The sequence below is a fragment of the Oncorhynchus keta genome, chromosome 22 (genome assembly GCF_023373465.1).
Source record: "Oncorhynchus keta strain PuntledgeMale-10-30-2019 chromosome 22, Oket_V2, whole genome shotgun sequence".
Taxonomy (NCBI): Eukaryota; Metazoa; Chordata; class Actinopteri; order Salmoniformes; family Salmonidae; genus Oncorhynchus; species Oncorhynchus keta.
In genome coordinates this window covers 6,881,922-7,168,696 of record NC_068442.1, presented here as the reverse complement: position 1 = coordinate 7,168,696, position 286,775 = coordinate 6,881,922, and the positions used below count along the sequence as shown (strand labels likewise).

At 44.5% G+C, this 286,775-nt stretch overlaps 7 protein-coding genes and 1 long non-coding RNA gene across 10 annotated transcripts; 6 read left to right on the top strand and 2 right to left on the bottom strand.

Annotated features, from left to right (window-relative positions):
- Positions 1-8,386: 8,386 nt before the first annotated feature.
- LOC118400979 (zinc finger C3H1 domain-containing protein-like) lies at positions 8,387-33,097 on the top strand. Of its 2 annotated transcripts, none has more exons than XM_035798043.2 (35): positions 8,387-9,140; positions 9,527-9,985; positions 10,150-10,334; positions 11,818-12,292; positions 12,505-12,728; positions 13,357-13,465; positions 13,682-13,773; positions 13,847-14,026; positions 14,326-14,487; positions 15,465-15,611; positions 15,783-15,898; positions 16,537-16,680; positions 16,775-16,949; positions 17,622-17,759; positions 18,018-18,653; positions 18,836-18,945; positions 19,080-19,211; positions 19,341-19,462; positions 19,651-19,752; positions 19,868-19,996; positions 20,225-20,405; positions 22,098-22,284; positions 23,271-23,462; positions 23,663-23,900; positions 24,175-24,280; positions 26,931-27,129; positions 28,811-28,905; positions 29,071-29,178; positions 29,434-29,538; positions 29,865-30,030; positions 30,205-30,305; positions 30,590-30,691; positions 30,902-30,941; positions 31,821-31,883; positions 32,029-33,097. In XM_035798043.2, the coding sequence occupies exons 1-35, from the start codon at positions 8,606-8,608 to the stop codon at positions 32,164-32,166; spliced, it is 6,393 nt and encodes a 2,130-aa protein (XP_035653936.1). In that variant the 5' UTR covers positions 8,387-8,605; the 3' UTR covers positions 32,167-33,097. The 2 variants fall into 2 exon arrangements, with proteins under 2 accessions (XP_035653936.1, XP_035653935.1); XM_035798042.2 differs by having other exon boundaries at positions 8,388-9,140; positions 13,357-13,483.
- Positions 33,098-57,013: 23,916 nt separating this feature from the next.
- Positions 57,014-62,199, top strand: LOC127910559 (mucin-5AC-like). Its single transcript, XM_052474610.1, has 3 exons — positions 57,014-57,149; positions 57,767-58,171; positions 60,830-62,199. The coding sequence occupies exons 1-3, from the start codon at positions 57,098-57,100 to the stop codon at positions 62,197-62,199; spliced, it is 1,827 nt and encodes a 608-aa protein (XP_052330570.1). The 5' UTR covers positions 57,014-57,097.
- A 1,711-nt stretch (positions 62,200-63,910) lies between these two features.
- Positions 63,911-106,496, top strand: LOC118400816 (receptor-type tyrosine-protein phosphatase beta-like). Its single transcript, XM_052474732.1, has 34 exons — positions 63,911-64,460; positions 64,544-64,820; positions 66,488-66,802; positions 66,998-67,258; positions 68,806-69,069; positions 69,238-69,513; positions 71,615-71,875; positions 73,799-74,065; positions 86,494-86,757; positions 86,875-87,138; positions 87,597-87,721; positions 87,953-88,091; positions 88,325-88,597; positions 88,950-89,091; positions 89,203-89,339; positions 89,597-89,860; positions 90,381-90,647; positions 90,903-91,202; positions 91,853-92,131; positions 92,473-92,622; positions 94,189-94,471; positions 94,791-94,897; positions 95,037-95,142; positions 95,236-95,316; positions 95,470-95,487; positions 95,629-95,710; positions 97,008-97,098; positions 97,237-97,313; positions 103,684-103,818; positions 103,936-104,058; positions 104,846-105,009; positions 105,446-105,581; positions 105,738-105,858; positions 106,248-106,496. Exons 1-34 carry the CDS (start codon positions 64,404-64,406, stop codon positions 106,268-106,270), a joined length of 6,129 nt encoding a protein of 2,042 aa, XP_052330692.1. The 5' UTR covers positions 63,911-64,403; the 3' UTR covers positions 106,271-106,496.
- A 1,489-nt stretch (positions 106,497-107,985) lies between these two features.
- LOC118400977 (fibroblast growth factor receptor substrate 2-like) lies at positions 107,986-114,520 on the top strand. The gene is made up of 7 exons (XM_035798041.2): positions 107,986-109,346; positions 109,902-109,985; positions 110,118-110,209; positions 110,447-110,633; positions 112,005-112,139; positions 112,413-112,576; positions 112,863-114,520. The coding sequence occupies exons 3-7, from the start codon at positions 110,144-110,146 to the stop codon at positions 114,009-114,011; spliced, it is 1,701 nt and encodes a 566-aa protein (XP_035653934.1). The 5' UTR covers positions 107,986-109,346; positions 109,902-109,985; positions 110,118-110,143; the 3' UTR covers positions 114,012-114,520.
- A 1,526-nt stretch (positions 114,521-116,046) lies between these two features.
- nup160 (nucleoporin 160) lies at positions 116,047-141,606 on the bottom strand. 2 transcript variants are annotated; one of them, XM_035798039.2, is made up of 30 exons: positions 141,438-141,606; positions 140,612-140,720; positions 139,658-139,868; positions 133,426-133,724; positions 133,182-133,296; positions 132,765-133,001; positions 132,518-132,615; positions 130,930-131,014; positions 129,224-129,376; positions 128,926-129,096; positions 128,619-128,718; positions 126,801-126,966; positions 126,427-126,560; positions 125,905-126,062; positions 125,619-125,755; positions 125,432-125,502; positions 125,151-125,301; positions 124,833-124,902; positions 123,457-123,555; positions 123,125-123,244; positions 121,924-122,211; positions 121,703-121,808; positions 121,362-121,583; positions 121,133-121,243; positions 120,815-120,938; positions 117,700-117,801; positions 117,398-117,539; positions 117,118-117,243; positions 116,662-116,757; positions 116,047-116,571 (listed from the first exon to the last, which is right to left on the bottom strand). In XM_035798039.2, the coding sequence occupies exons 1-30, from the start codon at positions 141,526-141,528 to the stop codon at positions 116,488-116,490; spliced, it is 4,176 nt and encodes a 1,391-aa protein (XP_035653932.1). In that variant the 5' UTR covers positions 141,529-141,606; the 3' UTR covers positions 116,047-116,487. The 2 variants fall into 2 exon arrangements, with proteins under 2 accessions (XP_035653932.1, XP_035653933.1); XM_035798040.2 differs by having other exon boundaries at positions 125,905-126,059.
- A 150-nt stretch (positions 141,607-141,756) lies between these two features.
- LOC118400724 (uncharacterized) lies at positions 141,757-146,465 on the top strand. Its single transcript, XR_004829077.2, has 4 exons — positions 141,757-142,381; positions 144,651-144,720; positions 144,920-145,032; positions 145,332-146,465. It is a non-coding gene; the product is annotated as an uncharacterized LOC118400724 (long non-coding RNA).
- Positions 146,466-152,157: 5,692 nt separating this feature from the next.
- LOC118400974 (cortactin-binding protein 2) lies at positions 152,158-226,360 on the top strand. The gene is made up of 22 exons (XM_035798037.2): positions 152,158-152,676; positions 156,659-156,766; positions 198,341-198,568; positions 202,123-203,566; positions 205,694-205,900; positions 206,775-206,874; positions 209,125-209,275; positions 210,325-210,555; positions 213,959-214,076; positions 215,575-215,874; positions 219,725-219,820; positions 220,726-220,805; positions 221,149-221,335; positions 221,893-222,060; positions 222,300-222,481; positions 222,691-222,875; positions 223,045-223,250; positions 223,884-224,066; positions 224,153-224,204; positions 224,652-224,763; positions 224,893-224,994; positions 225,154-226,360. Exons 1-22 carry the CDS (start codon positions 152,596-152,598, stop codon positions 225,475-225,477), a joined length of 4,845 nt encoding a protein of 1,614 aa, XP_035653930.1. The 5' UTR covers positions 152,158-152,595; the 3' UTR covers positions 225,478-226,360.
- A 257-nt stretch (positions 226,361-226,617) lies between these two features.
- On the bottom strand, positions 226,618-271,548 carry LOC118400975 (cystic fibrosis transmembrane conductance regulator). The gene is made up of 29 exons (XM_035798038.2): positions 271,238-271,548; positions 270,381-270,491; positions 268,577-268,688; positions 267,334-267,549; positions 266,939-267,028; positions 264,801-264,964; positions 263,571-263,696; positions 252,347-252,464; positions 250,085-250,213; positions 248,896-248,988; positions 248,096-248,272; positions 245,898-246,089; positions 243,119-243,213; positions 240,912-240,998; positions 239,977-240,529; positions 239,347-239,607; positions 238,972-239,100; positions 236,747-236,784; positions 236,153-236,439; positions 235,843-235,922; positions 235,612-235,762; positions 234,232-234,459; positions 233,660-233,760; positions 232,887-233,114; positions 231,781-231,936; positions 231,599-231,688; positions 229,945-230,117; positions 228,626-228,731; positions 226,618-227,865 (listed from the first exon to the last, which is right to left on the bottom strand). The coding sequence occupies exons 1-29, from the start codon at positions 271,288-271,290 to the stop codon at positions 227,650-227,652; spliced, it is 4,560 nt and encodes a 1,519-aa protein (XP_035653931.2). The 5' UTR covers positions 271,291-271,548; the 3' UTR covers positions 226,618-227,649.
- Positions 271,549-286,775: the final 15,227 nt, after the last annotated feature.

The following is a 286,775-nucleotide window of genomic DNA, read 5'->3' as shown; positions in this document are numbered from 1 at the left end:
AGAGGGACTGTCTCGTTTTGTGTACCCCTCATTATCGTTATGTGTAAATCCTGCTACTTGTAAAGAGATCAATTAGACCTTTCTTGACTTCATCTGGAAAAATAAGTCTCACAAACTAAAAAAGTCATTCCTTTCTAACAAAAGAGTTGTCTGTCTACTCTTACTAAGGACTTAAACTTGGCGATGACGTAGTGTCCCCATGAGTGACAGAACACTGAGCCAATCACGGTGCAATACTCCTATTTTCTGCTGGCTCACCTTACCATCACAGAAAGCACTGAGCTAGACTGAAACACCTGCATTTTGGAGCTGTCTTACTTAAGAAAGCAAAAATGAGACCCTGTTTGTGTGAGGCTTTCTCAATGACATATATATATTTCTTTACATTGTTTGCACACTGATATGTGACACGTATTAATGCAAAAATAACATGCAAAACAGACAATCATTTACATTTACATATATATATATATATTTATCATTTTTTTGTATTTGTTTATTTTTAGCTAAAAATGTGGGGCTTTAAACAACTTTCCCTGAATGATGGGTTGCCACTGAGTCTACTATTAAATGGGGATGGCATGACCGTCAAGAATACTGGGACACAGGGCTCTTCGCCCCGGCTTGACAAGCATACATTTTTCTTGATTTAGGAAGAGAGGCAGGTGCATTCATTGCCAAAAGCCACAGACTATCCATTATATTCACCAGATACTGCTCCTAACAATGAAAATAAATGTATTCAAAGATGGAAGGCAGTCGGGAGGAGGCAAGAGAGGACAAATCAAATATGGGCGTGAACAAAAGGAACAACTGTTATCATCAGTTACCACCGCCACAAAGTCCAAATGGACGAAATCATAAAAGTTCACGAAAACAAAAATTAACTTGAGGGTTTTAATTTAGGTTGACGCATAAGATTAGCACTGTGGTTACGGTTAGATTTAAAATAAAACAAATTTAAGAAGAGAAATTGTAGAAATAGAAGTGGTTTATGACTTTGTGGCAACTAGTTATGGCTTGGGACAACTCCGATATAAAGTGTTTTTTCTCAAAGTTGTCCACTTACAAAAGTCGGGGGTCATTTAGAAATGTCCTTATTTTCCATGAAAACATACATGAAATCAGTTGCAAAATGAATCGGAAATATAGTCAAGACGTTGACAAGATTATAAAAAAATATTTTTAATGAAATAATAATTGTGTTTGTCAAACTTTGCTTTCTTCAAAGAATCCTCAATTTGCAACAATTACATCCTTGCAGACCTTTGGCATTCTAGTTGTCAATTTGTCGAGGTCATCTGAAGAGTTTTCACCCCATGCTTCCCGAAGCACTCCCACAAGTTGGATTGGCTTGATGGGCACTTCTTACATACCATACGGTCAAGCTGCTCCCACAACAGTTTAGGGTTGAGATCCGGTGACTGTGCTGGCCACTCCATTATCGACAGAATACCAGCTGACTGCTTCTTCCCTAAATAGTTCTTGCATAGTTTGGAGCTGTGCTTTGGGTCATTGTCCTGTTGTAGGAGGAAATTGGCTCCAATTAAGCGCAGTCCACAGAGTATGGCGTGGCATTGCAAAATGGAGGGATAGCCTTCCTTCTTCAAGATCCCTTTTACCCTGTACAAATCTCCCACTTTACCACCACCAAAGCACCCCCAGACCATCACATTGCCTCCACCATGCTTGACAAATGGCACCAAGCACTCCAGCATCTTTTCATTTTTTCTGCATCTCATGAGTGTTCTTCTTTGTGATCTAAACACCTCAAACTTAGATTTGTCTGTCCATAACACTTTTTTTCCAATCTTCATCTGTCCAGTGTCTGTGTTGTTTTGCCCATCTTAATCTTTTATTTTTATTGGCCAGTCTGAGATATGGCTTTTTCTTTGAACTCTGTCTAGAATACCAGCATCCCAGAGTCGCCTCTTCACGTTTGATGTTGAGACTGCTGTTTTGCGGGTACTACACTGCTCAAAAAAATAAAGGGAACACTAAAATAACACATCCTAGATCTGAATGAATGAAATATTCTTATTAAATACTTTTTTCTTTACGTAGTTGAATGTGCTGACAACAAAATCCCACAAAAATTATCAATGGAAATCAAATTTATCAACCCATGGAGGTCTGGATTTGGAGTCACACTCAAAATTAAAGTGGAAAACCACACTACAGGCTGATCCAACTTTGATGTAATGTCCTTAAAACAAGTCAAAATGAGGCTCAGTAATGTGTGTGGCCTCCACGTGCCTGTATGACCTCCCTACAACGCCTGAGCATGCTCCTGATGAGGTGGCGGATGGTCTCCTGAGAGATCTCCTCCCAGACCTGGACTAAAGCATCCGCCAACTCCTGGACAGTCTGTGGTGCAACGTGGCGTTGGTGGATGGAGCGAGACATGATGTCCCAGATGTGCTCAATTGGATTCAGGTCTGGGGAACGGGCGGGCCAGTCCATAGCATCAATGCCTTCCTCTTGCAGGAACTGCTAACACACTCCAGCCACATGAGGTCTTGCATTAGGAGGAACCCAGGGCCAACCGCACCAGCTTATGGTCTAACAAGGGGTCTGAGGATCTCATCTCGGTACCTAATGGCAGTCAGGCTACCACTGGCGAGCACATGGAGGGCTGTGCGGCCCCCCAAAGAAATGACTGCCACCCCACACCATGACTGACCCACCGCCAAACCGGTCATGCTGGAGGATGTTGCAGGCAGCAGAACGTTCTCCACGGCGTCTCCAGACTATCACGCCTGTCACATGTGCTCAGTGTGAACCTGCTTTCATCTGTGAAGAGCACAGGGCGCCAGTGGCAAATTTGCCAATCTTGGTGTTCTCTGGCAAACGCCAAACGTCCTGCACGGTGTTGGGCTGTAAGCACAACCCCCACCTGTGGATGTCGGGCCCTCATACCACCCTCATGGAGTCTGTTTGAGCAGACACATGCACATTTGTAGCCTGCTAGAGGTCATTTTGCAGGGCTCCGGCAGTGCTCCTCCTGCTCCTCCTTGCACAAAGGTGGAGGTAGCGGTCCTGCTGCTGGGCTGTTGCCCTCCTACGGCCTCCTCCACGTCTCCTGATGTACTGGCCTGTCTCCTGGTAGCGCCTCCATGCTCTGGACACTACGCTGACAGACACAGCAAACCTTCTTGCCAGAGCTCGCAATGATGTTCCATCCTGGATGAGCTGCACTACCTGAGCCACTTGTGTGGGTTGTAGACTCCGTCTCATGCTACCACTAGAGTGAAAGCACCGCCAGCATTCAAAAGTGACCAAAACATCAGCCAGGAAGCATAGGAACTGAGAAGTGGTCTGTGGTCACCACCTGCAGAACCACTCCTTTACGCACTACCCGCTGTAGCGCTTTATGGTCAGATGCCGGGCAGTTGCTATACCAGGCGGTAATGCAACTGTTTAGGATTCTCTCGATGGTGCAGCTGTAGAACTTTTGAGGATATGGGGACCCATGCCAAATCTTTTCAGTCTCCTGAGGGGGAAAAGGTGTTGTCGTGCCCTCTCCACAACTGTTTTGGTGTGTTTGGACCATGATAGTTTGTTGGTGATGTGGACACCAAAGGACTTGAAACTCTGGACCTGCTCCACTTCTGCGCTGTCAATGTTAATGGGGGCCTGTTCAGCCCTCCTTTTCCTGTAGTCCATGATCAGCCCCTTGGTCTTGCTCACACTGAGAGAGTGGTTGTTGTCCTGGCACCACACTGCCAGGTCTCTGAACTCCTCCCTATAGGCCGCCTCATTGTTTTCGGTGATCAGGCCAACCATGGTCTGGGATGGTGTTGGAGTCGTGCTTGGCCACGCAGTCGTGGGTGAGCAGGGAGTACAGGAGGGGACTAAGCACACATCCCTGAGGGGCCCCAGTGTTGAAGATCAGCGTGGCAGATGTGCTAATGTGTTGTTGTCCACCCTTACTACCTGGGGGCGGCCCATCAGGAAGTACAGGATCCAGTTGCAAAGGGAGGTTTTCAGTCTCAGGGTCCTGTGTGTTTCGGGTCGTTGTCATGCTGGAAGACCCAGCCAAGACCCATCTTCAATGCTCTTACTGAGGGAAGGAGGTTGTTGGCCAAGATCTCGCGATACATGGCCCCTTCCATCCTCCCCTCAATACGGTGCAGTCGTCCTGTCCCCTTTGCAGAAAAGCATCCCCAAAGAATGATGTTTCCACCTCCATGCTTCACGGTTGGGATGGTGTTCTTGTGGTTGTACTCATCCTTCTTCTTCCTCCAAACACGGCGAGTGGAGTTTAGACCAAAAAGCTATATTTTTTGTCTCATCAGACCACATGACCTTCTCCCATCCTCCTCTGGATCATCCAGATGGTCATTGGAAAACTTCAGATGTTCCTGGACATACGCTGGCTTGAGCAGGGGGACCTTGCGTGCGCTGCAGGATTTTAATTCATGACGGTGTAGTGTGTTACTAATGGTTTTCTTTGAGACTGTGGTCCCAGCTTTCTTCAGGTCATTGACCAGGTCCTGCCGTGTAGTTCTGGGCTGATCCCTCACCTTCCTCATGACCATTGATGCCCCACGAGGTGAGATCTTGCATGGAGCCCCAGACCAAGGGTGATTGACCGTCATCTTGAACTTCTTCCATTTTCAAATAATTGCGCCAACAGTTGTTACCTTCTCACCTGTAGCCCATCCCAGCCTTGTGCAGGTCTACAATTTTATCCCTGATGTCCTTACACAGCTCTCTGGTCTTGGCCATTGTGGAGAGGTTGGAGTCCGTTTGATTGAGTGTGTGGACATGTTTCTTTTATACAGCTAACGAGTTCAAACAGGTGCAGTTAATACAGCAGTGGAGAACAGGGGGGATTCTTAAAGAAAAACTAAGAGGTCTGTGAGAGCCGAAATTCTTACTGGTTGGTAGGTGATCAAATACTTAGGTCATGCAATAAAATGCAAATTAATTACTTAAAAATCATACAATGTGATTTTCTGGATTTTTGTTTTAGATTCCGTCTCTCACAGTTGAAGTGTACCTATGATAAAAAAAATTACAGACCTCTACATGCTTGGTAAGTAGGAAAACCTGCAAAATCGGCAGTGTATCAAATACTTGTTCTCCCCACTGTACATCAGGTCACTGTGGGGACGACCTCATTGATGCACTTATTGTCGGTGACTGTGGTGATATACTCCTCAATGCCATCGGATGAATCCCTGAACATATTCCAGTCTGTGCTAGCAAAACAGTCCTGTAGCGTAGCATTTGCATCATCTGACCAGTTCTGGATTGAGCGAGTCACTGGTACTTCCTGCTTTAGTTTTTGCTTGTAAGCAGGAATCAGGAGGATAGAATTATGATCAGATTTGCCAAATGGAGGGCGAGGTAGAGCTTTGTATGCATCTCTGTCTGTGGACTAAAGGTGGTCTGGAGTTGTTTTTCTCTGGTTGCACATTTGACATGCTGGTAGAAATTAGGTCAAATGGATTTAAGCATGTCTGCAGTAAAGTCCCCGGCCACTTGGAGTGCCACTTCTGGATGAGCATTTTCTTGTTTGCTTATGGCCTTATACATCTCGTTGAGTGTGGTCTTAGTGCCAGCATCAGTTTGTGGTGGTAAATAGACGGCTACGAATAATATAGATGTGAGCTCTCTTGGTAGATGGTGTGGTATACAGCTTATCATGAGGTATTCTACCTCAGGCGAGCAATACCTCAAGACTTGCAGGAATATTTTCTTACTTCTATCTCAGGATTGCGCCCTGGGATCACATAACTCATAACCATATCATGTCATCCCATGGCCACTTCTCTGCTTCAACAGAGAACCACAACCACAGCCCCTGTCTCTGACCAGGATACTTCTGCTTCAACAAAAGATCCCAATCGGAGATGTCCCTGCTTCAACAGGGTCACCCTGCTCCAACAGAGTATTTGCCCTAGAATTTCCCCTTTTATTAAAGATATACAGTTAACCTCGGTCTCCCCGGGAACAATCGGTAAGCGGAGTTAGCCATCCCATCCTCATCACCAAATTGTGGTATAAATTCTATAGGAAGAGAGACTGCAGATTCCTTCAAACAACAACTTTATTATACGATTTGCAAAAATGATGCAGACAACAGTCACTCAAATAGTTTTATAGGAAGTACATCCTCTAATCTATATGACAGTTATCAGATGTGCAGAACAGGCCCTGTGAACAGTTGTATCGCCACCATTCTCTGTTCCTCCCTGCAATTCCCACATAGCTAAATTCCTGCCAATCGTAAACACAGGAGGTCACATACTGCAGTCGCACCCAAGCGGCTCATAAATCTTTTAGCTCAGATTTATGACTAAGTCACACAAGACAAGTTTGTATCAGTAAAAAATACTAGCATATAACAATGGACAATTATTTAAGTAAAAAACAGTAAAGTATGTCTAATTAAACAGTATAGTATGTAATAAATATGAATTTATTCCACATAGTTCATAAATACTTTGCTTCAATGACACACTTAGTTATCTACCCACCTCGTTTCTTTCTTTTAGCATGTTCACATAGTAAGTACACCATCATGCTTTCGGGATACATGTCAGATTCCACATTGATTATTTTAGTTGTGGACAGACACTACATCATCACACTCCCTCTCTTGGTCCTCATCTTTGTAAGTCACCTTGATTTAGCACCTGTGTGTTTTATCAGTTTCTTTATGAAAATATTTAGCGAACTCCATGACAGTAGCTAAAGCAAGGGGAAATAAAAGCACACTAGTTGTCACGCATGCTGCCGCTCTCCCTCTCTGTTGCTCCAGGGCGACATACTGCCTTCATTACGCACACCTGTCACCATGTTACGCGCACTTGCGCTTCATCACCGGTCACCATCACACGCAGCAGCACATCATTGGACTCACCTGGACTGCTTTAATTTGTGTATTGCCTTCCCTATTTCTGTCTGCTTCCCCATGTGTTCCCTGTATCAGCATTGTTGTCGTTTCCCCTGTCCAGATGCTGTCCGTATTATGTTTCTTGTCCGTTATTCATTAAATATTCACTCCCTGTACCTGCTTCTCATCCCCGGCATCGATCTTTACAGAATGCTGATACCATTAAAGAAGCATCAGGGAGGTTTTTTTGGTTTTTGTTTTGGTTGGTGCCTTTGGGTCCGTCGCCGAGGGAACCGGGGTGCCTCAGCCAGCTCGTCAGGCTTCCACGACTTAGCTGACTCGTGAGGTCTTCTTGCCTCGGTGGGCTCGGCAGGAGCCCACCCCACATCATGCTTCAGCCGGCCATCAGGCTGCCATGCCTCAGCCGGTTCGTCGGGCTCCCACACCTCAGCAGGATCGTCAGGCTCACACGCCTCTGCCGGTTTGTCTGGCTTCTACGCCCCAGCCGGCTTGTCCAGCGCCCATGCCTCGGCCGGCCCGTCAGGCTCGCCCAGGTGGGATGCCGGGTGACATCCCTAGAGGGGAGGGGTACTGTCATGCCTGTCTCCCCAGCCAAACAGTTCGTAAATATGTTATGACGACATTGTGACGTTTTTGTTCGTTTTTGCGGCTGTTCGGGCACACCATTTTTTCTCAAGGCAAGCTGAAGTCTATAGCTAAAAGGTGGCAATAGTACTGTTTGTCCATTTTGAGACACAGTAGACAGTATACACCTCCTCAAACTAGGCTGAATTAATCTAAGATACCTTAAGAAATATTTTATTAATTTCACATCTAAGTACAGTAAGATGTTTGGTTCAGTAAAATCAGTTGTCTCTCGTTGAATGACAACAAAGACTTTATTGAAGAATCCATACTGTTGACCAATCACCGAAGAAGGGGCATATTTTGGCTTGCCTCCAGAAAATATATAGCGTGCTTGAACAGCCAAAGAAACCCTAATGGAAGTCCAAAACGAACAAAAACATCACAAAATGTTGTCATAATATATGCACAAACTCGTCCAAACTGTTTCTTCAAGGAAGCATACATACTGCCTTCTGCAGGGCTCTCTCAACACACACACACACACACACACCCTCCCAAGGCCAACCACTCCCTCAGCAACAGCCTGCCTCACTGCCTGATAGTAAGCAGCAGCAGCAGCAGTTCACAGTGAAATATATATAAGAGAAATGCCATGGGGCCATGGCATGAGTGGTGGTGTCCCATCCTGAAGTAGGACTAAATAGATTTAAATACTGGAGTATTTAATATATATTATTACTAATATTGTAATTTTAAAAATGTGAGTGTTTTGCTAGGGTATTTGTTTGATTTATTTACTCTTTCAAGCATAGTATAAGGGAGTTATACTCCAGTCTAGTAGGTGGCGGTAATGCAACATTTATTGGATGCCAACCGCGGTTAAACCTCATCGAAGAAGAAGAAGTCCGCATACGTGCCTTTGGAGCTCCACCCAAGCGAGGCATTTGACGTGTTGCATAGCGTCACAAATTTACATCGGCCCCCCCTCAACTTCTGCGGTGGAACTTCCCCAGGCTTCAAGCAGAAGAAGGGAGAGAAATAGCGTAGTTAGCGTTATATTCTTTAACGTTGGCGTAACAACACAATAATACATCCAAGTTTGTAATTACAAACATATGTTGTACGTTTAAGTACTAGTCTAACTAAGGTAATACCTCATTACTCTACAAAATGGATTCAAAGTCAAGCAATCGGACGGACGAAGGGGAGCTGGAAGACGGGGAGATCTGCGATGATGACACCGACGAAAAGGTGCTTATACAGCAGGATACAATGAGGCCTAGTAGTATGAACAACAACTCATCACGAAATCCACGGAAATCGAAACCATCGGCGCGAAGTTTACCACCTCTTATGGGTAGCCAGCCTACAGATTTTCGACTCTTAATGCCATACAACCGCGGACCTCATTCGCACAGTCCCTTCCCCCCGAACAACAGACCGCAAAGCGGACCCGATCGGCCGCCGCCACTGGGGCCTCACTGTGACCAGAGCCCACGTTCCAGCTTCTGGGAACGAAGTCACACAGCCCTGGGTCGATTTAGGCACCGGTGGAAACCAGAAGATGACGGTCGCGGGGATTGGGGACGAGGAGGCTGGGGAGACGGATGTGGTGGAGGGAGAGAGACTGGTTGGGTTCCCCCCGGCCGTTATGTGCCCGGAGAGAATCACAGTAACAAGAAAGAATCTCCCTCGAGAAACAAACGTATCCTTTGGCATTCATCTCATGGCATCTGTATGATTGTAAAGTGTGTGATGCCATGTTGCTGAAGGTAAAAGCCTAACAAATGTAACCACACATTGTAACATTCTCTGTTTGGCTGTTGTACTAGCTAGCCTTGATTGTAGTTACCATATCGCCTCTAGCTAACAATATATCTGCCATTTTGTAACAGTTGATTTTACACAATATTCTCCTCCCTGCCATCAATGCTCAATTGATTGGTAGCATTTTGAGTTAGAAACAAAACACTTTGTGCTGTTGACCTGGAAATGGATTTTGGATCTAAATACATGTTGCTATTAGTGTCAGTCTTTGTGTCGTATAATCAAACTCATGAGTTGTGCATTTCCTTCACTTCATGAATTCAGAGAAGGTAATGATGGGGAGGAATCAGGTAAGAAACAAGCAGATGATGCACCACAACGCTGCCAAACCCGAGAATGGTGTCAACGAGAGCTTTGAGGATCTGCTCACCAAGTACAAACAGATTCAGCTGGAGCTGGAATGTATTAGAAAAGAAGAGAACATGGTTCTGAAGCCCGAAGAAGACCTCCCGGCTCTGAACGAGCCTGAGGTTTCTGCCAGTAATCCTCAGACCGAGCCGTTACCCGACACTAACAGTATTCCCAATGACAGCGCTGCGGAGGAGAAGAAGGTATTTCAGGCGTTCAACCTCAAACCTCTACGACAGAAACTCCTCACTCCGGCAGAAATTGATGCGCTCAAAGCGAAAACGGAAAAGAAAGATCCAGAGAAAGAGCACGGTGACACGGAGAGCGAACGAGGTCCAGTTGAACCAGTTGCTACCCCGTTTGCTATTCCCAAAGGTGTGTACCAAAGCCACGCTGCAACACAAGTCTGCAGCGATGGCGACAGTGGTGGTAACAAACTAAGGAAACATTGTGAAGCAGACTTGACCATAATCAATGATGTATTGTTTTTCTCAGCCACAATGTTAAGACCCTGTTTGTCTTGTCTACTGACTATTTAGGAGAAGAGGAGAAAGATGGGTTGAAGAAAGAGGCGAACAAGGCAGGGGAGAAGGACACGACAGCCTGTGTGTGCTGCCGCAGCAAATCTGAGGACCCGGAGGAAGAGGGGGAGACGAAGTATTCGAAAGTCGGTTGTGTGTGCTGCAGCGAATCATCAGAGGACTCCACTCCATCCCCTGTCAAGGTTGGCGTCTGTTAAAATTAGGGCCGTCAAAAGTTAAACGTGTCACGCGTTATTAGCATGCTATCGGCGCACGTTTCTACACCTCACATAACCTTTTTAAGCGTGCGTGTTTCCGCACGGGCCTTTTTTTTCTTTAGGCCCGAACACCACACGAAACACAGCTACAGGCGATGCTTGGGCCTTTACGCCGCTGAAGACCATGTGCCTCTAGCCCAAATCACGTAAAGTTATGCCCAGTATTACCAGGGCTGTTGTTGTTTTTTTTCTGCATCTGTTTGTTTGCGAATGTCGCAGGCCGTTTTTTTTAAACTACCTGTGAACATTGTTTAGCTAGTTAGTCATGTTACCTAGCTAGCGACCTGATAACTTTGACCACTGGTTAGTCTATGCACATATTTGGATGGCACAGGAAAAATTTAAAATTTATAGTCTACTCAGAGATTCTTCAAGAGTGGGGTGTGTGGGAGTATGTGAGAGAGTGTGTGGGAGGGTGTAGGCCTATGTGTGTAAAGTTATCTGAACACTACAGATGGTTACAGTGTTTTCATAACATTGTTGGACAAGATTTAAAGTTCTTTGTATCTGTAGAGCCAGTTTATTTTATTTTATATATAGTCCCACTCATTTAGTATGCCTGAAGCTTTTGTACGTGGTATTTTATTAGGATCCCTATTCGCGGTTGAAAAGCAGCAGCTGCTCTTCCTGGGGTCAACACACAACAAATTAAACATGACATAATACAGAACATTAATAGACAAGAACACCTCAAGGACAGAGCTACATATCTAGGTCGAACAGGGGAGAGGGGTTGGGCCGTGAGGTGTTGCTTTGTTTTTTATTTATTTTTTAATCAGGTTTGCTCTTTATTTGAGCAATATGAGATGGAACGGTGTGCCATGCAATACTGTCTCTATGTAATACGGTACGCTTTCCTGAATTTGTTCTGGATTTGGGGACTGTGTGTGTTGTGAGCAAGTGTTAAACTTAAACATTGATAAGAGGGAGTAGGCCTACTTAAACGTTGTGAGCATTAGCAGCTAGCTGCATATTATGGTGAGTTTTGTGTTTATGTTAAAAGTGCTATTCAAACATTCTGATGTATAGCTCATTTTGTGTTTCCATCCCTTACAATCAAAACATAGTATGTCTAACTCAACACGCTGATTCTTAAATGGAAAGATCTTTCTTTAGGGCAAACTTTGAGCAAATTCTAAAGTTGTGATTTTTTTTTGTTTGTCATTAACTCAATTCACTATTTTAATGGTTTGGCAGCTCTAGTTAAAATGGTCTATGTCAAGGCATTAGGCTTTATCTAGTTTAAAGTGGTTTAGTCACAAATGTTGACTTGAGATGTGGAAATGTCCATTGACACAATGCACACTTGCGAACGTTGAGTTGTAGTGTTGTCTAGTTAGGATCCAGGTCATCTGGCCCTTAGGCCATTCCAATTTAAAATCCCATTATAATTACCTCCCCCCTGCAGCCTAAAGTGAAGGGGAGCAATGAAGACGAGGAGCTGTCTGAGCTGCAGCTGCGTCTATTGGCCTTGCAGTCAGCCAGCAGGAAGTGGCACCAGAAAGAACAGCAGGTAATGAATGCGAGCAAGGAGAAGATCACCAACGCCAAGCCTTCCCAGGAGAAGATCGCCAAGCCTTCCCAGGAGAAGATCCCCAACGCCAAGCCTTCCCAGGAGAAGATCCCCAACGCCAAGCCTTCCCAGGAGAAGATCACGAACGCCAAGCCTTCCCAGGAGAAGACATCCAGCTATACATCCAGTGCACCCAACCCAGCTGAAAGAGGCAGAGTCACCACCAGGTCTGCCTCCTCTGCTGCCTTGGAGAAGGCCAAAGCTCTGGCCAACAAGCCCCAGGAGAAGGCCAAGGCTGGGGCTAAGCCTCCAGTGGAGAAGAGCAAAGCTCCGGTCAAGGGCTATCCAGGGAGGAAGATGGTCAGCCCAGGTGAGTAGGGCCTTTCTGCTTAGTCAGATACAAACTGTCCTTAATGTTGGCAACAAACGTTCCATGAAATTGACATTCTAGTCTTGGAACATTTGGTACCAACATGGAGTTCATTAGATTTCTAAAGCTCAAACTTGAGTTTACAAAACTGCTTATGTATTGCTTAGGCTTTTCCCCCAAAAATGTCCCCCCTTTTGATTCCTGTACCCCAGGCTCGGTGGCCAAGCAGGCGTTCCGGAAGCAGCAGTTGAGGACCTGGAAGCTCCAACAGCAGAGAGACCAGGACGAGCTGCGGAGACAGGAAGAGGAGGAACGCCGCAGGAGAGAGGAAGAGATCCGCAAGATCCGGGATCTGTCCAATCAGGACGAGCAGTACAACCGCTTCATGAAGCTGGTCGGGGGCTCCAAGCCGCCACTGGCGCGCAATCCGAGCAAGGTAAGAGGGAGAGAGCGAGTTCCTCTCCAGAAACTCATCCTAGACCCTAGCCCCAGGGCGTCGAACTCACTTTGACCCACGGGCTGCATTCAGTCTTCAACGAGGTCCGGAGGGCCGCACTTAAAGTGTATTATATTTCCTTGCTGTCAAAATATAAATCCTCTATCCATCGCTTTGAATTGTTTTATGTTTCCTGGCTATCTAGCTTTGGTTTTGATGACTGTTAGCAATCAGGACAGAGTAAAGAGACTATAAATGTTGGTTCATTATCATTTTTACTGTTTCGGTTTGGTTTTTAGTCATTTTCATGTTTAAAAACGTTTATTTTATTTTTTACTTAAACCACTTGCAGTCCAGAATGCCCTCGCCCCTACTCCCTAGGCACATCAAGTAGCTTTGAAAGGATTGGATATGAGTATGTAATATGGAGGTGGCTCTACCTTGCCATCTGATATACTTGGTACATTTTTCACCATATTGCTTATAGCTATCCAATCGTTACAGATCTACACAAGTGGTTATGAGGCAGGGGCCAGAGATGGGGATCTGTGTCAGAAATGTTCACTTTCCCAGATAAGAGAGAGACTGAGAAAATGTTGAAGTTAAAATGTCTATCTGTCCCTCTCAGTCCAGAGACAGCGACCACACTAGGAAGTCTTCTGGTAAACAGGGATTGGACACCTCAGGGAACCTTTACCAGTATGACAACTACGACGAGGTTGCCATGGATACTGACAGTGAGACCAATTCTCCGGGTGAGCAATCAGCTCACCTGCGAATGCACTCACAGCACGTTTCAACCTTTCTGAAGGTGTTATATAGAACCCATCCTACATCGTGGATAGATTGTATGTTGGGACATGGTCATCAATCCATGCCGCTTTTGTGATGTTTGACAGTCTTATTTCTGTCAGAAACTGATTGGCTAAAATTCTGTTCTTGTCTCTTTCCAGCATCTTCTCCAGTACATGATCCATTCGAGGTCCAAGGATGTTTCACTCACATGCCCATGCCTTTCCCCATGGACTCCCCTCAATACAGAATTGTACGTTCCACTCTAAACTCTAAACCATGCTGCTCTTACAAGTGAAACTCAACAGCTTCCTCTTTCTTTCCAGGATTTGGGTCAGCCGCGTTTCCTGTCCGTCATTCCATCCGCGCCCCCTCCACCCTTACCCCCAATGCCCCCACCCCCGGATGAGCTAGAGCCGCCCCCCAAGCCGCCGTTCGCTGACGAGGAAGAGGAGGAGGAGATGCTGCTCAGAGAGACCTGCCTCATGTCCATGGCCAACAAGAAGGTGGTACTTCCTGCGGTACAACACTAGATGGCGCCACAGGAGCGTAAAGTGATATGCCCGTGTTATCTGTGTTGTTTTAGGAGTAGGTCATACTCTACAAAGTGAATTCAGCTCAACAGAAGGATGCATATTTTTCACTCTGTTAATTGACAGGTGTTGAACAATGCTAATTTATCTCATTACGCTGATATATGAGATGGGCAACTCGATCATTATATTTTCCAATACTACAGCAAATAATTGTCTTTGAACAGTGGGCTTGGTGAGTCTGGCTTTAACAATGTCTTCCTCCCCCTTAGGAGATTACCCTTGACAGCGGCCCCCCCTCTCCCTCCCCCCTGGTCAGTCTGGTTCAGCCGGTGCCCATGAGCAACCGGAGTGTGGTCAGCCTCAACATAGCACCCCAACCACGAAACAAGAAGTTCAGCCGCGGGCATCACCACCCCAGGCTCCCACTGGTGGTAAGGATAATAACACAATGGATTTAATATACTACAGGCTAAAACATAGTTGTTACTGAATTAACCAGTTAACATGTTCATCTCAACTTTATAGTCATTTTTAGTTCCTGTTGGCTTTCCAACCAAACCTGAACATTTGAAAGAAATCCAGCGTTGGGTCAGTAACAGAAAGGTCGCCGGTTCGACTCCCCGAGGTGACTAGGTGAAAATTCTGTTGATGTGCCTTTGAGCAAGGCGCTTAACCCTAATCGCTCCTGTAAGTCTCTCTGAATAATAGCGTCTGCTGAATGACTAAAATGTACATTTCTTAAAACCCACAATGCCCTGAACAGCGTCCTTTCTTTGACACTTTCAACCACAATATTCCGGATGGCATTCATCCTGTTCACCTACATTTATAAACACAGGCGTGGAAGTATGTTGAAGCAACAAGTCAGTAGATTCGCAAATGAGTTTCTTCTCTGATCATCTTGCACGTGCTGAAAATATTCATATTTTTGTTAATGTGCCATAATTTTGTTCAAGAACTACATATTCTGCTTTTTTGTTGTTGCAGCTAAGTTGTGTAAAACAGGACTTTGGAAGCCACAGGTATCTTTGTCCTCAGTAACGCCATGTGATGTAAGACTAATGGCTTAGAACTCGCGCTGTTGACTGCTATAGGAAACACTCGTGGGTCCCTTCAGCAGGACATGTGTTCCCAATGACGCCCGGCCTCACTTGTGTTCCCAGAGCCTGTGAACAATAAGCTCATCTTCGACTGCATCCCAGGGCTCGTATTCACTGAGCGTCAAGAGTAGGACGGCTGACATAGGATCAGTTTTGCATTTCAGATCGTAATGAATAAGACGAGGGGGATCTGATTGGAAATTGACACTCCCGCTTTGCGATGAATCGATTTGGAGCCGTGAAGTCCGCGCCCGTTCCTCACGATGACCCATTTTTTAAAATTCATACTTGTTATTGTTCCCCCCCAGCTCCCGCGGCACAAGGCGGTGGTAGTCCAGCTCAACGGTTCAGACGACAGTGACTCGGACATGGAGACCTGCGGCAGCTCTACACGGACACAGTTTGTCTTTGGAGGCCTGGAGTTCATGATTAAGGAGGCCCGCAGGTCTGCAGAGGTACGTGTGTGTGGCCCAACAGTTTAGCCTCCGTGACCTCCGCCCAATGTATATGTGAATGGCAGAATTCTAATTTGAGATGCTTGATAAGTGCTAATTGTATATGATCTGAGGGGGATGGGAAGTTGATGCTTTTTTTCTTCTTCTCTCGCTCTCTCTCTGAACGTCTAGGCAGCAAAAGCCAAACCGACGTCAGGGTCTGAGGAGAATGAACCAGTCAGAACTCCGGAGGCTCTATCCGATGCCAAGAAGGCTGAGTATCGTCTGCTGAAAGGAGAAATAGCCAGGTATGGTTTTCCCAGAAGATGGCCTTACATAGTGACATTGCGCCTGGGTTGAAAAACTATCGATGGATACAACCATTCATTAACACGCCTAGCTATATTAAAGGCACCGAGGTGAGGAAGGATATTCCTTTAGAATGTGAATGGTGGCACGCTATGGACTACAAATGGTCCTTTCATTCATTTATACCCGTGGTCTTGGAATTCCTTCCGAGCCAACCTAAACCACGACCTGGTGTCTCTGGAGGAGTTCAAAGGACAAATAGATGAACAGGTTGTTGCAACGTGTCGTTGCCACTAGTTTGCGTTGCCTTACGTAAAGGAAGCATGTTTTACTTCACACACATTCCTGCACGCGCGCACAAACACACACACACACAGACACACACACACACACACCTGCTGTTTGTTTGCTGTTGTATTTGTGCTGTTGCCAGCATCTTCTGTCTGTGTTGTCTGTTTTTTTTATCTTAGTATGTATTTATTTATTTATCCTGGCCCTCGTCTTCACAGGAGGCCTTTTGCCAGGCCGTTATTGTGAATAAGAATTTGTTCTTAATTGACTAGCCTGGTTCAAATCAAGGTTAAAATGAAAAACACTGACAAAAATTCTCACTGTTTTATTTGTTTTCTGACTGCAGTAGGGAGAAACAGAAGGTTCTGATGGACCACAGTCCCCGAGCTGTGTCCTCTCCTGCAGGCTCCGATCCCGACGTGGACTTTGCTGCCAAGGCAGCGGCCAAGCTACAGCTGACCGAGGCAGAGACCAACCTGACCAAACACAGGTGAGGCCCCCCAAAACACATTGGTATTTTCAGTAGTTGTCTCACATTAGGAAATTACTCTGACTTATGTTTTCTCCCCTCTCCCTCCTCCCAGAAACCTGCTCCTGAAGGACGACGGCGTCCTGAGGCAGCTCTTGCAGCAGGAGCAGAAGAAGAAGGAGGCGTTGAAGGCAGCTGAGGCCAAGGTGGCCAAGCTCAAAGAACAGCTCCTGGCCTCGGAGAAGATCGTCAGCGCCAACAAGACCCTCCTCAACAGGCTCCAGGAACAGGTGTGTCAGGGAGGAACCCAGGGGAAGTGAAACTGAAAGGGAATGAAGTTTGAAGTAAACTCCTAGCTGAGAGCAATGATGGCTGAATGTTTTAGTCAGTGGAAGGTGAACAGTGGAGTAGGAATTGTTTCTACTGGGAATGTTGGGAAGATTCCAAGCTACAAAGGAATGTCCCTGAAGGATACGGCGCATTTCATTCAATTCTCCTTTGCTGGCCCATGTTGACTCCAATGCTTCCTACAGTCGTGTCAAGTTGGCTGGATGTCCTTTGGGGTGGTGGACCATTCTTGATATGGGAAACGGGATACTGTTGAGTGTGAAAAACCCAGCCACGTTGCAGTTCTTGACTCACTTGAACCGGTGCGTGTCAAGAACCGGTGCGTGTCAAGAACCGGGGCGTCTCACCTACCGTACCCCGTTCAAAGGCACTTAAATATCTTGCCCATTCACCCTCTGAATGGCACACACACACAATCCGTGTCTCAATTTTGTCAAGGCTTTCAAAATCCTTCTCTTCTACACCAATTTGAAGTGGATTTTAACAAGTGACATCAATAAGGGATCATAGCTTTCACCTGGATTCATCTGGTCAGTCTGTCACGGAAAGAGCAGGTGCTCTTAATGTTTTGTTTCCACCCTTTAACGTCTGTTGCGTATGTTCCCGCCCTATAGGTTCATCGTGTTCAGCTCCGCGTGTCAGTGAAGAAGAGCCACAGCTTGAAGCTGCAGAAAGAGATGGTCCAAGCCCAGGCCGCCGCAGGCAGAGAGCCAGGGGTTCAGAAACGACGCACGGACGTCAGCCACCCCTCGGTGAGCATCACAACGTACCCACCCACACCGGAGCCCTTACTTGTTGTTTAATAAATCATAGAAATGTGTTCAAGGCCTTGTCCAGCGGGGCACAACATCGTGAATTGCTTTGAAGTGGAAAATGTGTTTTGTTGGACTTGTAACACCATCTCTGTTTCAAAAGTCTTCTCCCATTTTCCTTTCAACTGCACACGACCCATCCATAAGTTTAAGCCCGTGTTCTCTAAACGGTCTCTCTGCCCTGACTCCATTCTACAGCCTGTGAAGCGTCTGCGGGTGGAAGTGTCTGTCGCCCCCCGCGGGACTGAGCGCCACTTCGCCGACCTCCTGGCCCAGAAGCAGCGTCTGCAGCTGCTCGAGTCGGAGTACGCCCTAAAGATCCAGAAGCTGAAGGAGGCCCAGGCCCTCCACAACAGAGGAGCTGTCCCCGAACCCCCGCCACCCCAGGCCACCTCCACCCCAATCCCCAGGGCTCGCCAGCCCAGTGCCCCTCCCACCAGCCCCTTCCCTTTGCCCCAGCCATCCCTACATGACCTCACGCAGGATAAACTCACCCTGGTCAGCAGTGAGGATATCACTGAGACTGAAGACGGCGACATGGAACCCGCCACTGCAGCAGTGCCCTCCGCCTCCACCCAGAGTGTTCGCAGGCGCTCTTTCAGAGAGACTGGCGCCTTCACCAAGCCTAAACTGGAGCCCGGTGGGACTGGACTGGTCAAGGATTGTCCAGCCAAGTCAGCCAAGGTGAAGGCCCCTGAGCCTGGGGAGCTGTTCTTAGGGCTGGAGGTGAAGGCCCTGCAGACGATGGACAAGCAGCAGGCCAACCTAGGAGAGCTGCTGCTCGGGGAACTACGGGTGCTAGGTGGCACTGTGGAGAAACCTCCAGCTGGGAAGGTAAAGCATAATATAACTGGAACCTACTCGCACTGAATTCAAATGACCTTTTGTTGTGATTTGAAATGCTACTTAGTTTTTTACTGTACAGTTTCTGGACTTGCATACAACACACACACGTCCTGTCCAGAACTGTGTTCCATTCATTCTCCATGGTAAGACTGACATCTTTTAATGTTCAGGTGATAGAGGTGGATGTAGACATAATGGCTGCCCAGTCAAGCCGTGCTGAGCTGAAGCCTGTCCCGTTCGGACAATATCGCAGCCCTCTCCTGGTCTTCAAGTCATACAGGTAGGTGGCTACTTCACTGCTTGGCCGTTTTCCAATTAATTACACATTACTAGTGGTAGTGCTAAGAATGACCGCATCCTGCTTTCAATAAGAACCTCTCGCCTTTTCTTCTTGTTTATTTTGCCTTTCTTCAGGTTCAGTCCGTACTTTCGGACCAAGGAGAAGTTATCACTCAGCTCTGTGTCTTACAGCAACGTTGTAGTGCCCAAAAAGTGTTTCTGTCGCTTCGACCTCACCGGCACATGCAATGACGATGACTGCAAGTGGTAAGTCGGTCTTCTGAGTGTGTGTGTGTAAACATGAATGTGAGTCTGTATTAATTTCTGTTTCATTGTAATCACCCCGCCTCATTTGGGTGATCTGATGTTGGGGGGGTTTTCTTGGTCTGTTTCTAGGCAGCATATGAGAAATTGCACTTTCGGTGGAAACCAGCTTTTCCATGATATCCTGTCGTACAACCTGGCCTTGATTGGCTGCTCGGAGAGCAGTACTACTGATGACATCAGTGTTGCCACAGGTAACCGAACCACACTGCATCTGGCAATATTAAAATGCCATTGTGTTTAGAATTTATAGATTTGGCGATTTTTAAATTAATGAAAGTTATAAAAAAATCTTGAACCTCTTACTCCGTGATAAATACATGTTTGAGGCTTTCACTGACAAGGTTAGTTGTGCCAATGTTGCTTGTGTCCCTATTTTCAGAAAAGTATTTAAAAAAGCTCTTTGGGACAAACAAGGATCGCATGGGAATGGACCAGAAGGCCGTCCTACTGTTGAGCAAAGTGAATGAAAGCAAAAGACATGGTGAGCTATCCTTCCTTTTGTTTCATCTCCTCTTCACTCAACAATATCTTGCGAGTTTAAGGAACCTTCTCCACCATAGAAGCATTCTGACTCTAGTCTAACTCGTGTTGTCTAGTCCCTCCCTTCACCACGTGTAAGGATCTCCGGAGGTGGAGGCCTCAGCCCGCTCGCCAGGCCAGCCCAAGCGCTGGGGACGACAGCGGGGACGAGTGTGCAGACGCCAACCCTGGTCCGGTCAAATACGGTGAGTCTCGGTCAGTAGGTTCATCTCCCAACAACAAACCACAACAGACGAGCAGAATTACAACTGATCTGAAGCGCAGTGTAAATGGTGGAGGCGGCACGAACACAGCAATTGCTCCGCTTCAATTGCGCAGAACACAACCGTTTGAGTTTTTCTCCCGGAGAGTTTTACCTTTATCCTTTTGCTGTTTGTCGTTTTATTTTTTTAAACATTTTATCCTTGTCATAGACGGTTTTTCCAAGAGGAGTTTGTCTGCTGCCATGGATGTGTGTGTGACCCCAGACGACAAGCGTTACTTCATTAGTGAGACTGACGACATATCTAACCTGGAGACCAGTGTCCTGGAGAGCCCCCGCGATGCACAGCTGTGGATCAAACTGGCCTTCAAATACCTCAGCCAGAAAGAGACGTAAGTGAACCCTCTCGTGTGTCTATATATGTATGTACCCTCGACTCAAGTCATACTCAAATCTGGATCTGGTGTGTTAAATAGTTGTTGTTTTCTTGGGTGATGAATGTGTATCGGATTAGATATGTATTATACAGTACCAGTCCAAATGTTTGGACACACCTACTCATTCAAGTGTTTTTCTTTATTTTTTACTGTGTTCTACATTGTAGAATAATAGTGAAGATGTAAAAAAAAAAAACGATGAAATAACACATGTAACCAAAAAGTGTTAAACTTATCAAAATATATTTTATATTTAAGATTCTTCATATTAGCCTTGACAGCTTTTCACACGCTTGGCATTCTCTCAACCAGCTTCATGAGGTAGTCACCTGCAATGGATTTCAATTAACATGTCTGCCTTGTTAAAAGTTCATTTGTGGAATTTCTTTACTTAATGCATTTGAGCCAATAAATTGTGTTGTGACAAGGGAGGGTTGGTATACAGAAAATACCCCTATTTGGTAAAAGACCAAGTCCATATTATGGCAAGAACAGCTCAAATAAGCAAAGAGAAACGGCAGTCCACCATTACTTTAAGACATGAAGGTCAGTCAATCCGGAACATTTCAAGTACTTTGAAAGTTTCTTCAAGTGCAGTTGCAAAAACCATCAAGCGCTATGATGAAACTGGCTCATGAGGACCGCCACAGGAAAGGAAGACCCGGAGTCACTTCTGCTGCAGAGGATAAGTTCATTGGTTATCATATCAGCCTCAGAAATTGCCGCCCAAATAAACAGACACATCTCAACATCAACTGTTCATAGGATACTGCATGAACCAGGCCTTCATGTTTAAATTGCTGCAAAAAAACACTACTAAAGGACCCTAATAAGAAGACTTGCTTGGGCCAAGAAACCAAAGCAATGGACATTAGACTGATGGAAATCTGTGCTTTGGTCAGAGTCCAAACTTGACATTTTTGGTTCCAACCGCTGTATTTTTGTGATACGCAGAGTAGGTGAACGGACGTTTTCAACATGTGTGGTTCCCACCGTGAAGCATGGAGGAGGTGGTGTGGGGGTGCTTTGCTGGTGACACTGTCAGTGAGTTGATATGGAAATCAAGGCACACTTAACCAGCATGGCTACCACAACATTCTTCAGCGATACTCCATCCCATCTGGTTTGCGCTTAGTGGGACTATAATTTGTTTTTAACAGGACAATGACCCAACACAACTTCAAGCTGTGTTAGGGCTATTTGACCAAGGAGGAGAGTGATGGAGTGCTGCATCAGATGACCTGGCCTCCACAATCAGCTGACCTCAATCCAATTGAGATGGTTTTGGATGATTTGGATCCCCCGGTGAAGGAAAAGCAGCCAACAAGTGCTCAGCATATGTGGGAACTCCTTCAAGACTGTTGGAAAAGCATTCCAGGTGACGCTGGTTGAGAGAATGCCAAGTGTGTGAAAAGCTGTAATCGAGGCAAAGGGTGGCTACTTTTGAAGTATCTCAAATGTAAAATATATTTAGATTTCTTTTAACACTTTTTTTTGGTTACTACATGATTCCATATGTGTTATTTCCTAGTTTTCAGTAAAGAAACCCTTGAATGAGTAGGTGTGTCCCAACTTTTGGCTGGTACTATATGTTTTGTAATGTAACGTGATATGATATAAGTATTGTATTATGTTGCTTCCCTGTAGCTCCGTGGCGGAGTGCCTGGATGCTGCGTTGAACACGCTGTCTCGTGCCCTGGAGGACAACCGGGACAACCCCGAGATTTGGTGCCACTACCTGTCTCTGTTCTCCCGCCGCGGGACGAGGGACGAGGTGCAGGAGATGTGTGAGATGGCTGTTGAGCACGCCCCCGACTACCAAGTCTGGTGGAGTGTAAGTCCTCAATCGATCTTCAAGGCATTCCTTGTCGATCACCAAGCATTTCTATAGAAAAGCCAACGATAAAAGCATGAAGGCGGTAGGTGCACTTGATTCAGAAGCTCTAGCACTGAGATGCAGCGCTTTAGACCGCTGCACCAGTCGGGAGCAATGAGCGAGTTCATGTGTAAATTTTTTCAGTGGTCAGCACTGTTTTTAGTCAACACTATTACATAACGTGCTTCTAACGACTTCCACTGCAGCTGCAATGAATGAGTAGCCAAGTGTATCGATAGTCCAGCATTTAAATTAAAAAAAAATCATTCTTAGCAGCTCGTCATCTGTTTTAATATTGAGGAGTAGGCCTATTTCACTTTCTCTGGTCATAGGAACAACATGAATTTGTGCACGAGACAGATGCAGTGCGACTCGAGTTTCGCCATCAGGTGGAAGACAGGTCCCCTCTTTGGTCGGTTTCACTGGAGAAAAGGAAGGAAAGAGCAGGGACCGTGACAGAGCGGGATCCTCTGCTGTTGTCCCTCCCTCCGCTGAGACTAATGCCGTGTTCAAAACAACTGGAGAACTTGGAAAATCTCTGACGTCTGTGCGTTCCAAACAACTGGGAACTCTGAAAATAATGATATTCCGACTGGGGAAAAATAGTTTTGAATGGTCATCCAACTCGGGCATGTTTCTAGAGCTTAGAACTTTCCAACCTGAAGATCACTGATGTCAGGATTTGACCTTGTTTCTTTCCCCCAGAGTTCCCAGTTGTCTTGAAAGCACCATGACCATCATATCCAGTAAAATAAAATAAAATAGTTATTTCAATTTACGCTCCGCTCTGCTTCGCAAGTGCTACACCAACTGATCTATTTAGTCATCAGAGCTTCAGTTGTGAAATGTATAAACTGGTCTGAGAAGAATAATATTGGCAGGCCAGGCATGTAGCCAATATGCTGTTATAGTGTATTAGGCCTAAACTACCCCCCCCTCCACAGTACCTAACCATGGAGAGCTCGTTTGAGGGGAAGGACTATGTGTGTGGTCGTCTGCTGCAGTACCTACTAGACTGTTCTTGGACTAGTGGTTTCTCCGAGAGGCTCTCCTTCCAGTTGCTGGAGTCTCTACTCTACAGGGTCCAACTCAGCGTGTTCACCGGCCGGCTACAGAATGCCCTGGCCATCCTACAGGTAAGCAGCTGCGAAGAAATAACCCGAGAGCCCCAACAATCTAGCTGCACACATCAATTCCAAGTCGTATGGCATCTTTTTTTTTTTCCACCATCAGGCCAAACCTATTTAATATCTCTTGGATTAGCTACTGCTGCACAAAATGCACAAGATGCTCAAGGACAAACAATCACCTCTCTGGCGTCCCTGTTCATTCACAGAATGCCTTGAAGTCGGTCACTGAGCAGTGCATTGCTGACCACCTGACCGCGAGTGACCGCTGCCTAGTCTGGCTGTCCTTCATCCACCTGACAGAGTTTGACCGCCTGCCGGCCAGCTTGTATGACCCGGCCAACTCCAACCCTTCCCGGGTGGTAAGCACAGAGTCCTTCGCCCTCCCCTGGAGAAAGCCGCTCGACGTCCGCACCGAGCCTGACACACTTATCGCTGTGTTCGAAGGTGAGCCACGGTTCAACGACTCGCATAGAAACTGTCCGTGCTTTTTACAGGTCTCCTACTTAGCTTTTTCACCCAGTCTAGAAATGGTCACTTTGTCCACCGTTACTCATGGTAAATGTAGTTTGCTCGCAAGCATAAAAATGTTATGCTTCCAGTTCGACTATTTCCCACTCAGTTACTTATTACATTTTTCTACAATTACTGCCACATTGATGTAAAATGTTGTTTACAGCTGAGAGGGGCATTGATTTCATTCTTGTTTTTTCAACGCTAGATGCAGTACGTCAGTGCACAGACCAGACTCTGCCTCCCAGTGAGAGAACTCTGGCCTGTCTGCCTCTATACACAAACCTCATCGCCTGCTACAGCCTGCTGGGAAAGTAAGCTCAACACTAACATTTTGCTAGCTGGGCGGGGGTGCTGGGCGGTGCTGGGCGGTATACCATATTTTACTATATACAGGTATTGATGCACAGACCGGTTTGGGTTTATACTTTACCTATAATGGTATTTCAGTGTTTGGTTTGATAAATGTGATACGCAACTTCCGACACGTGTAATGGTTTTGTTTTTACATACTGAGCAAAAATATAAACGCGACAATTTCAACGAGTTACAGTTCATATAAGGGTGTCAGTTATATCAGTCAATTTAAATAAAGGAACTAGCCCCTAATCTATGGATTCCACATGACTGGGCAGGGACGCAGCGATGTGTGTGTCTGGGAGGGCACAGGCCCACCCACTGGGGAGCCAGGCCCAGCCAATCAGAATGAGTTAATTACAAACAAATACTCATCCGTTTCATCAGCTATCTGTTTGGCTAGGTCCTGGGCTGCCTTTATGGTAGCGAAATGAACGTTAAATTGTCTGGTGTACATTCCTGCCGTCAGCATGCCAATTGCACGCTCCCTCGAAACTTCAGACATCTGTGGCATTGTGAGAAAACTGCACATTTTAGAGTGGCCTTTTGTCCCCAGCACAAGGTGCACCTGTGTAATGATTGTGCCGTTTAATCGGCTTCTTGATATGCCACACCTGTCAGGTGGATTATCTTGGCAAAGGAGAAATGCTCACTAAAAGGGATTTCTATACATTTGTGCACAAAAGGAGAGGAATAAGCTTTTTGTGCATATGGAACATTTCTGGGACCTTTTTATTCCAGCTCATGAAACATGGGACCAACACTTCACATGTGTCTTTATATTTTTGTTCAGTGTAGTGTATGCGTTTTCTACTTGGGTTGTCTCTCTCCTTCTGCATATGCCACTTCCCTGTGTCAGTCAAGAAGAGTAGAATTGCTCGAGCACTTGGTTTAAGTTGAAAAGTAGGAAACGATCAGAGTGGAGAGAGCCCCATTTTGAAATCACTTATAATGTACACTAGATGACAAAGTATGTGGACACCTGCTCATCGAACATCTTATTCCAAAATCATGGGAATTCATATGGAGTTGGTCCCCACTTTGCTGCTATAACAACCTCTACTCTTCTGGGAAGGCTTTCCACTAGATGTTGGAATATTGCTGTGGGGACTTAATTCCATTCAGTCACAAGAATTAGTGATTAGTTAGTCGATTTAAGCCTGACTTTCAGTAGGGTTTTTCTTTTAATTTGACTATTTTCTACGCCATCACTCTCCTTGGTCAAATAGCCCTCACACCACCTGGAGGTGTGTTGGATCATTGTCCTGTTGAAACACAAATGATAGTCCCACTAAGCGCAAACCAGATGGGGTGGCGTATCGCTGTAGAATGCTGTGGTAGCCATACTGGTTACGTGTGCCTTGAATTCTAAATACATAGGCAACAGTGTCACCAGCAAAGCACCCCCACACCATCACACCACCTCCATGCTTCACGGTGGGAACCACACATGCAGAAATAATCTGTTCACCTATTCTGCGTCTCACAAAGACATGGCGGTTGGATCCAAAAATCCCAAATTTGGACTCAACAGACCAAAAGGACAGATTGCCACCGATCTAATGTCCATTGCTTGTGTTTCTTGGCCTAAGCAAGTCTCTTCTTTTTATTGGTGTCCTTTAGTAGTGGTTTCTTTGCAGCAATTCGACCATGAAGGCCTGATTTCATGCAGTATACTATGAACAGTTGATGTTGATGTGTCTAACTCTGAAGCATTTATTTGGGCTGCATTTTCTGAGCCTGGTAACTCTAATGAACTTAACCTCTGCAGCATAGGTCATTCTAGGTCTTCCTTTCCTGTGGTGGTCCTCATGAGAGCCAGTTTCATAGCACTTGATGGTTTTTGCGACTGCACTTGAAGAAACTTTCAAAGTTCTTAATTTTCCTTATTGAGTGACCTTCATGTCTTAATGTAATGATGGAATGTTGTTTTTCTTTGCTTATTTGAGCTGTTCTTGCCATAATATGAACTTAGTCCTATTTGGTAAAATACCATCTTCTGTATACCACCCCATACCTTGTCACAACAACTGATTGGCTCAAACGCATAAGAGCAAAAAATTCCACAAATTAACTTTTACCAAGGCACACCTGTTTATTTGAAATGCATTCCAGGTGACTACCTCATAAAGCTGGTTGAGAGAATGCCAAGAGTGTGCAAAGCTGTCAAGGCAAATGGGTGGCTACTTTGAAGAATCTCAAATATATAAAATATATTTTGATTTGTTGAGCACTTTTTGTTTGTTTGTTGCTTGCTACATGTTTCCATATGTGTTATTCCATAGTTTTAATGTCTTCACTATTATTATACAATGTAGAAAATAGTCAAACTAAAGAAACACTTGAATGACTAGGTCTCCAAACCTTCGACTGGTACTGTAGATAGTGTTTGCCACCCTAGGTTCATGAACTACTCATAAATATTTAACTTTTATTAAAAAACATAAAATATTGTCAAATAAGTTATTAAAATATCATGACATTTTGGTCTTATCGCCCAGCCTTTTGTGTTTGGACAAGAAAGGTGTGTGTGTGTGTGTGTGTCATTAAACGTTCTATTAATATCTACTTGCTAGTCTTAACTTAAAATTGACTTGCACCCCGTAGGTACGATGCGGGCCTGGAGCTGTGTGAGTCCCTGTTGGCGCTGTGCCCGCAGTCATGTGTCCTGTTAGATGCATTGTCGGGGCTCTACGTGGGGAAGGGGGACTGTGAGCAGGGTGTCTGTGTGTGGCTACGGGCTCTGTCCCAGTGTCCACACAATGCAGAGGTCTTCTACCACACCTGCAAGTTCTTTATGGCACAGGTCAGTCTGTCTGTTTTGTGGGTTGGGTGGCACTCCTGGTCATTTCAAATGTTATATATCCCTTTAGAGTCAATTAAGAAGGGCATTATCAATTTACATGTAGTGACATCGTTTTTGTGTTTTTTTGCACTAAGATTCTTCATGACTTAGCTAACCTACAGTTCCTTCAGAAAGTATTCATACCCCTTGACTTATTCCATATTTTGTTACAGCCTGAATTCAAAATGGATTAAATATAACACATTCTTACCCATCTATACACAGTAGCCCATATTGACAAAGTGAAAACATGTTTTTAGGAGATCTTGCAAATGTATTTAAATTTCAATTTCAATAGAAATATCTAATTTACATACATACATTTTCACACCCCCGAGTCAATACATGTTAGAATCAACTTTGGCAGAAATTACAGAGTCTTTCTGGGTAAGTTTCTAAAAGCTTTTCACACCTGGATTGTACAATATTTGCACATTTAGTTCTTTTTTAAATTCTTCAAGCTCTGTCAAGTTGGTTGAACATTTCAAGACAGCCATTTTCAAGTCTTGCCATAGATTTTCCAGACAGTTTAAGTCAAAATTAACAAGGCCATTCAGGAACATTCAATTGCTTCTTGGTAAGCAACTCAAGTATATTTTCGGCCTTAGATTATTATTCTGCTGAAAGATGAATTCTTCTCCCTTTGTCTGTTGAAAAGCAGACTGAACCAGGTTTTCCACTAGGACTTGCTTGCGCTTAGCTCTATTCCGTTTCTTTTTATCCCCCCAAAACTCCCTAGTCCTTGCTGATGACAAGCATTCCCATAACATGATGCTGCCACAACCTTGCTTGAAAAGTGGTATTCAGTGATGTTGAATTTGCCCCAAACATAATGCTTTTTATTCAGGACATAATTCAATTGTTAGTTTTTTTTGCGGCCTTACTGCAAACAGGATGCCTGTTTTGACATTTTTATTATTTTCACTTTGTCATTTTAGTGGAGTAACTACAATGTTGGTCCATCCACATCCATTATATTCTGTAACTGTTTTAGAGTCACCATTGATTGACCTCATGGTGAAATCCCTGATTGGTTTCCTTCCTCTCCGGCAACTTAGTTATAAAGGATGCCTGTATCTTTGTAGTGACTGGGTGTATTGATACACCATCCAAAGTAATTAATAACTTCACCATGCACAAAGGGATATTAGATGTCTTTTAAAATAAAATAAAAAACATCAATCGGTGCCCTTTGCAAGGCATTGGAAAACCTCATTTTGTGGTTAAATCTGTGTTTGAAATTCACTGCTCTACTGAGGGACCTTAAAGATAATTGTATGTGTGGGGTTCAGAGATGAGGTCGTCCTTCAAAAAATCATGTTCAAGACTATTATTGCACACAGTGAGTCCATGCAACTTATTATGTGGCTGGTGAAGCATTTTTTTTTTCTTCTCCTGAATTTGTTTAGCCTTGTCAATGAAGGGGTTGAATACTTGAATCAAGACATTTCAGCTTTTCATTTTGAATTCATTTGTAAAAATGTCTAAACATAATTCCACTTTGACATTATGGGTATTGTGTGTAGGCTAGTGGCAAAATCTCAATTGAATCCATTTTAAATCCAGGCTGTTACACAATAAAATGTGGAAAAAGTCAAGGGTGTGAATACTTTCTGAAGGCACTGTATGTGTCTCTGAACAGGAGAAGTCAAGTTGCATCACTCCTCTGTTCCGGGAGTTTGTCCTGTCTTTCTGTGATGGGGAGAGAAGTGAACAGAAACCTGTGGATGTGCTACGGTAGGAAATTTCCTCCCAGAACTTAAGCAGGAATGAGTGTCCTAACTCTCTTAACTTAAAAAAAAAAAACACAAAAAAACAGACTTTTTGTAAACCAAGTTGCTTCCTTTTTTGTATAGGGGGTATATGGTTTAATTCATTGAACAATCTCCATTTCTTTTCAAGGTCCATCCTTGGTATTCCAACAGAGGACATCCTAAGAGGCCCAGTTATCAAAAAGCAACTTCAAGAGCAGCTTAGTCACCAAAAGCCTTACCTGAACCTCGTCCACTGGTAAGTATTGTGCTGTGATAAGCCGGGCTGACCCTGCCCTACACATAAAGCCCAGTTCTTAGTCATATATGGCAGGTCAATGCACCTTCGTTAACTTTTACCGGTAACAGTTTATAATAAGGTTACCTTTTCATAAAGGTTTTTAGAATTGGGTTATTCATTCATTCATCAATACAATAAAACATGACAGTTGGGCTTCCTGATAAGTCATTTCATACAGTCCGAGACGGTGTTTTCTGGTGTCTTGTCTTGCAGTCTGTGGCAGTGGGTGCACGGTAGTGTTGGGGAGGCGATGGATGCTTTCGAAAGAGCCCTGGGAGCCGTAATGCAGCTGAATGTCCTTCAAAAGCTATGGATGGAGTGAGTCAAGTCTTACAATGTCTTACGGCAACTCCTCCCATGGGATGAAGGGGCCACATCTGATGAGTCGAGCCAGATCTAATGCTCCTTTTTATAGCGATGATAAACAGACACATACAATAAAAGGGTTCTCAATTGGGAGCACAGGCTTTCATCGGGATGACTTTGCATCCAATCAGAAGGCCTTACCAACTAACCAACCACAGTGTGGTTGGCGGCTATCCTCCACTCTGTTTCTGACAGGGGCTGCCTTAGCATTGGCAAACATCCAGGTGGGGGTGGGCCCAGAGACATAACCTAACTAACCTTTTTACTGTTCTCTCCAGTTATCTCCTTTTTACCAGCAGTAAGCTAGCTGGGAGCCCCTCCAACGGCAGAGAGCTCCGGATGTTATCAGACCTGGTCCAGCGTTGCCTAGTAACTGTCCCTTCCAGGCTGGAAGTTCCGTTCAGCTCGGCCCAGTACTGGAGCTGCTTCAGATTTCACAACAAGGTAATGGAACCGCGACTGGACTTGTCTTCACTCTGACGAGTGATCAGATGAGCCCCAGTGACAACAAAAACATCCAAAGAGCCAGTGTTGATCAGAAAGGGTCTATGAAGTTGAATCCTTCTGTTAGCATTTGTGGTATTTGAAATGTGCAATTGCAAACTTTTCCACACTCAGGTTATGTTCCACTACTTGTGCTGTCTGCCCCAGTCCCAGCACCCCCATATCCTGGAGAGACTAAAGTACACCATGCCCACCAACGCTGAACTGGCCCTGAGGTACCCAAAGCACCCGACACCACCTCACGACACTACCGGCCTAAACCTGTTGTAAAACTAGTCATTTTGACATGGACAGAGGGTGATAGAAGTTGGAATATATTCAAGTTGGAACTGTTTTAGAGCCTTGTTATTGTTGTTTAATCTCTGTTAGTTACTGGTTGTGGAATCTATTATTATCTAGGTTAGTGTTATAACTGCGGCTCCGGTCTTATTTTGTTGTCTAGGCTGTACTCTCCAGACGTTTAGGTTAGATTTTTGTTATTGCTGTTGTTGTTGTATAGGTTGCTGCATCAAGAGTGGCAAGATGGAAATATAGAACATCTGAAATTCCAGGCCAGAATGTTGAGCAGTAGCATTCCAAACTATCTGGCCAACTGGAAAATGTAAGTCCAAACTTTCTCCTGCGCTGTGAATGATTTATTATAAGGTGACTCTCTTTCTAGATGGTTTCTCACTGTTCTGATGCCCTTTTGAAATGCCCTTTTTCACATACAAAATGCCGCCTCTGTCCTGCTTCAATCGCAGCTTTGAAAAGCCGCTGCACTTGAATTGCGGGAATAGCTGACAGGCTCTTGTGCTGTGTTTCTCGGCAGAGCGATCGCTGTGGAGAGGGAACTCAAGGAGCGCTCTGAGGTGAGTTAGAGGTGGGGTAGGGTTGGGTGGGCAGGGTGCAATGAGCGAAGTGGGTAGGGGCAGTGAAACAAGGAAAAGACTAGTTGGGCAAAAATAGAAGCGCGAAAGATTGGTCAAGGCTCTATGCTGACCTTTTTTTTTTTTTTAAAGGAGCACTAAAGTTGAAAAATGTAGGAGCACACAAATGTAGGACCACAATGAAAAACATTTGATGTAACAAGCTGTTTTCTTTGTAGTAATGGTGCAAGCATGATGGTCATGAATCTGCACTCAGTGTATTCTCCATGGGCTGCGGTACAGTGAAATAATCATTGCAACAACTGGTGCTCGTCGCACAGCAAAATATTTTGGTGCATATGCGAGTAAAATGGATTCACTGTAGAGCCCTGCGGTAAAGGAGTGGATGGGTGAAGGTTAAAGTTTAGGGAGAGGGATAAGACACGGAGGGAGATGAGACAGTAAGTTAGCAGGGGGTGGTTTGGATGTACAGTATATCATGTATGTTGCTCTGTTAACATGTTGATGACTCTGCTGCTGTCCCAACCTCTTGTCACTGTTTCGCTTTGCATATTTACCTTGACCCAGCTGTCCCATAATCTTCCCTTCATTTTGTTGTAATCTATTTCTTCCCTACAGGCTATTGTCAGTGTTCGCCACAATGTAATGTATGACAGTTAAAAGGCTTACAACTGACGTTGGGGACAAAATGGAATGTTTGGATTTTGTTGCTCGGTAACAGTTTGGTCTATTAGAGACAAACTAAACTAGTTGCTAAAACCACTGACCTCATTCCGCGCCCCTTCTCCTGTTTTGTCCTTGTCCTCCGCTAAACTGACATGTGGATCCTGCGTTTGGTATTTTTTTTTTTTTTTTTTGTAGGTCCGGCTTCTTTATCAGCAAGCCCTGCAAAAGCTTCCACTGTGTGCCACCCTATGGAAAGATGTAATTTCCCTCTCAGTTACTATCTCTCTGAAACACACACACACACACACTTCTCAACAAAAAAAAGTTAGTTTTTTTGTTCCACCTGGGAGATAATGCACGCATGTTCACCTACCCCCCTACCCCCTCCTCTCTCCCTTTCCAGCGCCTGCTGTTTGAAGCTGCGGAGGGAGGTAAAACTGATAAACTGAGGAAACTTGTTGACAAATGTCAAGAGGTGGGAGTGAGTCTAAGTGAGCCCCTAAATTTAGTCTGGAGCAAAATGGAGGGAGAGGATCACTGAGGATAACCACCCCCACCCCCTCAAAAAAAAAAAAGAAAAAAAAAGTTAAGTCTAAGTCCAATCAGACCAGACCACTGCCTAGGTTAGCCAGAGAGAGGGGGGCAGACTCTAGAGGCAGACACTCCCGCAGTAGGACTGTCTCCAGCCGGGAGACGTCTGTGGGCAGGACGGTTGCTCGCTCATCACCGAAGCCAATGAATGAACTCCCTCCCTGTCCAAACTCTGGGCCACGCACTCAGGGTTATATCACCTTACATCATGTACGTAAGTATAGACCTGCTAATTAAGTGACAAGTCTTTGTTTTTCCCTTTTTAATTTACATGTTCCTTTTTTTCCCTCATGTCACTTAATTTTATTTTTGACCTTTTACCTTTACGTACGGGGTTGAAGACTTTTGACTGACTATGGCATCCTAACTGTTGATGTGCGTCTGTCTTGAGTGTTTTTAAAGGAGGTTTTCCCCAAATAGTGACGCTCGCTGCTGCCTTCTACAGTATGTAACTTTTTGTTCCAGTGTCTCCCAAGGGAAGAGATCAAATTACCTGTTTATTTCACTATTTGTTTTAAGAAGTGATTAAAAAAAACACATTAACAATCGCATGAAAATGAAAGGGCCATGGTGACGTCAAAATGGCTGCCTGCAAAAGTATTTATTTGGCCCCTCATCATTGTCCCATGTATTTTTGAGACTGCTGAATGCTGTGATATCCTCTCTGCCAGACAAGTCGATCAGCGGGGAAGACCCTTTAAACACATCACCAGGCGAGGATAGTCAAACATCTAGTTTAAATGTTCTCATGTGCAATTTTGTTTTTGTCAAAAATATATTACAATGATTAGACTCTTTGAGAGGAGCCAAGGATGAGTGTTTCAACAGTTTTTGTATGTTGAATTTGAATGTTTATATTAAATTATTATCTAATGAAATTATGTCCTGTCTTTTATTTACTATGTCAACTTTTATTGGGTTTGGTCAGAGGTAGCTTGTCAAGTGGGGTGAAAACAGTTGAAGTTTACTTACACTTAGGTTGGAGTCATTAACTCGTTTTTCAACCACTCCACACATTTTTTGTTAAACTATAGTTTTGGCAAGTCGGTTAGGACATCTACTTTGTGCATGACACAAGTCATTTTTCCAACAATTGTTTAGGTAGATTATTTCACTTATAATTCACTGAATCACAGTTCCAGTGGGTCAGAAGTTTACATACACTAAGTTGACTGCCTTTAAACAGCTTGGAAAATTCCAGAATATGATGTCATGGCTTTAGAAGCTTCTGATATGCTAATTGACATCATTTGAGTGAATTGGAGGTGTACCTGTGGATGTATTTCAAGGCCTAGAGGTGAAAGAAAAGCACAGCTATTTAGGTGATGTGCTGGCTAGCGGAGCGGAACACTTAAAATAAAGGAGAGCAGCACTCTAGGAGCTCAGATGCAAAAATATTTATGTCCAATGTTTCGACAGAAGCTGTCTTCATCAGGGTACAATGACAAACACTGTGTGATGACTCATATAGTGAAAAGACAGGTGTCTGTAATCATGGCCAGGTGTGGCCTGATATCATTGGTTAAATCTCATGAAAATAGCATACAAAAAACAAATGGAGAATGTCGAGCAGGGGATCATTCTGCACCACGGTGAGTACATCCATGCTCTACGACAACTGCCGTCAACAGGAAGACACTGGACTCCGAGAAGAAGACAGACAGGAAGTCAAAGACCCTGCAACCTGGTCCACCCTCACACCACGCACCATAATCAGAAAGGTGGTCAAAAGTAATGGCGTCCAGTACAGCCTGGGTGGTGCTAGAGAGGCCAGTGAGGTTGACCCATGCCAGGACGGCCAGTAAGTGCTGGGTAGAGGAGTAGTGGGTCGCTGAGGATGGGAGACTAAGACCAATGAGTTACAGGCAAAGGAGAGGATGACGATGATACACACACCTAGTCGTACCGGGCAGCTCCCAAAAAAGGCTTTGACATGGCGGGAAGGGACCTGGGGACAAACAGAAATGTTGGTCAACAACCAGAGTATTAGATTTAAACAGTGTCAAATGAGTTCTGTATGGGCAAGGCATCTACCTTGATCCTATAGAGGTACAGAGTTTGCAGGCTTTTGTTTCTGGCTTATTCAACCAATCAATCTTCCCATTTAATTGTATTTATTTGTTTACCTGTAGCTGGGGAACATGGGACAGAGTGCTGGGGTCTGGCATCTGCCTCACTCTCCACAAGGAAGTTCTCCTGGTCTCTATCGCCTCCTATAAGCAAATGGTAAGTAATCATTATTTTCACTTAATACACAAACCCAAACAGAATCATATTTTAGGGATGTTTTTTTCAAGTAATGTTTCCACCTTGGTTGACTACGATGTGTATTTCCTTTCCAGTGACAAGGTCTTTACTGATGTTCTCGGTCTCCCAGATGTTGATGAGTCCCGTACCCCTTAAAACATTCAACCTCCAGCTGCGTGTACCCCCTCTGTCACCAGGGTCAGCGCACAATAGAAAATGGGCCATAGAGGCGAAATAATTACAATTTAAAATTAACACTGGAGTGATAGATGTGCAGATGATGATGTGCAAGTAGAGATACTGGGGTGCAGAAGAGCAAGAGGATAAGTAACAATGTGGGGATGCGGTAGTTGGGTATTCTATTTACAGATGGGCTGTGTACAGTGATCGGTAAGCTGCTCTGACAGCTGATGCTTAAAGTTAGAGAGGGAGATATAAGACTCCAGCTTCTGTGATTTTTGCAATTCGTTCCAGGCATTGTCAGCAGAGAGGCTTTGGGAATGACCAGTGAAATATACCTTCTAGAGTGCGTGCTAGGGGTGGGTGTTGCTATGGTGACCAGTGATCTGAGATAAGGCAGGGCTTTATCTAGCAAAGACTTATAGATGACCTGGAGCCAGTGGGTCTGGCGACGAATATGTAGCGAGGGCCAGCCGACTAGAGCATACAAGTCGCAGTGGTGGGTGGTATAAGGTGCTTTAGTGACAAAACGGATGTGATAAACTGCATCCAGTTTGCTGAGTAGAGTGTTGGAAGCAATTTTGTAGATGACATCGCCGAAGTCGAGGATCGGTAGGATAGTCAGTTTTACTAGGGTAAGTTTGGCGGTGTGAGTGAAGGAGGCTTTGTTGCGGAATAGAAATTTAATTTAATTTTACCTTTATTTAACCAGGCAAGTCAGTTAAGAACATATTCTTATTTTCAATGACGGCCTGGGAACAGTGGGTTAACTGCCTGTTCAGGGGCAGAACGACAGATTTGTACCTTGTCAGCTCGGGGGTTTGAACTCGCAACCTTCCGGTTACTAGTCCAACGCTCTAACCACTAGGCTACGCTGCCGACTCTTGATTTGATTTTCCATTGGAGATGTTTGATATGAGTCTGGAAGGAGAGTTTACAGTCGAGCCAGACACCTAGGTGCTTATAGATGTCCACATATTCATGGTCGGAACCATCCAGGGTGGTGATGCTGGTCAGGCGTGCGGGTGCAGACAGCGAACGGTTGAAAAGCATGCATTTGGTTTTACTAGCGTTTAAGAGCAGTTGGAGGCCACGGAAGGAGTGTTGTATGGCATTGAAGCTCGTTTGAAGGTTAGATAGCACAGTGTCCAAGGACGGGCCGGAAGTATATAGAATGGTGTCATCTGCGTAGAGGTGGATCAGGGAATCGCCCGCAGCAAGAGCAACATCATTGATATATACAGAGAAAAGAGTCGGCCCGAGGATTGAACCCTGTGGCACCCCCATAGAGACTGCCAGAGGACCGGACAGCATGCCCTCCGATTTGACACACTGAACTCTGTCTGCAAAGTAATTGGTGAACCAGGCAAGGCAGTCATCCGAAAAACCGAGGCTACTGAGTCTGCCGATAAGAATATGGTGATTGACAGAGTCGAAAGCCTTGGCAAGGTCAATGAAGACGGCTGCACAGTACTGTCTTTTATCGATGGCGGTTATGATATCGTTTAGTACCTTGAGCGTGGCTGAGGTGCACCCGTGACCGGCTCGGAAACCAGATTGCACAGCGGAGAAGGTACGGTGGGATTCGAGATGGTTAGTGACCTGTTTGTTGACTTGGCTTTCAAAAGACCTTAGATAGGCAGGACAGGATGGATATAGGTCTGTAACAGTTTGGGTCCAGGGTGTCTCCCCCTTTTGAAGAGGGGGATGCCTCCGGCAGCTTTCCAATCCTTGGGGATCTCAGACGATGTGAAAGCGAGGTTGAACAGGCTGGTAATAGGGGTTGTGACAATGGCGGCAGATAGTTTCAGAAATAGAGGGTCCAGATTGTCAAGCCCAGCTGATTTGTACGGGTCCAGGTTTTGCAGCTCTTTCAGAACATCTGCTATCTGGATTTGGGTAAAGGAGAACCTGGAGAGGCTTGGGCGAGTAGCTGCGGGGGGGGGCGGAGCAGTTGGCCGAGGTTGGAGTAGCCAGGCGGAAGGCATGGCCAGCCGTTGAGAAATGCTTGTCGATAATCATGGATTTATCGGTGGTGACCGTGTTACCTAGCCTCAGTGCAGTGGGCAGCTGGGAGGAAGTGCTCTTGTTCTCCATGGACTTCACAGTGTCCCAGAACTTTTGGAGTTGGAGCTACAGGATGCAAATTTCTGCCTGAAGAAGCTGGCCTTAGCTTTCCTGACTGACTGCGTGTATTGGTTCCTGACTTCCCTGAACAGTTGCATATCGTGGGGACTATTCGATGCTATTGCAGTCCGCCACAGGATGTTTTTGTGCTGGTCGAGGGCAGTCAGGTCTGGAGTGAACCAAGGGCTATATCTGTTCTTAGTTCTGCATTTTTTGTACGGAGCATGCTTATCTAAAATGGTGAGGAAGTTACTTTTAAAGAATGACCAGGCATCCTCAACTCAACACAAACTGTTAGGGCCTAGATAAAGATGTCCCAACATCTTACCACTACACCTGACTATCAGCGGAGCCTTGTCTGGCAGTGAATTTACTGCCTTTAAAAAAAACATAGTTGATAAGGCTGACTTCCTTAATCAAATGTGGTTTCTAATGACAATTGAGATGTACAAACTATGACATAAGGAGACAAGTGGATAAGAGGCAAACCGTAATTTCAATTAAGACATTAATGAGAGAGCTAGGACAGACGTACTTATGAAATGTACAGCGACAGAATTCAGAACATGGGCCGTTCGTACAGTGTTCTCCCTGTACACCAAGTCAGAACTGTAGGATAAATAATGGAAGCATATAAGCAGACAACGAAAGTTCTTACAAAATTCGATGATTACATTTCTCTAAAACAGGTTATAGGCTATATGTGCACCACTAAGTCAGAACAGTAGGCAAAATTAAGAGGGGTAAATAGACCAAAATATTAGTGTGAGGCACATGGGAGGCTAATAGCTTACTACACAACATACACTTAGTATCACTTTCTTAGCTACAGTATACATATCTCCCTGGCATATTACATCATTTATACAGCAGCATACAATACATTTTTGGACTCACCTTATTGTGCTGTGCTCACTTGAACAGAAAGGTGGCACGGCGGTCCTTCGTGGGCAAATGTTATCATCAAAGTCTTGCATTCTCTGAATTTATGGTGCTTTCAAGACAATTGGGAACTCTGAAAAAACAAAGTCGAATCATGATGACGTCATTGATCTTCATGTCATAGCATAACCGTCCAAAACGTATTTCCCAGTCAAAGCAATTTTTCCCGGAATTCCCAGTTGTCTTGAACTCACTGAAGTCAGGTTTTCGCAGTTACGAATTAACAGTTGTTTTGAGCGCAGCACAAATCATGCTTCATTGACAGCATGGCCAATTATGAATATTTATCATTTTAAACTTGGAAAAGAGCCCCTTAATCCCAGATTTGGTACCGCACAGCCACTGCCACTGATTCCTTCCAAACCACTCATTGTTGAATTTGCGATTTCCAACTTGTTGTGTAATGTTTCTGACCAATGGCCGATGAGCACGGATATGTTTTATCTATAATTTCTCTTCATATGACAAGGATTATAAAGGATTTGCCAGTAGATTGTCTACTTGATTCATGATGATGTCTGCTAGCCACAATTTTGAAAGTATGATGTTGATATGATTTATCCAATCAATGCTTCTGTACATATAACATGATTTGATGTCATTTTATCTGTGGCCAATGACCTTCATGGATGGGCACATCTAATGTAACTCTACAGCAGCACCCAAGGGGCTAGAATTTTCGATGTCTACCCTTATACTTGGCGGTGGGTGACATAGTGTCCCCATGATTGACAGAACACTGAGCCAATAACTGTGCAATGCTCCATATTTTCTGCTGCCTTGTCCCACCACCACAGAAAGCACTGAGCTAGGCTGAAACACCTGCATTTTGGAGCTGCCTTACTCAATAAGACCATGTTTGTATGCGGCTTTATTAACTCAATGATATATACATATATATGGTTTGCAAATGTAACGATGTGAAACGGCTAGCTTAGTTAGCGGTGCGCGCTAAATAGCGTTTCAATCGGTTACGTCACTTGCTCTGAGACCTTGAAGTAGTAGTTCCCCTTGCTCTGCAAGGGCCGCGGCTTTTGTGGAGCGATGGGTAACGATGCTTCGAGGGTCACTGTTGTCGATGTGTGCAGAGGGTCCCTGGTTCGCGCCCGGGTATGGGCGAGGGGACGGTTTAAAATTATACTGTTACACAAACTGATATGTGACACGTATTAATACAAAAATAACATGCAAAACAGGCAATCCCCCCCCAAAAAAAAAAACATTTTTCATGTATTTATTTTTTTGCTAAAAATATGGCTCTTCCCCACCTGCCCTGAATGACTGGTCGACACTGGCTTTGGCATTGTAAACATATGTTTCCCATGCCAATAAAGCCCATTGAATTGAGAGAGAGGCATATTGGCAAATGGGGTAAACTGAAGAAATAAGGTTGAGGATAAGGAATACAAAATTGTAAATGTACTGTATAACGTTTGTTTTTGCTTTTTTTATTCAGTGTTTTATCCCTTGCTGAAAAGACAAGTGCAAACTTGTATGGAGGGCTTCCATAACACAGTACATGTACACTCGCAACAGTTGCCAGCACCCAAACAAGTTCTATAATGAATATAAATAACATTTACAGGTAGGCAGTAAGTACACTCAGATTTGAGGGCAACTCCGCAAGACCGAGATCAACACAGTACACCCATAGAAGCACGCCATCATCTTCACAAATACAAAGAGACGGGCATTCCAAGCAGAAAGGTCAACATAACTACAAGAAAAAAACACAATATCCATAACCAGAAATCTTCTTCAAAAAGCACCTTGCAGTTGTAAAACTAGTTTTTGACGTATCCTCGTTTGGTTACTTCGCGATGTCATGGCTGGCTAGAATAGAGCGACATTCGTACCACTACGCGTCATGACGTAGTCCATTCAATAGACAGATGTGGCCAAAAAGAAGAGTACCGGGGGGACGAGCGCACGTTGTATTGTTATTACCAAAATATCACTATGTGTAATTGTGGGCTACTGTGTCATGCAGATTACTGCCATCTTGTGGTGTATTAAAACCCTCCACTCTTATTGCAGGCCTTTTTTCTCAAAGAAGTGGATGGCGAGAGACATCTCTAATACTGATAGAGGCAGAGCTACTTGGAGGTGAGATTGCATACTCTTCAGCACCTAGGGTAGTTCTTACCAAGGTCCAGTATATCGACGGGGCAAGTAGTGCACTAGCAAAGCAACACCCTTAATGCACCATGCTCCCATGGCTATACATATCATTCATTCCAGTTGTTGATGCAGTTTCCTCCTTGACTTCACACTATAGAAGGCTGAGTGCCAGGTAAAATGTTTGACAAGAGGCTTAATGTGTGAAGCTCCCTCCAAGCAAGCTCGTGAAACAGTCCTAAGTCAAATCTAAACCTAAGAGCATGGGAAGTAGACATTAGACGGAAAGAGGGAAAAAACACTGTCTGTGGTCAGTTTTCTGTAACATTAATGAGGACAGAGCAACATCCTGTTGGTGGCTTCAGAAGCTAGTCTTCGTCTGTTTCATGGTCAAGTGAGGTTACAGCAGCTAATGCCACCAACCACACATAAACCTCACAGTTTCTCTGGATGTCCTCTCAAATTGCCATGAACAAATAACGGACACATTTTTACTGTACATTGTAAAAATGGGACACCTTGTGGTAATTTCTGTCACTGCAGTTGTATTCCACGAAAGCTGTCGATGGGGTGGTATTGTGTAATACCTGAATGTTGGGAGGAACGGTTGTTGCCCATTTACTGTAAAGGGAGTTTGCCAATTACATTCCTTCCCTACCTCAGAGGGTGATGAGTTTCCTGAATAGTTGGACGAGTGATGTCCATAAATGGTTGTATGTCCTTGTAACTCTGTGTCCAGTCAGGGATGACTTTTGAGCAAACGCTAAAGCTGGGCAGGCCCATTTTCCTGTACGGCAGGCCCATTTTCCTGTACGGCCCTAAGCTGGTGTAACGCCTTATAACAGGTTATATCATTAGAGATGTTAACAATCTGAGAGTAGAGTAAAAAGAATGTTTACCGAGTTACAGTATAACTATTGTCTTCCTGATTATTGTTGCATGCAATAACATTTCTTTCAAATAAATTGTCTGTGGTTCACCTCTCTGTCTTTGCATGCTAAGAGCCCCTTGAACTGAACCTCAAACTCAAAGATTTTTGAGCCTTATCGCTGAAATGAGAGACCAGGTCCTACTGATATGATGGGCCCATCAATTATTTAAACTGAATTCCTTCCCCTCGGCCCCCTCTTTTCCTTCATCTGCACAAGGTGACGATGTGAAAGCCACTTTGGCCTGTTGGGATGGACCCAGGGATGTCCTGCAGACTAGCAAAGATGTTATCAGGACCCCTAGACATGATAGGGCAACTCTGCCTGATTATAAAAGGCTGGAGGAGAAAGGCTGTGAAAGGAGTTCGTGTCAGCTTGTTTCCTGACCAGGATATAAGGTGTGCTTAAGACTCAGTCAGCACTCTAGATGGTCAGAGGAGCTACGTCACCTCCTCTTTCCTAGTCCCCTCGCTCTTCCTTCTACCACCAGAGAATGCCTGGAATGTTTTATCGACAAGTAATTAAGTTATATTCCCAGATCCCTACTAATGCAGTACACCTCAACGGCTCCTCAGCAGTGACAACATGTTAAGTACTTCACAATGTAAACAAAATATCATTAGAACTAAGGCACAATTTGTTTGGCTCATCCGTCTCTCTCCAACCCTTCTAAGGGGTCGCAGGTCAGGGTGTGGGCATGTGCTCAAGGTCGCCAGGCTCTGATTGAACCAGGAAATGGCAAATTGCAGAGGAACTGGAGACTTCCTGAGCTGCTAGCGTTAGCAGCCAAACCCTGCCTGGACCGGACTGAAAGACTGAAAGTAGGAAATGCTCTATGACTCTCCCATTAAAGCAAGTGTGTGTGTGTGTGTGTGTATGTGTGTGGGGGTCACGGTAGAAGTCAAGGTTAATGCAAGGTACATGATGAGTTGTCTTTTCCACAAGTTCAGGAGGACTCGTTGAAATAACATGGAGTGATAAGAGACGGTTTGTCCAACCACAGGGCCCTGTTTGGCCTGAAAAACGTATGTAATTAGGCGGCTGCAGACAGTTTTCTTATTGGACTGCCATAACATTGTATGTGGATGGTGGTTCCATTGTTTCCCATCCCAATCCTTAGGGACATCCACTTTGTGTATATCACCAGGTATCACTGGGTGAATAGAACAAAATGATACTAGCACACCTGGTGAAACCTTGTTTAACGAGTCCACTGAGTATTAAAGCTTCCCTCACTAGCCCAGTGCTGGTACCTGACACGTGCAACACATGGGGCACGAGGACCTTGTTGGGAAACTGTAGACACAACTTGAACAGTGTAGTCTGGGTTCTCTGTCGGTCTGGGGTCTCTTTTTTTCTCTGTGCTTGGGGCTAGAGATCAGGGGGTTCATGTGTCCAGAGACCAGAGCTCTGGGGTCTATGTAGACAGACCAGGGTTACACAGCATATCTTCCTGTAGAGGGTGGAACTTCCTCTTCACCAATTAGCAGCAGGCTTGTTTTTAGTGGGGTTAAGTATACAAGCTCACTCTGCACGAAATGGTACTAAATCTTCCCATCCATCCATTTTGTGCAGAGAGTGTGTCGTGAAGGGCACGAGGTAAGACGAGTAGTAGTTTTACTCACGCTTCAACCCTGACCAGTATAAAAGCCTAAGAACACCATATTAATCCAAATGATTTTACAAATATTTTGCACCATTCTGGGCACTGGAACGGCATTCTATTGTCCAGCCTTATCTCTAGACCTTGGCACTAGAGGGGCAGGAACAGACTGGCAAGGCTGGGTACAAAAGATAGAGGGAAAGGGGGGGTAGGAAAAAGAGAAAGCGAGAGGGAAGGAGAAGGGGGCTGAGAGAGAGAGAGAGAGAGAGAGAGAGAGAGAAGAGAGAGAGAGAGAGAGAGAGAGAGAGAGAGAGAGAGAGAGAGAGAGAGAGAGAGAGAGAGAGAGAGAGAGAGGAGGGGGGCATCCAGGGAACTCCCTGGCTAAGCATGGGAGTGCACCAACACCCTCCACCCCCTCCCTCCATTTATCTGGCCCTGTGGGACCGGGTCTGCCACAGTCTCTCTCTGACCTCTCAGCTCCCAGATGGAACACAATGGGTCAACAGGGAGAAGATCTGGAGAGACCAGCATATATCTCACCCTCGCCACTGTATCAAGACACACTTCAAAAAGTAGGTATGTTGCTTTATCTGACTTTTGTAAATCATTTGAAAATATATTTTACAAAGGAATTGAGTCTGTAAGTCTGATTTGTTTCTGGGGGTGTGGGGGGCTTCTCCCTTTGCAGTATGTTGCACTGATTAAGTGGATAGAGGATCTTACAGACACATCACCATCGTGAGGCAAGGTTTGCTATCATACAGCATTCTCTCTGTTTCTGTCCTGTCATCCGTCTATTGAAACTTGTACTGCAGCCTAAATCACTGTCCATTAACAGTACGTCGTGGTCGACTAAACCTGTGCTTTCCAACCCTGGTCCTCGAGTACCCCCAACGGTACACATTTTTATTGGCACCCTGGACAAGCACACCTGATTCAACTTGTGAACTAATCATCAAGCCCTCAAATAGGTTGAATGAGGTGCGTTTGTCCAGGGCTACAATGAAAATGTGTTCTGTTGGGGGGTGCTGGAGGACCAGGGTTGGGAAACACTGGACTAAACTGAGCTGAATACCTGCCGGGGTAGTGTTGTGGTGTCGGTCTGGACAAAGAGATGAGACACAGGGATGAGCAAGAAACCATAAGGGGACTTTAGGGACCCAACCAGGACATACTGGAAAGGGGAGGAGAGGACACACATTTACAGTGCATTCGCAAAGTATTCAGACCCCTTGACTTTTTCCACATTTTGTTACATTACAGCCTTATTCTAAAATGGATTCAATGTTTTTTTTCTACACACAACACCAGGTAATGACAAAGCAAAAAAATATTTTATTTTTAACTTGGCAAATTTCTAACGAATAAAAAAAACAGAAATACATTATTTACATAGATATTCAGTCTTGAAATTGAGCTCAGGTGCATCCTGTTTCCATTGATCATCGTTGAGATGTTTCTACACCTTGATTGGAGTCCACCTGTGGTAAATTCAATTGATTGGACATGATTTGGAAAGGCACACACCTGTCTATATAAGGTCCCACAGTTGACAGTGCATGTCAGGGAAAAAACCAAGCCATGAGGTCGAAGTAATTGTCCGTAGAGACATGATTGTGTCGAGGCACAGGTCTGGGGAAGGGTACTAAAAAATGTCTGCAGCATTGAAGGTCCCCAAGAATACAGTGGCCTCCATCATTCTTAAATGGAAGAAGTTTGGACAATCTAAGCAATCGGTGGAGAAGGGCCTTGGTCAGGGAAGTGACCCAATGGTCACACTGACAGAGCTCCAGAGTTCCTCCGTGGAGATGGGAGAACCTTCCAGAAGGACAACCATCTCTGCAGCACTACACCTATCAGGCCTTTTTGGTAGAGTGGTCAGACGGAAACCACTCCACAGTAAAAGGCACATGACAGCCTGCTTGGTGTTTGCCAACAGAAGACACCTAAAGACTCAGACCATGAGAAACAAGATTCTCTGGTCTGATGAAACCAAGATTGAACTCTTTGGTCTGAATGCCAGACATCACATCTGGAGGAAACCTGGCACCATCCTTATGCTGTGGGTATGTTTTTCAACGGTAGGAATTGGGAAACTATTCAGGATCGAGGGAAAGATGAACGGAGCGAAGTACAAAGAGATCCTTGATGAAAACCTGCTGCAGAGGGCTCAGGACCTCAAGACAACACATGAGTGGCTTCGGAACAAATCTCTAATTGTCCTTGAGTGGCCCAGCCAGAACCCGGACTTGAACATCTCTGGAGAGACCTAAAAATAGCTGTGCAGTAACCACCCCCATCCAAACTGACAAAGCTTGAGAGGATCTGCAGAGAAGAATGGGAGAAACTACCCAAATACAGGTGTGCCAAGATTGTAGCGTCATACCCAAGAAGACTCAAGGCTGTAATCGCTGCCAAAGGTGCTTCAACAAAGTACTGAGTAAAGGGTCTGAATACTTATGTAAATGTGATATTTCATTTTTTTTTTAGAACATTTCTAAAAACCCGTTTTTGCTTGTCATCATGGTGTATTGTGTTATTATTTAATCCATTATAGAATGAGGCTGTAACGTAACAAAATGTGGAAACAAAATCACAGACAAACAAATAGACGGGCAATGCAATGCAGGTCCAGAGTGTGAGTGAGATGGTAACGGTAAAGATTTTCAGTTTGAAATTATGACCAACCATAGTTCTCTGAAACAATAGAAGCTGTCTTTGTGTACAACAGCCAGAAGGTCTCATTGTATGCTGTTTTTGTTGTGTGGTTGGTTTGTGGAGGTTGTTGTAGTGGAGTGACAGCCTCAGTTTCTTTAAAAGAAAAATGGTGTCAAAAGCAGATGATTTCCGTTTGTAAAGCAGAGGACAGTTAGTCTGGCTAACACCTAATTCTTGAAGTCCCCCTGACTTCAGAGTCTGAAATGGCTCTTTTGATATTGTTGGCACAAAACGTTGATAACGAAGGGGGCTGTGCTTTTACTGGTTGGCTCTCCTCTGTGTCTTTCACACTCAACCCACACACAGTCCCTGAGCGCTGACCCCTTCCATTACAATGGTTGGATTTTCAAATCCAAACAATGAGAGGTCTCACTTGAGAGAACCAATCAAACCCGTCTCTCACATTTCTGAGTGAATATTGCATTAACAAACAGCCTCCTTCCCAGAACAGTGTGTCACAGCTCTCCCTGTGCTGTGAGTCAAATTCAAATTTAAATTCGAATGTATTTATATAGCCCTTCGTACATCAGCTGATATCTCAAAGTGCTGTACAGAAACCCAGCCTAAAACCCCAAACAGCAAGCAATGCAGGTGTAGAAGCACGGTGGCTAGGAAAAACTCCCTTGAAAGGCGAATGTGGGGTGGCCAGTCCTCTTTCTGGCTGTGCCGGGTGGAGATTATAACAGAACATGGCCAAGATGTTCAAATGTTCATAAATGACCAGCATGGTCGTATAATAATGAGGCACAACAGTTGAAACTGGAGTAGCAGCACGGTCAGGTGGACTGGGGACAGCAAGGAGTCATCATGTCAGGTAGTCCTGGGGCATGGTCCTGGGGCTCAGGTCCTCCGAGAGAGAGAAAGAGAGAATTAGAGAGAGCATATGTGGGGTGGCCAGTCCTCTTCTGGCTGTGCCGGGTGGAGATTATAACAGAACATGGCCAAGATGTTCAAATGTTCATAAATTACCAGCATGGTCGTATAATAATAAGGCAGAACAGTTGAAACTGGAGTAGCAGCACGGTCAGGTGGACTGGGGACAGAAAGGAGTCATCATGTCAGGTAGTCCTGGGGCATGATCCTAGGGCTCAGGTCCTCCGCGAGAGAGAAAGAAAGAGAGAAGGAGAGAATTAGAGAACGCACACTTCGATTCACACAGGACACCGAATAGGACAGGAGAAGTACTCCAGATATAACAAACTGACCCTAGCCCCCCGACACATAAACTACTGCAGCATAAATACTGGAGGCTGAGACAGGAGGGTCGTGTGGGTCGCGTCAGCCAGGCTAGAAGACGATATTAATGCCGAAGTCATCACCGCAGCATTGGGTGTCTGTGGGTTGTTGCTGCTGTTACTGTGTCAACAATTGAAGGTCCAGGACAGGTCAGTCCTTCATCTGTCAATTACATGTGAAGGTTGAAAGTACGGTGGGTTGAGGCTGACGGGAGGATGTGGAAGAAGGAAGGAAGAGATGTCCTACTCAGAGAGAGAGAGCGAGAGAGAGCTCTCCCTCTCCTCCTCCTCCCCTGTCTCCTAACTAGCAGTGGATCGTGTACCAAAAAGTACATTTTATGCCCTGATTCACACCCCTTGACTTGTTCCACATTTTGTTGAGTTACAGATTGAATATCAAATGGATTAAATTGAGTTTTTTGTTGTTGTCACTGGTCTACACACAATACCCCATAATGTCAAAGTGGAATTATGTTTTTCAACATGTTTGTCCAGGGCAAAAACTAAAATGTATAATGTTGGGGGTACTTGAGGACCAGGTTGGGAACACTGGACTAAACTGAGCTGCACACATGCCAGGGGGGTGATGTGGTGTCTGGCTGGACGCAGAGATGAGACACAGGGATGAGCATGAAACCATAAGGGAACTTTAAGGACCCAAACAGGACATACCTGAAACGGGAGGAGATGACAAAATCAGAGACAGACAGACAGAAAATGCAATGCGGGTCCAGAATGTGAGTGAGATGGTAATGGTAAAGATTTTCAGTTTGAAATGATGGCCGACCATAGTTCTAGAAGCTGTCTTTGTGTACAATACCCAGAGGGTCTCTTTGTATGCTGTTTTTATTGTGTGGTTGGTTTGTGGAGATTTTTGTAGTGGAGTGACAGCCGTAGTTTTATTTGTATTTTTAAAGAGTGTAAAAGCAGATGAGACACAGCTCACCTTGCGCAGTGCTGGGTGTCTGTGGGTTGTTGTTGTTTAGTTCAGATAGAGCAGTGTCAGTGTTTCTCCTATATTCATTTAGCATTGGCAACAAACTAACTGTTCACTTATAAGTTCTCTTCATATTACATACAAAAAACTCAACAACTGTGGGCTTTCTAACAACATTTGTTGCTGTGTCAATGAGCGAAGGTCCAGGACAGGTTAGGGCTTCGTGTGTCAACGACATATGAAGGTTGAAAGTACTGTGGGTGGAGGCTGACAGGAGGATGTGGAAGAAGGGTGGAGGAGATGTCCTGCTCAGAGAGCGAGAGCTCAACCCGCTCCTCATCCTTCTCCTCCTCCCCTCCACTATCCCCAGACTAGCACAGGATGTTAGGGAGGGGGTAGAGTGTTCCACAGGGGGAAGGGATGAGACGGGAGGTCAGGAGAGACAGGGTTAGTGTAGGGCCCCTATCCCACAAAGGACCCACTCCTGCTGGAGATAGGGTCCTTCGTGGGATCTGTTGACCCTGGAGTGTTGTAGCCCTTATTCTGAGCTTCTCTCTCTCTCTCTTTCTTTCTCTACCACTCGCCAATCCATTCCGTCGTCTATTACCTTTTCACCATCAATTATGTCATGACATGCATGTCAACAAAATATGGCAGCATTTGACTTACTAACTTATGCCTTCCGATGGCCCTAAAATCATGGGTGCCATCATCTTTATGCAGATTGGTGTTCTCACTCATACAGATACCTTGCCAATTTTGCAACTGCCTTGTATGTTGAGGCTCAAGGCCAATGGTAATATGTGTTTGTGTGGAGGGCTGGCATGATTCAAGTCTGTGAAGCCATGACTCACTGGGCACAAACTGGTTTGAAAAAGGTCATCAAGTGTTGTTTTGAGGGTGAACGTTCAACCACAGGATTATGTCATGGTAACCAATTTTCAACCTAGTCAAACCTTGTATAAAATATGTTGAATTTGCACCTTTGAAACAACGTGAGATTTTCAATGTTATATCCACTAGCAGAAAAAAACTATAGGTTGGGCAGCACCTCCTACTGGAGAGTTGATCCAGCTACAGCTATCCCTTTGGTCTCCCATCCAGGGTTTAAACCAAGCCTAGCCCTAGTTAGCTTTGACATTTGTCACTGACTACTACCAATGTGTTAATGTGAGAATGATTATTGAAAGATCTCCACTTAATAAGCAAATAGATTCACTGTTGCTATCAAAGTCATTCCAAAGGGTAGGTTTAACAGAGCAAATGAAATGTAAGTCATACAGTATATCATTAATGATACTATTTAGGCTTATATAGCATTTGTGAAGTCATTAACAGGTATTATTTCAATTCAACCCAGGGTTTAACTAAAAATATACAACGGGTGGGTCGAATCATGAATGCTGATTGGTTAACACCGCATTCCAGTGCCTATTCCACAAGTTACCATCGGTTAAATCTATGACATTAAAAAACGTATTTAATCTGTTCCATTTGAGCAATCCACTGTCTCATTAGCACAGCCAGACAATTTATAAACTTGATCTCCACTATAAAAAGCATCTAGATTCTAGACATTAGGGGCGGCAGCGTAGCCTAGTGGTTAGAGTGTTGGACTAGTAACCGGAAGGTTCAAACCCCCGAGCTGACAAGGTACAAATCTGTCGTTCTGCCCCTGAACAGGCAGTTAACCCACTGTTCCTAGGCCGTCATTGAAAATAAGAATGTGTTCTTAACTGACTTGCCTGGTTAAATAAAGGTAAAATAAAATAAAATAAATATCTCACATTTCTTTTAGACTAACATTTCATTTTCAACAGCTGAGATTTGTATGAACCTCATCTGTCTCTCTGACGTTTGCAACATTGTCTCAATATGGAAATTCGATCTCCTGCTGTCCCACAGTAATGAACGTGTTCGAGAGTCGGGACTAGACAGATAGGCATGATTTCTCAGTGAGTCGAAATCATGAATCAGCCGGCATCATTTTTATGGATACATACAAACAAATATATATTTAAAAAATGTGACGCATTGATGAAACGCAGCTAATTTGCAGTCTTTCCAGCTTCATTTTGAAGTGATTGTGTTACTGTAGCTGTGTTGTTAACTAGATCCTCTGAACAACAGGATCCTGACGAGTGAGCACATTTTCTATGCCAGGCGAAATCTTGCCTAATTAGCTCATTGAAATGAAGTGACGTAACCGATTGAAACGCTATTTAGCGCGCACCGCTAACTAAGCTAGCCGTTTCACATCCGTTACACCCTTTTGACCTTCCTCCTTTTTCCGCAGCAACCAGTAATCCGGGTCAACAGCATCAATGTAACAGTATAATTTTAAACCGTCCCCTCGCCCATACCCGGGCGCGAACCAGGGACCCTCTGCACACATCGTCAACAGTCACCCTCGAAGCATCGTTACCCATCGCTCCACAAAAGCCGCAGCCCTTGCAGAGCTTCAAGGTCTTAGAGCAAGTGACGTAACCGTGAAACGCTATTTAGCGCGCACCGCTAACTAAGCTAGCCGTTTCACATCCTTGTGTAACACAAGGATGAAATAGTATGAATATAGTAATCTAAATAATGTTTTTAATGAAAATATGTCAATCATTATTTGAATATGTTGGTAACCGTTTGTATAAAAGTGATAATGCCCTCGAAGCCGGTGTTTGGAGAATAAACTCAGAAAAAAAAGAAACGTCCCTTTTTCAGGACCCTGTCTTTCAAAGATAATTCGTAAAAATCAAAAGACAGATCTTCATTGTAAAGGGTTTAAACACTGTTTCCCATGCTTGTTCAATGACCCTTTAACAATTAATGAACATGCACCTGTGGAGCGGTTGTTAAGACACTAACAGCTTACAGAAGGGAGGTAATTAAGGTCACGGTTATGAAAACTTAGGACACTAAAAAAGGCCTTTCTACTGACTCTGAAAAACTCCAAAAGAAACATGTCCAGGGTCCCTGCTCAACTGCGTGAACGTGCCTTAGGCATGCTGCACCAGATACTGACTGTTGCTTTTGATTTTGACAGCCCCTTTGTTCAGGGACAAATTATTCAATTTATGTTAGTCACATGTCTGTGGAACTTGTTCAGTTTATGTCTCAGTTGTTGAATCTTGTTATGTTCATACAAATATTTACACACGTTAAGTTTGCTGAAAATAAACGCAGTTGACAGTGAGAGTATGTTTCTTTTTTTGCTGAGTTTATACACTGAGTATACCAAACCTTAGGATCACATTCCTAATATTGAGTTGCAGCTCCCTTTTTTGACCTCAGAACAGCCTCAATTCGTCAGGGATGCTGGCCTACAATCCTTGGACCATACCCAGCAGCGTTACAGTTCTTGACACAAACCAGTGCGCCTGGCACTTTCTACCATACACTGTTCAAAGGCATTTAAATGTGGAAAGAGCAGGTGAAATGTATCAGATGTCTGGGTGGCTGGTTTCAGACGATCCCGCAAGTGAAGAAGCCAGCTGTGGAGTGTCAAGTGTGCACCCACTCCGGCGCTCGACTTCGTCGGTCTACTAACCCACATTACACTTGGCTGCCATCATATGGGCACACCTGCTCCCCATCGTTAAGCACACCTGGACTTCATCACCACCCTGATTACTCTCCCTTCATATATCCCTCAGTAAGCCTCAGTCATCAGGCAGTTTTGGGTTTGGTTACATTAAGTACGCTTCTCCTGTCTTGTATTAACTTCATGATGATGATGATGATGATGATGATGATTAAACTCACCTACTGCACCTGTTTCCTGACTCCCTGCGTATAAGTTACATGGAGGTCCTGGGCTGGTGTGGTTACACGTGGTCTGCGGTTATGATGCCAGTTGGGTGTACTGCCAAATTCTCTAAAATATCAGTGGCGATTTATGATTCAATTCAATTCTCTGGCAGCAGCACTGGTGGACATTCCTACAGTCAGCATGTCAATTACACACTCCCTCAAAACTTCAGACATCTGTGGCATTGTGTTGTGTGACAAAACTGCACATTTTAGAGTGTTATTTTATTGTCCCTAGCTCAAGGTGCCCCTATGTAATGATCATGCTGTTAAAACAGCTTCTTAAAATGCCACACCTATCAGGTGGATGGGTTATCTTGGTAAAGGAGAAATGCTCACTAACTGTGATGTAAACAAATTTGCGCACAACATTTTAGAGAAATAAGCTTTTTGTGCATATGGAAGCTTTCTGGGATCTTTAATTTCAGCTCTTGAAACATGGGACCAACACTTTACATGTTGCGTTTATTTTTTTGTTCATTATGTTTATATTCCGGACTCTGATGATTAAACCTTCTTTTTTTCAGAGTTCTCGGTTGTCTTGAAAGCTCCATAAATCCAGAGAATCCACAAAGGACCGCCACGCCACCTTCCTGTTCAAGTCAGCACAGCACAACAAGGTGAGTCCAAACATGTATTGTATGCTGCTGCATAAATGATGTAATATGCCAGGGAGATATGTATTGTCACGTATACTCCCTCTCCGGCCTCTAGGTCATCAGGCTGCTGATTGTCCCACACACCTGTCACCATCGTCTTGCGCACCTGCGCCTCATGACACTCACCGGGACTCCATCACCTCCTTGATTATCTTCCCTATATCTGTCACTCCCTTGGTTCTTTCCTCAGGTGTTATTGACTCTGTTTTCACGTCTGTGCGTTGTTTGTGTTACGTGTTTATTGTTTAATTTATTTATTAAAACACTAACTCCCTGAACTCAATTCCTGACTCTCAGTGCACTCGTTACATGTATACTGTACCTAAGAAAGTAATACTAAGTGTATGTTGTGTAGTAAGCTATTAGAAACCCATGTGCCGCACCCTAATAATTTGGTCAATTTACCCCTCCTAATTTCGCCTACTGTTCTGACTTGGTGGTGCACATGTAGCCTATAGTCTGTTTTAGAGAAATGTAATAGTTGAATATTGTAAGAGCTTTCATTATCTGCTTATATGCCCACTTTATTTATCCTACAGTTCTGACTTGGTGTACAGGGAGCATACTGTAAGAACGGCCCACGTTCTGAATTCTGTCGCTGAACAAATAATTATTGACTACATCCATTCTAGCTCGCTCATTACGGTCTTAATCGAAATTATGGTTTGCCTCTTATCCACTCGTCGTCCCCTTATGCCATAGTTTGTACATCTCAAATTGTCATTAGAAACTACATTTTTTAAGCAAGTCAGCCATATCAGCTATGCTTTTTTTAAAGGCAGTAAATGAGGCTGAATGAACTGTTCCGCTGCCAGACAAGGCTCCGCTGATAGCCAGGTGTAGCATTAGTCAGGTGTTGGAACTGCTGTTGGGACAGCTTCATGTAGGCCCTAGCAATTTGTGGTCACCGTTTGTCACCATTATAGTGCAATTAATGGATTGTTTAGTGTAGTGGCTTTGCTGACATGCATCCCATTTTTTAATTATTTTTTTAGTTTGCCCCACCAAGATTTACATGCTAAAATTGCCACTGATATTTAGGTATTAATGCACCGTTGGAGCTAAAAACATAAGCAATTCGCTGCACCTGCACACTCCTTGACGTTTTCCACATTTTGTTGTGTTAGACTGAATTTAAAATTGTTTACAGCAACATTTTTTTGTAAATGGTCTATACACAATGTCAAAGTAGAATTATGTTTTTCAAAGTGTCTTAAGTCAATAAGTATTCAACCCCTTTTATGGCAAGCCTAAATAAGTTCAGGAGTAAAAATATGTTGTAGGAACTCACTCTGTGTGCAATAGTGTTTAACATGATTATTGAATTACCACCTCATCTCTGATCTCTTTTAAACACAGACTCAACCACAGAGACCAGGGAAGTTTTCCAATGCCTCACAATGGCACCTATTGGTAGATGGGTAAAAAAATAAAGTAAAAAGCAGACACTGAATATCCCTTTGAGCATGGTGAAGTTATTACACTTTGGATTTAGTCACTACAAAGTGTCACGAATATCACCGAAGGTGGCTCCCCTTCCTGTTCGGGTGGCCCTTGGGGTCATCGTCGCCGGTCTACTAGCTGCCACCGATCCCTTTTTCCTTTTCGTTTGTTTTGGTCTAATTGTTTTCACCTGTTCCTTGTTGGGGTTTTGGGGTTTAAGTTTGTTTAGCCCGCTTGTGTTTGTGCGGGCTTGTTGTCATTGTACGTTGGAGGTGTATTGTTCATTTTGGGTTTTCGCTGTCCGGTTTATGTAACAGTGGTCTTTTGGTTGTGTTGCGGATGTGTTTTGGCTTCACCCATTTTTGTACCTGTTTCTGTTTACTGTGGACATTAAAGCGTTATTTCCCCCGTGAAACTTCTGCTCTCTGCACCTGACTCCACACCCATCACTCTCCTGACATTACATAAAGATACAGACGTATTTCTTAACTCAGTTGCCGGAGAGGAAGGAAACCGCTCAGGGACTTCACCATGAGGCCAATGGTGACTTTAAAATAGTTACATAGATTAATGGCGGTGATAGGAGAAAACTGAGGATGGATCAACAACATTGTAGTTACTCCACAAAACTAACTGACAGAGTGAAAAGAAGGAAGCCTGTTCAAAATACAAATATTTAAAATGCAAAGAAATGTACTTTTGGTCCTGAATACAAAGTGTTATGTTGGCAAACCCAATAAAACACATTACTGTACCACTCTCCATATTTTCAAGCATAGTGGTGGCTGCATCATGTTATTATAAGGGCACAGGGCGAGACCCAGATGCAGATGGTTTGAGTATCCAAGGGGCAGTCAAGAGAACGGTCGTGGACAGACAAAAGATCATAACACGGTCAGAGTCCGGGAGGTACAGAGTGGCAGGCAGGCAGGCAGGCTTGAGGTAAGGGCAGGCAGTATGGTCAGGCAGAAGGGTTCAGAGTCAGGGGAAGCAAGGGTCAAAACCAGGAGGACTAGGAAAAGAGAGATAAGAAAAAGCAGGAGCACGGGAAAAAACACACTGATTGACTTGACAAGACGAACTGGCACAGAGAGACAGGAAACACAGGGACAAATACACCAGGGAAAATAAGCGACACCTGGAGGGGGTGGAGACAATCATAAAGACAGGTGAAACAGATCAGGGCGTGACATTTATGGGTATGCTATGCTTGTAATCGTTAAAGACTGGGGAGTTTTTCAGGATAGAAATAAACGGGATGGAGCTAAGCTCAGGCAAAATCCTATCTTTAAACCTGGTTCAGTGCTTTCCACCAGACACTGGGAGATGAATTAACCTTTCAGCAAGACAATAACCTAAAACACAAGGCCAAATCTACATTCAAGTTGCTTACCAAGATGACAGTGAATGTTCCTTAGCGGCCAGTAGTAGCAGTACAGTTTTGACTTAAATCTGCTTGAAAGTCTATGGCAAGACCTGAAAATGGTTGTCTAGGAATGATCAACAACCAATTTGACAGAGCTTGAACAATTCTGAAAAGTGGGCAAATGTTTCACAATCCAGGTTCGGAAAGCTCTTAGAGATTTACTCAGGAAGACTTGCAGCTGTAATCGCTACCAAAAGTGATTCTAACATACAGTGGGGAGAACAAGTATTTGATACACTGCCAATTTTGCAGGTTTTCCTACTTACAAAGCATGTAGAGGTCAGTAAGTTTCATCATAGGTACACTTCAACTGTGAGAGATGGAATCTAAAACAAAAATTCAGAAAATCACATTGTATTATTTTTAAGTAATTAATTTGCATTTTATTGCATGACACAAGTATTTGATCACCTACCAACCAGTAAGAATTCCGGCTCTCACAGACCTGTTAGTTTTTCTTTAAGAAGCCGTCCTGTTCTCCACTCATTACCTATATTAACTGCACCTGTTTGAACTCGTTACCTGTATAAAAGACACCTGTCCACACAATCAATCAAACAGACTCCAACCTCTCCACAATTTCAAATTTTACCTTTATTTAACCAGGCAAGTCAGTTAAGAACACATTCTTATTTTCAATGACGGCCTGGGAACAGTTCAGGGGCAGAACGACAGATTTGTACCTTGTCAGCTCGGGGGTTTGAACTCGCAACCTTCCGGTTACTAGTCCAACGCTCTAACCACTAGGCTACGCTGCCGCACAATGACCAAGACCAGAGAGCTGTGTAAGGACATCAGGGATAAAATTGTAGACCTGCACAAGGCTGGGATGGGCTACAGGACAATAGGCAAGCAGCTTGCTGAGAAGGCAACAACTGTTGGCGCAATTATTAGAAAATGGAAGAAGTTCAAGATGACGGTCAATCATCCTCGGTCTGGGGCTCCAAGAAAGATCTCACCTCGTGGGGCATCAATGATCATGAGGAAGGTGAGGGATCAGCCCAGTACTACACGGCAGGACCTGGTCAATGACCTGAAGAGAGCTGGGACCACAGTCTCAAAGGAAACTATTAGTAACACACTACGCCGTCATGGATTAAAATCCTGCAGCGCACGCAAGGTCCCCTTGCTCAAGCCAGCGCATGTCCAGGCCCGTCTGAAGTTTGCCAATGACCATCTGGATGATCCAGAGGAGGAAAGGGAGAAGGTCATCTGGTCTGACGAGACAAAAATAGAGCTTTCTGGTCTAAACTCCACTTGCCGTGTTTGGAGGAAGAAGAATGATAAGTACAACCCCAAGAACACCATCCCAACCATGAAGCATGGAGGTGGAAACATCATTCTCTGGGGATGCTTTTCTGCAAAGGGGACAGGACGGCTGCACCGTATTGAGGGGAGGATGGATGGGGCCATGTATCGTGAAATCTTGGCCAACAACCTCATTCCCTCAGTAAGAGCATTGAATATGGGTCGTGGCTGGGTCTTCCAGCATGACAACGACCAGAAACACACAGCCAGGGCACCTAAGGAGTGGCTCCGTAAGAAGCATCTCAATGTCCTGGAGTGGCCTAGCCAGTCTCCAGACCTGAACCCAATGGAAAATCATTGGAGGGAGCTGAAAGTCCGTATTTCCATGCGACAGCCCCGAAACCTGAAGGATCTGGAGAAGGTCTGTATGGAGGAGTGGGCCAAAATCCCTGCTGCAGTGTGTGCAAACCTGGTCAAGAACTACAGGAAACATATGATCTCTGTAATTGCAAACAAAGGTTTCTGTACCAAATATTAAGTTCTGCTTTTCTGATGTATCAAATACTTATGTCATGAAATAAAATGCAAATTAATTACTTAAAAATCATACAATGTGATTTTCTGGATTTTTGTATTAGATTCCGTCTCTCACAGTTGAAGTGTACCTATGATAAGAAAAATGCCAGACCTCTACATGCTTTGTAAGTAGGAAAACCTGCTAAATCGGCATTGTATCAAATACTTGTTCTCCACACTGTATATTGACTCTGGTTTGAATACTTATCTCATCAAGATATATTAGTGTTAATTTAAAAAAATTACAAACATTTGAATTTTTCCTCCCCTTTGACAATGTACAGTATTTTGTGTAGATTGTTGACCAAAGGTGCGAATTAAATAAATTTGAATCCTACTTTGTAACACAAAAGAATATGTAAAAAGTCCAAGCATGTAAATACTTTCTGAAAGCCCTGTATCTCTATGCAGCCAATAAAATGTGAATTGATTTGATAAACCGGTGTCCCCTCATTGCGTTTGTTTTGCCTTCTATCTGAACACTTGAACATCTGTGATGTTCTTTGGAATTTCCGATAAAACAGCATTTCCCTGTCAATGTCCAGTGCTGACGGTTACTTTACTATGAAACAATTGAATAGAAGGAAACACAAGTCACTGACTTTTTCCTCCCCAGAAGGACACTTCCCTTTGACGCCTCAGCTCATCTGAATCTACCGGACGAGTCAAACCATTACGAGTTGTAGACAAAAATGGATACTTTGTTTTTCCTTATATTTATACTTTTTCGATGTACTTCGTCAAGTAAGTAGACTAACTTTTAAAGTGTGAAGATGTCGGTTAATTTACTTGCTTATTATTAGAGTAATAACTTTATTGTGCGTAGGCCTGAAGATATATTAACAACGGAAACTTTAGTTAATCCTTATCTATACAGGGAAGCCAGGCAGTGAAAGAATGTTTGAGGTTATTTCAAATATTATGATCAAAGTAGTCTCTCACTGTAACAATAAATAGTTCATTTTTTGGCAAAGAAAATACGTATTTCATTTTATATTGACCATCGTATACTATTTTACAGGTAGCCTAATAAAATAAATACAATTGAAATTCACCCTGTAGGTTTGAGATGTGGATAATTAATGAATAATAAATTATGTCAATCACAAATTACTTTCACCTGATTTATTTAGCAACACCTAAAGAAAATTCCGAGCGTAAACATGTAGCCTTTTCTAGGCCGTAGCTATGTGAGAAATGTTTGGATTTATGCATAAAAAAAACTACATTACTAACCTGCTTTCAAAATAATAATAATAATGTGGGTCTTAATTCGTTTTTGGAACATTAGACCTTCAGTCTTTCAATGATTGTTAGTCTCCACACCATTAATTCACCTTCAATTTGCATCTTCCATTTAGACAGTTTCCTTATTGTGCACACCCCAAAGAAACTGTGCCTGTCTACCCACAAATCGACCGTTATCCTTGGAAAATGCAATGTCGCCAGTCCCTATCAACAATGGGAATGGACGAACGATATGAAGTTGCATCACACGCAGTCGTCGAAGTGTCTCTGGGCCAACACGAGCAGTGCGATACCTCTGCACGCTCGCCTGGCCTCAATCATCAACTGTGACAGCGCACATGCCTGGAAATGTTACGACAAACAGGGGACTTTCGGCTTAGCGGAGGAGCCCATGTACCTGAAGAAACAAGGTACACGCGTTGTGATTAGAGGAGATCCGAGGTATTCCAACTGGACAAAGCACGAAGAAGTCGACTCTGGAGGAGGACAGGTGATGACACATTTATGCTCGCGTAAAGGTGAGTGGTCTATTGAGGAATTACCGGGCTAGGCCCTCTGTGTTTACCTTACCGATCCACTGATTAAATTAGGTGTACCAGTCATATAGGCTGTTTAAATATATTTGTGTATATTGCTTTGGGCTATCCCTTCGTTTGCATTCAGCGAATGATTTATGTATTTATTTCGGCTATTTGAAATGTTTATAGCCTCATAGTCACATGTATTTATGTGTATTCAACTACCTCACATACATTATCAGTAATAGTAGCCTTGAACTTTATGGCTATTTAATGTTTGATAAGAAAACATAATCATGTAAAATGATAAGGCCCGACCACAGAATAGTATCCTATCTCTATGGGCCCAACAAACCCATTATGACTTAAATGACCTCGTTTTTCTTTTTAAACCAGGGAAAAGAGAATAATCACACAGACCAAATCTGTCGCTAAATTACTCCAAATTACTCCACACCATGTCAATTTTGGACTCGTCTGACATTGGTCTGGTGTGAGTGCATGAGGAAAGGCAGAGGATGACACTCGTGATACTGACTTCCCCTGCACATGGTTGTCCAGTTCTATCAGCCCACTCAGTCAGGAAAGAACGTAAATGTTCTTCCTGTGACAATATGGCCATTCGGGGAAATATGAGTGTTTCTCTAAGTCACATTTGATGAAAAATACATGTCACAATGTAACTGGTATTGTTTAATGTTTATTTACACAATGTTTATTCAGGCCACCTGTTATTACAACCATGCATGAAACCAATAGGGGAGAGTGGGGTGTAATATTCTCTCTCACAAATATATCTACATATATTTCAGGATGTTGTGTATGCCTGGAAATAAATCAGAATTTATGTAAATATTACGGTTTGGAAAACAAAAAAAAGTGGTCTCTTGGCACAACTTAGCCTGGGTAATTTTTTTAAACACTTATTTATTAGTTCCAAGTAGGGCTTGGCTGTTTGGCTGTTTTTCAACCATTCCTGGGTTTTTCTTTATTTCAAAATGTTGGGATCACTGGTATTGGGGTAGAGGTAATCTCAGAGTTATAACGCAGTACTGAGCTCCAAAACCAGGCAATGATACAAGGTGCATGTTACATTTAACAAACAGGCCTGTGATATTTAGGGTCGGTATCAGGTAAGTTGAGCCACGGGACAGGGTAAATTAAGCCACCTACAAGTGTCTGCACTGAATGAAACATTTTTATTTGATTTAACCTTTATCTAAATAGGCAAGTCAGTTTAAGAACAAATTCTTATTTACAATGACGGCCTACCAAAAGGCAAAAGGCCTCCTGCGGGGACGGGGATTCAAAAATAAATAAATATAGGACATAACACACATCATGACAAGAGAGACAACACAACACTACATAAAGAGAGACGTAAAACAACAAACATAGCATGGCAGCAACACATGACAGCACAACGTGGTTGTACAACATGACAACAACATGGTAGCAACACAACATGGCAGCAGCACAACATGGCAGCAGCACAACATGGTAGCAGCATAGAACAGGGTACTGCTTAGCCGGCCCACAAGAATGTAATGGTCTACCATATCAAATGCTTTGGCCAAGTCAATAAAAATAGCAGCACAACATTGCTTCGACTCAAGGGCAATGGTGACATAATATAATAATAATAATATAATAATATGTGTGACATCATTGAGGACCTTTAAGGTTGCATTGACACATCTATAACCTGAGAGGAAACCAGATTGCATACCAGAGAGAATACTATAGACATCAAGAAAGCCAGTCAATTGATTTACCACTACCTTTTTAAAATGATGTCTATCTTTATTTCCCAAACACAAGTCAACACAATCACAATCACTTTCTTGTATTTTAATAATTTAAGCATAATTTAACAGTCTTAAAACCTAACAAACACTTTGTACTTTTGTTTTACACTTTTAAAATAGGCCAGGCCCTGTTGTTACCTCATATCCCAGCGATAAACGCCTGGGAAGAAAACACTTACATTTGCTCAACTTGCCGCAAGGTAAACATTTTCACTATATTAGCTAACACAGCTACAAGGATGCACTTTCATGCTCCACCTCATTTTGAAGCTTATAGAGACCCCAACTAATGTATAGAACAATCTTAAAATTATCTACTTTGGTTTAGATACAAGCATCATGAAACCTATAACACAATATATTCATTTGACTTGGTGAAAATCCTTTTTTGTTGTTGACTAAATTACCACTTTTTCCATGTGGTTTCTACCTTCACAGACTCCATGAAATGATGACCTGATCCAAAATATTGGTCAAATTATTAATTTTGTATATGGTTTCCTAGAAACAAGGGTAACTCAACTTATCACACTCTCTCCTACCCATCTATTTATTTCAAGTACCTTTGTTACGTTAAAAGATGAATAACATGATAATAAACCATCTATTACCACGTTATTTAAAGAGCATTTAGCATTTCACTCAGGAAGCAACACCCACATCAAAGCACAGAGGTGTCAGGAACTGAGGGGGAAATTCTTTAATTTCCCTTTCAAGAACACCTGGGCTGGGTGACAGTTATTACGTATGCAATGCATACAGTATCTTGAATTTATTTCAATGCTATTTTCTGATATTACTACAACCATCTGTGTCTACCTCTAGTCACAATAACCCCTCTTTCTTCTAGGGTCCACCACCATCTCAACCACCAGAATGTATTCATCCACGCACAAACCGGTGGCATACACCAGCACTGTCCACGCCATCCGAACGGCCCCTGTAACAGCCATAAACACTCACTCTTCATCAAACGCTATGAGCACCCATAGGAGGACCACCCGTCAGATCTCTACGTTAAGAGTTCCCATCACAACGCCCAACAATGCGGTGACCTATGAGTCTATGGTGGCAACGCACACTTATGACCTCGTCAAGACTCAGACGATGGGTATCATTCCCGGGTCCGTCTCAACGGTCATCACGGCATCTGAGACAGCTCTCAACGACAGCCATGATTTTATCTGGTCCAGTCCTGCTTTGTCCACAACTGACTCTGCCATGGACGAAACGGTGAACGCTGCCACCGAAAATGCCCTCCTCGACTCGAGGAACGGAGCCAAGATTCCATCAGTAAACCGAGCAACTTCCAGTTCCACACCCCCTAATGTAGATGAGCTGGTGTCAACTGCCTCTACCACTACTGTGGTTTCCTCTACAATTTCCTCAGTGCCCAACTCAAGTGCTATGACTGATTCACCATCCACTTCTGCATCCGTAGTCGTTACCTCTGATGCTAAAGTCCCAACTTCTGTTGCTTTAACTACCCCTACCCCTGATTCCATCTCTAATTCTTCTGCTACCACCACACCTACCGATACCACAACATTGTCCACAACTAGGAAAGTACCCCCCAGAAAGACTGTCGTTCCATCTACAACCAAAACCACAACAATGCAGATTACAACAACCGCTGCCCCTCCTACTCCTACTACTTCTGCTGTCGGCCAAACCACTATGACTACATCAAATCCCATTATAAAAGTAGCCTCACCCACAACCGCCATAGCCTCACCCACAATAACTTCCACTCTGCCCACAACCTCCTCAGCTCCACCAACAACATCTTCAACTTTGCCCATAATCTCTTCAACTTCACCCACAACCCCTCCAATAACATCTACAAATGCCCCACCCATGACCACTACAATGCCTCCCACAACTACAACAAACCTGCCCACAACTACCAAGACTTTGGCCACAACTACCGTAACCACAACTACTGCAACCACATCCACAACTACCGCAACCACACCCACAACTACCGCAACCACACCCACAACTCCAGCAACCACACCAACCACACACACAACTACCACACCCACAACTACTACAACCACACCCACAACTACCACACCCACAACTACTACAACCACACCCACAACTACCGTAACCACAACTACTGCAACCACACACACAACTACTGCAACCACACCCACAACTACTACACACCCACAACTACTACAACCACACCCACAACTACTACAACTACACCCCTAACTACCATACCCACAGCTACTACAACCACACCCACAACTACCAAAACCACAACTACCACATCCACTTCAACCACAACCACTCCCACCACAACCATAGCTCCACTCAAAACTACCAAAACCACACCCACAACTACCAAAACCACACCCACAACTACCAAAACCACACCTACTACTACCACCACAACCACACCCACCACAACCATAGCTCCCCTCACAACTACTACAACCACACCCCCAACTACCACTTCTACCACAACCACACCTACTACCACAACCACTCCCACTACAACCATAGCTCCACTCACAGCTACCACAACCACACCCACTTCTACCAAAACCACACCCACAACTACCACACCCACTTCTACCACAACAACAACCACACCCACTACTACCACAACCACACCCGCAACCACACCCACAACTACTACAACCACACCCACAACTACCAAAACCACACCCACTTCTACCACAACCACAACAACCATAGCTCCACTCACAACTACCACAACCACACCCCCACTCACCACAACTGCACCTACCACAACCACACACCCAACTACCACAGCCACACCCACAACTACCAAAATCACACCCACTTCTACTACAACCACACCTACTACTACCACCACAACCACACCCACCACAACCATAGCTCCAGTCACAACTACTACAACCACACCCCCAACTACCAAAACCAAAACCACACCCACAACCAAAATCACACCCACTTCTACTACAACCACACCTACTACTACCACCACAACCACACCCACCACAACCATAGCTCCAGTCACAACTACTACAACCACACCCCCAACTACCAAAACCAAAACCACACCCACGACTACCAAAACCACACCCACAACTACCACTTCTACCACAACCACACCTACTACCACAACCACTCCCACTACAACCATAGCTCCACTCACAACTACCACAACCACACCCACAACTACCACACCTACTTCTACCACAACAACAACCACACCCACTACTACCACAACCACAACTACCACACCCACAACTACTACAACCACACCCACAACTACCAAAACCACACCAACTTCTACCACAACCACACCCACTACAACCATAGCTCCACTCACAACTACCACAACCACACCCCCTCTCACCACAACCACACCCCCAACTACCACAGCCACACCCACAACTACTACAACCACAACTACCACACCCACTTCTACCACAACCACACCCACTACTACCACAACTACCACAGCCCCACCCACAACAGCTACAGCTCCAACAACAACTACAGTACTGACTACGACCACAGAGTTGACCACCACCCCACAGGTGAGTGATGATGACAGTCACTTGAAATGAACATTTAAATTGATTTAGCATTTGTGAAATTCCATAAAGAATGTTCAAGATCATATTTGCATACAGATTTGGACGGAGGACATTAAAAGGCTGTGAAGCTTTGCACAAACCTGAAAGAATGGCTATGGTAATGGATAACAGTAATATAGAATATAGACACATTCAAAAAGTATTTAAAGAGAGAACATTCAACAAACACAAAAGTAGGCTATGAAATACAACCGTGCCATGCCAACTTTTAGCCTGTTAGTTTAGGTGGGCCATTAAGGTCTTCAGAAAGAGAAAGTCCAAGGCCAGCAGGAAGGAAAGAAGGGTGTGGTGGGGCAAGAGGAGGGGAGACTGCTCAAGGTGCTGTTGTCCAGATAAGTGAAAGTTAGGGCTGTGAGAAATACAGTAGGCTATTTGATTAGAACTTGTATGAATTTATAGACAGTTTATAGACAGAGGGCTGAAGTGGATGCTTTGATATGGAATACATTTCCTGAGCACTCTGTCTACCTCACGCCAGTTATGGTGCAACCTGAGCCTTGAGGAATGGTGTAGGAAAAGTATTTAGCCTAGAGATTTATTTCATTTATTTAACCTTTATTTAACTAGGCAAGTCAACCTAGAGTCAGCCTAGAGATTGAAAGGGACGAGGTGGTAGCACGGGAAGAGACTGCGTCGTCGAAAGAGATGCCATGCTTTGTTAGGCGCGTACCACTACTGTAACGCCTCCAACATGCCATTGTGAAATTCTGAATATAATTATACATTGTTATTTTATGGACCGATTATGACAACCAATGTTGAAATATATTTTATATTTCTTCTGTTATTTATTGACCTAACATATCTAAATCAGCGTCCGCAATGTTTAGATGTTCGACTGTTATTTTGATACTTTGTTTACGGTGGAGTTGTGTCAAGGTGAGTCATGGTTAAAGTACATTTAAAATGGTTCATTCGTTTCCACCTGTAGCATACCCGTTGCCTCTTTTTGTTCCTTTCAGGTCGAGACCACAAAGGCAGTAAGGTGTTCATTTAACCTGACAAAAACCAGCGCCAATACGGATTCTATTGTACTGGAATTGATAACAACAGGAGAAGCGTGTAACTTCACCGTGTTTTATGAGACTAGTCGGTCCGACATAACGGATTGTTATCAACATGGGGAGTACACTAATGTGTATATCTGCGATATAAGGGATTTGGAACCAGGAACATTACACCAATTCGAAGTTATATCGAAGAATGATGGAGAGAGGGGCACCGTATCAGTGCGCACAGGTAAGCGTTTCAAACCTAAATTCGTTTCTATTCTAATCTATTTTTAACCTAATCAATAATACTATATTCCAAAAGTATATTAGACTGTTATATTGACTTTAATTCATATCAAACGTGCTACCGATATCTGATGTAAAAATATTTTCCAGTATCAGACAATATATGTTTTTCTGTTTATTACATTTATATTTTGAACCATGACATTCGATTGATTATTTTTCGTAAAAAACATCATAACCCCTTCAGAAGATTAGGTGAATGACTCATGACCCATTATGACAGAAAGAGTTCTATCATTTATTGAATATATCTTTGAATCTCTGAGGGCTCATGAAGGCTCTCTCTCTCTCTGTTGGCGTTTTATTCCACAAAGGATAAAAGCACAAAAGTTGATACTTAATCTTGTTAAAACATTTGGAATTTTGCATATGTATCATTTGACACTTTTGCAGTAATATTTGACCTATAGGGAAAGGGCTTGAAATAGTATATGTTTATTCAGGATATCATATCCTTTTTCATTATTCGATTTATGGTTACAGTATTGATTATTTTTTTGTGCACAGCATGGCACTGATTGTGAATAGATTCTGTGCACCACTTTGAAGAACATGGAGAATAGATAACTTTTGTGCCGACACCTCCTGAAGTCCAGTAGGTACACTTTATCCCACTGTACCTTAGTACAATCCAAACATTGTCAAGGCCACAACCTTAGAATGTCCTGTCAAGAACCACTCTGGTCAGTGGTCTCAATGCTCTAGATTAGAACCCTGTAAATACTGGAACACAGCTCCAATCATCTAAAGTTGTTGAGGCAGAGGTCAGTAACAATGCAGAGCATCGTGTTTGTTTCCAGACATATCTCCTTCTCCCCAGAGCCACATCCCGTCAAGCATTGTTTCTTTGTACTAACGGATACAGGAGGCCTCCATGTTTTCTTTTCATGGCACAGATAGATTACACTGAGAGTACACTTCACATCTTTGCGTTGAAAGTGTGCCCAAGTTTTTTCTTTGGTCCTTGTGAGTGGACCACAACGTTTCCATTTTTGATAGCTTACGAAGGATGAAATCCTCAAGAATAACAGTTCAGGAATTGCCAAATCACGTGGACTTGACATTATCCAATATGTTTTGAATACGGTAGAAATCACAGATACAATGTAGTTATTGTGTAATACAGTAGTGGTCTTGCCAGTTTGGTTTTAGGATTGGACGGACAATGTCCTTAGGGTTCTGCTGATTGGCCAATGCCCCGTCCTGCTCCTCTCTCTCTCTTTGTTTTTGTTGTTTCCTGTAACGTCTCGCTCTCACTCTAAGACACATGCAGGTTTCCCAGTGAATCCAACACGACATTCTTTAAAGAACCAAAACAATATTATCTCTCCCCTCCATCGCAGGCAGTCACCACTGGCCTTCAGCTGAAGTACAAAGGCAGGATGCAGAGACTCTTCATGCACTTTTCTCCTAGTTATGTAATATCATAGAAGTTTAATTGAGGTGTAGATAATATTGCCAAGGTGCTTCCCCTTGGTTACTGGTTTATGGGATATCTTTGTTTTCTATAGCAAAATTGCCAACACATTATCTCCATCTTTCTCGCTCTCCTTCCTCTTTTCTCTCTGTCCTCTCTTTTATTTCTCTCTCTCTCTCTCTCTCTCTCAGACCCAGTGGGTCCATCCAGGTTGGACGTACTACCAGACCAGATCCAAGCAACCCAGTATAAGAGTCCTATTCAGGGTCAGGGTGGCTCCCATGGCCTGCACATATCCTGGTCTCGATCTCGTGGGCAGGTCGACTGGTATGAGGTCACACTACAGGACACCAAAACAGGGACGAGCCGCAGTACCCGCGTCAGGGGAACTGCCGCAACTCAGTCTCGCTTCACCGCCCTCACCCCTGGAACCCTCTATGCCGTCAGCCTGGTGGCAACGGCTGGGAATAAAACAGCCCTGCCAGTGCTGGCCACTGCAGCCACAGGTGAGGGGTCATCTTGCTGCTCTAGTATGGTTTGACTGGTCCTCTGATCACACATGATTTGCCTGGTCTTCCACAACTACTGTGCTGCACACCATCTATTTATGATACTGTAGATAGCATAGAAATCCCTGATCTACCTTGTCTTGTTAGACATCATTACTCACTGACACTGACTACTTTGTCTTGGTTACCCAGCTCCCTCAGCTGTCAGCGGCCTCCAGCTCTCACCCTCCTCCAGCAGCCTGGGTGTTTCCTGGCAGCCCGGTCCAGGCAGGAGAGAGGGTTTCAGGGTGCTACTGAGGGAGCAGCAGGGCGCCCTAGTCAAGAACGTCACCCTTAAGAGTAGTGTCACCTCCCACACCCTTGACAACCTGTTGCCTGGGACCCTGTACACTGTCACCGTGGTGACTGAGGCTGAAGGCCTCCAGAACGCCATCTCCAAACAAGCAGTCACAGGTATGGCAAGTAAAACACCTGGTAACTCTGTTTGGGTGGTGACAGTCCTCATTGGTGTAGCAGTGATGAATCTAAGTTTACATGGTAAAATAGTAAGACTGACAAGCAAAACTCAAGTTCAAGTCTTTAACCCTAGCCCTATTCAATGTGTCTGATAAAAAAGTTGTTTGTTGAAGGTTATTTTTGCATTGTCTCTTATTTTTCAAGTCGTCTGCCATCAAATCACTTAGTCCCATTGTTTGCCAACAGAGCGATCTAGGGCTTCAATGTCTCGGTGGCTTCAATACAGGTGCAAGATATGATGAAATGTTTCTCACATATTTATCTAACTTAGTTTGTAGAGCTTTGTTTTACTATCCAACACTGCACCCTACCACCATCACGACCATGCTTTCTCTCTGTCGTTGTTTCCAGGATATTTTAGGCTTCTCGATCCCACCCTCCCCTTCCTCTTTCTGCAGCTGGCTGGCCCATCAAGGCCTCCCAGAGCGCTCCCTTCCCCTCCCAACCCGCCTAGATATCAATAGAAAAATAGGAAATTACTATGAAATAATAAAATATTTCAGTTCTGTGTATTGCTTAGTTTTTATTTGATTAAATTGATCATCTCATCTCTGCTCAGACAGTAGCAGCAAGCCAGCCAGACAATGTTATCTCTGTGCTCCCCATACTGTGCTGTCTTTAGTCACCCTATTTAGCTATAGGCTAGCCTGCCTACGTATGCTGCGGTGCTGTCTGACAAAATAATTTGATTAGTTCTTAAAGAGGTTATAGATAAGGCATACTTTCACTAACGGTCTCTATCCCGCTCTCTCATCATTGTGTGTACATTCCTCTCTCATGCATTCTATGCGGTCGGTGTGTATCTAATCTATAGTAGCAAGCATAAAAGTGTATCCATCTCTGTCCGAGCCGGAAAGAATAGGCACAATGAATGATGGTCATTGGAGTTAATGACCTAATTTCTGTGCTGAACTAGGTTGGATATTTTTTTTTAAATGAAACTACAACTCCCTTCAGCCCGATGTTTTATTTTTTAGGGTCCATTTCTGGTTTGTTCAGGAATGGAGTCTCCTCTTTTACCTCATTTGCTTCCTCTCTGTCTCAAGGACACTGATGTGTCACGATCGTTGGAATAAATGGACCAAGGCACGGTGTACGTAGAGTTCCACATGTTTAGTTGAAATGAAACTCACAAAAACAATAAAGAGCTAAACGAAACGTGAAGTCATGGAGTGCTCACAGGCCACTACGCACAAACAAGATCCCACAAAAATCCAGTGGGAAAAGGCTGCCTAAATATGATCCCCAATCAGAGACAACGATAGATGATTGAGAACCATACCAGGCCAACATAGAAATACAAAAACTAGAGTACCCACCCTAGTCACACCCCGACCAAACCAACATAGAGAATAAAAGGCTCTCTATGGTCAGGGCGTGACATGATGATCCTTTCTTATCTTTAGTTATTGTGTTGTTTTCCTTGATCTAAATCCTTCTCCCCACATGTTTAAATCAATACTGATATTTTCTCCTTCTCACAGTTCCTGTGGCGGTAACAGAGCTCTTCTTGGAGAACCACGGCAGTCTGGACACCCTGAGGGCCTCCTGGGTCAATGCTAGGGGCGGCGTGGATGCATACCTGGTCTCCCTGGCAACCCTAGGCTCAGCCAACCAGGATAGGAAGCTTCCCCCCAACGCCACTGAAGTGGTCTTCAGCGGCCTGACCCCTGGACGGCCCTATCAGGTGACTGTGAGGTCAAAGGTCAGAGAGCAGACAACTGAGGCAGTGGCCACAGGCAGAACAGGTAAGTCATTCTGGAGTGTCAATCAACTAGCCTTTTCACATGATTGAGCAGAGTTAAGCCAAGTTGAGCCGAGCTGTACTGCCTGGTCACGGATCCACCATGGTTGCTGGAACCGTGCTGGAAAGGACCATGTGAATCTCTCACTTTCTCTCTCTCGCCATCCCGCAGTGCCAGCCAAGGTGTCCCAGCTGTCCATGGTGGGCGTCATTGATGGCAGCACTCTGAAGAGTACATGGTTGCCCCCAAGAGGGGACTGGGAGAACTATCGTGTCCTGCTACTGAACGGCACGGTGGCTCTAGTCAATGAGACAGTGAGCAGGCTGGTTAGACAGTACTCCTTCTCTGTAGCTTCCTTGGGGCTGGTGCCTGGCAGGCTCTACACAGCTCAGGTCATGGTGGAGAGCGGTCTGTTTGGCAACACCGCTCAATGTCAGGGGAGGCTAGGTACGTTACATTAAACATTTTTACTACACTGTATTTCAAATCAAATCAAATTGTATTGCTCACATGTGCCAAAAAACAACACATGTAGACTTCACAGTGAAATGCTTACTGACCAGCCCATTAAAAAAAGAAATAAAAATATTAGCTACATAAAATGTTTATAGTAACACAATAAAAGTAATAACGAGGTGCCAGTAACAAGTCAATGTGCAGGGGTACTGGGTGGTACTCACTACCCTTTGTAGCGCCCTTTGTAGCGCCATACCAAGCAGTGATGCAGCCAGTCAAGATTCTCTCAGTGTTGGAGCTGTAGAACTTTGTGAGGATCTGAGGGCCCATCTCAAATCTTTTCAGCCTCTTGAGGGTGAAGACGAATTATTGTGCCCTCTTCCCGACTGTGTTGGTGTGTTTGGACCATGATAGGTCCTTAGTGATGTGAACACTGAGGAACTTGAATCTGTCTACCCTCGTGGCGGATGTGTTGTTGCCTACCCTCACCACCTGGGGGCGGCCTATCAGGAAGTCCAGGATCCAGTTGCAGAGGGAGGTGTTCAGTCCCAGGGTCCTTGGCTTAGTGATGAGCTTGGAGGGCACTATGGTGTTGAACTCTGAGCTGTAGTCAATGAACAGTATTCTCACGTACGTGTTCCTTTTGTCCAGGTGGGAAAGGGCAGTGGTGCTCTCACGCATGGTTCAGTGTTGCTTCCCTCGAAGCGAGCATGTAAGGCATTTAGCTCGTCTGGTTGGCTCGCGTCACTGGGAAGCTCTTGGCCGGGTTTCCCTTTGAGAGGGAGAGCTTTGTATGCATTCCTGTGTGTGGAGTAAAGGATCTACAGTTTTTTTCCCCTCTAGTTGCACATTGACATGCTGGTAGAAATTAGGTAAAACAGATGTCAGTTTTCCTGCATTAAAATCACCAGCCACTAAAAGCGCCACCTCTGGATGAGCATTTTCTTGTTTGTTTATGGCCTTATACAGCTCGTTGAATGTGGTCTTACTGCCAGCATCGGTTTGTGGTGATAAATAGACCGCTATGAAAAATACAGATTTTTGGTAACTAGTATAGTCTACAGCTTATCATGATTCTAACTCAGGCGAGCAGAACCTCAAGACTTCTTTAACATTAGAGATTGACAAAGAGACACACACACCGCCCCCCGGATCTTACCGGACTCTGCCGTTCTGTCCTGCCGATGCATATAAAAACAGCTAGATGTATGTTATCCATGTCCTTGTTCAGCCATCACCACGAGAAGCATAGATAACAGTTCTTAATGTCCCATTGATAGGATAGTCTTGAACGGAGCTCATCCAGTTTATTCTCCAGGGATTGCACATTCACCAATAGAACAGAGGGTAAAGGCAATTTATTCACTCACTGCCGTAGTCTCATCAAGGCACCCGCGCGCCGGCCTCTATAGCGTCGTTTTCTCATGTTTCGGGGAGTGTCGGGGATTTGGGCCTGGTCCGGGATAATCAATGTCTTTCGCCTTCGACTCATTGAAGTAGAAGTTGAAAGCCTTCCCAGGACATCTAGTGGATGGCCTTCCGAGAAGAGTGCAGGCTGTTATAGGAGCAAAGGGTGGACCAACTCCACATTAATGCTCATGATGTTAGAATGAGTTGTTCGACGAGCAGGTGTCCACATACTTTTGATCATGTAGTGACGCTGTTCTAATGTCCAGAAGCTATTTTTGGACATAGGAAACAATGGCGGAAAGTTAAGATTAGCACCAAAAAATACACAAAAAAGCACAATTGGTCAGGAGCCCTTAAACCGTCCGCTTTCCAAAGCAGCGCCAATCTTGCTGGTTCCCCTGCTGGGTGTTAACCCAATGTTGTTATGGGTTGTATGTTGTCAAGAGCATTTAAGATGTCTATTTAAATTGCCATGGCTTCTGAATTTTTCATTTTTGTTTTGATTACCCCTCCTCCTTTGCCCTCTCTCTCTTTACTCATTCACATAATATTCCTCTGCCCCCCTCTCTCTTTACTCATTCATATAATATTCCTCTGCCCCCCTCTCTCTTTACTCATTCACATAATATTCCTCTGCCCCCCCTCTCTTTACTCAATTACTCCTTCTCCCCCTTTCTCTCAGCCCCTCAGCCTGTCCAGCAGCTGATGGTCCGTCACGGTGATGAGACGTCTCTGAGCGTGCTGTGGTCTCGCCCCGCGGGGGTGTGGGACGGGTACACCGTAGTCTTGAGACAGGGGGACACTGTTGTGTCACAGAGGACACTGTCCCGTGACGCCAGGGAGTGTACATTCAACGTCCTCATGCCCGGACGCCAGTACGCCATCGCCGTCACGACCAACAGTGGGGGCCTAAACAGCTCGGCTTCAGTGATTGGACGAACCAGTGAGTCAAGGTTCCAAAGGGAGATGGATTTCACCTTTCTTTTCCCAATGTGTTTGTTCTAGACACGACACTAGAACATTGTTCCTTACAGGTTTTGCAGTCATATAACAGAATTGTTGTTGTTGTCATATAATAATGAGCTTCTCTCCATTGGCAGAACTGCTTCTTTATGATCTCACTATGATTTCAAAGTCTTTCTATGACAGGGTTCAACACCTGGCGGCCTGGTGATTTGATTTGGGCCCCCCAAGTTTTCTGAGAAAAAAAAAACATTTACATTTTTTGGACATAAAATACTAAAAACAAAAGCAAATCAGCTCCAAGTGATTTTAATTTTGAAAATATTTTCCAAAGTATTCCCACGCATAAGAGAGAGATACTGTTAATGTGATTGTATACAAATGTCAGCAAGGTTTGAAGTGATTCTGTTTTGGTCTAATATTATATCTGTTTGGGCTTCTTGCGGTCAATTTGCAGTCTACAAATTCTTTGTAATTATGTTAAGTTATTATGTTATGTTATGTTTGGGGCGGCAGGGTAGCCTAGTGGGAAGAGCGTTGGACTAGTAACCGAAAGGTTGCAAGTTCAAATTGCCGAGCTGACAAGGTACAAATCTGTCGTTCTGCCCCTGAACAGGCAGTTAACCCACTGTTCCTAGGCCGTCATTGAAATTAAGAATTTGTTCTTAACTGACTTGCCTAAATAAATAAAGGTAAATGTTCTGGCCCCCTGAGTACCGCCCAAGAAAAACAATTGTCCCGCTGCTGAATCAACACTGATCAAAAATATAAACGCAATGTTCTATCTCCTTTAGTGAGCATTTCTCCTTTGCCAAGATAATCCATCCACCTGACAGGTGTGGCATTTCAAGAAGCTGATTAAACGGCATGATCATTACACAGGTACACCTTGTGCTGGGGACAATAAAAGACCACTCTAAAATCTGCAGTTTTGTCACACGATGCCACAGATGTCTCATGTTTTGAGGGAGCGTGCAAAGAGCTGTTGCCAGATAATTGCATGTTTGTTTTTTGACCATAAGCCGCCTCCAACATTGTTTTAGAGAATTAGGCAGTACGTCCAACAAGCCTTACAACTGCAGACCACATGTAGCCATGTCAGGCCAAGACATCCGGCTCCTTCACCTGTGGGATCGTCTGAGACCAGCCACCCGGACAGCTGATGAAACTCTGGGTTTGCACAACCGAAGAATTTCTCCGCAAATTGCCAGATACCGTCTCAGGGAAGCTCACCTACGTGAATCCCAGTTTCAACTGTACCGGGCAGATGGCAGACAGCGTGTATGGCATTATGTAGGCGAGCGGTTTGCTGATGTCAACGTTGAGAACAAAGTGCCCCATGGTGGGGTTATGGTATGGGCAGGCAAACTAACACAATTGCATTTTATCGATGGCAATTTGAATGGACAGAGATACCCGGACGAGATCCTCAGGGCCATTGTTGTGCCATTCAGCCGCCGCCATCACCTCATGTTTGGGATGCTCTGGATCGACGTGTACAACAGCATGTTCCAGCTCCTTCAAATATCCAGAAACTTTGCATAGCCATTGAAGAGGAATGGGACAACATTCAAAAGGCCACAATCAACAGCCTGATCAACTCTATGCAAAGGAGATGTTTCATGCTACATGAGGTAAATGATCACACCAGATACTGACTGGTTTTCTGATCAACGCCCCTACCTATGTTTTGTTTTAAGGTATCCGTGACCAACTGATTAGGGCCTAGTGAATGTACTTCAATTGACTGATTTCCTTATATGACCTGTAACTGTTTATATTTTTGTTCAGTGTAGTTGATGATCTCTGCTCTATGGTCTCAACTATGGTCTACATTTCTCTCTATGGTCTCTGTTAATGTCTCACACCTTTGAAGTTCCTCTCTCTCTGTGTCTCCTCTCAGCCCCGGCGCAGGTGACCAGTCTGCGTGTGACCAACGGTGGCAGCACAGACAGCCTCCAAACCCAGTGGGAGCGGGCGGCCGGCGAGCTGGACTCGTACCGTGTGCTGCTTATCCACGACAGCAGTGTGATCAAGAACGAGAGCACCCCGGCCCACACCACGGCCTACAGCTTCCTGGCGCTGAAGCCTGGAGCCCTCTACAGGGTGGTGGTCACCACTGCCAGGGCCGGACAAGCCTCCAGACAGAGCGTGGCAGAGGGAAGAACAGGTAGACAACACTATGATCACTGAAAGATGTAGCCTACTTTAAATGTATAATGTTAAAATAGATCAATTAGAAGATAATGTTTAGCTAGCACACATGGATATGAATTCCGATAAAAGCGCTCACAGTTTTAACTGTCTTTGTGTGACAAACACCTGTACTAGTTTATGCAAAATAATGTCAGATAATGTCTTCTATTTCGGGGATTGCCAGGATATTATTCAGAACTTTCTTAGCTCTTATCTGATGTGACAGGAATTTTCCTGGAATTTCCAGGATATCCGACTATGCAACAAACATGTCAAGGATTTCCTTTCAAAGACTTCCCTTCATGGAGGGAAAAGGATTGGGGTCTACAGTATTTTGTACGGTTGAATCCCAGCTATCTTAAATCTGAGAACGTTTTCATTCAAAGATGGCGGGGGAAACAGCCCCACTGGCCACCCCACCACCGTTGTTATTGTTGCTGAGTTGAAGAGCGTCGCGCAGCATGGTAAAATATGCAGTACATATTGTGCTCTTCTATTGTGCGTCCGAGGGGAAAAAACAGAGTTTTTGTAGTGCCTTCTCAATCAATCAATCAAATGCATTTATAAAGCCCTTTTTACATCAGCCGATGTCACAAAGTGCTATACAGAAACTCAGCCTAAAACCTCAAACGGCAAGAAATGAGGATGTAGAAGCACGGTGGCTAGGAACAACTCCCTAGAAAGGCAGAAAACTAGGAAGAAACCTAGAGAGGAACCAGGCTCTGAGAGGTGGCCAGTCCTCTTCTGGCCGTGCCGGGTGGAGATTATAACAGTACATGGCCAAGATGTTCAAATGTTCATAGATGACCAGCATGGTCAAATAATAATAATCACAGTGGTTGGGCAACAGGTCAGCACCTCAGGAGTAAATGTTACTTGCTTTTCATAGTCGATCATTCAGAGTTTGAGACAACGGGTGCGGTAGAGAGAGAGTGCCGAAAACAGCAGGTCCGTGACAAGGCAGCACGTCCGGTGAACAGGTCAGGGTTCCTTAGCCGCAGGCAGAACAGTCTCTGTAGTTCCCTGGGCTGTTGCTGTGGAAACAGCTCTTTCTGAACTGCCAGCTACTTGAGATGAACATACGAGCCAGATACAAAGTCATAAAGCTTCTGCAGGAGAGCAAAAAAGTTAACTGCCTCAGGCACTGATTTTACAGCATCGACAAGAACCAAATTCAAACAATGTGCATTACAGTGCACATAAAATGCAAATCTTACACTGTTTTTAATCTGTGTAGACACACCAGAATGCTTTCCGCTCATGACGGATGCACTGTCATAGCCTTGCCCCACACAATTATTTCTGTAGTCCAGACTATGTTTTTCAAGGCAATCAATTATCATTTTTGTGAGACCTGCTGCATCTAAGCTTTCAGCTGACTGAAAGTGTAAAAAGCTTTCGTGGATGGCCCCGTTGTAATAGTACCTCACAACTAAAGACATTTGTTATTTTTTCTTTAAATCTTTCGTTTCATCTGCAACTACAACTCATCCAGAACGCCGCAGCCCGTCTGGTGTTCAACCTTCCCAAGTTCTCTCACGTCACCCCGCTCCTCCGCTCTCTCCACTGGCTTCCAGTTGAAGCTCGCATCCGCTACAAGACCATGGTGCTTGCCTACGGAGCTGTGAGGGGAACGGCACCTCAGTACCTCCAGGCTCTGATCAGGCCCTACACCCAAACAAGGGCACTGCGTTCATCCACCTCTGGCCTGCTCGCCTCCCTACCACTGAGGAAGTACAGTTCCCGCTCAGCCCAGTCAAAACTGTTCGCTGCTCTGGCTCCCCAATGGTGGAACACACTCCCTCACGACGCCAGGACAGCGGAGTCAATCACCACCTTCCGGAGACACCTGAAACCCCACCTCTTTAAGGAATACCTAGGATAGGATAAAGTAATCCTTCTCACCCCCCCCCCCTTAAAAGATTTAGATGCACTATTGTAAAGTGGCTGTTCCACTGGATGTCATAAGGTGAATGCACCAATTTGTAAGTCGCTCTGGATAAGAGCGTCTGCTAAATGACTTAAATGTAAATGTAAATGTAAATTACACTAAAAACTTAACTTTCTTTTACTTCTCTCATTATTTCACTTTGTACCATCTCAAGAACTTCATTTTGGATTTGGTGGCTTGTGTACTTACCATTGCCACATGCATTCATCCTTTTCTCTATGAGCTTTGCTATTTTTTCTAAGATTGTCAAAATATTACCCTCGTGAGAGTCATCCGACTCTCGATGACCTCTCTGCGCTATATTTTGAGTGCCAGTAAATAGGAGCACATGTGCCATTGTTTTAATGTAAGTACACTTTTCCTCCACTCTCATTTTTGACATCTAACATTGATGAGTTGCTGTCAATAGCCCTTTGATGCTGATTCCAAGCATACATAGCATTAATATGATGCTCTGCCTTTGAATGGAGGTTCAAACCAGAATCTTTAAACGCCGCCATTTTCCAGTTACAAAACCCTGACTGTGATGTGAAGGCAGATTAAGGTGTATTGGGCAGAGGAAAATGCCTACAGGTGAAACAATAAATCGAATCTTGAATTACAGAATATCCAAGGCATGAATTGTCCTTATACCAGGAACTGTTGAAAGCCCTTTTCCTAGAACCATGCTGAGTTCTGGGAAATGTTTTCAAACATGGCTGTACAGGACCATCTTCTCTGGATCTTGAAATGTCTGAAATACACATAAAAGAATGTGTCATATCTCTATGGAAATGTATAATTAAGTATAATTAAGCTAACTAAAATGTGTAGTAATTAAGCTAACTAAAATGTGTAGTTTAAAGTATTGGCCTGGCCTCCCATTGTGTCCTTTTGGAACAGAAGTCTGATATCTCTCCCTTTCTTTTCATGTTTAATTGACCCTATGCAAAATTAAGACCGTCTAGTGTTACATACAAGCATCCAATTACCCACATTTTAGTCCAATCTCAATCTTAATTACAAATCCCCATTATCATAACTGTGCCTTAAATCAACTACCAGTCTAAGTTACTAGTTAGATCATAGCTACCCCTACTCTGCAGTAAGTAATTTAGCTAGCTATAATTTCTTACACCTTTACGATTGCAAACAGGCTATCTGCAAATTGTGGTAATGTTGAGTAACGTTAACAGATTGATAATAACAATTGTTCGTTTTGAGTTCAAGTACGGTAATCTAACTGAATTAATGGATTTTTTTTGCTGAATGTTAACTTGCTGAACACTGACAGCTGTAGCCTACTAGTTACCCCACATTAGCTAAACATGTGTATACTGTAACTTACGACACTGCACTGTATATGCGTGTATTACTAGCACATATGTAAACATAATGTTAGGCTGAATTGGGAACCGATCTCTCTTATCTGATTAACTGTCTGTTAATGGAGCCAAATGTCTGACGTTAACTTACACAGTGACTCAACTTTCACGAAAGTTGTTCAGGAAACCTAAACCCGATGCTAAACCTTAAAACTTCCTTCAAAGATGATGTTTTCACCAATCGCGAAAAGAGCTCGTGGAGCTGCTCTTTATTGTACTATCGCAAACAGACGTGTGTTTCACCATTAAGGATTCCAGCTCTAAATGAAAATAATATACAATGGAATATGAGGCCTATATAAATTCAGCCACAACTTTGTTCCATCACAAAACCTGAGCGCAACCTGTCCGGTGAAGTTCATTAAGAATATTACATGTAACAAACAGTTACATGACCTACAGCATGGACAAGCAAGTTAATGTTTCCTGACATTTTCGGGCTACTAAACAACTATGGATTTATTTACCACAAGTCGCAAAGACAACAGAAACTCCCTCCACTATTCCAAAATCATTAAATAATCTATGCTTAGTCTAATACAGTGACAATACCAAAAACTATTTAGTCCAATCAAAGTAAGCTAAAATGATGTGGCTGTTCATGGTTCTGATTCGTGTGTGTGTGTGTGTGTGCAAGTAGAAAAAAAAACATTTTAACTCACCATACTTGTAGAGAAACACCAATGCGATCCACCTCTTTCATGTTGACAAAACGGTCTATGACAGTCATACAGTACACACTTTTATTTGTATTGTTGTCCTAGGCTAAAATAGCTGCTCGCTAGCCTAACTTCCTTTCATGGGCAAAGTTTGCTAGTTAACATTAGCCTTCTACATCTAGCTACATATTTCACTTCCATCCTCTCAGTCCAGTGGCACAATGTATGGATTTATGGTTGGATCAGAATTGCCATGATAATCATTGGCCAGTACGGCAAGGCATCCAAGGCTAATTTAAGAAAGGGGAAATTGTATCTAGCTAGCTAGCTAGCCACCGGATGACACAAACAACACGAGATGCAAATATTCAAGTTGTTTCTGTCATCTCTTGATGCGATGTGCCAAATCCACAGTGCCTTCCCTTGACACTTTTGTTTTGGTGCGCCAGGACCATTCACAGTTGAGCTCACTCAGTTTAGCTATAATTTGGCTATTATTTTATACTTTCTTTTTTTATCAAGGGAGGCTAAATGCTCGCTGGTTTCCCTTGCATTCAATCCTAAGAGCGGCAACAATGTCATACTCTTTATGACCAGACAGCATCAGATAAATGGCCTACACATACAGAGGTGAGATACATTCAGCCTCTTGCGATTTGAAGTACAATTATTAAGAAAACACAGAGAGATGAAAGACTTTTTATTTTTTTCATTGTTACATTTTTTTTAAATGGCTTCCCTTGGTAGGCTGCTAGAATATCTGTCTTCTAGATCTTGTATCCCTCGTAGATCTCTTTTAGTGGATCTTACTTGTAGATCTTGAAGCTTATTCCAGCTTTACCATATTCCTTTAATTTCTCCTCTCCTTTCCTGATACTCTTGCGTGTCATCTCTAATGTGTTGTGTTTTCTTCCAAAATATCTGGGCAATTCGGTTCAAATCCTGTCGTGGAGAATTGTAACAAAATTGAACACTTACAAGAACTTGTGAATTCAATAAAGGCTTTTAATACAAAATATCAGAAGCCGAGCTGGTCCGCGGAACAACTCCCTTCCCTAAGCTCTGGCTCTGTATTTATACACATACAACATATGAGTTCATCCCACATGCAAATGAAGTTACTTCCCTCAGTCCATCTGCCACCATTATATCCCAATCTGTGCATCCTGCTTGTTCACGCCCAATAACACCCATATCTGCTTTCAGTTAAGTTATAATAGTGGCAGGACGTCTTCATGTCCCAAAAATAATACATGCCTATCTTATGCTATGGGCCCCTTATGTTTAGCCTGGTGTGTTCTTTGGTATGTCTGTCCTTTTTAGGGCTAGTAAACTGTGTCTAGTAGACTATGTGTCTCTCTCTCTTCTCCTGTGGTCTGATGTACATCTTTGCTTGACAGTATTATGTTTGTCCCTATATGTACCGTTTGCTCCCACGATCCCTGTAACACAAACACAGCAGTTCACTTGAGTTACATTTGAGTAATTAAGCAGATGCTCTAATACAGAGCTATGTATAGTAGTGAGTGCATAAATGTTCATACTGGGCCCCCGTGGGACTCAAACCCACAACCCTGGCGTTGCAAGGGCCATGCGCTACCTACTGAGTTGCACGGGATCAGGTCTAGGACACAATCTAAGCCAATCTAATGCTATGAGCCTGGTTAGTGAGGCTATATCATATCTATCAAACTTAAGAGATATTCAACAGATCAGGTTCGTGGTGAAATGACTCCATGAAGCCTGATTCAACACTCACCAATCAGAGACAGACTCATCAGTACTCTCTGTATCTGCCCACTCCTCGGAGTCTGAATCCTCTGATGTCTGTTGTCTCGCCCTCCTCATTGCCTCACTCTCTCCTATTCTCTTCTCTGTCCGTTTCATTTGCTCTCGCCTCTCTCTTTCTTTCTTCTCTTGCTCCTTTCTCATTTTTTCTTGCTTCTCTTTTTCTTTCCTCTCCTGCTTATTTTTTATATTCTCTTCTTTTTCCTTCAGTTTTAGTTTAAGCTCTCTATTTTTCTCCTCCTGCTTTTGTACCTTTTTCTCAACTTTTTCTTTCTTTTTCTCAGCTGCAGCTAACCTTTTCTCCGCTTTTTCGTTATCCTTCTCCTCTTTTTTCAGGCGATTCTTCTCATCTTGTTCTCTTTTTTTCTCAGCTTCAGCTAACTTTTTCTCCACTTTTTCGTTATCCTTCTCCTCTTTTTTCAGGCGCTTCTTCTCATCTTGTTCTCTTTTTTTCTCAGCTTCAGCTAACCTTTTCTCCACTTTTTCGTTATCCTTCTCCTCTTTTTTCAGGCGCTTCTTCTCATCTTGTTCTCTTTTTTTCTCAGCTTCAGCTAACTTTTTCTCCACTTTTTTGTTATCCTTCTCCTCTTTTTTCAGGCGCTTCTTCTCATCTTGTTCTCTTTTTTTCTCAGCTTCAGCCAACCTCTTTTCCCCCTTTTCTTCTTCCTTCTTCTCCATCTCCAGGTTATTTATCCTCTCCTGTTCTTTCTTTTTCTCTTCCTCAAGTCTAGATTTCTCCACCTTTTCTTTTTCCTTCCTTTCCTTCTCCCAAATTCTTGCCATCTCTTTTTCTTTCTTTTTCTCTGCTTCCAATCTCAGTTTCTCCTCTGTTTCGTCCTCCTTCTTCTTGTTCTTTATTCTCTTCTTTTCTTCCTCAAACCTAAGATTCTCTTCCAGTTCTTGTGCCTTCATCTCTTTCGCAAGGATCTTCAGCCTCTCTTTTTCTTTCTGTTTCTCTTCTTCCCATTTAAATTTCTCCTCCTTTTCTTTTTCTTTCCTCTCCTTCTCCAGGTTCTTAATCCTCTCTTTCTCTTTCTTTTTTTCTTCTTCCAACCTGACTTTTTCTTCCTTTTCTTTTTCTTTCATCTCCTTCTCCAGGTTCTTAATCCTCTCTTTCTCTTTCTTTTTTTCTTCTTCCAACCTGACTTTTTCTTCCTTTTCTTTTTCTTTCATCTCCTTCTCCAGGTTCTTAATCCTCTCTTTCTCTTTCTTTTTTTCTTCTTCCAACCTGACTTTTTCTTCCTTTTCTTTTTCTTTCATCTCCTTCTCCAGGTTCTTAATCCTCTCTTTCTCTTTCTTTTTTTCTTCCTCCAACCAGAGTTTATCCTCCTTGTCTTTTTCCTTCCTCAACTTCTCCAGGGTCTTCATCCTCTCTTTTCCTTTCTTTAGCTCTTCATCAAATGTCTCTGCCAATCTTAAGTCCCTCTCAGCCTTTTCTTTTTTAATTTCATCTAGACATTTCTGGCTCTCTTTCATCTGTCCTATCAGCTTGTTCTCCTCCTGTTCTGCCCTCTTTTCCTGATCCCCAATACACTGTTCCTTCTTCGTCAATTGCTCCTCACCGTTACCTGCTTTCTCTTTCTGACCTACATTCTGCATCTTCATCCATTTTCTCTCCATCTCTTTTTCCACAGCTTCAAGTATCTCAATCCGATCCAACTCCCTCTCATTTTCTATTGCCTTCATCATCTCTATCATGTCCTGCTCCGTCTTCTGTATTATATTTGCTGGAGACTTCCTCTGCAACTTCTTCCATTTTCTCTCCATCTCTTTTTCCACCACCACAAGTATCTCCGCCCGATCCTTCTCCCTCTCCTCTTCCATTGTCTTCATCATCTCCTCAATCTCCTTCTCCTGTCTCAAAGCTGGGTCTGAGGATGCGTCTGTGTATAGCCCCTCGAGAATAGCAGGTGGCAACGGCAGAGGGCGTTTGGGAGGAGAGAGATCAGGAAACCAATGTGTTATAGGCATGGGAGGATCAACCAGTGGGGGTAGGACAGGAGAGCGTCCGTGGAGTCTCTGTTCAGCTGGGAGGACACCTGAGCTGCCTGTCAGAGACACACTCTGGTAGTACTGATGCCGTCCTGACGTAGGCTGGCCAGCGGGGGGCACTGGAATGGGGAATTCCCAAGAAGGTTTCATGTAGGTTGAGGAGTCACCCACACCATTCATTTTCTGTCGCATAAGAAACAGAGCGATATTAGGTAGTTATAGCATGTGCATCTTTGTTAAATGGCATAGAATTAACCGTATACTTGTTCAAGCTACATTACATACATTCAACCAATTAAACAAGACAGGATATATACTGCAGCTATAATATCGTGGAATTAAGACAAATATCTGCAGGGCTTTTCTTCCGGCTCCATTGAACTTTCTCAATGTTAAACTTAATTTAGACCCTCATACCAGGCCACTAGGTGCTCAAATGGGGCGCTCTTATGTCTGAAGTCATGTCCTCTCACCTCCTCAAGCAGCTCTCCCAGTCTCCTCATCTCTGCCCAGAGTGCCTTGGTCTCCACGTCTACCTTCTCCTCCAGCCCTCTGACGACCACACAGAGTTCCTGGTTGTCCTTAGCCTGCTTCCATTTGCTATACTGAAGCATCTCCTCATGCTTCTGCTGTTTCTTCTGGATCTTTTTCAGCTGAGCCATCATGGCTTCCCGGTCACTCTTCATGACTTTGATGGCCTCCCCAATCAGAGTCACCTTCTCTCTGAGGAGACCCACTTTCTGAGACTTGGTGGGCTGCCTCTGAACAAGACGAATGTATGAAAGTAGATGACCATGTTCAAAAATAAAAGACAAAAAACATGTTTTAGTACCAAATATTTTAACATAAAATGACATAGCAATGACGAAGTTTAAACTTAGAAAATTGAGAAATAGCAATTCATTGAACATCAAATAAGTTACATGAAAAAGGAAGCTCCCACTTACAGTAAGGAGTTGTACTCTCTTTGGACCAGGCAAACAGAAACAGTCCATGATGACTGTCTTGTATGTGGACAACTTGATGGAACAAAACAAAGCAATCAATGCAATATAGCCTGAATCATTCAGGATATTTTCTTAGCTTAGACTTGACAATTATTAGACATATTAAATTGGTATATATCTTATTCGAGAGACGGTACATACTTATTTGAGAGATGAAATGGCCAATAATTCACACATTTCACAGTTCATTTGGGATCATCCGTATGCTTCAAGTCCTTTCTTTATGAGTAGCCTTATCGGTTTGCACTCCAACACAAAGGTTAGAACATACGACGAGAATTGGAATGCAATTATGACATCATTTTTATTATGATGCTGAATACGGGGTTTTGAAAGCGATAGTTTTAATGAAAACGCATCCCCCTTAGAATTAGAATGTTCATTATAATTCTATGTACATACCTCATTATGGCATCACAGCAATTAATAGGCAGCATCATGCCATAATCAATAAAATGGCACCCAATTTAGACCAATAGTATGTGAATTTCACATACAATAATATTATAATGGCCAGATTATGCCCTCCTGTACTGTCGGTCCACATAGATGTAGGCTAGGCCTGAACAATGATATAGGCCTACACCTCACAATAATGTAATAATACTTTTTCTTTCCGCTTGTGTTTTGCATTTATATTGCTGTGTGTATTTTCTGTAATGTACAGTGCATTCGGAAAGTATTCAGAACCCTGGACTTTTCCCACATTTTGTTACAATACAGCCTAGTTTTAAATTGATTAAATTGTTTCCCCCCTAGTCAATCTACACACAATATCCCAGAATGACAAAGCAAAAACAGTTTTTTAGAAATGTTTGGAAATGTATAAAAAAAAAACTTTAATATCACATTTACATAAGTATTCCGACCCTTTACTCAGTACTTTGTTGAAGCACCTTTGACAGCGATTACAGCCTTGAGTCTTCTTGGGTATGACGCTACAAGTTTGGAACACCTGTATTTGAGGAGTTTCTCCCATTCTTCTCTGCAGATCATCTCAAGCTCTGTCAGGTTGGATGGGGAGCATCGCTGCACAGCTATTTTCAGGTCTCTCCAGAGATGTTTAGAACGAGTTCAAGTCCGGGCTCTGGCTGGGACACTCAAGGACATTCAGAGACTTGTCCCGAAGCCACTCCTACGTTGTCTTGGCTGTGTGCTTAGGGTCGTTGTCCTGGTTGGAAGGTGAACCTTTGCCCCAGTCTGAGGTCCTGAGCGCTCTGGAGCAGGTTTTCATCAAGGGTCTCTTTTTACTTTGCTCCGTTCGTCTTTCCCTTGATCCTGACGAGTCTCCCAGTCCCTGCCACTGAAAAACATCCTCACAGCCACCACCATGCTTCACCGTAGGGATGGTGCCAGGTTTCCTCCAGACGTGATGCTTAGCATTCAGGCCAAAGAGTTGAATCTTGGTTTCATCAGACCAGAGAATCTTGTTTCTCATGGTCTGAGAGTCTTTAGGTGCCTTTTGGCAAACTCCAAGCGGGCTGTCATGTGCCTTTTACTGAGGAGTGGCTTCAGTCTGGCCATTCTACCATAAAGGCCAGATTGGTGGAGTGCTGCGGAGATGTTGTCCTTCTGGAACGTTCTGCCATCTCTACAGAGGAACTCTGGATCTCTGTCAGAGTGACCATCGGGTTCTTGGTCACCTCACCTTCTCCCCCGATTGTTCAGTTTGGCCAGGCGGCCAACTCTAGGAAGAGTCTTGGTTCCAAACTTCTTCCATTTAAAAATGATGGAGGCCACTGTGTTCTTGGGGACCTTCAAAGCTGCAGAAATGTTTTGGTACCCTTCCCCAGGTCTGTGCCTCGACACAATCCTGTCTCGACCTCATGGCCTGGTTTTTGCTCTGACATGCACTGCCTTCTGTGGGACCTTATAAAGACAGGTGTCCAATCAAGTGGATTTACTACAGGTGGACTCTAATCAAGTTGTAGAAACATCTCAAGGATGATCAATGGAAACAGGATGCTCGATTCTTATAGCAAAGTGTCTGAATACTTATTTAAATAAAGGTATTTCTGTTACATTTTTTAATCTTGTTTTCACTTTGTCATTATGGGGTATTGTGTGTAGTAGATTGATGAGGCAAAACAAATATTTAATCTATTTTAGAATAAGGTTTGTAACGTGACAAAATGTGTAAAAAGTCAAGGGGCCTGGATACTTTCTGTAATTCAGGGATTATCTGTAAAAGAGACCTGGGTCTCAGTATGAATCCCTGATAAAATAAAGGTTCAATATTAAAATCATTTAAAAAAAATATGTATCTGTAGCCTATTAGTGCAGTCACATTCCATTCAAGACACTCTCTCTTTCTTCACCATGTATTTATTGAATAACTTTCATATGAATGGCTCATAAATGGCTCAAGCTTGTTGGGTCAACAAGTTATTCAATAAATAAATGGCGAAGAAAGAGAGAGTGTCTTGAATGGAATGTGACATTGACAGTTTTATCTCAATCTCTTCATTCAAAGATCAATCATGGACGCTCTTACTGACAGTTGTGGCTGCTTTGCGTGATGTATTGTTGTCTCTACCTTCTTGCCCTTTGTGCTGTTGTCTGTGCCCAATAATGTTTGTACCATGTTTTGTGCTACTACCCTGTATCAGGTATGAAGGTAAAACCCAGATGCAGACAACATTGAACTAACAATGGTTTAATAGTCCAACCGGGGCAGGCAATAGACAGGTCAAGGCAGGCAGGGGTCAGTAAACCAGAGGTGGGGCAACGGTACCGGACAGCAGGCAGGCTCAGGTTCAGGGTAGGCAGGGGTCAGTAAACCAGAGGTGGGGCAACAGTACCGGACGGCAGGCAGGCTCAGGGTAGGCAGAGGTCAACAATCCAGAGGTGGGGCAAAGGTATAGGTCGGCAGGCAGGCAGAGTGGTCAGGCAGGCGGGTTCAGAGACAGGACAGGTAAGGTTCAAAACCAGGAGGGTGAGAAAAAGAGAGACTGGCAACAGACAAACAGAGATCACAGGTATAAATACACTGGGGATAATGGGGAAGATGGGCGACACCTGTCGGGGGGTGGAGCCAATCACAAAGACAGGTGAAACAGATCAGGGTGTGACACCATGTTGTGTTGCTAGCATGTTGTTGTCATGTGTTGCTACCATGCTGTGTTGTCATGTGTTGCTGCCTTGCTATGTTATTGTCTGGTGTCTCTCTTTATGTAGTGTTGTCTCTCTTTTTGTGATGTGTGTTTTGTCCCATATTTATATATTTTACATTTTTTAATTTTTAATCCCAGACCCCATCCCCGCAGGAGGCCTTTTGGCTTTTGGTAGGCCTTCATTGTAAATAAGAATTTGTTCTCAACTGACTTGCCTAGTTAAATAAAGGTTAAATAAAGTTTAAATAAAAAATTGAACACACAACCAAGTTACTGTTTTAATGTTGCTTGTAAGAGATGTTCTTACATATCCCACATTATTATTGAGAAAAAACAAAACAAGAATTCAAATAAAAAAGAGTTGTTTTTAAGTCCTTACAATACAAAAACGTTACAAAACAAGTTTTTATTTTTATTTGTTTAACTATATATTTTGATTCATACAGCCTTCACAGCTGCAAATATGAACAGACAGTGATTCACAGAATGGCTGAATCAGTCTCTCTCTCTCCCCATCCCCCCTTCCAGTCCCTGCTGCCATAGGCGAGGTGACAGTCAGTAACAACGGTCGTATGGACTTCCTCAGTGTGTCGTGGCGACCAGCCCAAGGTGACGTGGATAGTTACCTGGTCACCCTGAAGGACCGCGAGAGGACCGTCCACACCCTGGCCGTGTCCAAGTCCAGCCCTGAGTGTGTGTTCAAGTCCCTGGTGTCTGGACGGCTCTATAACATCTCCATTGTCTCCCGCAGTGGAGTCTACGAAAACCACACCATCGTGCAGGAACGCACACGTAGGTCTACCGCGTCTACCTGTTTGTCTGTCTGAAATACTTCTCGTCTGCTTGCTTTGCTGTTCTATTCAATTCAAGTGTTCTTCAATTCTATTCTATTATTTTCCTCTTTCCCAGAGCCCTCTAGTGTCCAGAACCCCACAGCGATCCACTCGGCCAGGGATGACTACCTGAAGGTGTACTGGCGCCATGCGGCAGGGGACTTTGACTACTACCAGGTGGTCATCAAGCACAACAACATCTTCCACCAGAACAAGACAGTTATGAAGAGCCAGAACGAATGTGTGTTCCAAGGCCTGGTGCCCGGGAGACTCTACACTGTCATCGTCAGCACCTGGAGCGGGAAGTATGAGACCAGCGTGTCCACGGACGGAAGGACCTGTGAGTGATACAAATAGTATAATATGTTCTATCTCTTATTTTATTTTTTATTTTTTATATATTTTTTACTAGGCAAGTCAGTTAAGAACAAATTCTTATTTACAATGACGGCCTAGGAACAGTGGGTTAACTGCCTGTTCAGGGGCAGAACGACAGATTTGTACCTTGTCAGCTCGGGGGTTTGAACTTGCAACTTTCTGGTTAATAGTCCAACGCTCTAACCACTAGGCTACGCTATGTGCATAGCATAGTGGTGTTTGTAATAATAATTAAGCTAGTTACACTCATAGCTGTCTAATTTTGGTGAAACAGTTTCCTTGAGCATGCTTATTTGAAACCTGCCTCTCGCCACCCTCTGTCCCTTTGTATATGTTGTACGTTGTTTGTATGCTGCAAAATGCATTGCCTCTGAGAACATCACAGTTGATCTATTTCAATCTCGAATCTGTCTGTGACAGTCCCTGCGGCGGTGAGATCACTAGCTCTGGCTGGGCGGGGCACGGAGGACCTTCGTGTCGCCTGGCTGGCTGCTCTGGGGGATGTGGATCACTACGAGGTGCAGCTCCTCTTCAACGACATGAAGGTTAGTCCTCCTGGTCCAGTCTACAGAAGTACCTGGTTAGTCTGTCTTCATGTTTAGAGGACTTTTATGACCTTCATTCTGTTCTTATATTTTCTCCCTGCTTTATTTCTATTTATCTTACCGATTTTAATTATGTAAAGTGACTTTGGGTGTTTCTAAAAAAAATAGTATAGTCATTTAATATAGCAGAATGTATTAATAAGGAATGTTTTATATTTTATTATTATGAAGGTGTTCCCGCCCATCACCCTGGGCAGCAGCGCGGGGGCGTGTGTCCTGTCCTCCCTCACCCCGGGACGCCTCTATAAGATCCACGTTTCCACCTTCAGCGGACCCAACCAGAGGGCCCAGTTCATAGAGGGCAGGACAGGTGAAACCTTTGTTTGTTTTCTTTCAAAATGCTTGTGTTTGATTTGTTAGCACGTTTGGGACTACTCCATTGGTTGATTTGAGTTCGCAAAACGGGATACAGCAAAATGTCACAGAATCGAAAACAAATCGACCACAAGCAAAAGTTAAACTGACAACAGTTTAACTTCCACCCCCTTTCTCCCTCTCCTGGTTCTTCTGTCTCCTTCTCGTCTTTTCTCCCCCTGCTTGCAGTTCCCAGCAAGGTCAAGAACATCCACGTGAGCAACAATGGGCAGAGCAACAGCCTGCAGATCAGCTGGACCCCGGGGCAGGGTGACGTGGACAGCTACTCTGTGTCGTTGTCACTGGACGGGCCAGAGGGACGCATGCTGGAGACGCGACCCGTACCCAAACACCCAAATCAGCTGGGATTCAACTCCCTGCAGCCTGGACAGCTGTACAGTGTGACTGTAAGGTCTATCAGTGGTATACTGTTGAACAACAACACGGCCAGCGGACGCACCGGTGAGGAGGCTGCATAAGGACTCATAACACATTCTTTACTCGTACACTGCATTCATAAGCAGTGCATTAGCATTTCACACTGTATATTTGGGTGTTTTGGTGGTGGACTGGGAAGGAAGAGTGATCTCTCTCACTGGTTCTTGGCTATCTACAATTTAAAATCAGTCCATTTGACTGAACTGATTGGTTCTGCTTTTTTTTTTTTTACCCTTTAATCGGCTGTTGATTGGTCAACAGCGATGCCTATGTGCAATTTGTATCCCTTAGGAAATAAGTGATCTGACCTCAATGGGACTACCTGGTTAAATAAAGGTCAAAGCAATCAAATCGAAACTGTCCCCTCTCTCCTCAGTCCCCTCTGCAGTGACGGGCCTGCAGGCTGACAACAGACACACCACCTGCAGTATTCAGGTGAGCTGGCAGGAGGCCCGGGGAGTGGCGGACGGCTACAGCCTGCAGCTGCTGGACGACAGGGGACACCTGGTCACCAACAGGTATTATTATTTGTGTATTCTACTGGCATTCTTGTATTTATTCTATGAACCACTCCAATTGTATTGAATTGAGTGGAATGGAATAGAATTGAATTGAATTAAATTGTACAGCTCCCAGGCCTCCTCTGGGTCCACTCCACTCCAGCACCACTTCGACGGCCTCACCCCGGGGAAGAGGTACCACGTCCTGGTCCACACCACCAGCGGAGGGGTCCGCAGTGAAGGGGTCACCGCTGAAGCACGCACGCGTAAGACTGCATAGATTTATTCACCAAGTCCCTTGAAAACAATGTCCAGTGGTATTATGTGCAGTACAGAAGTGCTCAACCCTAATCCTGGAGAGCCATATGTTATTTTCTAGGAAGTTGTTCCTTCTCACTGTGCTTCCTTCTCACTTGCTCTTCGGGGTCTAGGTCAGGTTCTGGTAAAGCACATTGTAACAACTGATGATGAGAGAGGGTTTTGATAAATGTGATTTAAATTTGATTGAATAATTCATCCCCAGGTCCGGCGGCGGTTAGCGACCTCTCCATCCAGGCCAACAGCAGCAGCAGCCTGTCCTTCCACTGGTCTCCCCCAGAGGGAGAGTTGGAAGGTTACGACCTCTACCTGTACAATGGAGACGACACCCTGTACGACCGGCGCAGCGGCCAGCCTAACACGCTGCAGGTCTCCTTCCAGGGCCTGAGGCCTGGTGCCCCCTACAGGATGGTGGTGTTAACACGCAGCGGAGAGCAGACCAATGACTCAGCTATCTGGGCCAGGACTGGTGAGAGAGCTACATATGTAGGATCTTAATTTGACCAGCATTGTCGCAGCAAATTAATCCTGCAGCAACAGTATTTGAACGTTTAGTCCATTCACACTTTTCCAACAATTTTATGTTGCTTGATCGGTGGTTAGTCTATTAGCTGGCCAAAATTAGGCTGTATGAAAAGTGGAATCCTGTTAATATAACTGTGTGTTAGTGTGGGTTTTCAGTGAATTTATGTAAATCCTGCAGCGCAGGAAAAATCTCAGCAATGACAGGGTGATCAAATTAAAATCTAACATCTGTGCTCTCTAGTGCTGAGGAGGGGTACTGACGGTCTAGGGTATGATAAAGACAAATTCTTACTTGAGATAAGATGTGAGTTTCACATCACGTGATGGCACATACATAAGGTGTTTCTTTAACATAAACTATGTGGTAAACAAACAACTAGGTGCTAACTGTATCCGTCACGCTCACTGACATTACATCATGACTTGACATCTGATTTTTTTCCACTCCTCCTCGTCCTCCTCAGTCCCAGCTGCAGTGACGTCTCTGCAGGCCCGAAGTCATCCCCAGGCGGAGGAGCTCCGGGTGTCGTGGGAGCGTGCAGAGGGGGAGCTGAGCGGCTACCTGCTGTCTGTCTACAACGCAGATGGCTCCCAGCAGGCAGAGGAGGCTCTAGGGCCCGACGCCACGGAGTATGCCGTCCCCACACTGATCCCCGGGCGCCTCTACCATGCTGTCATCCTCACCCGCAGTGGAGAGCTCACAAACAGGGCCACCACTCAGGGCAGGACCGGTGAGTCCTCTCTTACTAGATGATTGTCAATGAGTGTTGACATGGTGTTGAGGGGGAATTAGTTGAGTCAGTAAAGAGAACATATGGATGTACAGTAGAAGGAGCAGCTTTCTTGAGGGCTGTCTTGATATGTGTTGATGTTTAACAACACAATTGCCATATATTTTACACTAAAATCTGTTTTTATTGTATAGTATTTGCTTGGATGGTCATCAAATTGCTTATCTTTGCGTTGTTATCTTCTCTTCTCTTCAGCCCCCAGACCCCCAACCTCTGTGTCATTCGGCGGGGTCACCAACACTTCCCTGGAACTGACCTGGAGTGGTCCTGCAGGCAGCGACTACGACGACTTTGACCTGCAGTGGGAACCGCGGGACCACCTGTCTGTGTTCAACCCCTACCACACCCGGACCTCCGGCAGCCGCATCCTTAAGGGCCTGTACCCCGGACGCTTGTACAACTTCAGCCTGCGTACTGTCAGTGGGGCTGTTGGTGGTGTTGGTGAGGATGGGAGCCCTGCCTACAGCCTGCCCATCCACAAGAGCATCCGAACCAGTAGGTGGCGCTATACTGTACACTGTTTGGTTGCAAGTATTGCAAGACTAAGAAGATGTCGAGTCGTTGCTTGGCTAGAACAAACTCCTGTGCACACTACAGACACGGATAAAAGCAGGTGCCAAATGTTTCACCGGATGTATAAGCATCATCAAATATGGAGAGAAAGTGCAGTGGCCGATATTGGGAGAATATTGAACGAGATGGAATTGAGGGGACATTCTGCTCATTTTCTCACAAAAGAAAAGCCCAATCTCAAAACAGTTTTATGTTCCCAAAACTAGAATCTGTTACGGACAGAGTGCACAATGTTTTGTAGACTCGACCCTTTGTTAAGGTTTTGAACAATTGTGTTGTTTACAAGGAGTGCAAGGGCGAATTGAGTTATTGCACACGCGCACTTTACTGAGAAAGTGTTCCCTAGCGGAAATCTCGCTAGCTCATGCTAGCTCATGCTTGGCTCTGCCCACCTCCTTGCTTTTTTTCTGCCCACTACGTTTCATTTACTCCCATTGAAAACGGCACAGATTAACTATCTTGAGTTAGTTATAAATATCTTTGACCCATTTGACATCTGTAGTAGAGAGACTATAGTTTTTTGGACCCCTGTTTTTACCTCTGACGCCCTCTACAATTTATCCCCTCCATAGAGCCAGAGCGTGTTCAGTACCTACACTGCCGCCCCCAGAACTCCACCTCCATCTCCTGCTCCTGGGGCCCACCGGAGGCCGACTGTGACTCCTACACCATTGAGTGCCTCCACCAGGACTCCCGCACCCTGGTGTACTCCCGGCGTACAGGCCGCGACAGCACCCTCTACCACATCACCCAGCTGGAGCCGCACAAACGCTACACCGTCTCCATCAAGGCTATCTCCGACAGCATGACCAGCGAAGCCGCTGAGGATAGCGTGGTCACCATGATCGACCGTGAGTGCCAAAGGGGTTGTGTTTGTGGTCACAGTGACTGTGTGATGATGACCACAGGGAGAGATGTGATACGGTCAACTCTGTATGGCTAAATGACAGCCAAGGCCATTGACTTTGAGTATGGTCTCACTGCTGTCTCCTCTAGTTATTTTGTGGTCCTTATAGGTCACTTTAACCAGTTATAAACATGGTTCGAAGGCCACTATGATCCTCTGTGGTGTGAAGCTGTTGTGGGCTGATATTCTGTGAACTAGGATTCTGCTTGTCCATGTATGTTCCCGGCTAACAAGGTACATTCCAGTACAATCCTAGCTGTTCTATTGCTGCGTTTCTCCCTCCAGGCCCTCCCCTCCCTTCCCTCAGCACCCGGGTTAACAACAGCGCTGCTCTCATCACCAAAAACACCATCTTCTTCAAGTTTAACTGCAGCTGGTTCAGTGACATCAACGGAGCAGTCAAGTTCTTCACAGTGGTGGTGACCGAGTCTGAAAGTAAGCGGAATGAAGGTTGAACAATATAGACAAACCTTTATCTATCTATCTATCTATCTATCTATCTATCTATCTATCTATCTATCTATCTATCTATCTATCTATCTATCTATCTATCTGTCTGTCTGTCTGTCTGTCTGTCTGTCTGTCTGTCTGTCTGTCTGTCTGTCTGTCTGTCTGTCTGTCTGTCTGTCTGCCTGCCTGCCTGCCTGCCTGCCTGCCTGCCTGCCTGCCTATCTCTCTATCTCTGAGTCAGTATGTCTCTCTATCTCTGTGTCAGTATGTCTCTCTATCTCTGTCAGTATGTCTCTCTATCTCTGTGTCAGTATGTCTCTCTATCTCTGTGTCAGTATGTCTCTCTATCTCTGTGTCAGTATGTCTCTCTATCTCTCTATCTCTGTGTCAGTACGTCTCTCTATCTCTCTATCTCTGTGTCAGTACGTCTCTCTATCTCTATCTCTGTGTCAGTATGTCTCTCTATCTCTGTGTCAGTATGTCTCTCTATCTCTCTCTCTCTGTGCCAGTATGTCTCTCTATCTCTCTCTCTCTGTGTGTCAGTATGTCTCTCTATCTCTCTATCTCTGTGTCAGTATGTCTCTCTATCTCTCTATCTCTGTGTCAGTATGTCTCTATATCTCTCTATCTCTGTCAGTATGTCTCTCTATCTCTGTGTCAGTATGTCTCTCTATCTCTCTATCTCTGTCAGTATGTCTCTATCTCTCTATATCTGTATCAGTATGTCTCTATCTCTCTATCTCTGTGTCAGTATGTCTCTCTATCTCTCTATCTCTGTGTCAGTATGTCTCTCTATCTCTCTATCTCTGTGTCAGTATGTCTCTCTATCTCTCTATCTCTGTGTCAGTATGTCTCTCTATCTCTCTATCTCTGCGTCAGTATGTCTCTCTATCTCTGTCAGTATGTCTCTCTATCTCTGTGTCAGTATGTCTCTCTATCTCTGTGTCAGTATGTCTCTCTATCTCTGTGTCAGTATGTCTCTCTATCTCTCTATCTCTGTGTCAGTACGTCTCTCTATCTCTCTATCTCTGTGTCAGTATGTCTCTCTATCTCTCTATCTCTGTGTCAGTACGTCTCTCTATCTCTATCTCTGTGTCAGTATGTCTCTCTATCTCTGTGTCAGTATGTCTCTATCTCTCTCTCTCTGTGTCAGTATGTCTCTCTATCTCTCTATCTCTGTGTCAGTATGTCTCTCTATCTCTCTATCTCTGTGTCAGTATGTCTCTCTATCTCTCTATCTCTGTCAGTATGTCTCTCTATCTCTGTGTCAGTATGTCTCTCTATCTCTCTATCTCTGTCAGTATGTCTCTATCTCTCTATATCTGTATCAGTATGTCTCTATCTCTCTATCTCTGTGTCAGTATGTCTCTCTATCTCTCTATCTCTGTGTCAGTATGTCTCTCTATCTCTCTATCTCTGTGTCAGTATGTCTCTCTATCTCTCTGTCTCTGTGTCAGTATGTCTCTATAATTGCTGAATGTACAGTAGGTTGATTTCTTTGAATTACTGTAATCATGGATGGATGTGATTGTGAATCCCCCCCCCCTCCAGACAATGAAAACATTCAACCAGAGCAGCACCACCCTCTACCCTCCTATCTGGACTACAAATTGAACAGTTCCGTCAAGGCCTACCAAACCAGCTACTTCCCCAGCCGCTGCACAGAGGGATCAGACAGCGAGACCCAGAGCTTTGCGATCAGCCTGGGTACGGGTATGGACACCCTCGGGGGGGCATGTGACCACCTACAGGCCCAGGACAGGGAGCAGGACCCAGACAAACACAGAGACCACCCTTTCTGTGATGGCCCACTCAAACCCAAAACTGCATACAGGTATAGTACAGGGTTCTGCCTAAATCAATCCAGTTTCCTCCCGCAGTCTTAGCAGATCTGTCGATTCTTTGTTGCTGATTTCTGCAAGCAGGAATTTGCGCCTCTGTGTACGATGATGTCATATTGCCCGCAGTTTGTTTTTCCTTTATCTGTAGTTGATCAAATTGGGGCCTTAGAGTGTAATTCTGTAACACTTTATTTGGATAGTCCCAAAGTAGATAGTTTGTAGATGTTCAATGACTCAACAACATTTCAGCTAGTGTCATACAGTGGGACCATACTGGGTGAGATGTCATGGTGGGCTTTCTCTTCTCTCTAGGCTCAGTGTGCGTGCGTTCACCCAGCTTTTTGACGAGGAGCAGAGCAGATACACCCCGCCCCTCTACACAGACACTTACCTGTCCCTCCCCCTGGTCACAGAAGCAGGTGGGATACTATTCACACACAACTCTGATTGGTTGATGGTGTATGATGCCGAGGTGTGATTGGTAGTTAGCGAAAAATGCTTATGAGTGATTGGTCCTCTATGAGAAGACTGTTGATTGGTTGTATATTCCTCTCATAGAGCCCCTGAGCGGTGTGATCGAGGGCATCAGTGCCGGCATGTTCCTCATTGTCATGGTGGTGGGAGTCACTGCACTGCTCATCTGCAGACAGAAAGTTCGCAAAGTGTGAGTTCCTGGCCCTCCCTGCCCCATGTAACCTACCTATACACTGCATACCAGCTTGATATTGCACTCTACATACGACACTTGTGATTACAGTAGTGTGCAGGAGCGGCGGGTGGTCCGACTGAGCATGAGGAGGGAGAGGCCCACATCCGGAGTGCACATGGGCGTCAGGGGGTAAGAGGAGGAGCAGTCTGTGATCAGTTCTAATGCATTTCATTTGTTAAATATATAAAATATAATGTGTTTCCTGGCAGGATAAAAACTCACAAAGAAATGACCATGAATGCATTTGAGCCAATAATACCTTTATCTCCCTTTTTTTCCCAGTAACCGTCGTATTTCAAGGTATGTTTTAAATGCTTTGGTTATTGGTTTCACCCAATTACTTTTAAGTCCATTTTGGTTCGTCTTTTGCTCCACTCTGTTTGGCTCAAACCTTTTTTAATTTTAATTTTTAATTTTTTAAATCTGTTGATCCTGCTGCAGCCCCGTCAAGGTCATGCACTTTGAGTCCCACTACACCAAACTCCAGGCTGACTCCAATTATCTACTGTCTGAGGAGTACGAAGTAAGACTGGATAACATTCACTGTCCGTTGGGCATTCTCAAGCACATATAATAGCATTGGAGTACATTTACAGGAAGTCGGAATAGTCCTATTTAATTTACTTTAATAAAGAAAACAATGCAGACGTGTGTAGATGTATTTTCCTGCTCTGACACCTATCTTTTAATTGAAAGTGTTTTAAATACTAGATTGATTATGACATTTTATTAAATGCATACAGTATTTACAGTGGCAAGAAAAAAGTATGTGAACCCTTTGGAAGTAGGTGGGCTGTGCCTTTTTTTACTCCACACATAGTGCTGTATGTTCCTTCCAAACAACTCAACTTTAGTTTCATCTGTCCACAGAATGTTTTGCCAGTAGTGCTGTGGAACATCTAGGTGCACTTTTGCAAACTTCAGACATGCAGGAATGTTTGTGTTGGACAGCAGTGGCTTCTTCCGTGGTGTCCTCCCATGAACACCATTACTTGTTTAGTGTTTTGCGTATCGTAGACTCGTCAACAGAGATGTTAGCATGTGATCTCGCAGTCATCTTTGCGGGACGGACCCTCCTAGGGAGAGTAGCAACAGTGCTGAACTTTCTCCATTTATAGGCAATTTGTCTTTACCGTAGACTGATAAACATCAAGGCTTTTAGAGATACTTTTGTAACCCTTTCCAGCTTTATGCAAGTCAACAATTATTTATCTGAAGGTCTTAATAATAATAATAATATATGCCATTTAGCAGACGCTTTTATCCAAAGCGACTTACAGTCATGTGTGCATACATTCTACATATGGGTGGTCCCGGGAAGCGAACCCACTACCCTGGCGTTACAAGCGCCATGCTCTACCAACTGAGCTACAGAAGGACCAGAGATCTGAGATCTCTTTTGTTTGAGGCATGGTTCACATAAGGCAGTGCTTCTTGTGAATTGCAAACTCAAGTTTTGTGAGTGTTTTTTGTAGGGCAAGGCAGCTCTAACCAACATCTTCAATATTGTCTCATTGATTGGACTCCAGGTTAGCTGACTCCTGACCCCATTAGCCTAGGGGTTCACATACTTTTTCCAACCTACACTGTGAATGTTTAAATGATGTATTCGATAAAGACAAGAAAAATACAATAATTTGTGTGTTATTAGTTTAAGCACACTGTTTGTCTATTGTTGTGACTTAGATGAAGATCAGATCAAATTTGATGACCAATTTATGCAGAGCTCCAGGTAATTCCAAAGGGTTCACATATTTTTCTTGCCACTGTATGTTCAGTACGTATCTTTGGTAAACCTAACGTGTCACTTCCTGTGTAAGGACCTGAAAGACGTAGGAAGGAACCAGCCCCTGGACACAGCCCTACTGCCAGAGAACAGGGGGAAGAACCGATACAACAACATCCTTCCCTGTGAGTCAGATGCACAATGCGATTTCACAGGGTTCGAATACATAGACAAAAAACAAGGGGATTTAGAGATTTCTTTCTTTTCAATATGACAACTAAATTGCCAACTCAATGTCTTTGTGCATGGCCTGTGTTGTGTAGACGACTTGACCCGTGTGAAGCTGTCCTATGTGGATGATGATCCGTGCTCTGACTACATCAACGCCAGCTACATTCCTGTAAGTTATCCAAACACACGGACAAATCTGAACCAACCTTCACTCTGGTAAAATCCCCTCTGTTGTGTGGGGTGGGGGGGGACAGGAGGTGGTTGGGAGGGCTGGGGTAGGACTGGACGTAGTTGTGAAGAGTGGGGTAGGGCTGGAGGTGGTTGGAAGGGCTGGGGTAGGACTGGGGTAGGACTGGAGGTGGTTGGAAGGGCTGGGGTAGGACTGGGGTAGGACTGGAGGTGGTTGGGAGGGGTGGGGTAGGACTGGAGGTGGTTGGAAGGGCTGGGGTAGGACTGGGGTAGGACTGGAGGTGGTTGGGAGGGGTGGGGTAGGACTGGAGGTGGTTGGAAGGGCTGGGGTAGGACTGGAGGTGGTTGGGAGGGGTGGGGTAGGACTGGAAGTGGTTGGGAGGGGTGGGGTAGGACTGGAGGTAGTTGTGAGGAGTGGGGTTGGACTGGAGGTAGTTGGGAGGGGTGGGGTTGGACTGGAAGTGGTTGGGAGGGGTGGGGTAGGGTAGGGCTGGAGGTAGTTGGGAGGGGTGGGGTAGGGCTGGAGATAGTTGTGAGGGGTGGGGTTGGACTGGAAGTGGTTGGGAGGGGTGGGGTAGGGCTGGAGGTAGTTGTGAGGGGTGGGGTAGGGCTGGAGGTAGTTGTGAGGGGTGGGGTAGGGCTGGAGGTAGTTGTGAGGGGTGGGGAGGGCTGGAGGTAGTTGGAAGGGGTGGGGTAGGGCTGGAGGTAGTTGGGAGGGGTGGGGTAGAGCTGGAGGTAGTTGTGTGGGGTGGGGGAGGGCTGGAGGTAGTTGGGAGGTGTGGGGTAGGGCTGGAGGTAGTTGGGAGGGGTGGGGTAGGGCTGGAGGTAGTTGGGAGGGGTGGGGTAGGGCTGGAGGTAGTTGGGAGGGGGTGGGGCTGGAGGTAGTTGTGAGGGGTGGGGGAGGGCTGGAGGTAGTTGGGAGGGGTGGGGTAGGGCTGGAGGTAGTTGGGAGGGGTGGGGTAGAGCTGGAGGTAGTTGGGAGGGGTGGGGGAGGGCTGGAGGTAGTTGGGAGGGGTGGGGTTGGACTGGAGGTAGTTGGGAGGGGTGGGGTAGGGCTGGAGGTAGTTGGGAGGGGGTAGGGCTGGAGGTAGTTGTGAGGGGTGGGGGGCTGGAGGTAGTTGGGAGGGGTGGGGTAGGGCTGGAGGTAGTTGGGAGGGGGTTAGGGCTGGAGGTAGTTGGGAGGGGTGGGGTAGGGCAGTTGGGAGGGGTAGTTGGGAGTTGTGGGTGGGGTAGGGCTGGAGGTAGTTGTGAGGGGTGGGGTAGGGCTGGAGGTAGTTGTGAGGGGTGGGGTAGGGCTGGAGGTAGTTGTGAGGGGTGGGGTTGGGCTGGAGATAGTTGGGAGGGGCGGGGTAGAGCTGGAGGTAGTTGGGAGGGGTGGGGTAGGGCTGGAAGTAGTTGGGAGGGGTGGGGTAGAGCTGGAGGTAGTTGGGAGGGGTGGGATAGAGCTGGAGGTAGTTGAGAGGGGTGGGGTCGGGCTGGAGGTAGTTGTGAGGGGTGGGGTAGGGCTGGAGGTAGTTGTGAGGGGTGGGGTAGGGCTGGAGGTAGTTGTGTGGGGGGTAGGGCTGGAGGTAGTTGTGAGGGGTGGGGAGGGCTGGAGATAGTTGGGAGGGGCGGGGTAGAGCTGGAGGTAGTTGGGAGGGGTGGGGTAGGGCTGGAAGTAGTTGGGAGGGGTGGGGGAGGGCTGGAGGTAGTTGGGAGGGGTGGGGTAGGGCTGGACGTAGTTGGGAGGGGTGGGTAGGGCTGGAGGTAGTTGGGAGGGGTGGGGTAGAGCTGGAGGTAGTTGTGTGGGGTAGGGCTGGAGGTAGTTGTGAGGGGTGGGGGAGGGCTGGAGGTAGTTGGGAGGGGTGGGGTAGAGCTGGAGGTAGTTGGGAGGGGTGGAGTAGGGCTGGAGGTAGTTGGGAGGGGTGGGGTAGAGCTGGAGGTAGTTGGGAGGGATGGGGTAGAGCTGGAGGTAGTTGTGTGGGGTAGGGCTGGAGGTATTTGTGAGGATTGGGGTAGGGCTGGAGGTAGTTGGGAGGGGTGGGGTAGGGCTGGAGGTAGTTGTGAGGGGTGGGGGGGGGCTGGAGGTAGTTGGGAGGGGTGGGGTAGGGCTGGAGGTAGTTGGGAGGGGTGGGGTAGGGCTGGAGGTAGTTGGGAGGGGGTGGGGCTGGAGGTAGTTGTGAGGGGTGGGGTAGAGCTGGAGGTAGTTGTGTGGGGTGGGGGAGGGCTGGAGGTAGTTGGGAGGTGTGGGGTAGGGCTGGAGGTAGTTGGGAGGGGTGGGGTAGGGCTGGAGGTAGTTGGGAGGGGTGGGGTAGGGCTGGAGGTAGTTGGGAGGGGGTGGGGCTGGAGGTAGTTGTGAGGGTTGGGGGAGGGCTGGAGGTAGTTGGGAGGGGTGGGGTAGGGCTGGAGGTAGTTGGGAGGGGTGGGGTAGAGCTGAGGTAGTTGGGAGGGGTGGGGGAGGGCTGGAGGTAGTTGGGAGGGGTGGGGTTGGACTGGAGGTAGTTGGGAGGGGTGGGGTAGGGCTGGAGGTAGTTGGGAGGGGGTAGGGCTGGAGGTAGTTGTGAGGGGTGGGGGGCTGGAGGTAGTTGGGAGGGGTGGGGTAGGGCTGGAGGTAGTTGGGAGGGGGGGTTAGGGCTGGAGGTAGTTGGGAGGGGTGGGGTAGGGCAGGAGGTAGTTGGGAGGGGTGGGGTAGAGCTGGAGGTAGTTGGAGGGGTGGGGTAGGGCTGGAGGTAGTTGTGAGGGGTGGGGTAGGGCTGGAGGTAGTTGTAGGGTAGGGCTGGAGGTAGTTGGAGGGGTGGGGTTGGGCTGGGTGGGAGTAGAGCTGGAGGTAGTTGGGAGGGGTGGGGTAGGGCTGGAAGTAGTTGGGAGGGGTGGGGTAGAGCTGGAGATAGTTGGGAGGGTGGGATAGAGCTGGAGGTAGTTGTGAGGGGTGGGGTTGGGCTGGAGGTAGTTGTGAGGGGTGGGGTAGGGCTGGAGGTAGTTGTGAGAGGTGGGGTAGGGCTGGAGGTAGTTGTGTGGGGTAGGGCTGGAGGTAGTTGTGAGGGGTGGGGAGGGCTGGAGATAGTTGGGAGGGGCGGGGTAGAGCTGGAGGTAGTTGGGAGGGGTGGGGTAGGGCTGGAAGTAGTTGGGAGGGGTGGGGAGGGCTGGAGGTAGTTGGGAGGGGTGGGGTAGGGCTGGACGTAGTTGGGAGGGGTGGGTAGGGCTGGAGGTAGTTGGGAGGGGTGGGGTAGAGCTGGAGGTAGTTGTGTGGGGTAGGGCTGGAGGTAGTTGTGAGGGGTGGGGGAGGGCTGGAGGTAGTTGGGAGGGGTGGGGTAGAGCTGGAGGTAGTTGGGAGGGGTGGAGTAGGGCTGGAGGTAGTTGGGAGGGGTGGGGTAGAGCTGGAGGTAGTTGGGAGGGATGGGGTAGAGCTGGAGGTAGTTGTGTGGGGTAGGGCTGGAGGTAGTTGTGAGGGGTGGGGTAGGGCTGGAGGTAGTTGGGAGGGGTGGGGTAGGGCTGGAGGTAGTTGTGAGGGGTGGGGGGCTGGAGGTAGTTGGGAGGGGTGGAGTAGGGCTGGAGGTAGTTGGGAGGGGTGGGGTAGGGCTAGAGGTAGTTGTGGGGTAGAGGGCTGGAGGTAGTTGTGAGGGGTGGGGTAGGGCTGGAAGTAGTTGTGAGGGGTGGGGTTGGGCTGGAGGTCGTTGGGAGGGGTGGGGTAGAGCTGGAGGTAGTTGGGAGGGGTGGGGTAGGGCTGGAGGTAGTTGTCAGGGGTGGGGTAGGGCTGGAGGTAGTTGGGAGGGGTGGGGTAGGGCTGGAGGTAGTTGGGAGGGGTGGGGTAGAGCTGGAGGTAGTTGTGTGGGGTAGGGCTGGAGGTAGTTGTGAGGGGTGGGGGAGGGCTGGAGGTAGTTGGGAGGGTGGGGTAGGGCTGGAGGTAGTTGGAAGGGGTGGGGTAGAGCTGGAGGTAGTTGGGAGGGGTGGGGTAGGGCTGGAGGTAGTTGGGAGGGGTGTGGTAGGGCTGGAGGTAGTTGTGAGGGGTGGGGGAGGGCTGGAGGTAGTTGGGAGTGGTGGGGTAGGGCTGGAGGTAGTTGGAAGGGGTGGGGTAGAGCTGGAGGTAGTTGTGTTTGGTAGGGCTGGAGGTAGTTGTGAGGGGTGTGGGAGGGCTGGAGGTAGTTGTGAGGGTTGGGATAGGGCTGGAGGTGGTTGGGAGGGAGGGGTGGGATAGGGCTGGAGGTAGTTGTGAGGGGTGGGGAATGACTGGAGGTAGTTGTGAGGGGTGGCGTAGGGCTAGAGGTAGTTGTGAGGGCTCGGGAGGGCTGGAGGTAGTTTTGAGGGGTGGGGGAGGGCTGAAGGTAGTTGTGAGGGCTGGGGAGGGCTGGAGGTAGTTGTGAGGGGTGGGTGAGGGCTGGAGGTAGTTGTGAGGGGTGGGGGTAGAGCTGGAGGTAGTTGGGAGGGGTGGGGTAGGGCTGGAGGTAGTTGTGAGGGGTGGGGAATGACTGGAGGTAGTTGTGAGGGGTGGCGTAGGGCTAGAGGTAGTTGTGAGGGCTCGGGAGGGCTGGAGGTAGTTGTGAGGGGTGGGGGAGGGCTGAAGGTAGTTGTGAGGGCTGGGGAGGGCTGGAGGTAGTTGTGAGGGGTGGGTGAGGGCTGGAGGTAGTTGTGAGGGGTGGGGGTAGAGCTGGAGGTAGTTGGGAGGGGTGGGGTAGGGCTGGAGGTAGTTGGGAGGGGTGGGGTAAAGCTGGAGGTAGTTGTGTGGGGTAGAGCTGGAGGTAGTTGTGAGGGGTGGGGGAGGGCTGGAGGTAGTTGTGAGGGGTGGGGTAGGGCTGGAGGTAGTTGTGAGGGGTGGGGTTGGGCTGGAGGTAGTTGGGAGGGGTGGGGTAGGGCTGGAGAGGGTTGGGAGGGGTGGGGTAGAGCTGGAGGTAGTTGGGAGGGATGGGGTAGAGCTGGAGGTAGTTGTGTGGGGTAGGGCTGGAGGTAGTTGTGAGGGGTGGGGAGGGCTGGAGGTAGTGGGGAGGGGTGGGGTAGGGCTGGAGGTAGTTGGGAGGGGTGGGGTTGGGCTGGAGGTAGTTGGGATGGGGGTAGAGATGGAGGTAGTTGGGAGGGGTGGGATAGGGCTGGAGGTAGTTGGGAGGGGTGGGGTAAAGCTGGAGGTAGTTGTGTGGGGTAGGGCTGGAGGTAGTTGTGAGGGGTGGGGGAGGGCTGGACGTAGTTGTCAGGGGTGGGGTAGGGCTGGAGGTAGTTGTGAGGGGTGGGGTAGGGCTGGAGGTAGTTGTGAGGGGTGGGATAGGGCTGGAGGTGGTTGGGAGGGAGGGGTGGGATAGGGCTGGAGGGAGTTGTGAGGGGTGGGGGAGGACTGGAGGTAGTTGTGAGGGGTGGCGTAGGGCTGAAGGTAGTTGTGAGGGCTGGGGAAGGGCTGGAGGTAGTTGTGAGGGGTGGGTGAGGGCTGGAGGTAGTTGTGAGGGGTGGGGGAGGGCTGGAGGTAGTTGTGAGGGGTAGGGGAGGGCTGGAGGTAGTTGTGAGGGGTGGCGTAGGGCTGAAGGTTGTTGTGAGGGGTAGGGGAGGGCTGGAGGTAGTTGTGAGGGGTGGGGTAGGGTTGGAGGTGGTTGGGTGGCCTGCGACACCATTTTTATATAAAATTATTTATGTTACCCCACCATGTAAAAATAGTTATGTCATCAATGTTACTTTTTGAATTTGGGCTATGACAGTCTATTACATTCGGACAGTACTTTTTTTTTTTAAACATTATTTCAATCTGAAGATGCATCAGAAAGGTTCAATAGATCATCAGGCAATAATGTTGTATGATCTTCTGTGTAGAAAAGAACATAATCATTGAAGATGTTCTTTTTCCCCCAGTCTGATTTATTGCCTAGGATTGTCCACTCGGTTCTAACGGCTTGTGGGCATAGTAGAGGGAAACAGTACGGACGTATGTGTTCCTTAGAGTCATATATGTCAGGGATGGGGTCATAATATTTTGTATCTTCTTTAAACTATTCAAAAGATAGAGAAACATTTGTAAGAAGAAAACAGAAACCACTCTGTTCATTAAAACCGCCTCTACCAGAGGTTACTTACGTTACCCAGGTTCTATGAACCAAGAGCAAATGTTCTTTTAGGACCCCATTTTCCAATCAGATGGGGCCGCGAACCCTAGTTTGGGAAACCCTGCCGTAAACTCAGTTCCTCGGGGCAGGGTTGATTGATTGATTCTCAGCCATGTTCCTCAATTAGTATACCTGGGATGTACTACTTACTACACTCCCTGTGGAGCATAAGGCTGCCACAAGCTCATGCCACGCCGAACAATCCTTTGCAGCTTTTTTTTGCTGCTTCATTAAACTTAATAATAAGGGTCAGGTGAAAAAACGAAATGTCAATTAAATCTCTTCTCGTTTCAGGGGAACAACTTCCGTAGGGAGTACATCGCCACTCAGGGCCCACTTCCTGGAACCAAGGATGACTTCTGGAAGATGGTGTGGGAGCAGAATGTCAATAACATTGTCATGGTGACGCAGTGTGTGGAGAAAGGCAGGGTGGGTAGAAGGAGTTGCCTTTTTGCTTTTTGTCCGGACCAGTGCTGCTATCATGTTCTATTGAACAATATGTTGTTACAATGTTACTATCTACGCGTCTTTGTGTGGTCCTTCCAGGTGAAGTGTGATCACTACTGGCCCTTTGACCAGGAACCTTTGTATTATGGAGACCTCATAGTCCAGATGCTGTCTGAGTCTGTGCTGCCAGAGTGGACTATCCGGGAATTCAAGATTTGCAGCGTGAGTGTGCAGGACACTGATTCTGGAAACTGATTTTTTTTTTTAATACCAGGTTCTTTTCTTCAAAGTGATATATTGTGTGTTGGTCTTAAATTCAGTTTCACATATAGTACTGATTGTTTTTTTTATCATATTGAAATACAGTGGGAGTAGTGAACTATATATGTAGTTAAATGAGTAATGTATCTACATTTTGCAGTAGCTTGTTGGTAGTTCAACTAAATTCAAATCTAGGTAGTGTTTTCGGTAGTTAATAACTGTTTTGCCATGTAGTGGCATGGCTAACTACTTTTGCAAAAATATAAGCAAATATGGGTGAATCGGGCAATAATTTCAATATTTTGCAGTATCAGACCTGCCTCATTCTCACTTGAAATATGTTGTTTTGTGTTTAATAGGCAAAATGTCACATTCTGTTAACATATGACCCAAAAATGATCTGTTCTTGCAATTTGTAGTCTATGACATTTCAGATTTACTGTATATATGATAATGTTTCACAAAGTAGTTTGGTTGTAGTGAGTAACTTGAGTTAGCTAAGTAAACTTTTTCTGAAGGGTAGCTTTAATGTAGCCTAACATCTTCCAGTGTGAAGTATTTGGCAGCTTGTTAAACCATATTTTCAGAGTAGCTTCTCCAACACTTGAAATATGACCATAATTGTGTGCAGCTAATGCTGTCTTGGCGTATCATTATGTGACAGAACATACAGTAGGTAAGTAGCGAGCTGTGTGTAGTCAGCCTCTAGTAAGTCTCTCTTTCTGACTGTGTCTTAACTCCCATGCAGGAGGACCAGTTGAACTACTCCAGGGTGGTGCGTCAGTTCCACTACACGGTGTGGCCCGACCACGGCGTCCCAGAGACCACCCAGTCACTCATCCAGTTTGTCAGGACCGTCAGGGACTATGTCAACAGGACCCCTGGGTCTGGGGCCACTGTAGCTCACTGCAGGTGGGTCACTGTCCCAATTCCCTAGTCTCCCATTCAAAACAAAAACTCCATAGGACACACTGAGATATAGTGTCTCGTCTTTCCTGAAGAGACAGTATAGTTACAGCCTGCAGTAATGACCAGAGTTGAGGTTAATTCCATTTCAATTCAAAAGAAATTGACTGAAATGATGTTGACAAATTATATTTCCCCTCTCCGTTTAGGTAAGGTAACTAAACCGTATTTGCCCTCCAACCCTCTCTCTCTCTCTCTCTCTGTCTGTCTGTCTGTCTGTCTGTCTGTCTGTCTGTCTGTCTGTCTGTCTGTCTGTCTCTCTCTCGTTCTCTTTCTCTCATTCTCTCTCTCTCTCTCTCTCTCTCTCTCTCTCTCTCTCTCTCTCTCTCTCTCTCTCTCTCTCTCTCTCTCTCTCTCTCTCTCTCTCTCCTCTCTGTCACAGTGCTGGTGTGGGCCGTACAGGGACTTTCATATCCCTGGACAGAGTCCTGCAGCAGCTGGACACAAAGGACACAGTAGACATCTACGGAGCTGTCTTCGACCTGCGTCTCCACCGCTCACACATGGTGCAGACTGAGGTGAGACGGGTGTGTGTTTGTGTGAGATACAGTTTTTCTCTGTGTTACTCTGTGTGTAGGTGCAGTTGTGTGTTTAAATCCAGAACCTGTGTTATGTAATAACACATCCTGACATTGATATATCTGGGTATGTTTCTTTTCTTCTTTTCTTTAAAGTGCCAGTATGCGTATCTCCACCAGTGTATGAGAGACGTCCTCCGAGCCAGGAAGCTTCGCAGTGAGCAGGAGAACCCCCTCTACCCCATCTATGAGAATGTCAACCCTGACCCCCAAAGAGGTAAGCCCTCACATTCCTTAGAACTCTCTGTACTGCAGTTCATATCTAGAAGACATCACAAATGATCTATCCTGTCAAATATTAGCCTGGTGCCTGGTCCAGTCTGTTTGTGCTTAGCCAACTCCTGTCTGGGTTAAAGTAAGATAATACAGTATTCATATGCCATTTAGCAGACACTTTTATCCAAAATGTCTTACAGTCACTACCCTGGAATAGCAAACACGTATGACATGGTAACGGTAGTAGAGATTACTATAAGACTTACAGTTCTACGACCAGGCTACTCAAGCAACCCATTTCAAACACAAAACGCAGCTACACACATTTAGGAGGTTGGAGAGCTGGATGACATCACAAATTATATTTTTTGTTTTGTTTTTGGCCTACAGATATGGTGTATGCCAGACGTTAAAGAGTGTCAGGACTACTGAAGGAGAGAACTGTTTGTACTTTCACTAGTATAGCACTGCAGGGACACATGTTCTACTATTTCTGTTGATTGTTCTTTTCTAGATATTATGGAATATAGAACACTTTATAGCTATTAAAATGATACGAGAATATACAGTGCCTTGCGAAAGTATTTGGCCCCCTTGAACTTTGCGACCTTTTGCCACATTTCAGGCTTCAAACATAAAGATATAAAACTTTATTTTTTTGTGAAGAATCAACAACAAGTGGGACACAATCATGAAGTGGAACGACATTTATTGGATATTTCAAACTTTTTTAACAAAACAAAAACTGAAAAATTGGGTGTGCAAAATTATTCAGGCCCCTTAAGTTAATACTTTGTAGCGCCACCTTTAGCTGCGATTACAGCTGTAAGTCGCTTGGGGTATGTCTCTATCAGTTTTGCACATCGAGAGACTGACATTTTTTCCCATTCCTCCTTGCAAAACAGCTCGAGCTCAGTGAGGTTGGATGGAGAGCATTTGTGAACAGCAGTTTTCAGTTCTTTCCACAGATTCTCGATTGGATTCAGGTCTGGACTTTGACTTGGCCATTCTAACACCTGGATATGTTCATTTTTGAACCATTCCATTGTAGATTTTGCTTTATGTTTTGGATCATTGTCTTGTTGGAAGACAAATCTCCGTCCCAGTCTCAGGTCTTTTGCAGACTTCATCAGGTTTTCTTCCAGAATGGTCCTGTATTTGGCTCCATCCATCTTCCCATCAATTTTAACTATCTTCCCTGTCCCTGCTGAAGAAAAGCAGGCCCAAACCATGATGCTGCCACCACCATGTTTGACAGTGGGGATGGTGTGTTCAGGGTGATGAGCTGTGTTGCTTTTACGCCAAACATAACGTTTTGCATTGTTGCGAAAAAGTTCAATTTTGGTTTCATCTGACCAGAGCACCTTCTTCCACATGTTTGGTGTGTCTCCCAGGTGGCTTGTGGCAAACTTTAAACAACACTTTTTATGGATATCTTTAAGAAATGGCTTTCTTCTTGCCACTCTTCCATAAAGGACAGATTTGTGCAATATACGACTGATTGTTGTCCTATGGACAGAGTCTCCCACCTCAGCTGTAGATATCTGCAGTTCATCCAGAGTGATCATGGGCCTCTTGGCTGCATCTCTGATCAGTCTTCTCCTTGTATGAGCTGAAAGTTTAGAGGGACGGCCAGGTCTTGGTAGATTTGCAGTGGTCTGATACTCCTTCCATTTCAATATTATCGCTTGCACAGTGCTCCTTGGGATGTTTAAAGCTTGGGAAATCTTTTTGTATCCAAATCCGGCTTTAAACTTCTTCACAACAGTATCTCGGACCTGCCTGGTGTGTTCCTTGTTCTTCATGATGCTCTCTGCGCTTTTAACGGACCTCTGAGACTATCACAGTGCAGGTGCATTTATACGGAGACTTGATTACACACAGGTGGATTGTATTTATCATCATTAGTCATTTAGGTCAACATTGGATCATTCAGAGATCCTCACTGAACTTCTGTCGAGAGTTTGCTGCACTGAAAGTAAAGGGGCTGAATAATTTTGCACGCCCAATTTTTCCGTTTTTGATTTGTTAAAAAAGTTTGAAATATCCAATAAATGTCGTTCCACTTCATGATTGTGTCCCACTTGTTGTTGATTCTTCACAAAAAAATACAGTTTTATATCTTTATGTTTGAAGCCTGAAATGTGGCAAAAGGTCGCAAAGTTCAAGGGGGCCGAATACTTTCGCAAGGCACTGTATATTAACATAATTGTATATACTTGCCTTATATCTGTGTGTTTGTATGTATGCTTTACATTTGCATCCTTGGATTTCGTACACAGTGTGTTCATTTTGTTTGTTAAGCTGCCATTTATACATTATTACGTGGCACAGACCAAAAACCTGTAAAAAAAAAAACATCTGATACTGCATAAGTAAAAATGATCTAACAGTATTCACATATCTACAGTAAATGTACAGGCTATTGCATCTTTCACAAGTCACATTTTTGTCAAATGTTAGACAAAAATGCTTTCTGTTTGAAATTATACTTATTTTCATAAGCACTGAAATCATTCAAAAATATCTGAAATATGTATGTAGATAAACCCATTGCACATTTATTTGTAGATATTGTACAGCCCGTGTGATATATCGCTTGAATAGAAAACGAGTCATGCAAAAGGATGACCATATGAGTTATAAAAGCACACCGTTTATGTTGTGTAATCCATATGTGTAGCCTGTAAAATGATAATGATTTTTGTGTATATTTTATGTATTTTAACACATTGTTTGATGTATTTTAAAATCATGTCATGGAACTACAAATCACACACATCTACAATGTGCAAATCCACAACTCACACATTGGCAAACATGATTGTAATCATCTGAGTGACTGATGGATTCTGTGAATCGTTACACAAATTATAGTAGTTACTGTATGCAGTTTCCCATTTTGCAATCTAAGTAGGCCTAGAAACGTATCAAGACGAGGGCATTAATATATTATTTGAGTGTTTCAATAAAATACTTAGATAACAAAAAAAATTATTGACAATTATTTATTCATATAATACATTTATTATGGAGTCATGATTTGGAAGATGACCCAAGAGCCCCCAATCCTCGCGCATGCGCAGTGGGCTGCACATTCACCACATTGAAAATGTTTGCCTGAAACTCTCGGAAGTTTAGCCAAGAAGTTGCTGTGATTTACCTAGCTGCAATAAAGACGGTGCCACTAAAATAAACGAGCTTATTTTTTGGGGTGGTATATGTATATATAGAAAGAGAGAGACATAAAGGATTATACATGGATTTATATCAATTTTCATTATCTTGCGGTCGAAAACATGAATGGTAGCCACCTTTGGAAGAAGTTGTGATTTATTTATTTTTTTGGCGCTCTACTAGCTAACAACGCAGAGGAAAGATGGTGGAGTTGAGCTAGCTTCGTATGAGATAGCAGAGCTAGCTAGCTAGGTTGCTATCGTTTGTGTCTGAAAAGTTTGGAAGAACGGCCCCCTTCCGTTTGCCATACTCGTAAGTATTCCAAAAATGTCTTAGTTAAGACAACTTGCAATCTTATGTTTTTTTTTATTACTAATTCGCTAGCTAACTAGCGTGGCTGCTAGCAATTCACGAGAGCTAGCTACTGTAGTTAGCTAATGTTAACCTACTGGCTACAGTAATGAATGTGCTAACGGTGAAGTTTCGTAGTTAGTCAACCACGTCTGACGCAAGGAGGTTAAGTTACTAACGTTAACATTAACTAACCATTTGAGGAACTAACTGGCTATAACGTTAACTATATATTTTCATATCAATAAAGCCAGTTAAACCAACATCTTGTATTCGGAATATAATGCTTTGGCCCAAGCTACTTCTAGAGTTAGCCAGCGTAATTCGGTAACTGTAGCTAGCTTGTAACGACGTTAACTTTCCTTACTAGCTAACATTGTCTTATTTACATCCTTTGAGGCCAACGCTAACCTTTTAACTTGCCAGACACAATAGCTAGCTAACGAACTCCAGTTGTATAACAAACTAGGTCGTCCAGCTAACTAACTTGGCTGACTGTAAATGATCTGTGTGCAGGCCCACATCTTATGTTGGCATAGCAGATAAAGAAAACATGAGTGCTCGGAAGATGGAACCAGGGATACTGGAGGTTGGATCTAGGTAAAAATATATATATATATTTTACTTTCTTTAGCTACAACTCTTCCTATGGTGAACATTCACTCTTCCTATGTCTTTTCACTCTTTTATATGATGTCCATTCAATCTTATTTAAATGACCTTATGATCCAGACATCAGATGGTGCTCTGAAGAAGCCATGGGTAGCTGTTTAAGCTGTCCAGAGAAGGAGTCAATCCCAGATAATCATCAAACCAAATTTAAGGTGAGTCTCTTGATCCATTACAACAAACATACTTCAACGGTGGATCATTGCTGAGCCCATATTCTACTCCCTAGTTATGACAGATTTTGCGACATGTTAAAATATGGAGACCTCTCACCTGAATGAATGGTAGATATTGGTTGCATAATGAAGACCAGCTTCAATGCATTGCAGTGTACACATGTTTGTGTCGACTGACACAGTGACCATTGTGTAACGTTATTGTTCTGTTGCCAGGTGATAAACGTGGATGACGATGGGAACGAGCTGGGCTCAGGCATGATGGAGCTGACAGAGGTAGAGCTCGTCCTCCACACCTATCGCCGTGACGACGTCAAGTGGCCCTACATGTGCCTGCGTCGCTATGGCTACGACTCCAACCTCTTCTCCTTCGAGAGTGGCCGCCGCTGCCAGACGGGACAAGGTAAATTAATAGAGCTTTCCATTCCGCACAATTATTGATTTCACGTATTTCATTAATTGATTTTTGGCATTTTCAAGGGCCGCTCTCAGCGTATGTCGCACCATTGACATTGAGGTCATTTAACAGACGCTCTTATCCAGAGCAATTTAAAGGAGCCATTATATGGTTAAGTGCCTTGCTCAGTGGCACATCGACATATTTTTCACATAGTCAGCTCTGGGATTCGGACGAGCGTTCTGTCAGTTACTAGCCCAACTTTCTTAACCGCTAGGCTACCTAACTAACTTATGTGGTGCCCCAGCTGCCTGGGCATTATTATACATTTTTACATTTGAGTTATTTGGCAGACGCACTTATCCGTAGCGTTAATCATAAGGGAGCTAGGTGAGACAACCACATATCAGTCATAGTAAGCAAAACATTTCCTCTATAAAGCAGATATCAGCAAAGTCGGTGCTAGTAAGAAAAGACAAGTGTTAGTGCCAGAGGCAAGGGTGTTAGTATTTGTTTTTTGGGTGGGGGAGGGTTAACCACATCAGAATACATTGAATCACATCTGCAACTAGGTCATTAGGCCCCAACATCAGCTTTACTGTTATATCGACTTGAACCAGTGAAATATTGATTATGCTGCAATGCTAATGACACAATTGTCTGTGTGGTTATTTTTTGACTCCATCCATGCCTTCAAAGGGATGAGGTCTGGGGGGGGGTACTATGGGTTCTGGTAAGTCAGGCTTGCTGTGTTCCCGTGCTGTGATAATGATGTAATAATGTGATTACCAGAAATGTTAGTCATAGAAATAGAATCATAATGGCTTCATTGACTTAAATACGGCAATAGAAGCCCACTCTCGTGATTCTATTTCTGTGGTGACAGTATTGATGCCTGTGTCTGACTGTGTGTGGTGTCGTGCTTGAGGGAGTTGGGAGTTTTCAGGGTTTGGTCCCGCATAAGTTGTGTGTTCTATTCTCTGTGCAGTGTGACTAGTCTCGATGATAGGATCCTGTGTAGTTTGTCCCTGATGTGATGCCATACCTATGGTTGTTCCTGTGTGTTCCTTCTTGAAGTATTACTACGCTTCCTTTTTATCTCTATGGCTCTGTTGCTTTCACCTATCCAGTCCCTTTACATCATAGATTACAAGGCAGGCAAGGGCATAGGTGGCAAGGACAAGTTGAAAGAGCCCATAGATGTACGAAACTTTGTTAAACGTGAATGCGTGAGCAGTGCTGGTAATGGTTGTTTCTCAAAAGTCTATATTGCAGTCGTGCTGCCCAATGTGTGGTTCCTGAGTTGAACATCATGATGAGCTCTGCGGCGCAACCGCACTTTTGACTTTTCTTGACTGCGTTTGACTGTGTCTTCAGGGATCTTTGCCTTTAAGTGTGCTCGGGCGGAGGAGATCTTCAACATGCTGCAGGAGGTGATGCACAACCACAGCATCAGTGTGGTGGAGGAGGCCGTACTGGAAACCAACCAGCAGGCCACACATACTCCTGCCGGTAATCCTATATTCATCCTACAACTAGGGCTTGCACAGGCCCCATAATGAATACTTCTACCAACACTTGCAATGACCTGAGAAATGCCTGTTCCTGTCCCTAGAATGTCCATTGCCTCATATGGCTGTCACACTCTCAAATACCTAACTCTTTCATTACTGAGCCTTCCTTCATTAGATAACTGCTATAAAAAGAAAAGGCTGAAGTCTTGTCTGTCAGTCAACCCTTTCATTGTCCCCACTGACCCCCAGTTCTTCGCTTATGTCTATTCAGCTCTGGGCTACTCTGTTCCCACCGTGCACAATGGTGTCACCCGGATCCCTTCGGTGGGCGACGCCCCCTCGCACCCCTCCACACGCCACCCGTCTGTGGCCAGCACCCGACTGCCCTCAGTGGGAGAGGAGTCTACACACCCCCTCCTAGTGGCTGACGAGGCGGTGAGAGAACAACTCTAACACCAAATGCCTGGCGAATTTGAGGGAATAGAATAAGGCCTGCCCTGCACACTGAAATACTCCCAAAACGTATAGCTTTATTGATATAACTACACATCTCCATACAAATGTTTGGGTCATGTTCAGTAGAGCACATTTTGAGATATCCTAAAGAAGACACCCACTGTGCTACTTGTGACATCGATGGGAAATAATGAGTTGATGTAGAAGCTGTTGAGTTGGAGTGATAACGATGTTCTATTAACCCTGTCTCCTGATCCGTCCACAGGTCCACACTTATGTGAACACCACAGGTCTGCTGGATGACCAGCCCAGCCCTCTGACTGCTCCAGCCCCTCTGGACAGCCCTGGCTCAGCCCAGTCCCAGTGCCCCCCTACACCACCACCTCCGAGGGTAGCCAGACCAGAGCCCCAGGCCCAGCTCCAGGAAGAACCCCAGGTACTGCTGGAGTCCCAAGGGGTACGCTTTGTGCTGGGGCCCACCCCTGCGCAGAAAAAGATGGCCAAGGGGAAGCATCAGACTGAGGATGGAGATGAAGAGGAGGCAGGGGAGGACTCAGAGTCCCCGGAGCCTGGAGAGGGAGAGACCAACGGCCACACAGACACGGAGGCCCCAGCCCCACCAGAGGGTCAGCCTCAGCCGTCCTCTACACACTCCAATGGCTCCTCTGCCTCTGTCGGGGCTCCAGCCACAGCCCCTCGCCGTCATCTCTTGCCCCCCGTGACCCCTGACACCCTGCAGAATGTCAACAACTCAGCCCAGCGGCGCACGGCCCTCCTAGACTACGAGAACCTCCCGGCCCTGCCGCCCGTCTGGGAGACCCGCAAGCCCAGCAACGCGGAGGAGGAGAACAACAGTGGACCCCGTGGTGGTGGAGGCCAGGGGGGGCTAAAGATGTCCTCCCTCAACGGCTACAACCACCACCAACACAGCCTCCTTCACCACTCCTACTCCCATCCCCTGTCAGCCCACCCCCCTCTGTCAGCCATGGAGTCCTCCCACAACTATGTGAACACAGAGAATGTGACTGCCCCCCTCAGCGCCCGCTGTGCCCCCGACACGGCACGCCGCCGCAGCGACGGGCCCATCGTGTTCAACTTCGACTTCCGCCGGCCGCTGGGTCAGGAGCATCCCAAGACGCTCAACTACATCGAGGTGGAGATGGAAACTACCGCCTCTTCCTCCGCAGCCTCCAAGGGTGCGTCCTCAGACACCAGCAACCCCCACACGCCCCGCACCCCAACCTCGCCGCCTTTGCCTACCACCCCCACGCGCCGCACCGAGCTCTACGCCTTCATCGACATCGAGCGCACCGCAGCCATGTCCAACCTGCAGAAGGCCCGGCCGCATGACGACGGGTCACTGAGGAAAACGCGGCACAATAGCACAGAGCTTCCCACCAAAAGCACTGTCTGACTATTACCTGATCCGCCTGGCACCTTTTTCTACTATTTACCCCTTTTTAAAATATGAAACAAATGGGAAGGCAGCCTGTACAGGGGCCTTTGTTAGAGACACAGACAGAGAAACACGTGACGGAGACATTGGAAATGCAAAGAGGCTCCAGAGAGCGGTCCTAAAATGAAATATAAACAGACTTGATTGGGGTTACCTGTAAGGGAATTCAGGTAGACCAAAGTAGGTACTTACTTGCCATATACCAATTTATTCCTATGGTAATATAATACCTCTTCTCCTTCACCCATTCTACAGTGCATTTGGGTTGTTTATTATGTTAATAAGACTGGACTGCATTCCTCCTCACCCACCGTACAAATCAGTATTACTGAAAAAAGCATTCCATTTAGCCTTTTTATGATTCACTACATGCTGCTGTAATTTCAGTATCTGAGGATTACATGGTACACTTCATGTTTGACTATGTACAGTAGATTCTGGCACAATAAATGTCTGTTCTGTTTGTATTTAGCTGATCAATGCTTCCCCCCTTAACTTTAATCTTAGATGATCGAGCACTAACTTGATATGAAGGTATGACATGTAATTCTATCCAAATTATACACGGTTTGATATTGTGGGTATGGGCCTCCTTCTATAAATGACCCGATGTGGTTTGATATCCCTCAATATTTTAACAAATCAGATGACATCTAATATACGCTACTGGTCAAAAGTTTTAGAACACCTACTCATTCAGGGGGTTTTCTTAATTTTTACTATTTTCTACTTTGTAGAATTAATAGTGAAGACATCAACACTACGAAGTCATGTAGTAACCATAGTGATAAATCAAAATATATTTGAGAATCTTCAATGTAGCCACCCTTTTCCTTGATTACAGCTTTGCACACTTGGCATTCTCTCAACCAGCTTCACCTGGAATGCTTTTCTGAAAGTCTTGAAGAAGGAGTTCCCACATATGCTGAGCACTTGTTAGCTGCTTTTCCTTCACTCTGAGGTCTGACTCGTCCCAAACCATCTTAATTGGGTGGAGGCCAGGTCATCTGATGCACCACTACATCACTCTCCTTCTTGGTCAAATAGCCCTTGCACAGCCTGGAGGTGTGTTGGGTCATTGTCCTGTTGAGAAACAAATGATAGTCCCACTAAGTGCAAACCGGATGGGATGGTGTATATCGCTGTGGTAGCTAAGTGTGCCTTGAATTCTAAATAAATTGGACGGTCACCAAAAAAAGCACCACCTCCATGCTTTATGGTGGTGAGATCATCTGTTCAAAGACACCAAAAATCTCCAATTTAGACTCCAGACCAAAGGACAAATTTCCATTGCTTGTTTCTTGGCCCAAGCAAGTTTCTTCTTGGTGTCCTTGAGTGGTTTCTTTGTGGCATTTTGACCATGAGTTACATGAACATCCTCTGCAGCAGAGGTCTTTTCCGTTGCAGTCATAACGCTTGGTTTTTGCGACCGCACTTGACATTTTCCATGTTTTTTCGCTTTGCTTATTTGAATTGTTCTTGCCATATGTACTTAGCTCTATTTGGTAAAATACCGTCTTCTGTATACACCTACCTTGGCGCAGACCTGTTAATTGAAATGCATCCCAGGTGACTACCTCATGAATCTGGCTGAGTGTGCAAAAGCAAAGGGTGGCTATTTGAAGAATCTCATATTTTGGTTACATGATTCCATTCTACAATGTAGAAAATAAAAAAAACCTTGGATGATGTCCTAAAACTTGAACGGGAGTGTACGTGCAGTTCTAATGTCTCAGCCTTAATATGTTCTACTTGCTAGGAACATTGGAATGCCTTTAAGCTAGACTCTGCAATATGACAAGTTAACCTTCAATGCATGCTTACATTAGGAAAGAGCCAATGGTGCTCTTGTAAGATTTGAATACTTCCCTGCACACATTCAGAGAAGACGTGGGGTTCTTGTTGATTTGAAGGAAGTTGCCCTGCTGTGTTTCATGTCGCTGAGTCTACCTTCAGTGTGTTCAAATACTAATAAAATGGCATTTAGGACAACTTCTCAATACCAAGGAAAACTTTAATTGCATTACAATTTACAACAAACATGATTGTAAAAGTTCACAGGCAGCAAAGTACAAAAGGACATGTTTCAATATGATTACAATGTAAAAAATACATTGTCTCCAGAGGTGAAAACACCTTGAATTGTTAGAATGGAACTCAGACAATATATACAGTACATTTGAGCAACAAGCAGGTAAGATGCACTCTTTTCCTGAACTCAATCTGGTGAGATTCATACAAAGTGTTTATTTGAACCTTAATACAAAAATAGGTGTATTTATCTTCCAGAGTCATGACAGTAAGCGCACCATATGGAGGGGCAGTGCTATGGCTCTTTCAATTAGTCTTCCCTTGATTCATCACATTCTTTCCAATACGGTTAAGGTGAGGAGGAAAGGTTAATTGAGATTGAGCCTGTGTTCTGACTGAGGTGCTACTGGGCCTGGAGCCTTCGCCTTGTTGTCTGGTCCACCAGTTTGTGGTAGTCATTCAGCTTGTCCTGCAGTTTGTTGTATATCTGAGATGACAGTCATAAGAAGCATGGAGATTCGTGTTAACATTTAAACTGATGACTATCATTTAAAAACATTATTTTAAATGGACTTACACTGGCGTTGGTCTGGGTCTCGTTGAGCGCCTGAAGAAGCTGGTCGATGGAAGTGTATGGGAGCCACACCAATGATGCTGTAGCAGAGAGGGGCCTCTGTAACACACCATTAACATCTCAGAGAAACAAGGACAAACATTTGGCTTTTATCTTATCAATCCCTATTACATTTTAGAGATGAGAATCAAGTTAACTCAAATGGGTAAAACAATTGCAAGTGATTTATGCTGTAATGTGGGGTCCCCCCCCAAAAAAGTGAAGGAACTCAGTTCGGCTTTCAATTTGCCCTTAAATTGTATTAGCACAATTACAAAAGTGGGTAGTGCATCAGTTTTCCTCATGTCAGTCATTTCATAAATAGCTCCTAGGTATGCAATGTCCAGGGGTTGCGGGATGTTCCCCAATGCTGGAAGTGGGCCAGAGTGAAACAGTTTGGGAACCCCTGCTGTAATGTACCTCAATGCCGAAGTACTGGTGTCCCTTCCCCAGGAGAGCATCTACGTACTCCAATACCAGCTCAGCTGCTTCCTCCAGCAGGTCATAGTTCAGGTAGAGCCGTAACAACGCTGCAGCGTCCACGCCCTGAGCAAACAGGCTTATGTTACAATACAAGGGAGCAAATATATATAATATATATTTACAGGATCTAATTAATTTCGGAAAATGTGTCTTGCATCATCTCAAATGGCACAGCGTCACATTTAGTGCAATAGTAGCACAAATACTGCGCTCTCACCTTGTAGGTGTTGACCATCCAGTCCGGCAGCGGTACACCGTGTGACAGCAGCTTGTTGATGACACAGCGATGGTGCTGAGCATTCTGTGTAGGGTGCTTCTCCAGGTAGGAGGCCAGCAGGCGCCAAGCCTCATCTGTCGCACTGGCGGGGAAAGTACAACTATTTATCATTTTTTCACTCGCACGATTTCGCTTTGGCTTAATTTTATCTTTTTATGATGAACGGTTATAATCTCAACAGCACCACAGTGGAATGACCAACCAATTTGTACTATGAAGTGGTCAAATTTAAAACAACCAACCTTGACTCTTTGGTTGTGATGATGGTAGACAGCTGATTGGCAGCCAGCCAGTTCCAGGCTTCATTCTGACTCTCCTCTCCACCGTACTGTAACTTTATACACCTAAAAAAAGAATGTATAAATAAAAAAAGAAGCTAGCATCACACCACTATGAACCAACAGGAATATGTGCATGGGAGTTCAGACAAGGCACAACTGCTTAGCTTGTTGTGATCACTACAGACTAAATACAGTACATTGGGATAGCATTCAGACCCCTAGACTTTCTCCACATTTTGTTACGTTACAGCCTTATTCTAAAATGGATTAAATGACATGTTTCCCCCATCAATCTCCACACAATACCCCATAATGACAAAGCAAAAAACGGTTTCATTTTTGCAAATGGATTAATTAAAAAAATTGATTATTTACATACAGTACACATCAAAAGTTGACACCTAGTCATTCCAGGGTTTTTCTTTCTACTACATTGCAGAAAAATAGTGAACACAAACTATGAAATAACACAGAATCATGTAGTAACCAAAAAAATATACATATTTTATTTGATGAAAACTTTGCACACTCTTGGCATTCTCTCAACCAGCTTCTTGAGGTATTCACCTGGAATGCATTTAATTAATTAGGTGTGCCTTGTTAATGGGTTCAGTTGTGTTGTGACAAGGTAGGGGTGGTATACATAAGATAGCCCTATTTGGTAAAAGACCCAAGTCCATATTATGACAAGAACAGCTCAAATAAGCAAAGAGAAACAGTCCATCATTACTTTAAGAGATGCAGGTCAGTCAAATCAGGGAAATTTCAAGAACTTTGAAAGTTTAAGTGCAATTGCAAAAACCATCCACCACCATGACTGGCGCATGTGAGGACCGCCACAGGAAAGGAAGACCCAGAGTTAACGCCGCTGCAGAGGATGAATTCATTAGAGTTTACTGCACCTCCAATTGAAGCCCAAATAAATACTTCAGAGTTCAAGTAACAGACACATTGCAACATCAACTGTTCAGAGACTGTTGCTACAAAGAAACCACTACTAAATGACACCATTTGGGCCAAGAAACGAGAGGACATTAGACTCTGGGAAATCTGTCCTTTGGTCTGATGAGCCCAAATGAGATTATTGGTTCTAACCGCCGTGTCTTTGTGAGACGCAGGGTAGGTGAATGGATGATCTCCGCATGTGTGGTTCCCGCTGTGAAGCATGGAGGAGGAAGTGTGATGGTGCTTTGCTGGTGACACCAATTTATTTATAATTCAAGACACACTTAACCAGCATGGCTACCACAGCATTCTGCAGCGACACGCCATTCCATCTGGTTTGCACTTAGTCCCACTATCATTTGTTTTTCAACAGGACAATGACCCAACAGACCTCCAGGCTGTGTAAGGGCTATTTGACCAAGAAGGAGAGTGATGAAGTGCTACATCAGATGACCTGGCCTCCACAATTGGGTTGAGGTTGGGTGATTAAGATGGTTTGGGATAAGTTTGATCGCAGAGTGAAGGAAAAGCAGCCGGCCAGTGCTCAGCACTGTCATCAAGGCAAAGGGTGGCTCCTTTGAAGAATTTCAAATAAAATATATTTAGATGTTTTAAACATTATTGGTTACTACATAATTGCATGTGTTATTTCATAGTTGTGATGTCTTCACTATTATTCTGAAATGTAGAAAATAGTAAAAAAATAAAAGAAAAACCATTGAATGAGTAGGTGTCCAAACTTTTGACTGGTACTGTAATTATTCAGACCCTTTGCTATGAGACTCGAAATTGAGCTCAGGTGCATCCTGTTTCCATTGATCCTCCTTGAGCTGTTTCTACAACTTGGAGTTCACCTGTGGTAAATTCAATTGATTAGACATGATTTGGAAAGGCACACACCTGTCTACATAAAGTTCCCACAGTTGACAGTGCATGTCAGAACAAAAACCAAGCCATAAGGTTGAAGGAATTATCCGTAGAGCTCCGAGACAGGATTGTGTCGAGGTACATACCTGGGGAAGGATATCAAAACATGTGGCCTCCATCATTCTTAAATGGAAGAAGTTTGGAACCACCAAGACTCTACCTAGAGCTTTGGTCAGGAAGGTGACCAATAACCTGATGTTCACTGACCTTCCAGAAGGACAACCATCTCTGCAGCACTCCACCAATCAGACCTTTATGGTAGAGTGGCCAGGTGGAAGCCACTCCTCAGTAAAAAGGCACATGACAGCGAGCTTGGAGTTTGCCAAAAGGCACCTAAAGGACTCGCAGACCATGAGAAACAAGGTTCTCTGGTCTGATGAAACCAAGATTGAACTCTTTGTACTGAAAGCAAAGCGTCACGTCTGGAGGAAACTGGCACCATCCCTACGGTGAAGCATGGTGGTAGCAGCATCATGCTGTGGGGATGTTTTTCAGTGGCAGGGACTGGGAGACTAGTCAGGATCGAGGCAAAGATGAACGGAGCAAAGTACAGAGAGAACCTTGATGAAAACCTGTTCCAGAGCGCTCAGGACTGGGGTGAAGGCTCACCTTCCCACAGGACGACAACCCTAAGCACACAGGCAAGACAACACAGAAGTGGTTTCAGGACAATTCTCTGAATGTCCTTGAGAGCCCTAACGTAAACACGATCAAACATCTCTGGAGAGACCTGAAAATAGCTGTGCAGCGACGCTCCCCATCCAACCTAAGAGCTTGAGAGGATCTGCAAAGAAGAATGGGAGAAACTCCCCAAATACAGGTGTGCCATGCTTGTAGCGCCATACCCAAGAAGACTAGAGGCTGTAATTGCTGCCAAAGGTGCTTCAACAAAGTACTGAGTAAAGGGTCTGAATACTTATGTAAATAAAATGTATTTTTAATCCATTTACAAAACTTTCCAGAAACCAGTTTTTGCTTTGGCATAATAGGGTATTATGTGTAAATAGTTTTTTCCCATCAATGTAATCAAAGGCTGTGACGTAACAAAATGTGGAAAAGTCAAGGGGTCTGAATACTTTCAGAATGCACTGTACATGCATAACTATGGCATTTACGTAAATCATGCAATGTCAACGAGAGATATGCGTATAAATTCAAGTCACTCCGTAGAGTTCAGACTGCCCTAACGAAGCTAGCAACTTACTTGAAGGCGAGCCCCTCGAAGATGGGTGTGAGAGACAGTTTGAAGGTCTGGCATAGTGAGAGGGCACAGTCAAACAGTCCTGTTTGAACCAGCAGGGACACCATCTCTACTGCAGAGGCACTGCCTGCAACACCACACACAGTCCTCTATTAGATTTCTGGCATTAGATTGGGGGAAATTGTGAAGAGATTAGTTGCCCTACAGGAATAAATGATCATTTAAAAGAAGCGCCAAAGGCTACAGTAGCTTACTGACTGACATTTCACCTTGGCATGGTTCCCTTCATACATTCGAAAGAATATTGTGTCAGTGTTGTACCTGCGATGGCAGCGGACGGCGGGTGGTGCTGAGCCAGGTTGAGGCGGCTACGGGCCAGGGTGTACTCCTTCTGAAGGTCCTTCAGCTCCAGGATGTCGATCTGACCACTCACTGCAGACACACAGATCAATCGACTTCAGAACCAACTTCACTGTCATACACATTTCATAACCCAACAAAGAGTAGCACAAAGACGCAAAACAGCTACGGCTGTAGTGTCTTGTCTCACCTGGACCAGTAGCAAACTCTCCGTCGTAGTTCCTCTTCGGTGACGCGCCAGGCCTCTCATACACCGCGCCAGAGGACGGCTGTACGATCCAGGCGTAGTCAGGTCTGATGAGTCGTAGACAGTTGAGGGAGGCCAGGTAACAGTTAACCTGTTTCTGGAGACCTAGCTGGGTCCTCACCTCCCTGCCCAGACGCATGCCGTACTCAAACATCACTGTACCCGCTAGAAGTGAGAACACAGTTATATAGACGCACCATACAGAGAGAGGGGCAAACACACACTGGACGGCGATTCAAAATACCGTCACCCTCCTTTTCGAACTAGCATTAATTCCCAACTACCTTTCCTGTAGTTGTGTCTGTTGATGTGGAAGGCGTAGAGCAGCTCGTAGTAGTTGTGAGACATCAGGTCCACTGCTCTGGCCCTGGACTCAATGATGCTGACCACCTGCAGCCAGAGGAGGACACACAGGGAGGGTCAAACACAGATCTAATACAATTATCTAGTGTGTCCATAATGGCCTCTGACCAAATGTAAAGACAAAGTGTGTGTTTGTGTGTACCTCGTCGTGCAGGTTGACGTAGGAGAACTGGACCAGATCCTGAAGTTGAGAGCGTTCACAAAGAACCACCACCAGCTGACGCAGACAGTCCAACTGCCTGCTGGAGTCAGGGTTCTGTGTGAGGGCTTCGTAGGCTTGGCTGTTGTGTCCCAGGTCCAGGTGGTGCTTGAAGATGCGGGTCCACAGGGCAGCCTGACTCCTGGGGTCGTTGACAGCCTCCGTTATGGCCAGAGTGGCTAGATGGATGACCAGCTCTGGTAGACCAACATCCTCCAGTAACCGCAACACCTAACAGACACACACACACACAATTAAACCTGCACACATATCCACATTGTGTTTCAAAGAAGGCTTTCCAATCCATAGTTTTGTTGTCACGATACCAGAATTTTGACTTCCATACCGGAAAAAAAAGAAAGAAGCCATATCAGCTTTGAAATCAGCATATGCATTATGGTTTCCATATTACCACAAACAAAGTACTATGGGTAGTGAATAGATTTTCAGTTTAGCTGTAAACTAGCAAGGAAAGTTAGGTCTACAAAAGCTGGAAGCTTCCGGTATCTTCTTGAATTGTAAAGTGTTCTAGCTTGTATGGACATTGTTAATTACTCTTCACAAAACAATTTCTACATGCCGTGTTGTATTATTATTATTAGTAGCGTGTTAATTTCTGTGCAGCATGAGCAGAGAGCTCACATGATGCAGCCCAGACTCCCAGTGCAGGCTAAGTGGAGAGCTCACATGATGCAGCCCAGACTCCCAGTGCAGGCTAAGTGGAGAGCTCACATGATGCAGCCCAGACTCCCAGTGCAGGCTAAGTGGAGAGCTCACATGATGCAGCCCAGACTCCCAGTGCAGGCTAAGTGGAGACTCCCAGTGCAGGCTAAGTGGAGAGCTCACATGATGCAGCCCAGACTCCCAGTGCAGGCTAAGTGGAGAGCTCACATGATGCAGCACAGACTCCCAGTGCAGGCTAAGTGGAGAGCTCACATGATGCAGCCCAGACTCCCAGTGCAGGCTAAGTGGGGCAGGTACAATGCGCTCGTGCCATAAGGAGGAAAATCGCCGATACAGACCTGATCCATGACACATTTGACAGAAGTACAAAAAGTACTAGTACCAAGACATTTTTTAAATGTTCCCGTATCGAAAAAGTACCAAAGTGTCAGTATACCGTGCAACACTAATCCATAGTAACCTTGTTGTAGTACTGTAGTCTTGAGGCGGCTGTGACCTCCTCTTCCTCAGCTCCTGTCAATCTCAGCAGAAACTCCTCTTTCTCCACCTCTGTCGCTGCCTCCTGAAAACACTGCAGTGCCTGGTGAAACAAGATGACAGGACAGGGTGTAAAAACAAAACAAAAAAACACAGCTACAAACATGATTGAGATTAGAACACAACAGATACCGTAAGCACCGATGCTACAGGTCGAAACGCAGAGGATACAGCCACTGCCTTTAGAACTACAGAGACATTTATTTCAGAAAGGTATTCTCAAATGCACTAAAAATAAAAAAATAAAACACACACCTTCTGTCCCTCTCCGTTGGCCAGGTAACACTGGCCCAGCATGAAGCGGCAGGAGCCCACGTTCACCTGACACCAGGGCCCAATGAGACGCACATACTCCTGGAGAGAGAGAGCGTGAGAATGGATTCTATTTCAAATGTATTTGTAGGATTTTCATTCAAATCTGCTTTGACAAACAATCAATACACACATATTTATTGTTCCAATTGGGAAATTGGTTATGCAGTCAGGGGATAAAAGAAACAACAACCTAACATTACACTGAACAAAAATATAACCGCAACATGTAAACTGTTGGTTCCATGTTTCATGAGCTGAAATAAAAGATCCCAGACATTTTCCATACGCACAAAAACCTTATTTCTCTCAAATTTTGTGCAATTTTTTTTACATCCCTGTTAGTGAGCATTTGTCCTTTGTCAAGATAATCCATCAGTCTGGTCAGCAACACCTTCTGTTGGGAACACTAAAAGGCCAACTAAAATGCAGTTGTCACGCAACAATGCCACAGATGTTTCAAGTTGAGGGAGTGTGCAATTGGCATTCTGACTGCAGGAATGTGCACCAGAGCTGTTGCCAGATAATTGAATGGCCATTTCTCTACCACAAGCTGCCTCCAACATCGTTTTGAGAATTTGACAGTAAGTCCAACCGGCCTCACAACCACAGACCACAGGTAACCACGCCAGCCTAGGACCGCCACATCCGGCTTCTTCATCTGTGGGATCGTCGGAGACCAGTCACCCGGACAGCTGATGAAATTTTGGGTTTGCACAACCAAATAATTTCTGCACAAACTTCCAGAAACTGTGTCATGGAAGCTCATCTGCGTGCTCGTCATCCTCAACAGGGTCATGACCGGATTGCAGTTCGGCGTTGTAAATTACTTCAGTGGGAAAATACTCACCTTCGATGGCCACTGGCACGCTTGCTCTTCCCAGATTAATCCCGGTTTAAAATGTACCGGGCAGACGGCTGACAGCGTGCATGGCGTTGTGTGGGGATATTGAAAATGTCACTGTTCTTCCATGGACTGCATACTCACTAGACATGTCACCCACTGAGCATGTTTGGGATGGTGGATCAACGTGTACGACAGCGTGTTCCAGTACCTGCCAATATCCAGCAACTTCGCACAGCTATTGAAGTGGATTGGGACAACATTAAACAGGCCACGATTAACAGCCTGTTCAACTATGTGAAGAGATGAGGCAAATGGTGGTCACAACAGGCGCTCATCTGTATTGCCGGTGAAATCCATAGATTTAATTGACTAATCCTTAGATGAACTGTAAAATCTTTGAAATTGTTGTTGCGTTTATATTTTTGTTCAGTATATTATGTGAGGGTCGTTGAGACTGTGAGAAGTTTTTCACCTGCAGTTGTGTGTACTGGCAGTTGCCCATCAGACATTCAGGGAACTGGAAGCCTGGATTGTTAGGCCAACTAGAGTGTGTGTGTTAAGGGACAACTTCTTCATAAATATACAGTACACCTCATCGCAACTCAATAGGTCAATCAAAAAACTTGCCTAAAGCATATCAATCTTAGCCTAGCGTACGCTAATGCCTGTGAAATAGAAGAAACACCTAGCATAAAGCACTCCAGTCTAGCTGCGTTTGAGGATAAGAATAGCTTTGCCTGAAGCATATATCGACGCTAGGGCTAGCCTAGCGGTGTGTGTGTGAGGATACAGTTGCTGAGCCAGCAAGGTGACCACGCTGGAGACCATTTGGGGCCAGTGAAGTAGAGCCGTGCTCTGCTGCTGGGAGTAGATCTGGGTGACGATGGCCTTCCGCGCTACGCTCTGGTAGAACAGCTCCACCACCGTCTGAGGGCTCAACACTAAAGGGGGGTGGAGGACAGGGGGTGGAAAGGATTTAGTGCGTGTTTGAGATTGACTATGTTGCGGTCAGACTCATTATGTGATCAAGATGAGTGATTTTGTGCCTCGCTGTGATCCCCTCAAACACACCAGATCTGTTGCTGGCCAGGGCTGGAGAATCAGACAGCTCTAAGACTGAAAGGTGCTGCAGGTTGGCATCTCTGGAGAAGAAAAATCAAGTAACATTTTAGTTTCTCTGAGGAACCCGAAAACTACAATTTGGCCCTCATATACGCTGACGGTAGTATCTGTATAGCGTGGGTGTGTGTGTGCGTACATAATGTCGAGGGGCACGGCAGTGGCCAGGCTCTGGCTGATGTGTTTGAGGAGATAGTAGGAGGAGAGCAGGTGAGAGGAGCGGGGGATTAGGTCCTGTTGTAGCTGGAGCAGCTGATCCCCTCCAGCCAGGAACACCTGGAAAACACACACACACACATTTTAAGTCAAAGGAGTAGCTTGAGATGTGAATGGCTGAAAGTGGGTATGGTAGGAGTCCAAACGTCAAGAAATGTGTGTACATGCTGGAGTATGTACGATTGGGCACAGTGTATGTGTGTACGTACATTGTCTCCGAGGCGTAGGTAGAGCTGCTGCAGTATGAGTAGGTCCCTACAGAACAGGACTCTGGTCATGGCCATCTGGCAGACAGCCTGACAGATAACAGCCACTGCCACACTGCTGCCATACAGTTGGGACAGACTAATACGCACTGACAGGCCTGCTGGGACACACACATGCACGTAAAAAACAAAACGCGCGCACACACACCAATTTACACTTGAACGAGTCCGATTATTTTCATTTAGAAGTCTGACCGCAGTTTGAACACAGACTAAGCTCAAACAGGATTCAGCTTAAGTTTCTACTCAAATAACAATAGGATCAAAAACCCAAGGGCTGATAAAACAGACATGGCATAGCATTATCTAGGGCTAATCTGTGCTGAGATATTAGCGTTGATAGGTCTAATATTATCTAGGGCTAATCTGTGCTGAGATATTAGCGTTGGTAGGTCTAATATTATCTAGGGCTAATCTGTGCTGAGATATTAGCGTTGGTAGGTCTCATATTATCTAGGCGTTTACCTGTGGTGAGAGGTCCCTCTCCTCCTGGCTCGGAGTCCGTCTCCAGGTCCATCTCTCTGATCAGTGTAGCCATGGCTGACACCGGGTTACGGATGTCCTGCAGCTTGTTCTGAATGTCCTCGATCACATTCTCACTACGATGGGAATGAAAGATGCGTAACGGTCAGTCACACAACACAGCAATGCCTAAATGTGTAGGACCCATAGGAGGTCAAGAAGGTTTGTTGGTTGAAATTCAATGAATGAGAATCGAAGATAGAAAAATGGCCAATGAGAATTTGTCAATTCATTGACTTTCAAATGTACCTCCATAAACGGTACATAGGCATTTTGGGAAAAAAGGTCAACTGTTGACGTGTGTGTTTTGTACTGACTTGTCATTGGCCAGTAGGTTCTCCAGCACCATCTCTGCAGCCCTCTCAGGTGACTGTAAATGTTCCAGGGCCTTCTCCATCTCATAGGCCATGTCCCCCGGAACCGCGTCACTCACCAGCCTCAGACACTGCACCAGCTGCATCACGTCACGAGCAACTTCTGGGTCTGGCCATAGGGAAACATGGTAAAAGGGGAAACCGGGGTCAGTGGGGAGCACAGACGAGCCAAAACATAACTAAACAGAAAGGGAAAGGATTAGTCTAGGGAGGTGTTATGGAACTAAAATGTCTACCATACAAACAAAACCAACTTGGTACTTTGAGCCAAAATGGCTACTTTAAATACAGTTGACAAAAATAAACCCAGTGGCTACTAGGTCTATACATAAAATAACCAGTAGACAGAGGAATGAGAGAACCAGAATTATAGGACTCTCTCTCTATACCAGTTGTATTTAATTTACCTTTGACTATTGGATGTTCTTATAGGCACTATAGAATTGCCAGGCTAATCTCGGGAGTTGATAGGCTTGAAGTCAAACAGCGCTGTGCTTCAAGCATTGCGAAGAGCCGCTGGCAAACGCACAAAAGTGCTGTTTGAATGAATGCTTACGAGCCTGCTGCTGCCTACCACCACTCAGTCAGACTGCTCTATCAAATCATAGAGTTAATTATAATAGAATAAACACACAGAAATATGGGCCTTTGGTCATTAATACGGTCAAATCCGGAAACTACTATTTCGAAAACAAAACGTTTATTCTTTCAGTGAAATACGAAATCTGTATTTTATAGAACAGGCGGCATCCATCCCTAAGTCGAAATATTGCTGTTACATTGCACAACCTTCAATGTCACGTCATAATTATGTACAATTCTGGCAAATTAATTACGGACTTTGTTAGGAAGAAATGGTCTTTACACAGTTCGCAACAAGCCAGGCGGCCCAAAATGCTGCATACACCCAGACTGCTCGCACTAAACGCAAGAGAAGCAACGCAATTTCCCTAGTTAATATTGCCTGCTAACATAAATTTATTTTAACGAAATATGCAGGTTTAAAAAATATATACTTCTGTGTATTGATTTTAAGAAAGGCATTTATGGTTCGGTACATTGGTGCAACGGCATTGCTTTTTTTGCAAATGCGCTTATTAAATCACCTGTTTGGCAAAGTAGGCTGTGATTCGACGATAAAGTAACAGGCATCGCATTGTTTATTTGCAACATAGGACAAGCTAGTTAAACTAGTAATATCAACCATGTGTAGTTAACTAGTGATTATGTTAAGATTTATTGTTTTTTTACAAGATAAGTTGAATGCTAGCTAGCAACTTACCTTGGCTCCTTGCTGCACTCGCATAACAGGTAGTCAGCCTGCCATGCAGTCTCCTCATGGAGTGCGATGTAATCGGCATCCAAAAATGCAGATTACTCCTTGTTATGAAAACTTGAAATCGCCCCTAATTAAATCGGTCGACCTCTACTGCACATAACAGTCAAATCACAATAATATCACATAAAACTGACCCATCACCGCAGTACAAAAAGAGGGCTTGCAATTTCAACCAATTTGCCGCATAATATACTTTTGCCGCATAATATTGTTCAACCAAGGCACAGTCAAATCGTTTCACTCAGTCAGCATCATTTTTGCCACAAATTGGACAAAACCAACACAGATGACCACGCAAAATGTCAGAATTGCCGCAGTCAAATCAAGCATTTCACCCACAAATACCACAAACAAATCCCGTGAAATCCTGGAGGGACTGACCAGTAGCGGACAGTAAAGAGAGTTTGGAGAAAGGTCTTTACCTTCACTGACAGGCGTATCCTCCTCTGAGAACAGGTACTCGTCAAAGGACAGGTACATGTGGTCCACAGCAAAGCAGGGCAGCAGGAATGACACAAAGCCCTTGAATAAACACAGTCATTCACTGATTGACAAAAATCCAGGAAAGCAATCCAGAAATACTTTTAATAGAAACTGAGTCCCCTTAGTCCCTTTTGGGATAGATGGTCCTAAAGAAACTATGTAGAAAACATAAAAGAAACAGAGAGAGAGAGTTGTGTGTGTTTGAAGACACGGAGCTGTATGTGTGGGCGCCTCTCCTTCCCGTACCTTCTTGAGCAAACAGACCATGTGTGTGTGTGGGTTGAGCAGTAGGCCGAGCGGAGTGGCCAGAGCCTCCTGGTACTGCAGACAGCAGGCGTAGAATTTAGACCAGAACTCCACTTGCAGCTGCCTGTACTCCTCCTGGCTAAACTCAAACTCTGTCACACTGCTCTGCAGCTACATCGGGGGAGAGGGGAATACATATTGGAAACGCAGCAGAAACCAGTTGATAAAATAAAAAGTCCGCAGAAGGGAGGAAAAGGGGAGAGCGAGAGAGAATAAGCAAAGAGCTGGTCTAGCTTACCTCGTTCTCCACCGCCACCGTCACTTCTTTCTTGAGGGTCTCCCAGGGGAGGTCGGCGATTCGCTCTGTGCCTCTCCTGTAAATCTGTAAGGCTTTGACTATAGCAGAGGCAGTGAATCTCAGGGGGGAGAACAGCATGTCCAGGTAGGTCTCCTGTCATAACACAAAGACAAATTAGCTTGATGACAAAGTGTAGCGTTATTCTTGTGGCGAGGCCCAATGTTGACAATATGGAAAAAGAGGATACTTGTTCGGGAGAGTTGATCAATTGTAGGGACGTGGATCTCCCCTTTCAAGATGATTCAAATCTAGTAACATGGGCTCCGATGAGATACGCTTTAGTTTGAAACGATTTGGTTTGTTTAGAGGATCGAATCAATGCAATTCAGTTCGCTGCGAAACAATGCATAAACACATTCATTTTCCCTTCTAAATTAAAATATGTTGCTGGTGGAGCTCCTGAGCTGGGACTCTCTGAACAAACTTCTCTCCTTCTGTGTGTGTTTGTGTAAATTATGTCCATGGTGTACGTAAAGGGAAAAGGGGATAACCTAGTCAGTTGTACAACAACGCGTTCAACTGAAATGTGTCTTCCGCATTTAACCCTCTGAATCAGAAGAAAGGTGTGGGGGGCTGCTATAATCGACATTCACGTCGTTGGCGCCCGGGGAACAGTGGGTTAACTGCCTCGCTCAGAGGGCTCCCGTGGCAGCCATGCAGTGCGGCTCACAAAAGTGATTAGAGCCGTTGACATCATCAACTTTCCCCTGTACATCAAAAAAAAAAAAAAAAATGGACATAGACTGTTTAAACCTGGAATCCAAGCCCATTTGCGATATTACAACAAAGAAGTTATTGCAAACAAACCGTTTTTCCCCCTGGGACATCATTGCACAGGCGATAGAAGAACACAATACGTACTGTAATGATTTTTTTTTTTACCATGTTGAGCAACGCTCCTCAACTCTAAGACAAAAACAATACCGGTGGCGTGGCGGCCAGTGGCGCCGCTTTCTCCTAAAGCGAAACTATTACTGACGGTGATCCTGAACAATCATAAATAAAGTCCCAAGTAAGCACGGATCAGCAGTTATAACTTCATGAGTTGTCTCCAGTAGGTTACTTTTATTCCAGTAAAACAATGCATTTCAGAACAAGAACCCAGCAAATCTGATTGGTTATCACTAAACTCATAAAAGCTAATATTGCGCAAGCCATTTTTACAAGCAGTTGAATGCTTAAGGTGCCACGAAGCTGCGCAAGGCGTGCAGTTTGACGCAGCTACTGATATTGCCTGGGGTTGTTCGGCACGCAAAATGACTAGTAGATCAATGACTGTCAACGCAGTTACATGCTTAGTTCCACACTGAAGGAGAGGATGCATCAGCTGTGAAAGGAATCTTCGGAAGGTAGAAAGTAACATGAGAATTTTTTTTATTCAACCGGCAGTTCGTAATGTCTTAAATCGATTTTCTGACCAATGCATGGTACATTTGGATCCATTTGGGGTCCCGCAGACAGATGCACTCATCTTAAACATTTGAACCGGGGACCGATGTGTATTGGTGAATCGTAACACCTCCAATTGCAATGATGTATGGATAGAGGGCAAAGTCATACATCCTTTTTTGTTGTTTAAGTCAATTCTGATTAATCAGTACAAATCACAATTGAAATCAGCGGTGAATGATGTGATGTTGTCTTACCCTGGGGTCCTGGTCTGCTCCGATGTGGACCTCCTCCTCGGGGGCAGGCTGCACAAAAACCTGGTTCCACTGACCTGCCGTGGAACTGAGACATGTCATAAAGGAGGTTAGATAAGAAAAAAATAAAAATAAAATAGGAGTGTGAAATGACCGCAATCCAAATATTATTTTGGATATATTAATATACACTTTATTAGGTACACCCATCTAGTATCCGGTCAGACCCCCCTTTGCCTCCAGAACAGCCAGAATTATTTGGGGCATTCTTCAAGGTGTCGGAAACGTTCCATAGGGATATTTGTCCACGCTGACACAATGGCATCACACAGTTGCTGCAGATTGGACGGCGGTACATTCATGCTACGAACAGTCCGTTCCATCTTATCTTAAAGATGTTCTATTGGGTTGAGGTCTGGGGGCTGACCAGGCCACTCAGGTAAACTGAACTCGCTGTCATGTTCCAGGTCATGTTTTTCCACTCCTCAATTGTCCAGTGTTGGTGATCTCGTGCCCACTGGAGCGCCTTCTTGTTTTTAGCTGATAAGAGTGTAAATCCAGCGTGGTCATCTGCTGCAATAACCCATCTGTGACAAGGATCGACGAGTTGTGCGTTCTGAGATGCTCTTCTACACACTGTTGTACTGCTCCGTCATTTGTGACCCGCCTGTTAGCTTGCACGATTTTTGCCATTCTCCTTCGACCACTCATCAACGAGCTGTTTTCGCCCTCAGGACTGCTGCTGACTGGATGTTTTTTGTCACACCATTCTCAGTCAACCCTAAACAAGGTTGTGCGTGAAAAGCCCACAAGTGGGTGGAAGTTTCTGAGATGCTGGATCCGGCTCGCCAGGCACTGACGATCATACCGCATCCAGTCTCTTAGGTCACTCGCTTTGCTTCGTTGAAATGCTGCGATGCCGGTCTGCCTGCATTATATAAACAAGCCACGTGACTCCCAGTCTATAGGTGTGACCCGGGGCGGCAGCTAGCCTAGTGGAAAGAGCATTGGACTAGTAGCCGAAAGGTTGCTAGATCGAATCCCCGAGCTAACAAGGTAAAAATCTGTCGTTCCGCCCCTGAACAAGGCAGTTCACCCACTGTTCCTAGGCCGTCATTGTAAATAAGAATTTGTTCTTAACCGACTTGCCTAGTTAAATAAAAATACATTTGTGAACCTAGAAAACTGTCCGTTGAGTGTATAAGCATAAGAGTCCATTACACTATCCAAAGGATTTTGATTTATTTCATCTTTATTTAACCAGGTAGGCTAGTTGAGAACAAGTTCTCATTTGCAACTGCGACCTGGCCAAGATAAAGCATAGCAATTTGACACATACAGAGTTACACATGGAATAAACAAAACACAGTCAATAATACAGTAGAACAAAAGAAAACAAAAATATACAGCGAGTGCAAATGAGGTCAGTTAAGGAAATAAATAGGACATGGTGGCGAAGTAATTACAATATAGCAATTAAAAACGAATAGTAGATCGGCAGAAAATGAATGTGCAGGTAGAGATACTGGGGTGCAATGGAGCAAAAATAAATAAATAAATATCCAAAGGATAATCTAAGTGTAATACTCACTGTTCAAAGTTGATATATTTCACCACGGTCTGGTTGGTATCGTCAAGCCACAGGCCCCAGATGTCCGTTGAGGTCAGAGCAAAGTCCACCAGTGTCTCCTGAACACAATACAGGAGATCAGACAGCAGTCCATTACTGATGAGATTTTCCTTTAAAATATTATCCTACCTACACACACATTACAGCCGCATCAGCTAAATAAAATCTGTCTCACACCAACAGAGTCAACCCGCCTCCCTCCACGTACCTGTGTGGCAAAAAGCGAGGAGATGTGGTCCAGGCTGTAGCGATTGTTGTCCGTGGCCACCAGCTGCAGAACAGTGAACTGTCCCCTGGAAGGTATAGCCAGGTATACGGCCAGACACAGCCCCGTAGAGGGGGAGAAGGCTAGCCGCAGCCGATGGCCCTGCCCTGGGGAACCCTTCACGCCACGGCACGCTGGCATGTACTCCAACATGTCAGTCTCCATCAGACACACCTGGTCCTGTAGGAGGGAGGAGAAGGGACATCATGTTTGCAAAATATTTTTTTTTAGGTATAAAAACATTCAAATGAAAAATTAAGCTTAACATCCTTCCTCTAAAGGACATTTCTTGGCAAAAACACAGGTATGCTTCTGAACTGCTGCTTATGCAGACTGACCACAGTATCTCTACGGACTGACCCTATAGGACCACATGCGTAGTTTATGGTCCTGACACAGAGCGAATATGAAGGTGTCGTCCTCCAGTTCTCTTACTGCCAGACTCAGGGCCAAGTCTCCAGGACTCTGCTCACCTCTGGATGGGACACAGGAGCACAGGGAGGGTTACACACACACACAAACAATAGAACCAGTGTTGCTTTACACAATGGGACTATTGCACGGACCCACACTCAACCTATTCATGGACAACATGATTTCTAACCTGATTGCAGTTGGCATCCAGCCAGCAAGTCTCTGCATTACAGAGCTCCTCTTCAGCTCCAGAATGGTTATGCTACCCTGTGTGTCATGTGGGGGAAGTGTGATGACCAGGATGCCCCCAGCAGGTGATGCCAGGGCATAGTGGGCCTCTCCCTGGTGGCTGAGCCAGGCTGCTGAGGCGGAGGGGCCTGCTGTCTGGCCTACGGGGCTGGGGATTGCCGCGCTGTGGGCTGGGTCCTGAAGACTTAGCTTCCCCACGTCTGTGAAGATAGACTGCATCTGGAGCTCTGTCACCAGCTCCTGTAGAAGAGAGGCGAGGAAGGAGAAAGCATATTTGTATTCAAATCTAAATTTTATGTTTCACATGCTTCGTGAACAGGTGTAGACTAACTTGGGAAATGCTTACTTACAGGCCCTTTCCACCAATGCAGAGAGAAAAATAGAAAGATCATAACACGAGGAATATAAATACACAATGAGTAGTGACAACTTAGCTATATACACAGGGCACGAGGTCATCGAGATAGGGGAAGGCCCTAAAAATAGACTACAGGTGGCAGAGAGCTCAGCCCCAGTGATGTACTCTGTAGCACCTTGCGGTCTGATGCCAAGCAGTTGCCATACCAGGCGGTGCTGCAACCTGTCAGGATGCTCTCGATGGTTTAGCTGTAGAACATAGAGTATCCAAGGGCCCATGCCAAACCTTTTCAGCGTCCTGAGGGTGAAGAGGCGTTGTTGTGCCTTCTTTACAACTGTGTTGGTGTGTGTGGACCATGTCAATTCCTTGATGATGTGGACACAGGGGAACTTGAAGCTCTTGACCCACTCCACTACAGCCCTGTCGATGTGGATGGGGGGGGGGTGTGCTTGGCCCTCCATTTCCTGTAGTCCACGATCAGCTCCTTTGTCTTGCTGATGTTGAGGGAAAGGTTGTTGTCCTGGGCTGGCACCACACTACCAGGTCACTAGCCTCCTCCCTATAAGCCATCTCATTGTCCCTGAGGGGCCCCCGTGTAGAGGCACAGAGTGTCGGATGTGTTGTTGTTGTTGTTGCCTACACTCACCACCTGGGGGCGCATGTCAGGAAGTCCAAGATCCAGTTGCAGAGGGAGGTTCTCTGTCCCAGGGTCCTGAGCACTATGGTGTTGAACACTGAGCTGTAGTCAATGAACAACATTCTCACATAGGTGTTCCTCTTATCCAGGTGGGAAAGGGCAGTGTGGAGTGCAAGAGAGATTGCATCATCTGTGGACCTGTTGGGGCGGTATGCGAATTGGAGTGGGTACAGGGCGTCTGGGATGATGTGTTGATGTGAGCCATGACCAGCCTTCCAAACCATTTTATGGCTACAGATGTGGGTGCTCTGGGGCGGTAGTCATTTACAGGTTACCTTGGCGTTCTTGAGTACAGGGACTACTGAGGTTGGTTTGAAACCAGTTGCACAGGATACCGAAACTTCTGTACTTTGATACTAGAACATGAAAAACTGTTTGGTAGTCTAATTTGTTATGCTTCGGTACTTCTGTTAAATGTGTCTCATGGATCAAGTCTATCAGCGCAGTCAATGCCCCACTTATAGCACACCGTGCCTGCTGCACTTAACCTGCACTCGGAGTCTGGGCGGCATCATGTTACCTCCCTTCATGCTGCACAGAAGTTAACACACTTGAATAATGGGACACAGCACGTAGACATTTTGAAACTGTTCTCAAAACAATGTCCATACAGGCTAAAACACTTTACAATAAGATACTGGTAGCTTCCAGCTTTTGCAGTCGATATAATATAATATGCACACCATAATGCAAAACATGCTGACTGCCACCAAAACTTTTTTCATTCACTTAAATATCAGTCTCTCTCACCTCTCCCAAAGATGATCTATTACCTCAGCGAACTGACTGAATAGGGCTCCGACGGGCTGCCCCAGTCTTACTTCATGATTGACGTTATTACTTGTTAGAGACAGCGTGCACTTTTATAAAATAAAGCTACTTCTATGCAAATGTTGTTGCTCAGTACAATGAAATAAATCCCAAATGGAAGGGTTACAGATTGTCATGGGGCTACAGATGTCAGCCAAAACAAGCTCAGTAACTCAATGCATGCACATGGACTCACCTGTATTGTGATCAGGCCAAGGCTACATCTTGATTTAGCCGTTTTATCAAGAGATTTACCACTCAAATTACCATTATGTTATGCAGTTTGGTAAAACTAAGTCAAATGTATTGTATGATTGTACAATGAATGCATACATGGCGGTCTGAAAATGTTTTACATAAAAATATAACGGAATGATATTGAACTCCAAATATTACCAATGATTGAACAGCGCAGTAGCTGAGTTTATCCGCCTGGGCCAAGTGCAATTCTGTGACTTTGGCTAATATGACATTTTTTTTTTTTTTTTACCATGGTATCGTTTTGGTATTGAGTAAAGTGATTGTACTAAGTATTGTGACACTAAACCCAGTATTGAAGTAAAATTGCTGGTATTGTGACAACCCTACACATTTTATTTTAGGAATACCAGACAGGCTCAGGTTGAAAATGTCAGGGAAGACGATGATCAGCGTGTGATCTGAGTACATGTCAGGGTACTCAGTCTGGCCCCGAAGCCGTGTGAATGTTAATTTGCATGGTTCAGTGTTGCTTGCCTCAAAGCAAGCATAGAAGGCATTTAGCATGCCTGGTAGGCTCACGTCACTGGGTAGCACGTGGCTGGGTTTTCCTTTGTAATCTATGATAGATTGAATGCCCTGCCACAGCCAATGAGCGTCAGAGCCAGGATAGTAGGATTTGATCTTAGTCTTGTATTAACGCTTTCCTGTTTAATGGCTCGCCGGAGGTCGTAGCGGGATTTTTTAGAAGCATCTGTACATTTACATTACATTTAAGTCATTTAGCAGACGCTCTTATCCAGAGCGACTTACTGTAATGCCACTATCCTTGATGGAGGCAGCTCAAGCCATTTGCTCAGTGCAGATGTTGCCTGGAATCCATGGCTTCTGGTTGGGATATGTACGTACTGTCATTGTGGGAACGACGTTGTTGATTAACTTATTAATGAAGCCGGTGACCGATGTGGTAAACTCCTCAATGTTACCAGATGAATCCCTGAACATATTCCAGTCTGTGCTAACGAAACAGTCCTGTACCTTAGCATCCACTTCATCTGACAACTTCCGTATTGAGCACATCACTGGTACTTGGCGTTTTAGTTTTTGCTTGTAAGCAGGAGGATAGAGTTTAGAGGTCGACTGATTAATCGGAATGGCCGATTAATTAGGGCCGATTTCAAGTTTTCATACAAATCGGAAAATGGTATTTTTGGGCGCCGATTTGCTGATTTAAAAAAATTCCTATTATATATATATATATATATTTTTTTTAATATACCTTTATTTAACTAGGCAAGTCAGTTAAGAACACATTCTTAATTTCAATGACGGCCTGGGAACGGTGCATTAACTGCCTTGTTCAGGGGCAGAACGACAGATTTTCACCTTGTCAGCTCGGGGGTTCCAATCTTGCAACCTTACAGTTAACTAGTCGAACGCAACGACAACGTGGCTGTTGTCGTTGTGTTGCTGGTTCAAGCGAGGAGAGGGTCGGAAGCTATACTGTTACACTGGCAATACTAAAGTGCCTATAAGAACATCCAACAGTCAAAGGTTAATGCAATACAAATGGTATAGAGGGAAATAGTTCTATAATAACTACAATCTAAAACTTCTTACCTGGGAATATTGAAGATACAGTGCCTTGCGAAAGTATTCGGCCCCCTTGAACTTTGCGAACTTTTGCCACATTTCAGGCTTCAAACAAAGATATAAAACTGTATTTTTTTGTGAAGAATCAACAAGTGGGACACAATCATGAAGTGGAACGACATTTATTGGATATTTCAAACTTTTTTAACAAATCAAAAACGGAAAAATTGGGCGTGCAAAATTATTCAGCCCCTTTACTTTCAGTGCAGCAAACTCTCTCCAGAAGTTCAGTGAGGATCTCTGAATGATCCAATGTTGACCTAAATGACTAATGATGATAAATACAATCCACCTGTGTGTAATCAAGTCTCCGTATAAATGCACCTGCACTGTGATAGTCTCAGAGGTCCGTTAAAAGCGCAGAGAGCATCATGAAGAACAAGGAACACACCAGGCAGGTCCGAGATACTGTTGTGAAGAAGTTTAAAGCCGGATTTGGATACAAAAAGATTTCCCAAGCTTTAAACATCCCAAGGAGCAATGTGCAAGCGATAATATTGAGATGGAAGGAGTATCAGACCACTGCAAATCTACCAAGACCTGGCCGTCCCTCTAAACTTTCAGCTCATACAAGGAGAAGACTGATCAGAGATGCAGCCAAGAGGCCCATGATCACTCTGGATGAACTGCAGAGATCTACAGCTGAGGTGGGAGACTCTGTCCATAGCACAACAATCAGTCGTATATTGCACAAATCTGGCCTTTATGGAAGAGTGGCAAGAAGAAAGCCATTTCTTAAAGATATCCATAAAAAGTGTTGTTTAAAGTTTGCCACAAGCCACCTGGGAGACACACCAAACATGTGGAAGAAGGTGCTCTGGTCAGATGAAACCAAAATTGAACTTTTTGGCAACAATGCAAAACGTTATGTTTGGCGTAAAAGCAACACAGCTCATCACCCTGAACACACCATCCCCACTGTCAAACATGGTGGTGGAAGCATCATGGTTTGGGCCTGCTTTTCTTCAGCAGGGACAGGGAAGATGGTTAAAATTGATGGCAAGATGGATGGAGCCAAATACAGGACCATTCTGGAAGAAAACCTGATGGAGTCTGCAAAAGACCTGAGACGGAGATTTGTCTTCCAACAAGACAATGATCCAAAACATAAAGCAAAATCTACAATGGAATGGTTCAAAAATAAACATATCCCAGGTGTTAGAATGGCCAAGTCAAAGTCCAGACCTGAATCCAATCGAGAATCTGTGGAAAGAACTGAAAACTGCTGTTCACAAATGCTCTAAACCCAACCTCACTGAGCTCGAGCTGTTTTGCAAGGAGGAATGGGAAAAATGTTCAGTCTCTCGATGTGCAAAACTGATAGAGGCATACCCCAAGCGACTTACAGCTGTAATCGCAGCAAAAGGTGGCGCTACAAAGTATTAACTTAAGGGGCTGAATAATCTTGCACGCCCAATTTTTCAGTTTTTGATTTGTTAAAAAAGTTTGAAATATCCAATAAATGCCGTTCCACTTCATGATTGTGTCCCACTTGTTGTTGATTCTTCACAAAAAAATACAGTTTTATATCTTTATGTTTGAAGCCTGAAATGGGGAAAAAGGTATACTGTTACACTGGCAATACTAAAGTGCCTATAAGAACATGAAAGGTTAATGAAATACAAATGGTATAGAGAGAAATAGTCCTATAATTCCTATAATAACTACAACCTAAAACTTATTACATGGGAATATTGAAGACTCATGTTAAAAGGAACCACCAGCTTTCATATGTTCTCATGTTCTGAGCAAGGAACTGAAACGTTAGCTTTCTTACATGGCACATATTGCACTTTTACTTTCTTCTCCAACACTTTTTTTTCATTATTTACTTGAGGCAAAATGTATTTTATTGATGCATTATATTATGTTAAAATAAGTATTCATTCAGTATTGTTATAATTGTCATTCTTACAAATATATATATGTTTTATTTTTATTTTTTATTATTATTAAAAAAAAAAGTTTTCATTTAAAAAAAAAAAAATTTAAAATATTTTTTATAAATCGGACGATTAATCGGTATCGGCTTTTTTGGTCCTCCAATAATCGGTATCGGTATTGAAAAATAATAATCGGTCGACCTCTAGAGTTATGATCAGATTTGCCATAAGGCGAGGGAGACCCTTATATGCATTTCTGTGTGTGGAGTGAATATGATCAAGAGTTGTCACCTCTAGTTGCACAGGTGACATGCTGGTAAAAATTTGGTAAAACGTATTTCAGCTTCCCCACATTAAAATCACAGGCCACGAGAAGCAGCGCCTCTGGATGTGCATTTTCTTGTTTGCTTACAATGCAGTGGTTTAAGGGAGTGCCTAAGATCGTGCTGCGCTGTCAACCAAATAAAAACATTACTCAAATTATTTGCCCAACTCCACCCCTGCTTCAGATATACTTTTCATGCATTCTGGTTTAGAAACGTTATGAAAAAAGGTTTTTAAAAGAGGGACTTACACTGCGGTACATGCGTGTGGGGTGTGGCAGCACCAGCCGGTGCACGGTCTGATTGGTGACAATGAGGATGATGACATTGTTGAGGGTCTCCTGGATGTGGACACCTCCAGGCAGCAGATGGCAATGTGTGATCTTGAGTTTAACAGCATTGTTCAGTAGGTTGGTGTCCAGAGACTGCTCCACCAGCTGAACTGTGTCCCCAGAGGTGGACCTGGAGAGAGGACATAGATGAGACAGCATGCCAATTCCAATTAAGGCCTCAAGAAGCTGTGTGTGTTTTACATGTCAAATTAAAATCGGCATTGACACATGGCTAGCCCGGGTCAGTGCCAGCTGCATCGTGTGGCTTCTCAGCCTGGAAACTGTGTGATAGAACCCGTGTCACATACAGTGGTCCTCCAAGATTAGTCTAGGACAGAGTCTGGCAAGAGAACACAGTCTGGCTATAGATTTAAATCAACGCTGGTATGTTGTCAAAGAACAAAAAAACAAACAGAAGTAGTATATGATAAGAACATTCAGACAGACAAAAAAAAAAAAAAAACAGACAAAGTGCCTTAAGGTGTTGAGCTACCGTGAGCCGCAAGAACAGCTTCAATGCACCGTAGCAAAGATTTTACAAGTGTATGGAATTCTATTGGAGGAATGGCTCAGGCACTGCTCCAGAATCTCCAATAGGTGTTCAATTGGGTTGAGATCTGGAGACAGACACATGCTTCCTTTAAGCACACTTTACTGCTTTGAGACCCCTTTTTCAGAGTCACAGAGATCTCTTCTTCTAGCCATGGCAGCCAAAAGAAAACAGGCATTTTTATACACGATGGAATGTTTACTGCTTAATTGACTCCGGAACGACAGATGTGTGGAAACTTTCAATATACTTTGGATCCCTAATTTCCTCAAATGTTAACTTCATTTTGGCAGTTACCTACAGACATACATAGCACAACTCACCAGTGTATGCATCTGTTGCTAGTGATGGACAGGAGTTTTCCACTCTCCTCATAATGAAAGCCTCCTGCGCTGTCCGGGTATTTTACACCGCCAGGAAGAGAATTCAGACCTGTTGAGAAACCATACATGACATCTGGTTAGTTCCAATAGAATGTTGCATCGTGGCTTTGCTTGTTGACAGTCTCAAACTGTTTTGGTCTGACACAGACAGGTGGTTAAACAACTTGCTAGGTTTTTTGGAACTGTGCCGGAGTCCAGATTGACCAACATCTTTCTGTGTCCAATAACTGCGGTTGCAATGTTAGCGGTCAATGAAAGAGATACCAAAAAGGCAGAAATCTATACATATCCTATACGAATGTGTCAATACAAAAGCAATAGTTAAAACACTGCCTTTCAGAATCTGGAAGCCATCGCAACAGTATGCTGTAAAACGAGCAGACCGTGGTCAAAAGCGGTTAATTAGCTAGCTAGCTAACAACCTGCTTATGTTACGCGCGAGGATACTGATAATTGAAAGTCATTTCGGCGTACGGTGTAGATAAGCGAGGTATCTAGCTATACATTGGGGTTGTGGTGCTCGGGTCCATCAAACTCCACCTGCAGAGGACACAGTTACCTTGCTTGTTAGTTTATTAGCACAGACAACACGCCTGCTCCGTGGATGTCAGTAGCTAACGTTAGCTAGCTAACCAACCCACTGAGCTAGCGCGTAAGCGGCCCTGATGGTGAGTCACTCACGACCTCACTACAGCGTGTGTCACAAAAATCTTTCATATCAGTGAATAGAAAGCGGAATAATATTTTAATATTCATAAAGTTTTACCAAGGTTTACAGTTATGTCCCGGAATCTTGGTAGGGTTTCCCTCTCAAATCCACATATCTCTATAAAACTCCTTTCCAAGACCGCCGCCATCTTCACCGCATTGAGTTCTGGGATTGAATGACCGCCTTCTGGCCTTTCAAAAATTTAAAGCTGTAGCCACAGATAGAAAAGTGAGTGGGTTAGTTATTAAAAACATTTTTGCTGTTGCTCTCGAAAGACAAGTGAACCTCTCTTGCTTCTCTCTCATCATCAAACATCGCTCTCTTGTTGCCTCTGTCATGATAAAACATCTCATAGCCACGTTTCAGCAACTCCTGAATTTTTTTTGTGGTCACTTAGAAATGTCCTAGTTGCAAAATGAATAGGAAATATAGTCAAGACCTTGACAAGGTTATAAATAATTGTTTTTAATTTAAATAATAAATGTGTCCTTCAAACTTTGCCTTCGTCAAAGAATCCTCAATTTGCAGCAATTACAGCCTTGCAGACCTTTAACATTGTAGTTGTCAATTTGTTGAGGTAATCTGAAGAGATTTCACCCCATGCTTCCTGAAGCACCTCCCACAAATTGTATTGGCTTGATGGGCACTTCTTACGTACCATGTGGTCAAGCTGCTGCACAACAGCTCAATAGGGTTGAGATCTGGTGACTATGCTGGCCACTCCATTATATACAGAATACCATCTGACTGCTTCTTCCCTAAATAGTTATTGTATAGTTTGGAGCTGTGCTTTGGGTCGTTGTCCTGTTGTAGGAGGAAATTGCCTCCAATTAAGCACCGTCCACAGAGTATGGCATGGCGTTGCAAAATGGAGTGATAACCTTCCTTCTTCAAGATCCCCTTTACCCTGTAGAAATATCCCACTTTACTAACACCAAAGCACCCCCAGACTATCACATTGCCTCCACCATGCTTGACAGATGGTGTCAAGCACTCCTCCAGTATCTTTACATTTTTTCAGCGTCTCACAAATGTTTTTCTTTGTGATCTGAACACCTCAAACTTACAATTGAAGTCGGAAGTTTAGATACACCTTAGCCAAATACATTTAAACACCGTTTTTCACAATCCCTGACATTTAATCCTAGTAAAATTCAGTCTTAGGTCAGTTCGGATCACCACTTTATTTTAAGAATTTGAAATGTCAGAATAATAGTAGAGAGAATGTTTATTTCAGCTTTAATTTCTTTCAGCACATTCTCAGTGGGTTAGAAGTTTACATACACTCAATTGGTATTTGGTAGCATTGCCTTTAAATTGTTTAACCTGGGTCAAATGTTTCAGGTAGCCTTCCACAAGCTTCCCACAATTAGTTGGGTGTATTTTGGCCCACTCCTCCTGACAGAGCTGGTGTAACCGAGTCAGGTTTGTTGGCCTCCTTGCTCGCACACGCTTTTTCAGTTCTGCCCACAAAATTTCTATGGAATTGAGGTCAGGGCTTTGTTGTCCTTAAGCCATTTTGCCACAACTTGGGAAGTATGCTTGGGGTCATTGTCCATTTGGAAGACCCATTTGTGACCAAGCTTTAACTTCCTGACTGATGTCTTGAGATGTTGCTTCAATATATCCACCTAATTTTACTTCCACATGATGCCATCTATTTTGTGAAGTGCACCAGTTCCTCCTGCAGCAAAGCACCCCCACAACATGATGCTGCCACCCCCGTGCTTCACGGTTGGGATGGAGTTATTCGGCTTGTAAGCCTCCCCTTTTTTCCTACAAACATAATGATGGTCATTATGGCCAAACAGTTGTATTTTTGTTTCATCGGACCAGAGGACGTTTCTCCAAAAAGTATGATCTTTGTCCCAATGTGCAGTTGCAAACCGTAGTCTGGCTTTTTTATGGCAGTTTTGGAGCAGTGGCGATAGATATAGATACTTTTGTACCTGTTTCCTCCAGCATCTTCACAAGGTCCTTTGCTGTTGTTCTGGGATTGATTTGCACTTTTCGCACCAAAGTGCGTTCATCTCTAGGAGACAGAACGCGTCTTCTTCCTGAGCGGTATGACGGCTGTGTGGTCCCATGGTATTTATACTTGCGTACTATTGTTTGTACAGATGAACGTGGTACCTTCAGGTGTTTGGAAATTGCTCCCGAGGATGAACCAGACTTGTGAAGGTCTACAATTTATTTTCTGAGGTCTTGGCTAATTTCTTTTGATTTTCCCATGATGTCAAGCAAAGAGGCACTGTTTGAAGGTAGGCCTTGAAATACATCCACAGGTACACCTCCAATTGACTCAAATGATCTCAATTTACCTATCAGAAACTTCTAAAGCCATGACATAATTTTCTGGAATTTTCCATGCTGTTTAAAGGTACAGTCAACTTAGTGAATGTAAACTTCTGACCCACTGGAATTGTGATACAGTGAATTATAAGTTAAATAATTTGTCTGTAAACAATTGTTGGGAAAATTACTTGTGTTATGCACAAAGTAGATGTCCTAACCGACTTGACAAAATAAATTTGTAGAGTGGTTGAAAAATTAGTTTTAATGACTCCAACCTACAGTGGGGCAAAAAAGTATTTAGTCAGCCACCAATTGTGCAAGTTCTCCCACTTAAAAATATGAGAGAGGCCTGTAATTTTCATCATAGGTACACTTCAACTATGACAGACAAAATGAGAAAAAAAAAATCCAGAAAATCACATTGTAGGATTTTTAATGAATTTATTTGCAAATGATGTATTGAGACTCATTGATCCACACAATTACTAGCCTTCATTTCTCAGAACAAGAATAGACTGACAAGTTTCAGAAGAAAGTGCTTTGTTTAAGCCTGTAATCGAACCCACAAATGCAGATGCTCCTGATACTCAACTAGTTTAAAGAAGGCCAGTTTATTGCTTCTTTAATCATAACAACAGTTTTTAATGATCAACTAGCCTTTTTATAAACCTAGATTAGCTAACACAACGTGCCATTGGAACACAGGAGTCATGTCATGGTTGCTGATAATGGGCCTTTGTACGCCTATGTAGATACTCCATAACAAATCTGCCGTTTCCAGCTAATAGTCTTTTACAACATTAACAATGTCTACACTGTATTTCTGATCAATTTGATGTTAATTTAATGGACAAAAAATGTGTTTTTCTTTCAAAAACAAGGACATTTCTACGTGACCCCAAACCTTTGAACGATAGTGTATATATACACAAAAGTTTTAAAAAATGAAATATGGTAATATCTCATTTATGTAAGTATTCACAGCCCTGAGTCAATACTTTGGAGAAGCACCTTTGGCAGTGATTACATCTGTGAGTCTTTCTGGGTAAGTCTCTAAGAGCTTTCCACTCCTGGATTGTGCAATATTTGCCCATTATTCGTTTCGAAATTCTTCAAGCCCTGTCAAATTGGTCGTCGATCATTGCTATAACAACCATTTTCAGGTCTTTCCATAGATTTTCAATTTGATTTAAGTCAAAACACTACCTCGGACATTTTTGTTTGTCCCATATGTGTGCTGCCAGTCTCCGGGAGCTGCCGGTCATTGAGCATGGTCTGCAGTCCTTCGGCCACTTTCTCCTGGATCAACTTTGTCAAGCGCACCAACCACAGACACTACCTGTATGTCCCTCAACAGGTACGTACACCATAGAAGTAAATATAGAATCGTAGGGCCTATAATTATAGGAGGACCTTTATGACGTACACAACCAGGCTGAGTTAGGACAATTCAGTGAGACATGAAACTGTGTAACATGGCATGACATATTTACATATAACAGTGTGTGTGAGTGCATGTATATGTGTGAGTGCATGTATGTGTGTGAGTGTGGTGTGTTTGTGTGTTTTTTGTGTGTGTGTGCATGGGTGTGACAGATACATTTAAAACCAATTGCACTGTTATCACTAACTGTCCAACCAACCCACTCATGGCAGGTGCTAATCCTAGGTTGGTCGTTCTGGCAATGCCCAGACCGTGTCTCTGGCCCTGTCTGGATGTGTGTACTACGGCACAACCCAGCACGAGCTCCTCCACGCCCTGTGCTTCAACCACGAGCAGACCTACAGCGACCGTGACAACCACGCCAACATTGTGTCCTGGTAGTTAATTTTTTTAAAGAAACAAAATATGCTTCCCTGCTAAAATATGGGTCAAATATTGAGAGGAATGTGAGTTTTATTCAGTACATTTACTTATTGCTTGCTTTTCTAATGTCTACCAACCTTGCCAGCTAAGATAGCTAGTGGCAAGTGGTACTTCAGAAAAAAAAATGTACATGTTATTTTTTAATAATAATAATAATAATAAATAAGAATTATAAAAAAGGGCAATTCATAGGGGGCAAGTGCCCCTGTGCCCGCTATGGGCATGACGCCTCTGCCCGTCTCAACAGGCTGCCCCAGTGTTAAACACACATCTTGTATTTCTGCACTCTCTCATGAGGATGCGTTGGTTCAATAAGCCGACATCTAAACATTTATTGTATGTTTGTTTAATTATTTTAAAAGTCTTAATGTTTTTTGCAGTGTGGATACCATTGGTGGGTTCAAATAGTATTTGAAATAATTTCAATGGAACCAATAATAATAATAGTTTCAAAACTGTAAAACCTGCCCACTTGGTACTGTTGGGAGATTAGAGCAGCTCAAAGTATTTGAAACATTTCAAATAGTATGAACCCAGGTCTGACAAATGTCTGTGCCAAACAACATTTTTAACACTGCCTACCGAGGTTCGAACTGCTGTCAGTCCCAATACCAACCACAAGGGGGCGAGAAATTACCACAGAGCTTTGACAGTGATTCCATTTATGAGTATACCACTCTATCGATTCAATTCAATTCAAGGGGCTTTATTGGCATGGGAAACGTATGTTAACATTGCCAAAGCAAGTGAGGTAGATAATAAACAAAAGTGAAATAAACAATAAAAATGAACAGTAAACATTACACTCACAGAAGTTCCAAAAGAATAGAGTATTTACAAATGTCATATTATGCATATATACAGTGTTGTAACAATGTACAAATGGTTCAAGTATAAAAGTATACAATGGTGTTTGTTCTTCACTGGTTGACCTTTTCTTGTGGCAACAGGTCACAAATCTTGCTGCTGTGACGGCACAATGTGGTGTTTCACCTCTATCATCAGACTCCCGAACCCCCGCATTGAAATGGGTCTGAATCCAGAATATATTTCAGTGCATCAACATTATAGACACTGTCTACCCAGATATATTTAACAGGACATCACCATACCTGATTTTAAAAGCTCAAACTGTTGAAGTGTTTCACCTTTTAATATATGCACAAGTACAGTGAAATGCCTTTCTTGCAAACTCTAAGTGTTTGCATGGCACATAATCTAACCTGCATGACTTAATGTGAGCCCTTAAGTGTTTGCACTTCAATCAGACACCAACAGTAAGTGTTTGGTTGTGATAAAGAGCTGACTAGATGGATCAGTATATCTTCATTACCTGCCAAAGCCAAACAGAGGCTATCACTTGCTGTGAAAGTGTAGGCTATTACCCTAACATAATTACAATTCTAAGTTTGATGGCTGTCTGCATTCTGGCTTGGATCCCAACAGACGTTCTTCACAAACACAATTCTTCCATTGTGACCTGATCTACTTGACAACAACAAAAAAAGAAGACGCATTCCAGTTCAAAAGGTTTGGTCGTAAATGCTAAATCGAGTCAAAGTCAAATCTGATGAGCTTTGTGTTACACGTAATGTATTGAGACTCATTGATCCACACAATACTACTTGCGGGACAACTCCCGAAACGAGTTTGTCTGTTCGTGCATGCACGATTAGGGCCCTGAGTTCTTCCTCATGATCTGACCAGGAGAAATTCCAGGTCCTAACTATGGCTATAAATATGAAGTAGGGCCCAGAGGTGTTCCTGGTCAAGTCACACACAGGGCCTTAAATCTGTGTCGCAGTTTTTTTGTTGTTGCTTTGAAAATATGTGGTACATTTTCACAACTCTTAGTACAAAACCCCAAAACTGGTGACACTTGTTACGCAGCCAGTCTTTCATTCGAAACCTGTCATCGTGGATTCATTTGGATTGTAAACGTCTCTTACCACACAACCATTGAATCAAAATGAACGTTTATTGTGAAATATAATAAGAACATTGGTTTAATCACCAAATCACAACATAATTATCTATTTTCAATTTTGTTGTTTTAACTACCAGTTCCAATGCAAGCTATGCAGGATACAGGTTTCAAATCGCCCTTAGAAGTGCTGAAAGTTAAATGCTACAGTCCTGTAAATTACAGTATATTACACAGTTTTCACATTTGACAACACACCTACATTACCCAACAAAATTGACAGAAAATCTATCATTTCCATAATATCTATCCAATGTGCAATCAAAGGTGTGAACAATGAAGACATCCTCTACAATCATTCATTTTTTTCCCAGATATAATTGCAACATAGGTGTACTGTAATCAAATGTAATAAATGAAATGAAAATAAAACATAACGTTTAGCATGCACTCATTTGCGTCAAGCCTGTCTTGAGCATAATATCATTTATAGTAAAGTCTCATATTTGAATATTTTAACTTTATTGATCCCAGGGAGGAAATTGGGTTAAATTTATGGCAAATGTGAGGTAGGTATATGGTACAAACCTTATGCTCTTTTCTTGTTTTACTCTAACTCCGTTAGCAGTTTCCTTGTCTTCCTCTCGGGGAGGGAAAGAGGGGAGGGGGGATGATCTCTCTCATGACTGACACCAATGCGACAATCAACTAAGCAAAGTAACCATCAGAGAGAGAGAGACAGAGGCAGAGAGACAGAGAGAGATAGAGGGGCCTCTGTAATGCTACGCTATGCTACATGCCCCCAGCACTTTGAGGGACTTGGCTCATAGTGACTCGCTCATTGTCGATACACACAGCGAGCACAATAGCTTCCTGTTGGTGACGAGGGTGGAGGGAGAGCAGGGTGAGCACTGGGCAGCAGAGCAGCCATCACTAGTTCCAGTGTGCTCGTGCGTTGGGACGTTCCGCAGACAGACCAGGCGGCCCGGAATAAAAATGACTTCGTCCCGGATGAATCTCACGTCCTGGCGAGAGCTTCAAATGGGGAGACACAGAGGGTCCGGATAGTGACTCAACAGAGAGAGAGGGAAGGAAGAGAGGATGTGGGGAGGAGAAGAGGAGGGGATGGAGGACAGAACTGGGCCACAACTCTTCCTGATTTTCCTGAGTGGCTGCCAAAGCCTGAAGCAGACCCCGCGCTCTCTGAGCACAATGAACAAAAGTTGCTGTTGTCCTTTCTTCTCGCTCTTCCCCTTTCTTCCCAATCTAATGCCCTCTCGCTCCCTAAAACGTTGGACCAACATCCTCTGTTTGAGGAGCAGGTGCTACAGCCACACAGTAAAACACTACTGCAGAGTGACTCAACACTTTACTGTCTGTCAAGTGTTGACAAACCACAGGGAGTGGAAAGCAGCTAATACTGGTCATTGTGGTTAGGGTTGGGGCTTTCAAAGGTGCTAGTGTGAAGTTTGTTTGCCACCGTATTTACATGTTTTTAAAAAAGAAAAAAAAAGTTAACAAATCATTATATCTGTCATTTCCACCTGCCTCATATGTTGCGTTATCATAGCAATTTAACTGGTATGAAATTACACAACAAACCACAAAGCAGCGAAGGAGGAGAATTTGTCAGAGAGGCCGAGAGCAAACTTGTGAAGCAGGTGGAAATGATAGAAATACGCAAGGCACTAAGGCAGTCAGGGAGAGGAGACTAGGAGAGAGGAGACAAGGAGAGATAGACAGACTAAGAGGAGAGGCCCTATCTCCATATGGAAGGAAGGTGTCCAAAACGTTAAGTCTGCACTATGGCAAGTAAGGAGGGGCAAGGAATGAGATGGGTTATCCTCACCCCCGCGCCTTCCAACCACCTACCCTAACCTAGGGTCGTGACCCTGATACTGGCACCAAGCGTCAGAGAGAAAGACATCCTTGTTCCAAACAGCCCCTGACTTCAGTTCAGATGGATGCCACAGAGATGAAGTCAGACAGAAACTTGATGACTTCAACACCGGACAAGGCTGTCATCCCAGCCGGGAAGCACAATCTGCCAATGTTACATGTTTGTTATAGACGACACAGTAAACGCATCGTTTGATGACCTTTTTAACATGCACTACCTGTTTGGTAATGGTAGACTTGGTTTGCATTTACAGTACATGTAATGGATCATGATAACTCTTTTATGACACTTGGCATGGGATAATGTAGCTGCATAAAATACACCTAACTGTTAACCCCCAAGAGCACAATCTGTCACTTCTGACAAGTTGTAAATGCTCAGTGCTAGTTGTTTTGGTCTGCTTTAACTTTAAATATATGACTGTTTTTTTTTTACATTCAGCATGGCGTTCCAATCCAATATCCAATTTAGAGGACCTGGCTGTCAATCCTAGACACAAAGAATGCCGGGGATCCAGTTCTGAGAGGCCCCTCTATCTCTCTCTCTCTCTCTGATGGTTACTTCCTCCGTGGGCTGTCCTGAGTGTCCTCACATCCCGCAGGGGAAGACACTCCATATACTGTGTGTTAGAAACAGATCTAGGATCAGACTTACCCTCCTTGAATACTTACCTTAGGGTCAATATACCTTGGGTCAATATGCATGCACGCAGGAGGACTTCTTTGTATCGCTTCTTTTAGGTAGGGTATCAGTTACACAAGGCTTAAAACCTGTGGGGCCTAAGGGCCAGTTTTGGTTTATTGCATAGCGTAACTACAACACATTTCCTAAGATGCATTTATCCCCATCATAATATTGTTCTACATAATTTTTTTAAGCATCCCATAATGCCTTATTCTACATTGTTAAAAGCTCGAGTTAATTGCTAAGCCGCTGTGCTGTGGTTCACCTCAGCTTAAGGCTAATTGTTCTGCAGTACATTGCATGAGCATTGTTGTGTGAGCATAATGTGAAACGAGGTTTCAGTAGATGCTTCTGCTGCAACACACAGATGTATGCTGGCCCTAATTTAATTTGATCACAGCCTGCTGAGGTAGAGCAGGTCTACTGCTCCTAAATGGCACCCTATGCCCTTAATAGTGTACTACTTTTGACTAGGGCACATAGGGTTTTGATCAAAAGTAGTGCACTGTAAAGTGAATAGGGTGCCATTTGGGACGCAGCTCAGGTCTACCGTTCCAAAACCCCCCACTATCCAGCCCCAGCCTGTCCAATATCAATAGTTTCTGCTGTGATGCCCTGGGAACGCTGGTTGGCCAATTAGCATAAACATGATTAGCCAGATTTGGCCCAGAGTCAGCGTTCAATTAGGCCGGTTGAGCAGTAACAGTAGATCCCTTCTGCGGTTTAAAAATAGCAGTGTCTTTGTAGCTAACAGCACCGCTGGTGGTCCACAGTACACACAGTCAGTTACACACAGAGGGTAACTGTCAGTAACAAACGAGACCAAGAGTTCAAACCAAACTCCAACTTTGGTTTTCCTCTGTCTCACAATTAAACATAAAGAGGGCCTGAGGTTGAACTCATGGGAGCGAGGAGGCAAAAGGTTGTAACTGAGGGCGGTTTATTTTGGGTTAAAAGTACTCAATACCATTGTTGCATTCTAATGAGGATGTAGCTTATAAAGTCATGTAATAAGTACGTTTACAGTCATTATTTTTCTGAAATCAATTTTGGAACTTGACAGCTAAGTCATGCGAGCGGAAGTTTTGTTGACTGCCAGTGGGGCCCCCCCCTCATCCAAACAGTCCCCATAATCTCCAACTAATGACACATTTCCCTTCAGCACCATGATGGAGAGAGGGGATGGAAGAGATTATCTCCGCATAACATCTCCAGCAACATCCAGCAATCTGCATCAGATTCAGACATGAGTTTGGGGATTTGACAGAACAATCATAGAGTATAGGCTATGTCTGTCTGAGACCCAAGGGCCTGCAGGGCCACCTCACAAATCAATCAATTTGGGACAGAACTGGAAGTCCCCTTTAACAGAGCACAGAAGGACTGGCAGCTGTCCACTTTGATTGGGCCCAGGATAAATGTGGTAATTGAGACAACACAGTACTTTACTATACATACTTTTATACTATGACAGATGTAGGCGAGAGAGTGTTGAACAAAGAAATGGGACACTGTGCGGTGTGATGTCACCAAGGTATTCTACTGTGCAGGTCATTTCAAAGCAGCAATGGCACCGGCTATTTAAAACAAGGGTAAACACAAGCGAATGTCAGTCGTTATCATAGGCCATGAAAATGTGCTGGCAATATGCTGTATTTGACCCAAATAGTGTATCAGTGACCTGGTTCTGTAGGACAACAAGGAGGCTAAGGATCCCCCTCGAATCCTTTAATGGCCCATCTGGACGCCCCAGTAATATTTATATTCATATCCGTGATGATAATCTTTGGACTAGAGAGCCATTGTTGACATGGTGACAGATATCTCTTTGATACATGACCTATCCATGCATGTAGCAATCCATCGGCTAGACATCCCGTTTACAATGACACGTCGATAGGCCTACCTTTGAATAATTAAACACATTATAGGCTATAATGTCTGACGAGCAGGAAAATGTAACCTGTAAAATAATAGTGGGTATCCATTTGCTGGATATTTTATAATGCACTAGGGGGCCTATGCTATTGTGTGTAATCCGAATAGGCCTCTCGGCTTTGGCTGTTGGCATGCAACAACAATAAATCCTCAGGTTTATGACTATGTGATTCACAAATCCACAGTCATGGAAAGGGTAAATAGGCGATTTAGGCAGTAGACGCGGTGGGGTTCCTATTCAGAAATAGGACACAGCCTTGTCTTCACTCCTACTTCGCTCCCCTTTCAATCACTCTTTAACGACCGCGCAGCGCACCTCATTTCATGTTGCGAACGCACGATTCGCATCTGGAATACGCCTCGGGTCCACGCCTACGGACCAATTCCCCCCTCCACCAACCTGCGTGCCCGAAAAACGCCACGGTCCGGTCTAGGCCAGACTGTCTCGTACGCGGAGGCACATTTCTCTCTCTCGTGTTATAGAAATGTGTGGCTAGAGTCGTGTGTGAGATTTGCATTCAGCAGCGTAATAGTTAAAGCGGTACCGAATGCGTTGTTTTATGTTCTGTGTGGTGCCCTCACTCCAGCAGACCGCTACAGTAGGAAGATGGCGTCGGAGGGAGCGAGCGGGGAGCAGCCTCCACCGGTAAAAACACTGGCAACCACAGTGCTTGGAAGTGTCGAAGCGGTAAGACGTTTTGTTTTATATTATATCCAGGTCTATATGTTTACATCGTTGGTTTCCCCCCCCGTTTTGGAATAAAGGAAAGGGAGTAAGGAATTAGGAAAGACGGCGCATTTCTCTACGAACCTGAGTGTTCATCTTGAAGCAACAGCAATATGTTTGGCAATGTAGAGAACAGCACAACAAGGGTTCTTTGATTTGTGTAGACGCCGACTATACATATGACCAAAGGCTTTTATGGGAATTAAAATCGTATAGAAAGGCAAAGGAATTGGGTTTATCTATCACAAATAGGTTAATAGCTCAAATGTTGGTACGGCCCATATGGGGAAACGTAGTTGGGCTATAAAGCACTGATTTGCGATGGTTACAAAGGGGGTTTCAATCTGTACTTCCAGTTGAAACACGATTTGGGCTATAGGTTTTCGCTCTCACAGACCGGGATGTAATGTAGGCTAGTTGTCTGAATAGATAACGAGCTTGCTTTTGACATGGCTGTTTGATGCATAATCGTGCCCCTTTTTCACCCCGTCAACGCTCCAAGTTGAAACCAAATATGTTGATTGCCGTGTGTCAGTGAGGCTTTTGACGTGAATATGTTGTTATCAGATGTAGCCTAGTTGTGTTTGAACAAACCTGCCTCTACGGTTAAAAAGAGAAAGACGCCAAATATCCTATGAGGACCCCAAACCTCTTACAATCTTACATTTTAAGCAGTTCTTGTCTGACCACAAATCATGGCCTATTTGCAGTCAAGAATAATGTTTCCTATTCTGTATAGGCCTACTAATTCTTTTCGATTTGACCTGTGACCCTTAACAATATTAGAAATGTTGACTCTCAGTGAAAGTGGTTTTGTTTGTCTGCAAACTCCCCACTAATTGGACTGAGCTGCAATTTAAAAAAAATGTTTAAGCTCATCTATCCGGGACTTCTCACATTGGTCCCTCATCTCGCAGACAGGTTGCAACATGTGTGCCAGGGCACCGGCTTGCTACCCCTCTGTGCAAATTAATCAATCTCTTTCCCCGCCGGAGGGGGCCATGCAACCTTTCCCTGGTTGTGGTATGCTTGGATGGTTCCATGTGCTCTGTTCAGTCAGACCATTGCCCACTACCTATTCTGCATGAATTTACTGACTGGTCAAAAGAAAGCCGTCTCCCATTTGCCACTTGACTTTATCCTCAACTACATCATATACTACACTCGTTTTTATATGTAATTGAGCATTCCTATAGGACACGGGAAATATAAAGAACTGTTCTGGGTTTGAGGTTCAAAGGCTATTGAGAATATGGACTGTTCTTGACTGGAAGATCCCAAGGGACGGCTGTTGAAGTGGGAGGAAAATAAGACATGTGGGTGGGAGGAAAATAAGACGTGTGGGTGGGAGGAAAATAAGACGTGTGGGTGGGAGGAAAATAAGACGTGTGGGTGGGAGGAAAAGGCAAGAATATCAAGGCAAAGTAAAATAGCGATGGAAAGGGGGCAGAGTGAGAGCAGAACGAAAGCATGAGAGATGGACGGAAGGAGAGCAGTGAGAGAAGCAGGGGGGGGTCTCTGTACACCAGAGACATGTCTAAATTGGTCTTCATTTCAGTGACTCAGCTGGTATAGCTCAGAGTACTGTGTTAGCCAAGCCAGCCCTGATCTCCTGAGCGCGTTCAGTGCACACTACGCTCCTTCCTTGCTTTAACGGCCCGTTCTGCTGAACTGGTACCTCGACGACGGCACCGCAGCACAGCAACCAACCGTCCCCTTCTGACTCGGCCATACATCTCTGCCTGTCTCTCTCGCGAACTGTCTTTCCAAACATGCCAGGACAAGCCAGGCCAGCTAGCCTCTCTTTAGGGGGGCTTCTGTTTCTATGCCCCCAGTTAAATAAAGCTCTTTGCATACCCCTGCAAGACCCTCCTTTTGTTTGCTCTCGGGGGAGGAGTTTCTCTTGTGAAGGGTCCTTGAGGACCGGCTCACTTGGTTTAGAGAGGGGTCAGAGGGTGAAAAATGGTGGTGGTGTGGGGCCACACTCGTCACCTCCCCCAATTCACCCTATAGCATTAGTTAGTACGCACACATTTTTAACTACTTGTTCCGTTGTAGAGGGATGTCTAATTTATTTGAATGTCGCCACTAATCTAACCTATTAGGCTATAGGACAGAGCCCATAGTAGTTGGCTCTTCCTTCCCTCCACATAGTGCAAATACACACTCACCCACACAGAACAGCTATTTTGAAACGCACGCCTCATGGAACAAATTAGCATTAGCTTCCCTCACCTGCTCACTGTGCAGAAATGCAGGAGGGTGACATGCCACCCGAGCACATTGACGAAGACTGGGGGGCCCACATGATAGGCTTTGGTTTGGATAGTGTCGTGCAAGCCTTCCCGAGACTCCCAAATCCGATTCTCCAAATGGCTCACTGGCAGCACAGTGAGGGAGAATGCTGTGTGGGGTTGGTTGGAAATTGATTATCTTTTTTTTTTCAAGCTTTCAAATCGATCGCTGGATTCTTTCCTTTTAACCCCCTGCTGTTCAGAATGAAATAGAATGCCGTACTTTCTAAGGGCTTAAATCACACTGTATCCTGGTTCGCTTACGTGCACTACTAGTTATTTGACAAATATGTATTAGGCTAAAACCTGTCTCATTGTTGGCCTATGATTTACGCAAAAGTTGACGTACCGGTATCTCAAGCCCTATGAGTGTCTTGTCATCAAGACATAGTATTTGAATGCCCAGTATTTAGGGACACTTTGAACTACAACAGTCTGCTAAAAGATCAGACCTGCTGATTCCATATTTTGTCTGTGATTTAAGAGAGGGCTTTGAAGGAGGCTGCTGGGTCAAAGATGAAAAAAAATGGAGAAACCTTGGCAGGGATTGAAATGCATGATAGTAAATCACGCACATATGGCAGGGTGATCGAATGTCGTGAACAGGTACCAATGAATGTGCCTATGCGCAGATCAACTAGAACACTTGTGACTTGAGGCAAGGAGGTCGTCTCTTCCTCCCTCCCAGATTATCTTTGGTTTATTATGTTTCATTGAACAAATAGCCGTGCAAAAAGGAAAGCTCCTCTGGGATATAAATTAAATTGTAAAATGGAATTGGATGTGTTTCTAGAGGAGAGAGGTTTCTCTGCAGATGTTCTTGCCAAGTAACTTTCTCCCATCCAATCTTACCTCAGTGTATCTCTGCCTGTGAGGTTCTCTCATTTTCATTGTACACTTGTGAATGTTAGTTCAGTTAAATTCCCGATATCTTCAAAAGCTGACGATGACTAGACAAGTTCTTCTTATTCAATCAGGACAACGGGTCTTCAGTCTGTCCGTCTGCACTGCCATCTCTGTCGTGGAATGTAGACGAACCAGTCGCCGCTCCAATGTCCTCACCCTACTAGCTGCCATTCGGATAAAACCCGGGAACGACGTACATTTGACATTTTTGAAATGTTTCTTGTTTTAAGGATGTTTTATTTCCCTTTTCTAAGGGCAACAGTCAGAGAGGATGGAAAAGCCTTTTAATCGATTGAAGCAGCAGTAGAAAGTGGTCCCGTCACTCACAATTACCCTCATCCTCATTCTTTCTCCCTGTCCGTTCGCCCTGCGAGGTCCGTCTGGCAAAATCAGCGTTTAATGATGTGGCTAAATGTAATTGGACCTTTTTTAATAGCCTCAAGGTTCGGTCAGACATTTAGGTTTCGTTAAGGTTACGAAACTATCTTGAGGAATGAGTTCTGTTTGTGATCGTGCGACTTGGCAAACCCAACTGTTTTGCAGTAAGTTGGTGCTCTGAAGTTCTATGCATGTCCTTCTTTGCCCCAAAATGTGGGACTTCCCAAGGATTAATAGAAACATGTCCTATAGAACATGGTGTCAAATTATTTCAGGAGACAAAAAATGTGTTTTAGTTATATTAAAATGTTTCCTATGTTTTGCAAATAATACTTATCTTTCTGTGTGTGTGTGCGTTTTTGCAGAAATGTGAGTTTAACATGGATAATCTGAGCAAGCCGGAGCTCCTGACCCTGCTCAGCATCATGGAGGGAGAGCTGGAGGCCCGGGACCTGGTCATAGAAGCCCTGAGGGTGAGTCTGGACCACACACACACACCAAAGTTTTCAGTACCCTCGTGAGAAAATGCAATTGGGAATTGAACCGTTGTTACAGATGATGCACGCTGTAGAAATCTGTAGAAATCTATATGGACTTGCTCAATACATATGCGGACTGTGATACGTCAGTGTTAACTTGTCAGCGATATGGACGAAGGGTGTTATTTGTGTAGGCTTGTTGTTGTTGTTCTTGTAAGGGCCACTTTGACCGAAATCTGGAAGTTCTACAGTAGGGATGAGGTTACTGGATTGGTTCTACAATACAGATGCGATGGATGGTGTGGTTCAGTTGGATGCAGACAAGGTGACATGGTGTCCTTTCCTCTCGGGTTGTGTGTCCTGGCATTGAGGTGACTATCCGTCCTCCTCGGGGGGCTAAGTGGCAAGTTATTTCTGTGGGAAGAACCATTCAGGACACTCTCTCCCTCTCTACCCCCCTCTCTCTGCTGTATTTAGGTCAGAATCACACCACTGAATTTTGCTCGCTGCTCCACTTCGAGCTGTCCTGTCCTCCTTTTTAATAGGTTTCTTAATGTTGAGTAGTTCTGGGAGCAGGGCTGGAGATGGGATTGAGGCCAATCTCTTTTCTTAGCCTCTGGAAAGTGATATTTGAAATCAGCACGTTGTTCTCTACTGGCGAGAAATGCGGCTTGTACTGTATATTGTGGTTTTTCTTTGATGTAGTGCGCTTTTTGTTGTCTTTATCGACCTGACTGGCCTTGAACAGTGTTTTCTGGCATAATTTTTTTCTTCCTTGCGCCTAGGCACTGGCTGTGCTTGGTTTGGATCTGTACCGTGCATTCGGAAAGTATCCAGACCCCTTGACCTTTTGCACATTTTGACATGTTACAGCCTTATTCTCAAATGGATAACAAACAAAAAAAATCCTCATCAATCTACACACAATACCCCATAATGACAGAGATTTAAAAAAACGTTTTGCTCATTTATAAAAATGAAAAAGAAATACCTTTTTTATTTACGTAAGTATTCAGACCCTTTGCTGTGAGACTTGAAATTGAGCTCAGGTGCATCCTGTTTCCATTGATCATCCTTGAGATGTTTCTACAACTTGATTGGAGCCCACCTGTGTTAAATTCAATTGATTGGACATGATTTGGAAAGGCACACACCTGTCTGTATAAGGTCCCATAGTTGACAGCGCATGTCAGAGCAAAATCAAGCCATGACGTCGAAGGAATTGCCCGTGGAGCTCTGAGACAGGATTGTGTCGAGGTACAGATCTGGGGAAGGGTACCAAAACATTTCTGCAGCATTGAAGGTCCCCAAGAACACAGTGGCCTTCATCATTCTTAATTGGAAGAAGTTTGGAACCACCAAGACTCTTCCTAGAGCTGACCGCCCGGCCAAACTGAGCAATTGGGGGAGAGGGCCTCTGTCGGGGAGGCTCCAGAGTTCCTCTGGGGAGATGGTTGTCCTTCTGGAAGGTTCTCCCAGCTCTACAGCACTCCACCAATCAGGGCTTTATGGTAGTGTGTCTTTTACCACTCCACAGTAAAGGACACATGACAACCCGCTTGGAGTTTGCCAAAAGGCACCTTATTGACTCAGACTATGAGAAACAAGATTCTCTGGTCTGATGAAACCAAGGTTGACCTATTTGGCCTGAATGCCAACCATCATGTCTGGGGGGAAACCTGGCACCATCCCAACAGTGAAGCATGGTGGTGGCAGCATGCTTGTGGGGATGTTTTTCAGTGGCAGGCACTGGGATGCTAGTCAGGATCAAGGGAAAGATGAACAAAGCAAAGTACAGAGAGATCCTTGATGAAAACCTGCTCCAGAGCGCTCAGTACCTCGGACTGGGGCGAAGGTTCATCTTCCAACAAGACAATGACCCTATGCACCTAGCCAAGACAACTCAGGAGTGGCTTCAGGACAAGTCTCTGAATGTCCTTTAGTGGCCCGGACTCGAACATCTATGGAGAGACCTGAAAACATCTCTGCAGTGACTAGAGGTCGACCGATTAATCGGAATGGCCGATTAATTAGGGCCGATTTCAAGTTTTCATAACAACCGATTTAAAAAAGAATAATATAAAATAATATTTTTAAATACCTTTTATTTAACTTGGCAAGTCAGTTAAGAACACATTCTTATTTTCAATGACGGCCGAGGAACGGTGGGTTAACTGCCTTATTCAGGGGCAGAACGACAGATTTTCACATTGTCAACTCGGGGGATCCAAACTTGCAACCTTACAGTTAACTAGCCCAACGCTTTAACAACTTGCCTCTCATTGCACTCCACGAGGAGCCTGCCTGTTACTCGAATGCAGTAGAAGCCAAGGTAAGTTGTTAGCTAGCATTAAACTTATCTTATAAAAAACAATCAACCAATCATAATCACTAGTTATAACTACACATGAGTAATATCATCAACCGTTTATCTAGCGTGTCCTGCGTTGCATATAATTGATGCAACGCTGGGGGATGATTTAACAAAAGCGCATTTGCGAAAAAAGCACAAATTGTTGGACGGCTGTACCTAACCATAAACACCAATGTCTTTCTTAAAATCAATACACAGAAGTATATATTTTTAAACCTGCATATTTAGCTAAAAGAAATCCAGGTTAGCAGGCAATATTAACCAGGTGAAATTGTGTCACTTCTCTTGCGTTCATTGCACGCAGAGTCAGGGTATATGCAACAGTTTGGGCAGCCTGGCTCGTTGCGAACTAATTTGCCAGAATTGTACGTAATTATGACAACATTGAAGGTTGTGCAATGTAACAAGAATATTTAGACTTAGGGATGCCACCCGTTAGATAAAATACCGAACGGTTCTGTATTTCACTGAAATAATAAACGTTTTGTAATCGAAATGATAGTTTCCGGATTCTACCATATTATTGACCAAAGGCTTGTATTTCTGTGTGTTATTATGTTATAATTAAGTCTATGATTTGATAGAGCAGTCTGACTGAGCGACGGTAGGCAGCAGCAGGCTCGTAAGCATTCATTCAAACAGCACTTTCGTGCGTTTTGCCAGCAGCTCTTCGCAAGCACAGCGCTGTTTATGACTTCAAGCCTATCGGCCTAATGGCTGGTTTAACCGATGTGAAATGGCTAGATAGTTAGCTGGGTGTGCGCTAATAATGTTTCAACTGAGACTTGGAGTAGTTATTCCACTTGCTCTGCAAGGGCTGCGACTTTTGTGGAGCGATGGATAACGCTGCTTCGAGTGTGGCTGTTGTCGATGTGTTCCTGGTTCGAGCCCAGTTGGGGCGAGGAGAGGGACGGAAGCTATATTGTTACACTGGCAATACTATAGTGCCTATAAGAACATCCAATAGTCAAAGGTATATGAAATACAAATGGTATAGAGAGAAATAGTCCTATAAATACTATATTAACTACAACCTAAAACCTCTTACCTTTGAATATTGAAGTCTCATGTTAAAAGGAACCACCGACTTTCATATGTTCTCATGTTCTGAGCAAGGAACTTAAATGTTAGCCTTTTTACATAGCACATATTGCACTTTTACTTCTCCAACACCTTTGTTTTTGCATTATTTAAACCAAATTGAACATGTTTCATTATTTATTTGAGGCTAAATAGATTTTTATTCATGTATTATATTAAGTTAAAATAAGTGTTCATTCAGTATTGTTGTAATTGTCATTATTACAAATAAAATGTAAAAAAATTGTCAGATTAATTGGTATCGGCTTTTTTGGTCCTCCAATAATCGGTATCGGCGTTGAAAAATCATCATCGGTCGACCTCTAGCAGCGATGCTCTCCATCCAACATGACAACTTGAGAGGATCTGCAGAGAAGAATGGGAGTAACTCCCCAAATACAGGTGGACACCAAGCTTGTAGCGTCATACCCAAGAAGACTCAAGGCTGTCGTCGCTGCCAAAGGTGCTTCAACAAAGTACTGAGTAAAGGTGCTGAATACTATTTTTAAATGTCATATTTCAGTGTTTTATTTTTGTATGCATTTATAAAAACAGTTTGCTTTGTTTTTAAAAAATGATGCATTGGTGTAGAATTTGGCTGTAAAATAACAAAATTTGGAAAAAGTCAAGGGGTCTGAATACTTTCCAAATGTACACCCATCTCTCGTTCCCTCTTTCTTTCTCTCTGTTTCTCTCTGTTTCTCTCTTTCTCATTCTTTCTGTCTGGCATTCATGCTGGCTTTTAGTGTTCTTCCCGGCTCCCTCCCTGTGGATATCGTATCTCTGCAAAAAAATAAATAATGCCCTCTTGACTGTCGTGATGACTGTCCCAAACACAAAGACCCTACTTGTTCTCCCTGAGATAAGCCTGCTCAAAGAGGGAGGAGAGTGATGGATGGATGGATGGATGGATAGAGAGGGGGGGCCTTTACCCTGAGAGAAAGAAAGTGTTTCCCGTTTTGTTTGTCTGTTTCACTTGCTTTGGCGCTGTAAGCATGTGTTTCCTATGCCAATAAAGCCCATTTGAAGTGAGAGGAAAATAAATGGGAAGGGAACTAAAAAAAGAGTTGAGGACAGAGATAAGGGGCCCACATCTTGACGTCTTGAGAAGGGTGGAGAGGCTGACATCCTCTGTGAAAGTGGGATGGACGGTGTGCCAGAGAAGATTTGGCTGACAAAATCCTCTCAAATCGCCAGAACGAATGGAGCCGTAAAAAAAAAAAAAAAAAAAAAGTGTCATCTGGAGACCAGCTGGCTAGAGCCATTGATATCACACAGTTAGGCAAGTCCTCTTCTTTTAAACCAACCACTAGTGCTGTGCCATTTAACCAAGATTGTGTTTTGTTGTAAACAACTAATTGACCGTCGTCTGTTTTAATTATTTGAATTACGTTTGAGTTTTTTTCCCTTTTTTTCTGTGAGCTCAATGAGCACCACACAGTTTCTCTAGAGATACATCAGAGCCAGCCTGAACTGTGCGATGTAATAGGGAGTTGTAGTTTTCAGCAGGCCAATATTCTACATACTTTAGCGCATACAAACGCGGTAATTAACTCAAATGACCCTTGTCCATTGCGCATCTACTTGTCCGGTCTGCGTTTCTTTTACACGAAGAATCCAGGTGCTGTAGCTCTACTTGAAAGTACATGATCTAATTGATTGATAGTTGGTATTCAGCAGTCATAAAAGTGTGCCTTATTTACTTTGAAGAACTACTAAAATAGTGATTTTTGTCAGACAGCATAGGTATCAAATAAAACAAATGTATTACACAACTGAAATATTTTATTAAAGTAAAGTCATTTGAATAAGTGATTACGTGATAAGCAGTAATAAGCATCATGGGACTTGTAGTAATTGTTTCATTTTCCGTTACAGCATTCAACCTACATAGTGCGTTGTAATAAAATCAACAACAAAACATTGACAACCATGATAATTTAGGAATTGAACCGAAACCAAACCGACCTCAAAAAGCACTAATTGCTCAGCATTACCAACCACAGTAAGGTACAAAACACCAGACACGCCGAGCCACCCACTGTCCCTAATATCGCCACACAGACAGACCTCTGAAATGTTGACCGACTCGACTAAAGTGTGGTGGACCGTTTGGCTTGGTATTGGTGTTTTTGTGTTTGCGGTGTTTTGGTGTTAAGAGGCTTTTGTGGCGACGACTAATTAGCATGTGGCTAAAACTGGCTGAGCCCCGCGAATCAGTTTCATTTTAGAGAATAGAAGGGCAGTAAACAGATTAGCCAAACGAGCGCAGTCACATGATTAGTGCAGCAGTACAGCAGAGCACTCTCATTCTTCTGGTGGCTGAGCGTGTCTGTCAATGATCAACTGTCAACAACCAGGGTTTAGTAGCAGTTGGTCCGGGCAACCACTTAACCTAAGACTGGGTAATAAAACACAGTTTGTTAAAGGTGCAGAAATCGCTCCATCATTTCCTGGTGACTAAAATTCGAATAGTTTTGTCTAATTTCAGTTTGCGACAAAACAAGAGGTCATTGTGTGGAGAATCATTGTAACATCTAAGCCGCTGTGAAATCTATTTTTATTTTCAGCTGTTTGAAGCTGGTATACAAAACCGAAAGTATAAGGCACTAGAAGCATAAAAACGGTGCATATAGATCAGCTCGAACTACCACTTATTAGACGCTTTCAATGAGAATGGCAGATCTATAACTCACATTTCTATGTTTTGGTCAGGCATCCAAAGTGTGACATATTGCAGGTTTACAAGTGGAAGCTCTTTTTTTTGGAGTGCCAAAATCTCCCATGGGGATGTTTGTTCATAATTCATGTAATAAATAAATATATATATATTTTATTTTATTTATTAATAATAATAATAAAGCTATATGGTGGATCCCCTGATTTGACCTATGCAGTTGTTAGATTGGGGTTTATTTTATGTAAGTAAGGAAGGAAGCATTTTATAGGCTAAGTATTCCAAAAGGGCACAGGTCCAGCAGACCAGGCATATATTAATTCCACCCACTACTGACTTTGGTTCATTCTCTCGCATGCTCCCAACAACAGCGCTGCGTGTGATCTCTTGTATGAGTAAAATGCTATGATACCCTTATCCTTGAGGCATTATGTAGCCAACGTTTATGCATAGCAGGATGCCCCAAGCAAGTTTTATTTATTTAAAACAAATATATATATATTTAAGCTTTGAGACATGGCTTGTGTGGGGGTGGTGATGATGGTGGTCACTATTCAAGCAGGGTTGTAACATGACCCCAAAAATCTCCATGACTCTATCGCCATGCAGGGGGGGGGGGGGGGGTCTGGTTGCTATGCGGACATCAGAGCCAGGTGGTTGGTTGGATGCTAATTTGCTAGTGTGGCGGAGAGAAGAGGGTTAAACTGAGACTTAACACCAGCCAAGGTAGACCAGCCTCTGTAGCCATCCAGTTATCTATATATACATACACCTGTCACTCTGCCTCTCCGGTGGATTTATGTCTTACATTTTATCTCCATACAGGTTTCTGTTTCCAAAACTAGAATCTGTAGACTTTACCCTTCGCCAAAGTAATTGTTTCATTTCATTTTATTTTAAATGTGGTGTTTAAAATGTATTTTGATACTGATAGGGGTGGGGGGATTTGAAGCCCTGTCAGACCGAGACAGGTTAGTCTCTGGAGAGAATGGAGTCTGACTGTGTGGTTGACCAAGTGTCTGTCTTGAAGAGGGTCAGTGCACACTGGAGTCGTGTTTTGTTTTACAGGGTCAGCCATAGTAGTACCTTTTCGGTTACTGGCCCAACACTAGGCTACCACTAGGCTACCTGCCGCCTTATAACACAGGGGGATTGGAGAAGAGGGAGGTTTCGGAGGTAGGTCTTAGGAAGCTGCTCTCACTCTCTCTCTCTCTGGTGATTGGTGGGCTAAAGGGTGAACTGTCTCCCGGATGATTGGATGACGCAGCACAGGCCTGTTTGATGTGCGTCAGGCTTCACTCTAATGTTGCGCGAATGTGTTCACACAGGGTCGTTCCACCTTGATTGCCAAATGAAATAGGAGAAGGACACAAATAGCCCCCCTCTCTTTCTCAATCTCACTTTGCTGTGTGTGTGTGTCCTTCTTTTGTGTGTGTGTGTGTGTGTGTGTCAAGGTTACCGTTGGCCGGTAATTGCTGTTTTTTGTATAACATTTTAAAAAGCATCTCCCCCCCCATTCCCCGTCATGCTTATCGGTCTCAAGGTTCATTTACATAATTTGGTGGAATTATATTGACCCATGTGTGTTTTCATTAGTCATCATGTATCTTATCACATACGCACAGCATACAGAGCCTATTTTTAGCGGAATATCACCTCCGCTCTAGATCCTCATCTCGTTGCTGCTCAAGTGAAACCTGCTTTTAGAAGCCCAGTCATTGCGCAGCAATTCTAAATGCAATCGCATGTTAACTGTTTTTGCTGGCCGCTAGGGTTGCAAAGGGTCGGAAACTTACCGGTAAATTTAAGTTAAGCCCCGGGAATTTTGCTTAAATTCGTCAAAAAAGATAGCTTATAACAGTGCACCATTTTTTTGGGGGGGGATACACAAGGCAATTCTAGATCTTGTGGCATATTTTGGTTAAACTATCCCCAACCCTCTGCATGCACAATGCATTCTTCCATCACATGTACAGCTGATTCTCAAGATCTTGCACACTAATGAGATGCTATTGAGCCCACACTACTACACTGTCTGAGCCAAGGACTACATGCTTTCTGGAAAGAATGCAACAAAGATGCAGAATCATCTGGCCAAGTGCATAAAGTTCCCTCAGCGCTCACAACAAGCAACCTCTGACAAAAGTCCCTCTACTTCTGTTCGAGATGAAAATGATGAATCAAGACAACCTAGCAATAGCTCATGGTCCTCCTGGAATCAGATTTTTTTTGACAATGGAGGAATGTAGTCAGAAAAATGCTGATGAATGTCTTATGCAACTAGTTCACCTCTGATTCTCACAGGCAATGTGTATCGGGAGAGATTTCTGAGTGTTCTTTGCCCAGCATACACCCCTCCAAACAGACATGCTTTATCTACTAATTTGCTGGATGCAGAGTTCAACAGAGTTCAAGTGAAGCTCAAGTAAATCATAGAGAAAGCTAACTGTATTGCAATCCTCTCTGATGGGTGGTCGAATGTTCGTGGGCAAGGAATAATTAGCTACATCACCTCCACCCCTCAACCAGTATTCTATAAGAGCAAAGACACAAGGGACAACAGACCCACCGGTCTCTACATTGCAGATGAGCTGAAGGCAGTCATCAATGACCTTGGACCATAGAAGGTATTTGCACTGGTGACAGACAATGCTGCGAACATGAAGGATGCTTGGTCTAAAGTCAAGGAGTCCTACCCTCACATCACACCCATTGGCTGTGCTGCTCATGCATTGAATCTGCTCCTCAAGGACAATGGATACACTCTACACGAGAGCCAAGGAAATGGTTAGGTGGGTCATCAAGTTATAGCAGCAATCTACCTCACCAAGCAAAGTGGGAAAAATAAGAGCACCATATTGAAGCTGCCCAGCAACACCAGTTGGGGTGGTGTTGTCATGATTGACAGTCTGCTGGAAGTGAAGGAGTCTCTCCAAGAAATGGCCATATCACAGTCTGCCGATATGGACAGCCCCATCAAGAGGATCCTCCTGGATGATGTATTTTGGGAAAGAGTGGTAAGCAGCCTGAAACCCCTGAAACATATAGCAGTAGCCATTGCACGGATTGAGAGAGACAATGTCATCCTGTCTGATGTTCAGTACGGAAGAAATCCGTACTGCCCTGACCACTTCACTGTTGCTCCAAGCAGAGGAAACTGCAGTTCTGAAATGCATCAAAGAGCGTGAAGACTTCTGCCTGAAGCCCATACACGCCGCAGCGTACATGTTTGACCCCAAGTATGCTGGCAAGAGCATCCTGTCTGGTGCAGAGATTAATGAGGCCTATGGTGTCATCACTACCATGTCTTGCCACCTTGGCCTGGATGAGGGCAAGGTTCTTGGCAGTCTGGCAAAGTACACTTCCAAGCAAGGGCTTTGGGATGGAGATGCAATATGGCAGTCGTTGCAACATATCTCATCAGCCACCTGGTGGAAGGGACTTTGTTAATCTGAGGCTCTTTCCCCTGTTGCCTCCATCATCCTCCAAATCCTACCAACATCAGCTGCCTGAGAGTGCAACTGGTCCTTGTTTGGGAACACACACACCAAAGCACGCAACAGGCTGACCAATACAAGGGTTGACAAATTGGTGGCCATCCGGGCAAATTTGATTATTTTTGAGCCTGACAAAGAGCCATCCTCAACAAGGTTGGAAAGTGACAGTGAAGATGAGGCCTCAGTCGGATGTTCAAGAGGTGGACATTGAGGAGGTCCAGGGAGCCTGAGAGGAAGACAACCAAAGCTTTAGTTTCTAGACTATCATATCACAGATGTATGTTGAAAACAGTTTTGGGAGATGCGATGCGTCATTGGAGATCATTCGGTATTCCCTTTTTTTTGTTCTGTGAAATCATCCCATGTGAAGAGTCAATGATCTTAATTAAAATTTGATTCGTAAACTGAATTGTTTTTAAAATGTATATTGGACGCATTTAATCATTTGCAATTCTGTCTACTTATGATAAGCGTGCCTCCTATTCTCCATTCAAGTGCGTAGGCAGTGGTAGGCAGGCTATCGGCATGGCACACAGCACGTTGCAATGTGAGCTGGAGGCAGTAGGCCACACATTATGAAAACACATATTTGTTTGAAACCTGGATGTTTTACTTCCTATTATAAGGCATGTCTTACCTTCCTTCAAATTATAGGAAAAATCCGGCCGTAGAAATGTGGAGGCAAATATTTTATAAAGACTTCATCATTTGCATTTCTCTCCTGTGTTATTGGTTTTCATATAGGCATATTGTCATACCTTCATACCGACCTTGTGCCATACCGGGATATTCGGTCATACCAGCACTGAACACAATGCTAACAAGTACATGTCATCCCATAGAGGGTGCTAATTAAATGCTAACGCGCATTGCAAACGGTTTGAGGGAGCGTGCAATTGGAATGTTGACTGCAGGAATGTCCACCAGAGCTGTTGCCAGATAATTTTCTGTAAATCTTTCTACCGTAAGCCACCTCCAACATTGTTTTAGAGAATTTGGCAGTACGTCCAACCGGCCTCACAACCGCAGACAACGTGTATAGCGTTGTGTGGGCGAGCAGTTTGCTGATGTCAACGTTGTGAACAGAGTGCCGCATGGTGGGGGTATGGGCAAGCATAAGCTACAGAAAACAAACACAATTGCGTTTTATCCATGTCAATTTGAACGCACAGAGCTGCTGTGACCAGATCCCGGGGCCTATTGTCGTGCCATAAATCCGCCACCATTTAATGTTTCAGCATGATGATGCACGGCCCCATGCCGCGAGGATCTGTACACAATTCCTGGAAGCTGAAAATGTCCCAGCTCTACCATGGCCTGCATACTGACCAGACATGTCCCCCATTGAGCACGTTTGGGATGCTCTGGATCGACATGTACGACAGTGTTTCTGTTCCCTCCAATATTCAGGAAATTCTCACAGCCATTGACGAGGACTGGGACCACATTCCACAGGCCACAATCAACAGCCTGATCAACTCGATGCGAACGAGAGGTAAATGTTGGTCACACCAGATACTGACTGGTTTTCTGATCCACGCCCCTACCTTTTTTTTGTAAGGCATCTGTGACCAACAGATGCATATCTGTATTCCCAGCCATGTGAAATCCATAGATAAGGCCTAATACATTTATTTAAATGGACTGATTGCTTGAAAACAAGCACCATGTGACTGGGGACGTAATAATGTGACGGGTGAAATGAATTTGCACAAGTTGACTGCAGGTATTTACTTAAGTAGCTACAACTATTTGAATTCCATAAAAAAACCATCAGGAACAGTTTCAACGGAGTTGGAAAACCATCCCATGGCTTTTTCCAAATGCCCTGGTATGTAATACTGCCCCCAAGCCTATTTTCATATCAACTTTCTTTGTCCAGAAGCCAAAGGCGCAATCCTAGTTATATTAGTAACCCATCGTGAGTTGTTGCAACTTTAAGATTCTCCCTCTTAAGTTAAAATAAGTGTTAATTCAGTATTGTTGTAATTGTCATTATTACAAATAAAAAATGTAAAAGTCAGATTGAATTGGTATCGGCTTTTTTGGTCCTCCAATAATCGGTATCGGCGTTGGAAATCATAATCGGCCGACCTCTAGTTGGCAGTGTTGTTCTGCTCTCCAGAGCAACAAGTCTTGTGCTCAGGAGTAGGCGTGTCATATCTCGCTTGTCAACAGAGCACATGGATACACGTACAGGAATACGGATAAGGAAAACAAGCAGCATTTCACTAGCTAGGACTAGCATACGGCTAGCCTAAATGTCACTAGCTAGGACAGGGACTAGCATACGGCTAGCCTAAATGTCACTGGCTAGGACAGGGATTAGCATACGGATAGCCTAGAGGTCACTGGCTAGGACAGGGATTAGCATACGGATAGCCTAGAGGTCACTGGCTAGGACAGGGATTAGCATACGGATAGCCTAGAGGTCACTGGCTAGGACAGGGATTAGCATACGGATAGCCTAGATGACTAGAAGAAGCTATATAGGTTGTTGGATTGCTGAAGCATGGTCTGGGACAGTGTGTCACAGCCTCATCGGACTAAGCTTGTTGTTATTGCAGGCAATCTCAACACTGCGTTACAGGGAAGACATCCTCCTCCCTCATGTGGTACTCTTCCTGCAGGCTCATCCTGACATGACCCTCGAGCATGACAATGCCACCAGCCATACTGCTCGTTCTGTGCGTGATTTCCATGGCCATGGCCAGCGACGAGCCCGGATCTCAATCCCATTGCAGCACGTCTGGGACCTGTTGGATCGGAGGGTGAGGGCTTGGGCCATTCCCCCCAGGAATATGTGGGAACTTGCAGGCGCCTTGGTGGAAGAGTGGGGTAACATCTCACAGTAATAACTGACAAATCTGGTGCAGTCCATGAGGAGGAGATGAACTGCAGTACTTAATGCAGCTGAAGGCCACACCAGATATTGACTGTTACATTTGATTTTGACCCCCCCCCCCCTTTGTTCAGGGACACATTTTTCATTTTCTGTTAGTCACATGTCTGTGGAACTTGTCAGTTGTTGAATCCTATGTTCATGCAAATATTTACACATGTTAAGTTTGCTGAAAATAAACGCAGTTGACAGTGAGGACGTTTCTTTTTCTTGCTGAGTTTATTTCCATGGTTCTAGCCATAGGCGTGTTGTGTAATACGTTTTGGTGTCATTACGTGTTCAGTCTTTACACCACATATGTCAGAGTCAAGGCCCGCGGGCCACATCCGGCCCGCGAGAAGGTTTTTACGGCCCCTGGGATGATCTTGATTTATTATTAGAACCGGCCCGCAGACCGCAGCAAGCCGGCAGCCCGCAGATCTTTTACACGCACCAATACTACATTTCCCACAATGCAACGGTGACGCACCGAGCAGTAGGCTGCTTCATTTCAATATTTATTGGCACAGCAGTTGTCAGCATCACAGTAAAATTAACTTTCAGATACCCATCAAAAATGGCAAAACGGAAGGTGGACACTGAGAACCGGGGTTTCAAACAAGGTGGGAGTCGGAGTATTTGTTCACGGAGGTAGCTGGAAAACCTTTGTGTCTTCTGTGTGGAGAAAGTGTGGCGGTACTGAAAGAGTATAATCTGAGACGACATTATGAAACGAAACACGCGGACAAAAACAAGAATATGGACATGGAACAAAGGCTACAAAAGGCAGAGGAATTAAAACGAGGCCTCAAATCTCGACAGGCTCTGTTCAAAAAGCCAAATCACAAGGCCAGGCTGCTGTCAAGGCCAGTTTTATTTTGGCAGAAGAGATCGCTAAATCAGCCCGGCCATTTACGGAGGGGATTTTATCAAAAACTGCATGATTAAAGTTTGTGACGAAGTTTGCCCAGAAAAAAGGCAACTCTTTTTAAATGTGAGTCTGAGCAGAAACACCATTGCCGAGAGAGTAGACCAGTTGTCCATCAATCTAAAAGAGCAGCTTGTGAAAAAGGGAAAAGATTTCATTGCATATTCCTTGGCTGTGGATGAGAGCACCGACATTTCTGACATTGCCCAGTTGTCAATTTTCATCCGCGGAGTGGACTCCAGCCTAAAGCGTGACAGAGGAGTTTTTGGCTTTACGTCCTATGCATGGCACAACTACGGGGCATGATTTGTATGAAGAGGTGTCAAGATGTGTAAATGAGATGGAGCTGCCTTGGGAAAAACTTCGTGGGTTTGACAACCGACGGAGCACCTGCGATGTGTGGACACAGGAGCGGACTGGTGGCGAAGATACGGGAAAAGATGCAAGAGGAAAACGCGACAGGTGAGCTGACAGCTTATCATTGTATCATACACCAGGAAGCGTTGTGCGGTAAAGCCTTGAAAATGGAGCATGTAATGAGCATCATCACGCGCACAGTTAACTTTATCAGAGCCAAAGGTTTGAATCACCGCCAGTTCAAGGCATTTCTGACGGAGTTAGAAACGGAGCATGGTGATTTGCCTTATCACACAGAGGTGCGATGGCTAAGCCAGGGAAAGGTGCTTCAAAGATGTTTCGAGCTTCGTGAGGAGATTTGTCTGTTCTTGGACAGCAAAGGGAAAGACACAACACAACTCCGAGACGAAATGTTTCTGTGTGAAATGGCTTTTCTGTGTGACATTACGAGTCATCTGAATGCAATGAACTTGCAGCTGCAGGGTCGGGATCGTGTCATCTCTGATATGTACAGTACAGTGAAGGCATTTAAAACCAAACTGACTCTGTGGGAGACGCAGATGCGGAAAGAAAATTTGAGCCACTTTCCCAGCTGCCAGACCATGAAAGAGAAGCTCTCTACCAGTGCGTTCCCGAGCGCACAGTTGGCTGATAAAATAGGTATGCTTGCCGCTGACTTTCGACGCCGATTTGCTGACTTTGAAGCACAAAAAAGCAGGTTGGAACTGCTCGGTAACCCATTTGCTGTTGACGTGGAAAGCTCACCACCAAACCTCCAAATGGAGTTGATTGACCTCCAATGCAATGATGCACTGAGGGCAAAATATGCGGCAGTGGGTGCTGCGGAGTTCGCCCGTTTCCTCCCCGACACAATGCCCCAGCTGCGCATCCAGGCTGCTCAAACGTTGTCTATGTTTGGCAGCACATACCTGTGTGAACAACTGTTTTCTTTGATGAACTTGAACAAAACATCACACAGAAGTCGACTTACTGCTGAACACCTCCACTCAATTCTGAGGATTTCCTCAGCTCAGAGCCTACCCCGAACATTGATGAACTTGTGGAAAAGATGGGACACCACCAAGTATCACCCTCAACCTCAAACAAGTGAACATTACTGTGCAATCACATATTTAGAGTTTTTACTCAGTTCAAGTTTAAAAGTTAAAGTTTAATATTTGTTTTCACTGCATGTTACTTCTCCTTAAACAAAGTGTTGTTTTTGATTAATAGATTTTTGCACTTTATTTTATTGTATTTCAATCCAATTATATTTTAAAAATATTTCAGTTGAGTGGATGATAGAAAATTGCTATTATTGTTTTTTTCTTTGAAGTAAATTTAGCCCACTTTTGCTAAAATAGAAAATATAGGCTACTGATGGTGCCTTGAATACCGGTTTCTTTCATTTAATGTTCATGTTATGGGGATTTTTATATAAAGGAAATTTGTCTTTTGTGTCTGTTGAAAATTAAAGATTACTGACAGAGCCATAAGAAAATATTGCTTTATTTATCTGATCATATTGGAATATATTTGTTAGGTTTTCAGTAGGTTCAATTAGGTTCACTAGACTATATGCGTCATTTAAAAAATTTTCAATGAACATTCGAACAGTCCGGCCCTCGGCTTGTAGCTAAATTTTTATTTGGCCCTCCGTCCATTTGACTTTGACACCCCTGCTCTACAACATCCGCAGAGTCGACCCTGCCTCACACAGGAAGCGGCGCAGGTCCTAATCCAGGCACTTGTCATCTCCCGTCTGGGTTACTGCAACTCGCTGTTGGCTGGGCTCCCTGCCTGTGCCATTAAACCCCTACAACTCATCCAGAACGCCGCAGCCCGTCTGGTGTTCAACCTTCCCAAGTTCTCTCACGTCACCCCGCTCCTCCGCTCTCTCCACTGGCTTCCAGTTGAAGCTCGCATCCGCTACAAGACCATGGTGCTTGCCTACGGAGCTGTGAGGGGAACGGCACCTCAGTACCTCCAGGCTCTGATCAGGCCCTACACCCAAACAAGGGCACTGCGTTCATCCACCTCTGGCCTGCTCGCCTCCCTACCACTGAGGAAGTACAGTTCCCGCTCAGCCCAGTCAAAACTGTTCGCTGCTCTGGCCCCCAATGGTGGAACAAACTCCCTCACGACGCCAGGACAGCGGAGTCAATCACCACCTTCCGGAGACACCTGAAACCCCACCTCTTTAAGGAATACCTAGGATAGGATAAAGTAATCCTTCTCACCCCCCTTAAAAGATTTAGATGCACTATTGTAAAGTGGCTGTTCCACTGGATGTCATAAGGTGAATGCACCAATTTGTAAGTCGCTCTGGATAAGAGCGTCTGCTAAATGACTTAAATGTAAATGTAAATGTAATAACGTATGCACACCAATTTGAACGTGTTATCTGTTTCCTATAATTATCCCTTATTGATATTTTCCCATGTTCCATAGTCAATACAGTCTTGTTGTGTTTCGCATTGCGATGGAATTGGCTCTCAAGGGAGAAAGTTTGGAAAAGGTCACACCTAGGTCTCTGAACCACTTGATTCTCAAGAACGTGTAAAGCAGGGGTGTCAAAGTCAAATGGACGGAGGGCCAAATAAAAAATTTAGCTACAAGCCGAGGGCCGGACTGTTCGAATGTTCATTGAAAAATTTTTAAATGACGCATATAGTCTAGTGAACCTAATTGAACCTATTGAACCTACTGAAAACCTAACAAATATATTCCAATATGATCAGATAAATAAAGCAATATTTTCTTATGGCTCTGTCAGTAATCTTTAATTTTCAACAGACACAAAAGACAAATTTCCTTTATATAAAAATCCCCATAACATGAACATTAAATGAAAGAAACCGGTATTCAAGGCACCATCAGTAGCCTATATTTTCTATTTTAGCAAAAGTGGGCTAAATTTACTTCAAAGAAAAAAACAATAATAGCAATTTTCTATCATCCACTCAACTGAAATATTTTTAAAATATAATTGGATTGAAATACAATAAAATAAAGTGCAAAAATCTATTAATCAAAAACAACACTTTGTTTAAGGAGAAGTAACATGCAGTGAAAACAAATATTAAACTTTAACTTTTAAACTTGAACTGAGTAAAAACTCTAAATATGTGATTGCACAGTAATGTTCACTTGTTTGAGGTTGAGGGTGATACTTGGTGGTGTCCCATCTTTTCCACAAGTTCATCAATGTTCGGGGTAAGGCTCTGAGCTGAGGAAATCCTCAGAATTGAGTGGAGGTGTTCAGCAGTAAGTCGACTTCTGTGTGATGTTTTGTTCAAGTTCATCAAAGAAAACAGTTGTTCACACAGGTATGTGCTGCCAAACATAGACAACGTTTGAGCAGCCTGGATGCGCAGCTGGGGCATTGTGTCGGGGAGGAAACGGGCGAACTCCGCAGCACCCACTGCCGCATATTTTGCCCTCAGTGCATCATTGCATTGGAGGTCAATCAACTCCATTTGGAGGTTTGGTGGTGAGCTTTCCACGTCAACAGCAAATGGGTTACCGAGCAGTTCCAACCTGCTTTTTTGTGCTTCAAAGTCAGCAAATCGGCGTCGAAAGTCAGCGGCAAGCATACCTATTTTATCAGCCAACTGTGCGCTCGGGAACGCACTGGTAGAGAGCTTCTCTTTCATGGTCTGGCAGCTGGGAAAGTGGCTCAAATTTTCTTTCCGCATCTCGTCTCCCACAGAGTCAGTTTGGTTTTAAATGCCTTCACTGTACTGTACATATCAGAGATGACACGATCCCGACCCTGCAGCTGCAAGTTCATTGCATTCAGATGACTCGTAATGTCACACAGAAAAGCCATTTCACACAGAAACATTTCGTCTCGGAGTTGTGTTGTGTCTTTCCCTTTGCTGTCCAAGAACAGACAAATCTCCTCACGAAGCTCGAAACATCTTTGAAGCACCTTTCCCTGGCTTAGCCATCGCACCTCTGTGTGATAAGGCAAATCACCATGCTCCGTTTCTAACTCCGTCAGAAATGCCTTGAACTGGCGGTGATTCAAACCTTTGGCTCTGATAAAGTTAACTGTGCGCGTGATGATGCTCATTACATGCTCCATTTTCAAGGCTTTACCGCACAACGCTTCCTGGTGTATGATACAATGATAAGCTGTCAGCTCACCTGTCGCGTTTTCCTCTTGCATCTTTTCCCGTATCTTCGCCACCAGTCCGCTCCTGTGTCCACACATCGCAGGTGCTCCGTCGGTTGTCAAACCCACGAGTTTTTCCCAAGGCAGCTCCATCTCATTTACACATCTTGACACCTCTTCATACAAATCATGCCCCGTAGTTGTGCCATGCATAGGACGTAAAGCCAAAAACTCCTCTGTCACGCTTAGGCTGGAGTCCACTCCGCGGATGAAAATTGACAACTGGGCAATGTCAGAAATGTCGGTGCTCTCATCCACAGCCAAGGAATATGCAATGAAATCTTTTCCCTTTTTCACAAGCTGCTCTTTTAGATTGATGGACAACTGGTCTACTCTCTCGGCAATGGTGTTTCTGCTCAGACTCACATTTAAAAAGAGTTGCCTTTTTTCTGGGCAAACTTCGTCACAAACTTTAATCATGCAGTTTTTGATGAAATCCCCTCCGTAAATGGCCGGGCTGATTTAGCGATCTCTTCTGCCAAAATAAAACTGGCCTTGACAGCAGCCTGGCCTTGTGATTTGGCTTTTTTGAACAGAGCCTGTCGAGATTTGAGGCCTCGTTTTAATTCCTCTGCCTTTTGTAGCCTTTGTTCCATGTCCATATTCTTGTTTTTGTCCGCGTGTTTCGTTTCATAATGTCGTCTCAGATTATACTCTTTCAGTACCGCCACACTTTCTCCACACAGAAGACACAAAGGTTTTCCAGCTACCTCCGTGAACAAATACTCCGACTCCCACCTTGTTTGAAACCCCGGTTCTCAGTGTCCACCTTCCGTTTTGCCATTTTTGATGGGTATCTGAAAGTTAATTTTACTGTGATGCTGACAACTGCTGTGCCAATAAATATTGAAATGAAGCAGCCTACTGCTCGGTGCGTCACCGTTGCATTGTGGGAAATGTAGTATTGGTGCGTGTAAAAGATCTGCGGGCTGCCGGCTTGCTGCGGTCTGCGGGCGGTTCTAATAATAAATCAAGATCATCCCAGGGGCCGTAAAAACCTTCTCGCGGGCCGGATGTGGCCCAGCGGGCCTTGACTCTGACATATGTGTTGTAGAGCATGAACCTACAGGAACGGGCCACCGCCTTGATGTTAGTTGAGAACGACAGGGTGTTGTCCAGGATCACGCCAAGGTTCTTAGCGCTCTGGGAGGAGGACACAATGGAGTTGTCAACCGTGATGGCGAGATCATGGAACGGGCAGTCATTCCCCGGGAGGAAGAGCAGCTCCGTCTTGCCGAGGTTCAGCTTGAGGTGGTGATCCGTCATCCACACTGATATGTCTGCCAGACATGCAGAGATGCGATTCGCCACCTGGTCATCAGAAGGGGAAAGGAGAAGATTAATTGTGTGTCGTCTGCATAGCAATGATAGGAGAGACCATGTGAGGTTATGACAGAGCCAAGTGACTTGGTGTATAGCGAGAATAGGAGAGGGCCTAGAACAGAGCCCTGGGGGACACCAGTGGTGAGAGCGCGTGGTGAGGAGATTCTCACCACGCCACCTGGTAGGAGCGACCTGTCAGGTAGGACGCAATCCAAGCGTGGGCCGCGCCGGAGATGCCCAACTCGGAGAGGGTGGAGAGGAGGATCTGATGGTTCACAGTATCGAAGGCAGCCGATAGGTCTAGAAGGATGAGAGCAGAGGAGAGAGAGTTAGCTTTAGCAGTGCGGAGCGCCTCCGTGATACAGAAGAGCAGTCTCAGTTGAATGACTAGTCTTGAAACCTGACTGATTTGGATCAAGAAGGTCATTCTGACAGAGATAGCGGGAGAGCTGGCCAAGGACGGCACGTTCAAGAGTTTTGGAGAGAAAATGAAAGAAGGGATACTGGTCTGTAGTTGTTGACATCGGAGGGATCGAGTGTAGGTTTTTTCAGAAGGGGTGCAACTCTCGCTCTCTTGAAGACGGAAGTTTATTGGTGTGCATACGTTATTGGTGTGCATACGTTATTGGTGTGCATACGTTATTGGTGTCCATACGTTATTGGTCATTTCAACGGTTTACTTTATGGGCAGCTGCCCGTTTTGTCCCTCTGGCCATGGAAAAACTGTTTAAATTACTCCTGGGTTGATGAGGGCTGGGAAAACCTGCATGATCTGTCACACAGACTGTTGCGCTGTTAACAGCATCATCAGTGTCTTCGGTAGTTAAGTGTTGGCATTATCAAGTCCCATCGGAACAGCAAACGCACTACATTTCGGTTGATATTGCCTTGCACCCCCCCGATTTTTTTTTTCTCACATTTGCACCACCAGTTCCCTGTCTCTGGGAACTCGTCTGCCTGTTGCCATTTCCCCCCCGTCTTCTATCTGTCCAAGCTCTTCATCAGTATATTCTGGCTCATATATAAATATGGTTCTCAATATGCTCATAATAGTGGAAATATCCAAGTGCCCACAAAGACATGAGATGGCTGTAGAGTTTCTTGTGAGGACGTTTTGAAGCATTTTTTTTTGTCCGCCCACTACCACTATAAGGCTCATGCAAGCAACTAAGCCAGCCAAAGAAATCTCAGGAATGGAACTCTGACTAAAACTACTGTCGAGATGATGCTTCAACACACAAAAAAAATAAGTGGAAAATGACGTCTAACATGCAAAAAAGAACCCAATTATCCCTTTAAGAATGTTTTTTCCATTTGTCACATCCCCAGTATTGTCACATCCCCAGTATTGTCACATCCCCAGTATTGTATGTTCCGCAGAGTTCTATATTATGTGTGCACGTTGTCTGAGTGTTGAGTGGAAGGGACTCTCGTTAGCAGTAGAAGGAAATTAACCACCCCACACACACACACACACACTGTTAATTCACCGTGGGTGTTTTGCGGCGGGGTTTGTTGCTCGTGACAGAAGGAGAGGAGCAGCTGCGAGCAGTTGTTACATCACCAAGCAAGGACTGCTGTCGCCGTCACCATGGATAAGAGGCCTGATGACCAGGGGAGAGCGAGTCCGACAGAGAGGGAGAGAGAGAGAGGAGAGTGACTAAGTGAGACCGAGAAAGACCAAGAGAGATGTTAGAGAGACAGACTGTAGCTCTACTCCAAATATCTCTCTCTGTACTATCTGTATTTCTCTACCTCAACCCTTACCTATCTCACTAGCAAAACGCCCCCCACCCCCCTCCCTGTCGTCTTGGGCTGGGAACAGTCAGGGACCTCACGATATTACACTTAGGTGCCGATACGTAATGTATTGCTGTTCATTACCGCGACGTTGTTGTAATTTGATGGTTCAAACCCAGGTAACATGCACACCTTTGGCCAACCTATCAAGTTGCATGGGGAATGTGTAGTTTGGAGAGAACTTGCGCACTGGGAACATGTCGGTCGAGACATCCAGAATAGAATAGACATCAGCATGTTGACGTCTGGTCGACGTATAAACGTTGTCAAACTGCAGAGTTTAGAATGTGGGCATTCTTCTTGCCAACGAGTAAACGCTGTCTAAACTTCTTTCTTCCCAATGTATCCTGTATACATCATGCCTACGTTGGGCAGACGTGTGTGTGTGTGTTATCTGGGAACATATTGCTCACTATATGTCTGTTGCAGAGAGCGCATGAGAAACTGATCAGTCATGAAAATGAAAGTGCTGAAAACACATTGGCTCACTATTTAAAAAGGGGAACGAGCTACAGGATGGAGAACACCAGAGTTTTGGAGCAGGTACAGTCGACTAGCGCAGAAGTAACGCTACCTAGCAGCAACAACAACAACAACAACAAAGATTCACACCCCAATACTTTTTTTTCTCTCACATTTTGTTGTGTTACTGTCTGAATTTAAAAGATGATTCTAACATGTATTGACTCAGGGGTGTGAATACTTATGAAAATGATTTGATTTCTGTATTTAATTTGCAATAAATGTGCAGACATTGATAAGAACATGTTTTCAAATTTTGGGATATTGAGTGTAGATGGGGGGAGAAAAGATTCCATTTAGATTTCAGGTTGTAACATAACAAAATGTGTGTGAATATACAGTTGAAGTCGGAAGTTTACATTACACTAAATTGACTGCCTTTTTAAAAAGCTTTGAAAATGTATGTAATGGCTTTAGAAGCATCTGATAGACCTCCAATTGACTCAAATTATGTCAATTAGCCTATCTGTGGATGTAATCCAAGGCCTACCTTCAAACTCTGTGCCTCTTTGCTTGACATTATGGGAAAATCAAAAGAAGTCAGCCAAGACCTCAGAAAATAAATTGTAGACCTCCACAAGTCTGGTTCATTCTTGAACGTGCATTTGGAAATTGCTCCCATCTGTACAAACAATAGTACGCAAGTATAAACACCATGGGACCACGCAGCCGTCATACCGCTCAGGAAGAAGACTCATTCTGTCTCCTAGAGATTAATATACTTTGGTGCCAAAAGTGCGAATCAATCCCAGAACAACTGAAAATGACCTTGTGAAGATGCTGGAGGAAACGGGTACAAAAGTATCTATATCCACAGTAAAATGAGTCCTATATCGACATAACCTGAAAGGCCACTCAGCAAGGAAGAAGCCACTGCTCCAAAACCGCTGTAAAAAAAAGCCAGAGTACGGTTTGCAACTGCACATGGGGACAAAGATCATACTTTTTGGAGAAACGTCCTCTGGTCTGATGAAACAAAAATAGAACTGTTTGGCCACTGACCATTATTATGTTTGGAGGAAAAAGGGGGAGCCTTGCAAGCCGAAGAACACCATCCCAACCGTGAATCACAGGGGTTGCAGTAGCATGTTGTGGGGGTGCTTTGCTGCAGGAGGGACTGGTGCGCTTCAGAAAATAGATGGCATCATGAAGGAGGAAAATTATGTGGATATATTGAAGCAACATATCAAGACATCAGTCAGCAAGTTAAAGCTTGGTCGCAAATGGGTCTTCCAAATGGACAATGACCCCAAGCATACTTCAAAGTTGTGGCAAAATGGCTTAAGAACAACAATGTCAGGGTATTGAAGTGGCCATCGCAAAGCCCTAACCTCAATCCCATAGAACATTTGTGGGCAGAACTGAAAAAGCATGTGCGAGCAAGGAGTCCTACAAACCTGACTCAGTTACACCAGCTCTATCAGGAGGAATGGGCTAAAATTAACCCAACTTATTGTGGGAAGCTTGTGCTAGCTGAAACATTTGACCCAAGTTAAACAATTTCAAGGCAATGCTACCAAATACTAATTGAGTGTTTTTGTAAACTTCTGACCCACTGGGAATGTGATGAAAAAAAGTTTAAATAAATCATTCTTTCTACTATTATTCTGACATTTCACGTTCTTAAAATAAAGTGGTGATCCTAACTGACCTAAGACAGGGAATTTTTACTAGGATTAAATGTCAGAAATGGTGAAAAACTGAGTTTAAATGCATTTGGCTAAGGTGTATGTTTTCTTCCGACTTCAACTGTGTGTGTGTGTGTGTCGATATATTGTCCAAAATAATGTTGCGATATGTAACTATCAATTTATTCCCTCATCACTACTTTCATCCCCGTTGTACTCTCATTCTTTCTCTGTTATCTCTTATTGAAGAGTGTGGAATAGCTCTGAGCACAGGGCCATGGTTCCCGATCGATGACTAGGCATCTGCGTGAGGAGAAGGGCCTGCCAGTTTGTGTGTCTTCCTCTTGGATATAATTAATTGAGATGTCTCCCACAGACTTTAGTAAGAGTAATTACGATGAATAATAGGGTATTAGACTAGAGGAAGGTTAATGACAATGAATAATGACAAAGAATATGATGACTTGTCATTCACCACATTTCAATTTCATCATTCCATTACAATTGAAAGAATGATTAACTAACTAAAAGGTGGTGAAATAATTAATCTTACAACAAAGCAATTCACGAACCGCAATGACAGCAGAGACACTGGCCAGCACTGCCACAGACCCCAGACCCCAATGACTACTTAGAAGTTCTATCGTCACCGTGTCAGCAGAAATCCGACTGAGGCTAGCCACAATGGAAATAAACCTTCAGGCTTGGTGTTAATTCTCCATAATTGTTACGTTCATGTTAATGTCGTCTCCAGCTGGAGCGTCTTTTATATGCATTTGAATGATCATATGAATTAAATCAATCAGTCCATGGCTCCAGTCCATGTGACTGGAGCTGTTGGAATGGGAAACGCCGTGTGTGTGTGTGTGTGTGAGAATTGAGGAAGGGCCGGGAGGTGATGGGAAGAGAGCGGTGTTTTAAGTGCTGCTGTGTCTGTGCTGTATAAGGCCTGGCTGGCTTTCATTTGGACTGGTGCCCTGTGCCCCCCCCCCCCACAGCAGACAGTAACCCCACTACAGCCCTCTCAATGAGACACTCCGTACTGGACAGTGACACCTGGCTGCTGTCTGATTTTATTAAAGATATGTAGACATAGATCACCGCCACTACTGGCTTCCCAGGCAGTGGTCAGTAAAGCTATAGAGTTCGCTGCCACAATCCAAGGCAAGGACTTAGCAATGTTACCGTAAGCCTTTTTTAAACAGATTTAATCGGGAGGACTTGCCCTATCCATCCCGGTAAACTGTTTCCTAGTTTAACTATGTATGTGTGTGTTCAGTTTCATATCCACGGAAATTCCGAAACTGTCTGTAATAAAACAACCAAATGAGGTTGTTCTCTTCTTTATCTCTGTCTCAGTACAGTCCTGCCTTGAGGCTGCGGCTAGGGGTCGTCTGGCTTGTGAGGAGAGGAGGTCTCGGCGACTGTCTTGTCGTTATACAGAAACAGCTTTGTCCTATAGGAGAGGATAGCAGAGGAGAGCTGCTCTTCTCAACACTGGCTCTTATGTTGTCCCGCTCGTGGTTACACTACTGTTAGCACTTCCCTCCTACCTGCTTTCAGGGGACACAGGGCTACCTACCTTTTTTAGGTCCCCACATTTTGAACCTGGTTAGTGTGACTCGGGTGGTGTTTGCTGCACGTTTGCCCTCTATTCCTCAACAGTAAAATGCCAACGCAAGTCAGCGTCATTCACAAGTTTCTTCAATGCCGCAAGGACTTTCCTGGCCTGTCGCAGGCCTCTTCTGTTCCATTCTACTCCCAACATTACTTAACCACCCACCTCATCTCATTTATGGCCACATAGTGTCTTTACAGCCTCCCCTCAATCCCTCCTCCATTTGGTAGGTTTGGGTTGGCGGCAATATTCCCAGGCAGGGGACTTTAATTCAATCTGAATGGAGGTGGTTGTTTTTAAAGGATGCAGAGCGCTTTGGGGTCGTTACAGTGTGGGCTTATTTTATTGGAACCCGCGGTATGTACACTGAGCATCTGGGGAAGAGGAAGGCGAAAGCTGCATGGTTTAGGGAGAGGGCAGGGGGGCAAGGGGGGGGCGTATTGTGGTTTGGGTGGGTTATGTACCTAGGGTGGTCCTCTGTGTGTGCGCATTTATTGAAGGGGGTCTCTGAAGCGGGTGGGTTATGTACCCAGGGTGGTCCGCTGTGTGTGTATTGAAGCGGGTGGGTTATTTACCCAGGGTGGTCCGCTGTGTGTGTATTGAAGCGGGTGGGTTATGTACCCAGGGTGGTGGGTTATTGAAGCGGGTGGGTTATGTACCCAGGGTGGTCCCCAGGGTGGTCCGCTGTGTGTGTATTGAAGCGGGTGGGTTATGTACCCAGGGTGGTCCGCTGTGTGTGTATTGAAGCGGGTGGGTTATGTACCCAGGGTGGTCCGCTGTGTGTGTATTGAAGCGGGTGGGTTATGTACCCAGGGTGGTCCGCTGTGTGTGTATTGAAGCGGGTGGGTTATGTACCCAGGGCGGTCCGCTGTGTGTGTATTGGCGGGTGGGTTATGTCCAGGGTGGTCCGCTGTGTGTGTTTAAAGCGGGTGGGTTATGTACCCAGGGCGGTCCCAGCGGGTGGGTTATGTACCCAGGATGGTCTGTAGCGGGTGGGTTATGTACCCAGGGCGGTCCGCTGTGTGTGTATTAAGCGGGTGGGTTATGTACCCATGTGTGATTGGCGGGTGGGTTATGTACCCAGGGTGGTCCGCTGTGTGTGTATTGAAGCGGGTGGGTTATGTACCCAGGGTGGTCCGCTGTGTGTGTATTGAAGCGGGTGGGTTATGTACCCAGGGCGGTCCACTGTGTGTGTTTAAAGGAAACCAGGGCTGTCAGTCTGTATTTGGCGTAAATGCATGGTGATGGGCGGAAACATAGCTTCCTTGCGGTTTTTGGGGTTAAGAGACCAGAGGCAAATCAGCCCACTCAGACACACGCACAAACACCCACACATGAACACACACACACACACACACACACTTTTTGAGGAGGTCCGCTTGACCTTCAGCCCTGTGCGACCTCCAGTGAGTGAGTTAGTGGTTGTTAGTTAGTTAGCCAACATGAGTTTGATCGCGTGATGAACAGTATGTGGTTGACGTGATCTAGGAGGCCCCTGTGCAGACTGACCATTAAAGAGGAACAGAACATGTTTTAATAGGCGTGTGACCGGGCAATTCCACAGTAATGGAATAATGCTTTGACTCAGTTTTTTTTTCTTCTCACTTTAAAATATATGCTAAAGAAAAAAACAGATTTCAAAGTTGATGCGCAAGGACTACTATGTCTAACACTTTCCACAAAATGTACAAAAACAAATTCAGCAGATTAACTTTGCAGGTGTGAGCTTTGGTAACGCCAATGCGAGCAGATACCCATAGACTTCCAGTCATTGCACTAACGCTAGTTAGCATTGGCCGGCGAAACTACCTAGAACTTCCTTCATACTGGACACAGAGACCTGAACATGGTTTCCACTAGTTCATCTGGCTCTGGGGAAGGGAGTATCCCTTTAAAAGATGTCTGCAGAAAGACTGGGGTGTCAGCTATGACATGGCACCGTGAGTTTTATAAAAAAAAATATATATTTTTGGTTATTCAAGTACAGTAAGTGAAGTGGCTTTACACCCGGTAATGTAATTACGTCATGGGTCCCTGGTCTGTACTACACAGAAATGCATAATTATGGATATGAATGTCATTCTCCTCGTGTTTCACAAGTTTGGACAGTGCAGCAGATCACAGAAGAGTATAGTGCGTAGAGTGTAGAGTTCTGTGCAGTATGTTACAGTAGAATATACTGTATTCGACTCTACTCTACTGTACTATACTCTACTCTTTCCTTACTGGTTATGTACTGTGCTATCCAAAATTGTGAAACACACGTCTGTGATGGGTTCCGATTTGGTTGGGTCTGTCTGCGTTTACATCAAGGTCAAGGTGGGCTGAATAAATTTTTATTTATTTATTTATTTCACCTTTATTTAACCAGGTAGGCTAGTTGAGAACAAGTTCTCATTTGCAACTGCGACCTGGCCAAGATAAAGCATAGCAGTGTGAACAGACAACACAGAGTTACACATGGAGTAAACAATTTAGCAAGTCAATAACACAGTAGAAAAAATGGGCAGTCTATATACAATGTGTGCAAAAGGCATGAGGAGGTAGGCGAATAATACAATTTTGCAGATTAACACTGGTGATAAATGATCAGATGGGCATGTACAGGTAGAGATATTGGTGTGCAAAAGAGCAGAAAAGTAAATAAATAAAAACAGTATAAAAACAGTATGGGAATGAGGTAGGTGAAAAAGGGTGAGCTATTTACCAATAGACTATGTACAGCTGCAGCGATCGGTTAGCTGCTCGGATAGCTGATGTTTGAAGTTGGTGAGGAGATAAAAGTCAAATGTCAACTGCCCGTGGGCGTCCGGTGCTCAGTGGGTGAGGGTGTCGGTTACATTCAATGGAGAGACAAAGGGGCTCATGGGTAGGTGTGCGTGAGCGAGTTTGATTGATCGCTCTTGGTTTTGACCAACAGACAAGGAAAACCATCATGAGCTGAACATAACAGTATACCACTATAAGAGAGGACAGTAGTGGGTGACCGAAATATATTTTATGACTTATGATTTCCCGTGGTAGCAAATTCCGTTTGGTAACAGAATTAAGAGTTTGAATCACTTTATAAGTAACAAACAAAATTCATATCAGTAAAATGACTAATTGATAGGTCTACCTTTACTTGTTACTTCGGTGAACTTTCGTTATCCTCCCTCATGAGGGAGAGAAATTAGAAAATATCTTAAAGATATGTGGGTTTTTGGTCAGTATTTCTTGAACTTACAGAAGGTAAACAATTTCTCCAAAATAAAATATACAGTAAGTGTTGATATTAGTTGTGTTTTGATGTATTTCTGATACCATTTTAAGACTTTTTCTGGTAGATGTTTTCTAAGACTAATTTTCCATCTATTTATCGTGAAATCAAAGCCTCTTTATTTATGATCATGCCACCTTTTTTTTACATGGAAAATGGTTGAAAAATGTGTCTGTGCCCAAAATATAGACTCTGAGCTTTCATTTGACACCCAAATTGATGTGCTCATGGGCCCTTTTTAGATGGAAATGCCCTGGTGTGGTAATGGACTTGTTGAAGGGTCAACAGCCTCTGTCACACACACACACACACACACGGACACGGACACGGACACGGACACAGAGAGAGAGTTAATTTGATTGAGTGGCCGGCCTCGCACTCAAACGCTACACACACACACACCAAATGAGGTGTAGATGTGTTTGTGCACAAGTGAATTGCATTGTCACCTTGTGCTGTACATTGTCAGTGCCCCGCCACTAAAACAAGTGCTAAAACCACAGCTGCCATTTTATCTCCTGTGTCTTTGACTGAAAGCAGCAGAGTAGTGCTGGTAGAGTGGGGTTCATTAAATGTCTGCTGTGCAAGACTCTAGGCCATGGTATTTGTCATTGGATGGTAGGCCCTGCTAAAGTTCTCACTCTAGTCATATGGTTTATTACTCTGCCAACCTCCAAACAACCCCTTCGCTTTCTCTCTCTCTTTCTTTCTTGCTCCCCCCCCCCTTCTCTCTCTCTCTCTGCCTGTCCTTTCTTCCCCAACCACCCCTGTTTCTGTCCCTCTCTCCCCCGATTCCCCCTCCACTTCTCGCCACCTCAGAATGAGTGGCCTGGTATAATTTGGCACCCTATCCCCTACATAATGCACTACTTTTGTCACACTTCAGTTCAGATCCACCCACATATTGTGCTTGAACATAATGTTCCATCTTTTATTTGTGTTAAGGATGCGCATCTCTCCCTTTCAAGACGATTTGATACGTATCTAGATACACGGGCTCCGATACAACACAGGAACGATACATTTCAGTTTGAAACAATTCGGTGCGATTCCATTTGATTAGAGGAACGAATCGACGCGTTTCGTTCTGATTCGATACGGTTCGACACGCAAACATTTGCTGAGTGTATATATTCATTTTCTTTTCTAAAATGACAAATCTTGTGAGCTCGGCGTCTCTGAGCTGGATCTATCTAAGCTGACTTGTCTTTGTGTGCGTACAAATGATGTGGGTACCTGAGCTGAGCCATAATGGAGACTGGGCATCTACCACCCCGCTATCAGATTGGGGGGTGCAGGCAATGCATGCTTTGTGATCTGAAATCACCATCACCCACTAATTAACTTGTCATTTTTGCAGATTAGAAGTGTTTGAGCTAGTAATGAATTGACATTTTTCTTTTAAAAAAAATAGCATGACAAAGCAAATGAATATATAGCACAACTTTGGATTTCACCCAGTCTCAAAATTGAATTGTTTTGATCGCTTGGATTTTGACCGCTTGTATAAACTCCTGTAACCCAATTTTGCAAGCTCTGATATTGCTCATATTTTTTTTTATATAAGTAGGCAGTTGTCTGCCCTACATACACAGACATAGATAATTAGGATATCTTAATGCATATTGGAAATATAGACCTGGGAAACATATATTTAGAAAAGGAATACTTTCACCAAATTACCAAAAAGGATTCTTTAAACTTTACATCAACAAGTTATCCCATTAGGTAAACCATTTACAGTATTAAATTGCCTATTGTAGAATAAAGGTAACCTTTCACATTGAACAGCTTCAGTGCTGTTCTTTGTTTACACCCATTTAGCATCGTTCACACCCGCTAATGTCTTACATGCTGACCGGACACACCGGCGTGCGCGAGCGTAAATGGAGAAATCCATGTTATTCAATTATTGCACCCACACTGCTCGCGCACGCCAACGAGCGTCTGCTTTGCCAAGGGCAAAAATGAAAGTAATTCCTATTTCTGAAGCAGACCGCGCTGCAAGTCCTGCCTCTCCCATCTCCTCATTGGTTTATAGAAGCAAGCACCCACGTGCCATCTCCTCATTGGTTATACCCACATGGGTGATTGAAAGACAAACTGTTTTGCCGGTCGCCGTGGTAATACTATGAAAGTTTAGATGCCAATCACCATATAAGTTCAAAGATGAAAAAGCCTGGAAGGAGGAGAGATGACTAGAAACAGTTTGGTTGACCGTTTTATGTGTGGATTAATTGTCATCCCTCTCAACCATACAATTGTTCAATTCCTATCTGTTGCAGATTTTCATTCTCCCAAGTCGTCCTATAATAATGTGGGGTTATATTTGAGACTGTTTGTGACTGTTTGAGGTTGTGGACAGGTGTCTTTTATACTGATAAGTTCAAACAGGTGCCATTAATACAGGTAACGAGTGGAGGACAGAGGATCCTCTTAAAGAAGAAATTACAGGTCTGTGAGAGCCAGAAATCTTGCTTGTTTGTAGGTGACCAAATACTTATTTTCCTCCATATTTTGCAAATAAATTCATAAAAAATCCTACAATGTGATTTCCTGGATTCTTTTTTTCTCATTTCCTCTGTCATAGTTGAAGTGTACCTATGATGAAAATTACAGGCCTTATCTTTTTAAGTGGGAGAACTTGCACAATTGGTGGCTGACTAAATACATTTTTGCCCCACTGTATGTATGTATGTATGTATGTATGTATGTATGTATCCATGGTCCTTCTGTGGCTCAGTTGGTAGAGCATGGCGCTTGTAGCGCCAGGGTAGTGGGTTCGATTCCGGGACCACCCATACGTAGAATGTATGCACACATGACTGTAAGTCGCTTTGGATAAAAGCGTCAGCTAAATGGCATATATTATTATTATTATATATGTATGTATGTATGTATGTATGTATGTATGTATGTATGTATAATAAATGGGCCAAATCAGTGTCCAAAAATACCGATTTCCGATTATGAAAACTTGAAATCGGCCCTAATTAATCGGCCATTCCAATTAATCGGTCGACCTCTAGACCAGACCCCAACTTTGATATGTAAAGAATAGATACAATTTGAGTGTGTATCACATCAATCACAGGAGGTTGGTGGCAACTTAATTGGGGAAGACGGGCTCGTGGTAATGAGTGGAACAAATGCATCAAACGCGTGGTTTCCATGTGTTGGATGCCATTCCAGCCATTATTCTTTTTTAAAAAAAATTCTCTACGTTGGTAGAGTTTAAACACCTGCTCGGTTTAAATATCACAGTGTAATTGTCTTTAGGTCAGCTGTTTTTTTTGTTATGACATTTGTGTTTCTTTACGTAATATGTAATTGTACTGTATGTGTGTCTATCGTTTTGTTCAATGGTGTGTTAGTGTACGTAAGTTGTTTTGTCTGGAACTTTGTCCCCCCCTGCTGCTGTCGGACCAGTTCTCTTGAAAATAAATGTTATCTCAATGAGAAAAACCTGTATAAATAAAGGTTAAATAAAATAACACATGTAATAAATAGAGCCCTCCACTTCTCAGCCGCCTCCAATGATGTCGGTGCTATACCATAGCCTTATTTATGCATTGACATTTTGGGATTCCCCTTTTGGCACAAGCCTTCATATAGCCTAAATGAGCACATTCTATTCAATTCACCCATTAGTCACATGAGTATTCGGTTTGCGATTGGTTTTGACCGAGAGAGCACTCATACCTGCTGGGTTGTTCTTGTTAGCCTAGCGCTGTTGGCATCTAGGCCTGTAAATGCCATTGTAGTGGGACCGAATTAGCCACTCGCACGTTCCTTGCCTGCCTGGCCTGCTGCTCGGCTGGTTATATAAGAGTGGCTTGGTTTGTCCCTAGCGGTGGAAGCTCAACACCAGCTAGCGGCTAATGTAAATGTAATGTCACTGACTGTTCCTCTGCTGTCACGTCACCCTGAGGCAAGGCACACACATTTCAGTAGGATAGACTCTAAGCAAACATGCTGTGACAGAGAGAGAGAGAGAGAGCGAGCGGGAGGGAGGAACTTAGAGACATAGAGAGAGACTGAGAAATGAAGAATGTTGTGAAGAATGGATGGGGTGACATGGATGGAAATGGAGAGCTGGAGATGGAGCGAGTGAGGAGGGATGGAGAGTAGCTAAAAAACGGCTATTCCAAAATGGCAATACCATTTAGAATGGCTCCACTGTGGTGCAGCTGTATACTGTAGTAGAATATGACACACAGGTAGAAAGTGGGTAGACTGGCCCGTCACTTTGAAGCTTCAAACAGCGTTCGAAACGTCAATCTTTTCTCGAAGGCTATCTGCAGGTGCAGTTGGTATGCTCTACTATAGGTTTAAGTGCTGTTGCAGATCCAAGGAGGATGTGCTCAGACATGATGTATTAGTTGTTAGTTGAAAGACTTGATCCAATCCGACGCTACTGTTGCTGACACATTCCTATTGAGCAACACTTAAAAACATGAACAGATTCTACTTGTCTACCCATGTGTGAAAATCTCTGTTAAATCAGCCTTATATTCTCCGCTGTTTCCATTTACAGACCCCCGAGTCACTCCTCAAACAAATCTCCCTTTCCTGTTCTCTCGCTCTCTCTCTCTCTCTCTCTCTCTCTCTCTCTCTCTCCTGCTCTCTTTTCTCTCTCTCTCTGTCAGGCATGTGCTAGTAAATGTTCATGTGTTTATTGATCCCTCCAGCAAAGTGAAATCCCTCACGACTGCCATGTTTGGCCAGTGTTCTCTCTCTCTCTCTCTCTCTCTCTCTCCTCTTGCTCACTCTCGCGCTCTCTCGACTCAAAAGGCAGATCTGTTTCTATGTTACAGTAAGCTACCCAACATACTGGAAATGAGAAGAGATAATCATTTGATTCATGCTGTATGTGTGTGTCCGTGTCTCTCTCTTATCTAGATCATTACATTATTCCCATACTGTTTTTCTAGTTGGCAAATTAGTGGATGACCTGTCTCTCTCTTGTTAGTAGAGCACAGACTGTGATGTGCACATGCACCCCCCTCCATTCATTCACCTTCCCTCTCATTGCCCAACTAATCATCGGTCTTGCTGTACATTTGAATCCATCTCCTATGATCCTTCGGGAAGCCCAGGTCTTTTCATATGGATATTTGTCTCCCACAAGGCATTGCAGCACAGTGAAGGGTACGCTCCACCCCACCCGAGAAGAAAAGGAATAGAGAGACGATCAGGATGAGTCACACTTCTCTTTCTCTCCACCCTCTCCCTTCCATGAGGGAGGGATGGCCTCACCATGAAATATAGAACATATGGTAAATGGATCTCGAGTATTGTTCGTGTTACATGGGTTAAAAAGGAAAAGACTGGTATGAGAAGTGCATGTATGGTTGAAAGACCTTTTCATTGAAGCAGGTACACTTCTTTGGTGGTACTTTTTGACAGTTCAGAGGAGTAGGTTTAGGTGTTTTTTGTTTGTTTGGTGACGCGTCATGTCTTATGGTTGTTGATGTGGGGTGGGGTTCAGGGGCGGCAGGGTAGCCTAGTGGTTAGAGCGTTGGACTAGTAACCGGAAGGTTGCAAGTTCAAAACATTGAGCTGACAAGGTACAAATCTGTCGTTCTGCTCCTGAACAGGCAGTTAAAATAAGAATTTGTTCTTAACTGACTTGCCTAGTTAAATAAAGGTAAAATATATATATCTCTAGTATATATATATTTTTAAATCGTAGCACCTGGGTGGGTGTGACAGAAGGGACAGAGAGCTGGGGGACCCCCAGGACCCATACTGCCCCAGGGGGACCCCCACCCCCTGGACACACGCACACTCTGGCCAGTATTCCAGTAAAGCCTCCAATATCCCAGAGCCCTCCGTATCTCTAGAGAACATAAATGTAGATAGCCTATCACGGCAAAGCTTTATCCACAGTCATATATTCCGTTTTTCATCACTAAGCTGACCTAGAAACTTAAATGAGGTGTTTTAGTGAATGAGAACAGGGGGAAGCAGTATTGCCAGTTGTGTGTGTGTGTGTGTGTGTGTGTGTGTGTGTGTGTGTGTGTGTGTGTGTGCGTGTGCGTGTGTGCGCATGTGGATATCAAAGGCAGGATCTTTATATGGGCAGCTTTGAGGCAGAACTCTTGCATTAAGACATGATTTTTTTCAGACAAGCGTTTTTCCCCCCTGGTTCTTGCAAAGAACAAGCTAGTGTGTGTGTGAGAAGAGAGGCAAGGGAGAAGGCCCCGTGGAAGTCTTTAAATACCACAAAGAGCTCGCTGTGTCTGATTTAAACAGTCCTACACACACCCACACACAGTCGACAAAAGCCTCTCTCATGGCTGACCTTTCGACCTTGGCCCCTGGCGCATATGATTCCAACCAGCCTTTATTCCAGTCCTTGATGGCAGAATTTCCCAATCCCAGGGTTGTCCTTCTGTCTGCCTGCTAAAAAAAATATATATATATTCCCCTGGCCCCACCATCACAAACCCACCCTAGTAGCCATGTAACTAGTCTACTAATTCCCCTCAGCTTAACTCATCCTATCTCGCAACAGGCGAGCATTAGCAGCAATAGCGTCAGTTTGTTTAGCCAGGGGTTGGAGGTGTATGGGGCCGTGGTCGGACTATGGTGGGCGATGTTGATCTGGAGCCCCTGTGGCTGAAATTAGGAACTTGTGGAGCAGTCGACGTATTGACCAAGCTGTCATTGCGCGGGTGAGGTAGCACATAGAAATGTAACATGTAGAGATGGTGACGCGATTCTTTATTGCTACGTAACAGAGACGTCTCTGTTCTACATAATGCATTTCTATCTGCCTCTTGGAGTTTTATCTGGGAGAGCAGCAGAGCACCAGACAATAGCTGAGTGTCAATATTAGTAAGGGCCTTTCTTGCCTTTCAAAGTTAAATCATTTTTCTTTGAGTTGTAGAGGAAAAGATAACATGTACATTTATTAAATCCTTCTAGATTTAGGTAGCCTTTCCCCTCTGCACATATATATACATGTTTTTTTTTTACCCTGTAGCTGTTAGAGATATTGATTTATGCATTAAGGCCAGATTGACACTGCCTCTAATGTAAAATTCAGATTGTCATGAATACACAATTAATGGGGCTTTGAATAAAATATGATCCTTTTTCTCCAGAAGAGCTTTGAGTGCTCTCTTTTTCTCTCTTTCACTCTCACTTTATTTTATCACACCCGCTTCCTTCCGCTGCCACTCTCTGTCTCACTCTTTCCCCTATCCCTCTCTCTCCCGCCCTTCCTTCCTCCCTCTCTCTCCCTTCCCCCTTGCTCGCCCTCTCTTCCTCCCTTCCCCTCTCTCTCTTCCTCCCTTCCCCTCTCTCTCTTCCTCCCTTCCCCTCTCTCTCTCCCTCCCTTCCCCTCTCTCTCTCTCTCTCCCTCCCTTCCTCTCTCCCCTCTTCTCCTCTCTCCCTCCTCTCCTCCTCCTGACTGTGCTGTTTCTCTGGCTGCGTTCCCCGAACCCTCTCACCCAGCTATGCATGCCTGTAAAGGTCGATGCTAATAATACTGACTGGGGCCTTAGTATACACACAGCACTGGCAGTAAATATACTCTGATGTTACTGCAGTCTTACTGGTGAATAAAACACTATGAATATTGAAATACTCTGTCAGTAGTAGGGCTACATGGATACACTCCGAAATAGACTGCCTATACTGTTATAACTTTCAGTACAGTACTGTGCCACATACATACATACATACATACATACATACATACATACATACATACATACATACATACATACATACATACATACATACTAGAGGTCGACCGATTTTAATTAGGGCCGATTTCAAGTTTTCATAACAATCGGTAATCTGCATTTTTGGTATTTAAGTATCCATTCTAAATGACACTACAGCCATAACAGCACATTTGTTTTCAGCATTTGTCAAAGGACCTCCAGTAGAGGAGCCTCTTCCTGCTCACCCCCGACCTCTTCCTGCTCACCAGGAAATAGATAGCTTTTCCATTTCCTGCAGGACTTATTAGAGCGCAGCGCTCTTATTCCTGATTCACACAATAGGGCCGACCCTATGGTGTAGTGTGACGCGGTCTTGTTTTGTGCACTGTCCTCTTCCAAGTGTTCCAACCTGCGCGTATACAAAGATGTCATCTTGCCCTGTTCCTTAAAAAGTATACTTATTAACCACAGAAAGCATTTATTAAGCACTTATACATCATTAATTAACTGTAGAAAGGGTCTGCCTCTGGTTATCTGCAGGTCATGTGACACTTACTAGCCTGTGCTGGTCTGGCCACCCTGAGGTAGCCATGTCCTCTCCAGTGTAAATATTATTGGATGGATACACCCCCCCCCCGGAAATAAACGCTGGTTACAGATGCCATCTCTCTCACAGGGAGCCACGGGCTGTTTTTATTTGTTGAGGTAAACAGCATTTTCCGCTTGTTAGTTACTTAACGTGCCCTAGAGTTGTCCTCTAAGAGCTCTGTATTCAGTAGAGTGTACTGGCATCAAAACACGGAGTATCGTAGAGTAGTATTTACCTGCCAACAACTGGCCACATCTATCCTCTTTTATACAAACCAGATGAGTAGTCAGAGTAGGGCTGGACGGGATACCATATTTTACGAAATGCCTGTATTGATGCACGGACCGCCTTTTTTATTTTTTTACTTCACTTTTTTTATACGGGGTTTTGAATGTTTTGGTGTGTTATTGAATGTGATACGCCGCGTGTAAAGTCCGTATTTCTAGTTTACTTTGCTACCTGAGTCATCTCTCTCCGCTCTCTCTCTCTCTCTCGATGCCGCTTTCCACACAGACCTAGCCCCGCCCCCTGTCACTCAAGGAGCGCATTTGTAGTTCCTCCACCACGAGACGCTTGCGTTCAGTCTCTGCGTTGTTAATTTTATTTATTTATTTATTTCACCTTTATTTAACCAGGTAGGCAAGTTGAGAACAAGTTCTCATTTACAATTGCGATCTGGCCAAGATAAAGCAAAGCAGTTCGACAGATACAATGACACAGAGTTGCACATGGAGTAAAACAAACATACAGTCAATAATACAGTATAAACAAGTCTATATACAATGTGAGAAGGGAGGTAAAGGCAAAAAGGCCATTCTAAATCAATGGAATACACAAGCAAAATATGAATTAGTTTTGCAATGAAGTAGCAAAGAGAAATAAAAATAATTAATGTATATAAAGATTATAGGGTGCCCTTAGGAACAATTGTCAACACTTTGGTTTCTACTCTGTCACAATAACTCCTCCCTGGCATTTTCATTTGTAATGTCAAAACACTGCATTTAAAGTACCCAATATTATATTCTAACTGTAGAATTAGAATAATCATTCTATTTCCATGATTCCAACAGTTCACCCAAGCGTTATGTTCTAAATCACAAGTCAAAGTCAAATTGCAAGGTTTGGTTCAAAATAAGGCCTCAGATTCATTTATAAAGCCCTGCGTACCAATGATATCTCAATGAGCGCTGGAAATGCAGCGTAAAATCCCAAACAGAGATATTTTGTAGAAGCCCAGCCCTAAGAAAGTCTCCTGAAAGGCCAAATCCTATGTTGAGACAGTATAAACCGTCTGTCTGTCTGTCTGTCTGTCTGTCTGTCTGTCTGTCTGATTATCTGTCATGGTCAAGATGTTCAAATGTCTAAATGACCTGTCTGTCTGTCTGTCAGTGTCTGTCTGTCTGATAATCTGTCTGTGTGTCATCTGCATCTTTTTGTTTAACAGTCTGTCTAAATCAAAGGTCTGTCTGTCTGTCTGTTAGTCTGTCTGTCGTGTAATGTCTAAAGATTATGGGTGTCTTGAACAATTGTCAACACTTTGGTTTCTGTCTGTCACAATGTCTCCCTGGCTGTTTTCATTTGTAATGTCAAAACACTGCATTTAAAGTCAATGTTATATTCTAACTGTAGTTAGAATAATCATTCTATTTCCATGTTGTCAACAGTTCTGTCTGTCTGTCTGTTCTAAATCAAGTCAAAGTCTGTCTGTTTGGTCAAAATGTCTGTCTGTTTCTGTCAGTCTGTCTGTCTGTGTCTGTCTGTCTGTCTGTCTGTCTGTTTGTCCTGTCCCAGTCTGTCTGTCTGTCTGTCTGTTGAGACAGTATGTCTGTCTGTCTGTCTGTCTGTGTGTGTGTCTGTCTGTCTGTCTGTCTGTCTGTCTGTCTGTCTGTCTGTCTGTCTGTTTGTCTGTCTGTCTGTCTGTGACCTCACTGCACCCTCCACATACATACTGATTTACACATTAGGGAAAAGATCAGATGGGTATCGGGATGCCTTTGTAAATGCAAAAGATCTGAATCGGGATGCCTTTGTAAACACACACACACACACACACACACACCCAACTCTCTCTCGCTTGCTCTCCCCTCTTTCTTTCTTATTCCTCTTCTCATCCATACTCTTGCTCTCTCCCTTTCTGTGGTATGTTCACAGTTAACGGTCAGAGTAATGGGAGCTACCTTTGAATGTTTGGGGATCGCCATCAATCTCTACCCTCTGTGTGTGTGTGTGCTCATGCGCGCATGTGTAGCAAGGCTATGCAGTAGTTTGTTTATGTGTGTTCAAAGTATTCCTATTTAATGCACGTGTGCGTTCTGTGAATTTCATCTCCTTCTTTGGCGAAGCATCGGCCACAAGAGCACAGTAGCTAGCCACCCCCCAGGAACACATTCTGTGCCTGTTCTCTCACTTCTCTTTGTGTGTCTCTCTCTCTCTCTCTCTCTCTCTCTCTGTTTCTCACTCCCCTTCTGCTTGATTTCAAGACCAACTGTCATAAATGATTCCTTTTTCTTTGTGCACACAGAACTCAATGTCCTGAACATTGAACACTGTGAATGTAGCACTGTAACACTGTAGAGGTAGCTTCATGTTCAGCCCTAGCCTATGGGAGATCCCCTTTTCCTCTGAACAATGAAGGAATGTAGGGTTTCAGCTTCTCTCCAGGAATGTACAGTAGTGATTCCTCCTTAAAACTGTCCGTGTTTTACTATTTAGTTCCTTAACCAAGGGGTTTGGTTTGAAGTGGTGTATGACCTGTGATCCTTTGGTCACTGGCTCGTGAGCTCAACGATCGTGTGGTCAATTATTACATGGTCAATGGTGTCCACAGTTGCCCGAAGGCCTAGATGATGATAATAATGGCTACAGTAGCTTAGTGTAGCTGCATTGGCTAACTGACACTTACTCATAGCAGTGCCTCAAATTCACCCACCGGTGCTCTTATGCCCAATAAAGACTCTTGCCTGATACCAAATCATGCCGGTGCATTAAAAAGTACTTATGAGCCTGGGAATCTATCCCCAGTTATTGTCTTCCCATTGTCTTATCTACAGTGGGGCAAAAAAGTATTCAGTCAGCCACCATGTGCAAGTTCTCCCACTTAAAAATATGAGAGGCCTGTAATTTTCATCATAGGTACACTTCAACTATGACAGACAAAAAGAGAAAAAAAATCCAGAAAATCACATTGTAGGATTTGTAATGAATTTATTTGCAAATTATGGTGGAAAATTAGTATTTGGTCAACAAAAGTTTATCTCAATACTTTGTTATATACCCTTTGTTGGCAATGACAGAGGTCAAACATTTTCTCTAAGTCATCACAAGGTTTTCACACATTGTTGCTGGTATTTTGGCCCATTCCTCCATGCAGATCTCCTCTAGAGCAGTGATGTTTTGGGGCTGTTGCTGGGCAACACGGACTTTCAACTCCCTCCAAAGATTTTCTATGGGGTTGAGATCTGGAGACGGGCTAGGCCACTCCAGGACCTTGAAATGCTTCTTACGAAGCCACTCCTTCGTTGCCCGGGCGGTGTGTTTGGGATCATTGTCATGCTGAAAGACCCAGCCACGTTTCATCTTCAATGCCCTTGCTGATGGAAGGAGGTTTTCTAGTCATGGCTTCCTACATGGCTTCATTCATTCTTTCCTTTACACGGATCAGTCGTCCTGATCCCTTTGCAGAAAAACAGCCCCAAAGCATGATGTTTCCACCCTCATGCTTCACAGTAGGTATGGTGTTCTTTGGATGCATCTCAGCATTCTTTGTCCTCCAAACACGACAAGTTGAGTTTCATCTGACCATATGACATTCTCCCAATCTTCTTCTGGATCATCCAAATGCTCTCTAGCAAACTTCAGACGGGCCTGGACATGTACTGGCTTAAGCAGGGGGACACGTCTGGCACTGCAGGATTTGAGTCCCTGGCGGCGTAGTGTGTTACTGATGGTAGGTTTTGTTACTTTGGTCCCAGCTCTCTGCAGGTCATTCACTAGGTCCCCCCGTGTGGTTCTGGGATTTTTGCTCACCGTTCTTGTGATCATTTTGACCCCACGGGGTGAGATCTTGTGTGGAGCCCCAGATCGAGGGAGATTATCAGTGGTCTTGTAGGTCTTCCATATCCTAATAATTGCTCCCACAGTTGATTTCTTCAAACCAAGCTGCTTACCTATTGCATATTCAGTCTTCCCAGCCTGGTGCAGGTCTACAATTTTGTTTCTGGTGTCCTTTGACAGCTCTTTGGTCCTGGCCATAGTGGAGTTTGGAGTGTGACTGTTTGAGGTTGTGGACAGGTGTCTTTTATACTGATAACAAGTTCAAACAGGTGCCATTAATACAGGTAACCAGTGGAGGACAGAGGAGCCTCTTAAAGAAGAAGTTACAGGTCTGTGAGAGCCAGAAATCTTGCTTGTTTGTAGGTGACCAAATACTTATTTTCCACCATAATTTGCAAATAAATTCATAAAAAATCCTACAATGTGATTGTCTGGATTTTTTTTCTCATTTTGTCTGTCATAGTTGAAGTGTACCTATGATGAAAATTACAGGCCTCTCATCTTTTCAAGTGGGAGAACTTGCACAATTGGTGGCTGATTGAATACTTTTTTGCCCCACCGTTACAACATCCCAGAATATTACTAACAGATTAAACACACCATTTCCCCTGCCTCTCGACTCCCAATGTAATCTAACAGACATCACGGCTCCTGTAGCAGTGAGTGGTTGGACAGGAGAGTGGAGCTTAGGAATTGGCCCACGCCAGAGAGGGCACAGTGGGCACAGCATGACCGTCTGGACTTGCCTTTCCCACGACCCGCTGGGCTGGGCTGAGCTAAGGCTGGCCAGAGTGCAAGTGAAGGGGCTGAGCTGAGACTGGGTCCCATCAATAACATGTATATGGGTCTAGGACAGGGGTGGACAGTTCTTAACTTGAAGAGACCCTGCGTGTGCAGGCAATTAGTAACACTTAGGACAACAGACATGCTAATCAATCCACTCGTATAGTAATCGTCAAACGTGTACCTAGCTAATGCCCTTCGGCTTTTTAAGAATCGATTGGTTGTAATAATCAAATGATCATTGATGGAATTATGTGATTCCTCTGTCTCTCTCTCTCTCTCTCTCTCTCTCTCTCTCTCGCTCTCTCTCTTATTTATTTATTCTATCTCTCCGTAGGCGCGGCGGAAGGAGGTGTTCCTGCAGGAGCGTTACGGCCACTTCAGTCTGACCGACCCCTTCCTGGCCCTGCAGAGGGACTTTGACTGTGTCCCGGGGGGGGACAAGGAGCGTCGGCCTGTGGGCTCCAGCCCCATCGCAGTCCTGGAGGCTGTCATGGCCCACTGCAGGAAGATGCAGGAGAGGATGTCAGCTGAGCTGGAAGCTGCCGAGAGCAGGCAAAAGAGGGTAGGTTACGGGAGGCTATGTGTAGACAATACTATAATACGATAACTGTGTGTGTGTGTGTGTGTGTGAGATGCATTTGAAGTTGCTTTGCCATATTTGGTTAATGTCAAGTGTGTGAATGTGCGCGTGTCGGAGAGCAAGTGTCTGCTGTACATCTTCCTGTCCCTGGACTATGTAGGACTACCTGTCTGATTTAAGTCCACCGTGGCCAGATGTGTTCCGTCTCCGTCCTTTCCCCTCTCTCTGTGTGCTCTTCCAGCAGAGGCAGTGGGTGAGGGATGGAGTGGTTGAGCGTAAGGGTGTGTGTATGGGAGGTTGGCAGGGCGAGTGTGAGGGGAATGGTGCGCGCGGCAGTGTATAATTGTCTATGGTTAGATAGAATGTTGGTGTGTGGAATGGGGCTTGCCTGGGAGGAAGGCGGGGGGGTGTATGTGAGAGAACTGCTCTCCTTGTCCTGCTCCTGAACCCTTCCACCAGTCACAGAGCCAGCGGAGACCCGAGATTCTCTCCAACCGGGCTTGTGTGGCTGGGGAGACATCTCTGTTAGCCAGCACTGTGCTGTGTGCTCCAGATAAGCAGAGACACAGCCAGCCAGCCAGCCAGCCAGCCAGCCAGCCAGCCAGCTAGGGGATGATGCGGAGAGAATGGAAGAAGGGGGGAAGGTAGAGTAAGAGAGGTGATTGAGGAGTATTTAGAGGATCCAGTTCCGTACTAGCTCATTCCATTGCAAAACGTTTTGCTACGGTGTGCCCTACTCGACATGACCCTGCTGTTTGCGTTTAGCCACTGAGACACAATGAAACCTGCAGCCACTCCATTTTGACTCAATGTCACTACAGCAGCACAGCAATGGAGTCCAAAACACTAGAAGCTCTTGGCTCATTTTCCCAATACCCCCTCCCTCCCACTCCTGGAGTAAACCACCTCCCCCAGCCTTTTGCCTTTGTCACGGTGACAGCCCACACGATTGTCTGGATGAAGCTAGCCGTTTCATCTGCCACAAACCAGAACATGACAACGACGAGAACGCCAAACAAATCGTTAGCGCTGGTCTGTGAAAAATAACATACTGGAACATAAACAAATACATGAGAAACAACTTTGAAAAAAAACCTATCCCGTGTTCACGCCGACCCCCATACGAAGTCACGTTTCTCTGAGTCAGCTTCTTGAAATATGAATGGGTTTTAAAAGCCAGCTGAAAGGCCTGGTGCCATTCATCCGTGTGTAACACTCCGCTCACCTGCCTGGCAGAGTGCAAGGCTGTGTGTGTGTGTGTGTGTGTACTGGCATAATGCATTATGAATGAGTCATTAGGAACAGGGCAGGGTCCTTACTGACTTGTGTTGCCAGTGAGGTGTACACGCCGAGTGGACAAAGCAAGTAAATCAAATGGTCCTTTAGGGAGAATATAGACTCCACTCTAACAAGACCCGCACCCTAAATGGGAGAAATTAGTGTTTCCTCATGGCAACAGATCTCACCGTAGTACAAACGGCACAGTGGGAAGTGCTTCATTTCAGTCGGATGTCATTCTGTTGCTATTCAAGCTTCATGCCGTAGGAGCTACTCGCCCTCTTAGGAGTGACGTAACAGGGACTCAGTCGATCAGTCCGAGATGTGTGCTCGTTCCTGTGAGGATTTACAAGGGGTCGTGTTTGGGGGTGGGGGTGGGTAGCAGGCAGGCATAGTGGATATCAGCCTCATTGTTTGGGCTCGTTAGAGCAGCGGGGCAGGCAATCGCCCGGAAAGCCCAGTTAAGCCTGTACCCTCGCTGCCAACGCACAGCTAACAATAGCAGCCACGCTCCAGATATAGTCGCCCGGGGTTGACAAGTCATCGAAATTCAATCAGATGTTTGAAACGTTAGATTCCATCGTCCATTTTCTTCCCGTGTTTAGCGCCGTTCTTCCAATAACTGCTCCGTCGTGTGTGTGTGTGTGTGTGTGTGTGTGTGTGTGTGTGTGTGTGTGTGTGTGTGTGTGTGTGTGTGTGTGTGTGTGTGTGTGTGTGTGTGTGTGTGTGTGTGTGTGTGTGTGTGTGCTATTTTGCATATTGACTGTTTCTGTGTAAATTAGGTCTTTTGCTTTTTGAATTATGATTAAATCAATATTCTAAAATTGAATTCTAACGGGTCTGTTTTGTATTCTGTGGTCTTTTAGGGAGAGACCGACAATACTGAGGTCATTTAAACATGACTATTTTCCACTGTTGTGTGAACATGGAGAGGAGGAAATGTTCCTCATTTCTTGTTCAGTTAGTTGAGCGCTACTATTCACCTTGTCCTTTTGAACATACAATGTCAGCTTGCAATTATTGCCAAGTGGTGTTTCCTGAAAGGTTTGTAGCTTTTCAAGATCATCGTAATTCCATTGTAGGCGTTGTCGTGTTTTCAACTCTTTGGTTATCAGACCAGGTAGGTTCAGGAAATAGTTTCAACAAACGCAAGGAGCCTCGAGAGCACCTCCACAGTTCATAAAGTGAGCATATTGATTTCAGTGTGTTGGCAGCTGAGCTCTCCACTCTGGGCGTGATTTGAGGGAGGTGCTTGTGTGTGTGTGTGTGTGTGTGTGTGTGTGTGTGTGTGTGTGTGTGTGTGTGTGTGTGTGTGTGTGTGTAAGGAGGGAGAAGTGAATGTACGTACGCCCTTGCGTATTGGATTAACGTTAAGGTGATGTGTGTGTGTGTGTGTGACGCAGGGTCTACGCGGTATGTCTGACGTGCCGCAGATCTACTGTATGTCATGTGGCGGCGTGAGTGTGACAAGCTGTACACCGAGCATACAAATCAACACCTACTCGTTCCGTGACACAGACCGACCAGGTTAAAGCGATGATCCCTATATTGATGCCACAAAAGGATTTTTAAGCCACGAGACGATTTATACATGCGTGTGTGTGCCATTCAGAGGGTGAATGGGCAAGACAAAAGGTTTAAGTGCCTTTGAACGGTGTGTGGTAGTAGGTGCCAGGCGCACCGGTTTGTGTCAACAACTGCAACGCTGCTGGGTTTTTCACACTCAACAGTTCCCTGTTGTGTATCAAGAATGGTCCACCAAACAAAGGACATCCAGCCAACTTAACACAACTGTAGGAAGCATTGGAGTCAACATGGGCCAGAATCCCTGTGGAACGCTTTTGACACCTTGTAGAGTCCACACCTCGACGAATTAAGACTGTTCTGAGGGCAGGGGGGTGCAACTCAATATTAGGAAGGTGTTCCCAATGTTTGCTATACTCCGTGTATGTTTTGCAAAAGATATACCAGATGTGGGTAGTAGATATGTGTGCTTGATATCTGTGTAGTTTGGTGTAGGTGTGATCTGACCGTGTGTGTATGTTGTTACGCAATTGTGTGAGTGTGTGCAGATAACGTGTGTGATTTGAGTTTCCATGTTTGAGATAATTTGTACAGTTTGTGTTTGGGATAGCGGTGTGTTGTTCGGTCTGTGTGTCTGACAATACAGTGCGTGTGTGTGTGTGTGTGTGTGTGTGTGTGTGTTTTTTTTCCTAAACGACATCTCCCCTGACTGGCTTGTGGTCTCTGTCTCTCAGCTGCAGCTGGAGAAACTGCAACTGCAGAGTCTGGAGCAGGAGCACCGTAAACTAACCGCCCAGCTGAAGGACGAGCGGGAGAAGAACAAGCACATCGTGATGATGCTGGTGAGGGAGTGCAAGCAGCTGGCCACGCGAGTGGTGGAGGAGTCGCAGCGCTTCGACGAGATCTCCGCCCGGCTGGACGATGAGGGCCGCTCGGCCGGGCGGCTGCAGGAGGAGCTGACGGCAGAGAGGCAACGCGGACAACAGCTGGAGGCCAAGATGGAGAAGCAACTGTCAGAGTTGGACACGGAGCGTGAGCAGCTGCGTGCCAGGCTGGGCCGAGAGGAGACTGAGAGCCTGAGCCTGCGCCGGCTGGTAGAGCAGCTCAGGACTGAACGGGACGGTCAAGGTGTTGAAGACGGTAAGGATGATAGAAGGGTCTCGGCCCAACTGGGTGCTGCTGCCGTGGATCCCACCGCTGCCACCAACACGCCACCGCCCAAACCTACGGTTTCTGTTGCCGTGGCCACGGACCCTGTCATATCCCGGACGGCCTCCTGCCAAACAGATCTGTCCCCTCCAGAGGCCGAGGGGCAGAAGAAGCCAAGCCCCCTCACCATCCCTGTCAAACCCACTCCCACCAACTACGCGGGCCTCAGCCTGCCCAAGACGCCCAGCGCAGGCCGGGGGCTGGTCCATAGTAGCGCAGGGGGACTTCCTCAAACGGGGGAGAACGGAGCAGAGGGCCAGACGCCCCACGGGGGACTTCACTCCCCAGCCCCCACTCCAGCGCTGCCCACGGGGGTGAGCCCTCGCGTCCAGGCTGCCCGCTACAAGTTCCAGGAGCAGGACCAAAACGGCACGGCCTCCCACAGCAGCCCGCCGTCCCGCGACCTCTCCCCCACCAACCGCGACAATTTTGCCGCCAAGCAGCAGGCGCGCCACACCGTCACGCAGGTCCTCTCACGTTTCACCAGCCCCCCAGCAGGGGGCCCCAGCGCCCTCCGTCCCGGCCTGCCCCACTCCACCTCGGAGGGGGGCCCCTTCCCCGGCCGACTGGGCCACCCCATCGGCCTCAAGTCCCCCACCGTGGCCAGGATCGACCGGGGCAACCCGCCCCCCATCCCGCCCAAAAAGCCGGGCCTCTCCCAGACCCCATCCCCTCCTCACCCACCCATCAAAGTGGTGGGGGACGGCAGCCGCTCCGCCGGGGTGGGGTTAAAACCCGCCACGCCCCAGCTGCCGCCCAAACCCGCCCTGGACCTGGTCCCAGCCCTGACAGCGTCTCAGGTGGGTGCCTGCCCCCCCGCGAGGGGGCCGCACCAGGCCGCATGTGCAGAGTGCCCCCCCACCAGCGCTGCCATCACTGTCAGTAGCCCCTCCATAAACCCCTCCTCCTCCGCTAGCGCTCCATCCCGTAGCCCCCGTGCCCCAGGCAGCCCCCTGGCAACAGCATCAGGTAAAGGGGCACCACGCTCCCCCTACCGCTCTCCCCCTACTGCCTCTACCTCTCCGCTCCAACTATCTTTCCAATGCTAGGTTAGCCTAGCTTAGCGTAGTGTTCAGGATATAGGGAGCCTGCTTTAACCACAGGAGTCCAGAGGAGAACAGAGCAGGGTCAGTCAAGTTCAGCTCTCGTCCCTCCCTGGCCCTAAACCATTGCTTGAGACCTGATCTCTCTGTACGCATACTTAATTCTCTTCCCCCTCCTTCAGGAGCCTGTCGTCTCCCTGCTTCTCCATAGACCTATTCTGACACGTTATCCCCTAGCTAGCAGCTGTAAACAGACCAGTGGCAGGCTAATATCATGTGCCTGGATAAAGGGTCAGATGCTAGGCTAGCTTTCTCCGGCTGTAGGAACTAGGAGCGTTACTTCACTGTTTCTTGAGGTTTTGAGGTTAGTTTTCCCTGTTCAAATAGGGTGTGTAGGGTTCCTATGAGTAACCCTCTCTGAAGCTGATGCCAGTGGCTGCTCTCTCCCCTCATCCCCTTCATCGTCCACTAGCATGATACCTGTGACCCTTGACCCTTCTTCCTCTTCATCACTACCCCCTCCCTGCACACTTCCTGTCTGCACATTTCCTGTTTTCCCTTCACTAACCCCTCCCACTGACCATTCCATTTCCCTTCCTGTGTCAACTCTTGCACTCTGTTTTGATGTACCTATATTATGTATGTTGACAGTCCTATGAATGTTGATGCTGTTGTGCTTAAACTACTACTTCTTGTTTACACTGCAACGTGTGTTTATTGTCGCAATTGGTTGAAAAAAGGTTTTCCACAACCATTTTCCAAGCAATCAAGTGGAGAAGTTGCGTGATGCAAGTCCTGTTTTTTTTTTTTGTCTTTTTAGTTTTTAATGTCAATGTGAGAAGTGTTTCGCACTACACTGACCGAAAAACGAACTAGTAATGGTGCTCGTTAGTTCTTAGTACAGATTTCGCCATTTTCTTTTGACATTTGCAGCATTCTATGCCCCACATTACTTCATGAAGTGATACATTTGCTTTTTAGGTTAATGGTCCTGTTGTCAGATTCCAGTCCCAAAGTTGTTTTGTTTATCCAATCCAAGTCAAGTTTGTCTCAATGTTTCAATATGCCGAGGAAATTGTATCATTTCCAAAAGACTAGATTATTAAGACTAGATCACGATGCAACGTCTGACCCCGCAGCGGTGAGACAGACTTTATTTTCGACTCAGAAGACCAAACTAACCAGCCGATGTAATATCACCAGTAGTGGTGTGGTCTCTGTTACCCGTCGACATGGAAACGGTGACTGCTGATTTACTTACCCCCCCCCCTCCTCCCTCTCCCTTTCAGTCTATCTGACAGGGGTGTTCCCGGAAAGGTCTTCAGCTCGCTTTGCTCCACCCACTTTTCTTTGAACCTGTTTGTCCTGAGGAGTGTCAAATTACCCACGGTGCCCCTTTTTTTGTAGCGTTGTAGATAACAACGGCCTTTACCTTCCCTCCCACCCCGTCTATAGAGCAGAGTTTTTAGCATTTTTACAGCACAGTAGATTAGAGCTGAATAATATTAGGCCTATGCTGTTGAGTTGCAAATTAAAAGTAGGCTATTGGCTTTCCTTTCTTTCTTGTCCTTTACTGAATCGTGTTATGGTTTCTTCTTTACATTTTTCTTTGCTCACACACATCCTGCTACGTAACGTTGTCGTCGACATACTAAACGGTTTGTGCATGGATGGGGTCGGTGTGTTGATTGACCATTAAATACACGCGTGAATGGAGATTGTTGTGGTTGGTTGTGCGGCTGGATGGATGGATGATGGTTGAGATGACAAAAAATGCCCTCCATCCTACACCTGGGTTCCATGACTTGTCCACCTGTTCTGAAAGGCAACTTATTCTATGTCGTTGCTTACGAGGGCATATGTAGCAGAGGGAACAAACTCTTTAAATTCACTCGGTTATCAATAGACTCATGCTTTCTCGTTTGAGCTGTAACTACACTAGTCATTGTGTCGTGGAACTCCCAGGTGTCGTCCCTCTCCCTCTTCTCCCAGCCCCTCTCTTATCAGCTTCCCTGCCATGTTAAACCTTGTGTCCCCTTTAACTCCCATTTAGGCTGGTGTCCCTCCATAGTCCCCTCGCTAACCTGCGGTGGGCCCGTTGCCCTGGACGACGGGCGCCCCCTGCTCCTCCAAGCTGCTTCCCAGGGAAATGTCACTTTATTGTCAATGCTGCTTAACCAAGATCCAACGGATAATATTAGTCATCTTGAAGACCACCCAACCTCTGCCTTGTTTTCTGCTGCTCAGACCGGACACACAGGTACTGTCATCACATTTTGTTGGCCACACGCGCCGAGTACAACAGGTGTAGACTTTACCGTGAAATGCTTACTTACGAGCCCGTTCCCAACAATGGAGAGTTAAAAAAGTAAGACAAGTATTTGCTAAAAAAAGAAAAAAAAGAAATAGTTACACTATTAAAATGACAATAACGAGGCTATATACAAGGAGTACCAGTGCCGAGTCGATGTGCAGCGTTACGAGGTAGAGGTAATTACGGTATGTACATGTAAGTGGAGGCAACTAGGCAATCAGGACAGGTAATAAAACACAAAGCTGCAGTGTGTGTGTGTGTGTGTGTGTGTGTGTGTGTGTGTGTGTGTGTGTGTGTGTGTGTGTGTGTGTGTGTGTGTGTGTGTGTGTGTGTGTGTGTGTGTGTGTGTGTGTGTGTGTGTGTGTGTGTGTGTGTGTGACGTCAATATGCATGTTTGTGTGTGTGTGTCATTGTAGTCTAGTGAGTGCATAGAGTCAGTGCAAAACATATATGAAGATGTCCAACTCCATTGATTCATTTTAGTCAATACAGTTATTATAATTGATATGAAGCACAGAATTACTGCAGATAGACAACATGGGAATTGTGGCCTCGAGGGACAGCGATCCCTGCTCACTCATGTGTGTCAGAAAAAGCTCCTGCTGTTCCACTCTTAGGCGGTAGACACACACACACACACACACTACCTATTGCAGCCAAGATTTGAAGCCTTTCTTTCACGTTTGATAGTGTTCTGTCATTCAATGGTTGTTGATCCGTAAACAGTGGCAATGTGCAGAGGCACAAGTAAAACCCTGTTTCATTTAAAGGAAAGAACTGAGGAAATGAATGGCTATTTCTCTCCCCCACTCTCTCTCAGACTGTGTTAAGCTGCTGCTGACTTCAGGGGCGTCTGCTGATGTTTCTGATGAAAACGGATTTACGCCTTTACACTTTGCCGCCGCGTTCGGACACCACAGGTTGGTGCACAACGCACACAACCCCTATTCTTTACATCAACCTGTCTCGAAAAACAGTCACTGCTACATACTGCAACCCCTCAATATCTGGTTCCATATAGAGCCACTGCCAGTAACTGTCGGCTCAGTATCTGGCATGCGTACAAACTGACAGATATTGTGTCTCCATATGTGTCACACACAGCAAACTGTCAAATCCTGCGCTAAGCGTGTGACATGTCATTGTGTTACTGTACATGTTAAATATAGTATCCTCTCAAATATAGTGTCGTCCGCGTTTGGATGGACTTGGCGGCTCAGAGTAAAAGTTGATCTAGGATCAGCTTACCTGCCCCGAATCCATAAAGGGAAATGTACGTTTCAACTTCATATGTGACTAATGGTGCGTTTCTATGTTTTGTTGTAAAAAAAAAAAAAGATGGAGGAAGATGACATCATCAACCAATTAGTAGACAAAACCCTACACATATTTGGTTATAATTACACGATGCACACCGATGTCATTCGAAACACTTATCTTCCTTACTGCGAAACATTACGCTCAATTTTCACATATGTTGGGATGCTGCTGGAGGTGAATATGAAGTTGAACAATTTTGAAATGTGCCTTTAACCTCGACGGGATCGGTGTCCCCCCCCCCCCCTGCGGGATGGTTGTGCTAATGTGAATAGCATGAAGTTGTACGTAACCAATGGGCAGAAAGCTTATGTTCTTGTTAATCTAACTGCACTGTCCAATTTACAGTAGCTATTACAGTGAAAGCTCTTGTTTGAGGAGAGCGCACAATTAGGAACTTGATAATGTATTAATAAACCAAATAGGCACATTCGGGCAGTCTTGATACAACATTTTGAACAGATATGCAATGATTCGTTGCTGCCATCTAGTGGCCAAAATGAGAATTTAGCCTGGGCTGTAATAATTCATTATGGCCTTTCGCTTGCATTTCAAAGATGGTGGTAAAAAAAAATATTAAATAAAGTTTTTTTTTGTTTGGTATTATCTTTAACTAGGTATAATGTGTTATATTGGGGTGGCAGGGTAGCCTAGTGGTTAGAGCGTTGGACTAGTAACCGGAAGGTTGCAAGTTCAAACCCCCGAGCTGACAAGGTACAAAACTGTCGTTCTGCCCCTGAACAGGCAGTTAACCCACTGTTCCTAGGCCGTCATTGTAAATAAGAATTTGTTCTTAACTGACTTGCCTGGTTAAATAAAGGTAAAATAAAAAAATATTCTCCTACATTCATTTCACATTTCCACAAACCTCTAAGTGCTTCCTTTCAGATGGTATCCAGAATATGCATTCCTTTTGCTTCAGGTCCTGAGCTACAGGCAGTTAGTTGGGTATGCCATTTTAGGAGAAAATTGAAAAAAAAGGCTCCAATCCTTTAACAGGTTTAAATGAGGGGTTTCCCACCCCTGGTCCAGGAGCAGTTGTAATCCTCTACCTCTATGGCGCCCCCCTGTGGACACCTGCAGAGTGACGTGAGACAGGAGCAGCTGGGGATGTTGTGCTGTGCTGGGCACACATCCAGCCCTGCCCTATACCATCCTCTGTTGAGTGTAGAGGCATCCTGAGTAAAGTAGCCCTGACCTAGGAATGAACAGTGGTGGCTGGTTGGAGGCGGTATAGGAGGACGGGATAATTTTGAACGGCTGGAATGGAATAATTGGAACTGTATCAAACATATGGAAGCCACGTTTGACTCCGTTCCATTTATTCCATTTCATCCATTACAATGAGCCCGCCCTCCTATAACTCCTCCTACCAGCCCCCACTGGAATGCATGTTACCAGTGCTGCAGTAAACGTTTTGAGACTGTGAAACACCACTCTGTGTGAGTGACTGTCAGCGTGCCGATCGGCTACCCCCACTATTAATACTACTGTTGTTGCCAATTACAACACTGCACATTCACCAGCTGGCCAGGGCTAATACGAACACGCACACAACGAATGTGAACACACACTGACCTATGTCTGCAATACAGGAAAAGGATGACCGTTTGACAGCGTAGAAATGTTACCGTAACTTTTAAGTTTGACTTTTGAGTTTCACTACCTCTACGGGGCTGTTTCCCGGACAGAGTTGAATATAAATCAGGATGAAGATAATTCTACTTAAATGAATCTGTATAAAAAAAAGTCTGTTCTAGACTAGGGAGTCCCAGACTAAAATAAGGATGCTTCAAAAACCATGAAACTGCCCCTGTGTGTGTAACCTGACCTCTTCTCGTGTGTATGTCCAGGTGTGTGGAGGCCCTGGTGTCTGGTGGGGCTGATGTGGATCACGGGGCTGTGGGTGGACAGACCCCTCTGTTTGTGGCCAGCGGAGCTGGCAGGCTGGACTGTACCAGAGCCCTGCTCAACGCCGGCGCAGACCGTTCACGATCCACCACCGTAAGTCCCCAACTGGCGCCAGATGTCCTCAACCGTGCCTCGTTGTCCTCCCCTGTCCTACATTTCTCTTATTTTCAGATGGTCCTTCACTGACTCTTATTGTCACACTCAGGACTGAGATCGTTTGACTTTCTATTCCCCCCACAGTCAATCAAGATCACAGAAAGCTAATTGGGTTTTAATGTCTGCTAGACGAGTCATGCAGTCAGTCCTTAGAACACATACGCTTCAAAACAGCAAGGGAATTAATTCACTTTTCATCACAACACATGGAGCTTCACAGGGCCTTTTAGTCAAATATTTGTTATTTTATTTAACCTTTATTTAACCAGCCAGGCAAGTCGGTTAAGAACACATTCTTATTTACAATGACGGCCTAGGAACAGTGGGTTAACTGCCTTGTTCAGGGGCGGAACGACAGATTTGAACCTTGTCAGCTCAGGGATTCGATCCAGCAACCTTTCGTTTACTGGCCCGACCTGCTGATCAGTGTTTCACTTATAGATTTCCTGTATCTCTAAAGCAGCCATACGGGATATTTATTTTAAAAAAATTATTTTACCTTTATTTAACCAGGCAAGTCAGTTAAGTCAATGATGGCCTAGGAACAGTGGGTTTACTGCCTTGTTCAGGGGCAGAACGACAGATTTGTACCTTGTCAGCTCGGGGGTTTGAACTTGCAACCTTCCGGTTACTAGTCCAACACTCTAACCAATAAGCTACCCTGCCGCCCCAAATATCATATGACCATTTTACTCACGGTATTGTTGTTGCCAATTATTCATGAATGTGTTTTGCTTAGTTGTGTATTTAGACAGCTATGTCTAAATGTCTTGGGTGACGCCCCTCTGTGAATAGCCACCATGTTGTCCCTGGGGCAACTGCGTACAAATGCAGCTCCACTGGGCTATTTTGGTCAACATCACATTTGCAGAAGTCATATCAACCAATATATCACAGAAAGTATTTCCAATGTTGTGTGTGCATTTTTAAATTGGAACAGCTTGGACTTATGTCTTTGTGTGTGTGTGTGTGTGTGTGATCCACAGGACAGCTGCACGGCTCTCCACGCAGCGGTTAGCTCGGGACATGTGGACACTCTGCGGCTTCTCCTCTGCCACCCTCCCCCTGACCACACACACCATAACCCTGACCACAACCATAGCTCTGACCGTAGCCCTAGTCCTGCCACGGTCCCGATCCTATCCAGCACCTTGCTGAACCAGGCAAACTGTGAGGGATGGACCGCTGCACACATCGCTGCTGCCAGGGGCTTCAAGGTACTGGGACATGACTTGTGTACTGAAAAAGCCCACAGCAATGTAGTATGCACTGTATGTATGCACATAGACACATTGACCCTATTTTTCAATTTTGTTAATTGGAGACTTACACACATGCTTACACATATAGTAGCTGTGCAGAATTCCCCCAATTTCAACCATATACGGCCTATTTGTGTTTTTTAAATTATATTGTTAGAATAATAATGTTTGAAAATATCTCATTTACAAATACACTTGCATGAATTGACCCTCTATCAAACCAGCATCTTTCAAAGGTACCGCCCCCTCACAATCTGCCTCCTAAGCTCCCGTATTTTTCGCCATGGATTTCATGATTCTTTTTGCAAAGTCCTCTTGCATATTCAACATTAGTTGGGAGACTATGTTTATAATCTAAACACGGTTCTCTAGAATTGACCAATGCACAAATCGTTTACATTGTGTCCAAGATCAGAAGCACCTATTTATCAGATTGGGACGTTGCTTTTCGGGAGCGATTTCCATTGTAGTGAGTTACTTTGTGAACATTTGAATAAACTCTGAACTTTCATAAACTGTACAACAAAGAAAGGAACACCCACCTGTGCAAAGAACGCTTCCTCCTCGGTCTGGTGGTATAAATATTGTCTTTATATGCGTTTAACCCCCGTCCAAGAGTCGGTGTTGTAAACTATGTCGATCAGAATCCACATTTGACATCTTGAACCGACATGTTTGAGCAGTCATAGCAGACGTCGCCGAGATTGTAAAATCAATCGGGGAAATGATCTTTGTACGAGCAAGAATTGGAATATGCATTGGTTCTCTTTTGAAATGTGAATCAATCCAGCAACAATTGTGCCAAGTTAATTTACACGGCACAAAAACCAGGGATTTAAATACTGGAAAGAAAGGAACCCTGCGGTGGGCGGGGTATGCATGTAGCTTCACACAGACACGTACTGTGCCTTCTGAAAGTATTCAGACCACTTTTTCCACATTTTGTTACCTTACAGCCATATTCTAAAATTGATTAAATTGCCCCCCCTCAATCTACATAAACAGTTTTTATAAATGTTTGCTCATTTATATTTAAAAAAAAATAAGAATAAATTAAATTACATTTACATAAGTATTCAGACTCGGTACTTTGTTGAAGCAGTTTTGGCAGCGATTACAGCATAGTCTTCTTGGGTATGACGCTACAAGCTTGGCACACCTGTCTGGTGCCTTTTTGCTGAGGAGTGGCTTCCGTCTAGCCTCTCTCCCATAAAGGCCTGATTGGTGGAGTGCTGCAGAGATGGTTGTCCTTCTGGAAGGTTCTCCCATCTCCACAGAGGAACTCTGGAGCTCTGTCGGGTTCTTGGTCACCTCCCTGACCAAGGCCCTTCTCCCCTCATTGCTCAGTTTGGCCATGCGGCCAGCTCTAGGGAGAGTCTTGGTGTTTCCAATTCAAGACCTCATGGCTTGTTTTTTGCTCTGACATGCACTGTCAACTGTGGGACCTTCTATAGACAGATGTGTGTCTTTTCAAATCATGTACAATCAATTGACTTGACCACAGGTGGACTCCAATCAAGTTGTAGAAACATCAAGGATGATCAATGGAAACAGGATGCACCTGAGCTCAATTTAGAGTCTCATAGCAAAGGTTCTGAATACTTATGTAAATAGGATATTTCTGTTTTATTTGACTTTGTCATCATGGGGCATTGTGTGTAGATTGCTGATTTTGATTTAATCCGTTTTAGAGTAAGGCTGTAACGTAACAGAATGTGGAAACATTGAAAATACTCTAAATTGAGCTCAGCAGTCTGAATACTTTCCCAAATGCTGTGTGTGTGTGTACAGTTGAAGTCGGAAGTTTACATACGCTTAGGTCATTAAAGTCATTCAAATTTGTTTTTCAACCACTCCACAAATTTCTTGTTAAGAAACTATAGTTTTGGCAAGTTGGTTAGGACATCTACTTTGTGCATGACACAAGTAATTGTTCCAACAATTGTTTACAGACAGATTATTTTACTTATAATTCACTGTATCACCATTCCAGTGGGTCAGAAGTTTACATACACTAAGTTGACTGTGCCTTTAAAGAGAATGGACAATTCCAGAAAGTTATGTCATGGCTTTAGGAGCTTCTGATAGGCTAATTGACTCATCCTTGGCTAATTGGTAGGCCAATAGGTTAATTGCTTCTTCCTTGGGAGCACTTTCCAAACGCCTGAAAGTACCACATTCATCTGTACAAACAATAGTATGCGAGTATAAACACCATGGGACCATGCAGCCGTCATACCACTCAGAAAGGAGATGCGTTCTGTCTCCTAGAGATGAACGTACTTTGGTGCGAAAAGTGCAAATCAATCCCAGAACAACAGCAAAGGATCTTGTGAAGATGCTGGAGGAAACAGGTACAAAAGTATCTATATCCAGAGTAAAATGAGTCCTATATCGACACAACCTGAAAGGCCACTCAGCAAGGAAGAAGCCACCTCTCCAAAACCACTGTAAAAAAGCCAGGCTACGGTTTGCAACTGCACATGGGGACAAAGATCGTACTTTTTGGAGAAATGTCCACTGGTCTGATGAAACAAAAACAGAACTGTTTGGCCACTGACCATTATTATGTTTGGCCACTGACCATTATTATGTTTGGAGGAAAAAGGGGGAGGCTTGCAAGCCGAAGAACACCATCCCAACCTTGAAGCATGGGGGTGGCAGCATCATGTTGTGGGGGGTGCTTTGCTGCAGGAGGGACTGGTGCACTTCACAAAATAGATGACATCATGAGGGAGGAAAATTATGTGGATATATTGAAGCAACACCTCAAGACATCAGTCAGGAAGTTAAAGCTTGGTCACAAATGGTTCTTCCAAATGGACAATGACCCCAAGCATACTTCCAAAGTCAAGTTATTGGAGTGGCCATCACAAAGCCCTGACCTCAATCCCATAGAACATTTGTGGGCAGAACTGAAAAGGCGTGTGTGAGCAAGGAGGCCTACAAACCTGACTCAGTTACACCAGCTCTGTCAGGAGGAATGGGTCAAAATTAACCCAACTTAATCTGGGAAGCTTGTGGAAGGCTACCTGAAACATTTGACCCAAGTTAAACAATTTAAAGGCAATGCTACCAAATACTAATGAGTGTATGTAAATGTCTGACCCACTGGAAATGTGATGAAATAAATCAAACCTTAAATAAGCCATTCTCTCTACTATTATTCTGACATTTCACTTTCTTAAAATAAAGTGGTGATCCTAACTGCCCTAAGACAGGGATTTTTTTTTTTTACTCTGATTAAATGTCAGGAGTTGTGAAAAACTGAGTTCAAATGTATTTGGCTAAGGTGTATGTAAACTTCCGACTTCAACTGTGTGTGTAATATATATTATACTGTTTTGTGTGCTGTCAGGACTGCCTGGAGGTGCTGTGTGGCCACAGTGACCAGGACATAGAGAGGAGGGACAAGTGGAACCGCACCATCCATGACGTTGCCACCGACGACTGCAAAGACTTACTAGAGAACCTATGTGAGTACCAGCACCAGGGTGTGTGCACGCTTGTTCCTTTGTAATAATACTGCACTGAATAAAAATATAAACGCAACATTCGCCACCTAATCTATGGATTTTACTTGACTGAGAATACAGATATGCATCAGTTGGTCACAGATACCTTCAATAAAAGGTAGGGGCTTTGATCAGAAAACCAGTCCGTATCTGTTGTGACCACCATTTTCATCATGCAGTGTGGCACATCTCCTTCTCTTAGAGTTGATCAGGTTGTTGTTTGTGGCCTGTGGAATTTTGTCCCACCCCACTCCTTTTCAATGGCTGTGCGAAGTTGCTGGATGTTGGCGGAAACTGTAACACACTGTCGTACACGTCGATCCAGAGCATCCCAAACATGCTCAATGGGTGACATGTCTGGTGAGTATGCAGGCCATGGAAGAGCTGGGACATTTTCAGGAATTGTGTACCGATCTTTGCGAAATGGGGCCGTGCAATATCATGCTGAAACATGAGGTGATGGCGGAGGATGAGTGGCACGACAATGGCCCTCGGGATCTCGTCCGGGTATCTCTGTGCATTCAAATTGACATTGATGAAATGCAATGCAATTGTCCATAAATTATGCCTTCCCGTACCGTAACCACACTGTCACAATGGGGCACTGTCCACAACGCTGACATCTGCAAGCCATCTGCTCAGTACAGTTGAAATCAGGATTCATCCGTGAAGACCACACTTCTTCAGCATGCCAGTGGCCATCGAAGGTGAGCATTTGCTCACTGAAGTCGATTATGACTGCCGAACTGCAGGTGAAGACCCTGGTGAGGATGACAAGCACTCAGATGAGATTCCCTGAGACCCCCTAACCCCTTTTTCTCCCCAATTTTGTAGTATCCAATTGTCTCATCGCTGCAACTCTTGTACGGACTCGGGAGAGGCAAAGGTAGAAGAGCTGTGCGTCCTCCGAAACGCAATCCATCCAAGCCGCACTGCTTGACACAATGCCCACTACTGCCAAATTCTCTAAAACTACGTTGGAGGTGACTTATGGAGAGAAATTAACATTAGATTCACTGGCAACAGCTCTAGTGGACGTTCCTGCAGTCAGCATGCCAATTGCACGCTCCCTCGACTTAGATATCTGTTGCATTGTGTTGTGACACAACTGCACTTTTACAGTGGCCTTTTATTGTCCCCAGTACAAGGTGCACCTGTGTTAATGATCATGCCATTTAATCAGCTTCTTGATATGCCACACCTGTCAGGTGGATGGATTATCATGGCAAAGGAGAAATGCTCACTAACAGGGATGTGAACAAATTTGTGCGTGTGGAACATTTCTGCGATCCTTGGTTTCAGCCCACAAAACATGGGACCAACACTTTACATGTTGCATTTTTCTATTTCTGTTCAGTGTAAAACTAATTCTCTCTCTCTGCCTCCCCTCTCCCTCTCTCTTTTTTGTTATTTTATGCACCCCTCCCTCCCTCCCTCCCTCCCTCCCTCCCTCCCTCAGACTCCTACAGGGTGTTAGTGTGTGTCCAGTCCAGTGGCTCAGGAGAGCCCATGTGTCCAGTGGAGGTGTTGAAGGATGGGGTGTGTGTGAGCGTGCTGGGGGGTGTGTGTATTCACCGGGCTACGCGCTGGGCCGAGCTGAACTACGCCCTGGGCCAAGCCTTGACCTCTCACCTCCAGCTGCTCTGTGGCGACACCAACACACACACACACCAACACACAAACCAGCCCACCAGAGATGACACACACCAACACACACACCTGGGACTGACCCCCGCTAGCATGGCCTCCATCCTCATAGGTAAGGAGCTGTAATGGTTGTTGTTCAATTGATTTACTAGTTAGGTTATAATAAATACCGATATGACTTTAACACCTTGACATTGCCTTAGCTAGTGGTATGTTTACCGAAGTGTAGCCTAGCCTGCTGTCTCTAAAGGATATCCCAAACAGAGAGCATACACTTGGTGAGCAGGGCCTTGTCTGTTTTTTTTAAGCCAAATCTCCCAACCTGAGCCAAGTTTACAGAGGTGTTGCGGCCTATTTTGTGCGACACTGCAACATGTTCCAAACAGCTGCTACCTCTGAACGCCTCCCGACCGCTCCTGGGTTCAAGTTTGAATTTCCCTTAGTCAGCATGAGGGAATGGATGGCACCCAACAGGAGACCAACGACTCCCTGCTGAACTGAATCGCTTATCTGAATATGAATCTCTCTTATTCTCAACAATGAATCGCTATTACAGTAGGAGTTCATTCCAGGGGAATCTCTATGGAAAGTATGGTTCTTAGACAAATGGGTTTTCAAATCAAATTGTATTTGTCAAATGCGCCGAATACAACTGGTGTAGGCCTACCTGTGAAATATTTACTTAAACAACGACGCAGTTTAAAGAAAAAAAACAACAAGTATTTACTAAATTACCTGACGTGGAGGCTAAAAAGAAAAATGGGGAAAAAATTACACATAATTGAAGAGCAAGAATAAAATGACAGTAACAAGGCTATATCCAGGGGGTACCGGTACAGAGTCGGTGTTTGGGGCCACTGGATAGTTGCATTAATTGAGGTAATATGTACATGAAAGTAGAGTTAAAGTGACTATGCATAGATGACAACAGAGAGTAGCAGCAGTGTAAACATGGGGGGTGGGGTCTGTTCAGGTTAGCTGTTCAGGGGTCATGGCTTGGGGGTAGAAGCTGTTAACCAGTCTGTTCAGGAATCTAATAAATCATATTTCTCAAACATACAAGTATTAGGCACCATTTTAAAGACAAATTCTCGTTAAACTAGCCACCGTGTCTGATTTCAAAAATGCTTTTACAGCGAAAGCTCCACAAACGATTGTTAGGTCACCACCAACTCACAGAAAACTCAGCCATTTTTCCAGCCAAAGAGAGGAGTCACAAAAAGCACAAATAGAGATAAAATTAATCACTAACCTTTGATGATCTTCATCAGACGACACTCGTAGGACTTCATGTTACACAATATATGTATGTTTTGTTCGATAAAGTGCATATTTATATCCAAAAATCTCATTTTGCATTGGTGTGTTGTGTTCAGTAGTTCAAAAACATGCTGTGATTTTGAAGAGAGCCACATCAATTCACAGAAATACTCATAAATGTTGATGAAAATTCAAGTGTTATGCATGGAACTTTAGATACACTTCTCCTTAATGCAAACGCTGTCAGATTTCAAAAAAACTTTGCGGAAAAAGCATAATCTGAGTACGGCGCACAGAGCCCAAACCAGCCAAAATAAATATCTGCCATGTTGCGCAGTCAACATTAATCAGAAATAGCATTATAAATATTCACTTACCTTTGATGATCTTCATCAGAATTCACTCCCAGGAAGCTCAGTTCCACAATAAATGTTTGATTTGTTCGATAAAGTGAATAATTTATGTCCAAATAGCTTCATTTGTTAGGGCGTTTGGTAAACAAATCAAAACGCGCGTTTAGGTCCAGCTGAACATCGGATGAGAAGTTCAAAAAGTTATATTACAGGTCGTAGAAACTTGTCAAACTAAGTATAGAATCAATCTTTAGGATGTTTTTATCATTAATGTTCAATAATGTTCCAACCGGAGAATTCCATTGTCTGTAGAAAAGCAATGGAACGAGAGCTACCTCTCATGTGAATGCATGTGACTGAGATCGAGGCTGCTGCCAGACCTCTGACTCAATCAGCTCTCATTTGGCCCCCCTTCACAGTGGAAGCCTGAAACAATGTACTGAAGACGGTTGACATCTAGTGGAAGTCTTAGGAAGTGAAAAATTACCCATATCCCACTGTGAATTCGTTAGGGGCTGAGTTCAAAAACTACAAACCTCAGATTTCCCACTTCCTGTTTGGATTTTTTCTCAGGTATTTGCCTGCCATATGAGTTCTGTTATACTCACAGACATCATTCAAACAGTTTTAGAAACTTCAGTGTTTTCTATCCAATACTAATAATAATATGCATATATTAGCATCTGGGACAGAGTAGGAGGCAGTTCACTCTGGGCACGCTATTCATACAAAAGTGAAAATGCTGTCCCCTATCCCAAAAAGGTTAAGAAGGAATTAGGAGTTTAGATTTATGGTCAGATTTGCCAAATGGAGGGCGAGGGAGAGCTTTGTACACGTCTCTGTGTGTTGAGTAAAGGTGGTCTATAATATGTTTCCCCCTCTGGTTGCTCATGTAACATGCTGATAGAAATTAGGTCAAATGGATGTTAGTTTCCCTGCATTAAAGTCCCCGGCCACTAGGAGCGCCGCCTCAGGATGAGCATTTCATTAGCTGCAGGTGAATCCCCGGCCCTTTTATATCTCTCAATTTCCACATAATTATATCTTAACTATTTTACTTGGACGTTTAGGAGTAAATGGGAAATGAATCGCAGGCCGTAAAATAAAACGTAACAAATGTTTTTGTGAGGATGAGTCCTTTTATGAGTAACTGTCAGTAGGGTTTAGTTGTGTTTTATTCACATTCACAGCTTAAAAGCTGGATTTCAGTGAGTGTTGGATGAATCGTTTTGGAATGAATTGACTCCTTCATAGATGATTATTGAAATCGTGGCTCGTTCCAGGCACCTGGCGTTGCAGCTGGTTTAGCAAAGGTTACACTCACACAGACACACGCAAGCAGGCACGCCCACTCTCTCGCGCTCTCTTTTGTTTCTGTATCGCACATCCACCACACGTTGCAGCTCTGTTGGATGGCACGCATCCCTGGGTCCTGTCCAAAGTTGTGATCGGGCCAAGCCGGAGAGGGCTGGAACATGAGCCTAATTGAGCTTGGCCCGATCACACCACACCACATTCACAAAGAGCCTGCCCAGAATGAACACACACACACACAAACACACTCCAAGGAGGTAATTTCCCGGTCACATTGTTAGGACAAACTCCCTAACGTGTGTCCTGTCTACTATGAATGACTAATCTCGGCACCCGAGAACCAAGTCAACTGTTTCATTTTTAACATGCTAATGGCTTGGTACATGGTCTGAACCGACTTAGTGAAGTCTGGCCTAGCCAGGGGAAAGATAATCCAGTCTGTCTGGCTGAGCTCAGACAAAGGAACGGCGAATGGGTCTGTCCTCTGTTCAACACGTCAAGGTGACACCAGTCAGTGGGAATTATGCCGACGCAAAACCGCTTTTCCCCAAAAAAACTCAAGGACGAGAGCGCAAGGGAATCCGCGGTCAAGGGAGGGATGAAAGCGAGAAAGAGAACAGTGGCGACTGGGGATGCATTATGGATGAGGTACGGAAAGATAGAGGAGGAAGGAGAGCGGGGGGGGAGGGGTCGACATATTCAGGGAAATGTCTGATTTCTGTGTGAAGATCAGCGCCCTCAATGGGTTTTTGGGTTCGTCTTTCTTTCCACCTCTGAGGGAGTGTGTGCGTGGGTGGGTGCAGCACCATGTGTGTGCTTACAGAACCTTTAACCTATTATTAACTGTGTAAATGTGACGTTGACGTAAAGCTGTCTAGACATGGCTACAGTGTGTCGTATTTAGGTTCCGTTTGAATGCTGTATTTGTTGTTGGTATGCAAATGTCTGTGCGTTTTAGTGTAGCATGTATTGTGTGTATCTTCAGTGCAGTGTGTGGTGCTGTTGTTAACATGTCACGTTGTCTTGTTGTTGTAGGTGACACTGTGTGGTTGCCAGGTCAGGAGCTGCCTCTGTCTCCATGGGACCTGGTCAGGAAGCCACTGAGCCAGCACATCACCATCAGACTCAAAGGTACCAATCTGGCAACCCTGATCATCTTGGAATACAGCTCTCCTCTTTTTATTTTTTTCTTCTCTTCTCTTTTCTCCTCTGCCGTGTGTGTGTGTGTGTGTGTGTGTGTGTGTGTGTGTGTGTGTGTGTGTGTGTGTGTGTGTGTGTGTGTGTGTGTGTGTGTGTGTGTGTGTGTGTGTGTGTGTGTGTGTGTGTGTGTGTGTGTGTGTGTGTGTCTATCGAGCCCCTGTCCACCCACTGCCAGTGTATTGACGCATTGCCAGGGAATCTTTAGCTAGCCTTTTCTCTTTCTGCTGTGTTTATATAGATGGGTTGGTTGTTTAGCAACAAAACCGGACGCGTGCGCAACTATGGGGCGAAACTAACAGGGTTGGCTTAGACTGTTGACTGTATTTCGTCTCCATCAATACATTTGCACAATGGGCACTTGTTGTCTCAAATACATCATTACGGTTGTTGGTTAGCTAGCTAGCAAATGTTTTGTCGTATTAACATTGACATGACATCAGTCAAAACAAGACAATGTGTCAAGAACAAGATACAACTAGCTGACACGAGCCACCTGCGATTCCCCACATGGCAGATTCTAGTCACTATTCCTAGCCATCTGGCAATCCAGCCTTCTGCCCCTTTGAAGTGCGCAAATCGTTTTTTCGTGACGTTGTCAGCTCTATTGGCAGGCTCATTTTCAGTCTGCTTAGAACCGTGTGTTTTGACAGCGCAGGGAAGATTTCTCCAGTTTTGACACTGAAACAGCGTATCTGAAGCTCAGAGGCACAGTTAAAACTCCCAGGAGGATATTCAAGTGTGTGTATATGTGTGTCTGTCTTCCTGCATATATCTATGCGTCTGGGTGTGTGTTCATTGATTGCTCATTTCCATGTGGGTTTTGCGTTTCTCGACAGGTCTGTCAGAGTCGTGTCTGGATGAGCTGGCCCTGGAATCTCTTATCCCCCTTCAGCTGCTGCAGAACTACGTCCGCCTGGTACACACACACACACACACACACACACACACACACACACACACACACACACACACACACACACACACACACACACACACACACACACACACACACACACACACAGAAAAAGGACAAGAAGAATATTCATATCATTATATGGATTCCCAAAATAGGTCACTTGGATTTTGGGTATAGTTTTGTTATGCATGTTAGTATGCCCTCTACTGGCCACATCTCCTTTAGCATGAGAATGTAGTGACTGTGAGTTCCCGTGTCCCCCATTTCTGCCTAAGTGTGTCTGAAACTGCTTGGAGCTTAGTGTGTCACTTTGTTATATTCTCTTGCGCTCATCCCTCTTCAGGTGGAACAGTACCGTAACATTATCTTCCACGGGCTGGAGGGGAGCTGTCAGGAGTACCTAGCCAATCAGATCTCCCGCTGCATCAAGACCAAGCAGGAAGTATTGGGTGTGGCCTGTGACATCATCAGGGTGGAGGTAGACAGGAGTCTAACTAAACAACAGCTGTTGGACACCTTCATAACTTGTGGTAAATGCCTATAAATCACACTCCACCCTTATTGGATTGTTCTATGTGTTGTTTAACTTCTTGATGCACCCATCCCGTTCGTCCAAACATCAAAATACTGCCCCCTACACTCAAGAGGTTAAGCAGTAAGGCCCGAGGGCGTGTGGTATATGGCCAATATACCGCAGCTAAGAGTTGTTCTTAGGCCGGACGCAACCAGCTTAATTAGAGCAGTAAAAATAAATGTTTTGTCATACCTGTGGTATACGGTCTGATATACCACGGCTGTCAGCCAATCAGCTCGAACCGACCAGTTTATAATATAGCAATATAGATATACCTGCCTTTTTTCTGTTCAGGGAGCTTGGATTGTGTGTTTATAGAATCTATAGCTTGTGATTTTTGCCTCTTTTTTTGTTCTCTCTCTCTCTCTCTCCCCCTCACTGTATTTGATGTGTGTATTTTGGGGATTTACAGGGCTCATTTGAAAAATAGACCTTGGTTTTCAACGTGACACCCTGTCAAAAATAAAGGTTCAATGAAATGTAAAAATCGAATTGTCTGTGGTTTCCCTGCAGGTTTCCTGGTCCCAGTAGTTGGTGTGTCTCTGTGTAGCAGTACTAGTAGGGTGGGGCGGTGTGTGGTGGTGGTGTTGGAGGGACTAGAGAAGGCCCACTCTCTGACTGAGCTGCTGGGAGACCTGTGTGAAGGCCTGGAGAACCGTGGCACGGCCTACCTACTCCATGGTGAGGCCTACTGGATATAGACTGGCTGACCGAATGAGAGTATGTATATATGTGTGTGTGGGGGGGGGGTAGTGAATCAGCAAGTGTGTGAGTAAGCGAACCAGCGAGTGTGTGAGTGAGCGGATGAACTGTGAGGGAGTGAAAGAATGAATGGATTAATTAAGGACCGAATATATGACAGAATGAACAGGTGTCTAACTACACCCCCCTCCAAATCATCATCATCATCCTCCCAACAGGCCAGATGGGCCCGCACCACTTTCAGGAGGGAGGCTTTCTGATTGGCACGCTGTCCAAGTCCCGCCTCAAGGGCTCAGAGCTCCGCCTCCAACAGCACTTCCGCTGGGTAACGCTGCGCTGGGACTCGGAGCCGCTGCACGGCCTTCTGGGAAGGCACCTCCGCAGGAAGCTGCTCCACAAGGTAAGTCACAGAAACACACTGCTCCCTTAGGAACAGACCTAGATTCATTGTATCCGTACCTCGATCCGCTAGGGCACAAAACGGACCTTAGATCATTCGTCTTACTCGCGCAGGTGGGGGCCAGCCATCTTGGTTTTCTCGGATAAGATTGGAAATATAGTGACATTCTGGAAAGCTGTGCTTTCCCTTGACACTCTCTCTCTCTCCAGACGCAGGGTGGTGGCAGTGGTCAGGCTCCCGAGGGCCTGCTGGAGAGGACGGTGTGCTGGGTGAGCTGTGTGTGGCAGCAGCTGAATGCCTGTCTGTCCCGCCTGGGGACCCACGAGGCCCTGCTAGGACCCCAGCTATTCCTCTCCTGCCCCGTGGTGCCAAACAACACACAGGCCATCGTCAAGTATGCACCTGTGTGTGTGGGGGGGGGGGGGAGGTGCAAACTTGTGTTTCAAGCTTAATTTAAGTTAGACTATGTATGACTGTGTGTTTCTGAAGCAAACTAAGGTGATAGGGGAGCAGCAATATTCTGTGTGTTGTTTCTGTATTTCTTTCCCCGTGTGTTCCTCCAGGTGGCTGGCCCGGCTGTGGAACATGGTGGTGGTCCCCCGCGTGGAGGAATCCATCGTCTCCCGGGTGACGGTAAAGCGCTCCTCCGGCCAGCGGGTGTCGCCTAACAACCTGCGCCTGAGCTCGGGCCAGCAGGCGGTGGTCAAGGCTGCCCTCAGCATCCTGTTAAACAAGGCCGTCCTGCAGGGATGCCCACTGCCACGTCACGGTGGGTACACACTTCACTATTGCCTGACAACTCACCCTGAATTTCATATGCTTCAGTCGGAAACTGCCATCCCTGAAGTTGTTTGTGTGACTTCAAAATGAGGGCCGTTGTACAAAACAAATTCATCCGCGATTGGATTGTTTCCAACAAATCTAACCAATCAGTGCCTCAAAGTTGATCATGTCATCATGTTGACCGGCTCTGGCCCAAGCCATCGGTTTCTGGGACCAATCAGAACTGTCCGAATGTGTTTGCATTCGCGAAATCGCCAGGGAGGGAGGAAGAAGAGGAAACGAAACGTCAGTTGGCCCGAGCGACGCAAAAATGCCCATTTCTAGGGCCGACCCGAACTGAACCGCGCTGGCTCGCTCGCGTATGTTCTTTTCACGTTGTCATTTCCAGCACGGGCCCAGCAACTACGGTGGATGTGTTACCAGGCCAGCTCAGTACAGCTCGACTTGCTTGGATGGGTTTGTCCCTTTTTAAAAATGTGAATCAGGATTGTATGTGTCTTATCTTTGTTTTGGATGGATGATAGGTAGACTGGTTGGCTCCTTGTTTGCCAGGTTGGGCGGGACGTAGATAAAGAGAATAGTATAATGCTACCTAATGTTAATGTCTTTCTCTCATCAGAGATTGATAGGCACCTGTTGGAGTTCCAAGGCGGCACCTTCCCCCTCGCAGCCATTGGCTCCTGTAAAGGAAGTGGTGGCAGGAAGGGGCGGGACAGCGGCATGTGGAGACGAGCTAATACCAGCCCACGGAAGAAGGGGAGCCCCACCTCCAACTGGACCTGTGGAGGTTCCCTCAGAGAAGGTCAGGATGAAGCGGCGTTCCCCCCCCTACGATTCCTGTTAGAATAGCCATAATGGGTGTTCATGTTGTCCTTCTGTTGCCCGCAGGGTCATTGTCCAACACGGATGTCTGCTTTATCACCAACGGCAACGCTCCAAGGTGAGTGACGTTAACCCGAGCCGTTTATTTGACACTTAGGAAATGTCCATTTATTCATGGTTTGCAGTAAAATGTGTTAATGTGACGCCGGCTCTAGTATGTTGTTTAGATCATGTGATATGCTGTGATATGCTGTGTTCTAGCCTCTAGGAAACGTGATAGAATAGAGTATTACTGAGAGCATCCAGCAGGGGTCAGTGTGTAGTTATATCTGAGTGTGTACTGTTGTACTTCTACTGTGTGATTGTTTGTACTGATGTTGTACTGTGTGTGATTGTACTGTGTGGGGTTGTACTGTACTGTGTGGGGATTGCACTGATGTTGTACTGTACTCTGTATGTATGTGTGTGGGATTGTTCTGATGTTGTACTGTGTGGTGGGATTGTACTGTTTATTGTGCTGTGTGTGGGATTGTACTGATGTTGTACTGTGTGTGTGTGGTGGCAGTGTTGTAGATGGGGACCCTGTGAGTCTGTCTCTCTGCTCTGACGATGAGACTGATCTGATCAGGGAGCTGCAGACCATGTGCTCCAGCAAGTCAGAGCCAGACATCAGCAAGGTAACGCTCACTCTCTCTCTCTCTCTCACCACACACACACACACACACACACACACACACACACACACACACACACACACACACACACACACAATGAGGTTGACGTTTTCCGCCGGCTGTATTCTTCAGATTGCTCGGTCCAAGGGGGACTTCATTGTCTTCTCTGGCTCTCCAAGTGGACAATCGCCCCGCCGGAAGACCGACCGTGAAGCAACCGCTCGACCACAGACGGTGAGTCAAACCGCGCTTAAAGGCTCTAATTAAAGGCCTAGCACTAACACACCTATTCAGTTCAGCTCATCACGTGCAGGGCTAGAACAAAACTGGTGGTCCTCCAGTAGCGAGATGAGCAAGTGTTTCCCAACCATCTGCCTGTCTCCCCTTTTACAGACCGGCAGCCGTCACTCTACTCCCAGCGCCGCCCCAGGCAGCCCCGCCCCTAGCAACGAGAGGCGACCAGCGTCGCGGCCCAAATCTCAGCTCCCCGTCCCCAGCAGCAGGGGGCCGCAGCCACGAGCCAACAGCAGCAGTGCCGCACCACGAACACCCACTATGACCGCTAACCGCAACGCGGCCAGAACTGAACCAAGCAGCAGCAAAACAAGGCAGGTCCCAACCAGACATAACAACCACGTCAACGAGAACAGCCAACAACACGAGGACATTTGGATCCTACACCGAGACCTGCATGAAAACAACAACAATACAAAGTAGTAGATGAACTTCCTCCTCTTCCTCCTCCCTTCCTTTCCTCCCACCCCTCCGCTGTTGTAGTTAGGCTTATGACGGCCTTTTAGTATTTGTACTTGTTATCCGTACTTGTTAAACTGTATAGCAATTGTGTACTTGGGGACCATAGTTTTATGATATTATACAGTATTGAAAGAAGTTTAAAAAAAAAAAAAACATTTCGCAGGGAATTATGTCAAAAGGACAAAGACAGGATTTACCTTTTGCGGTGAGTGTTTTGGATCAAAGAAAAGCAGGCAGGTTGTTTTTGCAATTAGGTATTTTCTAATATTCAAGTGTTTTATGTTTAAATAGTTGCAAGGTTGGTTTAAATACTGTTGAAATGAATCAGGGTTTTACCAAATATTTGTAAATAAGAATTAGTAACTTTAATGGTATATAGATTGGTGTATGTGGTATTATGCTTGTACAGTAAGAACTCAAAAACAAAAGCTGAAGAAAAAAATACATGTACATATGTTTGTAATGATAATAACATGCGAATTCGGTTCATAACTTTTCACTTGTTTCAAAGTGAATGGAATGTGGCAATAAGTAAATGTAATTGCAAACACAGGACATTTTTTTTTGCTTTTGACGTTAAGCCATAAATACTTGAAACTACCCACAATTCTGCCCACGAATCATGGTTCGATGAATCCATATACACTGATACGAATTTCAAAGCAGCATGGTTTGTTCGCTTAATTTTGTTCAACATTTTTTTTTAATTAAAAGTGTTATTTTGAATGGCCATTGTTGATAAATGTACAGGAGATATTTTTGGCAACCTTTGGTGTTGATCTGTATGATGTAACGTCCTGCCTCCTTTAAGAACAAAACATTAAAACCGCACTGTTAACCCCAACAGTCCTCCACCTCGTGTCTTCTTACACCAGACTACTGGCCTGGGTACAGTATGTAGGACCTTCGACTGAGAATCTAAAACAAATGACTTATGAATGCTCTACGAAGCACTACATAGAGGCTTCACAAATCATTTCTAAGGGAAGGCGGTAAACACGTCAAGACTGCAGGTGTAATTCTCTACAACGCGGGTCAAGTTAACGAGAGAGGGGGGTCTTCAGGACCGGAGTTGAGAAACGCTGTCTTAACAATGACCTCGTCTTTTCACAAAATCGTTTTACTGGGAAATATAATTGATTGAAATCAAACTATTCTAATGGAAAAACAAGACAATGTTATACATTATTGGAAATGAGTCTCTTTCCGATGGATAAGAAACAGCTTTTTACACAAGAAAACAATTGTCTGTAGTCAGTTACATTTCAAGGTGTCGGTACCATTTTATCGTATCGTTATAAAAACTGTTCTCCGATATCACTAAGGAGCAATGTGCCAAATAAAAAGACCAGAAAGGACAGACAAATATTTAAAGTTCCAGAAGTACAGGAGGGAGCTTGACAAATCACATTTGAAAAAGCATTAAAAAATCCAATGAAATATATGCAGAATTTGATCATCTATTTTCCTTGCTATTACCCTGCCAGGCCACCATGGAAAAGTACCTCTGGTTTCTTTAAAGTGCATACAAAGAGAAACACTTGTCCATAGCATCGCCCACCATTCATTCCTGTTTTGTGTCTTTATAGCTTTGAATATAAGTTGCCCTGCGGCACAGTTTTCCTTCCAAGTCCGAACAACCATTGGGAGGGAAACCAAACTGACCTCAGATCAGTGTCTGGGCAATTTCATTCTACTCTGTATTTACATGCAGCTTTTGAGTTTAGGGACTGTATGCTTTTTACAATCTTGCTTTAAAAAAAAGTATGGCCTTTTATATTCAAACAAAACTGGCATTCCAATGTTCTCAAAGTGAAACAAATCTCACTCTGGAAACACCAGGATGGTGCCTTTTGATTGAACAGAGCCCTGTGTGTACCAATAAGGACCGACCACCTCTCACATTCACACTCTTATCATCATCTATAGACTAGAGGCACTTGGATGAGTCGGCAGCGCATCTTTCTCCTCAACCATATCGGAGGAGAAGGTTCAAGGTCCCTCCTCAGGCCTACTTTTTCATCCATGTGTTTTGACAAGGACCCGAGGAGAGGGGATGCAAGGCAATGAGGAGAGTTTATCGAGAAAGAGCATTCCAGAAGACAAAATGGCGTCCAGTTAATCCGGGGCTCCTTAAAGATGCGTGTTCTGGACCTCGTCCTCAGCCACCTCCTGCAGGGCGGTGATCTTGGGCGGCTGGGATTGAGGGGGTCGCTTGCTGGAGTTGAGGCGGTGCAGGGGGAAGAGTTTGAGGCGCTCAGCAGCACTCATGGCCTGCTTCAGGTGGCTGGTCTCATTCAACAGCTTCTGAATGGAGTCGTACCTCTTCATAGAACTGCCCTCGATCATCTGGAGGGAGAGAGGAGTAAAACTGACGATTTGGTACAACGAAGGGTTAAAATGACACCAGGTTGTGTAATGCGGATAGAATGACATGTTTGAAGATGCTCCAATGTCAAGCACCCAGCATCATGCCACTGTGCCTGCATTGTCACGCTGTCTGCTTGTGTGAACACAAACGCAGGTCACTTATACAGCGTGTACCAACACACACAGCCGACACCATGCCCTGAGTCATGGGACACCGTAAATCAAATATGTTGTTTATGGCGAGGCTAACAAATGGTGATGCACTGATAGAAGAATTGAATCTAAAATGGAGGATATAATGTTTGTTTAAGCTGGTGGTCGGTGCTCTATTCTCACTTCTTACAGGGAAATACCAAGGGCTCTATCCAGTTTTTCCCAACCCTGGTCCTCCAGTACCCCCCCCAACAGAACACATTTTCATTGTAGCCCTGGACAAACGCACCTCATTCAACCTATTTGAGGGCTTGATGATTAGTTGACAAGTTGAATCAGGTGTGTTTGTCCAGGGATCCAATAAAAATGTGTACCGTTGGGGGTACTCGAGGACCAGGGTTGGGAAACACTGCTCTATTCAATCTGTATCGCTGAAGAATGTAGGTAAAGGTAATTTCCTATTGAGCAGACGAAACCGTGAATGCAGTATTCGCTAATAGAGCCGTAAATCATTTGAATAGAAGAGATAGGCAGTTAACAAAGGGTAACCTAATGTTTAAAGGGAGATAGGTGTGTGCGCGCTAACCAGGAAGGACTGGCACTCCAGCAGTGGTTCCACTCTGTGTTCTGACAGTATGACTGTACAGTTGGAGAACGACTGTTTCAGGGTCTTCCTCAGGACCTGCAACGTTCTGTGAACCAGAAACAAACCAAAACGCAACCATCAGACAATGTTCTTCAGTCAACCATCAACAAACCAGAGTACACTCAATTAACCAGAGAGTTTAACAGTAGGCCTGCATACACACATATATAAACACACACACACACACACACACACACACACACACACACACACACACACACACACACGCGCGCAGTCTCTCATTCTCCCTTCACGTACAAACTCCTTCCACTCTAGCTTCCCCAATGTGCACTTACTGCTGAGATTACTCTGAAGTAGACCAGTGTCATCAACCACCACTAATTCACTCATGACAGGCACCATTTAGCTTAAAGACCTGTGTCTTTACGTGTGGTTACACCCATTCTGTGCAAATACACACAAAGACTTACAGTAAGTCCTGGAATTGTCACCATATGCAGCGAGACACTTAGGCTGCGTTTACACAGCCACCGTAAGAACCCAATCTGATTTTCTTTCTATATCCAATCTTTTTTTCTGGACGTCCACACTGTTTTACATGTGATCCATATCGGATTTGCACATTCACACGGATGTAGCTTCAGAGGGGAGGTTGTCCTTGTAATGACTGGTCATGGGCAACAACAACAACAAAAACACTTCAGAGCAAACAAATCTGTTTGAGCGTCCAGACAGAGGTCGCATATGGAAGATCAGGTTTGTATCAGGATTCAGATCCACATACTGTATGGAGGCGGTATGAATCGGAAGTCAAAGGCTGTGTTTACACAGGCAGCCCAATTATTGGCAAAAGAGCTGACCTGATCGGTCAAAAGCAATTAATGAAAAAGATCACAATTGGGCTGCCTGTGTAAACACAGCCCCAAAAAAAATCTGATTCCATGTGTTTTTTTTGTTGTTGCTGATTACACATTAGCGAAAAGATCAGATAGGTATCAGATATGCAAATAGTTGGCAAAAGATCTGAATTGGGCTGCCTGTGTAAATGCAGCCTCATACAAACACCAGAGGAGGCTGGTGGGGGGGAGACGGCTCGTAATAATTAATGGAATGGAGTCAATGGAATGGTATCAAACACATGCAAACCAGGTGTTTGACATGTTGGAGACCATTCTATTCATTCCGTTCCAGCCATTACTCACTTAAAGTGCCACTAGCCACCACTGGCACAAAACACTTATCTTCCATGTCCAACCCCAAATCTAACACGCACTCTCTCGCTCACTCTCTCCTCTTACATGGGGTCGAGGAAGGCGCTGGGTTCGTCCAGCAGCAGTATGCGGGCCTTGCTGAGGATGGAGCGGGCCAGACACATGAGCTGCTTGTGTCCGTTACTCAGGACGTAACCCCCGTCCTCCAGCTGGAAGTCCAGCTTGTCTGGGAACTGCTCTATCACGGACTTCAGACCCACCTGGACGACACATAGGACCGGAAACACCGGAGGATCTCAATCAATCAATCAACCAATCAATCAAATAAACAATCGACCAATCAAATGAAATGCACTGACTCAGTGGACTCCAACGGACCTCCGTAGGCAGGGCAAAACAGGTGACATGGAGTCTGATGTGGATTTCAGGTTAGTTCTACACACAGTCATTGTAAGCAAATACGGTGCGTTAGGTGATCAATTTATAGGAGAGCAACTTCACATGCGCTATGGTCACAGAGTCAAGCCGAAGCAGACTTGCATGTGACTCCTGTTTCCCGCCTGGCAGTGGTTACTATGCAACTACCAGTATGGTGTGGCTATGGTGGCACCGTCACTGCCCTGCTGACACACACGAACACAGCAGCGCCTTACCATCAGCATAGCATGTCAGAACGAGGTTACTATGGCATGGTAGGAAAGGGGTCAGCGGGACTCTCTGCAGTGTACAGACAGAAGGACGCTCAGACAGACAGGAGAAAGGTGAAGAGAGAGGGAGGACAGTGATAGAGGGGACCTGTTGTGATTGAGGCTAGAGTTAGGGTTGAACCGGGATGTGGATATAAAGCTAGGGTTAGGGCTGTGGGTTAGGATTGAGGGTAGGGTTAGGGTTGAACTGGAATGTAGACGTGAAGCTAGGGTTAGGGCTGTGGGTTAGGGTTGAGGCTAGAGTTGAACTGGAATGTGGACGTGAAGCTAGGGTTAGGGCTGTGGTTGAAGTTTACGGTTGGGGGAAGGGTTAGGGTTGAACTGGAATGTGGACGTGAAGCTAGGGTTAGGGCTGTGGTTGAGGGTTAGGGCTGTGGTTGATGGTTAGGGCTGTGGTTGAGGGTTAGGGCTGTGGTTGAGGGTTAGGGTTGAGGGAAGGGTTAGGGTTGAACTGGAATGTGGACGTGAAGCTAGGGTTAGGGCTGTTGAGGGTTAGGGCTGTTGTTGAGGGTTAGGGCTGTGGTTGAGGGTTAGGGCTGTGGTTGAGGGTTAGGGCTGTGGTTGAGGGTTAGGGCTGTTGTTGAGGGTTAGGGCTGTTGTTGAGGGTTAGGGCTGTTGTTGAGGGTTAGGGCTGTTGTTTAGGGTTAGGGCTGTTGTTGAGGGTTAGGGCTGTTGTTGAGGGTTAGGGCTGTTGTTGAGGGTTAGGGCTGTTGTTGAGGGTTAGGGCTGTTGTTGAGGGTTAGGGCTGTGGTTGAGGGTTAGGGCTGTTGTTGAGGGTTAGGGCTGTGGTTGAGGGTTAGGGCTGTGGTTGAGGGTTAGGGATGTTGTTGAGGGTTAGGGCTGTGGTTGAGGGTTAGGGCTGTGGTTGAGGGTTAGGGCTGTGGTTGAGGGTTAGGGCTGTGGTTGAGGGTTAGGGCTGTGGTTGAGGGTTAGGGCTGTGGTTGAGGGTTAGGGTGGAACAGGGATGTGGACATGAAGCTAGGGTTAGGGTTAGACCGGAGACCAGTGTGACTGGTGTGAATGTCGTGTCTCACCTCCTCAGCCACACGCCACAGTTCCTCGTCACTGTAACGAGCGTGTGGATCCAGGTTCATACGGAATGTACCAGTCAGGATGAAGATTTTCTGTCCAGAAAATCAGATTAGGGCATACATTCACGATAGCAAAAATACCATTGAACATCTGAGCACTAAGTCTAGTTGCGGGTGGTATTTACCTGTGGCACCACGCCGAAGGCTTTCCTCCAGGTCTGTAGGGTGACCGAGTTCCAGGAGACCCCATCGATGGAGATCTCTCCGTCTGTAGAGGCCAGCCGCAGGAGGGCCGATAGCAGGGTGCTCTTTCCTGAGCCCGTCCTCCCCAACACACCCACCTACACACAAAGCAATGAACATCCACCCGGTTCAAATATCCTCCTACAGTGCCGACACAAAGCAACACAGTATTCCGATTATGTCCATAAAATGTAGAGTACAGATCTTGAGCCAGCATTTCTACCATGATTAACCAACACTATGTGGAACGGGAGACTACTGTAGAATTAGTATTGGGGAGTAGTGAACTATATGTAGTTCAACCAGTAATTGAACTTGCAGTAGCTTGGTGGTAGTTCAACTAAACTTATATCTCGGTAGTGTTTTCAGTAGTTAATTGCTTTTTTTTGAGGAGCTAACTACTGGAAATACAAAAACAAGAGAAGATATGGGTAAAATAGGGCAGAATTTCCTTTATTTTTCAGCATCAGACCTGCCTAATTCTCACTTGAAACATAGTTGTGTTTAAAAGGATAGACGACACATTCTGTTTACATCTGACGCCAGATCTGTTCTTCTGATTGTTAGCCGATGACGTTTCAGACTTAGATATGCACATTTTCCAGGAAGTAGTTTTGATGTAGTGAACTACTTTTTCGAAGTAACGTTTGTTAAGTCAACTATATTTTTCTTAAGGGTAGATTTAGCGTAGCTTAACTTCTTTCAGTGAGAAGTAATTGGTAACTTGGTAAACTATATTTCCAGAGTAGCTTCCAAAACACTGTGTAGAACCACTCTCCCACAGGCCAGAGCGGCAGTGAGTTAGGCCATTAACGGGAAGCTGTAGCTAATGGCTAGGGCGGTAGGCTAAAGTGCTGACACCAAGATAGTCTCCCTCAGGCCTCGTTACTAGGAACTGTATCTATCCTAATTACCTCTCAAGACATACCACAGGGAGTCTGAGTCTCGCTAGCCTCCTAACAGCCCGAGAGAGATTCATATACTGAATTCCCCGCCTGAGAGCGGGACCATCAGCCCCTCATCAGCACGCACACAGAGAGTGACCTACACTCTGTCCTCCTTCCACAGTGAAGGAGAGGTCCTGCAGGACGGAGCGTCCGGCCTCGGTGTATTTGACGGTCAGTCCTTGGACGTCTATGTGGCCCTGATTGGGCCAGCAGTCCTGGGCGTGGGGGTTGTCGATCACCAGCTCTGTTCCTTTACCACCTCCACCGCTGGGTCTGGGCTCCTCTTGAGGCAGGTCGATGAACTTGAAGACCCGGTCTACCGATCGCATCTGGGGGAATAGGGGATGGAGAGATAAGAGCGATTTGAGGGAGTTGTGTGTACGTGCTGTGCACTTGTCATGAGAGAATAACAAACAATCTGTAAATAAGTACATGTGTGTTACCTACTACCCTGCAATGTGTGACGGTATGTTTGAGTAGTGAGCTCCCCTCCCTGGTTAACGAGTTCTATTCCCACATAGTAGTGTCAGTCAGTCTGGCAATAACAGTGAGTGTTTCCTCTCACTCTGTGAGCACGAGGAGAACTACATGTCCTGCACTGTGATTAGAAGAATCACGGAGCCTGAACGCAGCTCATTTCAACAGCAACAATACATATGCACTCACACACACTGGAGAACTGAATATATTCTTACCGAACAATAAAACAAGTAGAGTATCCCGCACAAGCAAAGCCAAGGAGATTCATATTTCCTGGAGCGTGTGCTTGTGTTACTGATGACTGACCACGGGTAATGTGGTATGTGTATGCAAATACACATCTATCTGCCGTGATGCTAGTGATGATTGATCCAAACTGTGTGTGTGTACATACCAGTCCGTCCACAGTGATGCTGGTAATGACAGCCCATTGGAACGTCCCAAGGATGAGCATGGCTAAGGCCACGATGATGCCAATCTCCCCAGGCTTGTCCTCTGTGGAATACACACACACTATCAATGGGCAGTCAGCAGTCTCACACATTATCAATGGGCAGTCAGCAGTCACACACACACACACACACACACACACAAAGTGTCACGCATGCAGTCACACACTGGTAATATCACACTTAATTTGCATTCTGATGTTATACACACACAAACGCACAGATATTAATGAAAGTGAACGCTGTCAAATTACCTCTAAATTCACTCCCAACATAAACACTGTGGTCCATTGAGACCTTCTACAGGTGCATGCAAACGTACTGGCATTTATGCAGGTCGAAAAGTAAATATGTGTACATGCAACGCAATCAGCATCTCCTGACTATGTCCCAAATGTATTTCTAAGCTGTCAAAATGGTGTGTGTGTGCGTCTGTCTGTCTGTCTGTCTGTCTGTCTGTCTGTCTGTCTGTCTGTCTGTCTGTCTGTCTGTCTGTCTGTCTGTCTGTGTCACTCACGGTTGGTTCCCACGGCGATGAAGACTGCGGCGGAGAAGAAGAAGACAAAGATGATGTCACAGCGGAAGAGGAACCATCGCAGCGTTGCGAGGTAGTGGAACCAGGTGGCCGTGTGGGTGTTCAGGGCCTTGTGGAACAATGTCTCGAAGTAGGACTGACGACCAAATGCACGTATAGTCCACAGACCCTTCAGAGAGATGATGAGGTGGGAGAATATAGGGCTACGGGCTGAGAGGAGGAGGAATGAGAGAGACAGAGTGAGAAAGAGAGAGATGAAAAAGAGTTTGTAGAAGAAGAAGAAAAATGTATCAAAGGGGGAGAGAGAGAAAAAGAGAGGAGGCAAGTAGAGAGATAACGAATGGAGAGATGCAGGAAGGGGGAGAGAGAGAGAGAAAGAAAGAGAGGAGGCAAGTAGAGAGATAACGAATGGAGAGATGCAGGAAGGGGGAGAGAGAGAGAGAAAGAAAGAGAGGAGGCAAGTAGAGAGATAACGAATGGAGAGATGCAGGAAGGGGGAGAGAGAGAGAGAGAGAAAGAAAGAAAGAGAGAAGGCAAGTAGAGAGATAACGAATGGAGAGATGCAGGAAGGGGGAGAGAGAGAGAGAGAAAGAAAGAGAGGAGGCAAGTAGAGAGATAACGAATGGAGAGATGCAGGAAGGGGGAGAGAAGAGAAACACAGAAGCATTAGTCAATCACTCACAGGAGGTCCGACACAATATCTATGTACTTCTTCACCAAAACGCATGGTTGATGTGGACTTGTTGACGGAATTTCAATACACTTCCTGGCCCCAACCCTGACTTACAGTACGCCACATAAGCTACAAAACATCAGAGTTTATGTCTACGTCATCGAAAAGTTGCCGTTGGGGGTTAACTGTGTGTTTCGTCTAGTTGTGCATTGGGAGACAGGGAGAGTTTTGTCCTTTTGGGGACAGTGAGTCTGTGTGTGTTCAGTGAGGGACCGTGAGAGAGCGATGCCAGGATGGAGCCAGAGGAAATCCCTGATCACGTTTTCTCTCTCCATGGCTGCGGGAAGGCCTTGTTGTTGCCATCGGCGACACACTCGGAATGACAGGATCAGGAGGAGTAATGTCGGAATGTCCCAAGACCCGGCACGAACACACACACACACTTCTTTCTCACTAAGTAAGTTAGGGGGGAATGTATGGAATGTTTTCAGAGTGTTGGGAATTGTTGTGGTGAGGGAGAATGTATAACCGTTACTTTGTTCACCTCCTTGCACAGTACAATGTAACTTCTGTATCTGCCCATTTTTCTCGCCAATCAAGATGAATCACGCACACCTCCAGTACTTGATAGTTCTCCATCCCCAGGTTAATCTGTCAAGAGCCCCATCCAATCCCCCTCCCAGTCTCACCCTCAGCCTCCAGTTGCTTGAGCTGCTGTCCCGTACACAGAAAGTACTTCCTCAGAACCACGAATATGATGGCCAATGGGATCGCGGCAATGAAGATGTACGGCCTCATGATGGACACAGTGAATATGGCACCCAGCACGATCAAAGTTAACTGGAGGGAGACAATGGGAAAGAGTCAGAGATAGAGATAGAGAGATAGAGAGATAGATAGAGACTGAGATGGGCACCTACCTGGATGAGGTCAAACAGTGCAAGGGGAAGCATGTCGTCGATGGTGGCCATGTCTTTGGTGAACCTGTTCATGATCCGACCTAAAGTACAGGGCAGAAAAACACATGCATGGAATTGACTGCCGCTGGTGGTCGTACTGACTAACTGAAAGGCTGACAGACTGACTGATTGATGTATAGGCTGTGAGGTTGTATGGACAACTGACTGATAAGTTAGCCATGTTCAGACACCGGTAGATGCATGTACACTATGAATCTACAGCTGATGCATAACCCTTGGTTAAGCCAGGGGTTTCAGCAGCTGCGCTCACCAGTCTTCATAGTGTTGAGTACAGCCATGGGGGCCCTGAGCACAGCGGACAGCATCTGTTCATGCAGCCTCTTGGACACGGTCAGTAAAGTGTGGACCAGTGGCAGGCCTCTGAAGAACCCCAGCGCCAGAACGCTCTCCGACGTCGCCACGTAGATGTAGATGATGTAATAGGCGCTGGTCGGCGTGACGATGACTGGCTTTTGGACGGCGGGCGACGAGGCGTTGGCGTGTTGCTGGTCTACGAAGTTAGGCGCCGACGGGTTGGCCTCCTCTGTCCAGATCTTACTGGGAGAGAGAGAAGCAAGCACAATGGTTGCAATGGTATCTGAATGGTGGTCTTTTGTCTGAGTACTGTACTCTGTAGTGGGCTGTTTATATGTTATCGGGCTGATCTTGGGGTCTTGTGGTGAATACTACTGGTTCACAATTGATCGTAGGCTGATGTTAAACATGTATTGCAAATGTTTATCAGCACAGCATTACGACAGCATTTTCTAAACTGCAGTGGGGGTTCTTGCTGTTCTTTTGTAGGTTTCCTGTACCATTATCTTCTGTAGAATGAATATTACACATAAAAATAAAAAAAACTTACTCTGTGATAAGAAATATCCCCAGGACAGAGCCAGCAACCTACAACACACGACAACACACAGTTGAGGGTGGCACCTTGCATTGTAATACAATTGGCACCTTGCATTGTAATACAATTGTCAACAGGCAATATAATTAGGCAATTATGTTCCAACAGAGACCCTGTAGTAGAAAAAGGAGGAAGGGAAGTGCTACTAAGGTACACAATAGTACATTTTGGGACACAGAAGGTGCTCTTTGGTAAAAGGGGTGAATTGGTCATCAAAAAGAAATGAGGACCAAGGCACTCTTCATATACTTGATTGAAATGCATTTATTTGTATGGCTTGTTCAATAGAAACAACGTTTTGAAAATCCGACGCGTTTCGGCTGCATGGCCTGAAATGCGTTGGATTATTTATTTTTGAGAGACCCTGTAGTCTCGCACTACGTCACTCCGTATTCTCGTTCAAGAATTTCAGAAAGGCTGGAGTTGAGGTTAGGGTTCTCTAATGCAGAATTGTTATTGGTTAATATAGAGTATTTTCTCTAATACAGTATTGTTATGGGTTAATATGGAATCTTCCCTCTAATACAGTATTGTTATGGGTTAATATTGAATATTTCCTCTAATAATGTATTGTTATGGGTTAATATAGAATCTTCCTTCTAATACAGTATTGTTATGGGTTAATATAGAATCTTCCTTCTAATACAGTATTGTTATGGGTTAATATAGAATCTTCCCTTTAATACAGTATTGTTATGAGTTAATATAGAATCTTCCCTTCAAACAGTATTGTTATGGGTTAATATAGAATCTTCCCTTTAATACAGTATTGTTATGGGTTAATATAGAATCTTCCCCTCATACAGTATTGTTATGGGTTAATATAGAATCTTACCTTTAATACAGTATTGTTATGGGTTAATATAGAATCTTCCCCTCATACAGTATTGTTATGGGTTAATATAGAATCTTACCTTTAATACAGTATTGTTATGGGTTAATATAGAATCTTCCCTTTAATACAGTATTGTTATGGGTTAATATAGAATCTTCCCTTCAAACAGTATTGTTATGGGTTAATATAGAATCTTCCTTCTAATACAGTATTGTTATGGGTTAATATAGAATCTTCCTTCTAATACAGTATTGTTATGGGTTAATATAGAATCTTCCTTCTAATACAGTATTGTTATGGGTTAATATAGAATCTTCCCTTCAAACAGTATTGTTATGGTTAATACAAAGTCTTCCCTTTAATACAGTATTGTTATGGGTTAATATAGAATCTTCCCTTCAAACAGTATTGTTATGGGTTAATATAGAATCTTCCCTTCAAACAGTATTGTTATGGGTTAATATAGAATCTTCCCTCTAATACAGTATTGTTATGGGTTAATATAGAATCTTCCCTCTAATACAGTATTGTTATGGGTTAATATAGAATCTTCCCTCTAATACAGTATTGTTATGGGTTAATATAGAATCTTCCCTCTAATACAGTATTGTTATTGTTTAAGGCCAGGCACAACTCTTTAATAGGGCAATTTTCTTCCCCTTAATCATATTACAACTTTTACCAGTTGAATGTGGACACAGAATACTTTTTTGCATTAACATTTTTCAGAAATATTTGATGAAAATAAAGCAAATTATGTGATTTCTCATTAAATATGCACCTATCTGCATTTCATGCATATCCACTTTTTGCAGATACTGGATGAAGTCAGCCTGGTTACATTTTGTTAAGACATTCCATGACCGAACTTATACATAGCAGATTGTGGACAAATACTTTTTTCATCTTTCTATCTGTAAAATACTAAAGAAAGGTACGTAAAATATTGGCCATATATCACAACCCCCCGAGGTGCGTTATTGCTATTATAAACTGGTTACCAACGTAATTAGAGCAGTAAAAATAAATGTTTTGTCATACCAGTGGTGTACGGTCTGATATACCACGGCTGTCAGCCAATCAATCATAAAAGGAAATAATGCCCGATCTAGATTGCCCTTCAAGCAAATCAGAAACGAGTAGTCCACAATGGCGTAGCATATATATATATAAAGTATATAGTTCCGCTCCATTGCACATCGTCCATTGTAAATTGTTTATACATCCGTATCATGGATAAAAGGTGATTCTGATTCCCTCTAAATACTGTACTTTTATTGTTTAGTATAGTATCTCCAAGACAGGGATGATCTAATGCTATCATTTAATACAGTTTCTTTACCTCTACGGCGAAGACGAGGAAGATGAAGATGAGGACGTAGACGAGGTTCCTGTTGGTGAAGATGTAACGCAGGTAGGTGTTCCACGACGTCGTGTCGAACACGTTCTCGCGCTCGTCTGCAAAGCATTGCTGCAAACAGACAAAAGATACGTGTCGAATGAAACACTCGAACCTAGCTGTTCTTAGTGTTTTGTCTTCAAATGTCTCGGTTCAAACACTGGTGCACTTTCGGTGACGTCCCCTGGGCTATTCCTTGACCCTAACCCTAAACTTAACCTTTACCCTATAACCTCCATGTGCTCATAAAGACCAGCAGTTACAGAGGAAAACATCCAACCTGCCTTGAACCCAACCAGCTCCCTTCACTGAACCTACCTCCATATCCTGCTCGTCCACATCCTCACTGATGTCATAGACACTGTCTTTGGACAGGCGTCGTGCGTAGATGTCCAACTCAGAGGCCAGCTCACACTGCGGCGTGATGGACAGCTTCTTCCTGAAGGACGTCTGGAGCTGCTCCCTCCTGCCCTCCCCCCGGGCATTGGTGATGAACTGCAGCACAGACTGGCGGCGCTGCCCGCTCAGGTGCTGCAGGCCATGATGGTACTGGTTCCCCCGCGGCAGCGACTCTTCAACCTACAATAGATAATAATATAACATATGCCATTTAGCGGATGCTTATTGGCAGACGCACCTCATTTAGCGGATGTCCCTGCAATCAAATCAATGTATCAGTCAGATGCACGGGACACAGCATCATAGTGTACACAGTGCAATGAAATGCTTAGTTGAAATGCGAGCTCTCCTCTCAAACAGTAGAAAAACAGCGTAATAAGAATACTTTGAGCCGGTTCCCCAGACTCAAACTAAGCGTAGTCCTGGACTAAAAAGTTTTTTTTAACAGAGATTCTCCATTGAAAGCATTGCTTTGTCCAGGACTAAGCTTAGTCTGTGTGCAAGAAACCTCCCCTCAGTCAAAGAAGATAAGTAGAGAAGCAGCCTCACCTGATCGTCCTCGGGCACCACTGAGAACTTCCTCTCTGACAGCTCTCGCACGGCATCCTCGATAGTGGTGGACCCGGGTGGAGGAGCCTGGGCTTTCTGGGGCCCCGCACCGATGAAGGAGAATTTACGGGCCGGCGCTAACGGATGAAGGATAATTGACTGTTTACGTTTTTCCACTGCTGTGAGACCGTCGCCCCCGGCAATGGTGATGGCTTGAGGACCATTGTTTGTACAGATGATTGGTGGCGGGGGCTGACGGAAGGACTGGTGGATGGGTTCGGGGCCACGGAAGACGGCAGATTCATCGATAGAGACGCGTCGGAGGGTCTCGGTGAGGATGGAGCTGCGGCGTTCGGCGTTGATGTTGTCGTAGGCCTCCAGACCCAGGAGCAGGGAGCTGAAGTCTGGTCTCTTGGCCTGCAGCTCGGAGAAGGAGCCGTAGAAGTAACACACTCCGTTGTGAAGCAGAAGGATCTTGTCCGCTCTCTTCAGGTGCTCCAGCTTACTAGTGACCACGATGCGAGTCTTGGAAGACATCAGATTACACAGACACCTGGCAGGAGAAAATACATGTATCCTTTGTTTAGTTTATCAAACTTTACTTTAGGCATTTCTGTTCAATCATGTGCTTGCCCTCATTTCTGGGTGGGAAGATGCTGATAACACAAACATCAGAAATTAGACCAAAGGTCATGAATGTCAGACAGGAAGTTACATTTTCACGAAAAGCCCTTTGATCGACCAAAATAACATCTCACCAACTATCCCAAGTTGTCACTAGGTCAAACACAACAAGAAAGACACAACCTTGACCTTAACCTTCTCTCCTCTCCTTAACCATTCACCCTGCTCATTCCACCCAGCCCAGACCAACCCTCCCCCATCCTCCAGGCCCCGGCCAATATGAAAGCCTCAGTGTTGAGTCACAGACAGACCTCTCAAAGATCTCTTTCTCAGTCACAATGTCCAGGTGGGTAAAAGGTGAATCCAGTAGGTAGAGGTCGGCGTCTTTATACACAGCTCTGTAATAGCACACACAAACACACAGAGAAACAAACACACAGAGAAACAAACACACGGAAACGTGAATGGAAAAAAGTAATAAATTAAATAGGCCTTTAAATGAGGAAGTTAAGTCCCTGTGGGATTCAACTCAGTTTAAGTGATACATTTACTATGACAATATAGCCAAACTGACAAATGTGTATTTTGTTAAGTGGGAGCAAACGGGCACCCAATACAATAAAACCAATAAATAATGAATATGTCGGAACATTGGAATATACAGTACCAGTGAAAAGTTTGGACACACCTACTCATTCAAGGGTTTTTCTTTATTTTCACTATTTTATACATTATAGAATAATAGTGAAGCTTTCAAAACTATGTAATAACACATCACATATAGTAACTTTGAAAAAGTGTTAAACAAATCAAAATATATTTTATATTTGAGATTCCTCAAAGTAGCCAGCCATTGCCTTGATGACAGCTGTGCACAATCTTGGCATTCTCTCAACCAGTTTGATGGGGTAGTCACCTGGAATGCATTCCAATTAAAATGTGTGCTTTCTTAAAAGTTAACTTGTAGAAGTGGCATCAAGGCAATGGGTGGCTACTTTTTAGAATCTCAAATATAAAATATATTTTGATTTATTTCACTTTTTTGGTTACTACATGATTCCATATGTGTTATTTCATAGTTTTGATGTATTCATTATTATTCTACAACATAGAAAATTGCAAAAATAAAGAAAACAGAAATAAAACAAATTAGATCATAGAACACCACAGTTACAGGAGCTGAACTAACAGTCAAATGAAGAAAAAAATAATAATATTGATTCGGTAGTAATCATCTTTTTCAAAAGGGCATTATGACCATTAGGATGCACTATCCATGCATACATTGTCCCATAACAGCAGTCTCGTGGGCAAAACAACACAAGATGCAATCAAATCCATTTTCTTTTGTCACATGCGCCGAATACAACAGTGAAATGCTTACTTACAAGCCCTTAATCAGCAATGTAGTGTTAAGAAAAATAAGTGTTAAGTAAAAAATATTGAACAAATAATTAAAGAGCAGCAGTAAAACAGTTGTGAGGCTATATACAGGGGGTACCGGTACAGAGTCAATCAATATGCGGGGGCGCCGGTTAAGGTAATTGAGGTAATATGTACATGTACTGTAGAGGGGTCAATGCAAATAGTCTTGTTAGCCATTTGTTTAGCTGTTCAGGAGTCTTATGGCTTGGGGGTAGAAGCCTGTTTAGAAGCCTCTTGGACCTAGACCTGGTGCTCCCATACCGCTTGCCATGCGGTAGCAGAGAGAACAGTCTATGACTAGGGTGGCTGGAGTCTTTGACTATTTTTAGGGCCTTCCTCTGACACCGCCTGGTATAGAGGTCCTGGATGGCAGGAAGCTTGGCCCCAGTTATGAACTACCCTCTGTAGTGCCTTGCGGTCAGAGGCCGAGCAGTTGCCATACCAGGCAGTGATGCAACCGAGGATAGGCCTGGCCAGTATCCTCGCCCTCTGACCTCCACTTAGGGTCACCCCTCCCTGCATAAGGATCGTCTACACCATGCTCTTGATGGTGTATAACCTTTTGAGGATCTGAGGACCCATGCCGAATCTTTTCAGTCTCCTGAGGAGGAATAGGCTTTGTCATGCCCTCTTCACGACTGTCTTGGTGTGTTTGGACCATGATAGTTTGTTGGTGATGTGGACACCAAGGATCGAGAAGCTCTCAACCTGCTCCACTACAGCCCTATCGATGAGAATTGGGGTGTGCTCGGTTCTCCTTTTCCTGTAGTCATGTCACATTCCATTGACATTTCCATTTTAGAAAGTACTGTAAATATCGGAATATACACGATCCATGTATACACATAACAGCAGTCTCAAGGGCAAAACAACACAAGATGCATTCTTCCTTCAAGAGTATTATGTCACATTCCACGGACATTTCCGTGCTATAGCATACCAAAGCCATAACACGAGTAAAGACTTTAATAAAATCAACCACAGCGGTCTGCCAAGTACCGTATGTTATATAATCTTCAGTGTTGAATGAGTGTTTCCACAGGTCGTACATGCTGAGAGACAGGTGTGTGTGTGTGTGTGCACCAGTACGTACCTGGCCAGGCCTATCCTCGCCCTCTGACCTCCACTTAGGGTCACCCCTCCCTCCATAAGGGGCGTCTTGTCTTTCTCCGGCAGCAAGGCCAGATCCTGAGGGGTGAGCAGGGGAGGGTTAGATAAATGTTTGAGACGTAGACATGCACACCCACACACAGAAACAGAAACATGAAAGGTAGGGGAATTGGAATGTCAAAGCAGTAGTAAATGTATCGGGGAAAACAAAGAGAAAAGTTCAGTGTTAGTAGACATAACAGACTGAAATGTCAGCTACAAAAATATAAACAAACAGTTTGTTTATGTCGTTTACTCCTGAAAAAAAAGGATGTTAAAATGGGCACTGACTCAGTTCAACATCCCCTAGTTTCAGTCAAGTGTTTAAATGTGAAGTAAAATAACCTGGGGCCTGGTTAAAAGATGATCTAAAGTACCATGTGACAGTTCTACAAATTAGTTTTGCAAATCCAATTATTTTTCATATTGGTATACAGCTGAAAAGCAATCAAATCACATGTACTTAAAGCTACAGTTAAGGCTTTCAGTACAGTAACTGAAAGACAGAAAGGTGGAATTTCAAAAGTCTAATTCCACCACATCAAACATACCAAACAAGATACACTGAAACATCGAAAGAGTATGGAAAACTTCACAAATGCCCACTAAAAAACAACTTGTCATTTAGAAAACATCGATATGAGTCAGAAACATGTACTCTATTGTCAAAATTGACTACAAAGGTTAAATAGGCTTTTTTGATCAAATATCGTTTTGTGAGACTTGTGGTCGTGACTGCATCGCAACGTAAGGTTGGGTTTGTTTCAAATCTGCCCACATGCCCACAGCAGGCAACGCACAAGTAATCATCGATTTGGAGTGCAGCTGCAAGCAACCCGATCATAATGCCTGTGGTAAATTTGGATTGACTATGGGACTAGTTAGGGATGATCAGTTAACACAATGTACATGGGACAATATGTTAAAATTTGTTAAACATATTATAATTTGTTAAAACATGTTAGAAATTGTTAAAACAAATTATAAATTGTAGAAATTCATATACACATATTGAAAACATTCAAGGAGAAAACTCAATGAACAAAATATTGTCTCATTGCTATTGTGTAATAATTTATTGATGGCTCCAAACTCGCCTCGGAGCGAGTCAAACCAACTTTGCCACTGTTGCACACCCGCCAGCTGAAGCTAATGGGAAAATCACAACCCGAAACCAAACTCACGTTTGAATTCAGTCATGGCCGCTAGCATTAATTTTCGTAATGAACCAAATCTAAAAACGAGGCCAAATCAGGAAGTGCAGTCGCCCTTTAATAGCTAGATGATTTCAAACACAAATGTCTGAAACATGTAAACCAACATGTGAAAGAATGAATTTAGTCATACATAAAACCTCCTACCTTTATAAACGCTACTTCTGCTATCCAAACGGAAGGCATTGGGAATTAAGTTCAGAGGTTGTTTAACAGGTCGTAAAACACAGCAAGTGGAGAAAAGGCACCGTGTCTCACACTGACAAAAAAAGCGTGGCTAGCGCTACAAGCAAACTATTCTCTCACCATAAACCTTGGTTCTGGGTGCTGCGATTACAAGCTAGCTAACTGTTAACGTGCAAAATGATTGGGGTTTACAAGAAACAGCCCACCCATGATCATTTTTTGGTCCTAGGAGAGATCGAAAAATAGACTGGAGCATGATCACACAGTCTGATACGTCTGGGAACACAGATGTCTTTCACAGGTGTCTCTTTATCCTCTCTGTCTCAGACCACGTATACCAGATTGCTTTTGTCATATTCTCTTTTGAGAGATGGAATATTCATGACCCCTCTGAAGTCACTCAGTTGTTGAGAGTTTGGATGCAGGTGAACATTACACAGTTACATAAGAGTTGAAAGGTCAGGTCAAAAGGTGCTCATTGGGAGCTGACAAAGGAGGGTTAAAAATAGGTGCATACAGTAGTGTTTGCTTCGAAACAGGCAACGACACACTTAGGCCTAGCACGTGGCACATCATCAGAGCTGTTCCGTAACGTCTTTTGTAACAGTCTTTTTCAACGCAGCGGTTTACTTCGCACTTATTGGGGGGCGGGCTGGCGCAGATTTCAAACAGTGCCTCAAGACGCCTCAGGTAACACACCATCCAAATGATCTGCGCCAAATCATCAATACCCCCCAGGGCATGAGCGGTGCCAGTGTGCCACTAATCATTTTCACGCCTTCTCTAAATGTAAAAAACAATAAATGCTACTGCATAGTAGCTCTGTTGCACAGTTTTCTGGTCAGGTCATGTACACAGAGATAGACAGAAACACAGATTGACAATGAATGCTCTACTCTAGTCTACATCCATGCTTGTGACTGAGCAAGCTGATATTCCGTCCCAATGACATAATGTGGGGTGTCTATGGCAACGGGCGTGTCAGGGACAGTAATCCAGAAATATGACATCTCAACTCCTCACAAAGGCTCCTGGGTAGACAGCCAGGTGGAGTCAAAAGGGAGAAAAAAGAGAACAGGGCTGGGAATGAGAGATGAGCAAGAGAACATGGGGAGGTAGAGAGAGTAGAAGAAAAAGAGGGGAGATTTTTTTTTTTTTAAATGAACGTGGACGGAAATAAAGCAAAGACAGAGGAAAGCAGAAGTAGAGAAACATCCACCACGACAACGTCAAAGACCATAGCTGAGACCAAAACAATTCTAACCAAGCTAACAGCCGACACACAATATGACAGAGCGACAGCATATTTCCCTCCATCCGTACCTCCTCCAGCTGACAGGCCTTGATGACAGAGGTGTAGCGGAACTCGTCGTAGGTCAGGCCAAACAGGATGTTGTCACGGATGGTTCCGGGCATGATCCAGGAGGTCTGGGAGGAGAAGGAGATACGCCCACTGTGTCTGATCTTCCCCTCCGACGGGACCAGCTCCCCCAGGATCATCATCAGCAGGGAACTCTGGGGTGGGGGGGCACAATATCCGAAACGTCGAGCACAATACATGTGATGGGGTAAAATTGTGTGTTGATTTTTTTGGGGAAGTAATTCCCAGCACCATAAAGGAGATAAGCTTGGTGGTGTGTGTTAATCCTGTTGTGAAGGGAAGAAATGTCAGAAAATCTCTGAACACTATGGAGTAAAAATATGCAGAAAGGGGAGAGATACCGTATATGTGCATCCCTAATCTATGTACAACATTACGCCCTGGAGAGAGTGGAATAATAATGTATTCTATGATATGCTATCCACTTCAGCTCACCAGTGGAAGGGATGGCGTGTAACTGTAGGTAGGGGGGCAGACACTCATCTCCAAACCTCGGACTGACTGCACTTTATAGCACCAGTAGAGGTGGAATTGAGGCATAGACACAAAGTGAGATATTTATAATATTAAGTCTTTTCACTTTGTCTCAACATGTAATATATCTCAATCACATGAGGCTGGTGGCACCTTAATCGGGGGGGGGAGAGGCTCCTGGTAATGGCTGGAGCGCAATAGGTGGAATTGTATCCGATACATCAAACACATGGTTTCTATGTGTTGAATGCCTCTCTATTTGCTCGGTTCCAGACATTGGCACCGTCATAGGGTGCCACCTTTACAACAACTCAGTTCATCGTATTTCTGCCCTGGTTGAGCTGCCCCGGTCAACTATAAGTGCTGTTATTGTGAAGTGGAAATGTCTAGGAGCAACAACGGCTCAGCTGCGAAGTGGTAGGACACACAAGCTCACAGAATGGGACCACTGAGTGCTGAAGCGCACAGTGCGTAAATATCGTCTGTCCTCGGTTTGCAACACCCACTACAGAGTCCAAAACTGCCTCTGGAAGCAACTTCAGCACAAGAACTGTTCGTTGGGAGCTTCATGAAATGGGTTTCCATGGTCGAGCAGCCGCACACAAGCCTAAGATCACCATGCACACTGCTACTTGCCCGAATGCATAGCGCCAACTGTAAGTTTGGTGGAGGAGGAATAATGGTCCGTGGCTGATTATCATGGTTCGGACTATGCCCCATAGTTCCAATAAAGAGAAATCTTAACTCTACAGTGTGCTTCAACTTTGAGACAAGAGTTTGGGGAAGGCCCTTTCCTGTTTCAGCATGACAATGCCCCAATGCACAAACCAAGGACCATACATAAATGGTTTGTCGAGATCGGTGTAGAAGAACTTGACTGGCCTGCACAGAACCCTGACCTCAACCCCATGTAACACTTTTAGGATGAATTGGAACGCCGACTGTGAACCAGGCCTAATCGCCCAACATCAGTGCCCGACCTTACTAATGCTCTTGTGGCTGAATGGAAGGAAGTTTACGCAGAAATGTTCCAGGATTTGCTGGAAAGCCTTCCCAGAAGAGTGGAGGCTGTTATTGCAGCAAAGAGGGGACCAACTCTATATTTATGCCCATGTCCTCCTGTGTCTCAATAATATTATTAAGACACAGTATGACCCATTGAGAAATGAGGAGCCCACACCCCATCCACCCCTGTCATTGTTCCCAGACAGCGAGTGGTCCAATACCTTTCCTGAGCCTGTGGATCCTTAGTAAAGGGAAACATATTGAAACACACTATGACATAGCGAGATATGAGAATCACGCTTCAGCTACATTACATCTAAAGTGCACACTCTGTTGTGATGTTCCACCTGCTACACGGAAACCAAAGCATTTTAATTCACAAGATAGAATGGACGTGCGTGCATCAGCACTCAGGAATTGAACCTCTGCGAATCTTGAGCTTTTGGACGCTGCCATTGGAGGCGACCAACTCAAGCAGTAGCTTTCGCCGACTTAAAAGTAAGCGTTCCCTCAATGGCTGATGGCCAATGGCAAAGCCGGACGCCCGATGGCTGTAGCGTAGCAGGGACGTTACAGGGACTGCAGTTGGCACATTTACAGAAATGTTGATTCATGTACATTGTTCCTGCCAATTCAAATAAACAGTGAGTGGTAGTGGTACCTTCCCAGAGCCGGTGGATCCAGCCACGGCCAGCATCTGTCCCTTCTCCAGGTACAGGCTGATGTTCTTGAGGACGGGTGTGACATACAGGTTTGTGAAGAACAACCCCGCGTCACCGTTAGGGTGGCCGTTAGCCTTGTTCTCCTGCTTAATTTTCTCAAAGAGCTCCCCAATACCCTGGAGAGGGGGAAGAGAGTAGGGTGTGAAAGAGAGACGGGGGTAGAGTTAGAGAGAGTGAGTGAGTGAGTGAGTGAGTGAGTGAGTGAGTGAGTGAGTGAGTGAGTGAGTGATATTACATTGAATTTTCTCTCATACAATATGACTAGACCAGCTTGTTTGAAAAAGTGAGCTCACATGCATACATTTCTGGCTGTAATAGGAATACTAATTGGGCATAAAATGGAAAACAGACTGGTGAGAAAATGCTATGATGAAGGCTTTACGCTGAAATGCGTCAGCCATCCGGCCCGAGAACATTTTCAATATTCTGGGAATCACTGAGAAATAGGAGACTATTGCCAGTATATTACTCAAATGTCATTATTGCCCCCTAATCCATCAGCTGTTGCTTATCTAAATTAGTGCACAGTGTCTGAACACAAATGATTTTCTGCCTACTTGGGATGGTCATAAAACGTATCCATAAAATGAAATACACTGCCTGTGACATTTCAAACTGATAATGTTACTCTGTGGTAATGAATTGCCTTTTTCCTAGATAGTAGTAGGATCATTCTCAGGAAGAATAGAATGCATACATACACCTGCACGCACGCACGCTCGCACGCACACACACGTACTTCATCCCAGGAGGCGGTCACATTCACCAACTCTATCTCAGTGGTGGTCAGGTTGTACTCCAATACTTTGTACTCCTCTTTGCAGAGGTACTCCTACAGGATAACAAAACAAGAACGTTATCTTGGCAACAACAAGTCAGGTCAATACACACACATTCACACACATGCACACACACACGTGCACACACACACGTGCACACACACACACGTGCACACACACACACACACACACACACACACACACACACACACACACACACACACACACACACACACACACACACACACACACACACACACACACACACACACACACACACACACACACACACACACACACACACACACACACCCTTATTCTGGGTATAAATATAAACAGTAGTGTAAGACGAACGCAAAGCATGTGTTGTCCGACTGTAGTGTCCTGTGCAGTATAAAGACTGAAGACCGAGAGGAATTACTGCTAAGATTGACACAACAACTGTACTGTGATGGCCTTTTTGGCTGAGGATGACATGTGTGTCTGTCTCTCTGTCTATTCCTTGATGTGCCTTTACGGCAAGGCGGTGTGAAGGGCATGTGTGTGTCTTGGGGTGCAGTTGGGCTGGGAAGGTTTTGGATTCCAGATGTTGGACTGAGAAGATGAGTCCAAATAATCATGTACTCAAATACTCATGTATGTGAACCCAGGTCTGGTGTGGGTATGCGGGTGTGTTTGTGTAAGCCAATTCTCGTGTCTTCTTTAGAAATGATGTCAACAAAATTAAAAATATAACGTAACTTACATAACCACCAGATGTAAATAAAAATAGCTCATTAACAAAACCAGAGTTATCATCAACCTATGTTAACAAGCACTCCTCTCCCCTCCACTTCCTCTTGACAAGTCTGTACATTCCACAGGCAAATGTACACTATATACAGTATCAATAACTATAACAGGTGCTCCTCCAACCCAACTCCATCTAACGTCTTCATTTAGTTTCCCCCCAATCCCAACCATTACAGCCCTCAACCAGACTTCACCCAAGCAAAATGCCCAATTTGACAATGACTCAAAGTTCCAGTGTACTGTACCACATCTAGATGAACCTTCAAATCCCATCCATCCTTCTCACCTCCCCCTGTCCTTCCCCCATTTCCCACTCCCTCATTTTCTCCCATACCCATGTACACGAATCCGCCTCACCTCTATCTTTGTGACCAGCGCCAGCGTGTCGTACCACATCTGTATGGAGCCGGGCAGCTGTCTGGTGAGGGTCATACGGAGCACCATGCAGTAGGAGGCAGTGGTGAAGATCCGCCTCAGGATAATGCCCTGTAGAGATCAGATTGAGATTGGACTTTATTAATCCCCATTGGGAGAATTCCATAGATTTCTAACCTCAATGTCAGAGTTTAACCTCAATGTCCAGCACAATGTCAAAGTTTAACCTCAATGTCCACCACAATGTCAGAGATTAACCTCAATGTTAAACTCTATTTCTATGTGTTTGGCCGAGTGTGGTTCCCAATCAGAGGCAGCTGTCTTTCATTGTCTCTGATTGGGGATCATACTTAGGCAGCCCTTTTTCCCTCCTTCAGTGTGGGATCTTGTCTTTGTTTGAGTGCATGTAGTTTGCACGACGAAGCTTTTCGTTCATGGTATTGTTTATTGTTTTTTCTTTCTTGGTGGAACATTTAAATAAAATAATGTACGCCTACCACGCTGCACCTTGGTCTCCTTCCGACGACAAACGTTACACCTGTAGTACATTCAATTGACGGGACATGATTTGGAAAGGCACACCTGTCTATATAAGGTCCCAAAGTTGACAGTGAATGTCAGAGCAAAACCCAAGCCATGAGGTAGAAGGAATTGTCCATGGTCACTGCGTGAGGCACAGATCCAGAGTACAAAAAAAATCTGTGGAGATGAGAGAACCTTCCATTCTTAAATGGAAAACCACTCTTCTGCAGCTGGTCCAGCAATCAATCAGGTGCCTTTACCTCTGTGGAGATGAACAGAATGAAAACCATCTCTGCAAAGTGGTGGTCAGATGGATGCCACTCCACAGTAGAAGGCACATGACAGCCTGCTTAGAGTTTGCCAAAAGGCACCTAAAGGATTCAGACCATGAGAAACAAGATTCTCTGGTCTGATGGAAACAAAATTGAACTCTTTGGCCTGAATGCCAAGTATCACGTCTGAAGGAAACCTGGCACCATCCCTTCGGTGAAGCACGGTGGTGGCCGCATTATGCTGTGGGGATGTTTTTCAGCGGCAGGGACTGGGAGACTAGTCAGGATCGAGGCAAAGAGGAACGGAGCAAAGTACAGAGAGATACTTTTAAAAAATTATTATTTACACCCATTATTATTTTACCCTTTTTCTCCCCAATTGGTAGTTAAAGCCTTGCCCCATCGCTGCATCTCCCGTACGGACTCGGGAGAGGCGAGATTCGAGAGCCATGCGTCCTGCGAAACACAACCCTTCCAAGCCTCTCTGTTTCTTGACATACTGCTCACTTAACCGGAAGCCAGCCGCACCAATGTGTCGGAGGAAACACCATACACCTGGCGACTGTGTCAGTGTGCATGCGCCCAGCCCGCCACAGGAGTTGCTAGAGTGTGATGGGACAAGGACATCCCGGGCCGGCCAAACCCCCCTCTAACTCGGACGGCGCTGGGCCAATTGTGCATCGCCTCTTGGGTCTCCCGGTCACAGTCAGGTATGTGACAGCTCGGGATTGAACCCAGATCTGTAGTGATGCCTCAAGCACTGTGATGCAGTGCTTTAGACCGCTGCGCCACTTGGGAAGCCCTACAGAGAGATCCTTGTTGAATACCTGCTCCAGAGCACTCAGGAACTCAGACTGGGGCGAAGGTTAACCTTCCAACAGGACAACGATCCTAAGCACATAGACAAGACAACGCAGGAGTGGCTTCGGGACAAGTCTCTGAATGTCCTTGAGTGGACGCTCCCCATCCAACCTGACTGAGCTTGAGAGTATCTGCAGAGATGAATGGGAGAAAATCCCCAAATGCAGGTGTGCCAAGCTTGTAGAGTCATACCCAAGAAGACTCAAGGCTGTAATCGATTAAAGCTGTAATCGCTGCCAAAGGCGCTTCAACAAAGTACTGAGTTAAAGGGTCTTTTGATTTATATATATTTTTTGCAAAATAAATATAAAACCAGTTTTTGCTTTGTCGTCATGGGCTATTGTGTGTAGGTTGATAATTTTTTAAAATCAATTTTAGAACAAGGCTTTAATCTAACAAAATGTGGGAATACTTTCCGAATGCAGTGTATGTGAAAATGGTGCACTTCCTTTATTAATCACCAAGTGGAAATTCATTGGTCGTACTTTGTCATAGTAAAAAACAAACAATACAAATACTCACCACATAAAAAACATCCCGAGTAAATTAAAAATGGATATAAATATACAAAGGCCAGTGGGAAAAGTACCTTGCTGAGGGCGTGTGGCACAATGGCTGACACGATGACCAGGATGGCAGAGAAGAAGTAGGAGGCGCTGTAGAAGTAACGCAGAGAACCAATCTTCCGCGTCAATGACATCTCATCCCTGTAAGAGGTAGGTGGGGGATTCATTTTATATAATACTTCCTATTACGTAACCTCTCTTACGTTTGTATTTTAAATCATTTTCTAATTCATTTGAATTATTCGGTTTTCTCATTGAAAAAACATAGTTTACTCCAAATTTGGACTAGACAAGGAAGCCAAGTTCACAAGACGCCTTGTCAAAGGTCTTGACGCAGAGGCGCCAATAGGTGGACAGACATCAACAGGGGAATCCAATTATGTATTTAGGCCCAATTCACCCAAATCAGACAGGGATTAAACATTGGCAATTGACTCAATGATTGACTAGACTACACAATGCAGGAGTGTTTCTCTGATTGGCTTTGTTTGTGAATGTCATGTGTCATGATCATAGACGGCAATTAATCCTCCCTTTGAGCTTCGGCTCATATTTAATGGAATTGAAGTGAAAATATCTTGATGGGAATCTTGTTTATTAATGAGAGTCACAGGTCATCTATCCCAGCTAACAGTTTTTGATTCCCAGAAGATCTCTGGTGGATGGGATAGTGTTCCTACCATGACCTTTCACCTCAGAGTATTAGAGTTAGAGAAGGGATGGGCAACTCCAGTCCTCAGGTGCCTGACTGGTGTCACACTTTTGCCCCAGCCCCAGTTAACACACATGACTCAAATAATGAATTAAACATGATCTTCAGTTTAGAATGAAATTGGTTTAATCAGCTGTGTTTGCTAGGGATGGTGAAAAGATGTGACACCACTCTGGTACCCGAGGACTGGAGTTGCCCATCCCTGTGTTAGAGTCAAAGCATGACCACTTTCCCCATAGTTCTCGGAATGTTACCAGCAAACAAAATGTGGGCTCAATGCATGCTAAAATATGGGTCCCGAGTAGGGTGCCAATATTGGGCCAATGCGCTTTTGCTCATCTGCTCAGTGAAATCTGCCTTACCAGTAATGTAGCAAAAAATGTATTGAGTTAATAAAGCCGCATATAAACATGGTCTTTTTTTGTTTTCTTGAATAAGGCAGCTACAAAATGTGTTTAAGCAGAAAATACAGAGTGTAGGGGTTGGTAAGCTTCTCTAGTTGCGTTGTGATTGGCTCAGTGTTCTGTCACTCTTGGGAATACTACGTCACTGCAAAATCTGAAGGGAGAGATTGCCATATCAAATTAAACACACTGTTTGTATTTGACCATTATTCCCAGTCACCTTGCCGTGGTTAAATGTGGTGGTTCACACTTTCAGTTTTGCACGAATGCTGCCATCTATGCACGGTTTCTGGTCTGGGTAGTTTTTAATAGTCACAGTGGGAACAACATCCCCTATACACCTCCTGATGAACTCAGTCACTATGTCCGTGTATACATCAATGTTATTCTCAGAGGCGACCCAGAACATATCCCAGTCGCGTGATCGAAACAATCTTGAAGCATTAATTCCGATTGGTCAGACCAGCGTTGAATATTACCTTAGCACGGGTACTTACAGTTTGAGTTTCTGTCTATAGAAAAGGAGGAGCAGAATAGAGTCGTGATCTGATTTGCTGAAGGGAGGGTGGGCAGGGGAGGGCCTTGCAGCCCCCTTGGGTGCTGCCATAGATTTACATTAGAAGTGTCCATCTGGCCTCCCGAGTGGTGCAGTGGTCTAAGGCACTGCATCACAGTGCCCGGATTCGATCCCAGGCTGTGTCACAACCGGCTGTGACCGGGAGTTACATTGGGTGGCGCACAATTGACAAATCGTCGTCCGGGTTAGGGGAGGGTTTGGCCGGGGGGGCTTTACTTGGCTCATCTCACTCTAGCGACTCCTTGTGGTGGGCCGGGCGCCTGAAGGCTGACTTCGGTCATCAGTTGAACGGTGTTCCCTCTGACACATTGGTACAGCTGGCTTCAGGGTTAAGTGGACGTGGGTTAAGAAGCGCGGTTTGTTGGGTCATGTTTCGGAGGATGTGTGACTTCCCCTTTGCCTATCCCGAGCCCATTGGGGAGTTGCAGCGATGAGACAAGATAGTAATTGGATTGCAATTGGATATCACGAAATAGGGGTAAAATGCAAAACAATTGAATAAATAAAAATAGGTGCCCATCCATGAAGGCTCAAGGTCATTGGCCACAGATAAAATTACATCAAATCACATTATATCTACCGTAGCTTTGATTGGACTGCAAGCTAGACAAGCAGTCATCATCAGGAATCACGTTGATAATCTAATGTCACGGATTCCCCCGGTACTGCAGCTCATTCCGTTCAGCTCCGGAGGTCTACGTCACCAGCACTCTAGGCGTCACTGAACTGGATTCATTCCCACTAACCACGGACTGATAGAACAGAAGCCTCTGGTAAGACACGGGGCGGGGGCCTATGTATATACGTGAACAACAGCTGGTGCACGATATCTAAGGAAGTCTCAAGGTTTTCTAGACCACCTTTACTCCACACAGAGAAATGTGTACAAAGCTGTCCCTCTCACTCCATTTGGCAAATCCGACCAGAATTCTATCCTCCTAATTCCTGCTTACAAGCTAAAATTAAAGCAGGAAGCACCAGTGACTCGGTCTATAAAAAAGTGGTCAGATGAAGCAGATGCTAAACTACAGGACAGTTTTGCTTGCACAGACTGGAATATGTTCCAGGATTCTTCTGATGGCATTGAGGAGTACACCACATCAGTCACTGACTTTATCAATAAGTGCATTGAGGACGTCATCCCCACAGTGACTGTGTGTACATACCCCAACCAGAAGCCATGGATTACAGGCAACATTCACACTGAGCTAAAGGGTAGAGCTGACACTTTCAAGGAGCGGGACTCTAACCCGGAAGCTTATAAGGAATTCCGCTATGCCCTCAGACAAACCATCGAACAGGCAAAGCGTCAATACAGTACATTACTAAGATCGAATCGGCTTGCAAACTATTACAGACTACAAAGGGAAGCACAGCCAAGAGCTGCCCAGTGCCACAAGCCTACCAGATGAACCAAATACGAGGTTCGAGACAAGTAACATTGAAACATGCATGACAGCATCAGCTGTTTCGGATGACTGTGTGATCACACTCTCCGCAGCCGAGTAAGACCTTTAAGCAGGTCAACATTCACAAGGCCAGATGGATTACCAGGATGTGTACTCTGAGCATATGCTTACTTACTGGCAAGTGTCTTCATTGACATTTTCAACCTGTCCCTGTCTGAGTCTGTAATACCAACATGTTTCAAGCAGACCTCCATAGTTCCTGTGCCAAGAAAACTAAGGTAACCTGCCTAAATGACTACCGATCCGTAGCACTCAGATCTGTAACCAGGAAGTGCTTTGAAAGAATGGTCATGTCTCACATCAACAGCATTATCCCAGAAACCCTAGACCAACTCCAATTTTCATACTGCACCAACAGATGCACAGATGATGCAATCTCTATTGCATTCCATGCCAGTGTTCAGTGTTCAACACCTAAACACCTCCCTCTGAAACTGGATCCTGGACTTCCTGACGGACCGCCCCAGGTGGTAAGGGTAGGTAACAACACATCGGCCACTCTGATCTTCAACACGGGGGCCCCTCAGGGGTGCGTGCTCAGTCCCCTTCTGTGCTCCCTGTTCACTCATGACTGCATGACCAGGCACGACTCCAACACCATCATTAAGTTTGCTGATGACACAACACAGACAACGATGAGCCAGCCTATAGGGAGGAGGTCAGGACCTGGCGGTGTGGTGCCAACCTCTCGCTCAATGTGATCAAGACAAAGGAGATGATTGTGGACTACAGGAAAAAGAGGACTGAGCATCGAAGGGGCTGTAGTGGGACAGGTTGAGAGCTTCAAGTTCCTTGGCGTCCACATCACCAACAAACTAACATGGTTCAAGCACACCAAGACAGTCATGAAGATGGCACAACAAAACCTATTCCCCCTCAGGGGACTGAAAAGATTTGGCATGGGTCCTCAGATCCTCAAAAGGTTTTACAGCTACAACATTTAGAGCATCCTGACAGATCGGCCTCCGACCGCAAGGCACTACAGAAGGTAGTACGTACGACCCAGTACATCATCGGGGCCAAGCTCCCTGCCATCCACGACCTCTATTCCAGGTGGTTTCAGAGGAAGGCCCTAAAAATTATGAAAGCCTCCAGCCACCCAAGTCATAGACTGTTTTCTCTGTTACCGCACGACAAGCATTATGGGAGCACCAAGTCTAGGTCCATGAGGCTTCTAAACAGCTTCCACCCCCAAGCCATAAGACTCCTGAACAGCTAATCAAATGGATACTCAGACTATTTGCATTGCCACATCCCCCTTTTCTACACTGCTGCTACTCTCTGTTATTATCTATGCATAGTCACGTTAATAACTCTACCTACATGTACATATTACCTCAATTACCTCGACACCGGTTCCCCCATATTGCGTCTGTACCGGTACCCCCTGCATATAACCCAGCTATTGTTATTTACTGCTGCTCTTGAAACTCATACTTTTTTTTAGGTATTTTGGTTAAAGGGCTTGTAAGTAAGCACTTCACGGTAAGGTCTTCCTTCACCTGTTGTATTCGGCGCATGTGACAAATACAGCTTGATTTGATTTGATATGTGTGCCCTCTGTTCCTCATTGTCCTTGTCGGTTATTGTTAGCATGTCCGTTGGTCTTGTGTGCACCTGTGCTGTTGTATAGGCTTCCATGCTATGTGTTACTGTGCACTTGTTTTACGGTCTTGTCCAGTGTATTATTATTATTACAGCGTGACATCTACTAGCAAATCCTTTTCAATCCTTGTCATATGAAGATAAATTATTAAAAGGTATCGATGCTCATCGGCCGTTGGACATAAACATTACACAACAAGTTAGAAATCGCAAATTCAACATTGAGTGGCTTGGAAGTAGTCAGTGGCTACATGCAAGCGTTACAAAGCAATCCCTTTTTTGTGGTGTGTGGTCCAAGTCTGGGTTTATGACACGCCTGCTCCCGCTCTTCCTCTCGGACGCTCGAGGGTGCATTTCATTACGCATACCTGTTACCATCATTACGTGCAGCAGCGCTCATTGGACTCCCCTGGACTCCTTCCCTTTGTTGATTGCCCCGTTTATAACTGTCTGCTCCCCTGTTTGTTCCCTATGTCAGCATTAATGTTGTTATGTGTTTATGTCCAGATGCTGTCCTATGTCCGTTTTCATTAAATGTTCACTCCCTGTACCTGCTTCTCGTCTTTACCAGAGTCCATCCATACAGTTTAAAGGTATCTTTTCCCAGCTTAAAATGATGAACATTCACATGCAACACCGTGGGCCAGAAAATGTTCAATACATTGGCCATGTTGTTAAGCCACCATGACTTCTGCTGCGTTCAAAACAAATGGAAACTCGGAACTGGGAAATCTCAGACTTCAGTAAGTTCAAGACAACTGGGAACTCATAAAACAACCAGCTCTGACTGGGAAAATACATTTTTAATGGACATCCAACTCGGATTTCCAAATCGTAACCTCGGGCCTCTTTCTAGAGATCTGACCTGAAGATCACTGACATCATGATTCAAAATGGTTTTTTCGTAGTTCCCAGTTGTCTTGAAAACACAATAAATCCAGAGAATGACAGATTTTTAGGACAAAGTTTGATGACACAATTTGCCAACGAAGGACCGCTGCACCACCTTCCTGTTCAAGTGAGCACCACAAAAGGGTGAGTTCAAAAATGTATTGTATGCTGTTGCATAAATTAAGTAATATGCCAGGGAGATATGTATACTGTAGCTAAGAAAGTAATACTAAGTGTATGTTGTGTAGTAAGCTGTTAGTAGCCCATGTGCATCACCCTAATCATTTGGTCCCTTTCACCCTCACACCTACTGTTCTGACTTGGTGGTGCACAGGAAGTCTATAGACTGTTTTAGTGAAATGTAATCATAAAATATTGTAAGAGCTTTCATTGTCTGCTTATATGCACCCTTTATTCATCCTATGGTTCTGACTTGGTGTACAGGGAGAATACTGTAAGAACGGCACGTGTTCTGAATTCTGTTAATTTAAAAAGTGCTGAACAAATAGTTACAGTTGAAGTCGGAAGTTTACATGCACTTAGGTTGGAGTCATTAAAACTTGTTTTCCTTGTTTTCACTCCACAAATTTCTTGTCAACAAACTATAGTTTTGGCAAGTCGGTTAGGACATCTACTTTGTGCATGACAAAAGTCATTTTTCCAACAATTGTTTACAGATAGATTATTTCACTTAAAATTCATTGTTTCACAATGCAGTGGATAAGAAGTTTACATACACTAAGTTGACTGTGCCTTTAATGGAAAATTCTAGAAAATTATGTCATGGCTTTAGAAGCTTCTGATAGGCTAATTGAGACCATTTGAGTCATTTGGAGGTGTACCTGTGGATGTATTTCAAGGCCTACCTTCAAACTCAGTGCCTCTTTGCTTGACATCATGGGAAAAGACCTCAGAAAAAGAACTGTAGACCTCCACAAGTCTGGTTAATCCGTGGGAGCAATTTACAAATACCTGAAGGTACCACGTTCATTTGTATAAACAATAGTACGCAAGTATAAACACCATGGGGCCACACAGCCGTCATACCGCTCAGGAAGGTGACGCATTCTGTCTCCTAGAGATGAACGTACTTTGGTGCGAAAAGTGCTAATCAATCCCAGAACAACAGCAAAGGACCTTGTGAAGATGTTGGAGGAAACCGGTACAAAAGTATCTATATCCACAGTAAAACGAGGCCTATATTGACATAACCTGAAAGGCCTCTCAGCAATGAAGAAGCCACTGCTCAAAAACCGCCATAAAAAAGCCAGTCTACGGTTAGCAACTCCACATGGGGACAAAGATCGTACTTTTTGGATAAATGTGCTCTGGTCTGATAAAACAGAAATATAACCGTTGGGCCATAATGACCATCGTTATGTTTTGAGGAGAAAGGGGGAGACTTGCAAGCTGAAGAACACCATCCCTACACCTGCATTGCTTGCTGTTTGGGGTTTTAGGCTGGGTTTCTGTACAGCACTTTGAGATATCAGCTGATGTACGAAGGGCTATATAAATAAATTTGATTAGATTTGATTTGATCCCAACCATGAAGCACAGTGGTAGCAGCATCATATTGTGGGGTGCTTTGCTGTAGGAGGGACTGGTGCATGTCACAAAATAGATAGCATCATGAGGGGGGGAAATTATGTGGATATATTAAAGCAACATCTCAAGACATCAGTCAGCAAGTTAAAGCTTGGTCGCAAATGGGTCTTCCAAATGGACAATGACCCCAAGCATACTTCCAAAGTTGTGGCAAAATGGCTTAAGGACAACAAAGTCAAGGTATTGGAGTGACAAACACAAAGCCCTGGCCTCAATCCTATAGATAATTTGTGGGCAGAACTGAAAAAGCATGTGCGAGCAAGGAGGCCTAGAAACCTGACTCAGTTACACCAGCTTGGTCAGTAGGAATGGGCCAAAATTCACTGAACCTATTGTGGGAAGCTTGTGTAAGGCTACCCTAAACATTTTACCCAAGTTAAACAATTTAAAGGCATTGCTACCAAATACTAATTGAGTGTACAGTCGTGGCCAAAAGTTTTGAGAATGACACAAATATTAATTTCCACAAAGTTTGCTGCTTCAGTGTCTTTAGATATTTTTGTCAGATGTTACTATGGAATACTGAAGTATAATTACAATCATTTCATAAGTGTCAAAGGCTTTTATTGACAATTACATGAAGTTGATGCAAAAAGTCTATATTTGCAGTGTTGATCCTTCTTTTTCAAGACCTCTGCAATCTGCCCTGGCATGCTATCAATTAACTTCTGGGCCACATTCTGACTGGTGGCAGCCCATTCTTACATAATTACTTGTATTTGTAAGTCTTGAGTAAAATTACGTGTATTACTCATCTCTGCTGTCCTGCGCCTGACTCCTCTGCACCAGCTACACCCAGACCTATTACATCGCCTCACTGTACGTGCAGATGCACTCACACCTGCCTGCTGCCATTCCTGAGCAAACTCTGTACTGGTGGTGCCCCGATCCCGCAGCTGAATCAACTTTAGGAGACGGTCCTGGCGCTTGCTGGACTTTCTTGGGCACCCTGAAGCCTTCACAATAATTGAACCGCTCTCCTTGAAGGTCTTGATGATCCGATAAATGGTGCAATCTTACTGCCAGCGATATCCTTGCCTGTGAAGCCCTTTTTGTGCAAAGCAATGATGACGGCATGTGTTTCCATGCAGGTAACCATGGTTGACAGAGGAAGAACAATGATTCCAAGCACCACCCTACTTTTGAAGCTTACAGTCTGTTATTCGAACTCAATCAGCATGACAGAGTGACCTATCGGCTGCCTTCGATACTGTGAACCATCAGATCCTCCTCTCCACCCTCTCCGAGTTGGGCATCTCCGGCGCGGCCCACGCTTGGATTGCGTCCTACCTGACAGGTCGCTCCTACCAGGTGGCGTGGCGAGAATCTGTCTCCTCACCACGCGCTCTCACCACTGGTGTCCCCCAGGGCTCTGTTCTAGGCCCTCTCCTATTCTCGCTATACACCAAGTCACTTGGCACTGTCATAACCTCACATGGTCTCTCCTATCATTGCTATGCAGACGACACACAATTAATCTTCTCCTTTCCCCTTCTGATGACCAGGTGGCGAATCGCATCTCTGCATGTCTGGCAGACATATCAGTGTGGATGACGGATCACCACCTCAAGCTGAACCTCGGCAAGACTGAGCTGCTCTTCCTCCCGGGGAAATCCATGATTCGCCATCACGGTTGACAACTCCATTGTGTCCTCCTCCCAGAGCGCTAAGAACCTTGGCGTGATCCTGACAATACCCTGTCGTTCTCAACTAACATTCCTGTAGGTTCATGCTTACAACATCCGCAGAGTACGACCCTGCCTCACACAGGAAACGGCGCAGGTCCTAATCCAGGCACTTGTCATCTCCCGTCTGGATTACTGCAACTCGCTGTTGGCTGGGCTCCTGCCTGTGCCATTAAACCCCTACAACTCATCCAGAACGCCGCAGCCCGTCTGGTGTTCAACCTTCCCAAGTTCTCTCACGTCACCCCGCTCCTCCGCTCTCTCCACTGGCTTCCAGTTGAAGCTCGCATCCGCTACAAGACCATGGTGCTTGCCTACGGAGCTGTGAGGGGAACGGCACCTCAGTACCTCCAGGCTCTGATCAGGCCCTACACCCAAACAAGGGCACTGCGTTCATCCACCTCTGGCCTGTTCCCTACCACTGAGGAAGTACAGTTCCCGCTCAGCCCAGTCAAAACTGTTCGCTGCTCTGGCCCCCCAATGGTGGAACAAACTCCCTCACGACGCCAGGACAGCGGAGTCAATCACCACCTTCCGGAGTCACCTGAAACCCCACCTCTTTAAGGAATACCTAGGATAGGATAAGTAATCCTTCTCACCCCCCCCCTTTAAGATTTAGATGCACTATTGTAAAGTGACTGTTCCACTGGATGTCATAAGGTGAATGCACCAATTTGTAAGTCGCTCTGGATAAGAGCGTCTGCTAACTGACTTAAATGTAATGTAAATGTAAGAGTGATCTCCAGCCTTGTTCTCGTCAACACTCACACCTGTGTTAACGAGAGAATCACTGACATGATTTTGTGGCAGGGCTGAAATGCAGTGGAAATGTTTTTGTGGATTCAGTTTGTTTGCTTTGCAAAGAGGGACTTGGCACTTAATTGCAATTCATCTGATCACTCTTCATAACATTCTGGAGTTTATGCAAATTGCCATCATACAAACTGAGGCAGCAGACTGTGAGAATTAATATTTGTGTCATTCTCAAAGGTTTTGGCCATGACCGTATGTAAACTTTTGACCCACTGGGAATGTGATGAAAGAAATAAAAGCTGAAATAAATAATTATAGTGGTAGTTTAATACTTTAATAGTTTGAATGTATTTGGCTAAGGTGTATGTAAACTTCCGATTTCAACTGAATATTGACAAAGTCTGTCTTAGCTTTCTCATTAATGTCTTAATCAAAATTACGGATTGCCTCTTATTCCGCCCATCGCTCCCTTATGCCATAGTTTGTACATCTCATTTGTAAGTAGAAACCACATTTGTCAAAGCAAGTCAGCCAAATCAGCTATGTTTTTTAAAAAGCCAGTAAATGAGGCTGAATGAACTGTTTAGCTGCCAGATGAACTATTTCGCTATGCTGATAGCCAGGTTTAATAGTGGTAAGGATTCACTCCATGTTGCTGAAAAGAAAGCTCTGCAGTTGGGACAGCTTTATGTGCAATTCAAAGTGCAATTAATGTACTGTTTAATATTGTGTTGTGTTTTGTTTTTTAGTGGCTTTACTGGCATGTATTGCACATTTGTTTTACCGTTTGCCCCACCAAGATTTACATTCTAAAATCAACACTGGTTATATAGCGAGTGTGCCCACTTTGGTATTGGCACATGCCCTTTAGTCAACATCTCTCAGATACCGTGCGGGTAGAGCCTGTTTAATGAGATTATTATGGACAAAAGCGCTAGATTATTTTTATTTGTCAAACGGCAGTCAAGCATCGACCATCCTGTCACCTGTATAAGACCCTCGACATTTATTGTAAAGTGACACAAATGTGAGCCCAATGCACGCTAATACTGTGGCCCCATCTAGGATGCCCAAGAGGAATTTATTTAATTACTATTTAGAACACCAAAACTGGAATGACACACTCAGTAATGGTGTGGGCTAGCCTGTGTTGGGCTTGTTGTTGGGTAGCCTGTGTCGGGCTGGTGTAGGCTAGCCAGTGCCCACATTGCCCACTGAATACCAACATGGGGCCAATGGAGTCGTGTTTGCTGAATTGCCTTAAAAATTGCTCGTTAGGTCACTTGGCTCTGTTGATGTACAGCACTTGTCAAACTCATTCCACAGAGGGCCACGTGTCTGCAAGTTTTCATCAACCCTTGTATTCGATTGATGAATTAACGTCACCAACTAGTAAGGAACTCTCCTCACCTGGTTGTCTAGGTCTTAATTTAATGGAAAAAACAAAAACCTGCAGACACTCGGCCCGCCGTGGAGTATGACACCCCCGATGTACAGTATTAGGTTGTAGTTAGGTTATGGAGGATTTGTGTGTGTGTCTTACTGTCTGATGTTCTTGATGATGGTCTCCATCACCTCCTCCCAGCCGTAGGCCTTCACTGAGTGGATGTTCTCTACTATCTCTGAGGTCAGAGCCAGGCGACGACTGATCATCCCTGCTCTTTTCTGCCTGATTATAGGACCCCCCCCCACACACACACACAAACACACACACACACACAATCACACAAACACAGAATAAGACACGTACGTACACACACACACCAGATGATACAATTCATTTCCAAGTTCAGTGAGATGGCTGAGGATAAACATCCAAACTTGATGGGTCTGCATGTTAATTAACCAGATTTATTCCTGGGGAAAAAGGGTTTTGTGCCGAATACACTGTGGTGTTATAGATGTCACGTTTATGGGCATGTCACAACAGTGTGTAGGAGGGAGATTCCAAGATGTGGGAAGTGTGAAGGAGGACATGTGGGACAGAGGAAGGTGTAGTTTTGGTGTGAACAGTTGTCAACTGTAGGGGTGCCCATGTTGCTGGGGATCAGAGGTGTCCGGTGTGAGGGGGGCAAGTTGAGGTGGCCAGGGTCAGAGTAGTGCAGAAGATATTGTATGCTGAGGCAGTGAAGAAAGCAGAGGAAGGTCGATCAAGGGTGAGGGATTCTGAGAGGATCCCTGTAAATAGTAGATCTGTGCCAGAACAGAGGGACAGGCCAATGAGTGATATATGTTTCAGTAAGGTTGGCTTCTTAGCATTCAATAGCCATGGATATCAATTGTACCGCAGAGGTGGAACGTAAGTCACAGACAATAGATGTTGTGGCGGCAGCTGCAGGGAAGTACTTGGGGGTACGAGATTTGACTTCAGAAGAGTTACAGGGCGTGTTGAGTGGTAGTGTCCGGTCCACACTGGTCTTGGCTTGGGGTAGGGTCAGATCGGGTTAAAGTAGTGGAATAAGGTCGTTTGCCCTTTTCCCATTTTGTATCACAAAGTTGAATGGATGTGTATTGTAGTTCAGTTGGGTGGCGCTAATGCAATATATTGGATGCCAACCGCCATTAAACTCCACCGAAGAAGAAGACTTTCCAGGCAGTGGGGGAAAAACCTTGTCAGCATTTATCCGTTTCTTTCTGTTATCTGCGTGTCCAATATCAAAGGTGAGTAATCCGCCATATTGATTACACGTTTCTTAGCTATTTTGTGTCAATTGATGCGCATTTAACGATGCAATGTTGCTTACTAGTGGGAGAATGTTAGTCCAGTACCTACCTGTGAGGCCCCATCTTCTGTGAGAGGCAGGCCTGTACGATACCCAGGAGGGTGAGGGCAGCCAGGGCACAGAAACCATTCACCTCGATCAGTTCCCAGATCAAACCCACACACAGGATACACTGCAGAGGGGTGATCCACACAAAGTGGGCCAGGCCAAGGCTCTGCAACACACATGAATGTATGAAGAGAGATGCAGCAACACAATACTGTTTGTAAAAGCTTTTAAGTGATATCAAACTCAACGGTGACGAAGACATGGATGTCTCACGGTATGGTGGGTTATGCACATTGGGTAAACTCCTGAATGTGTTTGGCATTCAGGTCCAAAGAGTCCCTTTCTGAGCACTTCTTCCATGGGTGAACATGTATGGAGAGTTTTGTTTCAATCAAAAGGAATGCGGTCAAAATGGGATTGAATTCAAATGTATTTACCCTGCCATGCCTGTCAGGTGGATGGATTGTCTTGGCAAAGGAGAGATGCTCACTGACAGGGATGTAAACACATTTGTGAGCAAAATTTTTTTGAGAAATAAGCTTTTTTGTGTGTATAGAACATTTCTGGGACTTTTTATTGCAGCTCATGAAACCTGGGACCAACACTTTACCTGTTATGTTTATATTTTTGTTCAGTGTATCAACGCAACATGCAAAGTGTTGGTCCCATGTTTCATGAGCTGAAATAAAAGATCCCAGAAATGTTCCATACGCACAAAAGGTTTACATCCCTGTTAGTGAGCATTTCTCCTTTTCCAAGATAATACGTCCAACTGACAGTTGTGGCATATCAAGAAGCTGATTAAACAGCATGATCATTAAACAGGTGCACCTTGTGCTGGGGACAATAATGGCCACTCTAAAATGTGCAGTTTTGTTGAACAATGCCACAGATGTCTCAAGTTTTGAGGAAGCGTTCAATTGGCATGCTGACTGCAGGAATGTCCACCAGAGCTGTTGCCAGTGAATTTAATGTTAAATTCTCTACTATAAGCCCCTTCCAAAGTCATTTTAGAGAATTTGGCAATACGTCCAACCAGCCTCACAACCGCAGACCCCTTGTAACCACGCCAGCCCAGGACCTCCACATCTGGCTTCTTCACCTGTGGGATCATCTGAGACCAGCTACACGTACAGCTGATGTAACTTGGCTTTGCACAACCGAAGAATTTCTGCACAAACTGCCAGATACCGTCTCAGGGAAGCTTATCTACGTGCTCGTCGTATTCACCAGGGTCTTGACCTGACTGAAGTTCAGCGTTGTAATCGACTTCAGTGGGCAAATGCTCACCTTGGATGGCCACTGGCACACTGGAGAAGTGTGCTCTTCACAGATGAATCACGGATTCAACTGTACAGGACAGATGTACAGGGGAGAGCGGTTTGCTGATGTCAACGTTGTGAACAGAGTGCCCAATGGTGGCAGTGGGGTTATGGTATGGGCAGGCATAAGCTATGGACAACAAACTCAATTGCATTTTATCAATGGCAATTTGAATGCACAGAGATACCGTGACGAGATCCTGAGGGCCATTGTCGTGTCATTCTTCCGCAGCCATCACCTCATGTTTCAGAATGATAATGCACAGCCCCATTTCACAAGGATCTGTACACAATTCCTGGAAGGTGAACATTTCCCAGTTCTACCATGGCCTACCACCAGACATGTCACTCATTGAGCATGTTTGAGATGCTCTGAATCGACGTGTACGACAGCGTGTTCCGGTTCCACCCAATATCCAGTAACTTCGCACATCCATTGAAGAGGAGTGGGACAACATTCCACAGGATAAAATGAACAGCCTGATCAAATCTACAGAATGAGATGTGTCGTGCTGCATGAGGCAAATGTTGGTCACACCAGATACTGACCAGTTTTCTGATCCCCACTCCTACCTTTATTTTTAAAAGGTATCTGTGACCATCTGTATTCCCAGACATGTGAAATCCATAGATTAGGAATTTATGAATTGATTTAAATGGACTGATTTCCTTTTATGAACTGTAACTCAGCCTTTGAAATTGTCACATGCTGCGTTTTTATTATTTTGTTCAGTGTAAGTAAATTATTTGGGTCCTTAGTTCTCATCCATATTGTTGAGGTTAGGGTTAGTACAGCAGATGAGTTGGGTGGTTCTTACCTCATCCAGCTTGTTGAGGTGGGCTGACATCAGGCTGACTAGCTGACCTGTGCTGATCTTGTCCAGGACCCGGCTGGACAGCTTCAGAGTCTTGGGGGTTGAAGGTCAGGGGTTAGGACTGACACAAAGGGTTAAAAACGTGACACAGGAGAGGCTGCTGTGTGACACTAAGAGGCTGTAGCAGCTACATAGCTGACCCTCACACCAGAGAGTGGCTACACTGAAGAGGGTGGTGTGGATCTGCATGCATGCCTAGGTGGTGGCATGTCAGATGCACACAAACACTCACCACTTCCTCCTCACACACACCACTTCCTCCCGACACACACCACTTCCCCCTCCCACACACACCACTTCCCCCTCCCACACACACCACTTTCCCCTCCCACACATACCTTCTTATAGATGAGGCTGAAGAGAGCGATGCGTATCTGCATGCCCAGGTGGTGCAGCCCAAAGATGGCTGGCTGCAGGAGCAGGAAGCGAGTGATGAAGAGAAGACCGAGACCCAGGGCCAGGTAGTAGCCCTGCTCCCGCTCCGGGGCATGAAAGGGGTCGAACGAGGCAATGATACGACCCAGGAGCTGGGGCTGCACTGTCTTCGACGCCTCCTGGAAGAAAAGAGAGAAAAATATATACATCTGTCATGCTATAATGATCAGTGTGTTCCTGAAAATCTGAAGTAGCCTGTATAATGAAAAACGTATACAGTATGGGGGAGGGGTGCGGGGGGAAAAGGTTGCCCTACAAAACTGAATTTGGTGGCACTTTGACGTCATGATCTTAATGATATACCTTGATACCTCTGCTCTTAATCTCCCATAAACCCTGAACTGATGGGCATTCCTAGAAGGTTCCATGGGGATCACCTCACACCACCAGGTTACGCAAGACCTGCTGCTGACGTCAAACTTCCTCACCGAGCGGAGGAAACTGGGATACTCACACGGCAGTGAAACATGCTTCTTCTGCATACTATGGTCATGCCGCTAATTCACTAGTAAGTACCACACAGGTACAGGACAGAACAGGCTAACAGCTAGCCTGGGTTGGGTTGAGGTCAGTTCCATTCCAGTTCCAATTCCCTCCAATTCAACAAAGTGAAGTTGAACTCAGTTCATGTGTTGAATGAAAAACTGAAACTCCCCATTGACAAATGATCCCGTTTTTTTTAATTCTAGAATTGGAACGTCCATTTCCTTCCTGAATTGAAATGGAATTGACTGCACACACAACCCTATCAATGGTATAACACCTCTGTGGTCACAATATATGATCTGTACTCATATGAGAGATCCTGTATGATAGACAGATGCACTTCAAAGGGGCAAAATAACACTATAATAAGACCCAAATGGCAACCCACATTTTAAATACAAGGTTGTTCATCACCTGGTATCGTAGTAATAAAGTATGCAGGCCTTTATACCAATCGTGGCCGACTCCGGTTGTGGCGAGCCCACAATGTGTGCAGGCTTTCGCTCTAGCCAAGCTCTACGACACCCGATCAAATAGATCGTTATTCGGTTTTATATAGAGTTTGACTAATGTGGGTTAGCTAAACTAGAGCAACACATTTTCTTTTTAACTAACTGCAACCGTTGGACACCTGTGCTTCACGTGGAGAGATGGACTCACCCCAAAGTACAGCAGGATTCCGTAGAACACAAAAGGCCAGAGGAAACAACGGGAGAGCGCCCGCAAGAGCCGAGGCTTCTTCTTGGCCGATGACACTTCTCGGTCCCATTCTCTACACCAGGAAAACAGAGAGGAGAAGTTAGAATCTATATGGAAAAAACACACACACACACACATTGTTCAGGGCCCTGGTGTATAACCTGGGCACTTTGGCTGACTTGTTAAACGGAGTGCAGAGACCTTGACGAATGAGGGAGAGAAAGAGGTAAGAGAGAAATGTGAGAATTTGTGAGAAAAAGAGAGCGGAGGGAGGGGAAAAGGCAGAGAGGGGAGAAAAAAAAGGTGATGAGAGAGAGAGAGAGAGAGAGAGAGAGAGAGACAGGGACAGAGAGAGGGTAAGAGAATGTGTGATTGCACATGATCACGTCACCCCGCTCCTCCGCTCTCTCCACTGGCTTCCAGTTGAAGCTCGCATCCGCTACAAGACCATGGTGCTTGCCTACGGAGCTGTGAGGGGAACGGCACCTCAGTACCTCCAGGCTCTGATCAGGCCCTACACCCAAACAAGGGCACTGCGTTCATCCACCTCTGGCCTGCTCGCCTCCCTACCACTGAGGAAGTACAGCTCCCGCTCAGCCCAGTCAAAACTGTTCGCTGCTCTGGCCCCCCAATGGTGGAACAAACTCCCTCACGACGCCAGGACAGCGGAGTCAATCACCACCTTCCGGAGACACCTGAAACCCCACCTCTTTAAGGAATACCTAGGATAGGATAAAGTAATCCTTCTCACCCCCCTTAAAATATTTAGATGCACTATTGTAAAGTGGCTGTTCCACTGGATGTCATAAGGTGAATGCACCAATTTGTAAGTCGCTCTGGATAAGAGCGTCTGCTAAATGACTTAAATGTATGTAATGTAAATGTAAATGATAGATGTGATAGATCTGGCCCTTTCAAAGGTCGACTTTCACACCTATTTAAAGGGCTGCTGGCACACTTTACTGTGCCACTGTCCCTACCTTCACCCCATAGTGGCCCAGCATGGGACATGGTTGTGTTTATTTTGTTTCGGGGACAAAAAACACGCGTGGCATATAACAGGTGGCCTAAGATCCTTCCCTTTTTTCTTTCTACAATCCTTTCAAAGGCGTGACATTTACACACATCACAGAACGGGGACAGAGCAGAAAGGACATACCGTGAAGGGAAAGGGGAGAGAGACAGAGAGAGAGGGCCAGAGAGATTGAGAGGAGAAATTGACCGGATTAATTAGAGAGAGAAAGAGAGTGGTGAGAGGAATGAGAGAAAGAGAATGAGATTGAAAAATAGGAAAAGTGCATAGAGATTGAGAGAAGAGAGAGCGAAAGAAAGAGAGAGTGAGAGTGAGCGAGAGGGAGAGAGAGAGAGAGTGAGAGAGAGAGGGAGAGAGAGAGAGAGGACAGTACAGAGAGGGCCCAGCCTGCCCCACCCCACCTCCCGGTGTGTTTGTTTGGGACATGCCAAAGTTTATGTTTGTCTGCCCCCCTCCAACCAAAGGCCATCCCATATTTTAGGTTAGCGTGGGTCATCTAGAATTTCCAGTTCTTTATGTGTTTGTGTTCCGTATCATTGAAATGGCTGGAATCAAATGTGGACAGGAGTTAAAATAGTTAATCAAAGCACAGCACGGTGTGTGCGAACGTGTGTGCGTAATGAAGAAAAAAAAGAAAGTCATTTAGAATTGAGTAACTTCCGAGGACGCACAGGTGTGTTCAACATGCCTTGAATGTTCATAAAGGGAGACTCTTTGGCTGATTTGACCAACCTTTCTAGTCGTTCAGAAAGATTGTCCGCCAGATCAAACGACGGTGCTTTGTAAACATCGGTCAAATCCAACTTCTTCCTGAAGCCCTTCCTCAACAGTGGAGATATCCACCTGCAAAACAACAGAATGGATGGGTATGGGAGGTTTGGTTGGTGGAAAAGTATGGAATATAATAGCCTACTTCTGAGGTACCTACCTGTAGACCAATCTCTCCTGAAGTTGAGCACAGATAAGCCTACTCAAGAACTTAATACATTGTATTAACCAAACGCCCATGCAGTCATATAGGGTGGCAAAATCATACAGCATTATATCAGCAGCATGCATGTAGCATGAGAATTAGGCCGAGGTCTACAATTTAGATAGCTGCATAATTTGTAAAAAAAAAAAAAAAAAAGTTTTTTAAAGCAATCCTAAATCTGTGACATAATGCGTTTTGGGATGGCATGGGCTTTTTCCATGACAGGACGCGTGTGGTGAGTGTTGTAGCCTACATGACATTATACATATACACTATACATGCATTTCAAACGACGAGAGATGTTCAATATCATTGACTCATTTCATACAAACATATCACAATTGAAAGATGGAGCGCAAAGAGCTGCTGGAATTTCATCTCCGAGCAAAACACACAGAAACGGTCCTTGGAGCATATTTGCACTTTCGTTTTTAGCATTTACAAGAATCTACTAAAAGTGAATATTGAAAAATAATACGATTCCTGTGACCTGACTTGCTGGAAAACTGACTCTGTCCCCTTTCACCAATGCGCTCTCCATATCTGGCAACAGCCTCTGGGAAACCATTAAAGTGTTTATTTACGACATATATGAAGAAAACATATCATTCCTTACCAGAATACATATTTGGAGAGGAAGTTTGCATCTTCCACGGGTGACTTCTGCATCCTAAGAGCACCGCCAGTTTTATTTCACTGCACCTGTGTCCTATCGCTTCCCCTTTTCTCGTGGATGACCGCTAGTTCTGTTCTGACTGTCCCAGCTTGTGCCGACTGTATAAATGCGACGAGCAGAGGTGATGTCACTGGTGTGAAATTGTCTCCAAGCCGGAGCTGCGACCACTATCCAAACAACTAACAATACAACGCAGAACACACAACACACAGACCGCAGCAAATGAGCTGTCTTGTCCTTGCCTCGATCCCGACAATGATAACACGTTGGTTAGCGAGAGAGAATCCTTTATGGACTCTCCAAACATCCCGGAGTGCGTCATTACCATACTGACAAGCCTCTTCAAAAACGTACACGGGTTGCATATTGTAGCAACCCAATTTGCGGAGACATAAACTACTACATCTATAATGGCGCACCAATTTTTAGCTGGCAGGTTTCAAAGAAATCACATCTTCTGCAATTATGTCAATTTATTTGAATCAAAAGGGTATGTGATCTCATTCATGTGTTAGAATGAATATGTCCTTCAGAAAACCCAGTTACATCACCTGGGCTCCAAGAAATGTATCAGAATAAGACTAGATGATGGAGTTAGTCTGGAGAATATTAAAGAAAAAGTAAGCTACTGTCCTGACATCTTCTGGTCTGTTCCATGAAATGAGCCCTTTTGCGTCCTTTTTTATTTTATGTAGAAATTGTGCATCAATATTGCATTTTAAAAGGCTGTTATATTAAATTATGTGCACTTTAATATAGACCACTTGGAAAATGAAATGAATCAGTTTTTTTTATATGAATAAAGACATTTGTGAAATTCCGCGTTTTGACATGTCCCTCTGGGCACTCCTCTCCAGGCGTTCTCCTCCAAGTTTTCACTATCATTGCACAGCTCTAATTATTTCGTTGCTTTGACAAGGTCATTTCTGACAATTATTATTTATTTCATGTGATTAGTGATTAATAAAAAGGTTAAAAAAAACTTTCCCTCATTTTAATGTCAACCCTGTTATGTGACCTGAACTCTCGTTTTAATATGGTGAAACTATTCATTAAAACAAAGAAAATTCAAAAGAAAAATTGAACCTCTAATAGTCAACTCATTATGTAAAATAATAACCCTGTTACTTTATTTGGCACTTAATAGGCACTTACTATAGTTTAAAAAAAACATTTTAATTAACCTCTTGAGATGGTGAAAACATGTTTTTTATTAAGTTGAATATGTGCTCTTCATGGCAGAATATATACTGAACAAAAATATAAACGCAACATGTAACTATTTCAAAGATTTTACTGAGTTACAGTTCATTTGAGTAAATCAGTAAATTGAAATAAATTCAATAGGCCCTAATCTATGGATTTTACATGACTTGGAATACAGATATGCATCTGTTGGTCACAGATACCTTACAAAAAAAGGTAGGGGCTTTGATCAGAAAACCAGACAGTATCTCGTGTGACCAACATTTGCTTCATGCTGGGATACACATCTCCTTCGCATAGAGTTGATCAGACTGTTGATTGTGGCCTGTGGAATGTTGTCCCAGTCGTCTTCAATGGGTGTGCGAAGTTTCTCGATATTGGCGGGAGGTGGAACACGCTGTCGTACACATCGATTCAGAGCACCAACAAATGCTCAATGGGTGACATGTCTGGTCAGTATGTAGGCAATCTAAGAACTGGGACATTTTCAGCTTCCAGGAATTATGTACAGATCCTTGTGACACGGGGTCGTACATTTTCAGCTTCCAGGAATTATGTATAGATCCTTGTGAAATGGGGTGATGGCGGCGGATGAATGACAGGATCAGGATCTCATCACGGTATCGCTGTGCATTCAAATTGCCACCGATAAAATGTAATTGTGTTCATTGTCCGTAGTTTATGCCTGCCCATACCATAACCCCACTGCCACCACGGGGCACTCTGTTCACAACGTTGACATCAGCAAACCGCTCGCCCTCACAACTCCATTCTTACATATACTCCCTCTCCGGCGCTCTAGGTCACCAGGCTGCGCATTATTATGCACACCTGTCACCATCGTTACGCGTACAAGCGCCTCACCAGACTCACCTTCCCTATATCTGTCATTCGCTTTGGTTCCTTCCCCAGGCGTTATTGTTTCATGTCTGTACGCTGCTCGTGGTTCTTGTTTCGTCCATGTTCTTTTATTTATTAATTAAATTATTCACTCCCTGTACTTGCTTCCCGACTCTACAGAATAACTTCTCACCAAATGGATGCATTAGGGAGTGTTTTTTGTTTTGGTAGGTGTCATCGAAGTGCCGCTCAGGGGCAAGTGAGGATGCCTCAGCCTGCTCTTCAGGTTCACAAGACTCAGTTGTGTTGTGTGACAAAACTGCACATTTTAGAGTGGCCTTTTATTGTCCCCCGCACAAGGTGTACCTGTGTAATGATCATGCTGTTTAATCAGCTTCTTGATGTGCCGCTCCTGTGAGGTGGATGAATTATCTTAGCATAGGATAAATGCTCACTAACAGGTATGTAAACATGTGTGCACAACATTTGAGAGAAATAAGCTTTTTGTGTGTATGGAAAGTGTCTGGGATCATTTATTTCAGCTCATGAAACCTGGGACCAACACTTTACTTGTTGCGTTTGCATTTTTGTTCCGTTTAAAAATGAGATTTTTTTTTTTAATTCAACAAGTTACACTACCCAAAAGGGACTCGTTTTGTGGAATGACCCTTTTACACTTCGAAATAGCAAGAGAAACGTCATAGTGTGAGATGCATTCAATGGCTTTACAATCAAATAGAGTAAATAATACACGACCGGTCCTGGCATTCATCATGCTGCACACCTGGACTCCATCACTTCACTGATTACCACCCCTATATCTGTCACCTCCTGAGGTCCATTCCCCAGGCAGAATTGATGATGTGCTTCATGTCTATACGCTACTTGTGTTTGTTATATTGTTCTGTGGACCATGTTCCGTTTACTATTAAACTCACCACCGGCACTTGCTTTCCGACTTCCAGCATATACGTTGCAGCGCCACCAAGGCGAGGCAGAAGCACGTATAGACTGGAGCAACCCACTGAATGATTTCCATATGTTCAAAGAAAATGTAGCTGACATTTTACTTGATTGAGCCAAAGCTTTCATCGGACTCTTAGGGGGAAGGTCCATCTCTCCTTCCCAGCAAGTATTGATCCCCTTGAGGTTTTTGGCATCTGGACCCTTCAGTTGAGAAGCAGGAGATATGTGTGCTGTATGTAAGTGACTGTATGCGGAATAGTCCACAAGTCTGAAATGCTATATGTGAAGTGAAAGACAAATACATCAAGTTCCCCTGATGCTGCTGCCCAAGTCAACAACAAAGTAGAGTTTTATGAATGTGGGAACTTCCCTGGAGTCATTGGGCTATATAGATATACAGTGGGGCAAAAAAAGTATTTAGTCAGCCACCAATTGTGCAAGTTCTCCCACTTCTGGGATAACTTGCACAAGAGAGAGGCCTGTCATTTTCATCATAGGTGCACTTCAACTATGACAGACAAAATGAGAAAAAAGAATCCAGAAAATCACATTGTAGGATTTTTAATGAATTTATTTGCAAATTATGGTGGAAAATAAGTCACCTACAAACAAGCAAGATTTCTGGCTCTCACAGACCTGTACCTTCTTCTTTAAGAGGCTCCTCTGTCCTCCACTCGTTACCTGTATTAATGGCACCTGTTTGAACTTGTTATCAGTATAAAAGACACCTGTCCACAATGTAATATGGTCAGATGAAACCAAAATATAACTTTCTGGTAAAAACTCAACTCGTCGTGTTTGGAGGACAAAGAATGCTGAGTTGCATCTAAAGAACACCATACCTACTGTGAAGCATGGGGGTGGAAACATCATGCTTTGGGGCTGTTTTTCTGCAAAGGGACTAGGACGACTGATCCGTGTAAAGGAAAGAATAAATGGGGCCATGTATCGTGAGATTTTGAGTGAAAACCTCCTTCCATCAGCAAGGGCATTGAAGATGAAACGTGGCTGGGTCTTTCAGCATGACAATGATCCCAAACACATCGCCCGGGCAAGGAAGGAGTGGCTTCGTAAGAAGCATTTCAAGGTCATGGAGTGGCCTAGCCAGTCTCCAGATCTCAACCCCATAGAAAATCTTTGGAGGGAGTTGAAAGTCCGTGTTGCCCAGCAACAGCCCCAAAACATCACTGTTCTAGAGGAGATCTGCATGGAGGAATGGGCCAAAATACCAGCAACAGTGTTTGAAAACCTTGTGAAGACTTACAGAAAACGTTTTAGCTCTGTCATTGCCAACAAAGGGTATATAACAAAGTATTGAGATAAACTTTTGTTATTGACCAAATACTAATTTTCCACCATAATTTGCAAATAAATTCATAAAAAATCCTACAATGTGATTTTCTGGATTTTTTTCTCTCATTTTGTCAGTCATAGTTGAAGTGTACCTATGATGAAAATTACAGGCCTCTCTCATATTTTTAAGTGGGAGAACTTGCACAATTGGTGGCTGACTAAATACTTTTTTGCCCCACTGTATTCCCATCAAGTGTCCCTCTACAGGTTTTTCTACAGGAGTACAGGAATCTTACAAACTGATACTCAAAAAACGTACAAAGTGTAACGTATACTCCCAATTTGCAGTTCTCCAACATTGTTGCACGTTGGAAAGGTGCAATTCATGACTCAAGGATTTTCCAAAACTCCTCTTTGTATGCTCAGCTTAAAGGAGGACAAGATAGTGGAGCCATGCTTGGCGACAGTGGGAATATGCACAGACCAACTTCTCCTTCACCCCCCATCTTCATGCAATAGGACCTGAGCAACAACAGTACAACCAAGCTCATATCCGCGCCAGAGGTGTATTGGAGTGCATGTTTGGTGTATGGAAGAGTCTTTTCCAGTGCGCTTTCAACCAAGAAGATGCATTGTCATAATTGCAACCCCAGTGCTTCACAATTACCTCAAATAGCATGGCTGCCCAGGTCCTTGCATCGGAGGTGAGGATGATCCAGATGTTCCCATGGTTGAGGCAGACAATGACAGAAATGGACAAGCCTGCAGAGGTGCTTTTGCTGTGCAGCACTTCTCACAACAGATAGCTCAAGTGATTGAAGCAAAATAAATAGCCATGGTTATTCACAGATGGTAATATCTGGATCCTGAACTGGTGCTGGTTGGAGAAGAACATTGCTACTGCTGCTACTTCACGTTTCCCTCCTATTTCATAGCCAACTCAACATGAAGGATGTGCATCTTCATATCATGCTCTTCTTTTAAATACATTCATTTGGGCTCATTAAATTCCATGGCCAGTTTCACATGCACGCTCAGCCTCTGTCTTTATCCTCCGGCCCGGGTCAGTGACACAATCTTCCTTCCTGGCTGCTGCAGATGAAGCAGGCTGACCTTCATCCTGTTAAGATACGTTCCCTCCAAGCTATGGTGATTATCTGCCTCTAGAAAATGGTTACGTTGCTGCATTAGAGGACATTATTTCTTCAAGAGTTGAGTTCATTACATGATTTTTATTGCAAGAGATGACTGACAACATTACATATTCCCTGCAGTCCGGGGATGGCACAGGTTTTTATGAATGTGTCCTACCAAATGAGGATTGGAACGGTCCCCCATCTGAACTGTCTAAATGGGCATCATAGGGGATACCTTCCAGGGGTTACTGTCTATCAATAATTCTGGTCAACAAGTCCCCTAGCTCATCTGTCTTTGGTATTACCAGTCGTGAAATGCTCTCTACAAGCGTCAGCATCTGTCTTCTTTAAGTAGATTTTTGTTTTTCCACAATACCTTAGAAAGACAAGTCAATATAGAAATTATATTAGTAATTATGCATGATATTGTTTGTTACATTTATTTCACACAAATACATTTCGGCCTCACTGTTGTGTTACACAACAAAACTAACATTTCAAAGTGACTAGAGAAATGTATACTGTAGCTAAGAAAGTCATACTACACATATGTTGTGTAGTAAGCTGTTAGTAGCCCATGTGCCTCACCCTAATAATTTTGTATTTTCCCCCTCATAACTTAGCCTACAGTTCTGACTTGGTGGTGCACATGTAGCCTATAGCCTGTTTTAGAGAAAGGTAATCATAGAATATTGTAAGAGCTTTCATTAACAGCTTATATGCCCTATTTGTTTATCATATGGTCCTGTACAGGGAGAATACTGTAATAATAGTTATATTTACTACATCCGTCCTAGCTCACTCATTAATGTCTTCATCGAAATTAGAGATGGCCTCTTATACTCTCGTCGTTCGCTTATGCCATAGATTGTACATCTCAATTGTCAGTAGAAACCACATTTGTTGAAGCAAGTCAGCCAGCCATAGCAGCTATGTTTTTTTTACCAGGCAGTGAATTAGGCAAAATTAACTGTTTTGCTGCCAAACAAGGCTCCGCTGATAGCCAGGTGTAGCAGTGGTAAGGATTTCACCCCATGGTGAAAGAAGAAAGCTCTGCTTTTGGGACAGTTTTATGTAGGCCCTAACAGTTAGGGCCTGCTTGTCACCGTTATAGTTCAATTAATGTATTGTTTAGTGTTGTGTTGTGTAGTGGCTTTGCTGGAATGCATCCCCCAAAAATATTTGAGTTTGCACCATCAAGATTTACATGCTAAAATCACCACGGGCTACGATGGAGGGATTATTAGTGCTGAATCTGTCTAAATCCAATTGAATTATCTAGATTCCCTTTACCAAGGGAACCTGTTAAAAAATATCTGATATTTAAATTGAATTACTCACAGTTTAACTAACACTTTACACTCAAATAGGACTATCTATTTGAGATACAATCACATCCATTCTGTAACGATGTACGCTGAGAGTCGGGAAGCAAGTTCAGGGAGTGAATACATTTAATTAATAAATGAACAAAACAAGAAACACAAACAGTGCACCGACATGAAACACCAACAATGACGACTGGGGAAGAAACCAAAGGGAGTGACATTTAAAGGGCAGGTAATCAAGGAGGTGATGGAGTCCAGGTGAGTGTCATAATGCGGGTAACGCTGGTGAAAGGTGTGCGCCCTGACGAGCAGCCTGGTGACCTTTTATCTAACCTTTATTTAGCTAGGTAGGCTAGTTGAGAACAAGTTCTCATTTGCAACTGCAACCTGGCCAAGATAAAGCATAGAAATTCGACACATTCAACAACACAGAGTTACATATGGAATAAACAAAACATACCGTCAATAATACAGTAGAACCAAAGAAAGCAAAAAAAAAGTATATATATGCTGAGTGCAAATGAGGTAAGATAAGGGAGATAAGGCAATAAATAGGCCATGGTGGCAAAGTAATTACAATATAGCAATTAAACACTGGAATGGTAGATGTGCAGAAGATGAATGTGCATGTAGAGATACTGGGGTGCAAAGGAGCAAGATAAATGAATAAATACAGTATGGGGATGAGGTAGATAGATGGGCTGTTTAAAGATGGGCTATGTACAGGTGCAGTGATCTGTGAGCTGCTCTGACACCTGGTGCTTAATTAAAGCTGGTGAGGGGGATGTGGGTCTCCAGCTTCAGTGATTTTTGCAGTTCGTTCCAATCATTGGCAGCAGAGAACTGGAAGGAAAGTTGACCAAAAGAGGAATTGGCTTTGGGGGGTTAGATACAGTGGGGAGAACAGGTTTTTGATACACTGCCGATTTTGCAGGTTTTCCTACTTACAAAGCATGTAGTGGTCTGTAATTTTTATCATAGGTACACTTCAACCGTGAGAGACGGAATCTAAAACAAAAATCCAGAAATGCACATTGTATGATTTTTAAGTAATTAATTAGCATTTTATTGCATGACATAAGTATTTGATCACCTACCAACCAGTAAGAATTCCGGCTCTCACAGACCTGTTAGTTTTTCTTTAAGAAGCCCTCCTGTTCTCCACTCATTACTTGTATTAACTGCACCTGTTTGAACTCGTTACCTGTATAAAAGACATCTGTCCTACACACTCAATCAAACAGACTCCATCCTCTCCACAATGGCCAAGACCAGAGAGCTGTGTAAGGACATCAGGGATAAAATTGTAGACCTGCACAAAGAAAATATTTTAAAAAGATATGCAAAGAAAAATATATAAAAAGATATATACAAGGGATACGACAGGACAAAGACGTCTGACTGCTACGCTAGGCCGGAGAGGGAGCACACTTGACTCATTCAAACAGAAGAGTCACTGCAGTTTCAAAAATGTTAAGGAATTAATTTTTGTCAACTGGAGGCAGGGGGATTAGAGAACCATAATAATATGGAATTTAGCTAGGACATCTTGTGATAAGTGTGGTGGGATGTCTATTGACCACGGAGTGTCAGGTCCTTGTTTAACATCTTATTTGAAGGATGGAACCAGGGCTCCTCTGGTGACACTTTTTTAGTCTTGTTACCCGACCCTAGGCAACAGTGACTCATTTGGGCTGAAGTGAGATTACCCAAGTATAAACCGGGCCCAATGCTTAACTCTGAAAAAGCCAGCAGGGATGCAGGCTGGAATGGCTGGACTCAAACAAACATGCTCATTCTTAAAACTAAAACTGGAATGGAAGCTTTAATATCAAATAGGTTGCTCCTTTGGCCAGTCAGTTTTCCAACACCCCCAATTCCTGTTCTCAAAATTAATTTAGATCCTGGTCTAGACCACTGAGGGATATATGAATGGTCTAGACCAGGGATGGACAACTTTGATGGGGGTGGGGGCCCCCCCCAAAATCTGAGCTCATCATGAGGGGCCACTGTAGTGGCTCGCAGGTCTGTGTATCCACATCTATACTCATGCATGCAGTCAGAGTTGGCCCTAGGATTTTGGGGGCCTAAGTGAAATTTTGTTACAAGCAAAATATTTTAGCGGACCCCCTCTTGACAGTGAATATATTTTTGGGGTTTTAGAGTTAATTTCCTGCAATATTCCTACATATTTTTCCATGGGACGTAGAGTTTTTTTCCGATGCCCGCATGCACAGTGTGTGCTCAGAACAAGACTCCTTCTGGCCTCCTTCAGCCACTACCGGTCCCTCATTGTCCCTGGTCTCATGTATCTCTGGACTTTGCCACTGGGCTCCCTCCGCCCAATGGCGAAGTCGATCGGTTCTTCAAGGCCACCCATTTCATCCCTCTTCCCAAACTACCTTCTGCCAAGGAGGTGGCCCGGCTTATGGTGCAGCATGTCTTCCAGATCCATGGACTCCCGGTAGACATGGTCTCCGATCGGGGTCCTCAGTTCTCGTCTCAGTTCTGGAAGGCATTCTGCAGCCTTATTGGGTCGTCCATCCCCAAACCAACGGTCAGTCAGAGTGAGCTAACCAAGACCTGGAAACCACCCTGAGATGCCTGGTCTCAACCAATCACACTACCTGGAGCCAACATCTGGTCTGGGTGGAGTATGCCCGGAACACCCTTCCCTGTTCGGCCACAGGACTCTCCATTTGAGTGTTCTTTGGGGTATCGACCTCCACTCTTCCCGGAACAAGAGGAAGAGTTCAGAGTACCCTCGGCCCAGATGTTTGTCCGCCGCTGTCAATGTACCTGGAGAAGAGCTCGGGCGATACTTCTCAAAACCAACTCTAGGTACCGTTGACAAGAGGACCGTCGCCGGACTCCAGCTCCCCACTACCGCATTGGGCAGAGGGTATGGCTTTCCACTCGGTCCTTTTCCCATCTCTAGAGTCCTTAGTTCCACTGCTGTCCGTCTTGTGTTACCTCGTACCCACCCTACTTTCCATGTGTCCAGAATTAAGCCTGTGTCCTTTGTATTCTGTTCCAGGCCCATCCCTCCCCCAGGTAATCGATGGCCAGTCAGCGTATACGGTGAGACGCCTCCTGAGGGTTTGACCAAAGGGCAGGGGTTCGAACCCACAAATGCTGACGCTCCAGATATTCAACTAGTCTTAAGAAGGCCAGTTGTATTGCTTCTTTAATCAGGACAACAGTTTTCAGCTGTGCTGAATCATTTCAAAAGGGTTTTCTAATGATCAATTAGCCTTTCAAAATGATAAATGTGGATTAGCTAAGACAACGTGCCATTGGAACACAGGAGTGATGGTTGCTGATAAGGGGCCTCTGTATGCCCATGTAGATATTCCAACAATGTCTACACTGTATTTCTGATAAATGTTATGTTATTTTAATGGACAACAAATGTGCTTTTCTTTCAAAAACAAGGACATTTGTAAGTGTCCTCAAACTTTTGAACTGTAGTATATTTGACCTGTTTCAGGAAGCTAGCCATATGTGGCACTTCATTACTTCACAGGAGAGACATTTTCTATTTTTTTTATCAACATTTGTTATTTTGGTAGAAATGCCTTCTAGAACGTGAACTTTCATGTGCCTTAATAACAAACTTGTATTCCATCTGTAAATACGAATATTTGTTTTAATTACAAGTTTAGTTGGTTTAGCCACGGAAAAAGACAGGAACCTTCTCGCTAGCAATGATTGGCTGAGAATGGTTGGGCTGGACATGCTGGGAGATGAGTTTGGATTGGTCTGCCATGTAGCATGCTCCTGTATAACATGAAGTGCTCAGTATGAGTTGATAATCTTTTCTACTGTGGCGTTTTTGAAAGATATATATAAGATATATAAAAAGTTGTGATGGGCTACTTTCTCCACACGCCATGGTCAGTGTGAATGGTTTTTTTTGTATGTGGTGTGTATGTTTTGGGATTGTAGCTTAGTGGGGTGTTCTAGGTAAGTCTATGGCTGTCTGAAGTGGTTCTCAATCAGAGGCAGGTGTTTATCGTTGTCTCTGATTGGGAACCAGGCAGCCATATTCTTTGGTTGTGTTGTGGGTGATTGTCCTTAGTGTCTTTGTAACTATCCACTGTTAGTTTGCACCAGTTTAGGCTGTTTCGGTTTTCGTTACGTTTATTGTTTTTTTGTATGTGATTCGTGTTTACGTGTGTTTTTTTTCATTAAACATGGATCGCAATCTACACGCTGCATTTTGGTCCGACTCTCCTTCACCACACCTAGAAAACCGTTACAGCGTTCATCCATGTATACTGGTCTAGCACTATTTTCAGATATGTTTGATATATGATATTATATGTTCATTTTGTCAGAAAGTAATTTTCATTGCAAGATGAAATGTGTACTGTTAGTTAGCTAGCGAACTTTAGCTTACTGGCTTGCTAGCTAATGTTACGTGTATGACCTGTGTAGTAATATTATTCTAAATCAGAACTAATTTGCATTGCTAGTTATAGCATGATTTTGGCTAGCGAACATTGAACCTAGTTGGTTAGCTTTAGCTACCTGCAGATTAATACTACAGGTATGACAATGCTTGTATTGGTGGTAGTAGTATGAGTTGCGATTATGCCGGTTTATTGTTTAGCTAGTTAGCTAGATACCCAGCTACATGTCTAATCAAGACTCAACTTGGCCAGATGATTGCATAACCCATCAAGTTAGCCAGGTGTGTCTGGGGGGTGATTACGGCCATCTAAAGTATTTCATGAACATGTATACATGTCTAGAGAATAGTGACCCATCCACGTAGCTAGATGTGGCAAGGGGGGTGGTTACAGCATTTCTTTCACATGACCCATCAATTTAGACAAGTGTGTCTGGGTAAGCATCATCTAATAATAATATCTGCACATTTTCTGTTTTTGATATTGTTTATGCAAGTAACCATTTCACAGTGCCATTTACACCTTCTGTATCCTGTGCATGTGACAAATAAACTTAGATTTGATTTTATATAGTGTGTGTTTACCAGAGACGGTAATGAACAGCATGACCTGCACCAAAGTCAGATTAGGATATAAGCTAAGGACTAGATAAGTGTATTTTTACTTTTATTTTTCCCCTTATTGTAGGCAACTACTTGAAATATCTGGTTGTTTACTACACTACTCTGTTTAGCACATGGCCTCGTGTGAATCCTTACATGTGTGGGGCTAAGGCTTAAGAGGGTGTGAATGATGCTGAATGGCTGTAGACATAGAAGAGCGCTCCAGTGGGTGTACCAAAACATCTAAGGGCCTTTTTTCTCAAAAGTGGCATTACAAGTTTATAATCTTTCAAAGCAGAATTACTTTCCCATCGTCTCTCAACTGCAGTGAATGATATACCATCTTCTAGCTCTGAGTCTATACCATTATTTAATGTAAAAACCTTTTTTTTTTTTTTTAATGTAGGACCGAATCCAGGTGGTGGGTCACATAAACACTGGGGAGGACAAGTATTTGATAACCTGCAAAATTGGCAGTGTTTCCTACTTACAAAGCATGTAGAGGTCTGTATTTTTTAATCATATGTACACTTCAACTGAGAGAGACGGAATCTAAAACAAAAATCCAGAAAATCACATGGTATGATTTTTAAGTAATTAATTTGCATTTTATTGCATGAAACAAGTATTTGATCACCTACCAACCAGTAAGAATTCCAGCTATCACAGACCTGTTAGTTTTTCTTTAATTAAGAAGCCATCCTGTTCTCCACTCATTACCTGTATTAACTGCACCTGTTTGAACTCGTTACCTGTATAAAGGACACCTGTCCACAAACTCAATCAAACAGACTCCAACCTCTCCACAAAGGCCAAGACCAGAAGGCTGTGTTTCTGCTTTTCTGATGTATCAAATACTTTTGTCATGCAATAAAATGCTAATTGATTACTTAAAAATCATACAATGTGAATTTCTGGATTTTTGTTGTAGATTCCGTCTCTCACAGTTGGAAGTGTACCTATGATAAAAAATTACAGACCTCTACATGCTTTGAAAATAGGAAAACCTGCAAAATCGGCAGTGTATCAAATACTTGTTCTCCCTACTGTAGACACACCCTATGTGTTTTAATAAAAATAAACTATATGTCTGATGCTTCAAGCACACGGTTTGATTAAATAAAGACACAGATTACTCAAGAGGGAGCCAGAGATCAAGATAACAGGAAGAAAAAACCTTAACCTGACCGGACCATCCTCCTCTCATTCCGGCTGGCTTTTGCTGATTTTTGCCATTACTCTCCTGAAGTTGCCTGTAACAGGCTCCACGAGGACTCGGCGACCTTTCTCATGTGGAATGCCAATTTATCTTACAATTTCCACCCATCAGCGTGCCAGTTATGGTTTTCATATGCACAGTTTCATTTCAATTTATAATAACATCCTTGTGTCTCAAAATCAGTGTCATGTGGTTAATCAAAATTCTATCTGAATCTAAATTAAAATGATACAAATGAGAGACACAACGAACTTGAAACATTGTATCAACAATCAACTTGGGTCTGGCCATTGTATAAAATATTCTGGGCCCTCAGAGTTGCCAATGTCAGTGAGATCGGGACAAACACAGCTGTAGGCTATTTGAGCAAGAGATAAAAGGTAATCGGATAGGCCTATTTTATGACGTTTCCACTGGATCAGAGCATTATATTTATAGAAAGGGAGAGAGCTGGAAAGATTTAATTAACTATTGTCATTCTCAATGGATGCAAAAACAGACTTTGTTTGCTTGCTGTCTGAGATTTAAGAAAACATTACTTCGAGAAGCTCCACAGCTAATGAGTGGTGGTGTTTTAAGCCAATCAGAAATACTATCAGATCCCCAAATGGGCACATTTATATGCCTACATTTGTGCGCAGGCCAGGTAGCCTATAGGCCTACTTCTATGCATAATCAGATGCTTGTCCTTGCTCAACATTGACAAGAGCACTCCAAACAAAAGACACTTACGAAATTGATAAACTCGTAAATGGAAGGAAATAAAGCAAAACCTGTTTCTCACAAGCATAGGTTGTTCACTCTGCAAACAACGTGTCCCCTCCGACAACGAGAACGGTAAAATAATAGAATAATAATAATATATTGAATGCATTAACAGAAAAGACCGTAATCAAACAAAGATTGTAGATTAGAAATTAACGGTAAATGTACAACTGGTGATACACCATACATTACCAGTCAAAAGTTTGGACACACCTACTCATTGAAAGCTTTTTCTTTATTCGTACTATTTTCTACATTGCAGAATAATAGGGAAGACATCAAAACTATGAAATAACATATATGGAATCATGTAGTAACCAAAATTGTGTTAAATAAATCAAAATATATTTTAGATTTTTGAAAGTTTGCCTTGATGACAGCTTTGCACACTCTCAATTCACTCTCAAATCTCAATTGGGTTGAGTCGGGTGATTGTGGAGGCCAGGTCATCTTATACAGCACTCCATCACTCTCCTTCTTGGTCAAATAGCCCTTACAAAGCTTGGAGATGTGTTGAGTCATTGTCCTGTTGAAAAACAAATTATAGTCCCACCAGATGGAATGGTGTATTGCTGCAGAATGCTGTGGTAGCCATGCAAGTGTGCCTTGAATTCTAAATAAATCACTGACAGTGTCACCACCAAAGCACCCCCACACCATCCCACCTCCTCCTCCATGCTTCACAGTGGGAACCGCACATGCAGAGATCATCCGGTCACCTACATTGCGTCTCACAACGTTACGGCGGTTGGAACCAATCATCTCAAATTTGGACTCATCAGAGCAAAGGACAGATTTCACCGGTCTAATGTCCATTGCTTATGTTTCGTGGCCCAAGCAAGTCTCTTCTTATTATTGGTGTCCTTTAGTAGTAGTTTCTTTGCAGCAATTCGACCATGAAGGCCTGATTCACGCAGTCTCCTCTGAACAGTTGATGTTAAGATGTTTCTGTTAATTGAACTATGTGAAGCATTTATTTGGGCAGCAATTTCTGAGGCTGGTAACTGTAATGAACTTATCCTCTGCAGCAGAGGTAACTCTGGGTCTTCCTTTCCTGTGGCAGTCCTCATGAGAGCCAGTTTCATCATAGCGCTTGATGGTTCTTGTGACTGCACTTGAAGAAACTTTCAAAGGTCTTGAAATTTTCCAGGTTGACTGACCTTCACGTCTTAAAGTAATGATGGACTGTCATTTCTCTTTGCTTATTAGCGCTGTTCTTGCCATAAGATAGCCCTATTTGGTAAAATACCAAGTCTATCTTCTGTATGCCACCCCTACCTTGTCACAACACAACTGATTGGCTCAAACGCATTAAGAAGGAAATAAATTCCACAAATTAACTTAAGCCACACCTGTTAATTGAAATGCATTCCAGTTGACTACCTGGTGAAGCTAGTTGAGAGAATTCCAAGAGAGGCAAAGCTGTCATCAATGCAAATGTTGGCTACTTTTTATAATCTCAAATATAAAATGTATTTTGATTTGGTTAACAATGTTTTGGTTACTACATGATTCCATATGTGTTATTTTATCGTTTTGATGTCTTCACTATTATTATACAATGTAGAAAATAGTAAAAAATAAAGAAAAACCCTTGAATGAGTAGGTGTCCAAACTTTTGACGGGTACTGTATATATGAAAGTATGGGAACACCCCTTCAAATGGGGCGGCAGGGTAGCCTTGTGGTTAGAGCCTAGTGGCATATAT

Coding starts and splice junctions, on each gene's coding strand:
- LOC118400979 (XM_035798042.2), top strand. CDS start 8,606: ATGGATTCAAAGTCAAGCAATCGGACGGACGAAGGGGAGCTGGAAGAC. Junction 13,484..13,681: donor CAGTGAGACCAATTCTCCGG/GTGAGCAATCAG, acceptor GTCTCTTTCCAG/CATCTTCTCCAGTACATGAT. Junction 22,285..23,270: donor ACTACCAAGTCTGGTGGAGT/GTAAGTCCTCAA, acceptor CCCCCTCCACAG/TACCTAACCATGGAGAGCTC.
- LOC127910559 (XM_052474610.1), top strand. CDS start 57,098: ATGGATACTTTGTTTTTCCTTATATTTATACTTTTTCGATGTACTTCG. Junction 57,150..57,766: donor TTTTCGATGTACTTCGTCAA/GTAAGTAGACTA, acceptor TCTTCCATTTAG/ACAGTTTCCTTATTGTGCAC. Junction 58,172..60,829: donor ACATTTATGCTCGCGTAAAG/GTGAGTGGTCTA, acceptor TCTTTCTTCTAG/GGTCCACCACCATCTCAACC.
- LOC118400816 (XM_052474732.1), top strand. CDS start 64,404: ATGTTTAGATGTTCGACTGTTATTTTGATACTTTGTTTACGGTGGAGT. Junction 69,514..71,614: donor TCAATGTCAGGGGAGGCTAG/GTACGTTACATT, acceptor CCTTTCTCTCAG/CCCCTCAGCCTGTCCAGCAG. Junction 94,472..94,790: donor AAACCCAAAACTGCATACAG/GTATAGTACAGG, acceptor TCTTCTCTCTAG/GCTCAGTGTGCGTGCGTTCA.
- LOC118400977 (XM_035798041.2), top strand. CDS start 110,144: ATGGGTAGCTGTTTAAGCTGTCCAGAGAAGGAGTCAATCCCAGATAAT. Junction 110,210..110,446: donor ATCATCAAACCAAATTTAAG/GTGAGTCTCTTG, acceptor TTCTGTTGCCAG/GTGATAAACGTGGATGACGA. Junction 112,577..112,862: donor TCCTAGTGGCTGACGAGGCG/GTGAGAGAACAA, acceptor ATCCGTCCACAG/GTCCACACTTATGTGAACAC.
- nup160 (XM_035798039.2), bottom strand. CDS start 141,528: ATGGCGGCGGTCTTGGAAAGGAGTTTTATAGAGATATGTGGATTTGAG. Junction 116,758..117,117: donor ACCAGTACTTCGGCATTGAG/GTACATTACAGC, acceptor GGTGTGTTACAG/AGGCCCCTCTCTGCTACAGC. Junction 116,572..116,661: donor AGACCCAGACCAACGCCAGT/GTAAGTCCATTT, acceptor CTGTCATCTCAG/ATATACAACAAACTGCAGGA.
- LOC118400974 (XM_035798037.2), top strand. CDS start 152,596: ATGGCGTCGGAGGGAGCGAGCGGGGAGCAGCCTCCACCGGTAAAAACA. Junction 222,061..222,299: donor CACGGCCTACCTACTCCATG/GTGAGGCCTACT, acceptor TCCTCCCAACAG/GCCAGATGGGCCCGCACCAC. Junction 224,205..224,651: donor ACCAACGGCAACGCTCCAAG/GTGAGTGACGTT, acceptor GTGTGGTGGCAG/TGTTGTAGATGGGGACCCTG.
- LOC118400975 (XM_035798038.2), bottom strand. CDS start 271,290: ATGCAGAAGTCACCCGTGGAAGATGCAAACTTCCTCTCCAAATATGTA. Junction 239,101..239,346: donor TGGACGAGCAGGATATGGAG/GTAGGTTCAGTG, acceptor GTCTGTTTGCAG/CAATGCTTTGCAGACGAGCG. Junction 231,689..231,780: donor CCTTCGGCGTGGTGCCACAG/GTAAATACCACC, acceptor TTTTCTGGACAG/AAAATCTTCATCCTGACTGG.